This window comes from Amblyomma americanum, chromosome 8 (assembly GCF_052857255.1).
Source record: "Amblyomma americanum isolate KBUSLIRL-KWMA chromosome 8, ASM5285725v1, whole genome shotgun sequence".
NCBI lineage: Eukaryota > Metazoa > Arthropoda > Arachnida > Ixodida > Ixodidae > Amblyomma > Amblyomma americanum.
The window spans coordinates 160,477,412-160,765,769 of NC_135504.1; the positions used below are offsets into that span (position 1 = coordinate 160,477,412).

The 288,358-nt window shown below is 47.9% G+C and overlaps 1 protein-coding gene and 3 pseudogenes across 1 annotated transcript; 2 read left to right on the forward strand and 2 right to left on the reverse strand.

The window, feature by feature from the left end:
* Positions 1-1,410: 1,410 nt before the first annotated feature.
* Positions 1,411-135,367, forward strand: LOC144102132 (crustacean hyperglycemic hormone-like). Its single transcript, XM_077635432.1, has 3 exons — positions 1,411-1,508; positions 117,575-117,810; positions 135,178-135,367. Exons 2-3 carry the CDS (start codon positions 117,575-117,577, stop codon positions 135,281-135,283), a joined length of 342 nt encoding a protein of 113 aa, XP_077491558.1. The 5' UTR covers positions 1,411-1,508; the 3' UTR covers positions 135,284-135,367.
* LOC144101600 (uncharacterized) lies at positions 61,985-63,025 on the forward strand (annotated as a pseudogene).
* On the reverse strand, positions 64,087-68,874 carry LOC144101601 (uncharacterized; annotated as a pseudogene).
* On the reverse strand, positions 70,441-71,717 carry LOC144101603 (uncharacterized; annotated as a pseudogene).
* Positions 135,368-288,358: the final 152,991 nt, after the last annotated feature.

A 288,358-nucleotide genomic window follows, 5' to 3' on the forward strand; every position in this document is an offset into this window, starting at 1 on the left:
TGTCATTCAGAGGAGATTTATGGCATGAACATTTGAACTGTTTGTTTGCTAACGCTCAAAGCCGCCGGTACACGGATTTGACGTTCGCCTGTGAAGCAAAATGCGGCCAGAATTATCTCGCGTAATCAAAGCGACGCGGAACAGCTTAAACTTTGTTCCGTAGCGTTTCTGAAGCTTTGCTGCCTTATCTCGATTGTTCCTTGCCGGCTATAAATTTAGTGCGGCCGAGGGCAGCAGGCATTCTGTTCGACCGACTGCGCTTATTACTACGCAGCCGCCGAGCCATTCAGTTCTTTGTGGGTGCGTGTGACCACAAAAAAGTGTTCCTTTTGCAGGCATTTTCGCTCTCTTCCTGATTTCCGGACAGCCGTCACAATTACGTCACATTTTTTTTTTTTGCTTCAGCACTCGCAGTCAGTAAGGTGATGTCATTGTCAAGCTTGAGGTAGTGATTCAGTGTGGTAGTTCAACAGAAAGTGTGATAGTAATTCAGGTTGTTGCTCCGGATGGAGCCGTACAAGCCCAACTCAGGCTTTGAAGTGTTCGCTTCGTGTGATATATTCCTGAATTGAGTACGGTATTATTATTATTATTATTATTATTATTATTATTATTATTATTATTATTATTATTATTATTCCCGAAGGGGGGGGGGGTGAGCCCTCTTGCAATCCCTCCATTCACACAGAGAAGTTGTCTCAAGTTAACGTAAGAAGTTGAACGTAAGAAGTTGTTTTTGTAATGCTGTTCTTTTTATTCAGATTTTTGAAATTGCCAAAGGCTAAACACTTTGATTGTAACTTATTATCAATTTGTTCACGCTGTATTGATAATATATTGTATGTGCAACTGAATGCGCATCTGAATGGTTGTGGACCTTAATTTTTTCTATAATTGTAGTGGAAGAGGTGTTTACTTTTCCTCAATATTTGCTTTCCGTGAAGGATATGTGCTGATGGTCTGCTCTTGACCAGCAAACGGGAGAGACAGTAAGGCTACTTAAAAGCAGGCTTACTTCAATACCCTCATGTACGATGTGTACGATATATGAAAACCAACTGAGCTTCTAATTCAAAATAATTATAGCTCGGTGGTAAGAAGTCTGTGTCGGGCATTAAGAAATAAGCCACGAAAAGCAAGAAGAAACAGCTATCTATTGTATATTCTGAGGAAACGGGTCTTAAATATGCCACAGACTGCACACGAATTATAAGGCAGTCACGAGTTAGAAGAAAGGGGTCAGTTGTTTAAATGGAAAGATGGGAAAGTGGTAACAAAAAGAAAATAAACAAGAAGATTCATTGCACTATATCTCAAGCGAGTCTGAAACGAAAGTGATGCAAAAAATCTGCCAGAAGAAATGAAATACGAAGCAACGACAATAAACAGAAAGAGTTTACGTGTAATAAGGGCGCAAGCATCCAGACGTGGGGAAGACGCGAGTTTCTGCTGATGTGGCACAGACCTGTCACCACCATCTCTGCATAGGACCTCGTCGCCAGGAAAAGGTAACCTGTCCATTGTCAGCGACGCGGCGCCGCGCGTCCAGGCCTCGTGAGAGAAATAGACGTGCACAGAAGGAGGCAAGGAAGTTCCTGGCGCACAATCGGCATGGTTGAAGGGGGCACAGATTTTGTCTCTTTTTGCTCCCTGCTACCCAGAAGATATGAAATGGTGCTACCATGAACTTTTGCAGGACTTTCTCTGGACTATTCAGTTACGTCGCGCATATTTACATTGTTTTTCCTCACGGCAAAAAATGTTATTTTTGAGTTGTTTTTTCTCTGCAGTCTCTATGATAGGTGAGCAAGCGGGTGGGCTGCTAGTGAGGACATAAGGGGCCAGCTTTCTTGGCGAGTTCAGCAAAGCCCGAAAAGAAATAATTTCGTGAAACCGGAAAGGGACAACCTTTGTCCATGTCCTCTCCGCATGCGTGGACGCACACGATACGCCGCGGGACATGTTATGCCGCGTCGCGCCCTTTGTCCCCAATCGGCGCCGCCGGTCCTCAATGGTGAACTTGTGTCTCTTGCCATGTTTCTTTCAAGGCTTAAACATGGATATGGGTTAGCTCGCACGCCAGTTCTCACGCTGCTTGCTGAACTTCAAATTGACTACTCGTTGGAAGGAGACGGAGTGTGGAGCCTGGGCGGGCCAGTCTGCAAGCTTGACGGTGCCAGTTGCACCGTCACGCTTGCAGACTGGCTCGCGCAGGCGCCGCAGCCACAATCGACATATCGGCCTGCAGGAGCAATGGGGTCGTCGCGTCTTGCCAGCAGAAAGCATTGAAGGCTCGGGGGCTGTGGCCTTCCAGAACTCAGTTGGAATTTCGGTAGATAATGTTTTAAGATTACTAGAATACTACTTGCAGGTAACTTTTATCTCTCATGACAACCGGTTTTTTCTGCAGCGTAAAGGAATCTGTATAGGCTCGTGTGTAGCTCCGATTTTATGTGACATGTTTTTATCTTCAATTGACCGCCTTCTTGCACAGACTTTTCAAGGGGGGCCAGTTTTTAAAGTTTTTAGATATGTTGATGACTTTTTAATTATTTTAAGACCAGGGAACTCTACATCCCTTGACCATATTGTTTCATTGGTTTTAAATACTTTTAATCGACTTGGGAAAGGTTTAGTTTTTACCCATGAACTACCTGAAAGTCAGGCGTTGCGTTTTTTAGACCTCAAGCTTTTGTTCTGCCGAGACCATATTTGCTGGATGTACTCCCCCCGAGCCAACAAAGAGCTCCTCAGCTACGACTCGGCTCATTCCAAGGTGGTTAAACGAGGTATTGCGTCGCTTTGCCTGGAGTCTGAGCTTCAAAAATCTTGCCCTCATAAAATTCAACAGAGTGTCAATGATCAGGTTGAGCGACTTCTATCTGCAGGCTTCCCTGGCCCGGTCATTTCAGCTGCTGCTGAAACCCTCCTGCAGAAGCACAAAGGCGCCCAAAAAAGGTCTGAGCCCCCTTCTTCGACGCCGGTGGTGGTCCCTTACGTACACCAACTCACGCACAACCTAAAAAAAGTGGCGGGCAGGCACCGTGCGCCTTTGGTGTTCTCAGCACCCAATAAGCTATCTAAGCTATGCCCCCGCATCATGGGTTGTGCCGGCAGGGGCTGCAACAAAAAACATGGGATCGCCTACACCAAATGTGCAATAGGAGTGGTGTACTGCATTCCCCTCTCATGTGGGGCTTCATACGTTGGCCAAACTGGCCGCTGTATTAATGACCGGCTACGGGAGCATGCCAAAAACATAGAAAACAAAGACACTAGTGCTAATATCGTGCGTCACATTGCTTCGTGCACGTGTAGGGCAAGGTTGGAGAAAACCACGGTTCTAGGCAAGAGCGGCAATGATAAGGCTTGGCTCGTTCTAGAGGCTTATTATATCCGAAAGCTGTCCGATCGTTGTGTCAGTTACACGTCTGTACACGTTTATTCATCGGAATGTGCCCTTTTATATTCTTTTTTTGATTAACTTGTGCGCATGTCTGATGTGCGGTTTGTGTGATTGTGCGGTTTGTGTGCCTTTTCCACGCGCATGCTCGACAATTCTGTTCCTATATAACTCCTGTACCTCAGCATGAATAAACAGTTGGTAGTAGCGCTCGTGAACCTGTTTTTGTGTTTCCTTACACTGTCCGTCGTCCGGTTTTTTTGCGCTTCCAAGTTTACAACATGCATCACCAACTAGCCCGGCAGCTTGCTCTCCTGCCAGCAGCTGATTTCGTTCACTCAAGCCAGGATAGAGAGCAGCTCAATCGTGGCGCGCGAATGCACTAGTCACGTGATTTTTTCGTATTTCGCCGGCTTTCTTTGGAGCTCAGAAAAGAGATACAGGTCAGGCTTTCTTTATCGAAAATAAATGAAATGGGGATTACTGAAGGTGTTTTCCAAAATTTCTATTCACATTTGCTGTTAAAGTGAATAATCACGCATTTAAAAGTTATCCTAATTGCTAATTAATTAATTGCAAAATGAAAAATTGCCTATGATGCGCATGCCGGTTGGTAGCTGTATGTAAGAGTTTTCCCTGACCTAACTCAAATATCTTATTTTTGAACCCTTGGCTAAAGTTAGCCTGGACACCCTCTATAAGAGAGGCATGTTAACATATGGTTCAATAAAACTTGTTGCTGGGCGAGTTGGTGGCACGTACTTGAAAAAAGATGTAGCGCAAAAGAGACGAGCATGGGAGGGAGACACGACAAGTACGAACGCTTCGTCCTTTTCGTGTTTCCCTCCCGTGCTCGTCTTTTTGGCGCTACATCTTTTTTCAAGTAGGTTAACATATTTAACATTTCTTGAACATGGAGAAAAAAGGGAAAGAGCAAATACAACACAGACAAGCGAAAAAATTACAGCAAGATGCAGAAATTGATCGAAGTAAACTAACAGCAATGAACAATCAATGAGAAAATGTACAAAAAGAAAAAGTCGCTGTGGTTTAGCTCTGGATAAACATGGAGTGGCGAGAAAGCTACATATGGCCGAGTGCAACTCATTTAGTCGAATTGCAAAGTCAGTCTTTCGCCGCTCCATTTTGCTGGGCGTACATTCTTCATTTCCGTCTCTAGACATGGATTCGCTCTCTGCCCCTCTCCACTCCCCTCCACTTGACACGCGCATGCGCACAGCTGTTGCAGCTTGGTTCCGCCGGCGAGTATAGAGGTTATGTTCGCACTCACGCACGCAGACAATGGTGGCTTAGGGGGGGGGGGAGGGTGATAGCAAAGCGCTATAACTGGCTCATTGAGAGGCACCTCAACGGCACTGTGCAGGGGGAGGGGTGTGTATAGGGATAGTAGAGGGGAGGCGGGTCAAGGAGGAGAGGAAGGTAAGGTAAAGGGGAGGGCACTGAACTCAGTTCACTTCCAGGTGGATTCACTGGAGGGGGTATAGTTTAGCGCGAAGGTTCGCCTTCTAGGCGAAGATCAGCACTGCACGCAGGGCGCGACACACAGATAATGTCGGGCCGGATGGGAAGAGAAAGTGTTCCAAAGTTTCGGAGGCGAGCCCCAGTTTTTGGTAGGAAGACTTTAGGGTGGAACGGGCACAGGTGAGTCCCGCACACTCACAGAAGAGATGGGATAGGGTTTCACAGACACCACACATAGTGCATTTGTCACTGGTGAAGCCACGGAGACGATGGAGGCGTTCGGCTGTCCATACACATCCTATACGGAGATGAAGGAGGAGGATATATTCCGCGCGTTCAAATTCTCGTTCGGGAATGCGACGGGGGGAGCATCGGTAGCCACCTTGGCGTCGGGACGATGAAGGGCCACATGTTTTTTAATGATGAGTCTAGCACACTCATATGGCCTGACTGCACTTGTTAGAGGAACTGTTGGGTCATGGGCCTGCTTGGCTAGTTGATCGGCAGTTTCATTTGCCGATATGCCTAAGTGGGCAGGAATCCACACGAGTGTTATGTCGCAGCCGCGTTCGGAGAGAGCAGCCAGCTTGTGGTCCAGGAGGCGGAGAGTGTATCCGCCCTCGTCGGCGTGTTTTATTGCGAGGAGCGCTGATTTGGAGTCGCTTAAAATGGCGGCCCTTCTGATGTCTGGCAGCTCCGAAAGGAGGTCTGCGGCCAAGTGAATGGCGGCTAGCTCTGCTATTGTGGACGATTCCGGGGTGGGGAGTCTGCACTGCTTGTGGTGCGACAGGGCAGGGAAATGCAGGCGGCAGCAGCGGATCGACCATTGTCCATAACCGAGCCATCCGTATATACGAGGAGGCAGCCCTCTAGGTCCTCGTCGATCTTTTCAGCGACGAGTTGCTGAAGTCCACCGTGAGGCATCTGGCGTTTGCATGTAAGGCCTGATAGGGTGGTGCAGACTCGTGGGGGCCTGCGGCATTGTGGTGCTTGAGGGTGAGGACCGAGTGGCGGGGAGCACCAAAGATTTCTTTGAAGAGGTTGACGTTGCGGCCGAACCAGGTCTCGGGTCTGTCTTGGAGGTAAGTGAGGAGTTCTTTGCACTCGGGAGCACTGTGTATGCGTAATGCATGCCGTAGGGCTGTCTGTTGCGCACGGAGAGACGAAGGCGAAGTGTTTGTCTTTGCGTAGGTGGGCCCTATTTGCGAGCTACGTGGGAGGTCATAGACGCTTCGGACAAAGGTGCGGTGGTCTATGTCCAGCCTTCGCCATTTTCCTCTCGAGAGTCTGACAATGGGCAGGGCGTATAGGACCTTAGCCCACGCAAGTGCCTCGTAGATGCGGGAGCATAGTGTTGGGGAGCAGCCTGCGCCTTTAGCCAGGAGGGGTCGACAGATGTTAGAGATGCGTGTCATCTCTTTCCGTTGCTTGAGTATGGCTGTGCTCCAGCTGAGTCTGGCGTCGATGTGGAGCCCCAGATACTTCACAGATGTGCTCCAGGGAAGAAGGGTGTCACCGATGCGGAGCTGGGGGCTGCGGCAGCGGGCAGTGCTCGGGCGCTTGTGCACAAGGAGTGCTTCTGACTTGGCAGGTGATAGCTCCAGGCCAATGCCTCTGAGGTGTTCAGTCACTGCATCTAGGGCTTATTGGAGGGCTCTGCGGGCGCTAGCTGCTCTTGCAATGGGTGCGGTCACAAAGATGGCAATGCCATCGGCGTACACTGCGACACGAACACTGTGGTGCACAGGTTTGGGGAGGCAGGATGGGAGTCGTGCCAGGGTCAAGTTAAAGAGGAAGGGACTTAGCAAACTCCCCTGGGGGACACCACACAACACATCACGAGGAGCACTTAGTACACCGCGCACTTTAACACGGAAGGAGCGGCCGCTGAGAAAGCCCCTGAGGTAGCGCAGCATGTTCTCACACACCCCGAGGGCACAAAGGGCATCTATGACGGCAGAATGTTGGACGAGGTCGAAGGCGCTCCTTATGTCGAGCAGAACCAGATACCCCACATGACCGCTGGCAAGTCCGCTCTCGAACGTGACGACGGCATCGGCAATGCAGTCTGCTGTGGCGCGGTGTCGTCGAAAACCGCTCTGTTGCGGCGCTAGGGTTTGAGTGGAGTCGGCCAGCCAGTGTAGTCGACGAAGGACCATGGCCTCCATAGTCGTACCAGCCGCGGAGGTTAGTGAAATTAGCCTGTAGGAGCACAAGTTGTTAGCTCGCTTGCCGCATTTGAAAACAGGGACTACTATGGTGCAGATCCACTCCTGCTGGAAATTTCTGCTGTGCCAGACATTGTTAAACGCGTCCAGTAATAGGCTACGCTGATGGTGGTCGAGGTTACGCAGCATTTGCTAAGTTATGCCGTCAGCGCCAGGTGCGCTGCGGCGTTTAGAACGGTCAAAGACAGTCGTCTGGGGGGTAGGGATGGTGTGGCGTGGGGGAGAGGCCAGGGTAGTTGCGAGTCCGTTTGCCGAGGAGGCAAATTCGTCTGCTAGGAGGTTGGCCAGAGATAATGTTGTTATGCCGCGTGTGACGGCAATGACCATGACCTGACAATAAATTATATTAGTGTGGAGCATTGCATCGACGATGCGCCAGACGCGTGGTTGGCGTCGCGAGTCGTTAAGGGAGGCGCAGAGGTTAGCCCAACTCTGGCGGCGGCGACATTGGGCGTGTCTCCTGCAGCGGGCAACTAGTCTGTTATAGATTGTCCACAGTTCGGGCCTGTTTGCGGGGATAGCTCGGCGTTGAGCGACACGGCGTGCAGCACGTAAGTTCAGTAGTTTTATGTCTGGCACAGGCGTGCCCGCAGGGATACTGCACGTAACGGTTGCCTCGCGCGCGCTCATTGCCACATGGGAGAAGAAGTCACCATCATGAGGTTCGGCACTGCTAAGTTTGCGGAAGTGGTCCCACTTCACCACACTGTAGGTGCGTTTCGGGGCAGGGTTTGACCTGGTAGGGATGACCTCGATGGGGTAGTGGTCTGAGCCGAGGGTACCGGCGCTCGCACCCACGTGTAGAGGCCGGCGCATCGCTCAGAAGCAAGTAATAAATCGATAGCAGTGGCAGCCGTTGGTCGCACATAGGTTGCTTGGCCAGTGTTTAAGACTAGGAGGTTAGCACTTATGATAGCATTGAGAACTTTGTTCCCATCGGCATTGTTCCAGCGGCAACCCCACACAGTGTGGTGTGTGTTGAAATCACCACATATTAGGCATTCGCGGCCGAGACGGTGCGCTAGGTGCGCTATAAAGTTAGCATCATAGGTGTGGTGCGGGCGCACGTAAGCGCTGGCAACAACTGTATCGGTATTTCCGATGCGAACCCTAACCGTGGCACACTCCACCGTGCTGTTGCAAGTCAGAGACAGGGAGAACAGCATGACAAAGGCTGCGCCGGACATACACTACAGTTCAGTGCGATCCGGGAGGGTGGCTAACATCGGCACAGGGGGAAGCACAGCACACAGTGGAACCACACACGCTGGGGAATGACGTATTAGCTAGCATGAAATTTCTGTTTATCACGGTAATGCGTTCTGTTGTGCATATGACTGTGTTTTCGGGCAGAGAATTCCACAAGACTTTTGTGTGGGAGAATGATGAGCTATTCACTGCTAGGGTGCGGGTAGGAATGCGTGTTGAAGACTGGCTGTGATTTAAACGGGACGATATTCTTAGAGGTGTTGTAAGAAGTTCGTGTCTCGACCATGGGTGATAAGACGCATGAAGGCACGGATGAGATATAAGATGGCGTGATGCCAGAAATGGGTGGGGGTGGTGAAAGCATTTATTAAACAATGAGATAGGGTGAAGCCCGTGGGACCCACTAAACTAGATGTTGTCCTTAGTCAGGGACGTCATTGGTCGAATCCGCCGCTCGAGCAACGCCAGCACTGAGGAGATTGGGCAGATCCCAAGGTCTCAGCCTACCAGCAGAACCCCAATCTATCCTCTATTTCCCACGCCCTCCGAGAGGACCGGGAGGCGCCCTGTTCTACAGGTCCGGATACAAGCGATGGAAGTTCGAAGTATTTTTTTAACGAGGTGGCGCTGAATTGTTTTGAATAGGTAAACGTGATAAATCGTGGAGCGCGGTTTTCAACGGCTTGAACGTCCGGCAAACTGCACTGTGATGCTTGATGAATCATGGAGCGTTATTTTGCGTTTGCTTGCTGGAGACGTGGAGACTAACCCGGGGCCTCCCCCTACTTAACCTCTACCCGATGACATTAAAAACCTGTTACAAGACATGAAGGGACCTCTGCAGACTTCTATGGAAAATATTTCCGCATCACAAAATCAACTCAGTAACACAATGAATCAAAGGTTCACTGCACTTAATTTGATTTAATTTAATTTGATTTATGGGTGTTTAACGTCCCAAGGCGACTCAGGCTATTGGGACGCCGTAGTGAAGGGCTCCGGAAATTTCGACCACCCGGGGTTCTTTAACGTGCACTGACATCGCACAGTACACGGGCCTCTAGAATTTCGCCTCCATCGAAATTCAACCTTCGCGGCCGGGATCGAACCCGCGTCTTTCGGGCCAGCAGCCGAGCGCCATAACCACTCAGCCAACGCGGCGGTTCACTGCACTTAATTATACCCTCAAGGTTGTAGCTCAGCACACCGAAGAATTATATCTTCTGTCTCTGCACAAGAAAAGAAATTTTGAGGACAGAAGCCGACGCCGTAACCTAATAATTTTCGGACATCTTGAGGAAGACGATGAAAATCCTACCACCTTGAAGGAAAACATACTTGATCGAATCATTAGCCGTAAGCTGGTTGTAACAGTTACGAGCGCCGGAAGGGTGCACAGACTGGGTAAAAAGAAATGTGATAAGCTCAGACCAGTGACACTAAACTTCTATGACTACAACGAAAAGATGCGTGTACTGGCAACACTGTTCCAAGGTGAAGGAATAGAAAATTTTAATTTACTATGATATTTTTGCAAGGCCACATTAGATAAGCGCGCCAATGTTTGGAAGTACGGTAAGGAGTTCAAATACATGGCCAGCAATATATCTCTTGATTACGATAGCTTCGTGTAGATAATGATGTCTACTTTTGGGATGAAGTCAACTCGAAAGTAGTGAAATTGCACCAACCTAATACTGCTAAAGGAATCATATGATTCAAATCCAAATTGCTACGATTTTCTTTATTAAATGAAAAAAGTCTTGCTAACAAGCATGTTAGCTTCAAGATTTTATGTTCCTTCACGTTCCATATAGTGGCAGTTAATGAAACATGGATGTCATCCCAAATCAATCACTATTAAATTGTGCTCCCTTCCGATAAGATAGTGAGGCGAGACAGCGATGGGCGAGGAGGTGGAGTCTCAGTGATAGTAAAAAAAGATCTTGAATATGACTTAGTCGATCATATTACCGACCACGAAAGCATTTGGTGCAAAATCAGTTATCGCGACTTTTCCACTCTACTCGGCATCGTTATAGATCCCCCCGAAGTCCGGTATCCTTCATCACAAAACTTACTCATCATCATGACTGCTTAATAAGACCTAATCGAAAATTCGTGCTAGCCGGTGATTTAAATTTGCCTGGTATAAACTGGAGTTTCGAAGTCTCAAAATAGCAGAAATGCATGATGCCGAGAGTGCACGTCTGCTCCTTGATCCAGTTTTTTCTCATGACCTAACACAGCTGGTTACTACTCCCACACGTTTGACAGAAACAACTGCAACGTTCCTTGATCTCATATTTCTTAAAAAAAAATGTCTGAAGATTGTAATGTGTCTATAAATGAAGGCATCCCGAATATAAGTCAGTTCATATAAATTTAAACGCACACGGGAGCCAAGTACCTCCTTCTCAGAAAACATTTCGTGATATTTCGGCTGGAGATGACGAATCGGTTATTGATACCTTGCCCTTTAATTCCCCAGTTCGAACACCGAGGAGACGTCTCGCTCGTTTCGAACAGGTTCACGACTATGGTCATGAGATGCATGAAGAGACTTATTCCTGTCCGGCGTAAGAAAACGATTCATCACAACCTTTGGATCAACCATGGTATCATCCACCTAAAGCGGCGCTTAGCACAAAAGCGGAAAGCAAAATGTTGTGATGCTGACCCGCGTGCTCTCTCTCTCTCTCTCTCTCTCTCTCTATATATATATATATATATATATATATATATATATATATACACCCAGTAAACATAAATACCCACGAGAGCAGCAGATTGGACAGCCGTCGCCGTAGCTCAGTTGGTAAGAGCACCGGACGCGATATTCGGAGGTCGTGGGTTCGGATCCCACCGGCGGCATGGTTGTTTTTCTGCTGCTTTATTAGTAATTTTCTTTAAGCAATTTATTAATCTAAGAATTATTATCCTACTGATAAGCATAACACATTAAAATTAAAAAAAAAATTAACGTTCCCCTATGCACCTTGGTATCGGTGACTGTTGGCTCCCTTCATAAATTTGTCAAACGGGCCCCTCATTTCCTTTGACTTGTCTGCTATATATATATATATATATATACTCCGAACAACAATACATGGTGTCCGCGGAGAGAGGCTAATGAGACTAAGATGTCTCCTGACGAGGCCTACCACCCGCATTACACGTCGGTGCAGATGGTACGCAGTAACATATCAGTGAGAACAGTGGTACATCAAACACAGCGAGAGAGGTATTCAACATAAGCAATTACACAAGCACTGGTCAGGCATAAAATAATACTGAAGAAGTCATCAACACTGAGCGATAGTAAGTGGTGTAGATAAGAAAAACACATTCGCACAGAACAGTAGGAATAACAATGAAATGCAGCAGGTATGCATAACAAAATTTCACACGGGCGTGGGTGTTCAAAAGATGGCTCATTTTCTTCTTGAATTGGTGAATCGTGACACTCTCCTGGGCACGAGCAATCAATGTTGGATATGTGTTGCATAAAACTGTTATTTGGCGGTTTGTAGTCTGGGTGCCGTAACTAGTGTGAGACCTAGAACCAATCAAAGAAGTTGTGCGCAAGTGATTTGTGATTTCTGTATTCAGATAAGAACGAGAGAAAGATTCAAAGTCATGCTTTATTTTTTAGTAGATTAGGAGTGCTAAGTAGTGTTTGTAGCATAGAAAAAACAGTAACACCTTACAAAAGGTAAACGCGCCATTAGTACTAACAGGATATCTACCCAAAATGCGCAAGGCTCTTTTTTGTAGAGAGAACAACCCATTCGTGCCAGTTTTATTACATGTTCCCCGCACTAAGAGACAAAATGAGAATGAATAAGAGAAAAATATAACTTTTTTTTTGCACGGAATGGAAGAAGATAAATGAATTCGTTTACTTAACCCAATTGATCTTGATATTCGTGTCCGCAGACTGGTGACGTGATCGGTCCAGCCAAAGTCACTGCGGATACGAACTCCTAGAAACTTATGAGAATTCACCTGCTCAATTTCTGTGTTATTTAAATAAAGTCGGATATTATGACCAAGCGCCTTACTTTAGTGCGCAAACCACATATTTAGTTTTTTTTTGTGCTTAGTTCAAGCTTATTGGCATCAAGCCATGTCCGCAGCTCATTAAGCCAGGTATTGGATTGATATTCAAGCAAGCTAAGGTCGGACCGGAAAAGAAGGCATTGGTGTCATCAGCGTAAATTACCATATTTGAAGTTCAGTGTATATTTAAAATATCATTAATATATAAACTGAAAAGTAGAGGGCCGAGCATAGAGCCTTGTGGTACACCGAATTTTATTATACCTGTGTTGAATTTTAGCTCCTGTAGCCATGTAGACTGCCTCCGTACTGTAAGATAGCTTTCCAATAGGTTGTGTGCAATAGCGCGAATTCCATATTTTCTAGTTTTAGTTATGAGATATCGTGTTTAATTGAATCAAAAGCTTTGCGAAAGTCTAGAAATATTGCGATGGTGGAAAGCTTTTGTTCGAAGTTAGAAAGAAAGCGATCTTTTATGTTCAGTAGAGCAGTCTACGTGTATTTACCAGCCTGGAATCCATAATGCTCTTTGCATATTATGTTTTTTTTATGTAGGAAGTTTTGTAATCTTTTATATACCACACGTTGTGTGATTTTAGAAAACAGTGGCAATATCGAGATAGGGCGTAGTTGTTCATATCATTTTTATCACCTCCCTGGGAGATTACAGTAACTCGAGCTGAATTCATCTTATCAGGGAAGATACAAGTCAGGAGCATTCAGTTGCACATATGCGTTAAAGGTGGACCAATGCTTCTGATAGCTGCTTTTACTGGTACCGTACTTATATTGTCATCTCCTGGTGAACATTTGTTTTTAAGGAAATTAACGATAGCTACGACTTCTTCAAACGCGGGGGTCAGAAATAGAGACTCGTTCACAGCAACTAGTTTCCATTTAAAGCTCTATAGGTGACAAATTATACTTATTTTTAGCACAACCACGACAGGGACACAGAGAACAGAGACAAGGTGATGGGCGACGCGCGCCTACTGTGATGTGACAAGCGCCTGCATTAGGAAAATGTTCATTAAATGTATTAACAAGTGTTACACCAGAGCAGGAAGTTCGATCAATCAGTATATCGGAAGGCAGACGAGGTTTCCCACTGGATATCATGCCATTTACAGCGTTCCAAACTTGTTTGGGTTTGCCCCATATTGAAGCAAGTTTTTTTTCATAATAGGCAGTTTTGGCCTAATTTAGACCGAGATTTAATTTGTTTCTGAATTTCTTAAATTCTTCGATATCTGTTGGGTCTCTTTTTTCTAAGAAATGAGCATATAACGAGATTTTATATCGAATGCCTTTGAGAAGAACCGGCGCAATCCATTCTTTCTTAGCTTTTTTGTGCTTATGGACGGCAACCGTCGGAAATTCAATGCTGTAATTGTGTTGTACCTTTTCTAAAATATATCGTACGCTACGGACGGATCATTTTCCAGATGTACTTCTACCCAACAAGTTTCAGCCACAAGTGAGCAAAAATAGGCAACTCTATCATCGTTCACTGTTCGTCGCTTGTACGCAAGTTTAGCAGAGTGTTGCCTATTTGAAAATAGGCCAAGAAATGGCATACGATCGCTTATGGCTGATGAAAAGATACCTGTGGTAACTGGATGCGGGGAAAAATTTTTAAAACGGTGATCAATGAGTGTTTGTGTTTACTGACTTATTCTGGTAGGCAGGTTGATAACCTTTTGGCAACCATGTAAGAAAATGAATTCAAGTAGTTCAGTCTGCATCTGGTTTTTCGCAAGTAAATCAACGTTCATATCCCCAAATATAATGACACGCCACCTGTTTTGATTGGCTAAATTACAAATACAAATATCGTTATTTAAACATCAGGGATGTTAGGGGGCACCCAAAAAGCTCATGACTGGCTTGACAGAGGCGCGCAGCCCCGTGCATAAAAACCGGCAGCAACATAACACGGAAAGAACAATACAAAGAAAAGACTACAGTACATAGGTAAACATCATATTCAATAAAAAAAAATTAGTGAACATCCTCATGCAATAATAAATAAGTGAAGTCGGTAGAATTAACACGAAATGTTCAAAAACACTGAAGAATGCAAAACGAAGAATAACAATAAGAAGAGAAAAAGGAAGAAGGGGGGAGCAAACTTGCAGTAAGAAAAAAAAACGTACCATTGGGTCCTCAGGGCTCATTGCGCCGATTAAGAAGAGTTGTAATGATATGTCGGAGCATTTGACGACCGTAATTAGTACGAAAGGATGGCACATACCAGACGTCGTTGTTACGTGTTGGGTAATAAATAGCTTTGGCCGTAAGTTAGCTGCGCCATCAATGAATGTGTCATGATTGTTCCGTCTTCTTTCATATCGTTTACTTAGCAATAAATTATATAGATCATCATTTGGAGTTGCTTCTAATGATGGGAAAAGAGGTTGGGTGTGAGCAGTAAACGGGGCATTTGCAATGATACCAATGGCATTTTCTGTATTTTCTGTAACATATGTATTTGAGCATGTTGTTGTACCCCACACCAGATGATAGTAAGAAAGTTTAGAGAGAAATAGTGCATTATAAACTAAAATTGTGACACTCAGAGGTAGTAAAGAGGGGACACTGTATAACATGCCTGTGCATTTTGCAAGTTTTTAAACCAGATTGTCGATGCGTATGTCCCATGAAAGATTGCACTGCAGTGTCACACCTAAGACACTTTTTTGACGCCGCTGTTTCAATGCTTTGAGAACCTAGCGTTAGGGTAGGTGAATGTTCTAGTGGCTTGTTCTTAGGTGTAAAAACTACAGCTTTAGTTTTGGTACTGTTAATTTTCAATGAACATTCAGCACTCCATTCGGCCAATTTGCGCAGAGTTTCATTAGGTTTTAATGTCAAGTCACTAAGTGTTTTTAGCCCTAAAAATGCGCTGACGTCATCTGCATACATTATACATTTAGCGCTGTTGTGAATGGGCACAATGTTGTTAATATATATGTTAAACAGCGTAGGTCTAAGAATACTGCCTTGCGGCACGCCAGAATGAATGGATCTGAAGTGCGATGAAGAACTGCAAATTACATCCAGTTGCTGGCGGTGCTCTAAATATGTTAATAAAAGAATAAGGAATGTGCCGCGAAATCTATTGTGCTCAAGTTTAAGGAATAATATTTCGTGATTTATAGAGTCGAATGCTTTGGAAAAATTCACGAAAACCCCGAGACTTAGTTCATTTCCTTCAAATGACTAATGCAATTTCCTTCATGGTTAACAACGCTATTTCTGTTGATTTTTCTGCGGCACGCCCAAACTGAAAGCTAATATAACTTGACGTTTTTTAATGAAGCTTCTAATGCGCACTTATAAAAACTTGTCAAAACATTTCGAAAAAACTGGCAAGATCGATATAGGTAGGAGTAGGAGAAATTTATTTCGTCTCCTGTTGGCAATCTGTAGCTTTTTAGGGAATGTTCCTGAGGAAAATGCCAAATTTATTATGTATTCTAATAACGATGCAAGTATATGGGATGTGTACTTCGATGGCAATATTTGTAGGTCGTCAATATGCTTTAATTTTACTATTTTTCAGGCACTGTAGGACCTACAGAACTTCGTTAGTTGTAACAGGGGTTAAAAACGCGGTTTCGCTAACCTTATGACTCATGCTGCTGGGGTATTAGTTGGGTTGCGTGCCGTCTGCAATGGACACGAAGAAATTATTGAAAGCATATGCTAGTTGAGAACCGGACAATTTAGTGCCATGTGTGACTGTTTCATCTACTATAATCTTCTCTTTTAAGTTCAGCAAATTATTGAGTCTCCCCAAACAACATCAGAGAGGTTTCTTACTTCGCCGTTAAATTGGTTACTCATATAATTTCTTTTGGCTTGCCGATTGACAGTGTTAGCTTTATTTCTCGCAGCCTTAAACTTCTTCAGATAGTCAATATCTTTTCTTTTTAGAAAGCGCTTAAAAAGTATGTTTTTAATTCGTATCGCCTTTGGGCGTTCCTTAGTTATCCAGGGCTTACGCGCCTTCAAAGCTCGCACTCTTGTTTTGTATTGAAAAGGCTCACAATACAGCTGCTTGTAGGTGGAAACAAAAATACCATAAGCTTCAGCAACATTGGTTTCCTCTTAGACGCTGCTCCAGTTTACTTGCGATAGTTTATCATAACACGTTTTTAAAGTAGTCTGGTTTATGTCTTGAATACGCATAGCAAACTTTTTTGCAGGTTTGTTAGGAGAGACTGTGAGATTTGTAATTAAATAAATTGGCAGGTGATCACTAAGATCAGCTGCAGTGCACCAGATATTGACAATTCATCACGTGCATTAGTAATAAAGGTGTCTAGTAACGTTGATATTTCGGGCGTAATGCGTGTTGGTTGATTTATGATATTGAAAAATTCGTTGGTCTCTAGTGTATAGTGTAGAACTCTTGTTGAAGTGTTGACTTTTTAATCAAGTTTATGTTCAAGTCCCCACCTATTATGAGTGTGTGTTTATGATCATTTACCCAGCTGAAGTACTCGCGTATAAAAAGGGTAAATTTGTTACTTCTTCCTCTGGGTGGTCGGTATATGACAGTAAAAAGCAAAGAATTAGATTTTAGGGTAAGCACCTCGTTTTCATCGATTACAACACAGAAATTGACAAGTAATTCGCATTTTAAGAACGTTTTCGACAGCACCCGATCTCCTCCCCCCTCTCTTGGAGCTCCGATAAAGAAAAAATGTGGAATGTTCAGGTAGATTAAGAACAGCAGAGTGGCTTTCGTACCATGTCTCAGACATCATGACGTCAAACATAAAGCTAAAGCTGGAAAGAAAGGCACATATATCGTTACGTGGCGGCCAGCCGAAGAAAGAGACACGATGATCGATGGCAATGAGATGATTTAATGGCTGCTGGCCTAGCACGAGCGCTCCTGCCCGCGCCACTGCACAGTTAGTCGTCTTCTTCGCCACACTACCCTGGGCCACCGAGCGATCGTCCTGATCGGTGACAAAGATGCGCGAAGCGGGTACGTGCTTAAGAGGATGGTTGGACAAGAACGAGAAAGGGGTGAGGTGCTGGCCGCCACGATGAATCAGATGGTTGAATGATTCCTGGTCTCGAAGCTTCCGGGCCGCAGGTCGCCAAGAGCTTACGGTCGAGGCCCCAGGGCGCGCCGAATGGCCTGGGCAGGGGAACTGTGTCGTCAAATGTAAGAGGCGTCTCGGGTCGGTGGGGTCGATAGGTCAGGTCTTCACGTCGGGTTCAGTTCGTCGTGTTGAGTGGTCTGGGTGGGGGACGGGGCGGGGGAGAATGATGGCGAGGTCTGTTGGGGTCTGAAAGGCTGGGGCACGGCCGAGCGACGCACGCCAAGAACTCATGGCTGACGCAGGACGCCGAAGCTCCCAGGACGAGGATGTCGGTGGTAGCCCGCACTTCCACCAAATGTTACGTGGCGGCCAGCCGAAGAAAGAGGCACGATAAAGATAATCGATGGCAATACGATGATTTAATGGCTGTTGGCCTAGCGCGAGCACTCCTCTCCGCGCCACTGCACAGTTCGTCGTCAGCTCTTCGTCACAATGTCATCGCTTTTGTTTCGTGCTGATCGATCATTCAGATGCAGAAATGAAATGTTACTGCTTTTGTTCTGATAACGGGTGCTCAGCTCGTAAGGTGTCAAGAAATCATAACTTGAAGCGTTCACTGATGCCATGATTGCAGAGATTCGGTATGTTGCAATCTGTTGTGTAATCGTCGCGGCTAGAGCGATAGCGGCGGCGCGACGATCGCGAGAGCTGGCTATAAGATAAGCCGCGCTGTTCGGCCACCGGGGCGATTCCACGACAAGCTGTGATGGAATAAACCACGTTCGGTTTTCCGCCCACCTGGCCTTCGGTTGCTGTCCCCGACAAACACGACATTTGGCGACGAGGATGGGATCCTGACCAGTTATACAGCAAGCCGACGTGGCAACGGATGGTTCGGCAGCGGCGGGAGCAGTGACGCAACTCGTGGGTCGACTGGGACACATCGAGCCCTTCGACGAGTCTACGAGCGACTGGCCGTCGTACGAGGAACGCTTAACGTCGTTTCTTCTGGTCAACCGTATCCCCGAGGACGACAAGGTATACGCTTTTTTGAGTCTCGTAGGCTCAAAGAGGTACAGTCTCCTCAAGTCATTGACAGCGCCAGAGTTGCCGTCAGCTAAAAGTTTCGACGTGCTAAAGAAACTTCTAGGCGACCACTTGTCACCGAAGCCGTCGGTAATTAGTGAACGCGCGAAATTTCACAGGAGAGCGCAACTCGAGAGTGAATCGATTTCGGAATATGTTGCACAGTTGTGGAAATTGGCACAGACATGTGAATTTGAATCTGCACTCGATCAGTCGCTGCGAGACCGTTTTGTTTTCGGTTTGCGCAGAGAAGATACACAGCGAGTATTATTCACGGAGGATAACAAGCTAACTTTTCAAAAAGCCGTGGAATGAGCGCTAGCCATGGAAGCAGGGAAAAAGAGCGTAGCAGAAGCGCACGCCTTTGATACGGGCGTTCCTGACGTTCACAAGGTCAGAGCCGTTGGGGAAAGCGATATGACGCAGCGAAATTTCTATCGCTGCGGGTCGACGAAGCATGCAAGCCGACTGTGTCCGCACATAGCAGCCACCTGTTTCAAATGTGATAAGAAAGGACACATTCAAAGGGTGTGCCAAGCTAACAAGCAGCAAAAGACGAAGGGTGCGCGGCGAAACTCGATGGAGATATTGGTTCCCGTTCAAGCTTCTGTGAGCATGAAGGAAATTATTTCGCCTGGTCTAGCTCCGATAAAAATTTCTGTGCACCTGGAAGGGCGGCCCTTGATCATGGAGCTCGATACAGGGGCTACTGTGTCCGTCATGTCTTTATATCAGTTTCGGCAGATGTTTCCCTCAATCAAGGTCATGCCAACGACGCTGAAGCTGCGGACGTTCCAGGGAGCCATAGTCCAGCCTGTTGGAGTCGCTCACGTGGCCGTGCAGTACGGAGAGCAGAGAGCCCAGCTGCCTCTCTACATCACGAAATAAAAGGGACTTCCGCTGCTAGGTCGACAATGGTTGCAAGCCATCCGACTCAATTGGAGCAGTATCTTCAAGCTCAACGCTATTTCCAGGTCAGATGGTTCTGCTTGTTCGAGTCAAACTGCCAGACTACGCGCACTTCTAGACAGATACCAGAGTTTGTTTCATGACGAACTGGGAAAAATTTCAGAAGAAAGAGCAGAGTTGTCGCTAAAAGATGGTAGCGTGCCGAAGTTTCTGAAGGCAAGAAGTGTGCCCTTTGCATTACAACCTGCGGTCGAGGCGAAGCTTAATAAGCTGGAAGGCATGGGAGTCATTTCACAAGTTGCGACGAGCAGCTATGCCACACCGGTTGTACCAGTAGTAAAGAAGCACGGTGGCATAAGACTATGCGGTGATTACAAGACCACCCTAAATCCTTGTCTTGAAACTGACCGGTACCCACTGCCGAGAGTCGATGAGTTGTTTGTGGCGCTCTTAGGGGGCCAAGAATTTTCTAAGATTGATCTCAACAGAGCCGATCATCAGGTGGTGGGGTCGGAGTCGTCAAGAGAGTACTTGACACTCAATACCCATAAAGGACTTTTTTCGGTAAACAGACTACCGTTCGGGGTTTCATCGGCACCATCCATTTTCCAAAGAATTATGGACACAATGTTGAAAGACCTGAAAGGCGTCAGCTGCTATTTGGACGACGTTCTCATCACTGGAAGGACGGCAGACGAGCATTTTGCAAATCTGGAAGCTGTCCTAAAGCGGTTGACGGAGCGCGGGGTTCGAGTAAAGAAAGAAAAGTGTTCGTTCTTTCAAAAAGAACTGCGCTATCTTGGTCATGTTATCAGCGCAGCAGGTGTCAGCACAACGCCAGAGAAGATAGAAGCCTTGACGAAAGCTCCCGCGTCCACAAGCAAGCAGCAGCTGCAGTCGTTTCTGGGCGTCGTAAATTACTACGGGAAGTTTGTTCCACGATTGTCTACTCTGGCCAGTCCTCTTTACAAACTGCTGCGTCGCGATCCATGGCGCTGGGATGCATAGTGCCAAGTGGCGTTCGAGGAAGTCAAAAATGCGTTGGCGTCATCCGCGATACTGGCGCATTACGACCCCGATAAGCTTTTGCAAGTGGCTTGTGACGCTTCCCAGTACGGCGTGGGTGCAGTACTTTCTCATGTTGCGGACGATGGAAGCCCTCGCCCGGTCGCTTAAGCGTCGCGCACATTAAATGACGCTGAGAAAAAATACAGACAGCTAGAAAAGGAAGCACTTGCCATCAATTTTGCTGTCAAAAAGTTTCATTTCTACATCTATGGAAGATGTTTCACATTGATCACGGTTCACAAGCCGTTACAAACCATCCTGGGGCAGAAGACAGGCATTCCACCGATCGCGGCAGCACGCTTGCAGCGATGGGCCGTCACACTGTCTGCTTACAACTACTCGCTCGTGTACAAGAAGTCCAGTGACAACGCAGAGGCAGATTTTTTTTCAAGGTTCCCTCTCCAGGGCCAGCAAGACGGCACGTCCGAAGGCGAGGAATCATTTTATGCATTGCGCCTGGAGTCGATGCCCCTATCCGCCAAAAAGATTGCGCGTGCCGCATCACGTGATCCCATGCTTAGTAAGGTGCTCCAGTTTACTAGCACAGGTTGGCCATCGTACCTACGAGATGCAACTCTAAAGCAATTTTTCGACAGACGTTTGCAGATCAGCGTGTGTCAAGGGCGCCTCATGTATGGCATGAGGGTTGTTATCCCGTCTACTTTTCGAGAGTCTGTTCTCGACGAACTGCACCAATTTCATCCTGGAATCGTGCGGAGCAAGGAATTGGCTCGCAGCTACGTCTGGTGGCCGTCAATTGATGCAGATTTGGAGACAAGAGTACGAAGTTGTCAAGCGTGCCAGCAACAACGTAAGGATCCATGTAAGGCACCTCTGCATACTTGGGCATGGCCGACCGCACCATGGAGGCGAATTCACCTGGACTTCGCGGGGCCTTTTCGAGGAACCACATTTCTAGTGGTAGTAGATGCCCACTCGAAGTGGCCAGAGGTGTTCCTCATGCGCAGCACAACGTCTGAACGTGCTGTTGCTTGCTTGCGTGAACTTTTCTGCAGATTAGGATTGCCAGAGACGGTAGTGTCCGACAATGGGCCACAACTGGTGTCCGAAGAGTTCAAGGCATTCATGCGGGACATCGGGGCCAGACAGGTCGTGACAGCCCCTTATCATCCAAACACAAATGGTTTGGCAGAACGTTTTGTGCACACATTGAAGTCGGCTCTGCGCGAATCACCTCCAGGTGAATCTGTCGAAGTGACACTTCATTATTTTTGTTGGCTTACCGAAATACGCCTCATCCTACGACAGGAGAGGCACCAGCTAACCTCTAGATGGGTAGAAGATTGCGTACTAAGCTGGATGCAATCAAGCCGACGGTGGAAGGGAAGGTGATGCGCAGTCAGTTCACCCAAATGCAACAAAGGAAAAGCCACAGAGACTGTTTTTGCATTAATGACAGTGTTTTAATTCGAAATTACAGAGGCTCGCCGAAGTGGGTTCGTGGAACTGTCCTCAAGAAAACTGGACCAGTCTCCTACAAAGTCCTGGTGAGCACGCCTCGAGGCAAGTTCTTCTGGCGTCGGCACTTCGACCAACTGCTGGGTAACACAAGCCCTAAGATGACACTAGGGTCATCCGACGTAGACAACGTGGAGGGGTTCCTGCTTTTCCCTCCAAACCAAACAGGTGACCAGCCAGCATCAGAAGAGCCGGTGCCCTTGCAGCCTCTCGAGGTCCCTCCGGCGCCCGCTCCTACATCCGAGACGTCTGCTCTTGGAAGGCGCTACCCGTCAAGAAATCGCCGTCCACCCGAGCGATACGAAGCTGGTTTTTAACTATTGTATAAGGATACAATTGCACCCTCTAAATAAAAGGGGATGAGTGTTGTGTAATCGTCGCGGCTAGAGCGATAGCGGCGGCGCGACGATCGCGAGAGCTGGCTATAAGATAAGCCGCGCTGTTCGGCCACCGGGGGGATTCCACTACAAGCTGTGATGGAATAAACCACGTTCGGTTTCCCGCCCACCTGGCCTTCGGTTGCTGTCCCCGACAAACACGACACAATCTATTAACGATAGCCGTATGAAGAAGCCAAAAGAATTAAAAAAAAAAAACGAAGCTTTGAAAAATGCAGTTGTAAATTGCAAGGGGCAAACTTATAGCATGGCACAAATACTATTATTTTGACCACGTCTGTGCACAAGTTGTACACTTTACAGGGCACAGCACAAAAGTCAGTAAGTTTTAAATCTACATCGAGAAAATAGGCACTACAGGCTCTCTTAGTACAGCGATCACACAGGTATTTACAAACCTCATTAATGGTTAGTCTACCATCGCTAGCAGAAACAAGGATTAAGGTGACGAAGCAGTAAACAGCTGTTTTAAATATGAAAGTCTCAAAATCTTTATTCCAAAAAACACAAGGCGTCCGTGTGCTGTGCGTTGTCAGTGCACGTTAAAGATCCCCAGGCGGTCGAAATTATTCCGGAGCCCTCCACTACGGCACCTCTTTCTTCATTTCTTCTTTCACTCCCTTCTTTATCCCTTCCCTTACGGCGCGGTTCGTGTCCAACGATATTTGAGACAGATACTGCGCCATTTCCTTTCCCCAAAACCAACTAATATTATTATTATGAGAAGTCATGGCGATGATGATTATTGATTTTTATGGCGCAAGGGCAGCTGAGGCCAAAGAGCGCAATGGCACAAGGTAGTTTCAATGCACTAGGTTGGGTCAAAGAACTATTTCCCAAGCATTTCACCGTAAGAAGCCGAGAACCCGGGAGGGGAAAATTTGTACCCATTGTGTCCCCGGTGGGTACCCAGCGGCACTGGGGATCGAACCCCACACCTCCCGCATGCGAGGCGGATGCTCAACCACTTGCCCACCGCTGCGGTCAAGAGAAGTATTCACATGTTTCCAGTTATTGCACTTGTCAAGGAACTATCAGTTAACTATCACAAAAATCAAGGAATGCATCAAGATTACCATGAGGGGGGCGGTATACTAAGGGTAGAGCAATGTCACGATGCAGTAAGCTAGCAACTTCAAAGTTTCCATTCACAACATATGAGTCTGTAAGAACGTCATAGGGCAAACGTTCGTATACATATACAGATATATCACCTCCGCGCTTATCTTGTCGGAACATAGAAATGTGATTGTAGCAAGGAATCTGCATAACTTCCGCATCAGAGCTATACCAAGTATCTGTGAAACTTATGACATCAAAACCACGCTTTAGTTCCTCTCATTCAGTTTCAATTTCTTCGGCCTTATTTTTGAAACTGAGTAGGATCGCACAAACTGCTGTAAAAATAACAATACAATAAAAAGGAAGCTGCTAACAAAGGCTCACAATTGTAGTCTGATTAAGAATGAAGATAATTTTCTTCTGAGTAAAGATATCTAATGGTGTGCTGGTGGGAATACAATGATCGAGGGTGATCCGTTCTCTTATTGTAAGTGGAAAAAAGGAGCATTTCAGGCAGTAAGTACGAAATATGTGCTGTTTTAGTGTTTCTGAATATTGTCACGTAGTGGTGACGGCAGTCGAAGCAGCGATGAAGACGGACGAAAGGGTCTTCTAAAAGAACTGTTTATTGGGCTGACTTGCACCCAAAGTGGACTGAATCACTCGGCGGCGGCGAAGCGACAAGCGTGCTCGGCGGTCGTCGAACAGAATGCCCGCCGCTGTCGGCCGTGCTCAATTTAAAGCTGATAGCGAACATTCGAGATAAAGGGCGCAAAGTTACTAGAACATTCCGGAACAACGTAGAATCAGCTTTGCCTGGCTGCGATCAATCGAGATAAATCTAGTCGCGTCTTGCGTCGCAAACAAAGCGATAAGGTGGTGTCGCGGCAGATTTGAAAAACGAACAAACACTGCAAATATTGGCGGCAATATCTGGGAGGTGTTGGTCTTGTCTCTGGGGCCATCAGGCACCTAGTTATATCAAGGTTAAGTTGATTGCGGACTAGCTGGTAAAGTAGTTTTAGCAGTGCAAGTATAGCTCTATTTTCCAGAGTGAGAATGTCCGCTTCCTTGACTAGTACCGTTGGTGAGTCAGTAGGCCTGTATTTGTTAAACATGAATCTTACTGTTTTTCTTTGGATAGCTTCCAATTTTCCTATGAGTTGTTGAGTATGCGGAAACCATGCAACATTCGCATATTGAAGTACCGATCGTACGAAAGCGTTGTATGCAATCAGTGTTGTTGTAGTGGGAGCTTGTTGAAGATGTCTTTTGAGGAGCAGGAGCTTTGGCGGCGGTTGGTTTGACACAGGTGACATGTGAATCCCATCTGAGATCATGAGATATTATTACACCGAGGTATTTATACCTGTTAACTCGTGTGAGAGGAGCGTTGGTAACAACGTAAGAGTAAGACGACTGATGTTTTTTTTTCTGGTTATTGTGAGAAGAGCGGACTTATTAATGTTAGGGCCATCTGCTAGTCTTTACACCTCCAAGATGCGGCTTCTGCAGCGAGGTTTAGGGCTATGTGGTCATCTGATGTATTAATTTCGCGGTGAATTATACAATGATCTGCAAAGAGTTTAATATTAACACTGGCACAGGACGGCTGATTGTCGATTCAATTCAATTCAATTCTACTTATTTCCCAGAAAATTCTGGCTGGCTGCCTGAACTAAAAGCTGTAGGAATACAGCTTGAAGAGGCCCAGGCAGCCGTTACAAGGAACAGGGACAGACTCAGTTCAAAATCGTTACATGTAGAGAAAAAAAGGAGCAGATACAGTTGAAAACCTCTACATACACAAAATGAAAAAGCGAACACATAGTTAGGTTACAGTTTTCACAAAAACAGGACAGTCAAAAAGCACAAAATCATCATTAATGAAAATACAGAAGCGAAAAAACAAATTTGCAAAAACATACAAGGGAACAGCTGTACTTGGGCGCGAAGAAGTCAGGAATTATTTCTGAAGAAATAATTTACTCAATGCTTTCTTAGTAGGGTTATATCTTTCTATCTAAAGATCAAGAATCAAACTGGAGATAAAACGCAGCCCTGAGGTACTCCTCATATTACACGTTGTAATAAGGAAGGCTGATGGTTAATCACAGCATATTGGGAGCGACCAGATAAGTAGTCCTTAGTTGAGTTAACAGTGGGGCTGTTGCCAAGTGTGCATACTAATTTCTAAACAAGCTTCGTGTGTGAGACGCTGTCCAATGATTTCGAGAAATCGAAAATAAATCATATCTGCATGTTCTTGATTGTCACTGCTCAAAGACAGATCATGTATTTGTACCCGGAGCGGAGTAACTGTTGTTAGACCACTTCTAAAACCATGCTGGAATGGAGCTAAGATGCGCTCCTGTCCAAGAAATGGGGTTATATGCTTGGTAATGATGTGTTCAACAAGCTCACACGAATGATGAATTTTTACGGCGCAAGGGCATCTGTGGCCAAAGAGCGCCATGACAAAAGGTTGTTTTGTTCTACTCAAGGCGGGGTCAAGGACCCATTTCCCAAGCATTTCACCCTAAAGGAGCCGAGCACCAGGGAGGGGAAGCTTGTACCAATTGTATCACCATTGGGTACCCGGCGGCACTGGGGATCGAGCCCCGCACCACCCGCATGCGAGGTGGATGCTCAAACGACTAGGCTACCATTGCGGTAAGAAGTTTACATATTGTATAGGTTAACGATATGGGTCTGAAGTTAGATGGTTCGTTCTTGTTTCCAGATTTCTGAACAGGGATAACTTTGGCGATTATCCATTCTTTCGGTAAAGTGCACGTCGATAATGACTTGATGCAACCTTTGTCCGTAATGTTCCGAGACTGAGCCTACTAAAAAAAAGGCCTTGCACATTGAAATAATTTGTGCACCACCGTTCGAAATAGTCTTCCTTGCAGCCTATACACAGCTTCCAACGCTTCTTGAGGTCTTGGAAACGGTTGGAAAACGTTTCTTTTGGCCGGGTTGTCAGCTTCTTTGTCGTGGCGTTTTTAATGGCCTCCACGCTTCTCATCCAGCGAACCTTTAAGCCCCTCTTCGCACGAGGAAACGGGAAAAAATCGCATAGGGAGAGGTCATGCGAGTATGGCGGATGGGGAAGTATAGTAGTGCTGCGCTTGGCGAGAAATTTTGTCACGCTGATAGCAGTGTGCGGCCTTGCGTTATCGTGGAGAAGGCGCCGTTGTACAGACGCCCATTAAGTCAGGGCGACGGCGTCGCAGTGCATCACGCATATAAAATTACTGATTCACCGTCTGCCCTTGTGGAACGAACTCGTCGTGTATGACACCTCTGGCATCGAAAAAAACTATCAGCATCGTCTTTGTTTTGGTCTTCTGTCACCGCACCTTTCTCGACGCCAGAGAGCATGCAGACCGCCATTGGGCAGTCTACCTCTTTAAGGATCGTATTGGAAACATCATGTTGTTTCGTCTTCTGCAATGATGCTGTCGACGAATGCAGAACCCTTCTCTGCCTTGGAGAACAAATCAGCGCTCACTGATGCCTGCGTGTCGTTCTGGATCTGTGTGAGGGAGCGCGGCATAAGTCTGGCATTCAGCTTTCGTTTCCTCTAGTTCTTACAAAAATTTGGTCGCATGTTCCCTTAATAATGTCGAGAGCATCGATAGCATGTGGACTGTAATGCTGCAGTCTTGCTGTACGACTTCTCTGATCGTAGCCACGTTGTTTTCATTCTGTGAGGTTGGAAGGTACCTCTGCCTTGTGTCGTCTTCCAGCGACGTTCTCCCCGAAACGAACCTCTTGTGCCACACGAAAACTCGCGCCACGTGATAATGTCTCGTCAGATAGGACAAGTTGTCGGGCTAGTTGGTGCTGGTTCATGCTTGTTGACAGCGCTTAAAAAACAGGGGCAGAAGACTGACGTTGATGTCAGTCTTCTGTGACCTGTGACGTAGTCTTCCATGTTTTCTATTTACAGTCCATGTTTTTTAAGCGCTGTCAACCAGAATGTCTCGTTGCCGTATGCGTCACGAAGGAGTTCATACGTCTGTGTGGCTGTCTTGCAAGCTTCACAAAGAATTTTATGCTTACACGCTGTTCGAGGTCGACGTCCATCTCTCCGCATTCACTCACAGCAGAATGCGCGAACAACTAGTCACAACTTACGGATGGATGAATGGATGGATACGGCTGAACCCTTTAACTCGGGCGGTGGCTCAAGCCACTTAGCCATGACATGAAATTTTACTCTTCTTATGATTTTAGCCACCAATCAGATAACCTTCGCTTGGTTATTTCTACCCGCTTAAAATCTACTTTCCCTTCACTGTCCTTAAACACCAATGCCTTGGATAAATCAACCCCGCTGCTTTCCACTGTGGGGTGAAGCCCTTTACACAAAAGTATCAAGTGTTCAGCCGTTTCCTCCTCCTCCCCTCACGCAACGCACAACGTGTCTATCTCGTGGTACCTGACTCTATATGTCTTAGTACGCAAAATTCCCGTTCTGGCCTCAAACAACAAAGAGCTTCTCCTACAATTATTATAGATATTTTCTTTGGCAATTTCCTGCTTAAAAATCCTGTATGTTCCTAGTGCTGATTTCGTCAGCATCCCTTTTTTCCACAGCGCTCTCTCTGTTTCCTTAACCTTTTGCTTAACCGATAATTGCTGATTTGACCCCTACTGCTGTCCAGATATTTGCTTCTCAATTTTCTAGTTCGCTTTCTCCATTTCGTATCAACATTGCTTATATATAGGTATCTGAAAAATTTGCTAGCCCACTGCTTTTCCCCCATTTTCCTCAATCGCTCCTCAAATGCTATCTTATAGCTAGCTTCTCTGCTCTCGAACGACGCCCATCCCATATCACCCTGCACCCCCTGATTTGGTGTATTGCCATGTGTCCCAAAGCTAGCCTCCCTACGTCACGTTGTTTGATTTCGAACCTTGCTTGAACATCTGGTCTCATGCACAGGACCGCATTACCGAAAGTCAGGCTAAGAACCATCACCCCTTTCCAGATCCCTCTTACCACTTCATACCTATTGTAATTCCACAGTGCCCTATTTTTCATGACAGCTGCATTCCTACTAGCTTTATTCCTTACATATTTTTCATGATCTGTCAGATACTCAGCACCGTTATTTATCCACACCCCAAGATACTTGTACTCATCCACTACTTCTAGCATGAACTCCTGTATTCTATGCTCGCTGACCTCATCTTTAAATATCATGACTGCAGATTTTTCTACATGTAGTGCCATATATTGGCTGCCACAGAAATTAACAAAAATAAATCAGATTAGCCCGAAAAGATGGCGCTACACATACGCACCAACATTTCGTTTGGGGAATCAATTCTAGGGAAAAAAATTAACCAGTCTCGAAACTTTACGGAAAAAGGTTGTAAATAGTAAGTATTAGTACTTAGCGATCCATTCGGCGTATCGTTTGAGGAACATGTTAGGTATGTTGTCAGGACCAGGTGCTTTTTTGTGTATAGGTTATGTAAAAGATTTAACAAACCTTTTCGCTTATATTTATCGGTGTCAAAGGTGTTTTCTATACAGGACTTGTAGGGGGATACCACCATCATCAACAATAAAGACAGATTTGAAGTAATTATTCATAGTATTAGCGTAATTTATATCTTGTTCTTGGGAATTAGTGTTCTTACATTCTTTATTAGGATTTAGGAAGTTGTAAATTTTAGGGGGAGCTTTTAAGAAAATTGGGCAATCGTGATATAATTGGTTTTTGCTGTCTTAATCTTTGCTTTCAATCATCAATGGCCATGGCAAGGCGACTACAGTTTTCTGGTTTGCTTTTTGTTTTCAACGATTTCCTCAGCCGTTTTACTTTGCGTTTGGCGTGAATCACATCACGTGTTATCCAAAGGTTATGTTTCCTAGTTCTTTTTGTTTTAGTTGGTACGGAGTTGTGGATGCAGAAGGATACGGTGTCTTTGAACATGAACCAAAAAGATTCAATATGTGCGGACGGCTTATTAGACATTTCTTCAAATGCCGGGAATTTATCAGTGAGGTGATGGATTATGTCAGAATTTTTAGCCTTATTGTAGTGGCGATATGTAATTTTTGATCTTGGGGAAGCATCTTTGATACATATAGGAATTTTACGTAAATCTGCCTTGTTGTCTGATATGCCATCAATGATTTCGAGCTCTGCTGAGTCAACTGAAAAGTGGCAACTCAAAAATATTAGTTGAAGTATATTGGACGTTGTTCTCTGTGCACGTGTAGGTTCGCTAACTACTTGATAAAGATTGAACATCTAAACATCTAAACCGAATAGAGAGTTAGGGGAACGAAGCGGCATGGTTTTCCATTCTATATGTGGAAGGTAAAAGTCTTCTAGTAAGATAAGTCTAGAACCTAGCGTGTGACACTGCATATAGTTGTACAATGAGGTCATTGCGAATGGTCGGATGAAGGGCACCGATAAACACACACCACTGTGATAAAGTGTCAACCAAGCTTCATCTTGCAAAAAATTGCCTCGGCATCCTATACTTCCGGCAGAATAGAGAATAGAATATGTATTTTTTATTAGAATAGATACTTCACCGTAATGTGCTGGCCTGTCCTTGCGAATGATTACGTAATTCGGAGGTCTAACCTCGGTGTCCAGGATATCAGCCGTTAACCAAGGTCTTGTTATCGCCACAAAGCCTGGCTAGATACCAAGAAGTAACGATTCGAGTGAAGCTGATTTGTTCAAGATGCTGAGGGCATTAACGTTTGTAAAACTTATTTTCGATGATGTTGTGGCTGTCGTGGGTATGATGCCGGTACATCTACTGAGTTTTATAGCATGTTTTTTTGACTGTCAGTAGTGTCAGTTTCATGTTCCGTGCGTACTGGACAATCTTTCGTGTTATCCCGGTGGAATGATTGCCCATTTAGGCGTAGTTTGTCATATATTAATGACACCTTGTCTCCCTCTTCCTCATTCTCTTTTGCCCAGTTCCACAGCTTTTTTCTTACTTCGCTCACACGTACCGAGAAGTCTTCGCCTATCGAGCAATTGGAACCCTTCAACTTGGGAGAGTTTCTTAACACCTTTTCTTTGCCTCGGTAATCCAGTAGTTTAAATATTATTGGTTTGGTTTTATCGTTCACTGGCTGACCTAACCTGCGTTATTTCAATGGCAACTGGATCAATTTTAAGAATGTTCTTCACAATTTTGTTATTCATTAGCTCATCGAGAGTATCAGTATCATCATTTCTTTTGTTGACAGCGCTTAAAAAACACGAACATAAGACATAAAAGACGACGTTAGAGGCGCTGAACTTCAACTTTATTCAAGAACATCGAAACACTGCATATATACCAAAAAGCAAAAGCGTCGACAAGCGGCGAAAAGTTTATGCACTCGTGGCAGCAGAAATTATATGACAAGGAGTGGTAAGATGACAAAGGCTTAGAACCAAAGAATTGAACAGGGCAGGATAAAACCAGAACAAGATGAGACAAGAATATCTTTTACCAAGTCATTTAAAAAAGAAAAACCTCCGACACGGGAAATAGTGGTGCGATTTGACTTAAGGAATTTGCAAGAAGGGGTCCGATAACATTGAACCAAAACATACCCACCAACAAAGAACAAGCGTGGTGAAAAATGAGAATGGCGTAGTGGCAAGAAAAAAAAACATTAAATGAAAACACAATAGTGATCGGGTACCCACACGAAAATTTAACAAACCGATAAAGCCAACAATTAACGCAGCTGAACACAGAAGATGAAGTGCGCTAGATAACTAAAAGGATAAAAAAACGGGGATGAGCAAGAAAGGTGAAGCCAACAAAAATACGGCTAAAGGTATAAGATGAGATGCAGTAAAACCGAGAGAGAAAGATAAAATATCAAAAAATGAATTTCATAAAAAAGTAAGTCTAAAAGCAAGAAAAAGATAGTAATAAAATTAATAAAAGGAAGATTGACGAAAAAAGCACAGAATGTAACTCCTTTATAAAACCAAGATTAAGTCAAACAGACCGAGAAAGAAAGGCTGGCATTTTTTCCGACAGTGAGACCAAGGGTGCAGTTACACATTAACCCCCTGCCTCAAAATCTCGGTGGCGCCTGTGATGTCGTCTTCTGTTTTATGTCCGTGTTTTTTAAGCGCTGTCAACAAAAGAATGGATCACCACCAAATAGCCAGACCACTTTTCCAATTCAGGTATCATCTTGTGGGTTTTCTTGGACTCCGTACACTATCAAGCTCGATCGTCTACAACGATTTTCCAGGTCCTCCAGTCTTCAGTCAAGGAACGTGACTATCTTCTGCAGGTTAGTAACCTCATTCATGCAGTCTGATAATTTACTGTCCAGAGCAGCTATTCGTCCCGACTTCGCTTCAATGAAAGCTAAGCGTCCGTCCTTAATTTCACTTATATCTCCAGAAATCTGTTGCAGTTGGCGAGCGAGTTGGTCATAATCGGGCCCGGGGTTCTTCTCAACTTCACCGGACAGGAGCAACACTTTCATAGCAAGACAGGCTAAATTATAAGCGCCTGCTTATGACTTAAAGCAGGCCAGGGCACGGCAGCACAACCTAATATGGGTCGTCCGAACGAAAGCATTTTTCGTAACGTTTTCTCATCTCCATGAAAATGACGAGCGGGTTATCGGTCCGCATACTGGTCGTGCCGCGGCACCCATTGACCTATGGGGGTCCGGGCCCGGATTTATACTCGGAAGTCTGCAGCCTGTCCGCCAGGGTAGATCAGTAAGCTGTGCTGATGCTGAGTGTCGCCGAGACGGGGCGGCCTTGCCGGCTGTCCCAGCTACATCCGGGACCGGTGGAGTAATCCACACGTGTGAGCTGTGATTATACATAAGCTGTGTCGTCCAAGCTTCTGTAGGGTAGAGTGGCGGCACATGCCCAGTTGGTGTCATCAGCAGGATGGCAAGAAACAGCATGAAAAAGACCACCCGTTACCGGTCCGCATACTGGTCGTGCCGCCGCACCCACTGACCCATGGGGTCCGGGCCCGGATTTATAATCGGAAGAATGCAGCCTGTCCGCCAGGGTAGAGGAGTAAGCTGTGCTGATGCTGAGTGTCGCCGAGTCGGGGCGGCCTTGCCGGCTGCCCGAGCTATATCCGGAACCGGTGGCGTAATCCGCATGTGTGAGCTGTGATTGTAGATCAGCTGTGTCATTCAATCTTCTGTAGGGTAGAGTGGCCGCACATGCCCCGTTGGTGTCATCAGCAGGATGGCAAGAAGCAGCATGACAAAGACGATCGGTTATCGGTCCGCATACTGGTCGTGCCGCCGCACCCATTGACCCATGGGATCCGGGCCCGGATTTATAATCGGAAGAATGCAGCCTGTCCGCCAGGGTAGAGCAGTAAGCTGTGCTTATGCTGAGTGTCGCCGAGTCGGGGCGGCCTTGCCGGCTGTCGGAGCTATATCCGGAACCGGTGGCGTAATCCGCATGTGTGAGCTGTGATTGTAGATCAGCTGTGTCATTCAATCTTCTGTAGGGTAGAGTGGCCGCACATGCCCCGTTGGTGTCATCAGCAGGATGGCAAGAAGCAGCATGACAAAGACGATCGGTTATCGGTCCGCATACTGGTCGTGCCGCCGCACCCATTGACCCATGGGGTCCGGGCCCGGATTTATAATGGGAAGAATGCAGCCTGTCCGCCAGGGTAGAGCAGTAAGCTGTGCTGATGCTGAGTGTCGCCGAGTCGGGGCGGCCTTGCCGGCTGTCGGAGCTATATCCGGAACCGGTGGCGTAATCCGCATGTGTGAGCTGTGATTGTAGATCAGCTGTGTCATTCAATCTTCTGTAGGGTAGAGTGGCCGCACATGCCCCGTTGGTGTCATCAGCAGGATGGCAAGAAGCAGCATGACAAAGACGATCGGTTATCGGTCCGCATACTGGTCGTGCCGCCGCACCCATTGACCCATGGGGTCCGGGCCCGGATTTATAATCGGAAGAATGCAGCCTGTCCGCCAGGGTAGAGCAGTAAGCTGTGCTGATGCTGAGTGTCGCCGAGTCGGGGCGGCCTTGCCGGCTGTCGGAGCTATATCCGGAACCGGTGGCGTAATCCGCATGTGTGAGCTGTGATTGTAGATCAGCTGTGTCATTCAATCTTCTGTAGGGTAGAGTGGCCGCACATGCCCCGTTGGTGTCATCAGCAGGATGGCAAGAAGCAGCATGACAAAGACGATCGGTTATCGGTCCGCATACTGGTCGTGCCGCCGCACCCATTGACCCATGGGGTCCGGGCCCGGATTTATAATCGGAAGAATGCAGCCTGTCCGCCAGGGTAGAGCAGTAAGCTGTGCTGATGCTGAGTGTCGCCGAGTCGAGGCGGCCTTGCCGGCTGTCCGAGCTATATCCGGAACCGGTGGCGTAATCCGCATGTGTGAGCTGTGATTGTAGATCAGCTGTGTCATCCAATCTTCTGTAGGGTAGAGTGGCCGCACATGCCCCGTTGGTGTCATCAGCAGGATGGCAAGAAGCAGCATGAGAAAGACGACCGGTTATCGGTCCGCATACTGGTCGTGCCGCCGCACCCATGGACCCATGGGGTCCGGGCCCGGATTTATAATCGGAAGAATGCAGCCTGTCCGCCAGGGTAGAGCAGTAAGCTGTGCTGATGCTGAGTGTCGCCGAGTCGGGGCGGCCTTGCCGGCTGTCCGAGCTATATCCGGAACCGGTGGCGTAATCCGCATGTGTGAGCTGTGATTGTAGATCAGCTGTGTCATTCAATCTTCTATAGGGTAGAGTGGCCGCACATGCCCCGTTGGTGTCATCAGCAGGATGGCAAGAAGCAGCATGACAAAGACGATCGGTTATCGGTCCGCATACTGGTCGTGCCGCCGCACCCATTGACCCATGGGGTCCGGGCCCGGATTTATAATCGGAAGAATGCAGCCTGTCCGCCAGGGTAGAGCAGTAAGCTGTGCTGATGCTGAGTGTCGCCGAGTCGAGGCGGCCTTGCCGGCTGTCCGAGCTATATCCGGAACCGGTGGCGTAATCCGCATGTGTGAGCTGTGATTGTAGATCAGCTGTGTCATCCAATCTTCTGTAGGGTAGAGTGGCCGCACATGCCCCGTTGGTGTCATCAGCAGGATGGCAAGAAGCAGCATGAGAAAGACGACCGGTTATCGGTCCGCATACTGGTCGTGCCGCCGCACCCATGGACCCATGGGGTCCGGGCCCGGATTTATAATCGGAAGAATGCAGCCTGTCCGCCCGGGTAGAGCAGTAAGCTGTGCTGATGCTGAGTGTCGCCGAGACGGGGCGGCCTTGCCGGCTGTCCGAGCTATATCCAGAACCGGTGGCATAATCCGCATGTGTGAGCTGTGATTGTACATCAGCTGTGTCATCCAATCTTCTGTAGGGTAGAGTGGCCGCACATGCCCCGTTGGTGTCATCAGCAGGATGGCAAGAAGCAGCATGACAAAGACGACTGGTTATCGGTCCGCATACTGGTCGTGCCGCCGCACCCAATGACCCATGGGGGTCCGGGCCCGGATTTATAATCGGAAGTCTGCAGCCTGTCCGCGAGGGTAGAGCAGTAAGCTGTGCTGATGCTGAGTGTCGCCGAGTCGGGGCGGCCTTGCCGGCTGTCGGAGCTATATCCGGAACCGGTGGCGTAATCCGCACGTGTGAGCTGTGATTGTAGATCAGCTGTGTCATTCAATCTTCTGTAGGGTAGAGTGGCCGCACATGCCCCGTTGGTGTCATCAGCAGGATGGCAAGAAGCAGCATGACAAAGACGATCGGTTATCGGTCCGCATACTGGTCGTGCCGCCGCAGCCATTGGCCCGTGGGGCTCCGGGACCGGATTTATAATCGGAAGTCTGCAGCATGTCCGCCAGGGTAGAGCAGTAAGCTGTGCTGATGCTGAGTGTCGCCGAGATGGGGTGGGCTTGCCGGCTGTCCCAGCTATATCCGGAACCGGTGCCGTAATCCGCACGTGTGGGGTGTGATTGTAGATCAGCTTTGTCGTCCAAGCTTCTGTAGGCTAGAGTGGCCGCACATGCCCCGTAGATGTCATCAACATAATGGTAATAAGCTGCATAAAAAAGAGGTCTAGTTATCGGTCCGCATAGTGGTCGTGCCGCCGCGCCCATTTCCATTGCTAATGAATTAAATATTACGTTTCAAATAGCACCCACTCAGATTTCTACCTCGGCATATCGCCCCAGTGGTAATGCATTTCCTCCCTGTCCTAACATGCCGAATTAAGTTTTAAGGCCTGAGCGCATAAATGCACTTTTACTGATTTATTCTTCATTTATTTTTTCCCTTAAAGGCCCGAAGGCATTACATAAGGGGGGAGCAAAATCAAGGTAAAAAAAAGAAAGAATAAATTAACAAAAGAGAACAATAACAATACAAGAAAAAAGAGTATGCAGGAGTTAAATTCATTCAGTCTTTATTTTTCTCTTGGACAGAGAAGGAGACAGTACTAAAAGCTCGTAAGCTTGAGCCCGTCCTCTTTATCAACTTGGCAGTAAAGTACACAGGCAGAGATTTTCAGTTTTCCAAATAAACACTGAAACAAAATAAGAAAACACTTTGTAAAAAAGCAGCGCTATGCATTGCAGCACAAACATAGGTATTAGAAAAACAAATAACTGGTCATGGGGAAACGAAAAAATAATAACAGGTATAGATTTAAACTGAGTGCAATATTAAGTAATCTTGCTAAGAAAAAATCGCTTAATAACATCACTTGAATGCTGAAAGGGGTCAAACAATTCTTTGTTTAATTTATTTAATAATACTGGAACAGTATAAGAAAGAGACTGCTTGGTATAATATGCCCTAGGCGCCGCCACTAACCAAATGTCTTTATGTCTAGTCTGCAGGATATGCGTGTTTTTCTCAAGTTTTGCCAGATAACTAATATAATGTTCATCACTTTGTGAAGAGCGTTTATATATCATTAAAAGTCTATAATTGTTTAAACTATAGATTGGCAGGATTTCATATTTTAAAAACAAGTCATGTGTGGGGGAACAATAAGGAACATCAGCAATGTATCTTACAGCTCTTTTTTCAAGAAGGTGAAGCTTGGATTAATTTGTGACACCCGTAGTGCCCCAAACGGTACAACAGTATTGTAAAAGAGAAAGAACTAATGAGTTGTATAGCAATAGCCTAACTTTGACAGGAAGAGTACCGCGTAGCCGCAACATGACACCGACAGCGTAAGACACTTTTGATCTGATATAGTCAACATGATCATTCCAAGTCAAATGCTTTGAGAATATAACGCCAAGTATTTTAACGGAATCCACAATTTCAACAATATCAGAGCTTAAGAACACATTCAACGGCCTAGAAATTATCTTTCCTTTTGGAAAGTACAATAATATTTTTGTCTTTTTAGAATTATTGTTCAAACAATTTGATTTTGGCCATGTATTTAATGCACTAAGTGTTTTGGTTGCTTTCTCTTCAATGTCACTTTCTGATCTCCCGGTTATGAACACCAAAGTGTCATCAGTGTAGGATACAATCTTTCCATCAGTTACACATTGCACAATAACATTTATATAGATTAAAAATAAGAGCGGTCCCAGTATAGTTCCTTGGGGGACTCCTGCATAAATATTTTGTATTGAGGACAACGAAGTTTTAAAGTCAACATATTGTGTTCTGGTCGACAAATACGATTTCATAAGATAGTGAGCTTTTCCTCGGACACCATAGCTTGCCAGTTTATATAGTAAAATTCTGTGGTTTATCAAGTCAAAAGCCTTAGTAAAATCTACATGTATGCCTGCACATTTTTCTTTATTTTGAAACATATCTGTAATGATTTCTTTTTGAGTCAGTAATGCTGTTTCAGTGGATCGATTCTTTCGAAACACGTGCTGAAAGTCAAGGAGCAGGTTATGTTTTTCAAAGAAAGATAGTACCTAGCCATGCATTAATTTTTCTATACCCTTCGAGAACACTGACAGTATAGAAATTGGACGATAGTTACGAATCAAATTCTTGTCGCCGCTTTTAAAAACCGGTATCACTCGAGCCATTTGCAATGCCTTTGGAAATACAGCGGTGGATAATATGAGATTGTAAATGTGAGTAACAGCGGGGCATATAAGGTGAAGAACATGTTTAAAGGGCGCTATTTGGAGACCAGTTGCATCTAATGACTTGCTATATTTTAATATTATGCACGAGAAAACTTTTCTGTAGTTCGTGGACGCAACAAAAAGGGATGATGGACAGCTGCTTCTCTTCATGAATTCAATTTAATTTCGGCTGCACTCTATCTGACTCTGATATGCTTGTAAGATAAAGAAACTGTTGAAAGCATCAGCTAAACAGGTCCCATATGTTCGTTTACCTTCATGCTGAAAGTTTTCGGAAGTATCACGGGTATTTTGTTGCAATAAGCAATTCAGTTTTCGCCAGATTACATCCGATCGCTGTTCTTCAGGGCTCCAAAATACATTTGTGAAATAGGCGTCTCGAGCCATTCTTAGTTCTGATGTGAGATTATTTCTGTAATTTTTGAATTGCCGAAGCAACTCTTCATCTTTTGATTGTACAAACTGTGCGTACAATCGGTTCTTATGCTTGATAATTTGGAGCAAGTCGGATGTTATCCAGGGTTTCCGTGCTTTTGATGACGTGGCTGTCTTTCTTAGTGGAAAATGTGCATCATATATAGCCGTGAATGTAGTGATGAAGTTAAGGTAAGCGGTATCACTACTATCTTCCTCAGAAACATGGTTCCAGGTCTGTTGGCTAATCGCAGCAAGAAAGGATTCAAGATTTTTTTTCGTTATATATTGTGTATAAATTATTTGCCTTTTGTAATTAATATGTACAGCTTTATCAGCAATCATGACTATTCAAAGATGATCACTAATGTCGGTATATACTACGTCTGCAGTTACTAAATTACTGTCAACATTTGTAAGCAAGAGTTTGACGAAACGTCGGCTGGTCAGGTAGAGGCATAATAAAAACATAGGGTCACTGACCAAGTCAAAATTTTTTAAAGAAACGTATTGACGTTTCGGAAGCCCTACGGCTTCCTTGTTCACAATGGGTGAAACCAGGCAAAAGCATGCGTTTATATCTTATTCAAAAATGCGTCGTAATGATCTTGCGTAGTCAGCAGGCAGATTTCCTTGCGTCCGATTTAGTGTACCGGGAGTGGTTTGTATCATGAAGGACTCTCGATACAGGCGTCTAGAAGTGATTCGTTCTCTGGCAAGCACACGTGCCCCGTCCCAATTGATGACATGTCCAGTCTCTTGCACGTGTTCGGCCAGAGCGTTAGCAGCACTGCGTCCTTTCGCCACGTCATTTTTGTGCTGCTGGATCCGTCTGCACCAGTTTCCGGATTCCCCGATATAATTCCGGTCGCAATCTTCACACGGAATCTTGTACACGACCCCAGGATATCTGTCAGGGGGAAGCGGGTCTTTCACATTGACGAGCTCGTTTCTAAGCTTGCTTGTTGGAACGTGGGCAACTTGCACGCCGTACTTTCGGAATACCCGACCAAGTGCTTCACTGATATGTGGCATGTAGGGGATGGATGCGCGTTTTGGCTTAGAAGCATTGGCGACGTCAGAAGGTGGCGGTCGCTCCAGTAGTTTCTTTTTTGTGTTTGCCACAAAACTTCTTGGATAGCCTTCTTGATGATACAAACCACTCCCGGTACACTAAATCGGACGCAAGGAAATCTGCCTGCTGACTACGCAAGATCATTACGACGCATTTTTGAATAAGATATTGACACCGCCAATTCATCGTCGTCGTTCTACTAGAACCACGAGAGCGCGGAATGCGCGCGCGAGCTGGCCTTAAAAAAAGAAGCCGAAGCGTCTGGCTGCGAATACTCCGCTTTTGGGACTGCTACTGACGTCCGCTGCAGTCACCTACTCCAACCGAGCTGTACCACCCGTGACATCTGATGGAGGGCGCTGGGTAACGCATTCCATGCCTCGGACTCCCCCAGCAAGCAGGGATTCAAGTGCTCGAGGGTCATCTGCCATCGAGGTGACGCCTGTACACCACGGCAGCCGCCGGCTCCAAGGCCTTCAACCCGAGTTTGGGCTTCTAGAGTCTCGCTCAACCCAAGCGGTTCGTTCAGCGCCATCGTCGACGACCGTCCAGCCCGAAATAGGCATGCAGACGACGATTAGTTCACCTTCTGTTGTGCTGCAGCAGCCTCGGGAGCCACCGATCTTCCAAGGTTCTCCAGGCGAAGACCCGGAAGACTGGCTGGAGAAATTTGAACGCGTGGCCCGGTACAACAGATGGGCGGAAGACTCCAAGCTTCAACACGTGTTCTTTTCGCTGGAGGGCGCAGCTCGTACGTGGTTCGAGAACCGGGAGTCGTCCATAACGACGTGGAACGTATTTAAAGACCAGTTCCTGAAGGATTTCACCACGGTGATTCGAAGAGAACGGGCCGATCTGCTCCTTCAGTCCCGAACCCAGCTACCAAATGAAAACATACTGGTATACTTCGAAGAGATGGCAAAGTTATTTCGTCGAGCTGACCCGGACATGACAGAGCAGAAGAAACTCCGGTACCTTATGCGAGGTGTCAAGGAGCAAATCTTTGCCGGACTGGTTCGCAATGCACCGAGCACGGTCGCAGAGTTTCTGTCGGAGGCAACCACCATGGAAAAGACACTCGATATGCGGTTGCGGCAATACGAGCGTCAACCTTTGGCCATGACTGCGGCAACCACGGACATCAGTAACACCCACATGCTTCGCGAAACCGTACGAGCTATCGTTCGCGAGGAGCTCCAGAAGCTGGTCCCGGCTACGCCGCCTGCGCCAACGGTTACTGCTCTATCCGAGGTTATTCGGGAAGAGGTGCAACAGGCGCTTACAACACCAGCTCCCTTTCAGCCGTCCACAGCCCCACCACAAATGACATACGCCGCTGTTGCTCGTCGCGCACAACCGCCGCCGACTCGTCTTCAGGAAACCCCGGCCTCTTTTCGGCCGCCACCACCTGCTTGTCCTGCTCCATCGTATCCCCGTAAAAGTGACATCTGGCGCACTCCCAACTACCGCCCTCTCTGCTATCACTGCGGTGAGCCGGGCCACCTGTACCGCAACTGCAGGTATCGTCAGATGGGCCTGCCGGGGTTCCCTGCAGATGCACCACGTCCGCAGCCTGGGCAGCGACCCAGAGAAATCAACGATTATCTGGCCGAATCTGCCGGTGGGACCCGCAGGTCGCCATCCCCACGTCGTCGGTCTTACGGTGACTTTCCTCGGGGAAGGTCGCCAAGCCCCCGCCAGGAAAACTAAAAGCAGCAACCTTTGAGGGGGAGGTTGCTCACCGACGAAATGTAACAGACCCTCCTACGCCGCAACTAGGTGGCCACCCGATGCCACGACCGAATGCCGTCCAACACCGTGAAACGCCGACTCAACGGGAATGCCACCTGACGTATCGAAATGAACCCGCGCCGCACCGCAGCCGTGACCGAACACCGCGCCGTACCGCTCACACGCCGTCCACGACAGCAAACCTGAGCATTTCCCTCGACGGAACAGACGTCACTGCACTCGTCGACACAGGGGCGGATTACTCTATCCTCAGTGGAAATTTCGCCGCCACTTTGAAAAAGGTCACCACTCCGTGGATGGGCCCACAGATTCGTACAGCCGGGGGTCACTTAGTTACACCGACCGGGACTTGCACATCAAGAGTAGCAGTTCAAGGCGCAACCTACCCGGCAACGTTCGTTATACTCGAACATTGTTCACGTGACGTCATTCTCGGGATGGATTTCTTGACCGAGAATGGAGCGGTCATCGACCTCCAGTCAAAGGCCGTGTGTTTCTCCACAGAGAACGCAATACACAGAGATCCAGACCATCCGACCGCACTTTGCATCCTGGATGACCACGTCACCATCCCACCTCGTTCGAGTATTATGGTTTCTGTCGGCGCCAAGACTGTGCGGAATTTCGAAGGCGTCGCGGAAGGCAACCAGATCTTGCTTTTTGCCAGGAGCCTTGCTGTCGCCAGAGGAGTCGTTAATCTCGTCGACGGAGAAACAGAAGTGCTGATAACCAATTTCGGTGGTGCACACCAACATCTGAACGTGGGAACCGTTGTGGCTCACGTTGATGCCATCGCCCATGTCAGCAGCACACCCAGTATTTCCACAATGTCGTTGTCGCAAGAGCAGAGCCCAGTCACTGGTTTCACGTTCGACGTCAATCCAGCACTCTTCCCGACGCAGCAACAACAAGTTAAAGATCTTCTTCTGCGCTACGGTCTATCCTCTCCCCCGGATCGACGACACTCTGGATCGCCTTTGTAGCGCTAAATACTTTTCTTCGATGGACTTCAAGTCAGGTTACTGGCAAATTGAGGTCGATGAGCGGGACCGTGAAAAAACAGCTTTTATTACTCCAGATGGCCTGTATGAATTTACGGCCATGCCCTTTGGACTGTGCTCTGCACCGGCAACTTTCCAACGCCTCATGGATACCGTCCTTGCCGACTTAAAATGGCAGACGTGTCTCGTCTATCCTGACGATGTTGTCGTCTTCGCCCCGACTTTCCAGGAGCATCTTCACCGCCTCGAATTGGTCCTACAAGCAATAAGGTCTTCTGGACTCACGCTCAAAAATGAGAAATGCCACTTTGCGTATACAGAGCTGAAGTTCTTAGGGCACGTTGTGAATCAAGCCGGTGTTCAGCCTGATCCTGAAAAAACAACAGCTATTGCACATTTTCCGCCGCCGCAAGACTTGAAAGCTGTCCGCCGTTTTCTTGGATTGTGCGCGTATTACCGTCGCTTCGTGAAAGATTTTGCTCGCATTGCCGAGCCGCTGATGCGCCTAACAAGGTCGGACACACCTTTCACATGGGAAGCAGCGCAAGAAAATGCATTCCGCAGCCTTCAAAGTTTCCTGCAGGCGCCTCCCGTTCTGGCTCACTTCGACGTAAACGCCGACACGGAGCTCCATACTGATGCCAGCAACATCGGCTTAGGTGCTGTCCTGGTCCAGATCCAAGCAGGTCAAGAACGGGTCATCGCTTACGCAAGTCGATGTTTGTCACCAGCCGAATCAAACTATTCCGCTACCGAGAAAGAATGCCTTGCCATTGTATGGGCCACTTCGAAATTCCGACCGTACCTTTACGGCAAAAATTTTAAGGTGGTGACCGATCATCATGCCTTATGCTGGCTCGCAAGCCTTAAAGACCCGTCCGCTCGCCTCGTCCGATGGAGTCTGCGGCTCCAGGAATACGACATGACTGTCGTGTACAAATCCGGGCGCAAGCACTCTGACGCCGATTGTCTGTCCCGCGCCCCAGTAGATCCTTCTACCGACGCCTGTAATGATGACGACATCTTACTGACTGCTCTCAGCGCCTCCTGCCTCGCTGACCAACAATGCGCCGACCTCGAGCTTCGAGACGTAATGGAATTTCTCAACGGCAGCAACACGACCGCCCCACGCGCTTTCAGGCGCGTGTTGCCATCTTTATGCATCCGCAATGGTCTTCTGGTCAAGAAAAATTTCGCTCCAAACAATACGCAATACCTAATCGTCGTACCGCCTAGCCTGCGCAATGAAATCCTCCAAGCCTCCCATGACGAACCCACTTCTGGACATTTGGGCATAGCCCGTACGCTAGCCCGAATCCAAGAGAATTACTACTGGCCTCGTCTCCGTGCTGATGTCACTCACTACGTCAGAACGTGCCGAGCCTGTCAGCGTCGCAAGGTACCGTCAACCAAACAAGCTGGGTTCTTGATGCCCATTAGACCACCCACAAGGCCCTTCCAACGAATAGGAATGGACATGCTGGGTCCGTTCCCACGTTCGAACTCTGGCAACAAATGGATAATTGTCGCGACGGACTACCTTACCCGCTATGCAGAAACGTCAGCTCTACCCAGCGGCACCGCTTTAGAAGTCGCTAAGTTCTTCGTGCATCAGATCGTACTCCGCCATGTGGCACCTGAAGTGCTGATCACTGACAGAGGCCCTGCGTTCATGGCTGAGCTGCTGCAGGAGATCTTGGTTTACAGTCATACCGACCACCGCCGAAGAACGTCGTACCACCCTCAAACGAACGGGTTGACTGAAAGACTGAACCGAACCCTTTCTGACATGATTTCCATGTACGTCGATATTGAACACAAAACGTGGGACGAAGTGCTTCCTTATGTCACCTTCGCCTACAATACGGCCATGCAAGAAACAACGCAGATGTCTCCATTCCAACTCGTCTACGGCCGTGCAGTGACGACGATGCTCGACGCAATGTTACCACATCTGGACGACTCTAGCCTTCACACTGACACCTACACGTTCCTGGAACGCGCCGAAGCTGCTCGCCAACTGGCCAAAGTTCGAATTCAGGACCAACAACTTCGAGATGCAGATCGCTACAATCGGCGCCGTCACGACGTCCATTATGCGCCTGGCGACCGTGTGTGGTTGTGGTTCCCCATTCGGCGACGAGGACTGAGCGAAAAACTCCTCCATCGCTACTTCGGACCATACCGCGTGGTCAGGTCATTGGGCGACCTCAACTACGAGGTCATTCCCGATGGATTTCAGAAGTCCCGACGGTCCCCGTGCCCTGAAGTGGTTCACGTGGTCCGCCTGAAGCCTTATCACGATCGGTAGCCTCGCCCACTAACCCCGTTCAGTCCTTCCGACCTCTCCACTCACTCCCAGCATCGGGACGATGCTTCTTTTTGCCGGGGAGTAATGACACCGCCAATTCATCGTCGTCGTTCTACTAGAACCACGAGAGCGCGGAATGCGCGCGCGAGCTGGCCTTAAAAAAAGAAGCCGAAGTGTCTGGCTGCGAATGCTCCGCTTTTGGGACTGCTACTGACGTCCGCTGCAGTCACCTACTCCAACCGAGCTGTACCACCCGTGACAATATAAACGCATGCTTTTGCCTGGTTTCACCCATTGTGAACAAGGAAGCCGTAGGGCTTCCGAAACGTCAATACGTTTCTTTAAAAATTTTGACTTGGTCAGTGACCCTATGTTTTTATTAAACATTTGTAATGAATACATCTAATAAAGATTCACTTTATAAAACCACTCGCGTCTGCTTTGTTATTACGCTATTAAAACCATTAGCAGCAATTAAATACTGGAGTTCTTTTTGGGATTGACTCAATGAAAGCGTATTTATGTTAATATCGCCACCTAGAACCATATCTATAGACTGATCAGTTGCCTAGCTACAAATCGTTTCAAGGAAATCAAAGAAGTAATTAATGGCACCAGATGGTGGCCTGTAAGTAACACAGAAAAGTTTGTTACAACTTCGTAGAGTGAGCACTTCGTAATCAGCAGTTGTCGTCGTGTATTCTACGACTATTTCGCACGATAATGTTTCTCTAAGCAGAAGCGCGACGCCGCCTCCCCTTTTATCTTCGCGGTTTTGATAGAAGCACTGAGAGCCAGGACGGTGAAAAACGATGCTAGTGTGTACCAGGTTTCAGTTAACATAATCGCTGTTAGTGACACTCCGAAAGTATCGAGTAGAACAGCTAATTCATCTTTGTTTGTTAAGTATCTGACGTTTAAATGAAAAGCTGACAAAACAGATTTTTTTGGTTTCACTATATGCTTAATTTCGTGTGGCTGATAACTTATGTAGAGAAACAAATTTTAGATGTCTGCAGGTATAACTACACAATTTGACGCAAATCATCAAACTTGGTGATCTCCATGACTGCTGAGGTATCCGTTTTGAGCACAAATATTTTACCATTACGAGTCCATGCATATTTCCATTTCCACTCCTTTTTCTTTGCATTTGCCGCACCGAACAGTTTTTTCATGGAAGGGCTCAAGTGCTCATTAATGAAGATGGGGGTTTTGGGTTCAAGTTCAATGTCCTCTGACGTTATCCTCAGCTTTCGAGCTTTCTCAAGAAAGCAGTCACGAACTGATCTGCGAACAAACTGCACCACTATATTTGGCGCTTCTGTATAACTCGTAGTTCGAACGCGGTGACAGACCTCGATGTCTCCACTTTCAAGGGGCATCTTAATAGCCTTCGCTATCTTTTTTGTGATATCCATGACATTCTAGTCTTGCGTCTTAGGAACACCTTTCACTTCAACGTTGTCACACCACATGTGCTGTTCATTTTGTAGAAGTTTCACTTCATGCTCTTGAACTTGAGCATGCAAAGCATGTCGTTCCTTTTCTAGTTTTACTACAGATGTTCTTAGCTCTCCATTTTCCAATTCAACGCGGTTCACGGACATTTTCATTTCTTCATAACTCTTGTTTATGAAGCCTAGGCTGTTCTTTATCTCGCAGATGTCCTTTCTTAAGTCCCTTCCGAGACTTTCCCGTAGTTCGCGGAACTCTTGTTTAAGTTCTCGTTTCAGTTCCTCAAAAAGTTTAACAAGTTCCTTTGACATTGCCACAGGGTAAACGGGAAAATAACCTTGCAGCTCGGTTGACGCAATGGCAACAACAGTACACAAGAGCAAGTACAAGCGATAGTTGGCATGCAACAGCAGCAGTAGCAGTCACGGCAAACGAAAAAAAAAAGATCTTGTCACGCGTATACAATGCAAAGTAAAATTCACGTGTTTGAAACACGGGAAAAAATATATATGAAACACTTAATTAATACAAGAGAAAAATATAGTGAAAAAGGCATCACACAGGAAAAAGTAAAAATAAGTAAAAATAATCAGCTGTTCAAAGCGCCGGATTGAATATGGCAGGAACCTTTTGCCCTCATGAAAAATGGTCGTTTAGTTTTTCCCGGAATGATTTGCGGTTAGTGCATGATGCGACGGTATTTGGCAAGCCATTCCATAGTGCTATCGCGTCCGGAAAAAAATGATGATTTTAGAGCTAAGGTGCGACAGTTGATGCGTGCGATGCTATGGTCATGGCTTAGGCGGCTAGACGTCCTGTGCGGGGGTTGCAGCTTTTCGTGTCTCGTGCGTGGGTGATAGTACAAATGATGAAGAAGACAGAGGCGAGATATAATGCGGCTTGACTCGAGTGAAGGGATGGCCAGGGAATCTTTCAGCGCAGTGATACTTGTTTTCCTTGAATAGCAAGATGATAAAAAACTGACGGCGCGATACTGTATGGCTTCAAGGTCAGCGGCGAGGTACGCTTGTGATGGGTGCCAAATGGATGAGGCATATTCTAGTTTTGGGGGAATGAATGTTATATATGCTTGTTTTTTTATGTCGGGGGATGCGGCATTCAAGTTACGGCGCAGGTATGCGAGTGTGCGAGAGGCTGCAGCGCAGATTTTTTGAACGTGAGTTAGCCATGATAGCGATGGCGTTAGATGGAGGCCAAGATATCTGTAGGATAATGCGGGATCAATGAAAAATGAGCCAATACTGTATTGATGCGCATTCACGGTGCGTTTTCTGGTGAACGACATGGATTTGCATTTGTTAATGTTTAAGGAGAGGAGGAATTTATCGCACCAAGAGGAGAGTGTGTCAAGATCGGACTAAAGCAAAGATGAATCGTCGGTTGCCCTAATCACTCCGGATATGACGCAATCATCGACAAAAAGCCGTAATTCCGATTTTATATTTCAAGGGAGGTCATTAACGTAAATTAGGAATAGTAGTGGTGACAGGCCGGCGCCCTGAGGGACTCCCGATGTTACATTGGAAAGAGGAAGAAAATTTTCGATCCAACGGATTAGGCTGACGGGTATTCCTAGTGATGAAAGTTCTTGAAATAAATTATTGTGCGGGACCCAATCAAATGCTTTGGAGTAATCGAGGAATATAGCATCTATTTGGAGGTTGGCATCTATGGATTCGAGCAAATCGTGCATGAACTCGGCACGCTGGGTTTCACATGAAAGGTGTTTCCTAAAACCTTGCTCGTGCGAATAAAAAGGTCGTTAGATTCAAGATGTGTTATTAGGTTTGTGGATATAATGTGCTCGAGTAATTTTGATGGGACGCTGTTTAGAGAAATAGGACGGTAGTTGGAGGCTAATTTGCGGTCACCGGATTTAAAGACTGGGATGATTTGGGCAATTTTCCAATCATCCGGAACTTCCTCGGATTGTAAAGACTGAGTAAAGATTAATTGTAGTATCTCAGCCGAAGTCGTTTATGTGTTTTTTAGTAGTTTACTATTGATATGATCACAGCCTGCTGACGAAGACAGTTTTAGAGAAGCAATAAGGTTGCTGATACCGTTGGCATCAACCTGGATCATAGGCATCACCACTGATGAGGATTCTGGTGAAGTTATGGCGGTAGAGTGGCTTCCAGGAGAAAACACCGAGACGAAATAGTTGTTCAAAACGCTGGCACACTTATCTGGTTCGACTGGTTCTCCATCAGTTCCTACAAGCGTTGTTTGGTTCGGGCGAGACCTAGGGGATAGAATGCGCCAACATAAAAACAAAATATAAAACAAAAAATGTCAAATGGCGCCGATGCCATTCCTAATGCTTTTCTCCTTCAGTACACTCACAGTATTTTCTGCTACCTTTACGTGATTTTTAATGCCTCATTTGATCAAAGTTGCCTGCCTAGTGATTGGTTAGTTGTAAGAATAGCGCCAATCTTTTAAGTTCGGTGAAGTGTTAATTGCTGGGCACTACCGGCCTATTTCACTTATATGTACGTGTTGCAAGTTGCTTGAGCACATCATATCTCATCATATATCCAACTATCTTGAATCGGTCAACTTTCTTCCCGAATTTCAGCATGGGTTCCGTACAAACGTGTCCCCGACAACACAGCTATTATTCGTAATACATGACTTTTCTCTGGTCATTGATAATCGCGAACAAGCAGATGGAATTTTTCTTGATTTGTCTAAGGCATTTGACTCTGTGCCGCATAGCTTGCTTATTGAGAGGATAAAAGAAATCGGGATGCCGCACAATCTTATCAGTTGGTTGCAAGCGTACCCACAGAATTGGAGACAATTTGTTTAATGTGGTGGAATGAGGTCTGAGTGTCTGCCTGTTCTTTTTTTTTATTATTCCTCAAACGTCCACAAGCACATTACATGAGGGGTGGCTGACAAATTTGCGGTTATTTTGGACATAGATGATCTTCGACGGCGGATTTGAAATGAACTGGATTGATGACGGTCGCCACTTCGGATGGAAGGCCATTCCAGTCTTTGGCTGTTCTAAGGAAGAAAGCCTGCTGATATGTTACAGTGGGAGATCGCTCGGGGTCGACGGCGTTAGGGTGGAAGTTGCGGGATATCCGATGAGTGCGTGTGATACGCGGGGCATCGTGGTTAAAAGTGTGATAAAATCTATGATACAAGGAAAGACGGGTGGTTTTGAGACGGCAGGCTAGCTGGGGAAGAGTGAGCTGGGATTTTAGTGTAGAAACGCTAGTTTCGCAAGAGCAGTCGGAGTAAATGAACCTAACATCATGGTTCTGGGCAGATTCTAGCATAGTGACAAGGTTAACATAGAAAGGATCATACGCTGCACATGCAAACTCATGTATTGGAGGTATAAAAGGTAAGTAAGGAAGAAGTTTTATGGAACGGGGAGCTAATGATAGGTTACGCCGTAAGTACCCGAGAAGTTGATTTGATGAATTAGTAACATGATGAATGTGATGGGACTAGATTGAATCTTTACTTAAGTGGATGCTAAGCTACTTGTACGAGTCAACTGATATGATAGGAACAGTGCTAATTTTGTAAGTATTATCCTGCTGGCTGCTCCGGCGATGGAAAGAAAGAGGGGACGTTTTAGTACTTTTTAGTGACATGAGCCAAGTGCAGCAATCTTCGATACGAACAAGATATTCTTGAAGGATGGTGATGTCAGTCTGAATATTAATTGGGCGGTAAATAACACAATCATCAGCCTATAGTCGAACATTAGACCTGATTTTAGAGAGTAAATAAGTTATGTAGATAAGAAATAGAAGTCCTAAAACGGTATCCTGGGTAGCACCAGACAAGAAAGGAGAGAGGGATGACGAGCGTGAATTGCGTGGACGAATTGATAGCGGTCAGTTAGGAAAGCTCGAATCCAATCCACAACCGAGGAATGCAGATTTAGGTGTGAAAGTTTGTTTTAGGCGCCTATGGGGAACTTTCTTAAATGCTTTTTAAAAGGAATATGGAATCTGTCCGAATGTTATGATCGAGGCATGCATGTAATCACGAAGAAAGAGAACAAGTGAGTTTCACAGGAGCGACATTTACAGAATCCGTGTTGGTTAGGGTGAAAGAAGTTATTCGATGATAAGAACTGGGCAGTATGCGAATATATTATGTGCTCCTAGATTTTACAACAAGCACTGATTAATGAAATTGGCCTATAGTTAAGTAATGGTGATTGGTACTTTTCTTGACGACTGGAATTAGCTTCCCGAACCGCCAGTCACGTGGTAATGAGCACGAAGAAAGCGACTTCTGAAATGTTAAAGATAAATGATAATACAAATGTCTTTGGTGTTTTCGAGAACTTTAGCATTTATGCCGTCAAGACCTGCGGATGAAGAATTCTTTATTGCGTCTATGATTTTAGCAATGCCGCAGGGTTCGAAGATAATGGATCCCATAGGAGGATGGAGAAAGTACGGGGCTTCAGGGAAGTTATCAAGAGGTTCCTGCGTGAATACGGAGCAAAATGGGTCGTTTAGAATATTTGGAACATCTGATTCGGAATGGAAACTCCAGAATTATGTCAGTGAAATTACGTTAGAAATAGAGGGGCTTATTGTTTTCCAGAATCGCTTTGTACTATCCTGCAGCATGTTAGGCAAGGTGGTAGAGAAGAAGATATTCTTAGTTCGGCCTACCTCGCAGTCATAGTTAGTAGCGGAAGTGTGATATTTATTCCAGGCCTGAGCCGTGCTTATAGCTTTAGCTGCACGAAATAATCGCCCCTTTTTGTTGCTATGATTTTGCGTGTTTGTTATACCATGGGGAACTAGGGCGTTCTGTTATGGTGATAGTCGCAATATATATGCTGATTAGGCGTTGCATTTCGGACTTGAAAAGGAACCAGTTAGCTTCGAGAGAGCCGAGCGAAAAACCATGTGTAAACTTGACAAGAAAAGCAGCGATGTCGTGGTTGAAACCTATATAATCAACTTTGTCATAAAGAGTATGCGTTTTCTTTATCATTTTGCTGCTTTATAAGTGGCAAGAAAATGTAGCATCAATGGCCAAGTGATCACTAAGACCGTCTAGATAATTGATGGGTAAGAAGCTATCAGGTTGCGACGTCAGCCCAAGGTCCAGAATATTAGCAGAATGGTCAGTCACTCGAGTGGGACGGTCCACTAACTGATCCAGCCCGAAAGTAAGACAGGCGTACACAAACTCGCTGGCAGGGTTAGATTTTGAAAGTGTGGAAGCAAGATCAGACCATATGATAGATATGAAATAACTTCACCAGCGAAAGCACAAGACACAAAGAGAAGACCACAGGACCTCCTTGCGTCTCGTACTTTCGCCTGTGAAGTTATGTCTGAAATACACCAACTAGTCCACATGGTTACCTTGACAGATGGGAAGTTGATGTCGCCAAACAGTAAAATTGGACTGTTGAATTAGAGGGTTGTGTCTCTACTCAATGCGTCGTGAAACTAAAACTTAAATGAAGAATCATAGCTACGGGGATGATAACATGCCAAATATCACAGCAGAGCCATATAATTTCTAACGGGCTTGCAATGTCCACACGAGAGCAACGCAATAAGCGATTAGTAGCAATAACAACTCCTCCACCCCTCCCGTCAGTAGCGTCCGTTCGAAATATATCAAAATTAGGAAGAGAGGGCAATATCTTCGTGTCATTAATTGCAAAGATAAGCCAAGTATCGGCTAATAAAACTACATTATTGGAGCGTGATTCAACCAGGTCACATGATGAGTCGCGTTTTGAGATTACACTACGGATGTTTGTGAACGGGAAAGATAACTGGAAGCGATGAGAATGCTTTACTGTGCGATTGTGTCGATGTAATTGCTACGGCGTGGCCTCAATAAAGTTGTTAGTGCAGGGTCGAATACATATGACGTATTTCCGGATATCGGCCTGTCATATTGCATTTTAAAGGTGACCTTATTACGTTTACCATATTCATAGAGGCGTTTACGTGCAAGACGAGTGTTGGGGAACAATCTTCGGAGACGCTGTAGCCAGTGTCTAAATTTGCTGCTTTATCATAGCATATGCTGTCTGTCCCTAAAATAAGCCAATTTAACTATATTAGGTCTCTTGTTTTCTTTAGAATAAGCGCCAGGAGGATGCCACGAGGTTCGATAGATACATCTAGGTGCTGGCTGCTCGATGATTATTTTTTGGTATCCTGCCATGATTAATTATTCTAATCTTCCACACCATAAGTCCCTAGACTATTTCTTCGTGCTCGTTGTCCAGCGTCGTTCAGGCGAGCAGTTAACGTTGCAGTCTCAGCCTTGGATTAGGCTGTAGTCGATTTGAAATTTTCTACTTCGGATTATATTGAACAGAAGGAAGCGCAATCTGTTTGGATCTTAAACAGGTGGTTGTTAACTTCATTGATTGCGTTTTTATGGTCGGCCAGAGATGATTTCATAGATTTTAACTCTTCTAGGGCAGTTAACTACCCGGACAGGAAGGCTTGGGTAGCTTTGAGCAGATCTGTCTGTAGATAGCTCAATAGGTCCAGGATTGGACTCGATATCACCGGCCGCCAGGAGCAAGTCAAATATGACACGAGAACATTCATAGACAGTATCGCATGCGCAGTGTGGGTCTGACAGCACAAATAAAAAGCGGTTACTAGTGCGCTTCGCAAATATGGAATGACAATTGCTCACCTGCACAAACAAGATGGGAAAGGCTCGCAGATGAGAGTGGCCCATCGTTTCTGTGCCGCCAAGCCCACTTAAGGGTACATTGCAAGGGGAGGGGGTGCTTTATATAGGTGTGCGGAAAGGGTAATAGCTTGATCCCGAGGCAGGTTCCACGTGGGTGTAGCCGGGGCGGTTCGTCCAGGGCAAACGGGTGCTCTTGCGCACAAAGTGATGCGCAGTCAGCAAATGCGTTGGTTTTGTGGCGGCTGAACAGCTGCACAAACAAGACAGGAAAGACTCGCGGGTGAGTGTGGCCCATCGTTCCCGTGCCGCAGGGATCAGTGTAACGCAGGGATGAGTGCTGTGATTGCTTTTTTTTCCTCATTTATATTAATGATATTGTTCAAAATGTTGATGAAGGTACCACTGTGAAATTGTGTGCTGATGGCTGTATCATTTATTCCGTTATCAAGAATTCTTCCTGTCAGCAACTACTGAACGCCAATTTATGTAAACTCGTGGACTGGCGCGAAGAGGCGATGAAAATCAATTTTTCTAAAACCGCGTCACTCACCATGACACCTGAGAAACATCTCTCACAATATATTAAAAAATTAGAGATTAATGCATAAATGCAGTCACATTCATTAAATACCTAGGCCTGACAATTACTAAAAATCTTAAAACTGGATACGCGCCTTAACGACATATGTTCGAAATCAGTCAGGAAGTTATGCTACCTGGGCAAGAAATTAAAGAGTCCCCGTCCAGAATAAAACTTGTAGCATGTATGATTCGACCAGTCCTAGAGTACGTCTCTGTTGCGGGCAAACCGTACCTTGTAAAAAACATCGAGCAGGTGGAGCGCATCCAACGGCATACAGCCAGATTCATCTCATCCCATTACCGGAATCATTCATCCGTTACTGATATGCTGAAGCAACATAACTTGGATCCGCTTCATTTGCCCAGACAGATTGCCAGGTTAAAATTTAAAATTTTTTGCACTTTATATATAAAAAGAAAGCAGTATTGCCACGTGAATTGTATTTACTTCTGCAACACGAAGATCATCACCCGCCGCGGTGGCTCAGTGGTTATGGCGCTTGGCTGCTTACCCGAAAAATGCGGACTCGATCGCGGCCGCGGCGGTCGAGTTTCGATGGCGGCGAAATGCTAGAGGCCCGTGTACTGTGCGATGTCAATGCGCGTTAAGGAACCCTACGTGGCCGAAATTTTCGGAGCCCTTCACTGCGGCATTCCTCATAGCCTGAGTTGCTTCAGGACGTTAAACCCATCTAAACCAAACCAAAAACAATCGAGGCTGAACCGCACAAAACTGATCAGGTCGCACAATGCAAGGACTAAGCAGTTCCAAAATTTCTTTTTCCATGCACAATCGAACAATGGAATCGTATGCCTGATTAGGTTGTTGAATGAGGTAAGATTAATACCGTTGAGCATTTATTTGCAAACTAACAGTTGTACCAATCTCCTTCTTGAGCAGCGGTGTAGTCTGCAGTATTAGGAAATAAGGTTGGTTTGGTTTATAGGGGTTTAACGTCCCAAAACGACTCAGGCTATGAGAGACGCCGTAGTGAAGGGCTCCGGAATTTTCGACCACCTGGGGTTCTTTAACGTGCACTGACATCGCACAGCACACGGGCCTCTAGAATTTCGCCCCCATCGAAACTCGACCACCGCGGCCGGGATCGAACCCGCGTCTTTCGGGCCAGCAGCCGAGCGCCATAACCACTCAGAATATATATATATATATATATATATATATATATATATATATATATATATATATATATATATATATATATATATATATATATATATATATATATATATATATATATATATATATATATATATATATATATATATATTGTGAGGTGTGGTTTATTCCGAAAAGCCTCTTAACGGGAGCTGGCCATGCGGCTCGCGCGTACGCTCGTCGTCTTCTTTACAATGGAGCCAGGAGCATGCACCAGGCGATGACCATGCGGCTTGCGCATATGCTCGTCGTCTTCTTTACAATGGCCCCCGAACAGAAGAGGAGCCATCCTGGCGACTTAAGGGGCGGACAAGACAGCGGGGTCTTGAGGCGCTGGATATGGACAGTCTCACGGCCGCGGCGTCTGAGATCGGGTGACAGTGTGAGGGGCTCAACAATATAGTTGACTGCAGATATTTGCTCCAAGATGCGATATGGCTGTTGATATTTAGCGAACAGTTTCGGGGAGAGGCCCGCAGTACTCGGAGGTATCCGCAGCCAGACAAAGAGCCGGGCGAGAAATGCTGGGGACGTTGGTCTTCATCGAGGCGCGTTTTTTAAAGGGACTGGGTAGCTGTCGTGAGCGGCCGGGCGATCTGGCGGCAGTCTTCGGCGTGCCTGGCGGCTTCGGAAACGGTGGTGCACTCAGATGCGTCAGGGCGGTAGAGAAGAGTATCAGTGAGAACGGAGGGATGGCGGCCATAAAGGAGGAAGAAAGGAGAAAATACTGTAGTAGACTGCGTAGCAGTATTGTACGCGAACGTAATATAAGGAAGAATAAGGTTCCAGGTCGTGTGGTTCGAACCGACGTACATAGCCAGCATGTCTCCCAGAGTAAGGTTAAGACGTTCAATGAGGCCGTTGGTCTGAGGGTGGTAAGCGGTGGAAGTCTGATGGATGACGTTGCACTCACGGAGCAGAGCTTTGATGAATTCAGATAGGAAGACACGGCCTCTGTCGCTGAGGAGTTCTCGACGGGCACGGTGTCGAAGGATGAGCCTACGCAGAAGAAAGGATGCCACGTCCTGTGCCGTGACAGCAGAGAGCGCGGCGGTTTCAGCATACCGCGTAAGGCGATCGACGGCTCATACGGGAGTGGCCCATGTAAATCAATGCCAACGCGGTCGAAAGGACGAGGCGGACAAGATAGTGGCTGCAACTCGCCAGAAGTACGAGTAGTGGGTGTCTTGCGGCGTTGGCAGTCGAGGCACGCGCGCACGTATTTCAAAACGAAATTGTACATGCCACGCCAGTAGTAGCGGAGGCGGAGGCGCGTGTAAGTCTTGAAAAGGCCTGCGTCACCGTATTGTAAATCAGTGTGAAAACATGAGCAGATATAGGACCGTAGGTGGCGAGGAATGACGAGGAGCCATTTTCGTCCATCAGAATAATAATTACGGCGATAAAGCAGGTTATCTCGGATCTCAAAATGGGAAGCTTGACGGCGCAGCGCGCGGGATGGTGTAACCGCCAATGGGTCGGAGAGAAAGTCGAGAAGATCATGAATCCATGGATCTTTGCGCTGTTCAGAAGGCATGCCAGTGACGGTGGGAGACGGCGTAGGGGCCCCGATTTCGCAGAGGCTGGCAAAATGAGCGGGAAGCGGGGAGCGAGACAAGGCGTCGGCGTCCTGATGTTTGCGGCCCGACCTGTAGACGACTCGGATGTTATATTCTTGAAGACGCAGCGCCCATCGCGCCAGGCGGCCGGAAGGATCTTTCAGAGAGGAAAGCCAACAAAGGGCGTGATGATCCGTAACGACGTCGAAAGGACGGCCGTGCACGGAAGGGCGAAACTTGCCTAAGGCCCACACAATGGCGAGACACTCTTTTTCAGTCACAGAGTAGCGAGTCTCAGCCTTGGTAAGTGTGCGGCTGGCATAGGCAACGACATATTCGTCGAATCCATATTTGCGCTGGGCGAGCACTGCACCGAGACCAATACCACTGGCATCAGTGTGAACTTCAGTCGGGGCCGCCGGGTCGAAATAGCGCAAGATGGGTGGTGCCGCAAGGAGACGACGCAACGTGCTTAGGCGTCGTCGCAGGCGGGTTACAAAGCTGAAAAATTGACATTGGCGCCGAGCAGTTGAGTCAAAGGGGCAGCAATTGAGGCAAAGCAGCGAATGAAACGCCTAAAATAAGAGCAGAGCCCTAGGAAGCTGCGAAGTTCCTTAATGGTGGAATGTTTGGGGAATTCAGTCACGGAACGAAGTTTCGCGGTGTCAGGGCGTACACCGTCTTTCGTGAATTAGAGAAAACCTAGCGCCAAAACCATACAAACCACAAAGACGAACGACGACGAGACACAAGCGCTATTGACACAAGACAATAGCACTTGTGTCTCGACTTTGTGGTTTGCATGGTTTTGGCGATAGGCTTTCTCTAATTCAAGTATTCATCAACTAGCCCAAAAAGACGTGTTAATATCGTCTTTCGGTACAACGTGACCTAAAGTTGTCAGCTAACGGGCTGCAAAGGTGAATTTTTTAAAGTTAAGCTGCAGGCCTGCTTTTGTGAGGCATGTCAAGACGTCCTTCAGGCGAGATAGATGCGTTTGAAAGTCGGGTGAAGAGATAACGATATTGTCCAGGTAGCACAGGCACGTCTTCCGCTTGAGGCCACGCAATACGGTATCCATCATTCGCTAGAAAGTAGCAGGAGCGTTACACAGGTCGAAAGGCATGGCGGTAAACTCGTAGAGGCCATCAGGGGTCACAAACGCGCCTTTGGCATGATCTGCAGCTGTTATTAGGACCTGCCAATAACCAGAACGCAAATCAATAGAAGAAAAGAGCTCCGCGCCTTGTAGACAGTCCAGAGCGTCATCAATACAGGGCACAGGGTAGACATCTTTGCGTGTGATCTTATTAATGCGGCGGTAATCGACGCAAAATTGAACGGACCCATCCTTCTTGACGAGGACAAACGGGGAGGCCCAGGGGCTGGTGGAAGACTGAATAACGCCGCTCTGAAACATGGTGCCTACCTGTTCCTCAATAACTCGTCGTTCAGTGGCGGAAACAGGATATGGGCGCTGTCGCAGAGGGGCATGGGCGCCGGTGTCATTGCGATGCTCGACAGTCGACGTGCTCCCCAAAACGCGTTGGTGGCAATCGAAGGAGGAGCGAAACTCCTCAAGAAGAGCAAGAAGCTGGGTTCGCTGAGTTGAAGGTAGAGTGGCGTCAATAGAGCGAAGGAATACTGCTTCAAAAAACTTTTTAATCTTTTTAACTTTTGGCCCCTGTTAAACTTGAGAAATGTTGAACGCCCTCTTTACATGTTTTAACCGCACACAGCAATTTTTATTGTTTTTAATGTTTTTTATTCTTTCACTATCGTTTCCACGAGTTTTCAACTTTTATAAACCCATTTTTTTCGCCATACTTTCGCATCCTGTTTAATCCTTCATCTATTTTTTCTTAGTTCGCGTGACGGCGCTCTACACTGTGCAGTTTTTTTATCGGTTTTAGTCTGTTATATCGCCTTTTCTCTTCCGTCCTTCTCAGCCTCAGATGTCTAAATTCATTATTTGACGTGACTATTCACTGTTTGCATGTGACCGCGCATACCTGATTGTACCCCCTTGCTGCCACTTTATATATGTTCGTGCTCCGAAATAAAGATTCAGTTGATAGTCAGCGCCCGTCCCTGTGCTTCCATGTTTGACTTCTGTCCTGTTCTTAGAGCTGTTCCTACACCATGCAATACCAACTAGCCCGTCAACTCGCTCTCCGAAAGAATAGGTCGGTCAACAACGGGGCGGGCGCAGGACTAGGTGAGCTGAGGGCGTCCATGGCGACCGGCGGTGATTCTGCGGCAGCGTCGGGGTGGTCGAAAACAGAATCAAAGAGGTGTACGATTCCGACACCTTCTGCACGACGCAAAGTGAAGGGGATTGAAAACGGGTTGAAGACCCACAGTGCGGTAAGGCCTTCGAAGAAAGTGAGCAGGGCATAAGGCAGTGGCAGGCAATGGTGACGCAGAAAAATAGAAGACGGCGTGAAGAGGACACTGGCATCGCGAACACAAGCTCAGGAGAGAGGCACAATCACGGAACAGCACGCAGGAATATCGGTATTGTCGGCGACAAAAGCTTTGGCAGAAACAGGGGACCACAAATTTCAGTCTCTGGCAAAGGATTCGGCAACGTGGAGAGCGCAACTTGAACCGGAGCACAGTCGATGACAGCGTCGTGAAGCGATAGGAAGTCCCAGCCCAAGATGATCAAATGCGAACGTGACGGCAGAACGATGAACTGAATCAAATATAAAATGTCTTCTATGACTACTCGAGCAGTACACGCTGCTAATGGCCTGATGAGGTGCGCACTTCGTAACAACAGGCCAGAAAGGGGCGCCCTCACTTTCCTCAAAGATAGGCAAAAGCGCTGCATCCATGACAGAAACCGCAGCACCAGTGTCGACAAGCGCCAGCACTAACACGCGCTCTACAAAAACTTTAAATAAATGAGCTGCAGACTAACGAGGCCTATCAAATTTCGACGACTGCGCAGTTCTCGCCTCAGGAACTGCGGCACCTAGTTTCCGTCTTGAGTGGTCGAGGGACGCCATCGCATCGGAGAGATGGAGCGCCAACGTGAAGAAGGCGAACGGCGTTCAGAGAAGGAGGTGCACTCAGGAGACAGAGAACGGCTCAGGGGCGGCTGAGCAGGAGGTGAGTACTGACGCTGGGACCGGTAACCGGAAAATCCAGGAGGTGTTCGTGAGACGTTCATGCGTCGACGGCAAAGCCGCGCCACATGACCTGGCAAGCCGCAGAAGTAGCAGATCTGGCGGTTGTCAGGCGTGCGCCAGGAGTTTCCCAGTTGAGCAGGCGGTCCATTATTATCAGGCATGCCCCAGGAGGTTCGCAGATGAGCAGGCGGCGGAATAAAAGCAGCGGGCTCTCGAGCGGGACCAGGAGGCGGAGCATAGGTAGGTGGACGAGGTCGCGCAACAACGTCCGCATATGTCAGCGGGGCCGCGGGAGGTATGGGCTGAGGGGCTTGCGGGAGAGCCTCAGCGACCTGTTCTTGAATGATGCGCCGCATATTCGGAGTTATGTGTGGTGGTGGCGTGAAATAAGAGAGAGCTGGCGAGCAACTTCTTCACAGACGAAGCTCTTGATGTGCGGCAGGAGCGATGACTGGTCTCTTGCATCGTTCAGGCCAGCAAGCGAGTCGACGTTCGTGGTGTGTTCGCATGTCAGAGCCCTCTGCTTGCGTAGTTCATCGAAACTCTCACTTAGTGTGACGACTTCCGCGACGCTGCGCAGGTCTTGCGCCAACAGCATCTGAAAGGCGTCGTCATCAATGCCTTTGAGAATATGCCTGATCTTGTTGGCTGCGGATATCTGAGCGTTCGGCCTCTTGCACAGATCGACGATAACCTCGATGTGACTCGTGAAGTTTTCGCCAACCTGCTGCGACCGCGCACGCAAGCGCTGTTCGGCACGGAGTTTTCTGACTGCCGGGCGGCCGAATACCTCTGAGAAGTTGCTTTTAAAACAGACCATGATGTAATGTCCGCCTCGTGGTTCTGATACCACAGATTCGCCACGCCCGTGATATAGAAAATCACATTGTTCATTTTGGTTTCCGCGTCCCACTTGTTGAATGCGTTCACCCGCTCATACGATGGGAGCCAATCCTCAACATCATGGTCGTCCGTGCCACTGAGGATAGCGGGGTCTCGCTGGCGGAGAGAACCAGCACAGACGACGGTGGCCGGGCTCACTTGTACGGCTTGGTGGTTAGGCATCGCTGTAGGGGGTAGCGTTCGGCTGCAGAGTTCCAGGGCGAGAGGATATTACCCGGCACCTACACCAAATGTAAGGTGGGGTTTATTCCGAGAAGCTTCTTAAAGGGAGCAGAGCGAACCGCAGTCGGAGGTCACCACGTCCAGCCAGGCACGTGCACTAGGCGATGGCCATGCGGCTCGCGCGTACGCTCGTAGTCTTCCTTACAATATATATATATATATATATATATATATATATATATATATATATATATATATATATATATATATATATATATATATATAGTCACCGAAAAATGGGCAAAGCACTCAAACCAGGTTTAATTAGGCGTGCTGGGAGTGCAAGACAGCAGGGAGCTCGAGCGAAGAAAAAGACACCTCTAGCCCCTCGAGTGCGCAAGGCATGGCAAGTCCCATCTAAAGCAGATCGGCCGCTGTAATGGCGCCACTGGATTGCTTGGTACTGTGGCATTACTCCCCCTCTCTGAAGGGCGACGACTCGGTGCCGCAACAATGAGGAGGAAGGCAAGGGACGGCGAATGTTCCGGCGACTGGTGTAGACACGCCTGAAGAGCTAGCGGCCGTGGTAAGGCTTCATCCGTGCGACATGGATGACTTCGGGGGTCGGCCGTCTAGAGGAGCGAACTGTTCCCTGGGGCAGAACTTCATAGTTCACCTCACTGACTTGGCGGAGTACCTCGTAGGGGCCAAAATATCGGCGCAGAAGCTTTTCGGAGCGCCCACGCATGCGGATTGGGCTCCAAACCCAGGCTTGTTCTCCGGGCTGGTAACTAACAGCTCGGTGGCGGAGGTTATAGCGGCGAGCGGCGTGGGCTTGCTGGTGTCGGATGCGCTGTCGGGCCAGTTGGCGGGCGGCCTCGGCGTGCGAACGAATTGGGTAGCACCCAATTTGGGTAGCACCCACCTTAGCTAGCTAGAGCTAGCTAAGGTGCGAGTAAAGCCAAAAGGGAAAAGACGCAAACCCAAGAGTTGTTGGGATGAGGAGGTCAAGAGGGCGATAGGAAAACGTCAGGAAGCGTCCAGGGAACATAGGTATTCCAAGAAGAGGCGGGAACCAGACGTTGATGTAGACAGAAAATGGGATACCTTCGTAAACTGCAGAAGGGAAGCATCCTATTTGATTAATGAGAAAATTAGAAGGGACCCCAATGCATGTCAAAAGTAAATAAAAAGGATAGGAAAGCAGCTCTAATATTCTGGAAACATCTTAATGCAATGAGTAATACGACTAGGCTAGTGCAAAAGTTTATTGTTACAGATCAGGTTATTCGACTAGAAGGGGATGAAGCGATACAACACATAGAAACAAGGATGACAGAAAAATTTGAAGAAATGTTGCACATAATTTATCGAAGGAGGTTAGACGGGTTACTGCAATTGCTTCACTTCAGCAGAGAGAGTGGGGAACGGCAGAGACGGTTCCTAGCGGCATGTCAACAGGACCAGATGGTATTCCGATATTGTTAATAAAGAAGCTAGGACGAAAATGCAAGCAAACATTAATTCAGGCGGTGAATAAAATGATAGTGGATGGCAAAGTCCCCGATGAATGGGGTTAAGTAAAATGAACATGATATATAAGGGAAAAGGGGACAAAGCTGACGTAACTACCGTCCCATAACAGTGACAGCTGTGGTTTACAGGGTGGTGATGCAGATTATAAAGGACAGACTGCAGGCTTGGGTGGAGAACGAGGGGGTTCTAGGAGAGCTACAAAATGGGTTCCGGATACAAAGGAGGTTGGAGGACAATCTGTTTTCATTGACGAAGTGTATAGAGATTGCTGAAAAGAAACACAGGCCCCTATGGCTAGCATTTCTGGACATTAGGGGAGACTACGACAACGTTATTCAAGCGTATTTGTGGGACATACTGGACCCATTGGATATGGAAGATGGAATAATTAATCCTTTTAAAGATATATAAAGGGAACAGAGTGCTTATAAAGAGGAAAAAATTGTATCAGGGCCTATAGAGATGAAGCGGGGGCTTAGGCAAGGATGTCCTGTGTCTCCTTTGTTGTTCATGTTGTACCTGCAAGGGTTGGAGACTAATCTAGAGAGGAGCGGACTAGGCTTCAACCTTTCTTTTTCAAGCAATGAGAGGGGAGTAAACAGTCATTACCGGGACTAATATACGCTGATGATATAGTGCTACTGGCTGATAACAAGGAAGATTTACAAAAGTTGATAGACATATGTGGTATAGAGAGAGATAGATTAGTTTTCAAGTTTAGTAAGGAAAAATCTGCAGTCATGATATTTAATGATGAGGTCGGCGATCATAGAATACAGGAGTTCACGCTAGAAGTAGTGGATGAGTAAAAGTATCTTGGGGTGTGGATAAATAACGGTGCTGAGTATCTGACAGAGCATGGAAAATATGTTATGAATAGCGCTAGTGGGAATGCAGCTCTCATGAAAAATAGGGCCCTATGGAATTACAATAGGTATGAGGCGGTAAGCGGAATTTGGAAAGGGGTGATTATTCCTAGCCTGACTTTCGGTAATGCGGTCCTGTGCATGAGACGAGATGTTCAAGCAAGGTTAGAAATTAAACAACGTGTCGTAGGGAGGCTAGCTTTGGGAGCTCATTGCAATACACCAAATCAGGGGGTACAGGGAGATATGGGATGGGCGTCGTTCGAGAGGAGAGAAGCTGGCAGTAAGATAGCATTTGAGGAGCGATTGAGGAAAATTGGGGAAAAGCAGTGGGCTAGCAAATTTTTCAGATACCTGTATATAAGGAATGTTGACACGAAGTGGAGACAGTGAACTAGAAAATTGACAAGCAAATATCTCGACAGCAGTACAGGGACCAAGCAGCAATTATCGGTTAAGAAAAAGGTTAAAGGAACAGAGAGAGCTCTGTGGAAATCAGGGATGCTGACGAAATCGGCACTGGGAACATACAGTATCTTTAAGCAGGAAATTGCTAAGGAAAATATGCATGATAATTGTATGGGAAGCTATTTGTTGTTTGAGGTCAGGACGGGAGTTTTGCAGACTAAGACATATAGAGTCAGGTACCACGAGATAGGCACGTTGTGCGTTGCGTGTGGAGAGGAGGAGGAAACGGCTGAACACGTGATTCTTTTCTCTAAAGGGATTCAATCTACAGTGGAAAGCAGCGGAGCTGATTTATCCAAGGCACTGGGGTTTAAGGACAGTGAAGGTAAAGTATATTTTAAGCCGGTAGAAGTAACCAAGTGAAGGTTATCTGATAGGTGGCTAAAATCAAGACAAGGGTAAAATTTCATAAGTCATCGCTGGGTGGCGTGATCCACCGCCAAATTTAAAGGGTTCAGCCTTATCCATGCATCCAACCATCCGCTAGGTGGAAAAGTAATGATACTTTCCGATCCTCTCAGGGTTTTCTTCACTGGCCCCGCTGGATGCGGAAAGACTTCCGTTTTACTCAAGGCGAATAAAGCAAACGCTCGTTACTTCGTCTTCCGACGGTGGCTTCCTTTTTTTTTCCAGGTGGGCCTTTTTAGTACTAAATTTTTTACAGTATATTCCTGTGGCCGCTGGTATAAACTCTTATGTTTCACTGAGCGTGGATTTCTGCAGGTATCGCGCTTGCATCGGGTCATTTTCTTCCTGTTGCGTACAAGTGTATGAAAGAGTAGCGTTGTATACCAGGCGTGGGAGTAGTGGTGAATTCTGTCCAAGACCAGAGGTGGGCATTTGGATTGTAAAACATTTATTGCGTCGAGAGCAGGTTGCAGGAGACACATAATAGATGGCCACTAGCCGATGGCTGGCGGCGGCCTTTGTCCCGCTCGATTGTCCGTACTTGAATCTTAGGGTTCGAGCAGACTAGCATGGCCTCCCACCGCTCTGGAGAAGGAAGCTGTATCAACTCCGCAGGGGCGGCTCATTTGCGAAGCTCCAGAGAATGTGGTCGTATGTCGCCCTTTCATTACGTTTATGCCAGTTTGGGTCGTACTGGCAAGGGTACATCAGGGCAAGCACTGCCGGAGTCAGAAGGGAGCGTGTTTGCAGTCTGTGCCAGGTAACTTCCTGCTCTTTTTTTAGCGATTTGTTGGAAAAGGGATATGCGCACCTATTCACCTGTAACAGCAAGGACGACGAAACAGCATGATGGCCGGAACAAGAAGAACGATTGCTTTATTCAAACATTTGATTATATAGGCGCGGGACCATGCGCTGAGAGTATCTGTGCATTTAGGGTGCGCAGTTATGCTACAGTTGCGTTTTTGGTACATCCCTTTACGGTAACAAGTAAATTATTATAATTTTACACCTCCCTAAAACTTGTTGAAAGTGAATCGCACCACACGTCAGGATTATAAAGACACTTGATTAAAACGTTCATCATACTGAAGACGTTGCGGTGGCTTCACGGTTCGGGTCGACCTTCTCAAAGCTGGCGGTGGTATAACCGTGGTCGCAAGGTCGCCCGTTGTGGATGGTTGACGCGTGACTGTTTGCGAGGTTGGAGCTGTCGCTGTTGAATGGTAGCCAACGTCGTTGACCGCAGGGGTGGTATTGATGTAGTCATCGCTTGCCTCTATACGAGCCGCTCACCGGTTTGCAGCAGGTGACGACGGTTGCGCCTGAGGAGCTTCTGGTCCTCCGTTTTTACCAGGTACGATCTTAGGTAGGGCATACCGATCACTTGGGCTTTCCGGGATCGTGCAGTATCTCTGAGCCTCACGATGGTACCCTTTTGGAGGGTAGGCAAAGGCCTTCCAGCTTGTTTTTGGCTGTGCTTATTGACGTCGGTCGCAGTCACAGCACTGAAGTGTGGGAAGTTGGCGCGAAGGCGCCTTCCTTGCAGGAGTTCACCAGGGGGTCGCCTGTCCTTCAGCGCGGTAGTGCAGTAAGCCAGCAGGTCCAGCCAGAAATCATCCCCCTTGTCTGCAGTTTTCTTCAAGATGCACTTCACAATCTGCACACCATTTTCCGCAAGCCCGTTAGACTGCGGATAACGAGGGCTGGATGTAATGTGTGAGAAGTCAAATTTCCTTGAAAATACAGCAAATTCATAGCTAGAAAATTGCGGGCCATTATCAGTAAATACTTCAACTTGCACGCCAAACCTTGCAAAGAGAGCACTGAGGGCAGCAGTGGTTGATCGCGCCGATGTGTCTGGCAATTTTGAACTTCTGGAAAGTTTGATAAGGCATCAAAAACATCTATGTACGAGTCTCTCGCAAACGAAAAAATGTCAGCCCCAACTCTATATATACCATGCACATCCTGGCACGGATCGCATTTGAAGCGGTTCCTTCTGCTGTTTGTAAGCGTACTAGCGGCATGTAGGGCACATTTGCACCATAAAAAGTGATCGTAGCGTTGAGCCCTGCCCAAAATACGAGACGTCTGGCTCTTTCCTTGCATTTTTTTCATGCCGAGATGACCTGCATGAATTTGTTGCAGCACGTTTTGACGCAGGCTTTTCCGAATAACCACTTTAGATACCTTTAAAAGTATTCCGTTGACAACTGAGGGTGCTTGCTCAAAAGGCTTGAGGTCACCTTGTACCGATAGCCCCAACGACAAACTAGTGATTACATACTGCAGGTAGCAGTCACGAGCAGTTGCCGCCTGCAGTTATTCCCGCGTTTCTGCCGTGATTTTGCTTCCTAGTAGCTGGACTGCGTGAACTTCGACGTCGTCCGTGGCACCAGCCTTGTCTTGGTTGTCAGCAGTCGACCGGGACAGCAAGCACAAGGTGCTTCCCAGGAATATACTCCAAGGCAAAATCATACTTGAGCAATCTCAAAAAGAATCATTGAAGACGAGGTGGTATGTCACCGACTTCCTTTTGAGCAATTGCTAAAAGTGGCTTGTGGTGCGTTTCGATCGTCACTTTCCGCCAATAGACGAATTGGTGAAATTTTTCGCATCCGAAGCCAATTGCTATGGCCTCTTTTTCTACCTCAGTGTAACGATTTTCTGCTTCAGTAAGGACTCGGGATGCGTATGCTACGGGCCGCCACTCGTTGTGGCACTGCAAAAGAGCGGCGCCGACGCCGTTCTGCGATCGATACGTCGGAAGATAACTTTGTTTCCCTTCGCTGGTCGAAAATCGCTAACACGGGCGCGGTGATCAAAATTTGCGTGACGCTTTTCCACTCTTTGGCGTGGCTTTCCGTCCACTCAAACTTCGGGCCAGATTTGATAAGTTCTTAATAGCACCGTTCTTTCAGATAGCTGCGGCACGAACTTGCCGAAGTAGTTCAACACTCCACGCATACGGTGTACAGGTGGTGGTGGTAGTGGTTTTATTAAAATGATAGTAAAAAGGAAGGAAAAAAATTTTGCTAGCCCCGGCATCTGCCATCGATACTGAAGCACCTGAGCTGGGGCAGCGGAAATAAAGGATAGCAGGCAGAATGGAGAAATGAAATGAAAGAGGTGAGGAGACAGGAAGAGAGGATAGGGGGAGAGTAATATGTACAAACTATTTACACAATAAGAAATGTGTCCAGGTTGTGCGCGTGATTAGTTCATTTTAGAGGAATTAAATCACGCACGCGCACAGCACTGTGTTGGCTACATGTGGAGTGGTGCGTCCAGTTATTAATCGTTCAAGGTTACATGGGGATCTCTAAAGTGCACTGACACCGCACAGCACACGGGCGCGTCAGCGTTTAGCCTCCATCGAACGCAGCCGCCCCGGTCGGGTTCGAACCCGGGAACTCCGGATCAGTGGCCGAGCGCCCAAACCACATAGCTACCGCGGCGGGTAAGGTTAGGACGCTCGGCCACTGATCCGGAGCACCCGGGCACGAACCCGACCGCGGAGGCTGCGTTTTTCTGGAGGCAAAACGCCAAGGCGCCCGCGCGCTGTGCGATGTCAGTGCACGTCAAGGACCCCCAGATGGCCGAAATTATTCCGGAGCCCTCCACTACGGCACTTCTTCCTTTCTTCCTCCACTCCCTCCTCTATCCCCTCCCTTATGGCGCGGTTCAGGTGTCCGCCGATATGTCACACATACTGCGCCATTTCCTTTCCCTAAAAACCAATTATTATTATTACCACAACACGGCGGCGAACCTTACTAGTTTCGGACACGCGAGAGTCCAGGGGCCGTATTACGCAACTGTCACAAATGATGTCAAAAGTGATTGACAATGACGTCAAAATGACGAAACGAAGATACGTCACCGCTTGACGCAACGAGGAATCAGCCAATTACAGCAGTGCGGCGCCTCGAGAATATTTATTTGTGCGGCGAGGCGCCGTCTGCTAAATTTTTGTAAAAAGACTTAAATACGCAGCGATCGAAATAACTAATAGTTTATTCTGTCAAAACATTCCGCTTAAAGTTTGAAAAAGGTAAGCAAAACAAAAAGCGTTTGATATTGTGCTATTAAATTTGCTGGTGGGTAACTTTTGCTGCCACAGGGAAGCGCTGGCAGCGGTAAAACGTCAAACCGCTTTGCACGAAAGCAGCCGATTCCACGCCGTTTTAGTTTTTTTTTTTACGCGGCGCCAGAAATGAAGCTACTGCGCGGCTGACTTAAGTGCGTAGAAAAATGTGAACGAATGCAGTCAAGACTACGTGCCTGCTGAGCGAACTTGCAAGGAGCGCACGGAACGAAATTGACGAAGACAACTTGTTGAAGTCTGTGTTGTTCGGCTCTTTCGATCGATGACAAAAATGCCAAAAGGTGAGGTGTTGCAGTATGTGACGAGTGGTTGTTTATTTCTTTCCCCTTGGGAAATTGCTGGGAAAAATAAGGTGCTTTGCCAGCATAAGCGTGTCTTACCGTGTGTAACAGAGGTGACGAGGGAACCCACCCCTTCTGCGCACTAACTTTACAAATTGCCTCCAACGTCCGCTGTACGCATTTGCTCACTGTCGGTTGTGCGATGCAAACGTACGCCTCATTACCAACGGCAGCTTGAAAGCCGCCGGTAGCAAATAACCGCAGTGCACACAGAACCCGCCGCCGCACCAACAGCGCGCTCGCAAGCAAACCTCCCAGTTCGAAGTCGCCAGCCACTCCACAGTCTGCTTTTCCAGTCGAAAAAGGCGTCGAGACAGCTTGTGCGGCAAGTCAAACATAGTCAAACATGTCTTCGTGCGCTCTCCTTCGCCGTTGCTAGCGCCGGCGCAGCCGCCTCGGTACACCGCCGCAATTTTCTGTAATAATAATAATTGTTTTTTTTTTTGGGGGGGGGGGGGGGGGGGATGGCGCAGTATCTGTCTCATACATCGTTGGACACCTGAACCGCGCCGTTAGGGAATTTTCTGTCAAAAATGCAAATGTCAAATTGACCGCCTCGAGGCTGTCACAAAAAAAAAACTGTCAATTAGCGCCTGCATAATTAGGTGTGCAACGTCACCACTTCTGCCACATCCGTGATGTAATCTGCAGCCACCGATGGCGCAAAAAAGCAAAATGGCCGCCGGCCACGACCGACCAATAGGAGCGAGGCTAATTGACAGCTTTTTGACAATTTTTTGACAACTTTGCTAATTAACAGTTGCTTAATACGGCCCTGCGTGTTTCGTCGCTACATGCTTCACACTGCTCCGCGTGATGTAAACGCGAGAATGCTTGTAACATCACGTGATCACAATCGCATGTAACTCGATTAGCCACATTAGCCATCACGTTTCAGCACACGCGTACACTCTGCCTCATTATATGGCCCCACGTGCACCGCTTGGCTTCCACAAACGAAAAAGCTCACTTTTTTCAACAACACTTCTGCTGGGCTATAGTTGGTGCATGCTAATACTACAGTGAACTAGAATACTAAGGATGATCGATGTGCGCAAAATATTAGAATAACCCCGTGTGTACGTGGTTTGTCTAGTCTTTTGCGCACGTGGATCATCTTTAGTACTCACTTTTTTCCAACGGTCCTTGCCCTTGGGCGTGCTGAATGCCTCTACGTTGAGGCGTTCGACAAGCCGCTGCCAATGGCGCTCGCGCTCCGTGGCCGACGACGGGAAGCGTGCATTCACCATGCACGGGTGGCGCTCAATGTAGTCCAGCAGCAGTTCGAACTGGCGCGCCGTAGTGCGGCATGCGCGAGGTTTTACTGCGTGGCGCTTGCTGCTGCCTACGGCGGCTGCCCCGCTGGCTCCGCCGCTCCGGGATGGAGCCATCACGCGCGACGCACTTCGTAGAACCACACACGATGCGACATCGACCGTCGTCGGAGTCTCACCACGAATATCTCGTGCCGAATGAATCAGCGTGGTACCGCAGCTACGACGAGCGACGAATCGCGCGTGCAAAAAATGGCGACGCAGCCGACGACGACGGGAGATTGACAAGCGCTCTCTTCTCGGTTTCACTCGCACGCAAAGGGTTCACCCTTCGAGTCCACTCGACAACAGCTCGACAAACACACGATAGGCAAGGAGGCGCCGCCTCTGTCGGCAAAGGCGCCAGCGATCCAGCTGAACTGCGCAGACTATCAGTGAAAGCCGGAGAGGGCGAGCGGGGCACCTTCCCCCTCCGGGCGCTTGGCTCCGCCCTTTGTTCGCTAGCCAGCGTAGAAATGGGGCGGACGGCGCGCGCGCGCGCTTCTCAACGCAGCTTTGATTTTCGATAAGCTCTGCTGTTACTGCAGCCTTTCCTCCCCTTGGCTTGCCTTTCCCCACAGCCACCGGAGGCCCAGCGAACGCCCCACGACGAAGAACGGAGCTGTGCCGATCACGGCGCGACGGAGATGCACGAAGAGGGGGAAAATGCGTTGGAATGCGCAGCGCTGCACGATGTGACCTTTCTGCGCTGTGCGCATTGATTGGCTCGAAAACACTACAGTCCCCACTGTCCAGTAAAACAGAATTTTCGCCAAGTACCAAGCGCGTCCGATGATAACAGCTGTACAGGTGCCCACAAAAGTTTTCGGAGCACGAAAATTGCAACAAAGCCTAATTACTGCGAAGCGTAAGCATGCAGGTATGAATAGAAGGGTGTGTTTCGTAGTTAGTAGCGCGACCTGCACAATATGCCCCTCAGTGCCTGGCTGCACTTCTAGCCAGCAAGCAAATTGATGATTTTCGTGATTTCGGCGTTCCGAAAACTTTTGTGAGCACCTGTACATGGGCCTTGCATGTGGCACCTGCATTTGAACCAAAATTTTAACGAGCCCTGGGTTTGGCGATATGCCTTTCTCGCCTATGATATCACCCAGAAAGCGTAGCTCTCTTACGCCGAACTTGGTCTTCTGAGGATTAAACGTTAACGTAGCTGTTTCAGCAGCTTTCAGCACAGCTACCAGGCGCTTATCGTGCTCTTCCTTCGTTGAGCCCCAGACCAGGATATCGTCCACATAAATAAGCACGCCTGGTAGACCATCAAATATCTGACAAACCTCCTGCTGAAATACCTCAGGTGCGGACGAGATACCAAAGGGTAGCCTTAAGAAGAGGTATCTGCCGAAAGGTGACGCGAACGCACAGATCTCGGACGTTTTCTCGTCCAGGGGCACCTGATGTAATCCGGCGTTTGCATCCAGGCAGCTAAAATAGGTAGCTCCTGAGTTGGGCTTCCAAGTCATCGTGCCTTGGTAAGGGGAAGTGTTGCCTCTTGATGCACGTGTTTACTCTTCTGGGGTTCATGCAAACCCTTAGAGCACCATCTTTTTTCTTTCTCTGACGACTCCCGCACGTGTCATCCGCTGGAGTTCTTTCTCCAGAGGTTCCTACAGTGCTAGTGGAACCCTACGGGCCGGCTTGACGACTGGAACCGAGGCGTGGTTCCAGGACCGTGCTGTACGGAATCTTCAAGCAGCTCAACCCTTGGAAGACGTGCCGAAAATCATTCAACAGTTCATACTCCGGGAAGGCATTAACAGTGTCCACCGAGCATTGAACTAACCCGAGCGCCTCACTGGCATCGAGTCCTAGGATGGCTTGACGCCCACTCTTTACGACGAAAAATTAGATGGTAATCTCGGAGGCTCCAACGGACACTTTCTGTGACGTTGTTCCGTAGCTTGGAATTACACCCCCGTTGTATGCTCGCAGCACTAAGCAGGTACGTTGCAATGATTCTTTGGTTTCAAGCTTACGGTATATTGAAAACGGTAGCAAGTTTGCCTGCGAACCTGTGTACACCTTGAACGTAACTTCACGGCCACTTACACGTGTTTTAACCGTCCAGTCCTTCCTGTGACCATTTTGGGAGGTTATTTCAAGAATTTCAAAGTCATTCTCGTCGACTTTACCGACTTCACTGACGGCGGTCGACTTCCGGCAACAACTTGCGAAGTGGTTGAACTTGCGGCAAAAAAGACATATCTTAACGAACGCTGGACACTGTTTAGGCCTATATTTACGGTTGCATTTCCTGCAGCAGTACTCTTTATTATCGCGACAGAGCTTTTTACCGGGTTGCTGCTGTTTTTTCGTTGACACTGTGTGACTTGAAACACTGTCAGAGCAGTCTTCCGACTTATTCCAAACTTGGCTCCTTAGTGCCGCCGATTCTGCAGCCGTCCACAATTCTTCAGCTTTTAGTAGCGTTAGGTCTTTCTCGGCGAGAATTCTTTCACGAAGCTTTGAGTTATTTGTGCCAAACACAATGCAGTCTCTAATCAGTGAATCGTGCTGATCCCCAAAATTGCACTGTGTTGCCTGTCTCTTTAAGTAGCGCACAAATTTCTCAAAAGGTTCCTTCTCCATCTGAGTCCTTGTACAAATACATATCTTTCATGAATTTCGTTGCTAAACTCGGAGAAATAAGCGTCGAACTTCTGCACTACAGTTTCGTAGATTTCCTTGCTTTCACCGGGGCTGTACTGGAAATTGTTGAAGATGTCGAGCGCTTCGTCTCCTCCAAAGCTCAGCAAGAGTGTAGCTTTTGAAGCATCACTTTTCGGGGCCTTCTCTACTACGGTTGCTTGCATATACAGCTCGAACCTTCGCTTGAAGCGCTGCCAATTTTCCGATAGGTTGCCCGGCAGACGCAAAGGCTCCGGCACCTTCAGTAGGTCCATTCCGCGCCGTGACTGCTGGGCTTCGGTCTGTGGCGGCTACCAATGACACCATGTAACTATCAAGGACGACGCAACAGCATGATGGCCGGAACAAGAAGAACGATTGCTTTATTCAAGCATTTGATTACATAGGCGGGGGACCGTGCGCCGAGAGTGTCTGCGCATTTAGGGTGCGCAGTCATGCTACAGTTGCCTTATCGTATACACCACCTAAAGGGATGGCTGATGTCATCAAATCAGATCAACCCGCCCCTCGTGAAACCCGTCCCTTGCTCACTCCGCGGTCGACGAAACCATGGGCTTGAGCGTTAGCCGCCTCGTTCCCTGGATTAGACGAGTGGGCCAGCACCCAGATCAATCCAACTTCTCTAATCGGAAGAGGGTGTTTAGAAGGATGCGGAGTGAGCTAGGTGTAATACGGCCCCTCGCGAAGTAGCGAATGGCTGTTTCGGAGTCGCTGAATATAATATTGCCGCGAATCTTTGCAGTGTTTGTTCATTCTTCAAATCTGCCGCTAAGCCGCTTGATCGCTTTGTTTGCGATGCAAGACGCGACAAGATTTATCTCGATTCATCGAAACCAGACAGAGCTGATTCTACGTTGTTCCTGAATGTTCTAGTAACATTGCAAGCTTTATCTGGAAAGTTCGCTATCAGCTTTAAATTGAGAACGGCCGACAGCTGCGGGTATTCTGTTCGACGACCGCCGAGCACGTTTGTTGCTACGCCGCCGCCGAGTGATTCAGTCCATTGTGGGTGCAAGTCAGCCCCAAATAAAGTTTTCTTAGACGTTATCTTCGCTGCCGTTCTGCTCCTCGGATTGCAGTCAGCACTTCGTGACATCTGGTGGAGGTGCTTTGTAGCCTTCCATGTTACGGACGCCCCCTTGAAGTCGTGGTATCAGCCCCCTGCGCTTAGCACCGTAGGACGAGCCAGCAGCTCAGCGAGCCAGCCGACGTCTCCAGGGAGAGGAGCCTGAGTTTGGGACCCTGTCGGACCGTACCAGACAGCGATAGGACGTCGCTACATGCACCGCAACCTCGCCGAGAATGTCGACACCGATCATACAACAGCAGCCGCGGGTGCCGCCAACTTTCAATGGATCCTTAGGCGAAAACCCCGAGTAATGGCTGGACCAATTTGAGCTCGTGGCATCATTAAACAAGTGGGATGATGCGGCAAAACTCGGACACGTATTTTTCTTACTGGAAGGCTCCACACGCACGTAGTACAAAAACCACGAGTCGTCCCTAACGACATGGGAGCTATTCAAGAGAGACATATTGAAGGTATTCACCAGTGTCGTGACGAAAGAAAGAGCCGAACGGCTCCTCGAGTCCAAGACCCAACTCCCGAATGAGGCCGTCCGTGGTTACGTCGAAGAGGTGAAGCGCCTATTTCGCCGCGCCGACCCCGAGATGACCGCGGGAAAGAAAGTTCAGTTTTTAATGCGCGGCGTAAAAGAACAATTCTTTGGCATCTTCATCCGCCAGCCGCCAAAAACAGTCGACGAATTAATGCAAGAAGCCTGCACGATCGAGAAGACCCTCGACGTCTGGGCGCGGCGGTACAACCGCCCTTCCTCTGTCCGTGCAATGGGTCCGGACACGTCGACCACCACCAGCGACAACTTGCGGGAAGTGATCCGTGAAATCGCCCGCTAGGAGCTATGCAGATTACTGCCATCCTACCCACAGCCGCAAGGAGCCACTCTCATGGACGTGGTACTGGAAGAAGCGCAACAGGCACTTGGCACGCCGAGAACGATAAGCCATCCGGGACCAAGTCGAAAAAATGCTTCGCGACGACGTCATCCAGCCTTCAAACAGCCCATGGGCGGCACCGGTTGTTCTAGTGAGAAAGACGGCGCATTTCGATTCTGCGTTGATTACCGCCTCTTGAAAAACATAAGAAAGGAGGACGTCTACCCCCTCCCACGCATCCATGACACACTAAACCGGCACTGCAACGCCAGATATTTCTCATCGATGGACCTCAAGAGCGGCTACTGGCCAATTGAGGTCGACGAAAGAGGTCGCGAGAAGACACCATTATCACTCCGGATGGGCTCTTCGAGTTCAAGGTGATGCCATTTAGTCTGTGTTCCGCACCAGCAGCGTTTCAGCGAGTAATGGACACAGTGCTGGAAGGTGTGAATTGGAAAATTTGTCTGGAATGTTTAGATGACGACGTTGTCTTCGCCTCGAACTTTGAAGAGCACCTCAAAAGACTTCGAACAGTACTAGACGCCATCAGGTCGTCTGGCCTAACCTTGAAAGCAGAGAAGTGCCACTTTGCCTGCGAAGAGCTGCTGTTTCTAGGCCACATCGTTAGCAAGGACGGAGTACGCCCGGAACCGCAGAAAACAGCTGCATCGAGCAGTTTCCACCGCCGGCCGATAAAAAAGCAGTGCGCAGATTCCTCGGACTGTGCGCATATTACCTATGATTTGTGAAGAAACTTTTCGCGCATCGCCGAGCCCCTGACTGAGCTGACGAAGGCAAACGTTCCATTTAAATGGGAAGCGCCGCAAGCAGAAGCCTTCAAAGAACTTCAGCATCGTTTACCGTCCCCACCGATCCTCGTTAATTTTGATGAAAACGCCGATACTGAAGTTCATACTGACGAAAGCTGCCTGGGCCTAGGCGCCGTCCTCGTTCAAAAAAGCGACGGGCTGGAGACAGTCATGGCATACGCTAGCCGTTTCCTTTCCAAGGCCGAGGCTAACCATTCGACAATTGAGAAGGAGTGCCTTGCCATCATCTGGACTACGTCGAAATTCCGCCCCTACCTGTACGAACGACCTTGCAAGGTGGTCAGGGATCACCACGTGCTGTGCTGGCTTGCCAATTTGAAGGACTCCTCTGGCCGCCTCGCTCGAAGGAGTCTGCCTCTCCAGGGGTTGGACTCACCGTCGTTTACAAGTCCGGACGCAAGCACTCTGACGCCGATTGCCTCTCACGAGCCCCTTTACATACAGCGCCACCGGATGACGATCAGGACGCCTTCCTGGGACCCATCAGCCTCAGCTCTTTTGCTCAGCAGACACCCTCGGACCCCGACCTAAAAAATGGCATGGCTTAGCTCGGCTATGCCAGGAAATATGTAGCGAAAGCAAGTGTGAAACTCCCCGGTTGGGCTTGTTCACATATTCCACAACGTATCAAGCACAAGCATAAACTTCCGGTATGACCTGTAGGTGCATGTTTGATTTCAGCACCGAGGCTATCTAAGGATTGAAGGGGTCGCCTCACTCTTGCGCCTATTCTCTAGGCTAACGGCACCTTGTTTTTCGGTTTCTTGAGCCCGCCGCTGAAGTCTTTTGGTCTCATTCCATCGTTCAACACGGGCTGTCTTCAGTGACACAGGATTCAGGTCTCTCCTGCGTCTGCTGTCGCTTTTACTAGCGGTCGAGGCACCGGACGTTAAACGCGCCTGTCTCGCGGCGGCATATTCACGGCGGCGTTTATCCAGTCATTCGGCGCACTGTTCGTCTGTTTTCTGGGCCATTCGTTTCCTCTTCATCTCGTTCCGCTGTCGATTCCAGGCCGCCCCCAGCTTATCAGAATTGTCGCCTTCCATACTCTCGCCTCAACTGTGGTTGCGGCGCACGCCAGCTCTCCATTTCAATCCTGCGACATCTTATCACGCATGCGACGCAGCTGTCGAAGCGAGCGGAGGCGAGCATAACGACGAGAAACGCGGTGTCACGTCCTACCACACGGCGGCGTCGGCGGCGAGCGGCGCGGTGCGACGTCATGCCAGAAGGCGCGGCGAGAGCGCGCTATCTTTTTTGTCGGGACCCAGAGCTCTGAGGGAACCAGTGTAGAGAAGGAAGAACCACGATCAAAGGGACATCCAAGAACTTCATGCGCATTACCGATGTCCGGCAGTTCGGCAGGGGTGGTATTTTGTGCAGGTAATCGGATAAAGACTGTATTGAAGACATGCTAAAGTGTACGACCTTCGCCAACCACCCGGTGAGCGCATTCATTCCGCCTCATCTGGCATGTTCCAAGGGCTTGGTCCGAGGGTTCGACTATCGATTGAGCCCTGTGGAAACGCTTGAGAGCCTCTCGCCTGCGCGCGTGATAGCTGTCCATAGATGCAGCAGGATGGTTGACGGAGTAAAAATTCCTACGGAGTCCGTCATTGCCACGTTTGCAGGAATATTTTGCCCGTCAGAGATTAAGGTTTTTCGAGTAGATGCCTTTAACTCTCGACCCCTTCAGTGTCAAAACTGCTGGCGATTTGGCCAAAGCGGCAAAGCCTGTAAATTGGCCTTACGCTGCTGTGCCTATGGGGAACGTCACTGCAGACAGAAATGTCCTGAACAGCAAGAGAAATGTTGTTTGTGTAGTGGTGCTCACCCTGCGGATTCGCCTGACTGTCCTGCACGATCACAAGAAGTTGAGGTGCTTGAGCTTATAGACAAGCGCAGATGCACGAGGAGAGAGGCTTTTGCCGCAGGTTACTCTAGTGTGGCCGCCAAATGCCCACCCATAATGGATTCTATTTGGTCCCAGGCAATTTCAGCGGCAGTTGAGAAGGCTGTGGCAAATGCAATGGATCGCATTTGGAAACCGTATCCACGTGCATTACGCAGGTCATAACTGCTCAGATGACCAATCTTCTGCAGGTGTCCACCGCTCCGCTCTTGCCTTCTTTGGCTTCGGAAGCTACTCCTCCTTCTGTAGTAATCTATTCCGCTCCACAGGGCCAAGAACAATGTCAGCAACAAAAGACCTCTCAGGCCTCTTCTTCGAACAGTGTTATTGACGCATCCTCTATGGACTGTATGGATATGGAGCCTGATCTCCGCGCCCAGAAACGAAGTGGGTCTCCTCTGAATATTGCAGGTCCATCTTGCCCCCAGTCAAAGTCAAAGAAAAGTAACGCAAGTCAAAATGCTAAGACCAGCGTTCTAGAAAAGGCAGTCGCGGCTGCGGCACTCCCGCCAAGATAGGGTTCCTAAGTGTACTCCAGTGGAATTGTCGATCTATATTCTCAGCTTCAACAGATTTAAATTGCCTATGCAATCAGCTTCTACCAGATTTAGTTGCTTTACAGGAAACATGGCTAACTACAAATTTCAATTATCATCTCAAGGATTACCGTCCGTTCCGGCTTGACCGGTCATCAAGAGGGGAGGGATGTTCGTGCTCATCTCTACAATGTTTTGCCACAGGGCATGCATTTCTTTCCAATATGTCAACAATGAATGCGAAATCCTTGCGGTTGACCTAAGTGTCCCAGGTCAGCAGCCCTTTACGGGAGCTAATGCATATTTCCCGTCTGGTGTGCGTGACACTCGGCCCCTTGACTCACTCATGTCTAGTAGCCGATATCAGGTTCTATTACTTGGAGACTTCAATTCGCACCATGTGACGTGGGGGTTTAAAACAGACAGCTTTAATTTTAAACTTTTTGATTGGGCTTCTGACAACAACTTTATCTGCAACAATTCCGGATTACCTACGTTTGTTCGGAGTCAATGCCGCTCTGCCTTGGATTTAACTTTTTCCTCCCCAGGAGTCTTTTTTATGTCTTGGGCGCCTGTTGACTGTGCAACAAACAGTGATCATCTACCGATTAGTTTCAAGTTTGCGTGTAAATTAACTCTTCTTGGGCGACATCAGCGCGTGTTGATAAATTGCAGTTGCTTTAAAGACACGCTAAAATCAGCCCTCCAAATCACATCAGACTCTTGCGCTCAGACACGTGCCGAAAGCAAGGCTGCACATCTGTGTTCAGCCTTGTCATTGTTATCAATGTCATGGTTAGGTGGCTTCAGCCACCACGCGATTTAAAGGGTTCGGCCGTATCCATCCATCCATACATCCACAGTAACGTTCCGCGGCGAGGCTCGCGTTGTGACGTCACGTGCCTCGATGGAATACCGCCACGGCGAAATCGCGAGTTTGCGGCCAATAAAGCTTTCGCTTTAAAACGCCTCATCGAGCACCTGGAAGGCAAGGTTTCTTCAACCCCCCGCCTCATTCAACCGAGGACTGTCTTCCTTCTGTGTACAGAATGACGTCCTTGTGAAGAACTTCGCAGCGAACAAAACAGCCTACCTCCTTGTTTTACCAGCTTGTCTCCGCGAAGAAGTTCTATACGCTTCACACGACGAGCCGGCAGCTGGACATCTCGGGTCAACTCGCACCCTCCGCCGCATTCAAGACAAGTATTACTGGCCCCGACTGTATGCTGATGTCGCACAATATGTGAAAACCTGCCGAGATTATAAGCGACGAAAGACCCCTCCCACACGACGAGCAAGATTTTTGAACCCCATTTAACCTCCCTCAAGGCGCTTTCAGCTGATCGGCATGGCCTTGCTTGTCCCTTTTCCAAAGTCAACGTGTGGAAATAAGTGGATCTTCATAGCGACCCGCTACGCCGAGGCGAAACCACTACCGAACGGAACAGCAACAGAAGTCGCCAAATTATTCGTGGAGTGCATTTTTCTGCGACATGGCGCTCCTGATGTGCTCATCATGGACAAAGGAACTGCATTCACGGTGGAACTTACGCAAGGCATCCTGCGTTACAGCCAAACCATCCACCAGAGGACAACTGCATACCATCCGCAGACCAAGTGACTGACCGAACGCCTGAAAATTACCATCATCGCCGATATGCTCGCAACGTATGTCGATGACGAACACAAAACCTGGGATGTCATCCTGCCTTACGTCGTCTTCGCCTACAACACCGCAGTGCAGGAGACCACCCAGATGACGCCTTTTAGGCTCGTCCATGACAAGGAGGCCACGACCACGCTAGACGCCATGCTGCCCAACGTTACAGAAGAAGAGAACGTCGACGTCACCGCCTACCTTCAACGCGCAGAAGAAGCTCGAAGGCTTGCCCGATAACGGATCAAAGATCAGCAGCGGAACGACGCCAGACGCTACAACCTACGAAGGCGCAACGCGGAATACAAGTCAGGAGATCACGTCTTGGTATGAACCCCCATTCGCCGCCGTGGATTCAGTGAAAAGCTTTTGCGCCGCTATTTCGGCCCGTACAAGGTTCTTCGTCGGCTAGGTGAACTGGATTATGAAGTCATCCCTAACGCAATGACTGCATCCCAGAGACGCCGCGTAAGACCAGAAGTTTTCCATGTCGTCCGTCTCAAGCCCTATTATGCGCGCTAAAGGACGCTGCATTTCCACACTCTATTTTCACAAGATCCGTTTTATTTGTTGCCAGACACATTATTTCTTTTAATGCATCTGGTCGATGTTTCTTTGCGAGGGGAGTAATGCCACGAATCTTTGTAGTGTTTGTCTTTTCTCCAAATCTGCCGCCTCGCCGCTTTATCGTTTTTTTTTGCGACGCAAGACTAGACTTGATTTACCTCGATTGATCGCAGCCAGGCAAAGCTGAATATACGTTAATCCAGAATGTTCTTGTTACTTTTGCACACTTTATCTGGAATGTTCGCTTTCAGGTTTAAATTGAGGACGGCCGACAGCGGCGGGAATTCTGTTCGAGGACCGCCCAGCGCGTTTGTTGCTACGCCACCGCCGAGTGATTCAGTCCATTGTGGGTGGAAGTCAGCCCCAAATAAAGTTTTGTTTAGACGCCATCTTCGCTGTCGTTCTGCTCCTCGGATTGCAGTGACCACTTCGTGACAATACCAGCACGCGTGTTTGCTATAGCTAAGGCTATTGCCGCTTCCTCCGCCGTCTCTGAGGAGGTGGTTTCTATCGACGCTGCCGCCAACGGGGTGCCGTTCCCGTTCACCGCGACAAGTGCACTTTTCTTTGGGTTTGTCGGTATTCCTCTGTGTCCACGTACGCCACATTGTCGTTTCGGCCGTACATGGTGTGAGGGCTCGAGCCCTCGCTGTGCGTCGGCCTTCGGGTGCGTCGGACACCATAGCCATGGCCTAGTTCATTGGGCGCCCGTCGGTGGTTGGTTGGTGGTTGGGCGCCGGGAGGTGGTTGGTTCGAAACCCACCGCCGTACACCCACCGGTAAAAATAGGTACAAGCGGCCCCCGGCCTGGCGCTCGGCATCCTTTAGGGGTGTTCGCTTGGGAGAAGCTCCGTAAACCCCGCTGCCCCCTCGCAGGCCGACTGCTCGCCCAGCTGCGAATGGTGGTACCCCATCGGCCAACGTGGTTAGAAGGTATCATTCTTCCCCTATCCTATCCTATTCTTCCCCTATCCCTATCCTATCCATTCTTCCTTATCCTTCCCCTAACCATTATCCGACGCCGCCGCATAGCGTTGGCGTCGGATAGGAGTTTAATCAAAAGAGCTTTCCTGATGTGCGTGGGTAACTGCGATTTGCTCGTACCTCTCTGGGAGCTGTTCGCACATCTTTAGTCTGTATAGGATGGTTCTTCCCGTGCTCGTACGAGTGAGTCGTCCGAGCTGAGAAACGAGGTGCGCCTCGCACAACTCCGAGAGTTTGTTGTGAATCCCATGGTCAGCAACCTTACCGTGGACGCACTGTGCGGGAGCCCAGAGGCCGCCTTGTAGGCCTGCCGGGTTGTAGCTTCGACCTTGTTGCTTCCCACGAGCTGCGGTTGCATGTAGGAAGGGAGTAGCCGACCCTGCACAGCACGAAAGCCGCACAAATCGACACAGATGTTTCTCTTTCATGCCTCGTCTTTTGCTGGAGATCTGTGTGATTAGCCGCACAGTCTGATTGTCCGTGGCTCTCAGTCTGTTGATGATTTCAGTGTTTTTGCAATTGTTCCATATGTACACGCCCAATATGCGTATGGTTTAGAAGGGTCAGCGCGGTCAGGTTTGCGTTTCTACCGCGTGACTTGGCCCTAAGAACCAGCAGTTCTGATTTCGAGTGCGAACATTCAAGGCCCGTTCCCGACGCGTAAGTTTCAGTTATGTTAACCGCTTGCTGCAGGGTATCCTCTATTTGGCCGTCATTCCCAGTGGTTTACCACAGAGTGATGTTGTGCGCGTATAAGGTGTGCTGCAGCCCCTGCAAGTCGGCGAGTTTGGGGGTAGTGTAATGAGTGCAAGGTTAAAGAGGAAAGGCGAGAGCACCGAGCCTTATAGCGTGCCCCAGCTACCCAGAGGCATGGCTCCCGTGCGGTCCGCTCGGATAGGAATGATCGGACGTAATTAAATGTCCGTTCTCCCGGGTCTATTTAAGAGAGGTTCGTGAGAATGGCCTCATGCGAGACGTTGTCGAATGCCTTGTTCAGGTTTAGCCCGAGCACTGCCTTTGTCACGGTCCCGCATGGAAGGTCCAGCATGTCTTTTGTAAGCTGGAGCATCACGTCCTGCATGGACAAGATAGCCCCATAGCCAATCATTGTGGGAGGAAGTAGGTCGCGGTCTTCCGCGTAATTTTGCAGTTGGTTGAGGATGACATGCTCCATGAGTTTTCCAATGCAAGACGTGAGTGAGATGGTCCGCAGATTCTCGATCAAGAGTTTTCCGATTTGGGGATGAAGGTCGCCTACGCATGCCTCCATTCCTGTGGGATCTCGCCTTCCATCCAGTAGGTGTTCATTAGGTCTGTCAGAGCCGCGACAGACTTGTGGTCTAGGTTTCCGAGTGTCTTGTTCGACACTCTATCCTGTCCCGCCCCGGAGGTGGTACCGAGCTGACCTAGAACAAACCAGACCTCGGCATCTACTATGTCTACGTCCAGGGTCTCATTGGGGAGGCCCTCGTATGCGGTTAGGGGGTCTGTATGCGACATGTTCAAGTAGCGTTTTTGCAGTTCGACGAAAAGCTCGGCGTCTATACCCTGACACTGGTGAATTAGTCTCGTGAGTTGGCCGCGTTGTGTGGACTTTGTGTGTGTTGGATCGAGCCGGTGGCGGAGCAAGGGGCACATCTTTTTGCATCCCATTTTCCCATTCATATTACCACAAAGGTGGCCCCATTGTTTTTCTTGCAGTTCTAGTGTGTATGTTTCGATTTGGCGCTCGAGTTGCGCCATACGCTTGGGTGAGTTTCTGTTGTGTCTCCGTTTCTTCCCGCGATTTAGCAGGCTGGCGTGCGCTTCCCACTTGTGGAGGAGTTTAGAGTCTGTCGTTTGATGCAGCTCCTCAGTAGGCGTCTCGACCGTGGTGGTCCTGACGTCGTCTTTGAGTGCAGCGATCCACTCCGTTAGGTTGCTGATCTGACAGGGGGCAGTCTGCTGTCGTAATCGTATAAACCTATCCCAGTCGGTTATGTCCCCGCAGGGGGGCGTCTGCAGCTTGCAGGCGTTGGTGAGTGGCGACACCACGGGTTCCCGAGCATCCGCAGGGACATCCCCGAAAGGGGATGATGGTGAACAGTTCATCACCACGGACCCGAGCACCCGCGCCTAGCCGTGCGTGGCATCGCCGTGTCCGCGGAAAAGGGGATCCTGGTGGTTGAGCCGATGCCGAGGGTTCGAACCTTTAAGGCCCCTCGGCGGAGGCAACACACCACTTTGGCCCCAGCTTCCTGTATACGGCACCTCCGGCCTGACCCGCCCGCGGAAAATTGGCAGTCGCCTTTTCCTATCGTCCCTTCCATCTTTCACTTTCATATCTCTTTCTCTCATCTCTCCTATATCCTGCTCACTTCTTGATCTTTCCTTTTTTCCTGGCTGCGAGGATTAATCTTGTGTGACCAGCTACCCTGAGTTGCGTCATATTTGGTTATAGTTGAGGTGTACAGCTGGCGTGGGCAGGACTTGCTTTAAAGTTTCTCTCCCGTCCTCTTGTTGGACTCCGTCGTTGTGGGCGGCTGGCACCATGGCCGAATAACTACATTTTTTTATGGCTCCCCCTCTTTCAAAACCAGACCGCTCTTTTAAAAGAGGGCGGACCGAAGCAGCAGACTTTTTGGCAAAAAGAAACCGGTGTTCACTAAGCTCCATGTAATCAACAGTCAAAGGGTTGAAAAACAAGCAAGAATATTTTCCCCATTCCTTGTGTCTAAATGTTTAACCGATACCTTGGGCCTTGGCTACAAGGTCTCAAAAATAGCCAGTGGCGACCTTCTCCTTGAACAGCACCAGTGCATCAAGTGCTCGAAACTCTCAAACATTGCTTCTATAGGGGACATCCCGGTCTCCATTACAGCTCATCGATCGCCTAACACTGTCCGTGGAGTCATCTCTGAAAATGTCTTCATACACCTAACTGAGATAGAAATGCTGGAAGGCTTGTCCGACCAAAATGTCACAAATGTATACAGAATCAAAATCCGGAAAGGCAACAAAGAAAGATAAAACACTTGGTTCTAACATTCAACTCAATTACAGTACCTGAAACCATATACGTAGGGTACCCAAAAGTAAATGTCAGGCACTATATTCCGAACCCACGAAGATGCTTCAATTGTGAAAGGTTTGGCCACGGCTCACAGAGCTGCCGCGGCCGCAAAACTAGCGCAAAATGTGCTTCGAAGGATCACGTTTCTGAGGAACTTGACGCAGCCCTACGCTGTGCAAACTGTGAAGGAGACCATGCTGCATACTTCAAGGCGTGTCCGTCCTCGAAGAAGGAAAAGGAAATAATCACCATGAAAACCAAAGAAAACATTTAATTTAAAGAAGCGAGAAGGCGATTTGCCCTCACCAACTAATTCTCCTTCACAGCGAAGTCCAGCTTCGCTGATGTGGTGCGCAGGGGCGTAGCACCACACAGCACTCTGGCACCTGCCGAGGCGGCTTCTACCGAGCCGAGGGCAGGGCCCTCCATGCCCCTGGCGGGGACAGCGAAGGCTGCTCTGTCACCCCGAAAGGAGGGAGCGCCGGTCCATGGGTCGGCATCCCGCACGACTTCCCCCCGTCGGGGGAGGTCTGAAACGCAAACACCCGCGGCGACGCCGCGTTCCTCCAGCACCTCTCCTGAGGTGATGGACACAACTCATCTCTCGGCCCGCTGCAGCGGCGGCAACGTTCTCTTGAGCGCAAAAAAATGGCCAGGCTTAGCTTGGTTAAGCCAAGAATGCGTTGCATATTGCGCGGCCGTTTAGCGAGTTGTTCTTCCCGTTCTTCTTCTGTCTCCGTGGCTCGCTGAAGCTTTCGCTTTGCGCTCTGTCGAACTGCTTTACCCGTGGGCGGCATCTGGCTGTAATACCCCTGTCACACGGGACTTCTCGGCCTTTGCCGTAAAGTTGTCTTATTGCACTAAAGGAGGAAAACCGAAAAGGAGCAGCGACGCTGCTACACGGCAAATCCAAAGGAACTAGAACGCGGCCTCCGTGAATGCCAAAAGTCACCGCTGTGTGTGAAGCGGCGCTAGTAACATTATGAAATTAAAGCAGACGGTAGCACTTCAGCTAAGAGTGCATTCGTTTATGTTGGAAAAAGTAGCTATCACGATAATAAACGAGCGTTCTGACGGTGTGAAACGGATATTTTGAAACAAAGTTTCTTTTTTTTTTCATCGTTCTCGGTCCGACCACGGTAGGCGCACTTTTCCGTTCGGCTCCTCGTTGTGTTCGAGAAGCGTGCTTTGTTGCTTGTGTCTTTGTGCACACAAGCAAACTCAAAACACGCACTCAACAAAGAGCAAACGAAGAAAAAACAGGAAAGCGAGATGCGCAAACACGTGTGTGTCGATGCGGCTGCTGAAAAGCGTTCAAGTCCTTTCTTAGCAGTGTGGATGTCTTTAGTCATAGCCTCCTCTACGGTTAAGTGCACTGTAACGCAAAATTAACCATATAATAAGATAAATTAGATCTTTTTTACGGTTTCAAAACTAAAAATTGCGTCAATTTTTTATTCTTTGAGCTCGCTAGCTGGCGCTGCCGTCTGGGTTGCTCCTTTAAGCAACTTTAAGGCCGCTGACGGCCACCTTTATTGCTACGGAACTTTATCGCAAAGATCTCGACGCTTGGCCGTGTAGATGCGCGTCACGCTCCTTTGGGGCAAAGGACCTTAATTTCTAAGGCCTTACAAGTGCCCGATGACAGGGGTATAAGACTGTCCCGGCGAAAAAGCTCAGCTCTTTTCTACATATGCCGTGACGTCAATCATAGCGCAGCGCCCCTAGCGCGAGAACGGGAGTCAGGTGGTGGCTGCGGCCGCGAGCGACCGCGCCAGTTGGGGCCCAGCTTTTCCTCCGTGACGTCACGCGTCGGCGCAGCGCCCCTAGCGGGAGGAGCGGGAGTCAGGTGGTGGCTGCGGCCGCGCGCGACCGCGCGAGTTGGGGCCCAGCTTTTCCTCCGTGACGTCACGCGCCGGCGCAGTGTCCCTAGCGGGAGGAGCGGGAGTCAGGTGGTGGCTGCGGCCGCGCGCGACCGCGCGAGTTGGGGCCCAGCTTTTCCTCCGGCTGTCGTGACGTCACGTCACGTGGTTGCGCTAAAGGTGAATGGTGGCTGCCCGGCAGCGCCAAAGGGCTGAACTGAGTGATTGCAATATGCAACGCATAAAAAGGGGTAAAGTCCCTATAACAGGTCCAAAAGACCGACAAACCTAGCTTCTAAAACTTATCCTTAACTACTCTACAATCATGGCTTTTCTAGTTCACTGGCACTGTCGTGGACATTTGAACAACTACGCTGACGTAACAGATATTTTAAATTCATTCTCCCCGGTAGCACTGTGTCTTTAGGAGACTAACCCAGGGCCACAGAAAAAAAAACATTCTTAAAAAGTATCAAGTCTTTCGATGTGACCGAGAGACCTCAAACAGGCTCTCTGGAGGCGCTGCTATAGTTGTCCAGGGTGGTGTTGCTACTCGAAAAATTGACATAAAAACCTCATATGAGGCAGTTGCTATCACTGTCCTCGATTTTAGGACAATTACAATATGTTCCTATACATTGAACCTCACCTAACCGTCACATTTCAAGATTTAGAAAGTCTTGTAATACAACTTCCGTAACCATAACTTTTTGTTGGGGATTTTAATGCTGACTCCACTTATTGGGGAAGCGAACAAACGGATGTCAGAGGCCGGATTTTAGAAGATTTTATCCTCTGCAACAATGTCTGCCTCCTGAACACAGGAAAACAGACTTACTTTTCTTGAAGCAGTGGGAAAATGAGCTGCCTAGATTTATCTTTTTGTTCACCTAGTGTTTTTACCGAATTTAAATGGGATGTTCTTGACAACCTGTATGGGAGCGATCAACTTCCTGTCATAATAAGCCTGTCATCCTCACCAACAGTCATCCCGACAAAACGACGCCGTTTTAAGTTACATTTAGCTAACTGGGAATTGTTTAGAGAACAGGCCAGTTTAGAGATTATTGCTTTAGAAAATCTCGGCATAGACGAAATAAATGACGCATTCGCATCACGCATCCTTACTGCTGCACACTTATCAATCCGAAAATCATCAGCAGTTATCCGTCAGAGCCACAAAGTGTGGTACACACGAAAAAACAAGGAAGCAAAAAAACGGCAAAATAAAGCGTGGGGAGTCTTTCGCAGATACCCAAGACACGAGAACCTTATTCATTTCACAAAGGCAGAGCACAAGCACGGCATATTCGGCGCAATGCCGAAAAAACATCCTGGAGAGCTCAAGTGTCTTCTATAAATAGTTCGGCCCCATCGAAGAAAATGTGGGAGCAAGTTCGAAAATTAAATGGTAGCTACTCACCCTTCACAGTTCCTTTTTTGACAACACCCGGTACACAAATAAATATAGGAGAACAGGCAGACATAGTGGGGGAGCACTTTGTTGCAGTTTCGAGTTCATCACACTATAGCCAGTCATTTTTTTGAAATATAAAAGCACGGCCGAAAAACACAGGCTCCCAACTAGTGGAGGGGTAAATGAAAATACAATTGTCTAATTACCCTCCAAGAAATAAATAAGGTACTGTATGCCGGCAAAAAAAAACTGCTCCAGGACACAACCAGATACACTACGAAATGCTTTCCCATCTTTCCCAGCCTGCCATAGAGGCACTCTTGAATTTTTTAAACAAAATATTCACAGCAGGAAAATATCTAAGGAGTGGAAGAAAGCCGTCATAGTGCCACTCCTGAAACCTGGGAAACCACTAACTTCCCCAAGTAGCTATAGGCCGATAGCCCTCACAAGCTGTCTCGCAAAATCTTTTGAAAGTGTTCTTATTGTAAGATTAACATTTGTCCTTGAATCCCGCGAACTTATTGATGTTTATCAATGCGGTCATAAAAAGGGATGCTCAACGACAGACCATTTAGTTCGGCTCGAAAACACAATAAGAGAATCTTTTATACACAAACAGCATTTTCTTGCCGTTTTCTTTCATATGCAGAAGGCGTATGATACAACCTGGAGGTTTGGTATCCTCCGCGACCTAGCGGACCTAGGTATCCGCGGCAGGATATTGAAATGCCTAAATGACTTTCTTTCCGATCGCTCATTTCAATTACGCCTGGGATCAACCCTTTGCAGGAACTTCGGTCAAGAGAACGGGGTTCCTCAGGGGTGTATTTTAGGCACAACACTGTTTATTGTAGAGATGACTTCCATAAGGAAAATAATCCCAAAGTCCATGATGTACTCATTCTATGACGACGACCTTCAAATAGCTTGTACATCATCCAATATAGTAACATGCGAGAGACTAACACAGTTAACAATAAACAAACTAGAGACATACAAACTAGAGACATAAGCAGACAGAAATGGATTCCAGTTCTCCACACAGAAAACAGTGGGCGTGCTGTTTTCGCTAAAACGAGGTCTACAATCCAACCCCAGCTTACATGTAAACAAAATCGAACTGCCTGTAAAAAATGAAACAAAATTTCTGGGCATTATTTTTGACAAAAAGCTGACATTCCAACCACATATTAATGCTCTAAAAAAGAATGCCCCCCAGCTCTTGCACATATTTAAAGTACTTTCCCGGAAACACTGGGGTTCTGATAGGACGTGCCTTTTACAAATTTATCGGTCTGTTGTTCATTCTACCTTAGATTACGGATGTATTGTTTATTTGTCAGCAAGGCGATCGTATCTTTAACGACTGGGTCCAGTGCATAATTTAGGTTTGCGTCTTTCCACTGGTGCATATAGGTCGTCGCCCACAGACAGTCTGTAGAAACTAACGAAGCATCACTTACAGACACAAGAACGATGCTAACGTGTTCATACATCCTAAAAATTCGTTCACTGTCTAAACATATCTGTCACCAAATAGCAAAAAAGTGCCGAACTAGAACACTAACAACAAACCACAGACTTCCAGGACACTGCTCTTGCGTTTTTAAGAGATGTGCCAAAACCTCGGCCTACTGGACACATTACCTGACGTTGTTCGAATACGCGATCCGCTGCCTCCATGGTATCGTTTTACTACAATTTTCGATTTTACTCTTACGCAGTTCTGTAAAAACAAACCCCACAGAAACATATTCTGCAAGAATTTCTTGCACTCGAGGAAAAATACAGTACCTTCAGAGCTTTTTACACAGATGGCTCAAAAACAGATGCTTACGTTGGAAGTTCAGTGGTACAAGGAAATTGCAATCAGATATTAAGGCTTCCACAGTGCGCATCAATCTTCACTGCCGAATGTTATGCCCTCTATGTAGCCATTAAACAAATAGTTAAGAAGAACCTCAAAAACACTGTTATTTACGCCGACTCGCTAAGTTTACTTACATCTTTCTACTCTAGAAATGCAGTCACTCCTGCACTTGGTGATATCATTCACAACATAGTAATAGCCACAGCTAAAGGACAAAACCTAAAACTCTGTTGAGTACCAAGCCATACCGGAATTAAAGGCAACGAGAGTGCAGACTTATCCGCTGCACAAGCGCGTGACAAGCAAATAAAGAAAGAAAATATTGCGTTAAAAGATTGCATTAACTTAATACATCGTAACATACGGCAGAAATGGCAGTCCGCATGGACCAACGAAGTAAAAAACAATCTACACAATGTCAAACCAGTTATAAGTGAATGGAAGTCCTGCACCCACCAGGAACGTTTTAAGGAAGTGATTATCTGCCGTCTTCGTATAGGACACACGCATCTCTCACACAAGATTTACCACTGACAAAACAAGAGCAACCTGTATGCGAAGATTGCGGAGACGAAGTTACGATTAACCACATTTTATTTTCTTGCGTGAAACTAGAAAAACTAAGGAAAAATTACTTCATTAAATTCTTTACCAAATGCATTCCTTTCCATCCTGCACTGCCTTTATGAGATGATGCAATTATTGATATATCATGTGTTTTTAGCTTTCTTAAAGAAACCGGACTTCTCAAGAGGCTCTAAATTTTTTTTATTGACTGGCCTGTGTATTTTAGTACACCTCAACCACTTTTTCATTCCGGAAAAAAGGGCTGAGGTTGCTTTTGTTTTGATTAGTTGGGGGACTCCAGTCCTTGCCCAACCAATGACGGCTGATAAGGTTACCCTACCTCCTTTGTAACTTTAATGTCAGCCATTTATAAATCTTGTTTTTGTTCTCAATACTAGGTAGCAGAAAATACCTTTTCAAGCTTTCTTCACCGCCATAATTTTTTATCTTTAAAAATCTGCAGAAAAAAATTCCTTATACCTTGAGCTTGGCGCATGATAGCCTTAGATGCTTATGCGCGAATAAACCCAACACAACACAACAACAGTCGGTAATGCGAGTCCGCACTGGGTGCAGTTTGTGCAATTTCGTGCCAAATGTCGTGGCTAGTATGTACTGCTCGCTTCCCAGCGTGTGTTTCGTGATGCACCAGCGGGCATCGCGAATGTTTTTAGTGAGTGTGAGATCCGGTGAAGTATCTATGCTAACGCTATTTCCGACCCTCGAGTTTTCTTGGGAATTGTTAGGAATTGTGAGGTCCAGGTTGTGGATTCTTTGCCACGGCTTGGTGCCCTTGGGGTTGTTTTTGGGATAACCCCAAGCTGAATATTGGGCGTTAAATCGCCTACCACCAGGAGCTATGCCCTGGTGGCCAAGTGCGTGGTTTTAAGCTGTAAGTCGGGAATTCCTGACCCTCTGTTTTTCGGGTATTGCGTGGGGTAGATTTTACTTAAGGCATTTAGATTGGGGAAAGTCCCCGTTTGCAGCAGCCTCCAGCCTACCGCATCTTGTTGGTGTAGGCTGTTATGGGGTGGCGGATATTTGAGTCGCGTTCCCCTGTGATAGTTTAGAATGTCTGAGTAGCTCAGGGGTACCGGGTCTGCTGCTGGGTTGTTGAGGTATGTTTGATTGGAGGCTCGGTTTGTGTGCTCTCGAGCAATCCTACAGCAGCAAATGTCCGTGGTGTGGAGAAAAACCCACGTTAGTGCACATAACGTGGGTGTGTCAGAAAAAACAAGAATCTAGCTGCAGTAAACAAAAACCCGAGTGCGGAACAGTGGGAGGGGATGCTCTCCAGCGAGGACCCGGCCGTCCAGCGCGGATTGATGCGGAGAGCCTACCTGGCGGCATACCTCAGTGGAGCCCTGGACCAGGGGCTCCACCTCTATTAAGACGGACTGCCATAACTCATCGGAAGATGAAGAAGACAGCCCGCGACCGCTAATAACACATTTTAATATCAAATATAAATAAAGTTTTTTCTCCTCCTCCTCCTCTGTCTTTCGGGTAACTGAATTAGTTCAGAATAAAGATATTTGCGCCTCCCGTTTTCCCCGGCACAATTTATAGTAACGTGCATTGTTATTTAGAACTGTCTATAATGTGTTGTATTGCCGTAATGTTGAGCTGCACAAAAGTAGCGGCGAACGGGATCGTCGCCGTCCTCACTGCGTTCGAGGGGGGAATGAATGCTTCATAGCCTGGTAATTTCGCCGGGCCGCTAGCTTCTTGTAGGGCTATCACGTCCGGTTGCCTACCTAGGTTTTGGATGTGAAACTGCAGGTTTCCTCGTTGGTTACTGAACCCCCTGCAGTTCCATCGCCATGCCTCCATTTGTAGCGAGGGGCCGTGGTGGGATATGGGAGGGGTGATTGCGGGCAAGGTCGTGACTGGCGGCATTACGTTACGGCTTGCCTGCAAGGTCGCGAGGCGCTCCACCATTTGATTGAAAAATATAGCGATGTTTGTACCCAGCTGGGTTACTTCCCTCGTAAGATTGTTAGCTTTTTCCTCGAGACCGCTAAATTTGTTCTCGAGGGCGTTCATTCGGCTCTTATCTTGTATGTAGGCCTAGGTTTGATTGTCGGTTGCGGGTTGTACTTTCGGGACGCTTCCGCAGCGCGTTTCAATCCGGAGCCCTCGTCGGAAGGAGCCGGCCTTTTGAGGTTAATGCAGCTATCCGCCTCCATCGCATAACTAGTGGAGGGTATAGTCCTAAGCGCGGAAGAAGGGGACGTGCGAGATGCGTGGGGCATGGCTGTTGCGGGTGGCTGTAGCGATTTAAACAGCCTTTTCATTTCGGCCATCTCTCTCTGCATTTGCGCAATGGTTTCGTCTCTGGACTGTATTTTAGCTAGGAGCTCCTTCTCGCGAGCCGTATAGTTTTGGGAGGCCGTATCCGGTCAACACATATGCTTCTTTGAAAATCCTTCACTCCTGCTCCTGCTCGCACTCCTCCATTACTTCCCTGCCTCGAATTGGCCACCTGGCCACCCAGGCTCGACGACAGCGATGGGAAGGTAGTGGATCTGTCGCGGGAATTGCTGCCCCGACGGTGGCTCGACGATCGGTTGCCGGCCTTGTCTCTGGAACGCGACTTGTGACCGGACGGCTGGTCGCTTTCTTCATTTTGCTTCTTTTGTTGCCGGTTGTGTCTGGGGTGGCGGTCTACGAAGCGATGCTTGCAGTTCCTGGTGCCGGTGTTGTGGGCGCCCTTGCACACAATGCACTTTGGCGTGCACGTGTGCCCTTCCCCCTCGGCTAGGGGCGAATGTTATTCGCCGCGAAGACGTTCGATCTACTGTCGCCTCAGCTCTGTTTCTTTACCTAATTTTGCTAATTTCCCTAGTTTCATTTGAATATTCGAGGATGGCAGCATCTTCAAGGCGGTACTGTCCCTATGGGGAGAGTACGGCTGCTCCGGCGCCGGCGAGCCTAAAGGGACCACGCCATTCAAAGGAGGCTGGCTCGGAAGAGGCGGCCATGGCTTCCCAGGCTGTGGAGCGACCAGAACATGGAGACGATCACGCGTCCAGCGAGACCTTATCGCTTAGTGACGATGAGTCAACGATCGTGAACGGAGACGAGTCAGTGGCCGATATGGCTGACGTGGACAACGAAGGCTTCAAGTTGGTGAGTCATCGCAAGCAACGAACGGTCGGGATCCCGGTAGTGGTTGAGCCCACAGAGAAAGGGGTTGATTTAAGAGAGAAGAATCCCATCTTACTTTTCGCGGCCATTCAATCACTGCTGGTCAGCTCCGATTCGTAGTCGGTTCACCATGCACGGGGCTTTTCAGCTGGATGTCTCGACGGAAGAACAGGTTCCTGCAGAGCTCTCAGATCTTTGGTATCAAAGTTAACGTGCGGTTTCCCCATTCCTACATGAAGAACACCTGTGTTATTAAGGGTGTACCAAAGTGGTATTCAGAACGCAACATACTTGATTATCTGACACCATAACGTGTTCTGCACGTGAAACGACTTGTGCGTCGTGTGGAGTCTCCAGGAAAAGATTGCGCTGCAAAACCTACCTACTCTATCGTGTTGACATTCGCTACCAACTCAGAGCGCCCCAAAAAATTGATCTCGGATTCACAAAACACGCAGTTGCAGATTTCACTGAAGCTCCTCCACGGTGTTTTAGATACCAACGGTTTGGGAACGTAGCCAGAGTTTGCACAAAGGATCGACGCTGTAAGCGGTGCGGAGGCGACCACGACTTTAAAACCTGCAAGGCCGATTTTCCTTCCGCCAATTGTGGTGGTGATCATCCAGCGAGTTTCGGAGGCTGCCCCTTCCGTGTGAGCGCTCTGCAGCGTCGAATATCCTTTATTGCTGGTCCTTTATATAGACACACAGTGGGCTTGAACAAAAAACAATTACATTCCTGTTTTGTGCAGTTGTGATCCATTAATTTTTGTTTGTTGTTTCCGCGTATGTGCTTTTCAGTTGTTTTATTTTGGTTTCAGTTCATTACTGGTGTACAATTCATCTCTTATGTTTCTATTCTTTACGCTGCTGCCTTGTAATGGTCTCTTGGGCCTCGTCAAGCTTTTGTGTAGCTTTTAGCCCAAGAGACCATCCAGTTGTCTTCTGAAAATAAAGATGTACTAAAGATGTACTAAAGAAAGATGTACTAAAGAAAAGAAAACCCAACCGACTGAGACGCCTTTCCCAGGTTTAGACGACTTTCCAGTGTTGGAATCTGATGTTGTGTTACCCAACAATGTCCCTAAGGGACATGAGTCCAGCAAGACGCCAAGGTCCAGTGCGCGCGAGTCGGTTGTTCGACTTCCAGCAAAAAGTGTCCATGTTCCTGAGCGACCGGATCACAGCCGGACTCGACTGCAAGGGGGACCCTCATATGCACGAGTGACAAAAAAACCAGCTACTGCGGCCAAGAGTGTGTCCCCGTCGGCATCTTTTGTCGATGTTGTAAGTGAGTGCGCTGCGCAAAATAAGGAGCTCAAAAATGAAGGTATGTCTGACCTTCTTCATGTTTTGTTTGGGGCCCTGCGTTCACATGTTCCAGCGATGGCGCCTGATAACCTGAAGAACTTCCTACAGCTGGTGCTTTCTTTTGAATCCCTAATTACCACCTTCGCAGCCAACTTCCTCGCGATCTAATATGGATGGGGTTAAGCCTCGTGGACGTCATATGCGCCGAAAAGTGCCGTGTATATTGCAGTGGAACTGCGCTGGGGCTTTAAGTCGGTTAGCTGAACTAAAACTATTCTTGAGAGAAACTTGTGTTCCAGTATTGGGCCTGTCAGAAGCTGGCCTGCCAAGCGGGAGATGTTTGACTGTATATGTCGCCCATAAAAACTGCAGCATAAAGTCATTTCCCGCAGGAAGTGCCGCGCTTTACATAAGAAGAGAAATTCAACATGTTTCTCTAACCGTTGCCGATCTTTGTACGGATGACATTGAGAATTGGCTGTGAGAATACAGCTCGGCTCTCGAACCCTTTCTATTGCACCCTGGTACGTACGTGTCCCTGCGGAAGAAGGTGGCAGTGGATTTGTTTCTACAGCAGCTCTGCGACAGCTGCCCAGCTCCTAGAATCATCTGCGGTGATTTCAATGCCTATCATACCGTATGGGGTGACAGGAACACGGATTCCCGTGGACGCAAACTCGTAGACGTTATTGACAGTTTGGACCTGTGTGTTGCCAATGATGGAAGCCCCACTTTATTCCGGCCTCCAGCCTCAGCGACAGCTATAGACCTAACACTGCATTCACCTGACATCCGCGTAAGGTGGTCAACAGCGCTGACCACATGGGAAGTGATCACTATCCGATTTTTGTGTTTGATGCCGACTTTCGTATGCATGGTCCTAATATTAGCAGTGTGGTTAACTGGGACAAGTACAGAGAGCACCTAGAACGTGTTTCTGGTGATGTTGTTGACAAAATGATTTCTAGTAAGCTTGCAGCCACTATGGCGGTCAAGGTACCTGATCATTTTCCGGCACCGGATTTTAAACTCAGGAACCTTTGCGCAGCCAAAAGAAGGGCGGAGCGCCAACTTGTACGGAAGAAGGACGACAGGCAACTGAAGACGACCTTCAATAGGCTGAATTCTGCTATTAGACGGCACACGAACAAGCTGTACAGGTCGCAATGGGCCTCATTCTGCGCTAGTTTGAATGTGTTCTCAACGATGACGAGAATATGGCGAGTTATTGGCAGCCTTGGTGGAGAATCTCACCCTTCGAAGCCTTTTGAAGCTCTTGCATTACGCAAGGAAAAACCTATTGCGTGCTTGGCAGAGGAATTTGCAGTCGCACTCGTACGTGCTAATTCTAGAATACATATATATACACCACCTGCTTCCTTCAGGTTTATCATGGACGTCCCGTTCACGCTTCGTGAGCTTCAGACTGCGCTCAGTGGCCTGCGGTGCCGGTGTGCACCAGGTCCCGGCGGCATCACCAGTCAAATGCTGAATAATCTGCCCTTGCAACTCAGGAAGGAGCTCCTCAACTTCATCAATCGAGTTTGGGAGACTGGCGATGTTCCTCCGTCATGGAAGGTGGCACATGTAGTCCAGTACTGAAGCCTGGCAAAGACATGACAGACCTTGCCTCGTATCGTCCTGTGTCATTGACCTCCTGTGTAGCTAAGCTGATGGAGAAGCTGGTAAATGAACGCTTATCGTGGTGGCTTGAGGACAGCAACGCACTGCCAACATGTATGACAGAATTCCGCAGAGGTCTTAGTGCCCAAGATAGCGTCTTAGACTTGGTGAGTCACATTGAAGACCAGAGAGTTTTCGGCCTTTCCACCTTAGCCATTTTTCTGGACGTTGCGAAAGCTTACGACAAAGTGCTTCAGAGCTCAATTCTAAACAGTTTGCAAGGCATGGGCATACAGGGCCATATGTTAAGACTCATTTACAATTTTATAATTGATCGCGCGGTTCGTGTACGCTTAGGGAGTACGTTAAGCACCGAAAGGGTTCTATCACGAGGTGTGCCTCAAGGAAGTGTTCTTCCCCCGCGCTCTTTGACGTCGGTATGGCTGGCCTTCCCGATTCGCTGAAAAAAAGTTGCAGGCAAGTGCGTATGTGAATATATCTGACGACATCTGTATTTGGATTACTGGCTACCAACACAAGCAATTAGCCCCGATAGCTCGACAGGCTCTACTTTCGGTACGAGCTTACCTTCAAAGTGTGGGATTGTCTCTTTCAGTGGAAAAATCCGGCTTTGTTCCGTTTCCAGATGTAGGAAGACGTCAAGCGCGGTTGAAGATAGACCTCGGTCACTCTTCCATCCGTCAACTCAACCACACGCGATTCCTGGGCGTCATTATTGAGTCCCGTCTACAGTGGCGAAAAGCTCTAGATGCGATTGTTTCATCTATATCTTCGCGTCTCAATGTGATTCGTAGAATTGCACGTGAGCAATGGGAAAACCATCCTTCTTCAATGGTCAAACTTCATGAATCGCTGGCGGTCAGTCGCATAATGTATCAATTACCTTTAATTTCCTCCTCGGCATCACTCTTTGAAAGTCTCGAAGTTGCTCAGAAAGGGCCTAAGAAGAGTCATTGGAGTTCCTCAGGCGGCTGCGAAGAAAGTAGTGCTTCATGAGTCTCTATCGAAACGTCTTAGCCTTATCGCTTCTCACAGACTACTAATGCATCTTGGCCGCCTAAGAGAGACAGTAGCTGGGCGATCTCTTCTCCAGCGACTGTGCAAGAGATATGGGTCGAAGGCTTACTTGGCACTCAATACTCTTAGTTCTTTAGGCATTAATGTCCGAAGGCAAAGGAAACGGTTGAAACTCCCATGGTCTTTTCCGACCCTCGACTGTAAGGTCACAATTCCCCATGTGAGCGCAAAGCGCAGCTCTCCTTTGGCAGCAACGCGTTCGCTTGTACTTGAACACTTGGAAACAGAGTATGCCCGCCATCTTCAAAATTTCACGGATGGTTCTGTGGACAAGGTAAAACAAGCTAGCGCAGCGGCTTTTTACATTCCTTCTTTGGACTGTAAGTGGTACGTACGCTTTACTGCTGTCCTATCCTCCACAACGGCTGAAAGTGTTGCTATTTAGGCGGCTTTACGGAAGTTAGGGTGTTGTCCGCTCAACCTGTTGTCATCCTGATTCAAAATCTTCCCTTCAGAGGTTAGAGCGCGGATTATCTTCTGACGCCTTGTCTATAAGCTCTCTGCTCTTGGTGCAGAATCTGCACAGGAGAGGCTTTACTCTATATTTCCAATGGGTGCCCTCTCACATAGGAGTCACAGGTAATGAGGTGGCAGACAATCTCGCCCATAAAGCGCTCCCAAGAATTCCTTCAAGAAAAGTATCTCAAGATGGATAAAGTCCCTACAGGAAAACGATGCTCGATCATTTCAGTACGTTGTGGACGGCGCCCCACAAGCCATGTGTGACTAAGGGACTGAGAAAATCTCAGGCGACTCTACTACATCGAATTCGCATGGCCTCTGCTCGCACTCCTGCCTGGATGCATAAGATGGGCATAGCATCGTCTTCGCTCTGTTCTTTATGTGGTGTGTGCGGGGATATCGAACATTATATTATGTACTGCCCAGAGTACAACGCGGAAAGATATGTAATGTTCGCTTCCTTCAAGAAGACAGGAACCCGTTACAGTACAGTTCAGGACATTGTCTACCCGAGTGGAAACCAGACATGCAGGAGGGAGGCTGCAGGGCTTCTTTTAACATTTCCGCAGGACACGGATCTTGTTTCTAAATGGTGACAGCAGCAACGGACTATGGCCTACTGTGATTGAATGTGTGCGTAGATGGTGTCTTCCGGAGTGGACTACATTATACTGTGAGTGAATGTATGTATAGATTGTGGCACTACAATGACCTATGTTCTACTGTGACTGAATATGTGCGTAGATGGCTACTTCTGGAGTGGACTGTGATGTGGACTGTGTGGATTGATTGTGTGCATAGATGGTGACTGCGGGAGAGAATGCGTGATATTATTAGAGTCTGTGCGCATAGCGGGGTAGATGCAACAGGCTTTAGGACATTGTTAATATAGAAGGGACGCTACGGTAGAGCAGTTGCCGGAAGATAAAGCAAGGCTGACCCCACCTGTAGCATTTAACACCTAAACTCAGCTCAACTCTGTTCTTCGCCGCATCTGTGGAACAGTTGGGTCCTGGTTTTGTAGCAGACGTCCGCCCGATGGCCGACTCTTCTTCAGTTGAAACAGGTTTCGACCTGCACCCTGTACGGGTGCACACGGAAAGGACTCTCCCAATATTAGATGGTGTCTGGAGCTTTCGTGCCGGCGGAAGTCACCAGGATGGACATTGATTGTCCGAGGCGGCGAGTATCCACCACTGGAATCCCGTGGTTGCGCTGCAGAAATCCCTGTCTGACCTCATCAGCTGTCCCGCCATTTTATGCATTATAAATGACGTCTCTCGTAGAGTCATCCGACGCTGACACGTACGATGTCACTTCATACGTTTTGTCGCCCATCTTGAGCAGTCTCAGGTTGCTGTACACCGAAGCCCTTGGCTTATTCGGTGAGCTATTGGTATATGTGTTGTTAACTGTGTTAACACGGAGACTATCTTAATTCACCACCTCTTCAAGCGGTAGGTCGAACGCTACACAGGTAGCTCTGAGAATGTTGCGTGGCGCGACGGTGCGCAAGTCCATGCCTCGCGGCCTGACGACGATTTTATAGTCGTTCGCTTGTAGACGTCGGAGTGGTGCCTGCCAACGTCGGGCAGGTGGGTTTTTCCGAAGAGTGAATTTGGACTTGCCTTCGTTGCTAGGAATGCCGGTAGTGGTGCTGTGCTCCTTCCCCGGCGTCGTCGGCTCGATTGCAGCGGCAATGAAAGCAAAGTCCAGTTGCTCCAGCTCTACAAATCGCAAAAACTGCTCTCAAACGCAAACCTCGATTCCTACCTTGAGAGCAGAGGTAGGAAAATGCGCTCATTCGTACTTTCCCTCCCTCAACCCCACTTTTCAATCCATGGCCCTCCCTCACCCCCACCTAACTTCAAAAAATCTGTTGGCTCGCCCTCCTTCGCTCTCAAATCGACGGCCCTCTCTCACTTTCAATAAAAGTCGTTTTAAAAGTAGTTATTTTTTGTAGTCGTCAACTTAATGGTGCACAAACGAGCCCTCAGGAGGACCTACCCCCCTCCACACAAAAAGCTTAGTAGAGAGCAGTCGGTTACCTGGAGACAACTGCAGAGTAATACATACCCCCATCTCAGTTTACTAAGCAAAATCTATCCTTCAACATATTGTCACAGGCCAGACGGAGAACAGTCGTAGACGTAGAGGGGGACCGCAGAACGGCCGAGGTTTTTTCAATCGCCCAGAACCGAGCCAGCTCGAGCGCGCCTCACGCGAACGCGACCACTTCGTCCTCGTCACGGCTTAGCGCGCAGGTAGCTCGAGCCAGGTTCGTGGCATTAGTCCCCCGAAAAAGAAGAGCATCGTCCCGATGCGAGGGTATGTACAAAGCAGAAAACGAACAGGAAAAGCAGGAAGACAATGTTTAAAAAAGAAACGAACAAAAAGAAACAAATTAAAACGCAGAACCCGAACACAGTTTAAAGTGGAGCGTCATCGCTCTCACGCGAGAAGTATGGCTTAAGTCGCATTACATGCACAATGTCAGTCCGTGGTTGCCGACGACCGGTAGCCACAGTTCCACGTGTAACAACCTCATAATCCACGTTTCCAACACGACGGAGCACCTCATAAGGTCCGAAATATTGGTGCAGCAGTTTTTCGGACAATCCCTTTTGGCGGACAGGGGTCCACACCCACACACGGTCACCGATGTTGTAGGTAACCTCCCTGTGGCGCCGGTTCTAACGTCTGGAGTCCGTGTCTTGTTGAGCTGTGATGTGCAAACGAGCAAGCTGGCGAGCTTGCTCGGCTTGTTCGACAAAGGAGCCCGCATCTGGTGTCAAGTCATCATCCCCGCACGGGAGCATGGCGTCCAGCATCATCCGCACTTCTCTGCCGTAGACTAGACGGAATGGTGTAAAGCGGGTTGTTTCTTGAGTCGCAGTGTTGTACGCGAATGTGATGTAGGGGAGTATTTGGTCCCAGGTTCTGTGCTCCACATCCACGTACATGGAAATCATGTCGGCCAGTGTTTTATTCAGGCGTTCTGTGAGCCCATTTGTTTGGGGATGGTATGCTGTCGTTGTTCGATGGCTGGTGTGACTCAGCTCAAAGATGTCGTGGACAAGCTGAGCTGTAAATGCCTTCCCTCGGTCTGTGATGACGACGGACGGAGCGCCGTGTCGAAGCACTATTGCACGCATAAAGAAGTGCGCAACTTCGAACGCTGTGCCTTGAGGGAGAGCCTGCGTTTCGGCGTAACGCGTCAGGTAATCGGTTGCAACAGCTATCCATCTGTTTCCTCCCGACGACAAGGGAAATGGTCCGAGGAGGTCCATGCCGACTTGTTCAAAGGGTATGTTAGGAGGCATGATAGGTTGCAACATGCCAGGCGGTTTCAGAGGCGGCGTCTTCCTACGCTGGCACTCACGGCAGGTCCGAATATATCGCTTCACACATGAGGCAAGGTTGGGCCAATAGTAGTTCTGCCGCACTCTGGCAAGTGTGCGCGTGAATCCAAGGTGCCCAGAGGTCGGCTCGTCGTGGCAGGTGAAGAGGATCTCGTGGCGGAGGGCGGCTGGTATAACCAGAAGGTAACTCTTACCACTGGAGGCGGAGTTTTTCTTATACAACACTCCGCCTCGAAGACATAGGGATGGCAGCCTACGAGCCAGGTGGGAGGGTATCGAGGGATGGTGACCTTCTAGATGCTCCATGAGCAGCTTCAACTCGTCGTCCGCACGTTGTTGTGCGATGATGTCGGACGACGTGACTGCACCAAGGAATGCTTCGTCTTCTGTGTTACCTTCGTAAGGTTGCACGGGTGAACGCGACAAGCTGTCAGCGTCAGTGTGCTTGCGACCAGACTTGTAGATGATCGTGAAGTCAAATTCCTGTAAGCGTAATGCCCAACGTGCTAGGCGGCCACATGGGTCCTTGAAGTCTGTCAACCAGCACAATGAGTGGTGGTCAGTAATAACCTTGAACTGCCTGCCATACAGATAGGGGCGGAACTTTGTGATGGCCCATACTACGGCCAAACATTCCTTCTCAGTTGTAGAGTAGTTACACTCTGCACGGGAAAGTGCACGGCTAGCATAAGCGATTACTTTTTCGACACCGTTCGGACGCTGGACGAGAACCGCTCCAAGACCGACGTTGCTGGCGTCCGTGTGAATTTCAGTGGCGGCATCATCGTCAAAATGGGCTAGTACTGGTGGTGATTGTAGCCGACGTCGTAGATCGTCAAAAGCAGTTTGCTGCTCGGCACCCCACAAAAATCGCTCCTCATCTCGTGTCAAGCGCGTCAGAGGACTGGCCAGCTTAGCAAAGTTTTTTATGAAACGTCGGTAGTACGAACAATGGCTAGAAATCGTCGGACGGCTTTTTTATCAGTGGGAACCGGGAAGTCCGCGACGGCAGAAATTTTGTCAGGGTCTGGCCGGATGCCCTCGGAGCTGACGACATGCCCGAGAAACTTCAATTCAGTAAATCCAAAATGGCATTTTTGCGGCTTTAGAGCAAGATGAGCTGATCGGACGGCTTCTAACACCACTCTGAGCCGCTGCAAATGTTCCGAAAACGTTGTTGAAAAAATGATTACATCATCCAGGTATACTAGACATGTTTGCCATTTAAGGCCGGTGAGCACGGTATCCATCATTCGCTGGAACGTTGCTGGAGCACAGCAGAGTCCGAAGGGGAGCACACGAAATTCATAGAGGCCGTCCGGGGTGACAAAGGCGGTTTTCTCCCGGTCCCTCTCATCAACTTCTATTTGCCAATATCCGCTGCGCAGATCTACCGAAGAAAAGTATTTTGCTTGGCGTAGTCTGTCGAGGGAATCATCTATACGAGGTAGCGGATAGACATCTTTTTTTGTTACGCTGTTAAGTTTTCTGTAATCCACACAGAAGCGCAGCGTGCCATCCTTCTTTTTTACGAGAACGACAGGAGACAACCAGGGACTATTCGATGGCTGGATTATGCCGTCATTGAGCATCTCCTTCACTTGCGTTTGGATGGCCTCCCGCTCTCGGGGAGATACGCGATGAGGATGTTGATGTATTGGGCGCGCGCCATCGTGCGTGACTATCCGGTGCTTAGTGATGGGCGTCTGACGTAGCTAAGACGACGAGGTAAAGCAGTCCTTAAACTGCAGCAACAATTCTTGCAATTGCGGCCTTTCTGCGGGCGGGAGGCCCTCGTTTATGTGAACGGCGCGTACTGCCTCTTCGTCAACTTCACCAGGCGTGTCTTCTAGGCATGCGAAACACTCAGCCACCTCTTGGACGGGGTCGACGTGGGCGATGGCTGTGCCACCAAATAAATGGCGGTGTTCATTACTGAAATTGGTCACGAGGACTTCAGTGCGACCGTCAGATAGAAAGGCGAGCCCTTTTGCTACGCAAACACCCATGGTGAGCAAAAGAGAGACATTTGGCTCAACAACACGTTGTCCGCAATGTGGCGCGTCGCAAGTGACCCTAGCCAGAATACTCGCCCGTGGAGGCACCGTTACGGCATCGTCGGATATACGCAGTGGGGCTCTGCAATTCTCGGGGGCGGTTTTGGTGGCAGCGAGTTCAGTTGAAAATGTAACCAATCGATTTCGAAGGTCTATAGTCGCACCATTTTCTCGAATAAAGTCGAGACCGAGAATGACGTCTCGTGAGCATTCAGGCAAAATGAGGAACGTTGCCACGAACGTGCATCCGCGCACCGTAATTCTTGCCGTACACATTCCGAGCGGCGTAACCACGTGGCCACCAGCCGTACGTATCTGTGACCCTGCCCACGGCATCATAACTTTCTTCAGCACCTTAGCCATCCTACCGCTCATTATCGAGTAGTCCGCACCCGTATCCACTAGTGCGCTAACCTCCTTAGAGTCAATCAGCACGGGTATGTCAAGGGAGACCTTGGTCTTACTAGACCCAGTCGTCGGCGCCGTCTTCGTCGTCGTCGTCGTCGTCATCATTATCGCGGTCGCCGATTCGGGAAGGGTCAGTCGGCGCGTCGGTGGAAGCTTTTCGGCAATACGGCGTTCGGCGGCCTCGCCTCCAAAGGTCGCCTGTTCTAGTTTTCCCGGTGCGGGCTCGAGGACCCACGCTGTGCACCAGGTCCATAACCGGACTGATGAGGCGACGGATGGCGAGGTGAGGGCGATTGGGACGTTCGGCGCGGAGGAGGTGGTGAACCACTCCGGCGGGTGACGTATTCGTCAAACTCCTGAGGCTGTTCGGCATGCCGCGGACGGGGACTACCTGCAGACAAGCCTCGCAATCCCAGAGGCCGATATGGACACCGCTGGAAGATGTGACCGGCCTCGCCACAATGGTAACACAGGGGACGTCGGTCTGGCGCACGCCAAATATCGGTCTTCCTCGGCGCCTGTCCTCGAGCTTGCCAGTAGGGAACCGGCTGCTCGGCGTGTACTGCGACTACCGAAGGGGCATACGGTGGCGCGCAGGGAACCGGCGCAGGACGGCGCAGCACGTCCGCATACGTCGCTGGCGGCCAAGCAGCTGGCTGTGGTGGCGGGTCTACTGGAGCGACGGGCGATCTGAGCGCCTGCTGAACTTCCTCCCGAATGGCGCTAGTCAGAGAGTCCACAGGAAAAATCCCCTGAAGTTTCTGCAGCTCCTCACGGACCACAGAATGCACAATGTCCCGAAGGGAGCTTGTATTGGCCCGCGAAGCAGCATCCAGGGGGTGTAGAGCCGAGATAGGGTTTAGCTGCCGGTCGTAGAAATTGTACCGTTGCTGGAGCGCCCTCACCATGAGCACAGCCTCGGATAGGAACTCGGCGACTGTTCTGGGCGGGCTTCGCACAAGACCGCAGAACAATTGCTCTTTCACGCCTCTCATCAGGTGTCTGAGCTTTTTCTCTTCCGTCATGGTCGGGTCCGCTCGGTTGCAGAGGCGCGTCACTTTCTCCACGTACATCGCTACGTTCTCGTTTGGTAGCTGAATGCGAGCGGTCAATTCATGCTCGGCCTGTTCACGGCGATCGCTGCTGGTGTAAGTCTCCAACAGCTGGCGACGAAAGTCCTGCCACGTCGTTAGACTCGTCTCGCGGTTTTCGTACCAGATCCGAGCGGCGTCTTCTAAGCTGAAGTAAACGTTCCGGATCTTAGCACTGTCGTCCCAGCCGTTGAAACGCGCAACGCGCTCGAACTGATCAAGCCAGTCTTGGGCGTCCTCCGAGTATCCGCCGTGAAAGGGCTTCGGGATCCGGGGATTTTGCAGGCTCACAAAAGAAGCAGGTATGAACGGGGCGCTGTCTGACCTTGCTGCCGTGGTCGTAGCCATGGGTGCGCTCTCTTGAGGCTGGAGTCCGAATTCTGGAGACAAGCCGCGGAGCCTGCGGCTGACACGATGGACGGGGGTTCGCACAAGAGGCACCGGGCTTGTGCTTCGGCTCTCCGAGGAAGGATGGAGCATCAGCCGAGAATACCCAAGCGACCTCCACCAGATGTCACAGGCCAGACGGAGAACAGTCGTAGACGTAGAGGGGGACCGCAGAACGGCCGAGGTTTTTTATTATTATTATTTATTATTATTATTATTATTATTATTATTATTATTATTATTATTATTATTATTAGGTTTTTTTAATCGCCCAGAACAGAGCCAGCTCGAGCGCGCCTCACGCGAACGCGACCACTTCGTCCTCGTCACGGCTTAGCGCGCAGGTAGCTCGAGCCAGGTCCGTGGCAATATGACAGCAGAAGTCCGCACTTCGGGGAACATTCAACTCTTGATCACGTTAGAATGGGCCTGTCAGAAAACGCAGGCAGCGCCAATAGACAACACACCAACAGCGGAGCAGTGGCACGCGGCGCTGTCCTGTTTGAAGCCTGAAGAACAGCTCAATGTGATCGACAGGGCTTGCAAGACTGCAAAAGCCACTGGGGTCCTTGACTGAGAGACCTACCTACTGCGCGAGAATCCTCCTTAACAATAAAGTTTTTCATTCATTCATTCATTCATTCATTCATTCATTCATTCATTCATTCATTCATTCATTCATTCATTCATTCACTCATTCGCGATATTACTGAGTAATAAACATATGGCAAGCCCTCAAGACGAGAGGCTAGATGCTTATATTGTTGTGTATGTGTGTGTGTTTTTAGCTAATACATGAAACAAAACCAACACAGTTACGAGTTGAGGTCCAAATATCGCTGCATGCGTATACATGTGCCCTGCACTTATAACCTTTTATTGTTATCTATGAATGTTTACTGCTTCAAAGAAGCAGGCTGACGACCACGCGGTAGGTGACTATGGGATAGGCTCTAGAAATAGCAGGGGAGAGTTATTAGTCGAATTCGCGGATAGAAATAATTTACGGATCATGAATACCTTCTTCCGCAAACGAGAAAACAGGAAGTGGACCTGGAAGAGCCCCAATGGTGAGATTAAAAATGAAATCGACTTCATACTATGCGCTAAACCTGGCATCATTAAGGATGTGGCCGTCCTCGGAAGGGTGCGTTGCAGCGACCATAGAATGGTAAGGTCTAGAATTAGCTTAGACTTGAAGAGGGAACGGAAGAAGCTAGCGAAGAAGAAGACCATTAACGAGTTAGCCGTAAGAGGGAAAGCACAGGAGTTTAGGATAGCGCTGCAAAACAGATACTCGGCTTTAACTGAGGAAGATGATCTTGATGTTCATTCAATGCACGATAACCTGACATCAATAATTACGGAGTGCGCAGTAGAAGTAGGCGGTAGGACAGTTCGAAAAGATACCGGGAAGCTATCTCAGGTGACGAAAGATCTGATTAAGAAGCGCCAAAACATGAAGGCATCTAACACTACCGATAGAATAGAACTAACGGAGCTATCAAAGTTAATAAAGCGCAAGGTAGCCGTCATAAGGAAGTTTAATATGGAGAGAATCGAGCATGCTATAAAGAACGGAGGTAGCCTAAAAACAGTGAAGAGGAAACTAGGCATAGGTAAAAACCAGATGTATGCATTAAGAGACAAGCAGGGCAATGTCATTAGCAATATGGATAAGATAGTTAACGTAGCCGAAGAGTTCTACACAGACCTGTACAGTAGCCAATGTAATCAGAGCACTAATGAGAAAGACAGCAGTGCACAGCAATGCGTCATCCCGCCAGTAACGAAAGATGAAGTAAAGAAAGCCTTAGAAGCAATGAAAAGAGGAAAAGCAGCTGGGGAGGATCAGGTAACAGCAGATCTGTTGAAGGATGGAGGGGACATCGTGCTAGAGAAACTAGCCACCCTGTATACGCAATGCCTTATGACCTCGACTGTACCAGAAGCTTGGAAGAATGCAAACATTATCTTAATTCATAAGAAGGGAGACGCCAAGGACTTGAAAAATTACAGGCCGATCAGCTTACTATCCGTTGCCTACAAAGTATTTACTAAGGTAATCGCTAATAGAGTCAGGGCAACGTTAGACTTTAATCAACCAAATGATCAGACAGGCTTTCGTAAAGGATATTCTACAATAGATCATATTCACACTATCAATCAGGTGATAGAGAAATGCGCAGAATATAACCAACCTCTATATATAGCTTTCATTGATTACGAGAAAGCATTCGACTCAGTGGAAACCTCAGCAGTCATACAGGCATTGCGTAATCAGGGGGTAGAAGAACCTTATGTCAAAATACTGGAAGATATATATAGCAACTGCACAGCTACTATAGTCCTCCATAAAGTCAGCAATAAAATTCCAATAAGGAAGGGCGTCAGGCAAGGAGACACTATCTCGCCAATGCAGTTCACCGCATGTTTGCAGGAGGTATTTCGAGGCCTGAATTGGGAAGAGTTGGGAATAAGAATAAATGGAGAATACCTAAATAATCTGAGATTTGCTGATGACATTGCCTTGCTGAGTCACTCAGGAGGTGAACTGCAAATCATGATCAACGAGTTAGACAGGCAGAGCAGATCGATGGGTCTAAAAATTAACATGCAGAAAACCAAGGTAATGTTCAACAGCCTAGCAAGGAAACAACAGTTCACAATTGTCAGCGAGAGCCTAGAAATGGTGCCGGAATACGTCTACATAGGGCAGGTAGTGACAGCTGATCCGGATCATGAGAGGGAGATAACTAGAAGGATAAGAATGGGGTGGAGCGCATATGGCAAATTCTCGCAGATCATGAGTGGCAGTTTACCAATTTCCCTCAAGAGGAAAGTGTACAACAGCATAATCTTACCGGTACTCACCTACGGGGCAGAAACGTGGAGGCTAACGAAAAGAGTTCAGCTTAAGTTAAGGACAACGCAGCGAGCCATGGAAAGAAAAATGATAGGTGTAACGTTAAGAGATCGGAAGCGGGCAGAGTGGGTGAGAGAACAAACACGGGTTAATGACATCCTAGTCGAAATCAAGAGAAAGAAATGGGCTTGGGCAGGGCATGTAATGCGAAGGCAAGATAACCGCTGGTCTTTAAGGGTAACGGAGTGGGTTCCAAGAGAAAGTAAGCGTAGCAGGGGGCGGCAGAAGGTTAGATGGGCGGATGAGATTAAGAAGTTTGCAGGCAAAGGGTGGATGCAGCTGGCAAAGGATAGGGTTAATTGGAGAGACATGGGAGAGGCCTTTGCCCTGCAGTGGGTGTAGTAGGGCTGATGATGATGATGATGATGATGATGAATGTTTACGGCACCATCACCGGCCGGGCCAGTGCTATGGACCTTAGGAACAAATAGTTTAGTTCTCTGGGGTCGTGTGGGGATCCCGGAGCAGGCCCCGAATTCCTTCGTGATAATAGTTTTCTCTCTCTCTGCGCCATTTTCTTTCCTCAGAAAGCAATTATCAACCGTCAGCGTTCAGTGTGATGTTATAGGCGCGTGTGTGTCAATGTAATGCAATAGCATTTTTTTTTCCTTCTTAACGAACAAAGGGAGTCCAGAGTTCGTTGTAGGGAAGTTTCTTCCTTCCTAAAAAGTTTATTTGACCGTAACATAGCAAGGCGTCCCGTGTACAGAATGGGAGGCTATGAGCCATGGCATGAACAGGGTTGAACATATCCCTGGATAAGAAAACACATGACAAGTCGATATGAACCACGATTGACAGACAAGACATGAAAGGGAGAAACATCTATAATGAGACCAATTTAAACACTGCTACTCCTACTGCTGTTGCTGATAATAAGAAAGAAAAGGAAAGTGCACGGGCCTGCCTACTGGCTCAAGCCGAGCCATGCTCCAGGAGATGTCACGCTCCATTGGAGCCGCACTCCAGTAGAGTTATAAAGCTTTGCTTTAAAAATCTGCTGGGTACCAAGTCATGTCGGCTTAAAAGGAAACGAAAGAGCAGATCTTGGCCCTGCTGAACCTTGTGTCAAGGAAATTGAAATTGTTAATATTTCCTATAAAGTTTACATGAATTTAGTACATTGTAAAGCAAGAAAAAGTGGCAGTCTGCTCGGAACAACTAAATAAATAACAAACTGCCCTTAATAAAACCAGTTTTAGGGGAATGGGAGTCATCTGTGTACCAGAAACGTCTCAAGGAAGTCATTATCTGCCGTCTCTGTATAGGCCACACACACATTACAGACAACTTTCTGCTGGCAAAACGAGACAAAGCAGTTAGTATATATACGTGGAGTTTTACGTGCAGTTACTTTTTATTTTCATGCTGGAAACTGGAAAAGCTAAGAAAAAAATTGGTAGGGTTTTAACTTAGTTAAACCGAGCACATTGCTAAAGCAGGTGGTGATTCTTGAACTGAAGGAGGCACTTGAGCTCCGCCTTAAGAGACGTGATGTATTTTGTGCTTTAATGGACCTATATGCAGAATTGCTCAATCACTACTTAACATTCATAAATGGCGGCGAGTCCTCATACAACTACCAGCGCAGTGGGGCAGTAATTAACTGATGCGACACTGCGTTGGCAGTTGGCTGCTCCTATCACAGCCTCCCGTAGGCATTGTGCGACCCGGGTTGTGCAAGGATTCACTGACGCTACCTTCTTGAAAACCTGGCGTAATGAAGTTTTCGCTTCAAAAGGGGTTTTCTCCGCTTTATAACCAATGTATCTCTATTCACTCAGCACTGCTCGTAACTGGTGTTGTAAATGTGAACATGTCTTGTGTTTTTAGATTTTTAACAGAAGCAAGTTTTCTTCAAAAAATGTAAGTCATAACCCAGTGCTTCACCTGATGCACCTCAGCCACTTTCTTATTCCTGAAAAAAAAATAAAGGCTGAGGTTTTTATTTGAGTAGTTGGGAGCCTCCAGATCTTTGCCCCGCCAAGGACGGCTGTAGAGGCTACCCGTCCTCCTTGAAAAACGTTACAATGTTTATAAATCTTCTTTTTCTCTCAATAACAGGTAAAAGGAATAATTATTTAAAAGTATGATGATGTAAGAACACCATCATACCTTTTCACATATTAGTAAAAACCTGCCGAAAGCAATTTTCTTATGCCTTGAGCTTGGTGCATGGTAGCCTTAGCTGCTTAAGCCCATTAAACTCAACACACAACCACAACAACACATCTGTTCCTATAACGACAGGCCAGTTTCGCTGACCTCACTATGATGCAAGATACTCGAACACATAACATGCATTCACATTATGAGTCATCTTAACCAGGACAACTTGCTTCATAACAACCAGCATGGCTTCCGCAAACATTTGCCGCGTCAGACACAGTTATTTCAGTTAATAACAGACCTTCATCAATCATTCGACTGTTCCCTCTAAACTGACTCCACCTTTATTGATTTCTCGAAAGCCTTCAATCGCGTGCCTCATAACCGCCTGATGAAAAAACACGTAACCTGCAGCTGGATCAACATACTAAGCAGTGGATTAAATCATTTCTAATAAACCGCTTTCACTCAGTTAAGTTAGGGAGCCTCTTATCAAAATGTACAGGTGTTGCTTCCGCACTCCGTGATTTGGTGCTGGGTCCACTGATTTTCTTAATATATATTAATGACATAAAGTCGAACATAACTTCAACAATAAGATTATTTGAAATTTTTGCGCAATTTACCGAGTGATATCTAACCCTTGCGACATCGTTGCTCTAGAGACTGACCTTGATGAGCTAATTCAGTAGTGCGGCTGGCGGCAAATGGTAATTAACGCAGATAGAACTAAACATCTTAAGTTTACTACCGTTACTAACACGAGTACTAATGCCTACACAATTGATAACACTGTCATTGAAACTGCTGCGTCGGTAAAATACCTCGATGTAAACTTTAACTGTCATTTATACTGAAGCACTCATATTGAACTGATCACTACCAAAGATTTAAAAAACTGCATCAAGCCAAGCAGGACACAAGACTACTCGGATTCAACATGATAATCAGGCCTGCGATAGAATACGCATCAGTCATTTAGAATCCTCACCGTGCCTACCCTAATAACATGTTGGAATCTATACAAAACAAAGCTGCTCGATTCAACCTTTCTCAATAGTCTCGGCCCCGAAGTGTAACAGCAATGGAAATATCTCTCCATCTCCCGCCACTGGCCATGCGCAGAAAATTCAGCCGTTTATCTTTTTTTCCATGCGCTCTGCTGCAGCAAAACACCATTTGAAATTTGCGTCTTCAAATATTTTCCCAGCACCGAACACATTGGATCGAGTAGATCATATCAAGAAGACTAAACACAGTTTCGCTGAAACAGAACGATGCAAACACTCATATTTGGTCGTGGCTATTGGTGAGTGCAAATCGCTTCCTTCTAGCATTAAGGTTTTTTCTGAAACATCATTTCAAACAGCTCTTTTGCAATAATTACAATCTTCCAACCTTGCGTGATGCATCTTTTTTTCGCTTTGTGTTGACGAATTTGTTTTTCGTTAACAACTTTCGTCGTTTTTTCGTTAACAACTGTTAACAACTTTGCAGTGCGCGCTATCTAAGCGCATATGTACTAGATGGCACATCCAGCACATATTAAGGTTGGTGCAATTCAATTCAGTATGTAAGAACTGAATACGGCAATCTGTAGGTGGTCCCGTGCTCTGAAAAAATGGTTCGCATTCTCTGGCATGACATTTCCTCAGAATGATAAACAAATCATCGACGTATCTGAACACTACCACAAGAAGTTCTCAAATATTTACGTGAATGTGCTTGTCAAGCGCAGAAAACAATACGTCGCATAACACAGGTGCAACCGAACAACCTTGACAAGTGCCTCTTTTATTAATATAGAAATGTCCTGAAAAGATCGTTGTCAACGCGAGGCAGAATTCCAGCACGGAAAGGAGCGAATCACTGCTGGTTCCCGCGCCGTTCTGAAACGCTATTTCTCCGCTTTCAGATATCGTTTCACGGAGCACCCAGAGCAGCTTGCCATGAGGCACTCAGTAATAAAGGTCTGCTATGTAAATTGAAAAACCGTTCACTGCACTGTAAGAACCCTGTTCGAGGTTGTCGACCAATTCTTCGTAACTTCGCATGAGGAACGGACCTTCAGTCTTCAAGGTGTTACGTTACCGTTTAAGGTAGGACCTCACGAGTTTTGCCAGGTGTCGTTCTTGGACACTATGACTCCGAAAGGCCGATCAGGCTTCTGTTTTTGACAGTGAAAAATACTTCTTAGCATCCAATTTTTTGTATTTATTATTGAATTTTTTTCTTTATCTTCAGGGCTTGCAAAAGCATTGCAGAGGGGAGGGGCAGAAATACAAGTGACACTTTGCAATTTCATAAAGCATAGAAAAGAAATAATGAAAATAAAGGCAACACCAACAACAACGAAAAAAACAACAACAAAAACGGCACGTATCCGAAGCACACTGGAAGGCTGCAAATACGCAATGGATTGGCTGAATAGGAGGCAGCATATAAAGTTATATTTTTCACATCAACGTATTAAAAAGATAAGGAAATGTTATACAGAGCGTGATAAACGACTAGTGTGAGTAATGAAAAAAAAGGACTTTAAAATATGTTAGTAAGCGATGCACGAAAGCGGTGGTTGTTGGTGACAGCGACTAGGGCAGCAGGTAGGTGGTTCCAGTCACGGGATTCTTTTGGTAGAAATGAATGTGCATACGTCATGGTGTTTTTGGCGAGGTATGGCGACTTTGTAGCGATGATCGACACGTGCAGATACACGAGCGGCATCTATGATCACGCAAGATCTCAGTTGGTCGTCATGATGGTAAATCTTGTGGAAGAGGCAAATACGAGGAATCTTGCGACAGAAAGCGAGAGGGGGCAAATTTAGACTTTTTTCATGTTAGTGACGCTTGCCGTGCGGTGGTAATTGTCGAGGATGATACGAGCAGAGCGATTTTGTACACTCTCTAATGTTTTATTCAGTGATGCATTGCCAGGGCCCCATATGGATGAAGCTTACTCAAGACTGCGTCGGACATAGGTAGAATATAGGTGTTTTTTCAATGATGATGGAGCTAGTGAAAAGTTACGTTTTACGTTTCTTCAGTTTATGTTTCCCCAAAGTTTCAAGGCCTAGTCATTCCAGTAGATGAATTGCGGAACGGCGACAGAGCAACGAGTCAAACTTGACTATGTTAAAGTTGTTATGAATCGCGGGGAGGGCTTTTTCTTGAAACATGCCTGCTGGTGAGATGGCAACGCCACCTTTTTTATCGCACTGCAGCGCAACCAGAATCTGGTGGTGCAGATAAGTGGTAACTTTTTGAAACGAAGGTTTCGTATTGATCAGGTGTCTTTCATTACTCTTGACGCAGGCTATCCCATCTTCAATTCGGCGCTCTCTGTACTTTTCCTTTGCTCTTGTTAGTGTTTTACGAACAAACGCGATTAATGCTTGCTTTTGCATGGAGGGCAGGTACACATAGTTCGGTTCTTTCTCTAAAATATTACGTATTTCAGAGGAAATGACAGCGTTTCCTTTAATAGTGAGGTCTTCTCCTGTCCTTTTCGACAACATTTCTGTTTGCGGTCGGTCAATATGTGCTCGTTGCCACAAGAATTCAGTCGTCTGCGCTGCTAGCTGCTTAAATTCCGCCAGTTTCCTGGGGGTTCGTCTTGGCCGCTCCAAAACTTGGACTCCAAGCCAATCATGGTATAGCCTAACTTGTCTCCAGTACTCACTTTTCAAAATCTTCCTTCATTTTGGCCGCGTTATTCGTTACAACCTATAATAAACAACCCATAAAAAGAAATGGCGCTTCGGCACTGATTAAGTTTTAGTGGGTGTTGTCTCTCTTTTTCTCATTTGCACCGCTTCACCGAGCTTTTTTTTTATTTTTCACTCGCCGTTCTTGTGATTCTGCTTTTCTTTGCGCATGCTCATCAAGTGATAGTGATGATCGGATCCTGTATATTCCTCGTGGTGGCTTTTTCTAAAATAAATTTCCAAGTCGGTGCCTACACCGTTAACATCTTTGTGGTTGGTGTCTTTTTTTGCGCTATGTTTCCGAAATACAGATACAAATGCAGGGTGATAGAGAAACTGAATACTTAAGAATAAGAAACCAAACCTTGCACGTACATGGGAAATTGAAGTAAGCGTTTAGGCCCTGTGCGTTGTTTCCAGCTCCCTGGATCACCTTGAACACTGGCTGATGGATGGTCGCGTCGCTCGTTCAACTTCTCGCCACATGCGCAGAATTCTGCCGTCCAGGGGACATAAGCGCAGCGCACGTGCCTCGGCGATGCAGCCCACGCCAGCCATTCCGGTTTCGTGTGGTCATGCGGCCGTAGCTCGGCGCGGTAGCATCTTCTGCGGCGAAAAGGTACGCCGGGTGTCCGCGAAAACGATGGAAGCGTTTAGGTTATGTGGATTGTTTCCCGCTGCCTGCATGCCCCTGAACTCAGCCTATCAGGCAAGCCATATAAAAATACACAACACTTCAAGTATTCCTCCGTCAAGATTTTTTGCTGCTTCCTCGATTGCTGTTTTGTGCAGCGCATTGGAGCAGCCGTGGCAGTTTCTACAGAGGAGCGGCAGTCTTTTCTAAGATGGTCATTAATACTCCGGCCAGTTTGGACGATGCACACTTTGCAATGGCTGAGTGGTATCCGGTATACGCCGCCTGTACAAGAAAAGACATAAGTGCTTTGATGCTTCTGCTAGCTCAAAGGAGCTGCTATCACACAGTATTACGCAGCCGTTTCACATAAAACGTCTGCGCAGATTGCATGGATGGTGCAGATGCTACGGACTATTTATCTAAACCTTTTCGCGCATCACCGAGCCCTTAACGTAGCTGACGAAGGCAGGCGCTGTTTTAAACGTGTTACTTTGTAACATGAAGCATGCAAAGAGCTTCAGCGTGGATTGCACTTCCCTGTGGTCCTCGAAATTTAGTTCAAGATGCATAAACCGAAATCCACACTGATGCTAGCAGCATATATATAGGTGCCATACTCGTTCAGAAGGACGGGATAGAAAAAGTTAGCCTCGCAGGGCGAGGCTAACTATTCGACAGCCAAGAGGGAGCGCCTCAAGAAAATCTGGGCCACGTCAAAATTCAGCTCCTACTCGTCCGGTAGGCCTTTTAAAATTGTAAGCGAATACTGCGCCTTCGTGCTGGCTTGCAAACTTGAAAGGTCCCTCGGAGCGCTTCGCTCGCTGTTGCCTGGGTTTTCAGGAGTTCGACATCTTCTTGGTCTACAAGTCTTGAAGCAGCGGCCAGGGAGCTTATCTGCTCACGCCGCCGCTGGTTCGAAGAGCAGTCGCGGCAATAGTTGTCTCGTGTCTGCAAGGCCTGTTACTATGCTACGTACTACCAAGAACACCTTCAAGGCCAAGCTTCACACAAACTCGATGGGCCGGTTAGACCTAAAGCCCCTCAATGAAGTGAAGCGAAAGTAACGAAAAGCTTTGAAATTTCCGGCTTCCCTTCTCCTCCTAGCGCGCTGGCCAGATAATCGAGCCTCCCATTGGCCGAGGCACCGTGGTCACGTGTTAGCGCGTGCTTTGTGGCTCCGCAGCAGACGCCGGTGCCATTGTCGGGGATAGAAATCGCGCTTCGTTTTCTTTTCGTGCGACAGTTTTGGCGGGCAGCGTTTTTCCAGCTTTGACGGTGTACGCGCCGCGGCGACGACGAGCTTCTGTTGTGCTTACTGGTGCAACAACCGAAGAGGCAGTGAGAAAAATTTTTTCGTCATTCCGTTCGAAAAAAGCAAAGCGGCTCGCCGCAAGATTTTGCTTCGTAAGAACAGCCAGGAAAACATTGATAATGTGCTGGATCCGCGTATATCCGATTTCAGTGGCCGTTCTTCAGCTGTCGCGTTTTTTTCGAAGGATTTGGCGTGAAGCGCGAGCGACTGCAGTCGTCATGCCGTTTGGCATGCTTGTATAGATGGATTCGTTCGCTCGCGGGCTACGAAAGCCGTGCTTCTCATTGTCTTAACCCCGCCCGTCACGCCGCTTGTTCTGCTAAGCTCTGCTGGTGCGGCTTTGATATCACGGGCATTAAGTGGCGCATTGGTTTGTTCGTACCAGGACACGTTCGCGGGCTCGACTCGAAAGTTGCGCTTTATGCTGTTTGACCTACACGCTGCTGGCTTTGCAGGCCTAGCTTTCATTCTGCGCGCTTCGCTGGAAGTATTTTATTTTTGTAGCAGTTGGACTCCTTTGCTCACAAACACGATACCAAAGAGGCGGTTTTCGCTGTTTTAGCGACGCTGTTCATGTTGCGCGCATCGCGGGCCGTATTCGTTTTGTTGCAGTTGGACTCCTTCGCTCACGAACTCGGTACTAAAAGGCGGTTCTCGAAATTTGAGTCGCGCAGGTAATGCAGCTCGCTGTGCAGGTCTAGTTTTGACGTTACGCGCATTGTCGACTGTATTTGTTCTCTACATCTGCATGGATCATACTTGAGAATGCGAGCGAGGAGCTCCGTTAAACATAGTTGCATACATTTTTTCTTGTGTTTTCAGTTTTTGCGTTGACTACTTCCTACACAAACAACATTTTACTGCAAATAGGGCTGAGTAAATTCGAGATTTGGTTTTTCACCGCTTGAATTTTCTTCTCACGCTGCTTCGACCGAAAGCGATTAATTAACTGCGGCAGTCTGCGCATGTGGCATGCGACTGCGCGTTATGCACGGAAATTCCACGAGGCAAGACAATGCGCTCTTGTCAGCCATTATTGCATACTGACCCAAAATGACCATCACCTAAACAAACAACATTCTAGTCAGTCATGCAGAGCTGTAGCTGCGCGCGAAGTAGCGGTTAAAAGCGTTTTTTGACTGCTGCTACTCAACCCAAATAATTAAGCCGACACCGAAGTTATTCTGCTCCCAACCGCGTTGCAGTGCGCAACTCGGGCACCCTATTCACCTATTTACAAACAAACAATGAGGAACTAGAGTTAGTCGGATCCTCTTAACGTGAGCCTGCGAGGTGTCCGAAATATACTAACTCCGAAATAACAGCTATGCTTTGCGGCATTTCGAAAGAAATTAAGATGAGTAGGCGCCTACGCACAGGCGACTGCATGAGCAAACGCGCCTTTGAGAGCATATATTATGGCGGCATTACACCGCCATCCTTTCAAATAAAGCCTAGGCCGCAAGTCTAGTCGTATGTCTATCAGTCCACTTCCTCTTGGCGGAGTTAAGTTTTGAATAAGATTGGGCAAAAGACGCTGGTCTAAAAACAACAATCCGAGGAGGTTCACTGCTGTGAACTATGCTCCAGCTGTGACACGCAAGTGGCCGCATTTCAAAGATTTGTATCCCCGCCTCGGGTGTCCCGTCATCAATATCAGAGGCTGTGAGGCGGATATTCACCACCTGTTGTGGGTTTGCCCGGCGCTGACGCCGACGAGAGTTGGGCACCTGGCGGCAGTGGGTCTCTCACCGGACAATCCAGATTCCTATATTGCCTGGACAGACGGTCCATATCATCGTTCACTACTTGATTTCATTAGACCAGCCAACCTCTTTTCATTTATCTAAGCATCATCCTCACCTCTGATTTCATAACATATATGCCCTGAGGCAATAAACATCGCTTCAAAAAAAAATGTTCACTGCTGTGCCGCGAGCTCGCTCGCGCATGCCACTTGAACCGTGTGCACCGCGATCAAAGCGAACAAACCGATCGCAATTTAAAAAAGTTCCGATAAAGCAGTGCAACATGGGTGGTGGCAGTTGCTTGGGTAACTAAAAGTTTTGAATCGCCCTTGCCATGATCTTATGGCGGATGAATCGAAGACAGAAAATGCCACAAACAGTTGATTCGGGCGTGCGATCCAGTGTGCGTGAAAACTCGAGCGTTGGGAAACAACTCTGAGGATGGTCTGCAAGCTCGGCCGCGCGCGCCACCCCCACCGCGTGCACCACGATCAAAGTGATCGCAGTACAAAAAAAAAAGATAAAGCAGCGCCACATTGCTCGGGGCAGTCATTTGAGAGCATAATTTTTTAATCTCTTATGCCATGATCTCATTTCGACCGCAGCCAAGGCAGAAAACGCACGCACTGTCTACTGTGCGCCAAAAGGCTATAGCGTTGAGCGTCTGCTAGCTTCCCCCCTGCTTAGGTGCTGCCACTGTCGGCGCCCGAGAGCTGCCGAGAGAAGGAGCGCCGGCATAGGAGGAGGAGGAGATGTCGTTACTTTCAGTTCATTGAAGGACTTCATACCTGTGCCACACGGGCAAATTTAGCGCAATTACCTGCCTCCCTGCCTCAAGTTTTAATGGCATTCGAGTGGTGCGATAGGCATAAGGTAAATGGCATTAGCCTTACTGCCATTCGCGACCTACTCAGTTTGCCACAACTCACTCGCCCGGGCAATGTGTACTCTCGTTCGCATTCCAAACGCAGAAAATTGCGAAAATTTTTTAGTAACAACTTCCTAACCAGTAGTAAATGGTTAATTCATAACTATTCAGTCAGATGAGGAATCCCCACGGCATTTCTGTTGAGAAGGGCGCCATTTTTACCAGGACTTCTGACAGATACTCTCAGCTTGTGTGCTGACACGGGAGTTAATGGCTACTTTCTCGAATTGTTAAGCAAGAGCAGCCGTATTTTCTGCGGAGTAATTTTTATATTGCATTTTATTAGCATTCCTGAGATACTGTGCTCATTAGCACCGTTTTTATTAGGTGAAATTCTTCACTGCCTTGCAAGCATTATCTTCGTCGTGACTTTCGTATAGTGACATTAAATGTGGACGTGTAGCACCAACTCCGAAAATTATGTCATTGACAAACTCAAGGCCTTAACTATTTACTGCCATTTCTTCTGCGCGTGTGGTACAGGTATCAGTTAAACCTAGTGAAGTAGTTCGTTTGCACTAGAACCCGAGTCCTCTGACACTCACAGTCATCCTCTCTATCTTTCCTCTTCCTTGTTTCAGATGAGTGCCAGATTCTCGGGGGTCCGCACTCGTCGGTTGGCGGCTGCGCTGCTCGTGTGGGGCCTGGTGGCTGTGACGCAGCGTGGCGGTTGCGCAGCGCGCTACCCTCGCCGGCCCACGTTCTCTGAACTTGGCTGCCGTGGCAACTTCGAGCAGTACTATCTCGACCAGCTCGAGCGCGTCTGCTGGGATTGCTACCAGCTCTACAGCGAACGAAGCATGTATAGGAAATGCTGGTGCGAGGCCTTCTCTGCCTTTGTGCGCATGCGCCACGGAATTACTGCCACAAGCCAAGGCGTCAAACTCCGGAGCAATGCCAGTACGCTTGTGCGGGCCATGGTTTGAAACAACTCTCTCAACGGCGCGGCCGTACAACAAAACGCATGGAATTGTGTATGTCTGCCGATAAGCAAATCTCGAATTGCCAGGTTCCGGTTTCCCACAGGACAGGCCACTGCTAAATGATTTGTTGAGTTTCAAATGAGTATAGAGAAGTGCTCTAATGAGGGTATATTGAATCGGAAACAATGTGCTAGTGAATCGAGTTTTCGGAGGTCATAAGCGATGATTCTGACGCTAACCATGGTAGCGCACGGAACGCAATAACCTAAGGATATTGAACCAGTTCTAACAACCAGGCAAAAATACTTGTAGCAGTTCATAACGCAGTTCGTGATAATTTTAACTACTGTATCAGCGGTCGATCACTGTCCATCATCATTCTAAACTGCAGCCCGTAGCATTACGATCTCATTTTTGTGCGCCTTTTATGATGCTAGAACTCAGAAAGGAGAGTTAGCTGATTGCATTCAAACCTTGTTACGACGCCCCCATTTACGGTAAGGATCTACGAAGTCCTTCGCGGCGTTCCTATGTATACCGGGTGTTTTTTTTCCTGTTTACAGATCACTTTTTAAACCTTGCGAGATATAAGTCGGTGCGAACTGTGCACGTGGATTCTGCAGCGAGCCAGACAGTCTGTGCGTGATTGAATCCAGTGATTAAGCAATTAACTAAAATTAACTAATCAACTTTTACTTTTGATTTCAAGGAACAACTTATATTAAGGAATTAAAAGCTCTCAACAGAGAAGCTGCGTCAAGTTTTTAAATTTTCTTTCTTGACAATGTATTTCGAAAAATACAAATTCAAAAATACACATATTTAAAGTTGCGTTAACTACTTTTACAGCATAAAATATACAAACGCCTTCTGTATTCGCTCTATTAGAAATGCGAGCGACGCCATTTTAAAAATGTGCATTGCGGAAAGCCAACTTTAGGAGCTAAAAATGCATATTTTTGAAGTTATGTATTTAAATTGATTATATAATTGAATTGAAGAAAGTTTATTTCCAGACATACGTAAAAAAGACTTCGGGCGAAAAGCTACAAGGGTAGCTTGAGAGATGCTCGTGGCCCGGTAAAGGAAGAGCAGCAGAACATGTGCACGTTCAAGAGAGGGAGATAGGGTTTATTGACGGGAAAGGCCGAGAGGTTGACCTGAAAAATAAATATCTGGCTTGCTACTCTGCACTGGCGAACAGGAAGAGGAGAAAAAAGAGGGTCACGATGGGGGATGATGATGATGATGGGAGAAGGCAGATAAAAAATACATAAAAACAAAGAAACAACTGCACTTTCTAACATCACAAACGCGAGGCAAGGTCCGTGTCGCTTAAAAAGCGTGAGAGTGCTCGCGTTGCCTGTACGGTTTTCAAACAATCTGGTCAAGCGCCTAGGATTAAATCCTCCGAGAGGGGCCTTGTGTCCATAGACTTCAAAGCAGATGCGAGCACGAGTCTTTCGCGTGCATATGCTGGACACACCACTAAAACATGTTCTATAGTCTCTTGCACGCCACACGTGGTGCAGTCCGGGAAGTCCGCTTGTCCTATTAAGCGTGAGTATTTGCGCGTGAAGGCGACGTTTAAACGTATCTATGGATTATGCATGCAATGGGGCGTAGTATTGCGCGACACACTCGAGAGAAACACACATATAGAGAATGAAGCTATGTAATATGGAAAACAGCAAAAACAGGAGGAATACTTGCCCTCATGAAACAAACCAACTACAATGAATACAGTAAATACCGTTGGCAACGTGGCTGAATCTAAAAAATAGTGGGTACTCATGACAAAGCTTACCTATGCAAAGAACAGAAAGATTGTGCGGCAATGATGAAATATATCTTAAAGACATTAATGTGGGCGGTAAGTTATGTAATCGGAAGTTATGAAGAGGTGAATGAAGATATGTAATATAGAAAAGAGCCAAAACAGGAGAAATACTTGCACTCATGAAACAAACAAACTGCAATGAAGACAGTAAATAACGTTGCCAACGTGGCTGAATCTAAAAAAATAGTGGGTACTCATGACATAACTTACCTAGGCAAAGAACAGAAAGAGTGTGCGGCATTGATGAAATATATCTTTAAGTCATTAATGGGGGCGGTAAAATATGCAAGACTAAGTTATGAAGTTTGGAATGAAGTTATGTGATATCAAAAAGAGCAAAAACAGGAGAAATACTTGCACTCATGAAACAAACAAACTAAAAGGAAGACAGTAAATAATGTTGGCAACGTGGCTGAATCTAAAAAATTAGGTGGTACTCATGACAATGCTTACCTAGGCAAAGAACAGAAAGTGTGTGAAGTTATGAAGTTGTGAATGATGTTATGTAATATGGAAAACAGTAAAAACAGGAGAAATACTTGCACCCATGGAACAAACAAACTAGCATGAAGACAGTAAATAACGTTGGTAACGTGGCTGAATCTAAAAAAATAGTAGGTACTCATGACAAAGCTTACCTAGGGAAAGAACAGAAAGTGTGCGCGGTATTGATGAAATATATCTTATAGTCGTTAATAGGGGCGGTAAGGATGTTTGGGTTGTTTATGCTGGGATGATTTAGTGTGTACGATAAAACTACACGAAGGCTCTGGTTTCCGTGTTTGCTTCTGTTTGTTTGCTTCTGCTATGAAATCGCTTCTCAAATGGCTTAAGTCGAGCAAGATTCTTGAGGAAGTCGGATGAGCATTGTGGTGAGAACCTAAGGGCCGTTGTACGATCGTTTCGGAGCGCCTTTCGCCTCGTCCGCTTCGCGAGCGGGCCTGGCGGATCCGCCTCGTTCGGCGAACGGATGGAAAGTTGGTCAACTTTAACTTTCTGGCGGACGAGCGCATCCGGCCGGGGACCGGATTGCAGCTATTGGCTGCTTTTCCCGTGACGTCTCGAGCCCCTCCGCCCTCCGCCTCGGTTCTGCCCTGCCGGGGCAAGATGGCCATCCGTCGACTGAACTGGGGAGCGCGGCCTGGGCAGTGGCAGCGATGCCGCGAAGCGTGTTATATTGGCCACATCTTGATATTACCAGTGTTCAGAGCGACTGCAAACTTCGCCGCGTTCAGCAGTAATCATCTACGCTGACGGAGTTGACAGAGCGCCTCTTCGAACCGATGCGAGACATGTGCAGTGGCGGTGTCACGAAGTGTTTATATGGAGCTGTTTGTGGTTGTTGCACGCGTTTGTAATTCCTGCGAGTATCATCACGGACAGCGGCGAGTAACAGCTGCTCACGGTCAATTTCTTGTGCGTGCATGAGCTGCATAGCACAGTGACAAGTGTCCGCGTAGTGAACGCGATTGCCATCGGAGCGAGTGCTTTTACGTCAAGGCAGGGAAATGTGTACCTGCGAAAGCTCACGACGGACGCCGTGCTTTCCGAATGCTGAAATGATCGTGGCGTTGCGCAGCTAGTCGCATTCGTTGGGATGGTTTCGGTGATCGCTACCACACGACGTTATTTCTGCTACGTATCCATTACCATTTTGATCGCGATTCGTGCGGGCACTGTGATCGAGTACTGCCGTATGTGCGATGTGGCACGATCTTGGCTGCACGGCCGTCGGACTGTTTTCTGCGGCTACAAAAGCAACGCGGCCATCCTTTTGCGTCTTGGTGCTCCATTCAATACATTTTGTGATTATGGGTGCTCGGGTTATGAGTGGCCGGCCGACTGTGTAACTTTTGTGAAACATGTGTGTGCAGTGCAGATGTATTTTCGAGGGCGTCATTTCTTTTTATTTCCTGCCCGCTGTGCAGACATTTGTCTGCAATAAATATTTGCGCGATGCATGGGTGACTGAACACTTCTTCTAGCCACTTCAATTTAGGCTGTGACAACATGGTATTACGCGATTACAAACAAGAATCATCGCCGCATTTAAATCACGGCTAGTTCACAGTGTAGAATCTCTGATATGTGTTAACTCATGAGACTACTTTTCAATGTGCATCCACTCTGTTGCGCAAAAAAATAATAGACAGTTTAAGCTGTGCGAACGCAAGTGCTTGCGTACGCAAAGAGCTACGGCGCTGCGTGCGTTACGCTGTCCGCTCCGAAGTATAGTTTTAGCTGACCGTGCCGTAGCGTCCCTCAGGCGCACGTGGCGCCATCTAGTGACAAGAAGTCAAACCACATCAACCCTCGGTTGAAGAAAATTTCATCCGTGATTACTGATAACTACTGTGAGTGCATTGGGAGCCTTTTTTGTTCCAAGAAGAAAAACTATGCAAACCGAAGAAAATGCAAGATCTGGCTAAAAGTTAGAAAACTGCTTCGCCAGGTGTCGTTGCTACGAGGAAAACACACTGAATATAGTTAGGCCTAGGAGCTTGAAGATCGCCAAATTATCTGAAAAACAGGGGCTAGTTATCGCTTATACCGCTACGTGTGGGCAAGATTAGGCGAAATAAAAGCGAACCGCTACCATTTTAGCGAGCTATTGCGTCGGAGAATCCAGCGGCGACATGTATTTATTCCGAAGCGGGCGAGCAGGGCGCCGCCATCTTGTCAAAGTTAGCGTACGCAAGCCACGCAAGCGCCGCAACGCAAACTCTGCTGGCTAGCGTACGCAAGACGCAAGGCTTGCGCTTGCGTTCTGGGCATGCGCACTACCGTCCCCGCAAACTCCTCGCGTACGCTAACTCTTTGCGTACGCACAGCTAAAACTGTCTAATAACTGTGGCAACAGCTTATGGGGTAAAAACTGTCCACAGAACAAGTTGGGCATAACTAGTCTTGATGAATATATATATATATATATATATATATATATTAGGAAAATCTTTCCCATGGCTTTTTTTCTCTTTTTGCTTTGTCAAATTCTTGGCAAGGTGAAGTTGAAGTGGAATCTTGGTTTCCACTGCAATCAGAAAAATTCGGTGATCTTGAAGCGCCTCATGAACCGTGACAATGTTTGTTGTTGATTTTGCTCACGGTCCATTCGATCAGAAGATCAGCAGTATGAAAGTGGATGTGTGCACAATGCTATTGTTCCAGAGCAGCTCGTGAACTCTGCTTTGCTGGTGTTAAGTAGTTATTCAGCAGCACTCGCTGGGACAGCCACACCAGTTTGTTTAACAACACAATTTCGAAGCCTTGAGAAGGAGATGTCCGAATGCACATGCACCCTGCTACCTTCATTTGTCTGTGACTGCTTGCTACGGACATGATTACTTGTCTGCTGAGTGACGGCGATGACGAGCACAATCAGCTGTGTATCGACAGTGTAGAACGCTTCCCAGATTTCCTTAATCCTTACATTTTACACTAACAAAAATTTATTTGCTGACATATAGACGCATATTTGCACCTTCCCCAGTGATCGGCTAGGTTTCCTGGCCCACTTATCCTTTTACATTTGTGTGGTCACGACAGTACCATTCCTGCCCAGATTCAAAGCTACAATAACAAGGCTTGTTTCAGTTCTTTGAAATGTGCTAAGCATTGTTGCATGATGGTTGGTTCTGCAATACCGACGTTGCCCTGTTTCTGAGAGTCCTGTAGTATCAATGGAACCATTGACCTGCCAAGGCAAAGACCACATGTAATTTGAACCCGTTCCTTTACTTGAATGAAATGGCTGTTGCTTGCATTAGCAGATTCCCCGCTTTGCACCGGCGCCTAGTTTTGTTCTTGCCCGCTGAGCATGCCTGAATCAGGAGTGTTGCATTTTTCTTTTCTTCTGCGGTGTACTCAGTATAAAAGGTGCTAACCTAGCATTGCGGGCTGCGGGGAGGCATATGTGAGGTTATAATATAAGCAAGCGATTCTGTTTTAATTTTAAGCAGGTTATTTAATTTTGTGCAATGAGCAATCCAAGCCAGGATGTGAGTCGCCGAGCCCTGACAGTGATTTTTACATTAGAAAGAGAAGCTCTTTGGCAACCAGAAAGTGTATAAGGGCCCATTCACACTTGAGAGTCGCAGAGGTCGCGCGACCGTTTTGGTCGAAATGCGACAGTCGCAAACGGTCGCGTTGGTCAAAAAGCGACAGTCGCGGGCCGGTCGCTCGCTGCTCGATTTTGCAGCCTCGCGACTGCGAGTCGCAAACCGCTGAACCAATCAGCGAGCGATCCGACCTTTCGGCAACGACGCCGCTCGCGGGTGCGCCGAGCTGCCGTATTCGTCACTAAGCCTAGCCGGTTTCACATCGATGCCGCAGCAGAGGGCGTTTCGGAACTGACCAGCGCTGTAACCAAGATGCTACTTTCGCTACGGATTTATTGTGAACCCCGTCTCATGATAATATAAAAATATGCTCGATTTCCGCGACGCCTTCAGGAGCGGAGAAACAGACGCCAGGCGATCGAGCCGCTTTGGGCAACAGCAGCAAAGCGGTTATGAGAAGAAATTTGCTTGTATCCAGCAGCTCGGTATTGGCCAACGACCTTCAAAACTGATTCATTTTTGAATTTCGACTTCCCAGAGCATGGTATGAACGCGAACAAACAACATACTAGCGCATTTTTCTGATGCTAGCGGCCGGCATTCAGGCTGGCTGGCAGGCCGCTTGTACGGCCGCGGTGCACATTGCCGCTATATCCTCCTCTCCGCTCAGGTCGTCGCAGCCAATTGCTAATATCGAGTGACCAGAGCACTTTCGAGTGCCAAGCGCGAGCGCAGGAGACGCGGCCAAAGCAGACGAAACTCTCGAAAGCGCGCGAACGGCGTCATTCCCAAGAGTTCTCTTTTCAAACGAGAAGGCGACCCGCAGGTCGCCTTTCCAAGTGTGAACATCGGTGTTGTCGAACTTCGGTGTAGTCGCAGGCGACTGCTGGTCGCGCGACCTCTGCGACTCTCAAGTGTGAATGAGCCCTAAGCTGGTTAGAAATCAGTGTGCCTGGCAGTCTACGGGTTAGCATAACAGTCTGTGCAGACAGTGGGGCAAGCATTATGATGGCAATTCCAGTGTGCAAGAAAGGTATATGATTCAGGCAGCGTTCGATTTATCTGCTCAAATCTAAAGTTTTAAGTCTTTCCCCTCTGCACATTAATGGGACAAGAACACAAGCGACAATGGGCCGTACGCATTTTCACTCTGTCCACTATGATCAGCAAGTTTCTATGTTAGCAAAGCTTAAGTAAAATGAAAAAAGTTTTTTTCCCAGAAAAACTGCTAATAGTTTGAGTCCATATTAACGAGGACTGCACTAATGAGGAATGGCTGTATATGTGAAAGTATGGTTAATTTTTTTAATTCTGATGATGACACAAGCAATTAATCTGTGTTATTTTGAATACGAGACTAAAGAAGTACATTTATCTTGCAAATTATGAAGATGATTAGAAGGATGTGTTGTATGGCACAGTAGTTTGTTGGTTGAAGAATAGCGATTGGCTTTACCTGACACCACTTAAAACTGCAGAATGAGCCCTGTAGAGCTGGTAAAGGTATGTTAGTAACAAAGTCGACGGAAAACAGCACCACTGCACATAGTAACAATTCTTGCTCTGTTGTCTTCGTCCCTTAGCGCAGTTTCAACATGCAAACTTACCGCCGGCTCACCCGACAGTAAACTCGTACCAAGTTTTGTGAAATTTGTAGCAAACATCAACAGGACAGGAAGCACGGTGTACGCATATCTAGTGCATAATGTGCAGATAGCTTCCTGCCTCATCATAGTTCGGCCCCTCTATGTTTCTTACCCATCATTTCCCAGCACCTATGGCCTTTTTATGCCATTGGCATGTGCTGCAAATCACCAAACACATTTTGTACTCTTGCCCTGCTAGATTGTTTTGGCCCAATAAGTTGTTTCATCCAAATTGGCAAGCTTTTAGAAAACATTCCTGCAATAGCCAACTTGCTCTTGTTCTTCACGACATGCACCTTGACTGCAATATCCCCCTCGATGCTTTTCTTCTTGGCTTTCAAAAAGCATGTGATTCGCTTATTTATGTATGGCATTTTCGTCGTGCTTTAACTTGTATCCAATCGCTCTAAACTGGATCCAAGGCAGCCGTCGGCAGATTTTCCTTGCCAATTCTTAAGCATCCTGCCCTTTCCTGCCGTCTTGGATGTCCCCCAAGGCATTGCCCTTGAGCCTCAGCTTCTTACTACCTACATTATGGCTTTCCTTTCAGTGTTTTGTTACATGCCTTCATTGATGGCTATATTAAGGGGTCTGCCATCTTGCAATCAATACCCATGTTTTAGTTCTCCAAAACAACATTCTGCATGCTCTAGAATGGTCTGTTTGCTAATGTTACTAAGAATGCACTCATAATTTTTTTTATTGTAAGCAAAACTACATTTTGCCTACTTATAAGGCCTTACCGAGAAAGGTATATTCACTGGATACTGGTTGAAACACTCAGCTATTCACATGGCTCGCATGGTCTTACCTCATAATGCTTGTACGCCCTCCCACAGCCTGGGATATTTACACCATAACATGTACTTAGCATTGCCGTCTTCCAAGTTACTTGCGTTCAGATCCTCTGTGTAGCATCACCTTGGGCGTTCTAATGGTGCATGGCACAAACCGAACTTAACTAAAATCCTAGAATGAGTTCAGACCTGAGCCCTTGTTTTATTTTCTCAGACTATTGTTGAAGCTCCAGTTTCACAGCACCAAAGGTGAATCTTCAAATTTCTTCATGCCGTGCAGAAACTGCAGGGTTTTTTTTCACTCTTTACTGTCACATAACCAACTAATCTGTTCTGACTCATGTTTCCTTCTGCACTAGCCGCACTAGTACTGTTGTGCCTAGTTAGCTCATGCCACTGCATTTCAATATTGATTTTTGTTTTTGCCACTAAAGGCTGGAATGGCCTTCCACCTTACAGGGCTTACTAACCTCTTGTCCCTTGAGCTAGTCACTGCAGAAATGCACGCAATAAATGATGATGCTCGTCCACTAATGAAAGTAATTCCCTCAAGGCAGAGAATATTTGTAATAAGGGAGTAAATACTCATTAATGCCCACCCAAGTGCAGCCCTAAGGCTACAAAGAAGAGCTACAAAGCTTTCCTTTGTAGGCCTATGGCTGTGCTTGGATGCTAATGGTTGATTACTTCTACACAAAGCTGACCACTCAAATATTGTCATTTAGTACTGTTTAGGTATAATAAATGTCAAAATAAATTGTTCTAATGAAGTGCTTAGTCGCTTGCTCAGCTCGGCAAGCCAGTGGAATGTTCTCTTACGCGTAAGAACTTTCCTCACAATCTATTTCAAGTAATATTGGGGAACATTTACACAATAGTTTTGTCGGACGGCATACAGTTGCATTTACGCTAACTTTCACACTGTGCACAAGCTAGGGCTAGCCAACAACCTGTGCACTCAAAAGCTAAGCATGCATTATTGTGCCTATCTGTGTCAGATTTTTTTTGGTTTCTCTCTCTTATCGTCTCTTCAGCTAAGCAACACACCGCCTTCATAACATGGCTCAGTGAGAATGCTACGAATGCATGTTTATGCATGTGACTTTTATATATTCAGTATAGTGTTAACAGGGCTGTTGATTCATCTTGAACACAAAAGCTGACAACTTCAATTTGCAGCAAAGAGACACCAGTAAAGACAAAAGTCATCACTGCTTTTCTGGTTTTTTTTTTCGGCTTTCTTTGGCCTAACTTCAAATTGGTCTTTTCCAAGTTTCTAATGCCTATCCATGCCTCAATTAATTGAAAACCAGACTGACAGGGAAATAGGTATATTTTGCTGAAAATGTTGATAGTCGGCAACTAATAGCACACTCTAAAATTCAACACATGTTGAGTGGTATAAACATGAGTTAACAGTAAGCGATGGTCACCTTTGCTAGCTGGATTGTGAACTGGTCACTTTTACATTCAATCAGTCTACATTTTACTAATGAGTGAAAATAACTCTTAAACATTGCTTTAAAGTTGTATCAGAGAACGTACACTTATATGCCTGTCACATACTTAAATGGCTCAATTTCTATTTCATTTTATTGTGCAACATCATAGACCTCATACTGGAAATCCAAGTTTACAAATTCTGCTTGAGTTGTTGGTGTTTACTCGAGATAAGCAGATTATAGGGTCATTGTATCCTGTTTCCCTGACTGTACAAAGTATTCTTTCCCAGCCTAAGCCAGGAGCCATTGCAGTGTAAACCCTCCAAATTGGTTCTTGTATTTCCTCTACCTGTAATCCACTTTACTGGCTCCCACATCTCATTATGTTTATAGTAATAGAAAGACATGTGTAGACTTTTATGCAATACAAAGGCACCCACATTGCTTTCCACTCAGAGCGACATTTGAGAATGCTTTGGAGTTGCACAGAGTATATACCAGCTAATTTTGTACATGGCAACAATGACATGTTCTTCAGCAGAACTTCCCATACTTGTTTTCAGGGCTGTAGTCTGACTTGTGCAACGGTGATGGACTGATGGCGCGCAGTCTCTGTGGAGAACAAAGCACCTTGCACTACAGCCAAGTGATGCATGTCTAAGCCCCTTTGCAGCTACACAGTGCTATTTCTATTTTGGCTTTAATAATGGACTGAAAAACAACAAAATAAGTCACTATTGTTACATTGTCAGTGTTCTGTAAAATGTAGAACTGCTTTAATTAGAACTGATTTTACCTAGCTATTCCAAACAACTTGGAGAGTCATAATTTCTCATGTTCATTTGCATTTTGCATTTGACAGCAGTGTGCTAAAATGTGAATTTTTAATGCATACACAATTCAGGCACACACACACACACACAACTTATATATTGAATAGATAAGCATGTCTTTTGCATTAGCAGTCAGCTGGCTGTAGGTAGTTGGGGGGGGGGGGGGGCGGGGGTTGTTTACATATTAAAATGACAACTATGCAAAAGACAGGCCAACAGTCGCCCGATTCGGTCTGCCAAAACCATGTCATCGTGATGTCTGGCTCTATGTCACACTGCGCCGATGAAAACAGTCGGTCGACTGTCGACGTCGGCACCACGTCTCCCACAAGACGGCAGTTGGCCGATGGTTCGCCAACTCCCATGTCACACTAGCGAGACAACGTGCGAGACCTCCCGCCAACTTCGCCCTTTCTCGTTCTCACTCTCCTTTTGTCATTTCCTGCTATGCGAAATTCATGGGCTGGGACGCTTTACTTTTAACTCTTTTAAATAAATCCCACCTTAGTAAAACAAACTCTTAACACTCGTGATTATGAACCTAGATTGAGTGCAGCCTAGTACTGAGCAGCACTTATTGCTGGGTCAGAAAGGCATGGCTCGAAAAATAAATCCAGTCGCTCGCGGGTAAACAAGACGGGGGAGATTATTTAAAACTAAAATAATAAAAAGAAGAAAAAAATACCCGATCACGCGGATTCGAATTAGGAACCTCTGAAATGCGAAACTATTGCTATACCCACAATACAATGGAGAACAGAGCATTTCGTTGTATTCAGAGGTGCTGATAAGAAGCACTCAGCAGTGTGACACTCGCGACTGAAGTAAAAAGCAGGCGACCCATGTGCGAAAACTCGGCCGGCGCGCTGCACCGGTCGCTGCTTGCGAATTGGAGCCCCACTGCAAGCAGGGACACACAGAGCAGCAAGCATCGCTGCGCCGCTCGACTCAAGCACTCGAGCTCAAAACGTGCGCTTTGCCACTTGCAGCGGTCTGATTACTGCTTGGCTTGGTGTTGAAGTTCGCACCATAAAAGACAAAATAGCCATATTATCAGAAAGACCGCCTGCTATACACGAGTAGCGACAAAGCATGCTTGCGCTAGTAGCGGTATTTCGGCAACGGCACCGCCTGCGGTCGCGCCAGGCGACGAACTGCGCTGCTGCCTGGCGCAGCACGCGCCGCTTCGCGAGTAGCCTGCGCTGTAATATCTCTTAATATCCCTTTGCTGTTAACAGTATAATCTCACCATAAACTAAAATTATGGTCAATTTCCACGACACATTCGGCTGCGGACCCAGCGGACCGCTGCGGGCGACAGGCGAGCTGGACCGAAACGACGGGCCAGCGGCAGCTTGCGAGGCGATTCTGGCGAGAAATTTTGCTCGTATGAGTTGTTGCTTTTGCCAGCAACTCGGTGTTGATCAACGATCCTCAGGAATGATACATTTGGCACATTTCTCTGTCTCAGCGTTTACTGCTTACGTCAAAAACAATCTTAAGCTGATTTTTATTACGGCGGCGGACGGGATCCAGGCTGGCCTGCCGGCGAGCAGGCTCGGTTTACTTGCTAACATTCACAGCGCAAGACGAACATGGACACGAGGGGAGACACCACAAAGCGCCGACTTCAACAAAAGTTTATTGCTGTGCGAGCGACTATATATGGTGTACAGCGGACATGCGCAGCAACGAAAAGGTACAATCATTCATGAGCATCTGGTAGCGGCGCCACATCGCAAGCGAACACATCATTTTCTGCACACGACAAAAAAGGAAACAACAAAAAGCTAAAAAACCTAAAAAGCAGTACGCGCACAAGAACGTCGAAGCCATAATACTCATTCCGAAATTCGCAAGATATGACGCTCCTTATCACTTAACAGCAATGATGGAGTGCTGACACAGTGATCCCTTTTTTTTGCAATCTCTGCAGCCTCAGCAATCTCCCTGGCTGTTTTGCTTATGTACTTGTGAAGGATGGTGGTTCCTCCCAAAGAAGGACCACGTTCCTTGCACTGTTGGCAATCACGGCAGTGTATGCCGAGATGACGAGATGCCCCGATGAAGCTGTTGTTATGTTCCATGAGCCTCTCGTTGAGGCACCTGCCTGTTTGGCCAATGTAGGCTCGTCCGCAGGGCAATGGAATCGAGTACACCACGTTTCTCGCGCACCGTCACAAATGGCTGCCTGTGCCTAGCAGCGCAGGAGTTGCTGACAGAGACGGCGGAATTCACCTTTTTGCATAGTTTAGAGAGTTTCTCAGGTGCGGAAAAGACCACATGAACTCCTGCTCTTTTTCCTATTTTTTTGAGCTGGTGGGCGATGGTGTGCATGTACGGCAATACCGTCATATTCTTTCTCCAATCTCTGTCAGCTCCGTCCTGGTTACGAACCACTTCCCTGCTCTCTTTGAGCAAGCGCTCTGCAACCGCTAACAAGAGTGTGCTTGGATAGCCAGAGCTGTTCAACCTGGTCACCTGGTTAAGGAACGCAGACTCCAGTCTATGCTCGCACGATTTCTCGAGAGCACTGCAAAAGCATGACTTAACAATCGCACGTTTCACTAGTTTTGAGTGGGCTGAACCAAAAGGAAGAACAGGTTTGTTTCCTCGCGGTTCATAAGCCCAGCACACATGGTTAGCAGAAAAATAAATACCCAAGTCAAGAAATATGATGAATCTGTTCACAGCCAGTTCATGCGTCAAGATTAGTGGTTGAAGGCATTCAGAAAACAAAGACAGAACACTAGACAAGTTTGCCTGATTGGACATATCTTCTGTGCCGGTGAAAACGAGAAAATCATCCACATATCTGAAGATGCCAACAACACTGGACCCTTCACTTCTACGCTTCAATTCTCGGTCCCGCTCCGCTAGAAAAATGGCGCTCAAAACCGGAGCAACGCAGGAGCCAATGCATATTCCGTTTTTTTGAGTGACGATGGTGCCTTCCTAAACTGCGAATGTTGACTTAAGGTAAGTTGAAAGCAATTCCAGGAAATTATCGACAGATAAACCACCACTGTTTTGAAACGGAATCACCCCATGTCTGTCTATGCAGTTCCTTACACTGGTCAGTAGGCTATCCTGCGGGATCGAATAATAAAGGTCTTTAATGTCGACTGAGAAAGCCGACAGGTTCGCCTTGGGCATGTCCTTAAGAAATCGGATCACCTCGTCAGAGTTCTTCACCTTGAAAGGGTCGTCAACGGTAAGAGAATTTAAATTTTGCTGCAGAAACCTTGCAAGCGATTTCTGCCAAGTTCCATTTTCAGAGATAATTACCCGCAGAGGGCAGTCCACTTTATGAGTTTTTGCAGCAAAGAAAAGGTCCAAGCTTACCTTTTCCGCCTTGTCTATGGATTTAACAAGCTTATCCAAATTCATGGAGCTGCATAACCTTTTTGCCGCACTCTTTACACGCTCTAGACGTACGTCATTTCTTGTATCGAACACCGAGTACACAGCTTCCTCTGCTTTCGCTTTATACATGACCTCCGAAAGCACCACAAAGCCCCCTTCCTTGTCGGCGGTAAGGAGTGCTAAGGAATTATCCCGCAAAAAAGAGACAGTTCTCTGGATGGGCAGTCTATGAGGCTGGATTTTACACCGAGATATAACATCTACACCCTCCGAGAGGCATCTCCCATTCTCCGACCCAGAGGCAAGACTTGACACCTGCCTCACCATGGCCAAACGTTCCGCGGTTGTCTTCCTTGGCTCCACAGCGAACTTGGGTCCGCAGCTGAGCACTTGTCGCACATAAGACGGTAGCTTGATATTACCGACGATGTGGACAGTATTCCCGTGAACCGGCACCCTTGGTGGAAGCATCCTGCGAAGCTAAGGAAGCGCTTGTTGCCATAGAAATTCCGTTGTCCTGTCAACTTCGAGGGAGAGTCTCCGCCAACGGAAAGCAGCGCTCGCAGGGCTCACGCCTGAGGCAGACCACAACCGAAGATGGTCTTTGAGGAGACGGGCTTGTCGTTGCCATTCTGAGCGCAAGAGTTTGCACATCCTTGTGCTGTGGTTACTTGGCGGTGCCAAGACGCCGAACTGTGCCACAAGATCGGGAGGGGTTACCCTGTGGCGGATGCAGAAACCGAGTGACCTGGCCTTGCATGAGGCCACCGCTACCAAAGATACAATGCGACATTGGTCGCTGAGAGTGACAGAGCCCTGAGAAAAAATGAACTTGCTTAAAATCAGTTGCTGGGCGAGTTGGTACTTCATGCTAACATTCACAGCGCAAGACGAACACGGACACGAGGGGAGACACCACGTTCGCACCAAAAAAGACAAAACAGCCAGGCTATCAGAAAGGCCGCCTGCTATATTCGAGCAACGACAGCATGCCTGCGCAACAGCCGCGCTTTCGTCAACGACGCCGCCTGCGGGAGCGCCAGTGCGACGAACTGCGCTGCTTCCCGGCTGCCGTGCTCGTCGCTAAGCCTAGCTGGTTTCGCATCGATGCCGCAGCTCAGGGCGCTTTGGAACTAGCCAGCGCCGAAATAAAGATTCTTCTCTAGTCACCCCTTTACTGCCAACCTGTCCCATAATAAAATAAAGTGATCCTAGATTTCCGCGACGCCTTCGGACGCGGATCTAGCAGACGTCAGGCGAGCCGCACGAAGCAGCAGCAGCAGCAGGCGGCTGAAATTTGCTTGTATCGTAGTTATCACTTCAACCAGCACCTTGGCATTGGCCAACGATTCTCAGTAAGGATACTTTTTTGGACATTCATCTATCCTAGAGCTTGTTATGAACTTAAACAAACAGCACTAGAGCGTCGTTGTACTGAAATCCTGAGGGTAGCCTAACTTTCAGAGGGGGCAGCCTTCTGTTATTTTGGCAAATCGTCGACCGTTGTGAAAACATCGCGACGAACGAGAAGGAGTTCGCGATCGCGATATTTTTCGGTCTCTTGGATATAAATAGTCCACATGTCGTTTCCCACACATATCACAGCCGACCACGATTGTACCTTCGACGAAAATCCTGCGGCAAAAAAAAAAAGCGTTGACGGAACGGATGTCTCGAGTACGCCGCAATTAATACGGGCTATTCCTACTGCAAGATATCTGCGTGTTTTGCTACAGGCATGCATGCCTGTACCGCCGCACGCGATTAGACGGCAGGCACTGCCGGGCGCGCCAATCGGAAAGCTGGGACCATCCGCCTCGCTCGCAAGCGCCAAAGTGATCGTACAACACCTTTCCGCCTCACGTCCGCCTGGCGGCCGAAAACTGGCGGACCGCTCGCGAAGCGGACGTGGCGGAAGGCGCTCCGAAACGATCGTACAAGGCAGCGCAACAAGCGATACTCAATCGTGGTATGCACACGGTGAATCCTATATTGGGGAAATAAAGTGCCCGTGTGGGCAGTGTAAGATGCACCAGCGATCAGTCTAATTGCTTTATTTTGGGGACCAGGCATGATACTTACATTTTTTTATGTACCCCAAGCAAGGTGGCATTGCCATCGAGCTACATTGCTGATAAATAAAATTTATAAACTAGACTCAGCTTTTATGTTGACAGCCTTCAAATTCTTTATATTATGTTGGCCCCTAAATGAACAGTGAAAAGTTGATTTGTTAGTTTTAGTTAATGAATCGTTCTCTCACTGATCGCTATCACGTACATAATGACTGCCTTCCTGCACAGACCGCATTGACGTATCTCTTCGCAGGGTTTAAAATAACGATCTGTAAACAGTTAAAAAAAACACCCGGTATACAAACAAGGCGTGTCCTAAGTTATTCACTGGGCAGGCATATTTCTTAAGTTGAGTTCCTACTTACCTTTTGGTGGTATATATAAAATTCTGCTGAGCGCGGTATATGAGGGTGGCTAAAGGTTTACCCAGACGGCGGACCACTCCTCTATTTGCCCGCGTACTCCGCGTCACGTGACGTCTCACTTCTGGTCTGTGATGTCGGTGCCAGGTGCGCGTTCTGGAGTAGGCGAGAAATTTTGTTAGGCGGCAGAGTGAGGATTTCGCCGGCATATTTTTAATTCTGGAGCGTAGCAAAGTGAAAGGCCGCGCGCATGGCTAATTCGCTTGTAGCCATCGAGAAAAGTGGCACACAAGCTCACTATACACGTTTTCAAGCGAGCAGCGTTTAGCCGACTGACCACGCGACTAGCTGCAAGGCGCCACTGAGGGCAGTGGCAGTGTTCTGTAGGCCCCCGCTGAATTAGATGGATAAACGATCCGGAATAAAGGGATTCAGTGCAAGGCTGACAATGTCCAAGGCGCCAGGTGCGCGTCCACAGGTTAATCGCGACTATCTTCTTTAGCAAGACTAAGCCGGTACGGCATTTCACTATCTCCGAAATGTAGGCTCATCCCGCAGTTCATAAATCATTTTTGGGAAAAGATAGGAGTTAGCATGGTACGAGCATATCACAGAACCGCAGGCTCGGGAGCGCACCTCTTCAGGCCCGGTCTGTCATCTGCCTTTTGGCCACTGTGTGAATGTTATCGCGTGCTGGACCATGCACGGTTGGCCCTCGCGTCCGGTCCGGCCGAGTACGTGGTTGGCAACCTGGACAGCCCTGGGACTCCCCTGATGGGGCGTGAGGAAGCCGACTGACGCCCCTAAGCGCGCTGTTTATCTTTCTCCTCCCGCTCGAACAGGCACAACTGCTACAAGAACGAAGACTTCGAAGACTGCGTCGCCCTCCTTAGACTCAGCAGCAAGATGCCCCAGTTTCGAAACATAATAGACTACCTCCACGGATGATCCGCTTCTAAGCAACCGACATACCATCGCTATACGGACGCCTCAGAGCGATACAGGGAAGTGTTTTTTAATGCTGTAAAATAAAAGTCACCACCCCTCCTACCCACGGATTTCTCCGATCTTTGTCTGAAATATGCTTAAGGCTGAAAATAAAACACTTTACAACCGCGAGTGGGTTTCGAAGCCGGGGCGACTAACAGATCAGCCTCGCTGGCCAATGCATTAGATCACTATGCCATCGCCGCTTTTTTGTAGCGATAGCTACATTACGGTAGCATTTCGAGCTTTCAGCGTGGCGGTGCCATGGCGGTGGCTGCGCCACCACTCTGTCACGTGGTGCGGAGCAGCTGCCGGCGGCGCGGCGCCGTGGCTGATCACGCGGTTCGTCACCTGGTTGATCAATTGACCAGCCACGTGGTGCGGAGCAGCTGCTGGCGCGCCGGCGAAACAAAGCTGCCACAGCTTTTACATGCGCCATGTCAAGCGGGACGACGATGAAGTAGGAACGCCAAGAGTTCCTTTTTGTTTACTTCTTCCGGCCGCAGCGGTCGAATTTCGATGGAAGCGAAGTTCTAGAGTCCCGTTTGCTGTGCGATGTCAGTGCACGTAAAAAAGAACCCCAGGTGGTCGAAATTTCTGGAGCCCATCACTACGGTGTCCCTCATAGCCTGAGCCGCTTTGGGACGTTAAACCCCCCTAAACCAATCTTCTTCCTTCCTTACCATTCATTTTATGTTCTATGTACAAACGTTAGCGCAAAATAAGTCACATTCACGAGAAAGGTGGACAAGAGAACGCGCTTCTTCTGTTGCTTATTTTGAGTGTCTTTTTAGCTTCTTATGTGTCTTATTTTGCGCTAACGTTTGTACATAGAACTATGCACAAACTATCCCAGCAACAAGTGTTACTTGAGTACATTTTATTTTCGTCCAGGAAATATTTCCCTGAAAAACTCTCCATGCCCCCCCCCCTCCCCCTCAACTCTTGGCCAATCCCCTTATGTGGGCATGTGCCACAATATGAGAATAACAACAACAACAAAGAAGCGGCGAAATACTGACTTTGGAATTCAACTAAGTAAGTTCCACTCGGCCAGCTGTACCTATCGCGTCACTCCATGTTTAACCAGAGCTAAACCACCGCCAATTTTTACCACAGTTTTTAGTAAACTGATGCAGTGTTCTATAAACATGAGCTATGTGCAAAACCATGTAGGACTTTTTCGAGGTCAGGTGGTCCAATCTGACATCAGCAAAGCAGCGCGAATGGAGGTGCCCGAAGGCGAAATGAAGACGGGACGAAAAACATTCGTCAAACTGGTAATTGACTTTTATTAAACGAAACGTAAAAAAGTATATAGTAAGGCAGTGGCAGATGTAACTAGATTCAGTCAACGTTATATCGGTCAACAAAATTCAGTGCTGAGTTAAGAGCTATTTCCTTTACAATCTTCGTTTCCCTTTCGGGCAACTTCATTCGCGCTGCTTTACTTACGTCAGTATGCATGTGCAAACCTTTAGGGAAGCACTGTTCAACAATCTCGCAGGAGAACAGCAGTTCACAAGCAGTAGCGAGGTACTAGAATTGGTTAGCAAATCCGTTTACTTAGGGCAGGTAGAGACCGCTGATCCGGGTCATGAGACGGAAATGAATAGAAGAATAAGAATGGGGTGGAGTGTCTATGGCAGGTTCTCTCAGATAATGAATTACAATTTATCATTATACCTCAAGAGAAAAGAATGCAACAGCTGTATCTTACAGGTACTCGCCTACGGAGCAGAAACCTGGAGGCTAACGAAAAGGGTACAGCTTAATTTAAGGAAAACAGCTATGTAAAAAAAATGATGGGTATTATGCTAAGAGACCGGGAGAGGGGAGAATTGGTGAGGAACAAACTCGGGTTAACGAAATCCTAGGCGAAGCCAAGAGGAAGAAATAGTCTTGGACAGGGCATGTAATGCGAAGGCAAGATAGCCACTGGCCCTGAAAGGTAACAGAGTGGATTCCAATAGAAGCAAAGCGTAGCAGGGGGCGGCAGAAGGTTAGGTGAGCGGATGAGATTAAGAAGTTTGCAGGCATAGGGTGGGCGCTGCTGGCAACGGACATGGTTAATTGGAGAGATATGGGAGAGGCCTTTACCCTGCGGTGGGAGTAGTCAGGCTACCACTGATATGCTGAGTAAACGAACAGCCAAGTGCACCTCACCAGCTACCAGCTACGAGGCTCACCAGCTACGAGGCAACTCAGACTTGAGCTTTTTCTGTCCATAGATGGCAGTACTTAAGTACAACAAAAATGAGGGAACTTCTATTTCCTCTCCAGGTGTGTAAATTTTACCGTGACACCTCCTTTACTGCGACACGAAAGTATTAGTTCTTCCACGAACAAAACGTCGGGCCGAGAACTTTCTGTGTATATCCTGCGCAAGCTGTGAGAGGGAAGCACAAAAGAATAACCCGTCTCATGGGTTGGCGGTCACAGAATAGACCTTTTTCCAGTAACCCACCACACAGCTGCCACCAGGAAAAGTGCGTTTTGCGGTTTGGGTCCCCCTAAGCTTCCTCGCATATTTTCTGCGAAGATATATTTACAGTGGAAGGGTGGGTTATACAGCCTGTAGTTATAAGCAGTGTTCGTTTGGCCTATCCAGAACACGTAATTGGAGTCATCTTTTGACAGACCTTGGGAACACCTCCCCTTCGACACTTCGGCCGGCTATTCCGTATTCCGCGTATTCCTCCGTCACCACACGCAATACAAGCCTGGTGACCGTGCTCGAGTGTGGACGCCGATTCGGCGGCGTGGCCTCAGTGAAAAGCTTTGCGCGCTTTTTTGACCAGGCCCAAGCAGCACGCCGATAATGGCCCTGAACTGGTCGAATACCGGGGAAATTGTATCCAATAAAGGGCTACAATGGCATCTGACTGGGGTGCTACACGACCCAATGTTTGAGCCAGTGCATCCCGCTGGCTTTCCAATCAGAAGCCAGCAATGGTATACAAAGTTCTCGATTGGCTTGAAAGGCATTCCTTGGCTATTCGATATTAGTCATCCAAGATTCCTCATTGGCGTATTTGTCATAGGCAGCCAGTCCAACCCAGCGGCTATCCAATATTTCCCGCCCAAGCTTATCCGCTGTTTATCACAGGCGTCCAGTGACACTAGCTGGCTACCCACTATTGCCCACCCAAGCTAATGCACTTGTTTTCGCCGAAGGCATCCAGCCACTCACTGGCTACTGAATGTTTTCCACCCGAGTACACCCACTGGTTGTTCACCGCATTGCATCCAGATACACTGACTTGCAGTCCCATTGTTAGTTTCCCGACACTGCTTACCTAGCATTCTGTGCTTCGCATTGTCATATTCTTCTGTGACGAATGTTTCATTTTGGCAACCATCGTCTATGCAGTGAGTTTGTAAATGCCACATTCTATTGTTACATGCACTGATAATGAACAAGCCGGCAATGATGTTTAATGTTTGATCATTTATTAAAAACATAACAAAGAGCCGCAGGTCTAAGAGAGGCAGTGGAGGCTGCGTGGAAGCGATTAATTAGCCCTGTAGGGTCTCATCAGGGCTCGACCGCCTCGTCAAAGACACCGCTGCTCTAGCAGAGCCCGGGTTCGAGGGAGCGATTGCAACGAGGGCAGGCCCAAGTGCAATCCCAGGCAGCTAGCACCTCAGCCATGAGCTTTTTGCGTCCGCCTACCCCAGTGAAGAGCTGCGTACGGCCGCCTGCCGATGTATGCCGGGATAACCTACACAGCTGTCTCCTTCTTTTCGGTGATCGCATCTGCACATACAAGCAGCAAAAGAAAACGTTATTTGGAAAAATGCATTTTGGACAATAGTAGCTAGGATAGCTAGTGCATGCAGTAAGTATTAGAAAAAAAACTATCACCTGTAGCCCCTCTACAGAGCCTTGTCAAAATAAAGGCTTTCTTGCTGAACTTGAGCTGGTCGGCAAGGCCCATAAAAGCCTTCCCTACACTAGTCGAAATTTCTGGCAGCTTGTGGACCCCTAGGTGGAGGAGCTGCCGGCGCTGAAAACAAGAAGCAAATAATTGTGAATGACAATTTGAATCCCAAAAATAGAATAGAACTGCTCGGCTTGTTGGTGATGTACGGTAAGTCTTATACCCCTGTAACGGGCACTCTAAAGGCACTTTGAACTAATGCTCCTTTACGCTCCCAAAGGAGCACTACTTCAAGGGAGTTCGTCCGTGCTACACGGTCGCGGAATAACCTTCGCAAGAACTTTTTAGCGCCCTCATCGGCGAAAAGCGTTATTTAAATTGCAAGCCTCACTGCACATGTAAATACATAAATGTCACATTTTTTTGTAAATTAGTTTTATAACCGTATTATGTTAAAGCAACGCAATTTTAACTGCAATAATGACATGATTTTCCAAGTACAGAGCATAACATCACAGTGCTGGCCACACTGAGCCCAACTCCTTCGTAAATCTGGAACGAGATTATGGCGTGGTGAGACCGCCACAAAACAAATGATCTTATATTTTAAAACACCACTAATCTTATGAAGTGAATTTATAAAACGAAAATTGAACGTTTCTTTTCTCAATTTATTTATGCTGTTAACTCGCTGGGAGAGAGAGTACTCCCTTGAAGCCTCAAAGGACGAACTCGAGCTGTCTTGTTTCGAAGCTCCTTTGAGCTAGGTGTCCTTTGGCGCGTCCGTGTGGCAGCGCGCGTTCGTCATTAGAGTAATGGAGCATTAGTTCAAAGTACCTTTACAGTGTCCTTGTGACAGGGGTATTACAGTACAAAAAGGAAAAGGAACAAGCTTGAAGAAGCAGGGCAATCTTTCTCATTTTTTTTTAAACATTTTTTTTGAAAGCGTGTTTCAATGTGCAGCCGCTTTCTACCACCACCTAAGGGACCAGCGAAGCAGCCGGGCTTTGGAGGCAGAGGGGAAGCGTCAGAAAGGAAGGAAGGGACCAAAAAATACCCCCTTGCCAGATTGTGCAGGTGTCTGCACACTAGACGCGAAAACAAAGGACGTAAGGGAAAACAGAATAGATGCCCCAAAGAAAGGAAGATAAGAGAAAAAATACAAAGGGGGAACAGTAAAAAAAAAGAAAGACGGCAGCGGACTGTAGCCCACGCATTCCATTTCTCAGGGAGGCAGGGACTGGACATACCGGCCGAAGGAATGGTGCCCTCCTCAGTCGCCGGCGGCCGCCGGACGAAAACCGGAAGCTGCGTCGCCGCGAGCACGCTCGAAGGCGCGACGTGAACGTAGCCGCCGTCACTTAAGAGAGGGATTACATCGCTGGTATGATATACTTCGCCATGTATTAACAGAATGAAAGCGAAGTCCTTTCCTTGCTGCTACTGGCTCGCATTTCAGTTAACCTTCAAGAGGGGACCGCGTTGGTTTCTGAATGTTCGGCTGAAAATAAATTATTTGTTGTGTCAATATTTTTCAAACTTTCGTTTCATTTCAAAAGTCTACTTCAACCGTACGACTATTGCACAAAATCTCTGCTTCGAGAGAACTTCGCCGAAGATGTACAGCTCAAAAATTATATGCAACGTCCGCCGGTGCACAATGACCCATCGGTTTGCTGTCATTCAGGATGTGGATAAGAAAAGGAGCAAAAGTGAAGCGGCCCATGACAGCTGTATCCGATTTAAAAAGAAATGCCACACCCGAGGAAGAATTTCTTGAATGATATGTAACGTCCTCATGTGCGCAAAGACCAATCGGTTAACCTGCAATTGAATGAAATCATGAGCAGCCAGCGATAGAATAAAGGCACAAAAAATTCACCTACAGGGGGTGTTTCACCTGACTTTATGCAATTTTTAAAGTAGGCTTTATGAGTTAGAAGAGCGCTTTTTCGGTATAATTTTGACAGTGGTGTAATGCATTAAATCAATGTTAAAAGCAGCTAATTGGTAGGCCGCTTAATTATTATTGATCAGTTAAGTTTTAACTACTACTGTTAAGCTTCGTAATTACTGAGAGGCGTGTAGCCCGCCGTAAGTAGCTTCTATATCAGATATTGAATTTCGAAAACGCGGTTACCCTGGGCGCTCTGGCCCACCAAATGTTTGTCTACATTGCGCCTAATTACGTGCGCTTTCGAGAAGCTCATAGGCAAAGCAACTTCTCCAGCCAAAATAACAAAAAAACAGCCAAAAGTTGTTGGCCGAAGCGCCGAGGGTAAGCACGTTTTGAAACTTTAAAAACTGATTTGAATATTACTGAAGGTGAGTTTACCGCCTCTCAATAATTAAGGAGCCTAGCAGTAATAGGGAAAAAGTTAATTATGCTATATTTGTTAACCAACCAGGCAGTTAGCACATCTTAGCTTTGTTCTGATATGCTACATCACTGAGAGTGCTATGCCATAAAAAGTTTTATTGTGGCTCAAGAAGCCAATTTTAAAAATTGCTGAAAGTGTTACGTGAGCTAACGTATAACGGTGTGTATTGTGCAGATTGCGGGTCTCGAGTTTATGTACGTGCGAAGCAATACCTACAAAAATTAAAATAAAAATACAAAAAACGTACTCACGTATCAACCAGATGTCCCCAAATGGTTGGCGATACCTATTAAAAAAACATCAACTGCAGAACGGAAAAACAGGGTTCGAAGGGCCGTGTGCTCCGGCAGTCAACCGAAGAAGAGGTTGCAGTGGGGCGCGGCAAGCCGTGAGAAACGGGCAGAGGGTTGACAGAACACAGGAGCCTCAAGAAGCTCGCAAGGTCATCAGAAAAGAATTTCGTTCTTTCGGGCGATGGGATAAAGGTGGTGTGCGGCGCGGGCATTAACCTCTCTGTGACGAGGCGCCGCGTTGAGAGGGGGTACGGGGGAGGATTGAAAGGATAGCAATGTGAAGGGCCCCTCGTGTGCCAGGAAGGAGGGGAAAGGGCAAGAGGTAAACACGCGCGTTTCCTCGCGGGGTTGGGGACGTTAGAACTGAAGGAGTTCTTAAGACTGAATTTTTTCTCCATGCTGGTCACGTGTTCCACACCTGCACCCTAAGCATTCAGAGTAGCAACCATGCCAACCTCGACAAAACGCAAGAAATCCCACTCACCCGGCGCAGATCTTCTGATGTCTGCCGCCCAGAGCCCGGATGATGCGTCCGCTCTACCAGCTTCGGTAGCAGCCGAGGTGTAGTCGTCCATTGACAGCTCTTCGCTGCTCCGTGTCGGATGGCCTGTGGTTGTCACTGCGACGCCTAGCCTTGAGATGAAACGTGCCGAATCCTGTCGTGCTGCGCCAGTAGAATTTCAAAAGTCGTCCGTTTCTTCGAGGATGGTTCACAAACCTTTCCTCTAGTGTCGTTCGGCTTGGAAGATGAACAGGAGGCGAGCTTGTAGATGATGACTGCAGAGCATATATTTACAACATACATATACGGAGAGTTAAACTGGAAAATGCAGAACTTAATTTACAAAAGAACAAACTTTGCACTACTTTACTCATCGACCGGGCAGGTTAGAGCCTAAGTAGCATCACATTACATGCTAAGCATGGAGCCCCAGCTCAGACTGGACTGCATCCGTTAACATGCGCTTTTAAGCACTTGATTAACAAAGGACTAAGGGCGGTCATTTTCAAAGGCCCGCCCAAAGCATCAATTCTCCAATCAAAAATAACATGCGAGATGGGGACAACCCCTTGGGTTGGGCTTAGCCTCGAACCCAGAGTCTTGTTAACAACACAAACTAAATAAACAACAAAAACGCCACCACTCTCTCTCAAGTGAGAGTATCCACAGGCTCTCCCTTCGGAGCTAATCCTTGCCCCATGCATGCATACCGCCACCCATCATCGGTCCGCGTCGCCCGTCAGCAACAAAGGAGGGGGCGAAAGGGCCCACGATGCTGCCGGGCTACCGACGGCGGGACACAGCTAATAAGCATGAAGGGGTTCGTCTGTCGCTCCGGGAAACCAGATTAAGGGTCGCCCCTGTCTTCCCACATTCTTGGCGAGTCATTCTGTCCGCAATGCCAGGTGTCCGTCACGGCCATCCTGGGAATGCGCTTTTGTTCACTAGCGCCTGTCTTCCCACATTCTTGGCGAGTCTTGCCTGTCCGCCATGACAGGTGTCCGTCACGGCCCTCCTGGGAATGCGCTTTTGTTCACTAGCGCCTGTGTTCCCACATTCTTGGCGAGTACTGCCCGTTCGCCATGACAGGTGTCCGTCACGGCCCTCCTGGGAATGCGCTTTTGTTCACGAGGCACGGCGGGAAGCTGTGTGTGCCTTCCCGGCGACAGCCCACGTCGTAAGGGGGGGGGGTCCGTGCGTCAAGCGACAATTTTCGTTCCCCGTATGTACTCGGGGGCTCTCGCTTATACTGGGGAGCGGTTTCCGCGTGTGCCGGCGTCCTGCTTTCTGCAAAATGCAGCTGGAAAAGAGGGGCGGCCTTACATATGCTATACTATGTCGGCGCATGTTAAAGAAACCCCAGGCAGTCAAAATTTCGGAACCCTCTACTACGACGCCTCTCATAGCCCGAGTCACTTTAGGACATGAAATCCCATAAATTGAGCCAAACCAATCTGATAGGGGCATTTGCAAGCAGGCGATCTTTGCCTGAATTTGCTGAGAATGGGACCTACAAGCATTTTGATTAGAACAATTCTTCATTATGCCAGGGCGTATGAAGCTTGATAAACTGCATTAAGTGGTGAAAAGGGCACAGCAAACAATAGTGTTAGTTGCAGACAGTTGATTTGTAGTAAGGTATTTTGAAGACAGTGCAAAAAAATACGACCATGGTGCTATCCTTACAATCCAATAATCACAATTACACTGAAAGAATTACTGCAACTGGACACCCCCACCAAATCGTTTTTCAGACAATATCGGAGCTGACAGGTTAACAATGCCTCCTATAATAACCATTATTTGGTCGAGCGCCCCAACAAGATCCCACGCAATAGGCCCCTTAAGCACCTTGAACACCTTCGTGCGCTGGATGGCTCTCTCCACATGCACTCGAGCTCTGGCAATGTGAACTGCTTTAGTCGCATCCTCAGCTGAGAACTGCTCTTCAGAGCGCAGGAATGGTGGCTGTACCACACCAAGGCCTTGTTTTGCACACATGTCGTCAATGCAGAAGCCTTTGTCAACCATTACGTCATCTTCGAAGCTTTTCAGCTTGTCAAACACATTGGACTTTAGCACACAAGCTTTATCCGATGCACGACCTCCAAATCCATTACTAATGAATGTTATAAGGCAGCAGGTGACACCCCAACAAGTGCCTTAGCCGTGTGTGTTCCCTTTTAATAAGAATATGTCAGGATGCGGCAAGACTGACAGTGCGATTTCTCTACCTGCACTTCTGTGCAATCTATTACAACCCGCACCTCCTGAAATTGAGGAAAGCAATGAGGCATATTCAGCATTATTTCATTTTTTGATGGCCATGCATGGAATGGCTGCTTTGAGTATGCCAGCAAGGCTGCGAAGGGTGCCATAGAAATGCCTCTGCACTGTCGTTTTACTTGTACAGAATAGTGTGGCAAGGCAGTTTAGTGACAGGCATGTTTTTAGGCGTACAAGTACAAGAACAACACGCTCATACACAGGAATGTCCGTGGTCATTTCGTCGACCAATGCCACCTCTTCTGAAATAGCTAAAAGCGCTCTTTTTGACTTCACACTAGTGAAGACTCGCTCAGCTACATCTGTTGTCAGTAATTCAATAACCTTCCTCTTTTTTTGCGGAGCAGAAAGTGTATCAACTTGACACCTTTGTCTGTGTAGGTGTGGCTGTGCCCTGCTAGCTGAAGCATGACCTCTGCCACTTCAGCATCCGTCATTGTTGGATTGGGCACAGTCTCGCCATCATGGGGGCAGTATGAAATGCAGCTGCATGCCAATCATCTTCCACCTGCATAGAAAGATGTTTATGGGCAAGACATAAAACGAAAAATATGAAAATTCCTTCTAAATCTGAGCCAGGATTTCAGGCCAGGATGACAAGTATGCTGTGAAACATGCTACTGGTACTGCAATTTGCTGCAGTAGCATCTGGAGAATGAACATTGAAAGTTGCACGGTTAACAAATACAGAAGCCAGACATACCTACATGTCATAATTTCCAGCTCGCCTCGTTATCTACAAATCAAGCTGGGACTGTCCTCTTTCCCCATCTTATGCACAAAGAAATCTTATTAGTGTTTTTCATTACACCCCGAAGAACTATCACTGCGAGGCTCATGCAACAGGCACAACTTGGTACTGGTACAAGTGATTTTCAATTATTCATACTGCTAACTCTCAAAAACTGCCCATCAGTGCTTGCAGGCTCCCTCTGTCTCGTGATGGTTGGGTTAGCATACCTTGACAAAACAAATTTCCACACACTGAAGAAAAAGATGTAGCTACAACATGAGCACTAAAATAAGGACAAAAAGTAGTAACATACCTTTTACATACTTCTCAGTTTTCTATGTTCCATGCAAAGGAGTAATTTTACTGCGATGTTAATATTTAGCTATTAATGCGTCCCTCAGCTCACAACATTTCTGTAGAAATTTATCAGTTGCACATGCGCCACACTGTGGCTCATTAGATGTTAATCTTTTACCCAGGGGTTTTGTATTTCACAGCGGATGTTATCAATATGCCTTAACGAAGGCTTAAGTGATAGTGTCACAGTCTGCACATGTCACCTGAATGACGAGAGATGCAAAGGATGGTGCAGGAAATTGACAGCTGATACAGACTATGTGAGCATTTTCAGAGGGAAAGTAATGCTTCAAACCAGACAAATGTGGTAAGTCAATGCTCACCGCAGACATCCCTGCAGATGTATCTCCATCTGAAGGGGCCAATGCTGGAGAGGACAGGTCCGAGATGCCACTGCGTTCGGGTAGTATCACTGAAAAAAATGAACACGCACATTTCTCTGCCATAACAAAGAAATAAAAGTGCCACTGCATTAAGCTGTGTAATCTGTTGTGTACCTTAGATTTTAGAAAGGTGTATGCGTCAGTTGTTTCTTGTGTATTGTAATTTGTACAGCGTAGACTTATTAAAAAGCAAAGTGCTTGACTGAATGAAATTAGCATCTAATAAATAAATTTGGCATTAATGCAACCATGTCTCAACCAGGTTTGAAAAATAACTTACCGTGGCTATCCCTAGCGGATGCTCGCGCAGCACGGGCTGCTGATGCTTGTGCTCTTCGAAGGTCCTGGTGGTCGTGTGTTCTGTTTGGTAGGCATTGTGAAGGTATAGCAGTTTTCTTGAGCCTCTTGCAAACTGGTGTCCATATGTTTGGATCTGTAGAATAAATTATGAATTACCTCCCAGCTCAATGCAGCTACGCCTTCTATCTCTGACAATGGTTTGAAAGTGCGGCACTGTTAAGACAGAAATGCTATCATTAGTTGCTTCACTCTGTACAAGCTACTAATTTTTGCAAACTGATGCAGCACTTCACTAGGACTGCTGCAGGAATTACTGACAAATGATGCTTACACAGCTGTTTAAGTACAACCATATATTGCTTCCATTGAGGGTACTCCGTGCATGGAACTGCAGCAAAAGACAGTGGTAGACTGCGGCATCGCACACTACGCTGAACTGTATCATAGCTACCCTGAACTACCCTCACAGGCTGTTATTTCACCGTAGTGGGTGACTCAGACAGTGATATTCGCTTTAAGCAGAAAATAACAAGAAACTTGTGCCCACGTCTGATTGTGTATTCCCGCGACGGTACCAATGATCATAAGTGACCTCACATTGTGGATTGTGGGTTTTGAGGTCGCGAAGCGGCTCAGCTCATGCGAGGTTGCCGTAGTGGCGGGCTCTGAATTAATGTAGACTATGCAGGGTTATTTAACGTGAGCTCACATCGCACAAAACATGGGCTTTTTTTGCATTTCGCCCGCGACATTGCGATCACGAGCCGAACGCCAAAGCCACTGAGCCATTGCGGCGGGTACCGTCATACAAATGAGCAGCTGTTAGTGGTCAGAAAAGATCTCACGATTGTGCATTTACACAAATGCACAGCTTGACGCCAACTTCGCAGCTTAGCGACGCATTTCGTTGCAGCTTCCTTCTGCATCCTGAGATCTGCATTTGTCGCCCGCTCATTCCTTGCGCACACACACTGCAGAAATATTTGCGCTAGACAGTCGATTTGTGCTAGCATAATAGTGAAATGAATAGCACATCGCTTACCAATACGGCTCCAAAAGAAGTCGTCCTCCACAAAGTGGGCACTGCACACCTTCATCGGCGGTGTCACACGTTTCCCGATGCGCAGCTTAATCACCCACAGCTTTTTCAGACGGGCGCCAGCGGGAAAAGAATGCAGACTTGATTGTCCGCACACTGCCCGGTTTGTGCACTGCGGCACGCAGCAAATCCTGTTGCTCTTGTACTTCTTTTTTCCATCGCAAACAGCCTTAAGGCGCCGCTGACGCGCAGCTCGAACAAAGTAAAAAACTGCGAAGTCCTAGCTCCCGCACACACGCCTGCGCCTGCTCGCGCCGATCATCTCTGTGGCGTTTCTCTGTCTCACCGGTGCGCGGCGCCACCATCTACGGAACTTGCGAATAGTTGGGTGCTACTATGAGCTGTGTGGCTTAGTCTGCAGCATTTTTACATCCTGAAAAGGTTTTATGTGTTTAGGGTAATTGGCTATTATTTCAGATATTCGCCGAGGAAAAATCGCGTGATAGCAGTAGCTAGCGCCTCAAGACGCACGCTCTCTGACAACAAAATCCGCTCATTTCCAGAGCGCTGTCTTCACCCGACTCGATCGGCTTTGTGCATGCAGCGGCCGCAAAATATGCGCCAGCAATCTGCTAACCCATCCGTTGGGTAGTTCCTTTAGCGGGGTAAAAAAGCGCTGCGTAAATGCCATCTTAATGAAAACATTTCAAGTCTGCTTGAAAATTTACTTCTTTTCCCCGCGCCAGTATCTAACAACTGAGGCTTATCATTCACAGTAACTTTCCAGAACGAACAAACTATGGCTCTATGCCCCACGATACCCAACAGTGCAAAGATGATTTAGCTGAGACACTTTCGTCATATTTGGCCACGGCTTTTAAAATTTCTATACGTAATAAATTTCTGATGGGTGAGGAGTAATGAAATACATATTGTTCATGCACTTTAAGGCGCAGTAAATGTCATGTTGTAATAAGATGGTAAAAAGGCGTCTCGATCATGGACAATGCTAGGTGCACGCGTAGATGGCTTGCGTACTTAAACGGATGAGCTTATATGTAAGCGATCACGGAAGAAGAGGAGGAAAAAATGCGCTAGTGACCGTATCCAATTAAATCATGTCTGTATAACGCATGACGATGTGAAGCAAAATGACTTCAGCACGTACCATAAAGTAGCGTGAAAAGTTCGCATGGAGTAAATAAAAGCTTTCAGCTCAGCTTCGCGTGTGCAAAGTTATCGAATGTTCTGGTGTTAGCTGCAGTTCGAGCAAACAATTTTGCAGGCCTCTTCTATTTTTACAGTTCAAATTTTTTAATGTAGCGATGACGGCCTTGTGATCGCTCAGTGAGTTGTTGAGTGCTTAATATCATGGATCTTATCATACGTTTCAATATTATCGCACACACCGCCTGAAAGTTGAAGAGATATATATATATATATATATATATATATATATATATATATATATATATATATATATATATACAGACAAGGCAAATGAAGTGAGGGGCTCGTTCGACAAACATATTTAGGAAGCCAACAGTCACCGAAATCAAGGTGCATAGGGGAATGTTTCTTTTTTCAATATCTAGTGCCAATCAATTAGTTTTTTTAAAGAAAATATATGTGTATATATTGTGATGACCCCCATAATGCGCAGGTCCACACGGGACGGAGAGGCAAAGAGACACCGTATGGCTCAGTTTAAACAAACAGATATATTCAATAATTATACATGATCAAGATTCAGAGGCTGGGGCGTCCGAGCTTACGTGCCGACGACTTCATGGGGGCGATGCAGTGGCTCCGGAGTTGGGCTCGAGCGGTTGCTGGCAGAAGCTGCACGCCGTCGGGCTTCGGCGCTGAAGGCCCTCTTGGCGAACGATGTCGTCCTGAGCGAGTCCCTTCCGTACTGCTTGTCGATTTTTATATCCTCTTCTCCACACTCCCTAGGTTGAGGACGCCCACGCCGGAGGGGAAGGAGGGGGGGCTTTCACTTGGGCGCACAAACATACCACCGCACTTATGGTCTCGCCCCCCTCACGTGTTGAGTCCGAGGGAAAGAAGGTTGTCTTCGAGGTAGCGCATAGCGTCGGCTGTGGTAAGGCGCGCTCTGGCCCGCTGACAGTTCCCGCGGGTCACCGGCCTCCATTCTCCATCCATCAACTGACACTCGCTCCTCAAGGTAAGGCGCGCTCTGGCCCGCTGACAGTTCCCTTGTCCTGGGATGTGCTCGGGAGGGCCGCCCCTGGAACCGCCACGGCAATTGGGGAGGATAAAGCCCGTTTCCCCGCGGCGGCGGCGGCGGGTCCGGTTGGGTCCGGTTGGGCTTAAACCCCTTCGTTCTGCCGTCACTCTCAAAGAGCATGGCTGGGTAATTGATGATGCCGCTGTCATCTGGGTCTCCGTCTACGCCGCGCCGTCGAACGCGGAACCTCGTAGCACACACAAGGAACGTCACACTCGCTCACCCTCCAGAAGAATGTTCTCCGAACATTTGAGTCCAAGCGGCTCCCCTTGTCTTTCTGAATCGCCTCGCACAGTGCGTCCGACAAAACACTTTTCGCTGCACTCAACACCACTGCACAACACCATATGCCTCCGCTGTCATAACTGGCGTCTCCAGGGGCAGCACTGATCTTTTACAAATAAACATGAAACTCAGCACCCAAGCCTCTCCTTTCTAGTCCAAACTGGACGAAATATATTTACCACAGTTACAAAGGAGCTCCCACTTCTAGCACGATCACGGCACAGACAAAAATATAGATAACGAAAGGAAGTAGGGCAGGTTCTGCATGCGCTCCGCATGCTCTCCTGTGAAGGTGTTACTTAATGACAGAAAGGTTTAACTACCAACTCCGATAACTTAACACATAAGCACATAGCAATGTTATGAGCTGCGGCATTACACAATTCTAACCAGTTCACAACTCCGCTCTGTTTACGCCATTAGTCCGACTTAGCTTTCCGATTTCGGAGCGGATATCGGCCTTCATGAGTCATACTAAGTAAGTCTGTGACCCTTTGTCTGCTTTGGGACTCGCGAGGGCTCGTGGCAGGAGATTCTCCTGGCGTTATCTGCGCTGCAACCTCGCGCGCTTCTTCTTCTAGCAATGCATGAAGAAAATCCGGTGGCATTCCGGCCGTCACCTCTGGCGCCTGCCGAACAAATGCAGGAGAGGGCGTTTCTTGCGAACTATCTGCGCGCACCGCTTCACTTCGGTCCCCATCAAAATCCGCGCTTTCCCTTTCCTCATTTCGTGAATACTGAACCGGTGCCGACTTGAGGCGATTTGCGTGTATCCTTATCAAGCGCCGGTTCACGTCTCGGACTCTGAAGTTTACCGGAGAAAGCTTCTCGACAACCTCGCACGGTCCTCTCCACTTCGTCTGGAACTTACGAGCTAGCCCAATCTGCCTTTGGCAGTTCTCAATGTACACGCTGTCCCCCACATTAAACGGCGGGTCTCTAGCACTGCGATCGTGCACCTCCTTCCTGCGCTTCGCCGCTTTCTTTAAGGCCTCCTTTGCGATGTCCCTCGCCACTTGCAAGCACGATTCTAGCTCAATCTTATAGTCGTCCAGTGAAGCGTATGGGACACGACGGGGGCCCTCTGGCACTTCACTAGGCTGGTCCGGGTCTCGGCCGTAGAGAAGAAAGAATGGCGATTCGCCCGTGCTCTCGTGTGCTGCGGAATTGTAGGCAAACATTGCATACGGGAGCCACAAGTCCCAGTCCCGCTGGTCGCGCGAAACAAAATGCGACAGGAACCCGGCCACGGTTTGGTTCAGTCGCTCCACCGCGCCGTTGCAAGCCGGATGGTACGGTGTTGTTTGCTTCTTAGCGATCTTAAGCAGCTCGCAAACTCTCCTCATTAGCTGCGACACGAAGTTCGTTCCCCGATCTGTCAAGAGTTGCCTCGGGGGTCCATGTCGGAGCACGATCTGTTCGACAAATGCTCTTGCAACCGTGTCTGCCTTCTGATCTGGGAGTGCTACCGCTTCCGCGTATTTTGAAAGGTGATCGAAAAATACTAAAATGTACTTGTTTCCGGAAGTGGTCGTGGGCAATGGGCCCATTATGTCCATACCTGTCCGCTCGAAGGGAGCCGAAACCTCAGAGAACGGCTGAATTGGAGTTGGTCTTCGTCCCTTGGGTGTTTTTCTTTCGAGACAGGAATGACACTTCGCACAGTAGTCTCTAACATCCTGTCGCATGCCACTCGAAAAGTACAAACGCTCCACACGCCTGCGTGTCTTCGCTACGCCAAAATGACCGGCGCATGGCGCATCGTGAAACGCGCGAACAATCCTTTCTGTCCACGACCGAGGTATGACGACTCTCTCCCAAGCGGTTTTCTCTGGTCTCCCTTTCCTGGTTGGCCTCGTGCGCCGACACAGGGTGCCGTCTTTGCCAATGAAATAACCTAGCTATTCGCGGTGAGACGGTGCGCCCTCTAAGCTTTCGATTATTCGCTTCAGGTCAGGATCTTTGCACTGCTCTGTGCGTAATTCGGCGGGGTCGACTACGGGGACAAACTCATCTATAGCTGCCACGGCAGCTGTGCGGCTGAGTGCATCAGCATTCAGATGTGTCTTTCCTGACTTGTGCTCAACTTCAAAGCAGTATTCCTGCAGGTGTAGATTCCACCTAGCGAGTCGCGAGCTAGGGTCCCTGACACTCTTCACCCATTTCAGAGGATGGCAGTCTGTGACTAGCTTGAATTTGCGGCCGTAAAGGTAGCATCTGAAGTGCTTTACTGCCCAGACAACGGCGAGGCACTCCCTTTCCGTAGCTCCGTAGTTTTGCTCTGTGGGGCTCAGCTGTCGGCTAGCAAAAGCAACGGGATGTTCTTTGCCCTCGATAACCTGAGATAGCACGGCACCAACTGCGAACTTTGACGCATCTGTGGCCATAACGAAGGGCAAATTAAAATCCGGGTGGCGCAACAGCGGTGCACTCATTAGCTTCCTTTTCAGGGCCCCAAAAGCATCCTCCGCGTTTTCGTCCCAGCGAAAGGCGACATTTTTGGCTGTTAAGGCGGTAAGCGGCTTAGCGAGCTTAGCGAACTCCTCTATGTGCCTTCGGTACTAACCGATCAGGCCGAGAAACTGCCGGACCTGGCGGACGCTAGTCGGGGATGGAAAATCCGAGACACACCTTAGTTTCTCAGGGTCCGGTCGCACGCCGTCAGCTGAAACAACGTGCGCGAGGTATTTCACCTCGTTTTTGAGGAATTGGCACTTAGAGGGCTTCAGCTTGAGACCCGCTCCTCTTAGTCGCACCAAAACCTGCTCAATATCGCGCAAATGGTTCTCAAAACTGTCACTGTATATGATTATGTCATCCATATACACGAAGCTCAGCCTCCCCAGAAGACCTGCCAGGATAACATCAGCGGTTCTCTGCCAGACAGCAGGGCTGTTGGCCAGACCCATCGGCATTCTTTTTTATTCATAGTGCCCTGAGGGCGTGTTGAATGCCGTTTTCTCGGCATCTGCCGGATCAATTGCTATCTGCCAGAATCCCGCCGCCATGTCCACTACCGTGAAGTACCTGGCAGAGCCCAGCTGAGAAAGCGTCTCCTGTATATTGGGGATGGGGTATGGATCGATGCGAGTTACGGCATTTAGTTTGCGGTAGTCCACTACCAATCGATACGAGCCATCTGGCTTTTCCGCCAATAGTGCTGGTGCTCCCCAGGGTGACTTTGAGTGTTCGACAATGCCGCGATCAATCAGGCCCTGCACCTGCCGCTCCATCTCCTCACGTTGGGAGTAAGGAATCCTGTACGCACGCTGGTAAACGGGCGATGAAGTGCCGGTTTCTATCCTGTGCTTTATAACGCTACAGCAGCCCAAATCCAGGTTGGACGCGGCGAATACCTCCGAGTAATCGTTCAGCAAACCAGCCAGAGCCTCCCTCTCCCTGGATTTTACGTGAGAAAGATCGAACGACACCTTTGGAGCAGCCGAAGGACTAGCATGCTCTACAGTTGCGAGTACCGTATCGGTGGGCTCACGTTTCTCTATCGCAGAGGTGAAGAAAGCCAATGTTTTGTTCTTGGGAAGGCTTAGTGGCTGCTGGCTACAGTTAACCACCCGTAGGGGCACTCTGTGGGCGTCATTAACTGTCACTAGGCACGCGGCTGCCTTCAGGCCATTGCTGAGAGAGTCGACCTGCTCAAGCACTCCCACGGCGCCGCTCTCTACATCTATCTGAAGGCACAAACGCGTACAAAATGTGCTCCGACCAAGGAAGGACGACCGCCTCATCGACCAGCCTGACGGCAACCCGCGAATATACCTTCTCCAATGATCCCACTGTTTGACGGGTGTCAATATCGGTAATGCGCATCTCAGCCCCTCTCCTGTTCAAAAACGGAACTTTTGAGCCGCCCGCATTAACCTCTTCCTCAGAGCATGAGACTACTACCTTCCTTTTTCTCAAAAAATCCTGCCCTAATATACCTGACACTCCGTTTGGCAGAGACACCGTGTCCGGGCATACGTAGCAGGGGTGCTCCAATGCAATTCCGCCGAGAGAGAAGTGTAACCGGTAGAGTCCACTTATGCCAAGAGTATCCCCCGTTATGCCTACAACATTGGTTGCCATACCACCAGACGCTTCCAACACCTCGCGGTCCCCCTTCCTTCGAAGCGTGTTAAAACTGCTCTCCTTAAGCAATGTCACCTTTGACTCCGTATCTATCAACAATTCCATGCAACAACCATTTAACTTGCAACGCACAACAGGGCATGCCTCGTTGGCCACACAAACTACCACCACCTCATCATCCACTGCTCCCTCCCCACGCTCCTCAGGCTGGGGAGGACTATCTAGTTTTTTGTCTCGGTATCTGGAGCCCCGCTGTAGGCTTGCTTAGGGCGTGTCTCGCCTGCTTCTCTTTGTGGCTCCCCACGGCGCACGTTTTGGCAGAACCTGGCGATGTGTCCGCGACCCTGGCAAGCGAAGCATACGATTTCTTCAAAATCTCGCATACCGCGCCTGTAGCTTTGTGGCGGTCTCCGGTTTCCAGCGAATGGGCGCTGTTGAGCGCGCGCTTCAACCTGGCGTTCTACCTGCTGAGATAGCAGCTGTTCTAAGCGATCTAACCGCTCTGTCAAGAGAGCAACCTCAGGGTTGAGCACCGCTCTCTCTATGACGCGTACTCTCGCTGCGGCTGTCGTTAACGCCTCATTTCGTTCCTCATCCAATGCGGCCTCCACGGCTTGGTCGAAATTGCTCGGCTTGCGCGAGAGCACGAACCGGCGCACGGGGTCTTGCAGACCAGCCACGAACAAAGCGGTCATTTCCTCTTTATGTATATCCTCCGCGTATTTCTTCTTTAGCTGGTCTCCTTCCTCCTCCCTGCTTAACGTATCGCGCGCTAAGCGCTGAAGCCGCGACGCAAACGTTTGCACGTCCTCCCCTACCATCTGTCCGGCGTCACGGAACCTCTGTACCCGCACGTGACGTGGTTCAGTGTCGAAATGCTCAAACGCGAGCTTCTTAAATTCCGCAAATGATTTTTTGGATTTTACTTTTTCGTCTCGCCAAGCAAAATCATGAGCAGCTCCTGCCATCTTACACCTCGCCATTCCCAGCATTTGAGCATCGGACCATCCCCCCATTTTCCCAATCTCTTCTAGCATGGAAAAGAAATCGCAGATTGGAACCCCTGTCTTATGTCCCATAAACGTCCGAATGACGCTTCCTAATGCCGGCATGCTTGCTCCGAGCGACGGCGGTGAAGTGGGAGCTCCCTCAGATACAGACATTTTTTTCTTTTTATCAAGCCCTCCAGTGCCTCAAGCCTCTCAAATGGGGGTAAAAGTCCCACAATCAGTCCCGTAATTCCCTTTTGATTACAATTTTGAAGTCATAAATGTCGCAGCATTTAGAGGACATTTGCTTTTGAGACCCAACTTCTGACACCAGTGTGATGACCCCCATAATGCCCAGGTCCACACGGGAGGAAGAGGCAAAGAGACACCGTATGGCTCAGTTTAAACAAACAGATATATTCAATAATTATACATGATTAAGATTCAGAGGCTGGGGCGTCCGAGCTTACGTGCCGACGACTTCATGGGGGCGATGGAGTGGCTCCGGAGTTGGGCTCGAGCGGTTGCTGGCAGAAGCTGCACGCCGTCGGGCTTCGGCGCTGAAGGCCCTCTTGGCGAACGATGTCGTCCTGAGCGAGTCCCTTCCGTACTGCTTGTCGATTTTTATATCCTCTTCTCCACACTCCCTAGGGTGAGGACGCCCACGCCGGAGGGGAAGGAGGGGGGGCTTTCACTTGGGCGCACAAACATACCACCGCACTTATGGTCTCGCCCCCCTCACGTGTTGAGTCCGAGGGAAAGAAGGTTGTCTTCGAGGTAGCGCATAGCGTCGGCTGTGGTAAGGCGCGCTCTGGCCCGCTGACAGTTCCCGCGGGTCACCGGCCTCCATTCTCCATCCATCAACTGACACTCGCTCCTCAAGGTAAGGCGCGCTCTGGCCCGCTGACAGTTCCCTTGTCCTGGGATGCGCTCGGGAGGGCCGCCCCTGGAACCGCCACGGCAATTGGGGAGGATAAAGCCCGTTTCCCCGCGGCGGCGGCGGCGGGTCCGGTTGGGTCCGGTTGGGCTTAAACCCCTTCGTTCTGGTCGTCACTCTCAAAGAGCATGGCTGGGTAATTGATGATGCCGCTGTCATCTGGGTCTCCGTCTACGCCGCGCCGTCGAACGCGGAACCTCGTAGCACACACAAGGAACGTCACAATATTGTAAGGTGGGGTTTATTCTGAGAAGCTTCCTAACGGGAGCAGGGCCAACAGCGCGTCAGCTAGTCCAGCCGAGAGCGTGTGCCAGGCGATGACCATGCAGCTCGTGCATATGCTCGTCGTCTTCTTTACAATGGAGCCAGGAGCATGCACCAGGCGATGACCATGCGGCTTGCGCATATGCTCGTCGTCTTCTTTACAATGGCCCCCGGACAGAAGAGGAGCCATACTGGCGACTTAAGGGGCGGACAAAACAGCGGGGTCGTAGTATCTCTTGACGCGCTAGACATGTACAGTCTCACGGCCGCGGCGTCTGAGATCGGGTGACGGCGTGAGGGGCTCAACAATATAGTTCACTGGAGATGTTTGTTCCAGGACACGATATGGCCATTGATATTTACCCAGCAATTTCCGGGAGAGGCCCGGAGTAGTGGAAGGTATCCATAGCCAGACAAGAGAGCCGGGAGAGAAATGTTGGGGACGTTGATCTTCATCTTGTCGCGTTTTTTGAAGGGACTGGGTAGCTGTCGTGAGCGACCGGGCGATCTGGCGGCAGTCTTCGGCATGCCTCGCGGCTTCGGAGACGGTGGTGCACTCAGATGCGTGAGGGTGGTAGGGGAGAACAGTATCAATGGGAACGGAGGGATGGCGGCCACAAAGAAGGAAGAAAGGAGAAAATCCTGTCGTAGATTGCGTAGCACTATTGTACGCGAACGTAATATACGGGAGAAAAAGGTCCCAGGTCGTGTGGTTCGAACCGACGTACATAGCCAGCATGTCTCCCAGAGTGAGGTTAAAGCGTCCAGTAAGGCCGTTGGTCTGAGGGTGGTAAGCGGTGGAAGTCCGATGGATGACGTTGCACTCACGGAGCAGAGATTTGATGACATCAGATAGGAAGACACGGCCTCTGTCGCTGAGGAGTTCTCAAGGGGCAGCGTGTCGAATGATGAACCGACGCAGAAGAAAGGATGCCACATCCTGTGCCGTGGCAGCAGAGAGCGCGGCGGTTTCAGCATACCGCGTGAGGTGATCGACGGCAACAATGATCCATCGTTTGCCAGAAGCAGTATAGGGTAGGGGCCCATATAAATCAATGCCAACGCGGTCGAAAGGGCGAGGCGGACAAGATAGAGGCTGCAACTCACCAGCACTACGGGTAGTGGGTGTCTTGCGGCGTTGACAGTCGAGGCACGAGCGTACGCATTTAAAAACGAAATTGTACATGCCACGCCAGTAGTAGCGGAGGCGGAGGCGCGTGTAAGTCTTGAAAAGGCCTGCGTCACCGTATTGTAAATCAGTGTGAAAACATGAGCAGATATAGGACCGTAGGTGGCGAGGAATGACGAGGAGCCATTTTCGTCCATCAGAATAATAATTACGGCGATAAAGCAGGTTATCTCGGATCTCAAAATGGGAAGCTTGACGGCGCAGCGCGCTTGATGGATTAACCGCCGATGGGGCGGAGAGAAAGTCCAGAAGAGCACGAATCCATGGATCCTTGCGCTGTTCAGAAGGCATGTCACTGACGGTGGGAGATTGCTCAGGGGTTCAGATTTCGCAGAGGCTGGCAAGTTCAGCGGGGAGCGGGGAGCGAGACAAGGCGTCGGCGTCCTGATGTTTGCGGCCCGACCGGTACACGACTCGGATGTTGTATTCTTGAAGACGCAGCGCCCAGCGCGCCAGGCGGCCGGAAGGATCTTTCAGAGAGGAAAGCCAACAAAGGGCGTGATGATCCGTAACGACGTCTAAAGGACGGCCGTACACGTAAGGGCGAAACTTGCCTAAGGCCCACACAATGGCGAGGCACTCTTTTTCAGTCACAGAGTAATGTGACTCACCCTTTGTAAGTGTGCGGCTGGCATAGGCAACGACATATTCGTCGTATCCATATTTGCGCTGAGCGAGCACTGCACCGAGACCAATACCACTGGCATCCGTGTGAATTTCAGTCGGGGCGGCCGGGTCGAAATGACGCAATATGGGAGGTGCCGTGAGGAGACGACGTAAGGTGTTGTAGGCGTCGTCGCCAAGCCGAAAAATCGACATTGGCGCCGAGGAGCTGAGTCAAAGGGGCAGCAATTGAGGCAAAGCTGCGAATGAAACGCCTAAAATAAGAGCAGAGCCCTAGGAAGCTGCACAGTTCCTTAGTGGTGGCTGGTTTAGGACAGTCAGTCACGGCACGAAGTTTCGCTGGGTCCGGGCGTACACCGTCTTTCGACACAACATGACCTAAAATTGTCAGTTCACGGGCTGCAAAGGTGCATTTTTTTTAAGTTTAGCTGCAGGCCTGCATTTGTGAGGCATGTCAAGACGTCCCGCAGGCGAGATATATGCGTTTGGAAGTTAGGTGAAAAGATAACGATATCGTCCAGGTAGCACAGGCACGTCTTTCACTTGAGGCCACGCAAAACGGTATCCATCATTCGCTCGAAAGTAGCAGGAGCGTTACACAGGCCGAAAGGCATGACGGTAAACTCGCAGAGGCCGTCAGGGGTCAGGAACGCGGTTTTGGCACGATCTGCAGCTGCCATTGGGACCTGCCAATAACCAGAGCGCAAATCAAGGGAAGAAAAGAGCTCCGCGGCCTGTAGAATTTCCAGGGCGTCATCAATACGGGGCAGAGGGTAGACGTCTTTGCGTGTGATCTTATTAATGCGGCGGTAATCGACGCAAAACCGAACGGAGCCATCCTTCTTTTTTTGACGAGGACAACCGGGGAGGCCCAGGGGCTGGTGGAAGGCTGAATAATGCCGCTCTTAAGCATGGTGTCTACCTGTTCTTCAATAACTCTTCGTTCAGCGGCGGAAACACGATATGGGCGCTGTCGCATAGGGGCATGGGCGCCGTGTTAATGTGATGCTCGACAGTCGACGTGCGCCCCAAACCGCTTTGGTGGCAATCGAAGGACGAGCGAAACTCCTCAAGTAGCGCAAGAAGCTGGGTTCGCTGAGTTGGAGGTAGAGTGGCGTCGATAGAGCGAAGGAATAGGTCGGTCAACAATGGGGCATGGCGCAGGACTAGGTGAGCTGAGGGCGTCCATGGCGACCGGCGGTGATTCTGCGGCAGTGTCGGGATGGTTGAAAACAGAATCAAAGAGCTGCACGGTGCCGACGCATTCTCCACGGCGCAAATTGAAGGGGCTTAAAAACGGGTTGAAGACCCACAGTGCGGTGAGTCCGGCGGAGAAAGTAAGCAGGGCATAAGGCAGCGGCAGGCAATGGCGACGCAGAAAAGTAGGAGACGGCGTGAAGAGAACACTGGCATCGCGAACACAAGCTCAGGAGAGAGGCACAATCACGGAACAGCACGCAGGAATATCGGTACTGTCGGCGACAAAAGCTTTAGCAGGAACAGGGGCACCGCAAATTTCAGTCTCTGACACGGGATTCGGCAACGTGGAGAGCGCTACTTGAGCCCGAGCACAGTCGATGACCGCGTCATGAAGCGATAGGAAGTCCCAGGCAAAGATGATTGAATGCGAACATGACGACAGAACGATGAACTCAACCAAATATAGAATGTCTGCTCTGACTACTCGAGCAGTGCACGCTGCTAACGGCTGGATGAGGTGCGCACTTGCAGTCCGTAACGACAGGTCAGAAAGGGGCGTCTTCACTTTCTTCAAAGATCGGCAAAGCGCTGATGCCATGACAGAAACCGCAGCGCCGGTGTCTACAAGCGCCATCACAGATAGTCCCTCTACAAAAACTTCAATTAAATTGGCGGCAGAGAGACGAGGCCTTACAAATTTTAAAGACTGCGCAGTTCTCGCCTCAGGAACTGCGGCACCTAGTTTTCCTTTGAGTGGTCGAAAGACGCCGTCGCATCGGAGAGATGGAGCGTCGACGTGAAGAAGGCGAACGGTGTCCAGAGAAGGCGGTGTGCTCAGGAGACAGAGAACGGCTTAGGGGCGGCTCAGCAAGAGGTGAGTACTGACGCTGGGACCAGTAACCGGAAACTTCAGGATGTGTTCGTGAGATGTTCATGCGTCGACGGCAAAGCCGCGCCACATGACCTGGCAAGCTGCAGAAGTAGCAGATTGGGCGGTTGTCAGGCGTGCGCCAGGAGTTTCCCTGTTGAGCAGGTGGTCGATTATTATCAGGCGTGCTCCAGGAGGTTCGCAGATGAGCAGGCGGCGAAATAAAAGCAGCGGGCTCTCGAAAGGGACCAGGAGGCGGAGCATATGTAGATGGACGAGGTCGCGCAACAACGTCCCCATATGTCAGCGGGGCCGCAAGAGGTGTCGGCTGAGGGGCCTGCGGGAGAGCTTCAGCGACCTGTTCTTGAATGATGTGCCGCAAATTCAGAGTTATGTGTGGTGATGGCTCTTGATGGCGGGAAATAAGCGAGAGCTGGCGAGCAACTTCTTCTCGAATGAAGCTCTTGATGTGCGGTAGGAGCGATGACTGGTCTCTTGCATCATTCATGCCAGCAAGCGAGTCGACGTTCGTGGTGTGTTCGCGTGTCAGAGCCCTCTGCTTGCGTAGTTCGTCGAAGCTCTGACACAGGGTGACGACTTCCGCGACGATGCGCAGGTCTCGCGCCAACAACATCTGAAAGGCGTCGTCATCAATGCCTTTGAGAATATGCCTGATCTTGTGGGCTTCGGGCATCTGAGCGTTCACCCTCTTGCACAGATCGACGACATCCTCGATGCAACTCGTGAATTTCTCGCCAACCTGCTGTGACCGCGCACGCAAGCGCTGTTCGGCACGGAGTTTTCTGACTGCCGAGCGGCCGAATACCTCTGAGAAGTTAGATTTGAAAACAGACCATGATGTAATGTCCGCCTCGTGGTTCCGATACCACAGATTCGCAACGCCCGTAAGATAGAAAATCACATTGTTCAGTTTGGTTTTCGCGTCCCGCTTGTTGTATGCGCTCACCCGCTCATACGATTCGAGCCAATCCTCAACATCATGGTCGTCCGTGCTACTGAAGATAGCGGGGTCTCGCTGGCGGAGAGAACCAGCACAGATGACGGCGGCCGGGCTCACTTGGACGGCTTGGTGGTTAGGCATCGTGGTAGGGGGTAGCGTTCGGTTGCGGAGTTCCAGGGCGAGAGGACGAACCCCGCACCTCCACCAAATGTAAGGTGGGGTTTATTCTGAGAAGCTTCCTAACGGTAGCAGGGCGAACAGCGGGTCAGCTAGTCCAGCCGAGAGCGTGTGCCAGGCGATGACAATGCAGCTCGCGCATATGCTCGTCGTCTTCTTTACAATGGAGCCAGGAGCATGCACCAGGCGATGACCATGCTGCTTGCGCATATGCTCGTCGTCTTCTTTACAATGTATATATATATATATATATATATATATATATATATATATATATATATATATATATATATATATATATATATATATATATATATATATATATATATATATATGTGTGTGTGTGTGTGTGTGTGTGTGTGTGTGTGTGTGTGTGTGTGTGTGTGTGTCACACTGCCTAAGACGAAAGATATCGATCGTGCACTCTGAGCTCAAGCGCATGCTCATAATTCTTCAGCGGGCGAATAATCCCAAACACACTCGAGTCAAAATTCTTGCGAGAAAATTAACTTCGTTCGCTAGAAAAAAAACAGCATAGATTACAGAATACGCTGCACTAACTCGTCGCAAGCACAACGCCGCTTCTGAGGACACAAGATGCTGGCCGCCCAAACCACAGAATTTAAGTGGCAGCGCATTCGAATGAATCTACAAGCGGAAAGTGCTCTTTCTGAACACGAGCGCCAGTGGATCCGTTCTCTGCCTTCCGCCGTACATGCGTCGAGGGCGTCTCCTTGTTGGGTACTCTCTCCTGGGGATCCCCTCACCCACCAGACAATTCGCCACTCCCGCAGGTGCCTACTTCGCACAGGTGAGGCAACGGCCCCGCAACGTCCAGGAAACTCGCGGATCTTGCGCCGAGTTCACTCCGCAACCCATCGGGCCGCGTTTCGGGACAGTGGGGGACCAGTGGTCGCACTGCGTCCTGTAGAGTGATTGGAAAGCGTGCAAGCGTACGCGCGCACACAGCGCTCGTATTGCCTGAGATTGGGGATGGCTCAACCAAACTCAATTAACCCAGCGTACGGCGATCGAGAGAGACTGAATGGAAGATTCTGTCCTGTGGATGGCGGTGCGGCCGCCGCCGACGACATTGACGCAACAGTGAGGGACTCAGGAACAAAGAGCGCACGCTCAAAAAAGTGCCTCAACAAAGGCCCAAGCACATACGCATAACGCGACCTGCTCATACACACCTGTCAAAGCGCTCGGCCGCGCTCGGCGCTGTTTACATTGAGTGCTCGCACGTTCGCATGACGCTCACCTCTATTTCGACAAATTTAAAAGGTGCATTCTCAGATATTATTTTCTCTTTTTTGGGGGGCACTGCGGCCTAAGCAGAATCTGGTTTGCTTGGTTTATGAAGTAGAATATTACAATACTTGGCTCTGGCGACATCACACTTAAAGGCCAAGTAGTGCCATGACCAATGTCGACGAGCCATCGAAATCGCTGGCAGAATATTGACCAAGGAATGCGAGGATGTATGCAATTTCGGCGGCCAATCGCAACACGCAAGACGATGCTGAACAACATATGCCAGGATTTGCATACTTCTTATAAGCGATCGTAACTGGTGGGACAAAATTGACCATCGAATCCCAGGATGTGTGCTTCACTGGCTACTCATCGCAACTGATGGGGCAATATTTGGCAGCTAAGCCCAGTTTGTGCACATTGTTGGGAGGCCACCCCAAATTCCAGGGCAACATTTACCAGATTGTACCAAGATATGTCTGATGCTCACGAGCAATAAAAATTGGCATGACGACATCCACCAAAGAATGCCATGATGTATGCAACTCTGGCTAGCCACCGCAACTGCCGGAACAATATTCGCCATTGAATGCAAGGTTGCAAGCGATGTTGGCAGGCCCTTGATTCTAGCTGGCTATCGTAGATCGTTGTTCGCCAGGCTATGCATAATGTTGGAAAATAAAGATCATAGCCGGGCCATTAATGGACGTGTTTTCGTATCGTATCGCCATTATTGGTCACGCATTGGCAAGAACGGGCCATCATAGGACCACGGATCGCCAACGCGTTCACAATATCTGGCCGATGCCATGTGCTGCCTGGGGGTTTGGCGCATACCGAGGCATATCTAATTGGGAGAACAAAGACATTGGGGATCGCTTGACACATGCGAAACCGGTTCAGAAACAAAAGTGGATGATTTTGCCACCCAGGCCATGAACGTTTGACATCACGTTATTTACACCACGGAGATGTCTATTCTGGAGTAGGGGACTTGGAAATCCGCGAGCTCCTTTCTGCAGACAAGGTGCACCCACGCTTACCCGCGTCCGGTGGACAACATGTGCTCTGATAACGCGAAAATTCTGGCAGAGATATGCCACTCAACCAAAGATTCGTTAAAGAACTGATGTTTCGATGCCGATGCGACACATTCTGGTTTCACTAGCTTGACGCCAGAGGGGAACGTTGGCTTCGACTGATGCTCTTGACGCCGCAGTTGCAGTGCAGCAGAGGCTGAGCAGGAAGAGGAAGGAGACGGTCCTTTTTCCCCTTGGTGTGGGCTGTTTCACTGCCAGAGATAGTTGTCCGCGAGTATAGCGTGAAATCGTAGGTGATTGGAAAGTGTCTCAGTAAAAGGAGGTTAATCACTACGTCATGACAATCAGTCTACACCCATTAGCCTTGTTTACATGAATCCGATAGCGTCGCGTCGATTCCGGACTCGGGTTGAGCATGGTCAATTCATCTCAATGAGTGCGTGTGTACATGAACTCGATTTTAGCGATTCGAGACCGGTTCAACTGTAGCGACACCAAGCGTCGAGCAAGCAGCAGCAGCCTCTAAGATTGAGGCACGCCATGGCTCTATCGGAGGCGCGGCGGTGCACGTGAAAACAAGTTAGCATTTATCCTCCCCCCTCACAATAACCCTAATTTTCGACTCGATCGCTTATTCAAGCACAACGGGTCAAGGTCGCGTTGAGTCACCTACCACTTGCGGCGGAGTTGACTGGACCCGACCCGTCGACTCCCGACTAGGTGCACGGTTACATGAACCCAGTATCCGGTTTTCGGCCCGATAACTCAACAACCGGGCGTGTTGGGTTCATGTAAGCGCCGCTAATGGCTCGAGGACCTCCTATGAGGAATATTTGCACCTGCATTCTTGACTTTCATCGACACCTGTGTTAATGCGCCCCTAGGCTAGGCAAGGAAAAATGCTGTTCTCCCATACTGTCCTGAATAGGGAGTCCCCTATCTGTGTTTCGGCACTAACAATGCCTTATTGTGTAGCTGCCGGGAGGGGAAAGGAGGGGGCGCTTTTGGGTGTGGCCTTGCATCCCACTTCCTTTCCGCACGAAGAGCTCGAGCAAAAAAGAAAAGCAGAAATACTTTCCGAGTACAGCCCAAGCAGTAAAAAAGAAAAGAAAGAGCTCAAGTCCCTCCAAGTTCTGAGTAAAAGTTGCGCGCATGAACACAGACACCCAAAAGATTGGTGGTAGAGTTTAGTATCGACTAAATATTCTGACGCCAGATGGAGCCACGTCGCGCTAGTAAGAATTGACGCCAATTTCAAATCCCCGCAGAAAATACATACACAAATTTCAGAGGGAGACCTCTCTGTTTGAGGGGTATCTTCTTAGTAATTTGGCGGCTTGACTGGAGACCACCCCCTTACTGTCAGGCAAGATGATCTTGGCTTTCGTACTGACGCACGCTAGGGCAATAGCAGCCTCCTCTGCCACTAACGCATTCCTAGTGTTAATTTATGCTACAGTCACTTTCTCCCCATTCCCACCAACGACGGCAATGACGGAGGCGCCATCGGACCGACAGCTGCGTCGCAGAAAGCTATGTTACCCGGCGGGTCCAGGGCAAGATTGTTCATTATTTTTCGGGCTCTATGTCTTCTCCTTTCTTTATCAAGCTCCGGGTGCATGTTCTTAGGTATATTGGCAATTTTGAGATGATTCCGTATGTCTAAGGGAATTAGCTCTGCAGTATACGGTGGTTTCCTCTCGCTCTCCCGTTGGTCATTGAGGATCTGCCTGCCTGCTGTTGAGGAGCTAAGCCTCCAAATTTGCGCTTCCCTTACTGCCCTGGTGATCTCCGCACAGGTATTCTCGACTCCCATACTAAGCAGTTTCTCCGTTGAGGAGTTAGGTGTAATGCCGAGGGCTCTTTTGTATGCGTTTCGTATTAACTTGCCTATTTTCTCCTCTTTCGGACTAAGAATCAGAAATGGAGTCGCGTATGCAATGCTACTCACTATGATTGCTTGTACTAATCTCAAGAGACAGTGCTCTCGCGGACCTTTGTTTCTGAGGGAGATCCGCCTAAAGATACCTATAACTGGGGTGACATAGGTGCTAAGCTTCTGTATAGGGGTTTTGTTACGTCCGTTCGACTCAGTCCGAGAAAGTATCCTGGGACTCTTATAGTGTCAACCCTAGGTACTATCCTACCCCCAGCGACAACCTCTATCATGCCGTATAGGTGAGAGAAGGGAGTCTCTTTCCTCATCTGTTCTTTGGTATTAAGTGAGAAGATCTCAGATTTTTGAGGGAAACAGGAAAGCCCTCTCTCTAGAGCATAGTTTTCAACTACCTCGACCGCTGCCAGCCGCCGGTATGAGATGTCAGCGTTCGTACCCCCTGCTGTCCAAATGGTTATATCATCGGCATAAATTCTGTGCTTTAGCCCCTCAATTTTATTTAACCTGTGGGACAGTCCTCTCATGGCAAAACTGAAGAGCATTAGAGATAGGACTGAACCTTGAGGGGTCCCTGCTCATATACGTATAAAGAAATAACCGAAACACCAATACTCGATAGGAGAACACTGTCACTTCGCAGAATCACTTAATTTGGGAGTGTCAGGATTCTCCTGGGGCTATTTTCACAAAGCATCCCCAGGCCTTGCCACCTGGGAAGAGCTGATCCGGAGCCACGACCCGGATCAACAAAGACCCCTCATCCGTTAGGCGGAGACAGCTAACTACAAGACTCTCCGCGGTCTCCGGTGCTGAGAGCCGGCCGGGAGGCACCCCCTCCTAATTGCTGCGCCCCGACCGTGAGGCCCCATGATGACGGGAATAAAGTTCATTCATTCATTCATTCATTCATTCATTCATTCATTCATTCATTCATTCATTCATTCATTCATTCATTCATTCACAACTTTCGGAGCCTGTAAAACGCAAACACTAAGCTCGATATGGATGACAATTGTTGCTCGACAATCAAGAAAGAAAAAGGGAGGAAATGCTGCGGATGAAATTCTAGTATTTGGCGTAGTTTTTTCACGAGATCACATGAAGGACCGACATATCTTAAAGTGCAATCTTTCTGGATATTTACCTGTGAATTGTAAAAAAATGAAACCTCAAAAATAATATTTGTCCGCAACATTCCCTCCATTCACTTAAGAAGAAAACGCTTCCACAGACCTCATGAAAATCTTGCCCTTTTTAGACATGCTCCAGCTTCTAAAATTTCCCATGTATTTCCTATGGACAATGTCACTGGTGAACCCTCTTAACTCCTACAAACACGGATGATAAGGAACATTAGAAGGCACAATGAGGTTGGGTAAAATGTCAACCTAATTGTCTTGCAAGAATGCACAGAAAACTGGCTGTGTAGTGTCCCTAAATTTATGGAATGTGGAATTATCTGCCGGATACACAGTAGGAATAAACCAAGGCCGCCAGCGCTTACAGGCTGAAAAAGGTTATTACCTCTCATAGATTGAAAAGACAAATCTCACATCAAATTGGCGAAAACACTGTGAAAACACTGGATATCGACTTGCGTAATGAGTGTTTTGGAGTACTGAATAAATTTTGTTGTCTATATAGAGGTTACAGTCGGTCGCGCTGCCAAAGATCGAGAGGCCATGGAGGACAAAAGTATTACCACAGAGCTGAATAGTTGGCACGCGGTATTCGACTAATGCGTGCTGTGCTTAGAGGCATTCAAATGGATACCAAGGTATTTGAGTGGCCTACGTGTCCTTTGCATAGCAGCTTATTCAGGTGTCGATCCACACATATCACACCAGAGACAGAAACTCTTAAAACAGTTGGTCAGAGATCCTGATAACGAACCAATGTCCTCTGTTAAAAAGGTAACCTCATTGGTACTTGACTTATCAGCGCATGAGAACTCGAGGTCATCTGTATAATCTAATACCTTCAGTTCGTGACCCATAATCCCAAAACCAATGACGGCTCTAATGTCAATAATACTTATGGAAAGTCGCTCTAAGTACTGTGCGAACAGGAGTGGGGACAGCGGACAAACTTGTTTCGCAAAGGACTGAATACAGACTGGTTGTGAGAAGCAGCCATGTAAATCAGGGCCGTGGGACGGTTGTTGTAATAAAGGCGAATGCCAGTGGGTAGAATTGAAACGACATGGACGTCATTTACACGGAGAAAAAAGGAAAGGAAATGGAAAACTGAATCGAACGGTTTTCGGAGATCAATTTGCAGCGGTGCTAATTCTTCATGACCATTCGTACAATACTGCAACACAGTACGCACTATACGTTGATTAGGCTTTACTGACTGACCCCTCAAGCCGCGTGTCTGATGAGGTCCAACCATATAAGACACCGCCAGCTGTCGGTGCTTTGTGAGGACTTTTGTGAAATCTAGTAGTCAACATTACAAAGCATGATAGGTGTTTTATTTATTTATTTATTTATTTATTTATTTATTTATTTATTTATTTCCGCAATACTGCAGACCCTTATTTAGGTCCAGGCAGGGAGGGCAGAAAAATACATTCACATAATACAAGAGCAGCTGCATCGTAACAGAGAACAATAAAATTGTCTAATGTAGTACATATATAATTTAAAATAGCTCACAAAATGCATTTTCAAAATCAACAGCCGATATCACTCGTAGACGCAGGGCGTTCCATTCGTCAACCGTTCTCGGAAAAAGAAGAAATTTCAAAAGCGTTAGAATGCGCGAAGTAGGGTGCTAAAGTTTGATTATGATGACGACGAGTTCTACGCGTTTCTGTAAACTGCGCAAAGGGGGCTGGAGAGATGCCTAGTTTTCCATGAATTAGTTGGTGAAGGAAGGATAGGCGGGCTATCTTGCGTCTGACATGGAGAGGTTTAATATCATTTGCTGCCATTAACGAAGTTGTGGAATCAGTTCTATTGTACCCATTAAGTATAAAACTTAGTGCGTTCCGAATGGCACTTTGACTCTGTCATTAGTTTTCGCTATTATCCCACAATCTCTTTTCGTAATTGATTGTGGCACAAGTCCAACTTCAATAAAAGTCTCAAGAAGTTCAAGTCAGAGAGGGGTAAAATAGATTTAAAGGCCTAGCAAAATTCTCCTGAGAGGCCGTCAGGTTCCGGGGTTTTCAAAGCTAGCAATTATTAAGTTCCATTTTCCGCTTCGCACAAAGTTAAAGGACGATTTCTTACCGCGAACATATCCTGAGAAAGCGGAGTAGTCACACACCCAGAGCGCTACATGAGCGCTATCAGCAATGTTTCAAGTTGCAGCAGAAAGAGAGATGTGATTTTCTAACCTGCTGGCTATTTCATTGATATATATGACCAGGGCGACACCACAGTAGAGCTGAGAGCCTCGCTTGGCAGCCACGCGACGATTCTCATCAGGCAAGGGCTGTCTAGTTAGCTCTTCAGAGTGCAGTTCACGACAGCTGCGGTACGGTACACAGGCCGCCCAAGAGCGTTCTGCATCGAACCTTTGAACGCCACTTTTTACAGTTGCAGTTTCTTCTCTGTACGAGCGTTCAGCCTCGCTTTCCAGTTCGTGAAGATTAAAAAGGCTGTAAACCAACCGTTTCTCCTCGCCACGGTTAAGGTAAGACCTCATAGAGCCGATCTCAAAAGCTATGCCACAAACTTCTTGCTTAAACATCTCCCAAAATGCAAAATAATGGGACTCTCATGGTGATGCAAGATTCCGAAGCTGTCCTCACTATAGCCGCTTAAAGTACTCCTCATTTAGCGACGAAGAATTAAGCTTCCACAGTGCCTATACTGCGACAGAAGCTTGAGCCGGGCACGTTGTCAATCCGCACAATGTTCATGGCATGATCAGAGGAAGAAACATGGATGAAATTGATCAAAATGCATTTTTTAAGTAGTTTAGAGAAACGTAAATATGACGCAAGTTGGATTGTGGGGCTCCCTAAAATACATAAATGTTGATGAGAATCCGGAACCACCCTTATAAAAATGGTCTATAGTCTTTTTGTACTGTATTGTTGTCTTTAGACCTTTCCTTGTGCCTATAAATAACCTATGCACTAGACTATCTATGAACTAAAGCCTATAATTTCAATTCGCTTTTCTCTATAGTCAATCAATAGATTTCCGTTGGACCAAAATCTATCATCATCAACAGCTTGACTACACCCTCTGCAGGGCAAAGACCTCTCCCATGTGTCCCCAATTAGCCCTGTCCTTTGCCACCTGCATCCACCCTTTGCCTGCAAAGTTCTTAATCTTGTCCGCCCACCTCACCTTCTGCCGCACCCTGCTGCGCTTACGTTCTCTTGGAATCCACTCCGTTACCCTTAACGACCAACGGTTATCTTGCCTTCGCATTACATGCCCTGCTTAAGCCCATTTCTTCCTCTTGTTTTCGACTAGGATGACAATAAGCCGAGTTTGTTCCCTCACCCACTCTGCCCGCTTCCGGTCTCTTAACGTTACATCTGTCATTTTTCTTTCCACGGTTCGCTGCGCTGCCCATAAGCTGAGCTCTTTTCGTTAGCCTCCACGTTTCTACCCCGTAGGTGAGCACCGGTAAGGTACACCTCTTGTGCTCTTTTCTCTTGAGGGCTAATGGTAAACTGCTATTCATGATCTCAGAGAGCCTGCCATATGCGCTCTACCCCATTCTTTTCCTTCTAGTTATTTCCCTCTCAGGATCCGGATAAGCTGTCACTACCTGCCCTAAGTAAACGTTTTCCTTTACCACTTCCAACCCCTCGCTGCCAGTTGTGAACTGCTGTTCCCTTGCTAGACTGTTGAACATTACTTTGGTTTTCGGCTTGTTAATTGTTTTAGACCCAGCGTTCTACTCTGCCTGTCTAACTCATTGATCATGATTTGCACTTCACCTCCTGAGTGACTTAGCAAGGCAATGTCATCAGTGAATCTCAGATTACAACCTTTGTCCGTGCAGTTTCGAGACTGATTTATTTTATTTTCTGGAATTGATTCCCAAAAAGAAATGTTGATGCGTATTACACGTGTAGCGCCATTTTTTTCGGGCTAGCCTGAGTGATTTATGTTATTTGCTGTTGCAGCCGCTAGATGGCACTAGATGTAGAAGAATACGAGACGAGAATCAAGAGAAGAGTAAAGTTTCATAAGTCATGGCTAGGTGGCTTGAGCCACCGCCCGATTTAAAGGGTTCAGCCGTACCATCCATCCATCCATCCATCCATCCATCCATCCATCCATCCATCCATCCATCCATCCATCCATCCATCCGTCCGTCCGTCCGTCCGTCCGTCCGTCCGTCCATCCATCCATCCATCCATCCATCCATCCATCCATCCATCCATCCATCCATCCATCGATCCATCCATCCATCCATCCATCCATCCATCCATCCATCCATCCATCCATCCATCCATCCGTCCGTCCGTCCGTCCGTCCGTCCGTCCGTCCGTCCGTCCGTCCATCCATCCATCCATCCATCCATCCATCCATCCATCCATCCATCCATCCATCCATCCATCCATCCATACGTAGTCATTGGTCGTCTGCGCATTCTACTCTGAGTATTGTGTAGAGATGGGCGTCCACCTCGAACAGCGTGTAGACATAAATTTATGTGTGAAGCTTGGCAAGACAGCCACACAGACGAATGAGCTCCTTCGTGATGCTTACGGCAACGACACATAATCGCGAGCGTAAGTTTTCCAGTGGCACGAGAGGTTCGTTTCGGGGAGAATGTCGGTTGAAGACGACACAAGGCAGGGGCGCCCTTCAACCTCACGGAATGAAAACAACGTGGCTCGGATCAGGGAAATCGTACAGCAAGGCCACACCATTACAGTCTGCATGTTATCAGATGCTCTCAGAATTAGTAAGACAACATGCAACAAATTTTTCGTGAGACCTTAGGCAAACAAAACCTGAATGTCAGACTTGAGCCGCACTCCCTCACATGGGGCCAGAAGGACACGCGGGCATCAATGAGCGCTCATTTGCTCTCCGAGGCAGAGAAGGATGCTGCATTCGTTGACAGCATCATTGCTGAAAACGAAACACGGTGTTTTCAATACAGTCCTCAAACAAAGGCACAGAATGCGGAATGACGGTCCACAAGATCTCCGGCGTCGAGAAAGGTGCGGCGACAGAAGACCGAAACAAAGACGATACTGATAGTTTTTTTCGATTCCAGCAGTGTCATACACCACGAATTCGTCCCACAAGGGCAGATGGTGAATCAGCAGTTCTATATCCGCGTGCTTCAACACAGGCGTGATGCGCTGCGCCGCCGTCGCCCTCACTTATGGGCATGTAGGCAATGGAGCCTTCTCCACAATAACGCGAGGCCGCACACTGTTCTCAGCGTGACAGAATTTCTCGCCAAGCACAGCCTAACTGTACTTCCCCATCCGCCATCTCTCCTCACCTCTCCCCATGCGATTTGTTCCTTTTTCCTCATGTGAAGAGAGCCCTGAAAGGACGCTGGGTGGGGAACGTGTGGAGGCTATTCAAAACGCCACGACAAAGGAGCTGACAGCCCTGCGAGAAAAAAGTTTTCGAACTGTTTCCAAGACCTCAAGAAACGTTGGAAGCTGTGTATAGACTGCAAGGGCGAGTATTTCGAAGGGCTGCTGCACAAATGATTTCAATGCTTAACAAAAATTTTTCAATGGACTCAGTCTCGGAACTTTACGGGCAAAGGTTGTGCTTAGGTATTCTTCATTTATTCTTATTCCGAACTGTTTCCAATTCAGGCCACGGATTACCTCCTGTAAACAGGCGGAGAATAGCATTGGCGAGATCGTGTCTCCTTGCCTGACGCCCTTCCTTATTAGAATTTTATTTGTGGCTTTAAGGTGGACGATGGTAGCTGTGCAGTTCCTATATATATCTTCCAGTTTTTGTTTCTATAACAAGTTCTATAACAAATCTATAACAAGTTCGATTTCCTTGAGTTGATAATAACGAACCTATAAACAACGTTTCCACTATGCTAGCGCCAATTCACAATACAGTCCAAAGAGCATCATAGCCACGCCTGGAGACCGCTTCTTGCAAAGGTCTTTGTTTCTCTTGAATTTCTTCACACAAAACCTCAAGTGATTACTTTCATATTTTATGCCAAATCTGAGTGGTCACTGCGTGCTTTTATCACTGCGTTCTGAGGAATACTACGTAGCGCATTCAGATGTGTAGATGTGATGTTGAAGTGAAAGAAAAGCTAACTATGCAAAGAATTGTGCAAACACTTTCCTATGTACTTTTGCTTTTGTTATTTATGTTATGCTTTTTCGTTTCATCCGAACTTTTAGGGCGCGTTCACACTTGTCCAGAAATCCAGCGAGCCAAGGGGATTCGCTCACCGGAAAAACCAGGAACTGTTCCCATCTGTTGACTCCCGGGCGGGGCGGAACCGCCGCGCCGCTGCTGTTTCTCGCATTTCGACACACTTCCCAGCCACCACGTCACCGCTCGCGGCATACACAGATATGGTTAGAAAAGAGCATTAATCGACTCTATGTACATTAACCGCATGCACGCTTAAGTATGTGAAACGCAGGCACATTCCCATTTTAGTCCAACGTATGCATACAGACACGCAACGATAAGCCATGCCTAGTGGCGCCATCTGCCTCTCAGGACGGGAACCATTAATGTCAAAATCGATGCTCCTCTTAAGCCTAGAAGCTGCAGAATCGTCACTCTATATAAAAAATAAAGCAAATTCATCACTTCAACGTTTTGCTGTAGGTGAGGTGAGAAGAAGTGAAAGACCGGTGCCCCATTTATGGCTTATGAACGCACTGAGGCAGGCAGCAACAACGATGAATTAAGTCCGAAGCGAGGATTACTACTTCGAAGGGCGCCGCGATGTTTGTTGCCGCGGTCTGACCGATCGGCCTCGCCGAACCGCCTTCAAAAGCTGCCGAATCCGCATCACTCACCGGATTTTTGGGCGTGTAAACAGGCCCTCTTCACATGTTTCGAAAGCTCGGTGCTTTCCACCTGCCACACATGCTGTTTTTGTATCGAGTATTGTATATTTTTTGTTCAGCTTTCTTTTGTAGAACATATATATATATATATATATTTATATATATATATATATATATATATATATATATATATATATATATATATATATATATATATATATATATATATATATATATATATCTTAAGGAAGCCAACAGTCAACGCAACCAAGGTACATAGGGGAATGTTTCTAATCGTTTTCTTTTTAATATTTTTATAATTGGTAGTGGCAATTAATCGGTGTTTTAAAGAAAATTACTTATAAAGCAGCATAAAAAACAACCATGCCGCCGGTGGGATCCGAACCCACGACCTCCGAATATCGCGTCCGGCGCTCTTACCAACTGAGCTACGGCGACGGCTGTCCAATCTGCTGCTCTCGTGGGTATTTATGTCCTGCTTGTAAGTGAACCTTGAGAGTGTTCACCAGCGCCACCCTCGTCCATAGCGGTGGACGTAGCACGTCCTGTAATACCGCGAGTGTGACGTAGAACATCATCTAATGGCGAGGGCGGAAACTGTGCGAGAGCCCTCTTATGCTACCTATGGCATCAAGACTGCCAGAACCGAGACCCTCGTTAAGCTATCTATTGTATGATGGTGGGTTATCTATTGTATGAAGGTGGGTTATCTATTGTATCATGGTACGTACAAATGAAATAAGTTTATTCGTGGAATGCTCACAATATCTTGTAAAGAAGACGCACAATCGTGAAAAAGACGAAGATGAACATGCGCTTGAGCAGCATTCCACTGCTGAGAAAAAGGTTGCTGGAGGAGCCCTTGCAGCATCTTGGCCTTAGTTTGAGCAGCCCGCTCTTACTATCATTTGGCGCCACCACATTTGGGTTCAGCCACAGATCTGTTTGCACCGCTGTTCAAAATTTCCTGATAGAATCTCACCGACTGCCTTGCTAAGTGTTCCAACCTTTTCTTTTCTATCAATTATTACATTTTGACGAAATCATTAATATTTAATCACTCTCTTAATTATTATTCTTAAAATTTTAAAATCAAAACACTCATCCCTTTTCTGTTCATGATGAAAAATTGACCGGTGTTGCACTCCCACGTGCTTTTCCTTTTTGTAAACTGCGTTCAGGTGAATAGCCACCCGATTCTTGGCCGATCCCCCAGTGTGGGTATGTGCCATCTTTTGATAGGCTAACAACAACAACAACACTGCTGATATTTACTGAGATATTTACTGAGCTGAAGAAGAAGATACTATACAGGTTGCCTCTGCGGGCGAACAGCTCCTCGGTCCTTGCTCCGGCGCCTAGTATTGAATTTGACTATTTTTTGGTGCCGGTGAACCCTTGCGCCGTCCTGTTCATCGCTGCCCCGACGGCTCTGCTCTGCTGGGAACGATCGGCTAAGTTTCGGGTGGCTGATTGTTGCATTTTCTCTCTGCGTCTTTGCGCGGTAAGGCAGTAAGCCCGGACTATGTCCACCCAGTCTCCCGGCCAGGGGAGTTCCCTCTGGTCGGCTTCTCTGTCAACTGATCTCCTACCGTTGGAAGCTTTTTTGCGCAGTGGTGTCGGCAGTATCCCTGTCGCGCTGGTGCCTAAGGATGGTGGTGCTATCAGGATGAACAACCCTGGTGCTGTTCGGGCTGCTCTCCAGTCGACGACTTCTCATTATGAGTCAATCTCAGAGGTTCGCCAGTTTGGACGCGGTGGGATTCTCTGCAGATCGCCAGACCTCGCCTGTGTAAGAGATTTACTAAACTCCTCATCCTTTGCCTCCCTTCGGGTAAGTTCTTTCATCCCTTCTCATCTGGCGTGCACGAAAGGTATTGTACGAGGTGTAGACTCTTCCCTGTCTCCGGCAGAGACTCTTGAGCTTCTGTCGGCTGCAGGTGTTGTTGCTGTGCACCGCTGTAGCCGGGATGTAAACAACGTGCGGATGCCCACTGAATCAGTGATTGCTACCTTTGCCGGCACTTCCTGCCCCTCTGAAATCAAGGCATGGCCTCTAATTTTTCGGGTAGACCCATTATCATCTCGTCCTCTGCAGTGTCCTCTGCTCGTCCTCTGCTGGTGTTATGGACATAGCGCTGGCGGTTGCAAATCCAACTTGAGGTGTTGCAACTGTGGGGAGGGTCATGCAACAAGCACCTGCACTGAGAAGAATGAGAAGTGTTGCCTTTGCGGTGGTGCGCACTCTGCAAACTACTCAAATTGTCCCTCTCGAGCTCAGGAAATTCAAATTCTGGAAATAATTGACAGGAAACGCTGTTCGCGCCGTGACGCTATTTCAGAGGTTAAAGAACGTGCACGCGGTTATGCCGGTGTGACCGCTCGGCAAGGTGTCGTGCTAGGCTCAACGCTTTCCCAGGCAATTGCGGCTGCTGTGGAGGCTTCGATGTCTAAAATGGTAGAAAAGATTGTCGCAAGTGTGTCGGAGTGCTTTACAAATGTTCTAGCTGCTCAGATTACACATGCCGTGCAGGCTAGTTTGGCACCTCTTTCGACAACAATTCCCTCTCCTCTTATCCGGTCTCAAATTCCAGTAGCATCACAACCCCAGGAACAAACTTCTGTCACTTCCGCTGTACCTACCTCGGGTACTTCGAGGGATGTTGATATAATGTATGATTCTGAGATGGTGGAGCCTGATGCGCGGCTTCTTAAGCGCAGTGGGTCCCCCATGTCTCATTCGTTGTCTTCTCAGGGCACCCAGCCCAAATCAAAGAAGCAGCAGCTTGGCACTAAACCCAAGGATACCATTTTGGAGCAGGCAGTTGCTGCTGCTAGAATTTCGCAACCATAGCGTCGTTGCGAGTTCTGCAGTGGAACTGTCGCTCTATTCTTTCCGCTTCTACAGATTTACACTGCCTTTCTACTCAGCTTAATCCGGATGTCATAATTCTGCAAGAAACGTGGCTTTCAACAGACAAACATTTCCATATCAAAAATTACCGGTGATTTCGCCTATACCGCCAGTCAAGAGGCGGGGGTTTACTAACTTTAGTATCTTCAAAATTTTGCCACAGGGCTGTGGTATCTTTTCAACAAATGTCTCCTCACTGTGAGATTTTGGCAATAGACTTTGTACTTCCTGGGTGCTCTCCATTTTCAATAGCAAATTGTTATTTCCCCAATGGAGTCCAGGATGTTAGACCTCTGGATTTTTTACTCGTAAACTGTAAAAACCCAGTTCTCGTGGCTGGGGACTTCAATTCTCACCATGTGTCTTGGGGTTTTAGGACTAATTCGTGCGGCAAGCGCCTTTGGGACTGGGTTTCTGATCACAACCTGATGTGCTTAAATTCAGGATCGGCCACTTATCTTCGCTCACACACTCAATCTGTTTTAGATCTCACGTTCATTAGTCCTGGAATTGGCGTAACGAATTGGTCGACAGTTGATAGCGGCACTTCAAGTGATCATATACCTATTCATTTTGATATCATATGTCGTGTTACTCCGGCGTCTTCTCAGTTGCGGTCACATGTAAATAATGACAGATTTCAGACGGCGTTGCGCTCTGCCCTTGCTCCAGTGTCTAACATCGCCGAGGTCCACCAGTCAGCAAGCATATGTCTGGCTATTGAGGAAAGCCGTAAAAAGTCGGAGTTCCTGGTGAGGCCAATAAAAGGGAATTCTTCTAACTGGTGGAATGCGGACTGTACAAGAGATTACAGGCGGAGGAAGGCAGCATGGAAAAAGCTTCTTCATAACCAATGTCCGAATAACTGGAGTAATTATAAATTTATTGCAGCCACCTTTAAACGCACAGTTTCTCGCGCAAAGGAAAATTATGACTCAGATCACTTCGATTATCTTTCAAAGGCGGGCAACCGACGTGCACTATTCGGTTTTCTACGGTCTAGGAAACAGCTCATGTCCTCTCATAATTTTCAGTCATTAGTTATGTCACCTGTAGAAGCTATCCAGGCGGTTGAATTAATAGCCACAGGCCTGCAAAAGCGGTTCTCGTCTTTACTACCGATGCGACCATTGTTGTTTGCACCAGTCGTACCAAATGATAATGCCTCACAAGTAAATCTATCAGAGCTTTCACAAGTTGTCCAGAGATTGCCAGCTGATGCTCCTGGCCCTGATGATGTTACCACAAAGATGCTCAAGATTCTATTTGAAGAGTCTCCCAACTCCTTATTGCACCTAATAAACTACTCTCTCAAACACGCTTGGATACCTTCTGAGTGGAAGCTGTCCAAGGTGATCCCTTTACATAAAAATCAGGGTGGAGGCTATGAATTGGATAATATTAGGCCAATTTCTTTAACATCAAACGTGGTAAAGTTGATAGAAAGGTTGTTACTAATTCGGGTGTCAGCCATTGTGGACCGCAAAAGTATACTCAGCCCGTGCCAACTCGGTTTCCGGCCACGGTGTTCGATATGGAATGTACATGCTGATCTTGAGATCAGAATTCTCCTTGCTCGTCGTCAACGCCTGGTCGCGGCTTTGGTTACGTTAGATGTCGCCAAAGCTTACGACAGTGTAGAACACTCCATCCTGATACATAGGCTACAGTCTCTTCAATTTCCAGATTATATAGTTGCATGGATATCTGCATTTCTTCATAACAGGGAATTCTTTTGCGTCCATAATGGTGTTCATTCAGAGAGGTATAGACAAACGCGAGGTGTACCGCAAGGAGCTGTTCTTTCTCCTGTGCTCTTTAATATTCTGTTAAGCTGAATTCCTCTCCACCGCCATGTACGCACTTACGTCTATGCGGATGACATTGCGTTTTTTGCTGCTGCGCCGGATATACATTCTCTGTATGGTCTGTTGCAGTCATATCTGAATACACTTGAGCACTGGTTGAGCGCATTACACCTGAAGTTAAATGTTGGCAAGTGCGCTACTCTTGTTTTCCCTCTATTCACTCCTGTAGTGGTCTCTCTCACTTGCCAGTTAAAAATAATACCGCAGGTTCAATCCCTAAAATACCTAGGGGTCATTTATGACAACAAACTCACCTGGCGACCTCACATTGACCATGTCGCGGCGAAAGGGGCTCGTGCCGTGGGCATGTTACGGAGATTATGTCATCACCGGTACGGCATGCGCAGAGATGCGCTATTAATGATCTACATAATGTATGTCAAGCCAATTTTAGAATTTGGATCAGTGTTGTTTTCAGGCTCGGCTACATATAAACTTCGCCCTCTCGTCCTTTTAGAGAGGGAAGCACTTCGCATGTGCCTCGGCCTTCCAAAATGTGTGGCTATCAATGTGCTGTACCTTGAAGCCCGCATTCCGTCTCTCTTATCACGACTTCAATTTTTAACTGTGCAAACTTACCTCAGGATCTATGAATCCCATTTCCACCGTTCCCAAAGCATTTTCTGTTCTCAGCCGACCTCCTTTTTTGGTGTCCCCTGGTCTCGTTTCAATTCCCCTCAGGTAGTGTTTGTGCAAAGATTACTTCAGCCTTTAGATGTAAACATTTATGATATCCTTCCTACGCTTCGGAATGGGCCCACTATCCACATTGTTTTCGACGACATATTCCCAGAAAATGCAAAACTTTTGCCACTGAGTATTCTAAATGGCCTTCTAGAAGATCATCTGAGGACCCTACCAACCGATATAGCAATAGCCACTGATGCATCGCAATGCAATGAAAAAGAAGGTGTGGGAATATTTTGCTCCCATTTAGACTGGTCCTTTTCTCTGCGCCTTCCAGATTTCACCCCTATTTTTCAAGCAGAGTTTCTAGCAGTTGTACTTGCTCTACGCAAGCTAGACCCCTCTATTACAGCAGTTGCAGTAATTACTGATTCTTTATCTTTGTGTTCGTCCCTCGCTGCACAGGTTGACGGTCCCATTTTATCAACTTTCTTATCCCTACTTCCTCCGCATTTGAGCCTTGTTCATTTAGTATGGGTTCCCGGCCACAGCAGTGTGACAGTAAATGAGATTGCTGATAATCTCGCAAAGGCTTCTCTCAGCGGCCCCGTGTTGCGAATCATCCCGGCTAGAGCCTACATTACAGCATCTAGATTTCGGCGACGTGCGTTTTTAAGCACGCAAGACACATCACTTTTAACATCGGCGGATTATGAGCACCTTAAATATTATTGGAACAGGAAAATTTGTTGCTCTCGGCAGCTTGAAGTATCACTGACGAGGCTACGCTGCCGCATCCCCCCTCTAAATTTCTATTTACACAGGTCGGGTTTGGCGCTCTCTCCCCTTTGTGCATTTTGCCGTGAGCCAGAATCCATTAAACATTTTTGGCTGTATTGTCGCCGATTCAACTCACTGAGAAAAAGGTTGCTGGAGGAGCCCTTGCAGCATCTTGGCCTTAGTTTGAGCAGCCCGCTCTTGCTATCCTTTGGCGCCACCACATTTGGGTTCAGCCAGAGATCTGTTTGCACCGCTGTTCAAAATTTCCTGATAGAATCTCACCGACTGCCTTGCTAAGTGTTTCAACCTTTTCTTTTCTATCAATTATCACATTTTGACTAAATCATTAATATTTAATCACTCTCTTTATTATTATTCTTAAAATTTTAAAATCAAAACACTCATCCCTTTTCTGTTCATGACGAAAAATTCACCGGTGTTATGCTCCCACGTGCTTTTCCTTTTTGTTAACTGAGTTCAGTTGAATAGCCACCCGATTCTTGGCCGATCCCCCAGTGTGGGTATGTGCCATCTTTTGATAGGCTAATAATAATAATAATAATAATAATAATAATAATAATAATAATTCCTGTCATCGCGTGCTCCTGTGCTCTGCCTGGATGAACTGGTCTGTTTTCCCGGTAGCTTCTGTCGTCTAGGTCTTTAAATAAACCGCAGTCTTACATTTAGTGGGCATGCCGGGTAACAGCCCTCGAACACCACAATCGCAGTCTCCCGTCACCTGCAATGACTGAAGACTTCAACATGAAGTCCTGCAGGTGGGACCGGCTGTTACCTGTGTTGACTCCCTTCGACAACGGGTCCCGGCCATCTTCAGCGGGACCGATGAGCATGATGTGCTAAGATTGGCTCACATCTTACGAACGGTGAGCCTCTACACGAAACAGGCTGATGCGACCATTGTCAATAGACTTTAGTATATCGTTCACCGTGTTACCGTTACCGTGACCGGAGTACCGAAATCCCGCCCACAGGCAATTAGCACGCACTGATTGGTTGCGATGCGGAAGTCGTTCGTGCAGTTGCCAGGTCATCATCATCATCATCAGCCTGACTACACCCACTGCAGGGCAAATTCCTTTCCCCTGCCTCTCCAAATAACCCTGTAGTTTCCCAGCTGCGCCCACCCTGTGTCTGGAAACTTCTGCCGGCAAACAGTGCTCGTGTTGTCCAGTCCTTCTTTGTGCCTGTTTTTTTGCGCTTGTACATGATTTCAATGCACCAACTCGCCCAAAGGCTTGTGTTCTTAATATCATCCGCCCACCTAACCTTCTGCCGCCCCCTGCTACGCTTACTTTCTCTTAGAAAACACTCCGTTACCCTTAAGGACCAACGGTTATCTTGCCTTCGCATTACATGCGCCGCCCAAGCCCATTTCTTCCTCCTGATTTCGACTAGGATGTCATTAACCTGCGTTTGTTCCCTCACCCACTCTGCCAACCTCCGGTCTCTTAACGTTACCACTATCATTTTTCTTTTCATGACTAGCAGCGCTGTCCTTAACTTGAGTTGAACCCTTTTCGTTAGCCTTCACGTTTCTGCCCCGTAGGCGAGCAGCGGCAAGATACAGCTGTCGTACACTTTTCTCTTGAGGGATATTAGTAAACTGCCATTCATGATCTTAGAGACCCTGCCATATGCGCGCCAGCCCATTCTTATCCTTCTAGTTATATCCTCCTCGTGAATCGGATCAGCTTTCACTACCTGCCTTAAATAGACGTATTCCTTCACCACTTCCAGCACTTTGCTGCCAATTGTGAACTGTTGTACGCTTGCTAGACTGTTGAACATTGCTTTGGTTTTCTGCATGCTAATTTTTTAGACCTAGCGTTGTGTTCTGCCTGTCTAACTCATTGATCACGAATTGCAGTTCACTTCCTGAGTGACTCAGCAAGGCAATGTCATCAGCGAATTGTTGATTACTTAGGTATTCTCCATTTACTCTTATTCCTAACAGTTCCCAATTAAGACCTCGAAATACCCCCTGTAAACATTAATACCTCCTGCCGGGTACCTGGCGCCATCTGGCGGGCTTTAGGCGATCTTCGCATGCGCAGTCATGGCCTCCGAGATCACTCTTTAAGGAAAGCTGAAACACTAAAAAAAAAAAGTTTTGGACGCACTTTTGCGGTTTTCTGCTCCCTGAATTCAAATATCACACTAGAAATAAACGTAGAGGATGATAAATACCTTTGTTTTGCAAAAATTACCGCCCACCGCCACAGGCAAATGCGGCGAGCCCCGTCGCCACCTGTGGTTGGTTGAAACATTCGTGACGTCAACTTCGGGTGCTCTCCCTGCTACCGCGGCCTGACTAGGACTGAAGCTCGTTAGGACTACTCGTTAGGACGCAGGTGGCTAGGAATGCGCTCGTGTTTATTGTGAATCTGCACGCAAATATTTATCCTTATGGAAGGCTTTCATTCCACAGTTCAGCTCGGTACTTACCCATACCTTTTTGATCCTGACGCATCCCTAGAAGGGTGTTCTACTACGCCCCCGTCGAGCGACAGTTCGTTGTTGGCTGCCAGCGAAAGCGACGAGGCATTTTCACGCGTGGGAATTGTGAACTGGTAAGTCTCTTGATTATTAATCGGTTCCCGCGCATATAGATGCTGCTTTGTTGATGCGGCGTTACTCCTGACGAGGCGCTACAGCGCAAGTGGCTCCCTGCGGAATTTTATTTCATTTGGTCGCGAGGAGTGCGCAGGTGTAGTGCAGGCATAGAACGCGGTCAGTGTATGAGCGCGCTGGCGCAACACAATATTCCGATTTTAAACGCAGTTTCTCGGCGAATAGATTCAAGGAACAGGCTGTTTACCGCAGAATTGGCGCGTGTGACAGTCGGTTTTGAACTTCCGTTCTTCCAGTAAACGCAAATTATTCAGCATGCGCACGTTCGTTTTTCATATTTTCAGAGTAATGCATAACACCATTTTAGACTTTTTGCCTACAGGCTTGGCACTGAAGCATTACCGGAGCGTGTAAGCTTCTACCTCATGTGTTCCGGCATGCACTGCACAGTAATGACTGAAGAAGTATACTGGTTTTGTTGTCTAGATATCCCTGAAATTGCTCGAAAGCAGAAGCGGGTGCGGTGGATCACAAGGAAAAATTCAAAGCTGTATATCTCAATAAGGCAGTTCTTGATGTTGCACAGGCAGGGCAGGAAACCAGTGCATCATCGAGAAACGACAGGGGCTCTGTGAACAGGCGAGGAGCACATGTGGCAGCTTGGGCAGTTTCGTTGAACTGCATTCTTTATTTTAGGAGGATGAGGTATGCTGCATATGGAGAGTTTGTGTACCTTGTGTGGAAGAGAATGGGCAGGCACAACAGGCGAATCGTGCCGAGCTGCGTGCTCAGTGATGTACGAAAAAAATATCCATCGGTAGAGGGCAGTTATACAGGATTCAAGCATCCTTACACTTGCTGAGGTAAGTACACATTATGAAGCCTATATAGCTATGTGCACAAGTCCTTCCTCTAATGTGCAATTATTTGTACCTCCTTTCAGATTTCGTGCAATTACCAAGCACATTCATGAAATAAACTTTCATTCATGGTTAGCAAGACCCGAGTTTCGTGTAGAGTGCTTAATTAAAAAGCGACCATAAAAACACACAGATGCTTTCAAAAAAATCATTTATTTGCAAAGATTCTACAAGCCAGCATACATCTCGCCAGTAATAACGTGAATCAAGTGGGCTGTAGAAACCATGCTACAGAATGAACAGTATGGGAGTGAGATTACATCATTCTATTTAAAATAGTAATAAATCCAGCTGTTTCATTTTTATATCTGCAAATCCAATTCATGGCACTAAACTGATTTTCAGTGCTTGAATTTCAAATATTCCCATTTTCAGAATTGGTGCGTTATCTCACCAACTCCATCACACTGTGCTCCGTAACAGTGCCCTTGCATTGACAAGAAGCCGTGATACATTGCTTCAAAGGCAAAAAAAAATGTTTAGAGTTCATCGGTATATTCATCTGGTGTTACGAGCTTCAAACTGCGGTTCACAACATACTGGTTTTGTTCGTGGAGACGTACAATAACAGCAAAAACATGCCGTGCACACTGCATTACTCACAATGTCCTATGGAGCTGAACTTAAAATATGAGAGCGGTCTCATTGAAACAAGGACGAATGGAAGCTGTTTTCTGTGAAGTCTTATCTTAGTTTGCAATCTAACAATATCAGTAATGAAACAGCAGAGATAAGCAGGGACAACTCGGGCAACAGATTATAACCATACTTCATCAACCCACTCGGTTTACTGCAGTGCAAAGTCCTCTCTCAATAACCTGTACATAATTAACCTTGTACTAAACCAGCGGTGACCACTGTATACCCCAAAACTTCATAATCTCGCCTGTCGCCTCCTTTTACGTTTACTTTCTCTTGGAATGAATTCACTCGCTTCCCGACCACAAATAGAATCACTATAGGGAACTTCCTTGCAGGTTTCAGTAATAAATTTCAGCCTACAATAAATACTACAGTAGGCTTAATAATAAAAAAATTACACCCATAAAAACTCAGTCCCATGGAAGCATTGCAACAGCAAAATACTCTTGCATGAGGCAGGTAGAAACCAGACCGGCTTCTAGAAGTGTAGCATCACACAATACTTTTGAACAATTCAGGTAATGGCAGCTTGTCAAGTGGAACAAACTTGCTTCAGTTGCAAAAAAATGTACGCATGTCTAAATGTTTACTCCACAATAAATCATGGAGTTATGCGAATTTAAAAAAGCAAACAAGTGGCATGATCAGCAGGTCTTGCACCTATGGAAAAGCCTGAAAAAAAAAACACAGCCAACAGTGAGCAACACAAACTAAAAAGGAAATATCGCAGCAGAGAAAGCTGGAAACCATACTATCAGGGGCATTACTTGGCACGTTTCATATTACTGACTGACCTGGGTGAGGAGTAAGGACGTATGATAAAGGGCGAGACTGGCACTAACACCAGTAACTTTATCTCAATGTGACCCCTATTAATACGCCATGACATTTAATGCATGCCAGGTACATCAACTCAAGAAGGGAGAATTTTTGTTGTAATGCAGTTGATCGCTGGTTGAAACACAAATAATCGCCGTTCAGAAAACTTCAGAAACATCACTGCCCTCCGAGTCTGAACCAAGGAAGGTAAAGCCGCCACTGAAAAGTTCCCATAGTGCAATGGCTAAAACAGTGTTTGTTTAACCTTTTGGCCTCAACTTTCTCAGTGCCCTGCTTCAGATGATGCCTTCACCTTGAAAGGAATCTACTTCACGTTTCATGTTTGTAGATGTCAAACAGGCATTGATGAATGAAGTCAGCTGAGACAAGCACCTTGTAGAGAAATGTAGACCAGCGGTTGATCGCGAGAAAGCTTCAATAACCAATTGGTACTGTAAACACTGTCACTGTATGAACTGCTCGTTAATACCAAAGACTAGAATAAAAAATACGGGTATCTCAATTACTACAAGAGGCAGTGAATTTTGATGCCCTCACATTTCTTGGACCCGGTACATGTACAATGAATTTTTACCTGCCAAACCTGGGCAAGCGCCTAAAAGGCCCCCTTTGTGCAGGGCTCTGCATTTTAAGCATGTGGGTATTTTAAAGTGAACTTTAGGATTCATATATGGGCACTTTGCCTTTTAAACTAAACACCACCACAGTAGCAGAATGCCATAGTCACAACAAGGATGCACAAAGTGTGTGTGCTACACATACTACCTATTGAGAGACTGCAAGAAAGCATATGAAAGTTCTGGCCCTTCCCACTGGTGGAGCTCCCAAGAATTTTTAAGAGTTGAAACTACTTTGATTACTTTTGCCAAAATCGCTGTGATAGACAAGACAGAAAAAATTGGTTGGGAACAAATTATCATGGGAGAATGCAACAAGAACTGCAATTGCACCAGGTCTATATCAGAGTTCAAACACGACAAAAGATTAGTAAGGTAAATACTCAGAATCATCATCAGCCTGACTATGCCCACTGCCGGGCAAAGACCTCTTCCATGTCTCTCCAATTAGCTCTGTCTTTTGCCAGCTATGGCCACTGTATGCCCGCAAACTTCTTAATGTCATCCACCCACCTAAATTTTTGCCGCCCCCTGGTACGCTTGCCTTCTATTTGAATCCAGAATACGCACCTATTTGTTCGTATACACAAGGGACTTGCCAGTCAGGATCTCCGATTGCAGGACACTACCATATCATCGTAAACCACGACGGAAAATCATGAAAAAAATAAAGTACACGGCTGCACAACATGCTTGAGCAATTCACAGAAGTTGAAAACTGCAGCTGTTGTTTTAGCTTTAAAATGGCAAGTGTTTCTTCCCGACAAGTGCAATGGACCCTTGTGGCTAATTACTATGTTTTCATGTCTTTACATGGTGGATGAAATAGCATGCTAGGCTAACAACCAAGACGACTTCTCCTGTATTCATTTGAGTCTCTCTCTCTCCTGTCCTACTCTTCACATGGTGAAAGAAATGTAAGATCATTACTGCAAAGTATTCTGAGAAATGGCAGCGTGCACTTTCAGCATAAAGAATATATGAAGAAGACTTAATGGTACACTGCGGCATGATATATGAGGTAAAGCACCTGAAAGCTGCAAGTGGACTATTTGGGATGGAGCGCGGAAGGCAGTGTATTAATTAGGCCTCCTTCGGTCCTTCAATGTCTACTCATATTGCATAGCACACGAATATTTTTGCATTTTGCCAGCATTAAAATGCAGCCGCTGCGGCGGTGATACAAATAAGTGGGGTGTGCAGAGCAGATATAAATACTAGCAGAAAGCCCCCTGATGCAAGAATACAGCAAAATTAACACCTTCAAACCAAATGAGAATGCCGAGTGGGGCTAGTTCATGGAGGTTTGTACTGGCAAGGTAACAGTGCACAATACGACCGACAGAAAGATAAGTACACAACACAGCGTTGTAGCAACAATCCTAGACACGCATTATATACACATTCCCTGCACCTCGTGCGTTCATCTACAGGCATTCAAGAGAGACTGACCTTGCAGATGCTACCAGTCTGTTTCCTGCCCAATGCATGACAACAAATGCACACATCTCCGACTGCATGAATGTTGCATATATAGAACAGTTGGTAAAGCACTGTGTTATATACTTGTGCTCTTTTATCCTTGTTTGTGCAGTGTTATATCTGCCAGAATAAGCTTCCGACCAGCAAAAGGCAGGTTTTACACGTTTTCAAGTCTGCACATTAAACCTTGACCTGCACAACATCTTCCTTTGCCACGCGAGGATAGCAGCTGCTGAGTTGTGGTGGAATTGGCGAGGACGCCTTCTGCTTCTTTCTTGAATTTTGCTTGCTTGATTCCGACTCAACGCAGTCCATCAGCTTTTGCACATAGCCTGTGAAAGGAAATTAAATAACGGTAACCTGTCTGGAAATGAATTGGTTTCATGAGCTTACCAAATGTGGGCTTTTCCTTCACAGGACAAGCAGTAGGTGCACCGCCTCCTGTTTCCGGGTACTTCACATTACAGCGAGCCACACCGTCTGTTGTGCATGCTTGTCTTCTTTCGCAGTTCTCATTGTAATGAAGTGCCGGAAGTCGGGTCTGAGAAGGCGCACGTCACAAAACCATGCATCAGAAAATAAAAAAAATGCACTTCTCCTGCCACCTGGGTCGACGTAACATGCATGTGCTTGCCGCCAGCCACATTCAGCACACAAATAACTTCAAACTGCATTCAGAACACTGATTACTTTTTTTTAGGGATCTTGTCATGAGTGCGACACCACAAACCTAACACAGGCTGAAATGTCAGGTAAAAGCTAAAAGGGCTTTCGAATGATGCTGCGTTTACTTGCATTGTATCCTTTTACGTCTCGGTCTTTCATGCTGGTAGATCCACCATGACATCATACCGACCTGCCCAAATTTCTATCATTCTGCGTTTACGAGTTCAGAATTGTTGAAAATTTTGGGCTAGCGCAATCTACATCTGCGTCCTGAAACTGATCTGTTTTTACAATCTTACCTAGCACAACGGGCCGCTTCTAGCAGTTTGAAAGCAGCAGCTAAACACCGAAAATCAAGGATGTTGGCAAGTGTACCATTTGTAGTAATAATTCTTCCCGATTTTGGCACAGAAGGAGGAGTGCCCATGGGTGCGTCTCTGGTCGCTGTTGCCAGCACTAGGAAAATCCCAACACTTACACTTTATAGAGTAACCCTACAGTTGTCTTCCATCAGGCTAAGACAATAAGCTGGAGGATTTCCCCTGGCTTTCATCCCGGGATTAGGATACTGGAAGGACTTTGGAGCGAAATGCAATAGCAGGGCACGAAATGCTTCGAACCCGTAGGTTTCAAACTTTGTTGAGAGTTGTGGCATGTCAGCAAAGAGAACCTTAGCTGTTGCAATCTCTTTCATCTTTTTGTATGCCTTGGAGTCTAGAAAAAGTGCGGTATAACCATTTTTTTTGCTTAGAAACAGGAACAGAAGCACACAATGCTATGAACTTTTCATGAGACAGGTTTTGTGGAATATGCTAATGCAATTACAAGCTGCCATGGAAGACACTGGCCAAAGCTACGCAATAGCATGTCAGTATTATACCATTTTAGTGAGAAATAAAATTGCAATGTATATTTAAAAAAAAAACAGCGTCTAGTTTTTCGTACAGACAAAAAGGTTTATTTTGATGAATCCATTTTCTCAAGTTAATGATGCTTGAAGATCACGTGTTTACGTCGGGAATGGAAAACTGCAATTCATAGCTTTACAGCTGATTGTTGTCACTAGTGAATCAAAATTTCGGAAGGAGTTCTGTACAATCCTGCTTGCCTTGCTTCTTGCAATTACATGTGCTTACAATCTACACCATCTTAGTAATATTTCTTCAGTTAAATTGCAATGCCTCAGACTCAAGTTCGACAAGGCACGTCACATAAAAGCATCGTCATCTAGAGTCAAAATGTGTTCCAAAAACAAAGCTGCTCCAATAACAAGCAGAAAAAATACCTGACTGAAGCCACTATCTGGGGTGAGCGTCTCCATGAAGGCACACTGAGAAAAGCTGCTCTTCATGCGTGTGACCATTTCTGATGTGAATAAGCAGTGAATTCCACTTCGGAACGATCAGTTTTTTATGGCCATCGCTTGATGCTGCCGACCAATAAAGATGAAGAGGTTGATGGATTGAATCCATGGCTCCAGTTCCTCCTGGCCAGCCTTTTTTGCAGCTGTCTGCAGTTTTCTGCAAACACCTGAAAGATGATGAGTGGAATGAAACCACGATAAACCGTCTAAAATATCTTGCTGGAATCGGTGCAATGAAGGCTGTTCATGCTACCTTTTGCTACATGCCATACGTCGAACTCATGTTTGATGTCGCTCCTTTCCTTTTTGAAGAAGGATTTTATTTGTGAATGTCCATCCGTCACAATTCCTTGGACTTTGATGCCATGACTTTCAAGATACGTCAAAGCCAGTTCAAGGCCCCTTCGTTCCATTTGGCAACTTCCACTTGTTTCATTGGAATGAAAGATACGATTATGTTGCTGCACTGTTACATGTAAGAAAAGTGTGTTGGGCTTTATGGCACATCACAAAAGGGAAGCATTTTTAAACAATTATAGGTGATGAATATTGCCAAGTCCTGGCCGCAAGTAAAATGACAGCACAAATTTCAGCTTACCTGCACAACATCAAAGTGCAGTATCGTTCTGTTTCGTATCCAGTAGAGTGTATGTGCCGAACTTAGCACTAAACCCCGGCGAGTCTGCACGCCCATCACCAGGAAGTGTCACAGCCTTTTGTTGGGCTTCCGCCAGTAATACGACTTGCTCTTCTTCCCAAACCTAGCAAAAAAATACCCCACATAAACACACTTCATAGATGAATAACTTCAAAATCCTTCTGGAACGCCCACTTACTTTCTTGACTGCTGGTCACATATAGGAACGCTGAATATTAAAAAACGTCCGTTTAGCGACCACTTGAACACCAAATGAAGCCAGCATCCTGAAAGTGGTCGCTGCGTTGTTCCCTAAATAAAGAATGGCTGCAAACAGCTGCAGGTTCAGGACAGGCTGCTGACGAACTAGTTCTTGGTTCGTCCATGAAAAACAGTGACCAGCTCTGCAGTGACTCTGCACTTGCAGCAGAGTCCCCTCAGAATTTATAACTACCTCACAAGGTGCAAGGCAGACATTGCAAGTTATGAAAAGCTGGTGCAGAAGTTGTTCTTTTACAAAAAAAATGCGGCTCTTCAGCTGTTTTTCGGCACATGGCTTCTTATACACACGTTCAGCTTCGAGTCTGCAAAAAAGCGCAATATAAAGTTGAGAGGTGACCGCGAACGTTAATGCAACATGAATGCAAATTTTGACTCTTGACTGGAAGTCAGCTCTTACAGAGGCTGGCACTTTATGCATTTTTACACATCTAAGTTGTTTTACCTCTCGAGAAACAATTTAGCAGGAATTAATGCTGTGAAATCTACGCACTCCGATTCCAGCTCATCCAAATGGCTGTAATCGTCAAAGCTGTACTCATCGAGTATGGGCTCATCAATCCGATCCCTAGTTTCAGCTTCTACATGGGGTGCCACGTTGACCTGTGTTCCCACATTAGCAGTGCAGCTGCCAACCTGGATACCTGAAAAAAAGTGTACAAGACATATAAGTGGAATAGTGTGCATAAACATATTTCGCACTATAACTGTCCGTTTGTAATTGGCACAAAAGTACGTGCTTTGGAGCACACTGCATTTAAATCTTTCGTAGGCATTCTTTCTGAAGAACTGTGGAATGAGTATGCAGCATTCACAACTTACCAACAGAAACACCACGAGATCTTGCCTGGATTTTCTTTGAGTACATATTTTTTTTTTTCAAATCAGTTTGTGATGGCTGTCTGCATGTCTTTAGCAGTAACGGGGATTGTGTGGCTGTTTCAGTAGCCTTGCTGTTTGCAGCTTCTGCAACAACATCTCGGCGTCTGGTGTGTCTAGTTGTAATTCATTTGCTAGAGAAGTGCCTTCACATTTTGCTGGTGGTGCTGAGTTGTCGAAGACGAAAGGCCCAGGGCTAGGTCCAAGGCTGTACTCGTCTACTGCTGCTTCAGCTGGCATTTCAGGACTATCATTTAGCAGCTCGGCCAATGCCTGCAAGGACATGACAGAGAAGTTGATTAATTATAGCACTTTATTAATAGCACAAGAGATAAAACAGGTCTAGAATTCATTCGCTGTCCTTTTATACCACCCCACATAAACCCATCCTAATCCTGCTGTCAAAGCATTTGGCACAGACATAAGTTGTGAATATCAGCGTTTTCTCTCAGAAGATCAAACGCGGCGGTGAGCTGGGCGCAAAGGTACTCATAACAAGAAGGATTTTTTTTAAGGACGAGCTAACCGTGCAGAGTGAAAATGATAAATTAGCTAGACTAGGCCAGCCGTCATTTCACGCAAGCAGCTTTCGTGTTCCAGTTAAGTTTGCGGCTAACAGCACAATTCACTAGAGACTGTGCCCTACATCGCGTATGGGCACAAGTATGGACGAGCCGTGGCGGCCGCCGAAGTTGAAGCCTGTCGAGCCGCGGCAGTATCAGTCAGCGCTACGACAAAAATGTAACGCATCCCCCACCATATTCCGGCCAGTTGAGCAACGTGCCGCGTGCGCGAATAATTTGTGACAGGGCACTACTTGCACACAGTATTTTTTGTTCTGTGTATATATGCGCAGTTATTGCATGCGCGCAGTCATATTTCCGACAGTGCCTATTCCCTCGCGCGCGAGCAGCGCGCATACCTGTTTACTTTTTCGACTCTGTAAATAGCGTGCATAGCTCTCTCATTTCTCGCTATCGCTCCCCTCTGGACTTCTCCCTGTCCTTTGACTTCCGCCCAGAGCCACTTGTGTGCTTACGATATCTCATAGCAACTGCCCAGCGCATAGCGTCGCCACTCGCGCTTGTGGTCTCCGCACAGCGCGCACACCCTTGCACGTTTTCGCATTTCACGACAGGAATGTGGACGCGACACGCGGAACTACTCCTGAAGCAGAAACTCCCCCCCCCCCCCCCCCCCTCACACGTTTACGTGAAATTGTGCACCTACCTCGAGCCTTCTTCTTTCGGCGAAAGCTTGTCGTGGTGGTGGGGACGCTTTGGAGTTGTGCGCGAAGACAGAAGGCACTGCGCCGGGCTTGAGCCGCGCTGACTTCACTGACATGCCCATGTCGCGCATGAGCGATAAACTCTGGAAACAGTCCGTGTCGCGAAAGTGGTCCGAACAGACCATGCTGCTGCTCGACGGATTGAGATTGAGATTCTCTGAATGGGGGAAGGTCGGTGGGGGGGTAGGGGGGGGGGTGAAATTAAAGGGAGTGCGCAGCCCTATAACTGTCTCCTTTAAGAAGGGAACACCGCAACGGGGCTGCGCAAGGGAGAGGGATTAAAGAAATATGTGAGAGGAGGGGGTGATGACAAGGGGGAGGGGGATCAACGGCTTGAAGTCTTCGCTTGACAGCAGCCACCCACGGAGCTGCAAGCTTCTACTCTTTGGGGAACCGATGGAAAACAACGTCATCGCGTCCGCTCGTGTTTGAGCAGCCGTACGCCGAACAGAAGGACGGCATGGTACTCAAAGCATTAGAGAGAAGCTGCTGTGCAGCTTCTGTGCAGTGACAGCTGAAAACCTGCGCAAAAGAGCGCGGGAACGAACACCGGAATGATCACGACGGCAGCAAAACCAGGCAAAACTACTGAGCGGAAGTGAAAAGCGGGCCCCGCATACAGAAGATGACGTATTTCCGCTTCGCTCCCTTATTTTTTCTTTTTTTTTTCTGTGCGCGCTCCTCCCGCTGGTGTCACGCGCAGAGGCGGGGCAACGGCCAATATTTAATCCAGTATTGCGAACCTGCTAGAGCATAAATCGCGGAAAAAAACTTCAGAATTACATATTCTACAGAAGATGATTTCAATGAGCGAGCGTCCTCTGAGTTCGGTAACCGTTTCAGCTTCCCTTTAAGCCCTCGTTTCTCTCCGGCCGTGTCAATCGGCGGGAGAAAGCGTAAGTTGGAAAAGGGGCGAGGCATCGTCTTTCGCCGCACCGCGGCGCTCGCCACCTAGGCATCAAGTATTCCGCCACAGCTTGGCGCAAGCGATAAACACGAGTTTCCACACCTTGCACTCAAATAGCTGTTAAGCTGCCGGCTTCGAAATGCCACGGGCAAGGCGGCAGCTAAGATCTTCGCGATCGTTAACATAATAATATGAGGCCCGTGATCGCACAATTAGGCGGCTATTGTCCGAACCTCAGCCTGCTGTGGAGCTGTCCGCTGCGGTTCCGCGTCTGTTTTTTTTAAGTGTGTATATGCACGCCGTGCATTTTCGGGTTCATTAACTCGCTGAACACATTACTTACAAGTCTGGCGACTTATATAAACATCCGTCGCATTAATAAACTGGCAGTTCGTCAAATTGTTGCGCCACTGGTCACAAGATTATTGCTGACTTGTATGCATGTCACGGTAGCTTTTTTCTCTCGCGCAGTTTTAAAGCAGCCTTGGAAGATTAAAAGCATGCAAGTCCCAATCGTGGCACGTTCAGGCACCTCTGCCGTCATATGAGTATATGCGAGGATTTCAGAAGTGATCCCGCTAGTAAACGAACCAGGGTATATGCTCGAAAGTGAGAAGCAGCTTTTACCTCGTTTGTAAATTAAACGGCCCATCATAACATGAAGGTGCGCAATTTTATCACGCTAGTTGTAACTTATTTCATATTTTCACTTCTTTGTATATGATATAGCCGGGATACAATGCTTTTTTTAAATTTTGTACTGGTATTCTTATACAGGCAGAGGGCCCAACCCAGCAAGCGGGTTCATACGAATTATGCTTACATTGGGCGGTGAATACGTCTGTAATACGCGCCTCCTACACTAGTTAGCAGTTTTCATTACTCTCAATGGTATGAAAATGCGTATGAGAAATTTTTCAACTAAACCACCACTGGTTGCAATGAAACTGATCACTTTCTGAACTAAGTTACCAGGCAAACAACGCGGGCAATTTAAAAAAGACACGTTTCTTTATTTACGGAACTCATGAGGTGGACTTAGAGAAAGAAAAAACTTAACATGACCAAGCACAACCATAAAATACACACAAACATTTCGATATTTATCAAGTTCAATCACTGCATGATGACTACTTGCTTAGTTCTCTGTCCGCAAAGCTAAAACTGGGCCGTCTAAACACGCAACACCTTGTGGTGCCGTGGCTTGCAAAGCAGTTTTTTTCTGGTAAGCTCCTCGATCAGTTACTGTTCTTCCTATGTTGACAAGGTATGACCTAACGAACATTCCTATGATTATCCTCGCCGTGTAAGTGACATGATCCTCCCTCTCTGGACAAGTTAGAAGGGAACACTTCTCCAAGTATGGCAAAGTAAGCTCTGTTAGTGTCTTCAGCGCTATTTGCTTTGCAACATGAGGCAAATCAATGTCAACAGCTTTCTTCAGAATTGTAAGCAAAGCAACAAATTATGGCCTTCGAAAGGCCAGGGCTCCCCTCCTTTGCAGACTAATTAGGACCATAATGTTATACCTGTGCTACACGGGCACGTTCGAATGACATCTGAGTCGAATGGCATTCGACACTTGGAATGGCATTCGGACTCGACGGACTTCCGCTGCGCTACACGACGCTTTCCAAACGCATTTGAAAATTCCTCAGCTCGTTTTCAGTGTACGATGACGACGGCGGCGGTGGTCATACTAGTGCGACAACGACACTGTCACTGTCAAGAGAAGCATATATAATTGTAGTGGGACAAGTTTTTGAGACCAACGACACCGACGAATCCGAACGGCGGACGGTCAGCCTTCATGTCCTCGTCAGGCTGGCCGCTGAAGGAAAACACGCTGATGAGGCGACGGTGTGAATATATTCGCCCTTCTACCTTATCCATAAAGTTAACAAGCGCAATTAACGGGTATATTTCACATGTGCGCATTCGAACACTCACCAGCTATCATCATCATCATCATCATCATCAGCCTTACTACACCCACTACAGGGCAAAGGCCTCTCCCATGTCTCTCCAATTAACCCTATCCTTTGCCAGCTGCATCCACCCTTTGCCTGCAAACTTCTTAATCTCATCCGCCCACCTAACCTTCTGCCGCCCCCTGCTCCGCTTACTTTCTCTTGGAATCCACTCCGTTACCCTTAAGGACCAGCGGTTATCTTGCCTTCGCATTACATGCCCTGCCCAAGCCCATTTCTTTCTCTTGATTTCTACTAGGATGTCATTAACCTGTGTTTGTTCCCTCAACCACTCTGCCCGCTTCCGATCTCTTAACGTTACACCTATCATTTTTCTTTCCATAGCTCGCTGCGTTGTCCTTAACTTAAACTGAACTCTTTTCGTTAGCCTCCACGTTTCTGCCCCGTAGGTGAGTACCGGTAAGATTATGCTGTTGTGCACTTTCCTCTTGAGGGAAATTGGTAAACTGCCACTCATGATCTGCGAGAGTTTGCCATAAGCGCTGCACCCCATTCGTATCCTTCTAGTTATCTCCCTCTCATGATCCGGATCAGCTGTCACTACCTGCCCTAAGTAGACGTATTCCGTCACAATGTCTAGGCTCTCGCTGCCAATTGTGAACTGTTGTTCCCTTGCTAGGCTGTTGAACATTACTTTGGTTTTCTGCATCTTAATTTTTAGATCCATCGATCTGCTCTGCCTATCTAACCCATTGATCATGATTTGCAGTTCACCTCCTGAGTGACTCAGCAAGGCAATGCCATCAGCAAATCGCAGATTATTTAGGTATTCTCCATTTATTCTTATTCCCAACTGTTCCCAATTCAGGCCTCGAAATACCTCCTGTAAACATGCGGTGAACAGCATTGGCGAGATCATGTCTCCTTGCCTGATGCCCTTCCTTATTGGAATTTTATTGCTGACTTTATGGAGGACTATAGTAGCTGTGCAGTTGCTATATATATCTTCCAGTATTTTGACACAAGGCTCTTATACCCCCTGATTACGCAATGTCTGTATGACTGCTGAAGTTTCCACTGAGTCGAATGCTTTCTCGTAATAAATGAAAGCTATTTATAGATGTTGGTTATATTCTGCGCATTTCTCTATCACCTGATTGATAGTGTGAATATGATCTATTGTGGAATATCCTTTACGAAAGCCTGCCTGATCATTTGGTTGATTAGTCTAACGTTGCCATGACTCTATTAGCGATTACCTTAGTAAATACTTTGTAGGCAACGGATAGTAAGCTAATCGGCCTGTAATTTTTCAAGTCCTTGGCGTCTACCTTCTTATGAATTAAGATAATGTTTGCATTCTTCCAAGCTTCTGGTACAGTCGAGGTCATAAGGCATTGCGTATACAGGGTAGCTAGTTTTTCTAGCACGATGTCCCCTCCATCCTTCAACAGATCTGCTGTTACCTGATCCTCCCCAGCTGCTTTTCAACTTTTCATTGCTTCTAAGGCTTTCTTTATTTCATCTTTCGTTGCTGGCGGGATGACGCATTGCGGTGCACTGCTGTCTTTCTCATTATAGCTCTGATTACATTGGCTACTGTACAGGTCTGTGTAGAACTCATCGGCTACGTTACCTATCTTATCCATATTGCTAATGACATTGGCCATCTTGTCTCTTAATGCATACATCTGGTTTTTACCTATGCCTAGTTTCCTCTTCACTGTTTTTAGGCTACCTCCATTCTTTATAGCATGCTCGATTCTCTCCATATTAAACTTCCTTATGTCGGCCATCTTGCGCTTGTTTATTAACTTTGATAGCTCCGTTAGTTCTATTCTATCGGTAGGGTTAGATGCCCTCGTGTTTTGGCGCTTCTTATTCAGATCTTTCGTTACCTGAGATAGCTTCCCGGTGTCCTTTCGAACTGTCCTACCGCCTACTTCTACTGCGCACTCCGTAATTATTGATGTCAGATTATCGTGCATTGAATGAACATCAAGATCATCTTCCTAAGTAAAGCCGAATATCTGTTTTGCAGCGCTATCCTAAACTCCTGTGCTTTCCCTCTTACGGCTAACTCGTTAATGGTCTTCTTCTTCACTAGCTTCTTCCGCTCCCTCTTCAAGTCTAAGCTAATTCTAGACCTTACCATTCTGTGGTCGCTACAACGCACCTTTCCGAGGACGGCCACATCCTGAATGATGCCAGGTTTAGCGCATAGTATAAAGTCGATTTCATTGTTAATCTCACCATTGGGGCTCTTCAAGGTCCACTTCCTGTTTTCTCGTTTGCGGAAGAAGGTATTCATGATCCGTAAATTATTTCTATCCGCGAATTCGACTAATAGCTCTCCCCTGCTATTTCTAGAGCCTATCCCATAGTCACCTACCGCGTGGTCGTCAGCCTGCTTCTTGCCCACCTTCGCATTGAAGTCGCCCATCAGTACAGTGTACTGCGATTTTACTTTATTTATTGCCGATTCTACTTCCTCATAGAAACTTTCAACGGTCTGGTCATCATGGCTGGATGTGGGTGCCTAGGCCTGCACCACTTTCAGCTTGTACCTCCTATTCAGCCTAATTACTATAGCTGCTACCCTCTCGTTAATACTGTAGAACTCCTCTACGTTGCCAGCTATATCCTTATTAATGAGGAATCCCACATCTAGTTCTCGTCTATCCTGTAACCCGCGATAGCACAGTATGTGTCCGTCCTTTAGTACTGTATACGCCTCACCTGTCCTCCTAACTTCGCTAAGCCCTATCGCATCCCATTTAATTCCCGCTAGTTCCTCAAACAGCACTGCTAGGCTAGCCTCACTAGCTAAAGTTCTAGCGTTAAACGTTGCCAGGTTCAGATTCCAATGGCGGCCTGTCCAGAGCCAGAGATTCTTAGCACCTTCCGCTGCGTCACAGGTCTGACCGCCGCCGTGGTCAGTTGCTCTGCAGCCGCTGGGGACTGAGGGCCGAGGGTTAATTGGTTTGATCATATAAGGTTGTGGCCAAGTACTACACCAGGGTGGCCAAATCCTGCTCTGGTGAGAGAGTGCGTTGTTGGTTCTGGTTACCGAGATCAGGCCGCACTCCAGGCCTGGTCATGCAATTCCATCGACACGCGGATTTGTTTTTTAAATTTTAAACCCGGTGGAGAATTGCGCGGCACCAGGATTTGAACCCCGGTCCTCTTGCACGCGAGGCGGATGTTCTACCTCTACGCCATCACTGCGTCTCACCAGCTATAAGCGCTTGCCAAATTAATTTTAATCGATGGCGACTCCCTTCCCTTCCGCGGCGACTAGGCCTAATTAGTCCGCAGGGTTACGTCTGTGAATTCGGCGGTTGTGAAGAGCGAATTCACAAGTTTTAGCGAATGAAAATGATCAACGAGTGTAGTTTTGAAAACAGTGATCTGAAATCAACTATCGCTCACATCGCAGGGCGCGCATACGATGACCGGGAAGCGCCGGTGTTACCCAGGCCGCCGAGCACTACTGTCAGGAGCAGTCGTCGCCGTTGCTATTTTGTGGATAACAAGTTATGCCGTTCCAATCACCGCGAATGGTCACCAATCATACTTCTGAATAAAGCAGTTTAAAATAAACTACTGATCGTGTCGGAGGAAGTCGGGACAATTAGCGACAAGCGCCGGTCGTAGGCGATGTCAGCAGCCCGGCTGTCAAGTGTTTCTCAGGCGAGCGATCGTATCGGCGCTTCCTCCCACAGATTGTCGCCTGCTTTAACAAGCACGGGTGAAACCGGTACACATGAGATGAGCTTATTTAATAGAACTAAAGCACGGAATGCGTTTTATGTCAAGAAAACGAGCGCTAGCTGGTCGTAGGCAGCGATGTAAACAACAGTATGAGTGCAGCCGTCCTCATCCGCGCACTGCTGGAGAAATTTCATACCCATGCGGTAAATGTTCATTGGTGTACTATTACCTTCATGCACTTAAGTAGACAGAACACGAGCTATTTTCTAAGCAAAGAGCAGGAAAAAGTGAGCAGTGGGTATCAAAATGAGCAGCCCCAGAGCCGAAAGCAGACGAGTGGCTGTGGGCGATGCGAAGCGATGGCGGCGGGAACGCCTATAGGCCGGTTCGTGCTGTGTTCGCGTTTCGAAGGCATTCCAAAATCTGGAATGTCTCCGCGGAGCTCCGTCGACTCGAATGGCATCTGAACCGAATGCCGTCGAAAAATTTCGTGCAGCAGCGTAAGTTCGGCGGTCGAGCCGAATGACATTCGGTTGGAAGGCATTCGAAGCGCCCGTGTAGCACTGGTATTAGACAACGACGCTGTGGTCTCATGCCGGGCAGGGCAGGCGCTGCATTTCCTCCGCTCTTCTAAGGCCTTCGCAGCAAATCCAGTGATGTACGCGACACTGGCATTTGTTTTATTTGCTACGGTTTGCCGCACTGGAAAAAAACAGCAGTTGCATACGTTGCATAAGGAGGATTCAACTTTCCCACTATACAATATAGCAGCATGTTGACACCATGCTATTAAATTTGCTTTTATGGGACTGGTGAACGCCAAAAATTATCCTAATTTTGGTATGCCAGAAAAATATCGCAACTTTTGTTGGGCATTCGATGTTTTCTACAGCCAAGGCCAAGACCAAATTGAATTAAGACCTTGCTACTGAGAAGCATGCATGCCTTGACCACTCGCGCGGGCGCTCGTGACGCTGATTGACCGCCGGCACCGTTACGCACGCGAAGACTACCACCGTGTACACGAGAACGGCTTGCCGAGTAACCGTCGAGTAAACGTCATTTTTATCTTACCGGCGTAGCTCATCTTGGGTATCGGAAAAACGAGGTAGACACTTGTGCTTGGTCTGCCTTCAAGCCGAACTTCTCTGAAGTATTTGTCCCCTCTTCTCCCAGATCCGTTCCTGTCCCATGTTTCCGATTCCGAAGTTCTGCGCCAGCGAACACGCGCTCTAATTCCTCCGTGTTCGCACCCTCTCCCCCGTAGTCTTACTCGGCAGGAGGAGGTATCCGTGCGCCGGATTCGGGCAGGGGCGGCTCTGACACCATCTGTCCGTCATCGGTGGCGTGCCAAAGATCTGCCAGTACCTGACAGGTGCCCTCACTGTAGCGCTGCACCGGACATTTGTGATGTGCGGCACTTGTTGTGGACGTGCCCAGCGACGGCTGCTATCAGAAAACGGCTCCTCAGGGAGGTGGGCCTGCGGTGGAACCGCGAAAGTGACTACGTGAAGTCGACAATGGACAACCGTTTCATTAACAACCTCTGCGACTACCTCAGCGCAACGATTCTTCACTCCTTCTTTTAACTTTCAATAACGTGCATTCCTTCCCCCCTTTCCTTTTTCAACTTATGCCTCATGGCACACTTCTCGAATAAAAAAAAAGTATTTGTCGTCCCGCTGTGAGGAAACTCCTCTCTGCGTTAGTGTGTGTCTGCCTCCCTTTCGTCCGTGTTCTTGTTGCGCAGTTCGTCTTTTTTTGCATTCTGAACAAGGCTTGTGCGAAAGGCCGCAGCCAGTCGGCGAATGATTTACAACCTAAATCGAAGATGTCCTCGGGTAACCGAGATATCCGGCATTCTGCAGTGGTAACCGAGGCTCATAATAAACTGGACATCTCCAATCAAAACTTTAATTTTAACCCAATATTTCGAAGCCGACTCGGCTCCTTCATCAGGGGTGACGAGGGCAGTAGCTAGCTTCTTTAAGTATGAAGGGGAGGAGGGGGTCAAAGGAACGAAAGCTGTGATGCGAAAGGCGTGGGGGAGGGGAAGGGGGGTTTAGGCTGTTAGTCACGCTGGCGCACTGCAGGAAGGTGGTGAATGGCGACATTTATCGTTGAAGTCATACTGGGGGAATGTTTCCTTTTGTGCGGTTGATATTGTTCGGGGTGGTTTGGATGTGCCAGGAGACGAGAAAGAGCGTTTTGTGGTAATTTGTTTCGGTTACGAGGATGCTGGTATCTTCGAAGCTGATTCTATGGTCTGAGTCCTCGGAATATTCGGCTACAGGATTGCTCTCTCTTGCGAAGTTGCGGGCTTCATTTTGATGTTGCCGAATTCTTTCTTTGATATTTTTGGTTTCGTCGATGTAGCTTGCGTCGCAGTCGGCGCAAAGAGTTTTGTAAACAATTACTTGGGCTCTTTCTCTCCGCGTCCGGTCTTTATGAACAGGTAGGCAAAGCGCAACAGTTTGTGGGCTTGTGCGCCACTTGGAGACCCCCTTTCTTCAGGAATCGGGCGATGGTTTCGCGGACACCTCCGATATAAGGTACAGTGACGCATTTTGGTGGTGGCGTTGGTCTTCGTGCGTTGATTTCTGGCCGCATGTTGTGGTTTTGACGTCGAATGGTTTTTTGAATAAAGTTTTGTGGCTAGCCGTTCATGAAGTGTTCTTCGAATATCGTGTGTTGCTCTTTTTTTCTGTCAAGTTCTGTGCTTGTTCTGCAGATGAGACTGAGATGTGCAGTTTATTATAAGTCTTCAAACCCAACCAGACAGGCAGATCCGTCAAAATGTCTAGTTTTTTTTAACCGAGTCTCCTGATTTTTGTGTTGTACTTAGCGGTGTTCTTTTGTTTTTGATATAGTGGCGTTGGAGACTCCATGCACCGTGCTCGACACCTTTCGTCCCCAAATGATCTCGGGTGAAATGGGCAGTTTGCTCCATTCGACTAATTTCTTGCCACACAAGGCGAAAACACGTGCTTTTTGAAGCTGTCGCCAATTATGTGGCCGCAGAAGTGTCTCACCCATTCACAATGGTCGGCTTTTTTTTGTACTGTACCCAGGCCATAATAACACAGTGCACTCACGTTGCATGACAAAGAACGTAGTAAAGGCGCTAAGTAAAAGCCTTTCAGCGTGCAGTCTTTTTCATTGAGGGGGCAGGTGAGAACCATGGCCGCTCGATGATGCGGTTTCATCGAGCGGCCGCATTGGTACCAACCGCTGCCTACACAAGCTGGGAGAACAACAGCGGGCTAACGGGGTCGCATTTTTATTCTGGCATTGAGGCTTCAATTTTGGATTTCGACGTGGTCTGTCTGTGTGTCTGAGTTTTACTTGACCTGAAATAAAATAATCAGAAATAATTTACGGCCGTGAGTGAGTCTTTAATAAGGGGCGGCGAGAACACATCAGTTTTGCTGGTTACTGCATTAGACGACTACAACACCGCCACAGCCGCACATTCTGCGTCCTAAAATACCAGCCTATTGCGCTGTGTTTTGGATATCGTCGTCTTCTTCAACTGCATCCAGGCTCAACGGAACCGAACACCGAAACAGCACTGAAAACCGATGTGCTATAGCTCCTAGTTGCACTGGGCGAAACCATGCTAAATCATCCGAAATTTGTTTTTGTGCCACGGTTTACCTGTGTGATGCGCTGCGCTTTTAACAAAGCTGGTGGAATTTCATAGGTTGGTAGAAGGCATTAAAGAATGTAACTGATCTTCTGCACAAGCTCTGATATCATTTTTGGGAGATTTTTGTCCGTGTGTGGAGAGACCCTTTGCCGGGACTGACACATTAGCGGTTGTAAGTATTTTTTCCACAAACTGGAGACAAGAGTGTGTCTCTGACCTTTCCGTGCCGTTTTTGCAAAGGCACCGACTTCGTCGTGCTTCAAACCGTAGGGAGGAGAAACATAGCGCAGAAACAACGCACGATATTCAAATAAATCACCATGAACGGCTCCCCATATATATTTATTGAAAAAATCATTCGACTTCAAAAGCACTACAATATGCGCCAAGAAATCAATGCACAAGGGCCAGCGCCACCCCCAAAATACGTCACTCTACCTTATGTCGGAGGCGTCAGCGAAACCATCGCCCAAATCTTGAAAAAAAATGGTCTCCAGGTTTCGCACATGCCCACAAACACTGTTGTGCTTTGCCTACCTGTTCCCAAAGACCGAACGCCAAGAGAAAAAGCCCAAGGCATTGTCTACAAAATTCCTTGCGCCGAATGGGACACAAGCTACATCGGCGCTACCAAAAATCTTAAAGATATCGGCAACATAGAAACGACGTCAGCCACTTCGCAAGAGAGGGCATTCCTGTCGCCGAACATTCCGCGGACTCAGACCACATAATCAACTTCGAAGAAACCAGTATCCTCGGAACCGAAACAAATTACCAAAAAAGGCTCCTTCTCGATTCCTGGCACATCCAAACCACCCCGAACAACTTTAACCGCACAAAAGGAAACCTGCCCCCAGTATAGGCCCAGGGACTTCTTTCTTCAACTCAACGAAAACAAGTCGCCGTTGACCGCCTCGCCACAGTGCAACAACGTGACTCACAGGCTTAACCCCCTTCCACCCCTCTCCCATGCCTTTCAAATCACAGCTTTCGTTCATTTGACCGCCTCCTCCGCTCCATACTTAATGAAGCTAGCTACTGCCCTCATACCCCTGTCACACGGCATTCCTCGAAGGCCTTTCCATCAAAGTCACCTTTTTTCACCAAATGAACGAAAGGTTAAAGGTGCAGCGACGCACCTACACGATGCAGCCCAAAGGTGAAATAGTCGTTGAGGCTTAGCACCCGCTGCTGGTCTCGAGGCGGCTGAAATGAGTGTTTTAAGATTAAATTGGGATATTCTTTCATTCGTTGAGCTCAGGCAATTTTGTTTTATTCGGATAGCTTCCTTAAAAGTATTGCAAGAGCTACTCTCATCATCAGCAGCATGTATCGTGTGTTGCCTTGGCCACCAGGAGCACTCGGTGTTGCTGCAACACTTTCACTGTCTTGAAATCTGTGCATATAATATAAACACCCGCACCAAAAGCAAAGCCAGACACCCCTTTTGCATTTAAAGAAATATTTTCAAACATTGTTGGCTGTATCTTTTTTTATTGATTTTACTTTTTACGTTGGATGACACTGCGATCGCAGGTTCTCTAAGGCCGCGCCTTTGGGCTCCAAAGGTCTCTGACGAGCGCGTTCGCCTCCAAGGCCTTTAGCGGCAAAGGCGCAACATTTGTGCCATACAGATGCACACATTTGTGCCGTATCGATGACACCTGACGCCTTTGGACATAAGGTTAAGTTCATGGCAGTTTAACGTCCTAAAACGACTCAGACTATGAGGGACGACGTAGTGAAGGGCTCTGGAAATTTCGACCACCTGGGGTTCTTTAAGGTGCACTGACTTCGCACAGTACACGGGCCTCTAGAATTTCGCCTCCATCGAAATTAGACCATTGGATATAAGGACCTGATTTCTAAAGGCCTTTGCGTTGCCCGTGTGACAGAAGTATCAGCCATCCCTGATGAAGTGGGCGAGGCAGCTTTGAAACTTAGCGTTAAAATTAAAGTTTTTGGTTGGAGACACACACTTTATATGAGTCTTCAAACCAAACCAGATAGGCAAATATGTCAAAATGTTCAGTTTTCATTCAACAAGCAACCACGGTCTGCGCTCCACGATTCGAGGAAAAGTAAAAGGAGGAAAAAAAAAGAAAAGGAGGCAAAGGTACAGCAGAAGACCCCTCCTATTTTTTTTCTTCCTCCCCCTTAGCACCCTGCAACTGGCTGTGCGTGCAGCTCTGGAATGAGAATTTTTCCCTACCTACGTACCTGCTCACATCATTGGCCCTTCACTTTACCGCCCCTCACCCTTCTTCATCCGTTTGATGCTGCGAACAGTGGGTCTAGTTCTCGTACCTTTTGCCGGAGGAACATTGCTAAAAATTGTGTCTGAAAGGTAGGGTGAAATTCAAGCAATTTTTGGTTTAGACGATACCAAATTCCTTCTTATTTGTTCCAAAATCCGCGACAACAGCATTGACATATCGCTTGAAGCATGCTGCTCGAGGACGGTGTATGATTCCTTCCCCAGTGCCGCCGTGTACCAACAGCTTTCCAATGGGCGCAAGATTTCTGGAAGCCTGGCGCTTGGTTCCTTCGAGTTAAAGTGCTTGGAAAATGCTCTTTCGCCTAACCTTGTGTTGAAGAAAACACTTCATCCCATTGCGCTTGGTGCGAGGTTACCATTGCACTATTAAAACTCATCATCAGCGAAAGAAAACATTCCTAAGAAATGAATACCCAAGATTCTTCACTCGATGTATCATCCAAAACCGAAAAGGAAGCAACGCAAACAACTCTATATGCTTACGCTCAGGACACGCCAGTGGCAAAAACGCGCATGCAGTTCGCACGCGGAAGGTGTCAGCGAAAGCTTGGCCAGTATTGTCAGAAAGGAAGGAATGCAAACTACACACAAGCCGGCCACCGTTATCGGATGCCTCCTCTGCCCCTTCAAAGAGAGTCATCCTATAGAAATGGCCTAAGGCGTGGTATGGAAAATACCCTGCCTCGAGTGCTTGGTATCGTAGGCTGTGAAAACCAATCAACGCAAATTTAGAAATCGCGGGAGGATGTTGGTCGTTCCCTGGAAATAGCACCCTCTTCTTACACCCGCGGTCGGTGCAACTCCCCCGGAGCCGCACCTCGAAGAAGTAATAGTTTGCCAATAGCTTCATAGACAACAGCGGACGAAAATACAAGCAATCTAAAAATGTCGCGGGCCCAGCGATTGCTATCTAATCTCTCAAGTACCGGAACTGCAACCGGCAGAATTAAAGGCAAAGAGAGAGGTAACCGACAACTACATCGAAGAGCGACAGCAAAAAAATAAAAAGGTGGGTGTAGGCTTGCACCCCATATGCATAAAAAATTAATATGTTCGCGCCACTCGTCCGAGAGTGCCTATAAGTGCTGTTGCACATATTCGCACCACGGTAAATTCACTGCATATTCAGGGCCGCGCGCACGTAGCATCCTATCACTAATTAATTATGCGACCGCCACATTGCAAGAGGGGGCTGGGTGGGCAGCCCAGCCGCACGCTGGAGAAACCCAGTAAGCTTTGAAACCTCGTGGTACAGGACAATACCTTCCGTTCATTTCTCAGCAAATTTAAATCGTAATCAAGAACATTTAATTAATGTTTGAATCTTGTTTGCTGCTCTGGGTAATGGCGTATTTACTTCTATGCCGAACTGATGGCGCAGTCTTTAGAATACTTCCCAGCATGCCATTCTATGTAGTCCTCGTTAGCGGTTCATAGTTTACTACACCATTGATATAATTGCCGAAACTAGCATCAATTACAGCAATGGTAAAGCCCTTATCGACAACGAACAATCGAATCATGGAATGCACTTTACCAACTTAGAAAAAAATTTTTGTGCACTACCACGCTACTATTTGTTACATTGGACAAATCACCTACTGCCATAAAACACAGCATCAGGTTTTCAGCCTGGCACTTACAACATTCGCGTCAAGGCATCCGTGCTGCACTTTTTCCACATCGACAAAACTTTCGAAGAGCTGTCTGCAATTGAGCCTAATAATATTATTGTTCGAAGGTAGTCATTAATACACGATTTTGATATTTTCAATGCACAGTGCAAGACTCATATACAAGTATCGGTGAGTGAGCTCTAAGTTATGTCCGGGAATTTCATTCCCCCGGAGTTTCGGAGTTTCATTGTTTTGCACTGTTTATGCGCACGCAACTCCACTATCACCAATGCCCGTGTGGTCACTGTACACGCTTAATTAAAAGTGTATCTCTCAAGCAAAAGAGTCTCCTTATAGTTTCCTCTATATACCTCATAGAAGGCATGCGCTTTCTGGTAGCATTTTATGTAGCAGCCCATGGTCATAGCCTCACTCTGATGGGGGCACTTTTGATAAAAGTGCGCATTCGTACGGCACGGCTCAACCTCCCAAAGCAAACTACCAAAACAGGGACACTGCAGCAAAGACGTGCGCCTTGCCAAAACATCGAGAGAGGGCGCCACACGCTTCTTTCCGATGCTGAGAATGCATGAGCTATAGAAAAACAGCGCAGGAAATCTTTAGCATCATTAAAATATAACATAGTTTATATTTCTTTAAAGGTAGGACATTACGCTACCTGATGCTCCGAGAGCTTAGCGATATATTGTCAATTAGGGCTGTGGTGAGCGATAAGGTGAAGAAGTGGGGTATTTTTCAGCGCCTTACCTTAGGCTCCATGCTATCGCAAGTTATTGCGGATGGTAAACGCAACATGTAAGCTACATTGATGAAACTCTACTAAAATAAACGCTAAGAAGCATTTAACATCTTGGCGAGAGAGCTATTCTCTAACTTTTATGCGCGACGAGGTATTAATTTTTATTTTTAATCACCTTTGAGTTACGCGCCGCCGCGCCGCCGGCTGTCACGAGATAGCGCGACCGATTTTCCGAGGCGCATGGACCAGAATCCTGGGGATCTCTGCCACGAAAGCACAGGATTTAGCCCCGCTGATCTAGTCTACGGGCGCGGCTTGAGGACCCCGTTGCGCATGCTGAGGGAGTCATGGGAGGGTTACGGAGAGTATTACTGTGTAGTGGAATACATTCTAAAGCTACTGGAAAGACTTGCGAAAACCAGAGACTTAGTGGAAGCAAATGTAAGAGCAGCGCAGTCACTGTCTAAAGTGTACTACGACAAATCTGCACGCAAGCGCCCCTTTAAATCTGGCGGCCAGGTGATGTTGCTGGGTCGATCAAAAAGAAACAAGCTTCAGGAGCAATGGGAAGGGTCAGCTATGGTGGTGTTCAAGCTTTCGGACGCCAACTATGAGGTAAAATTTGAGAACAAACAGATTCGAATAATTCACAGTAATTTGATGAAGCCTTATGTGCAGCGTCAGGCCATGCTTAACATGGCGCTGAACATGCCAGAGGAAGAGATCTCAGACATACCTTATGTCCCACATGAGGACCAGCAAGCATCCAATGAGCTGCTAAATTCAATCGACAGAGAGCCACGTTTGACGGAAGGTCAAGGAGAAGTCATGAAAAACGTCGTCCGCGACTTTGAGGCGGTGTTTTCAAACAAACCAGGAAGAACAACCCTCATCGAACACGACATTCAGCTGTCCAGAGAACAGCCGATCAGCAGCAAACTGTACCATGTCTCTCCAAGACGAAAGGAAATCATTGAGACGGAGATCCGCCGTATGCGCGAACTTGGCGTCATAGTGCCCTGCGAAAGTGACTATACGTCACCAACCATTATTGCAGAGGCTGCAGGCAAGGGTCCGGGACCTTGCGTGGACTACCGGAGACTGAATTCAATCACAGTGGACCAGACCTACCCCATTCCGAACATTGAGGAAGGGTTGAAACAGTCGCTAAATCAGAATATATATCCACACTGGATTTAGTTCGTTGTTACTGGCAGGTGCCACTCACTGAGCGCGCCAGCAGGTACGCAGCGTTCGTGTCCCCCGCGGGCACGTTTCGCCCTGTAATGTTGAGCTTCGGCTTGAAAAATACTCAGTACTGTTTTTCAAAGTTAATAGACCAAGTGCTGCGGGGACTTGCAGAATTCGCTTTCCGCTACCTTGACGACGTGGCCGTTTTCTCACAAAACAGGGAGGAGCACATTGAAAACCTGCGTACTGTGTTGAGCTGACTGCTTGAGGCTGGTTTAACGGTAAGGGAGGGAAAATGTCACTTGGGGTGCGCCGAAGTGAACTACCTTGGGCACGGGTTTGGACGAGGCTAACGCAGACCTGCAAAACTTAGTGTCTGCAGTGGTGGAGTACCGTCGCCCAACCACAACATCGGAACTCAGGGCTTTCCTTGGCCTAGCGGGCTATTATCAAAATTATGTAAAGGACTACTCTGATTTAGCTAGCCCCCTGACCAACGCGCTGAGCAAAAGTGAGCCTACCAATCTTTTTTGGGACCAAAAGAAAGAGAAGGCATTTCAGAGTCTGAAAACGGCCCTAAGCGAGCGCCCTATACTAGTAGCGCCAGATTTCTCGAAACCCTTTATCATTCAATGTGATGCCAGCGACCGCGGGTTAGGCGCTATTCTTTGCCAGGAAAGAGATGGCAGGCCTACACGGCCTGTCCTTTACTATAGCCGCAAGCTCAGGACGCGGGAAGAGGCGTATAGCACGTCTGCAAAAGAATGCGCTAGCCTCGTTTGGGCTATAGACAAACTGGCATGCTAAGTCTCCGAGTCCCGTTTCACAGTAGAAACGGACCATTGCCCTTTGACTTTGCTGCACAATATGTCGCCCAAAAATGGTCGTCTACTGAGGTCGAGCCTGGCACTCCACCACCACAGCTTCGAGGTTCGCTACAAGAAAGGCAAGCTCCACACAAATGCCGACGGGATAAGCCGAGACTTTTTAACTGGTAAAGGCTTTACCAAAAGGGGATGTCACCCAAATTTTTAGTTTTGGAGATTTATTTCATATTCTCTTCCTAATGGAGAGCGTATGTCTCCCACATTCTTGCAGGAATGTTGTTCATAATCAGGTAAAATACCTAGGAGTACGTTTTCCCTCTTCCGGCCAAGGATAAGTAAGAGCGAGTGGTGTAACGTACCTTGACTGAAGTATTGGGGCGGGCAAAATTGAGCGCCACGTAGGCCAAAACCAGTCACCTATTCCCGTACCGCGTGCCCTCTAAGCACCAACCTGATTTCATTTCGCGAATGTTTTTTCCTTCCAAGTGCACCTCGAGCGGGAGCATACGCCTTGGACAGGTGCATGTCTAAACTCCCCGTCGGGAGACACCATGTGTTCATTCAGGCAAAACATTTGATCTCTTCAAGGTTTATTTGAAGTTTTTTTGCTAAGTGCAGTTTTGGGCGTGAGTTTTGGCTTGGGGGGTGAGTGGGTTCTGGGGGCGCTTGCTTTTGTCAGGTGTGGTTTGGCGTCTGTGATCCCTTTTGGCTAGCATTGCAGAGAATTTCCCAAAACGGCCATCTGACGAGGGGAAGCGATGCCGAGCTTCAGTACTGAAGGTCATCCGAAGGCTCCCAGAGAGCGTCTGGTTCCTGGCACGCCCAGTCAGCCAAGCTACGTGCGAGCAGTTCATCTTCCGGGCGCAATATCTGGTGGTGGGGGAGCTGTTGTGCTCGCGGTCCCTTCCGGCTGTTGAGCTCGGCGAATGTGGACAAGGGGGGGATTCCCTGAACACCACCGCGAAGGTGAATGAGCCCTCTGGAAGAAACGTAGCTGCAGGAATGTCGGAAGCAGCGACGACAATGGCGTCCCCAGGTGTTCGAACATGCCATCGGGTCAACGAACGGAGTGTTGCCCTCTTTAGACACGCTGGGGTTGAACAATTGCCCGAGAGCGGCGCCTTCGACAGAGGTTTCTCGTTCCGGTCATCAGTACAAGATCTTTCAACCCCTGCTGAGAGACAGCCCGCATTCCTGTGTCACGCAGGAGCCTTCCTCTTCCACATGGGCGCATTCCGGACACACGTGCGCGCCCACCTGGAGACCGCGTGGACGACAACGTGACCGTGTCCTTTTCCCTTTCCGTCGACCGACCTGCGAGAGAACATCAGGACCACCCTGCCGTGGGTGGTACCATGAGTGCCATCGTTTGATTGGGCATCATTCTTCGAACTGCATTCCCCAGCTAGGGATCAGGGGAACACGAAGAGTATTTAACGAGCTGCTGGTTTGGTACTAGAGGAGAGCCACCCTCTTGAGGGATACCATTTGCTGGGAGAGACTCCCGACCCCTAAGAAGCTCCCTTTACTGAGAGGCACTCTCAGGTGTCCTTACTTGTACGTTTTGTCATGGCCAGGTTTCTGGTTCATGCGCCGCTACTTAACAAAGCCGCCACCACGCGCCGCATGAAGTTGAGCGCCTCCTCTTTCTCTTACATTCTCCCTCCCTGGTTTGGGAGAGAGACGCCCATAAGCTTCGCGCATTGCCCACTTCGTGTGTCGTCCCCTCACACCGGTGAGCTTCCCGAGCGAGGGGGGGGGGGGCGGCTTTGCATTTCTGTTTCTTTTTTTCTTTTATCACCCAGCGTGTTCAAGGGACTGTGCGGCTCTCCTACTCATTTCCTTGGCTGGGTTGTAAGAAAACGAAAACAGTCGGGTCGCGGCTAACGCGGCATACCCGCGCCGTCTTTGCCCGATGTTCAGCGGTCATCTGTCAAAAAATACGTCGGCCCGTCACTGTCTGGAAGACGTTGAAGTAACCAGCGTTAAGTGCCAACACCAAGAGCCCTTCCTGGGCGTACGCGTCCAGCGTCGGCGCTCTTGCTGTTCGTGGGAACGGGCGTCGAAAAGGGACATGCATCTACATGTTCCTATCGCTGGCTCGCTAGCACGGACGATATCTAGCACGGACAGATATCGGCGCCTGCGAGGATCGTGGCGTCTTCTGCAGTGCGCATGCGCAGGCCGGTTTTGGCGTACACCAAGAGCGCCGATGCTGAGCGCGTACGCCAACGAAGGGCGCTTGGAGTTCGCGCTTTAGCTGTGTGGTTTACTAGAATTGATATGAATGAGATTATAGTGAAGGGACAGCAATGGAAATATAAATTTGACATCTTGCATTTATATCTAATGTAACCAATAAATCACCATTTCGATATACTCATGATGTTACCAGTCAATCACAAAATTGGTTGCATAATTGATTTACTAAGGAGGCTGCCATCCTGCTGGGGCTTGAGCGCAATCAAGTGAACACGTTTCACTTTTTGCTCGAGCCTCCTCCGTTGATTTCTTTCTGACGGAAAATAAACTGCATTTGATTTGATTTGATTTGATTCCTCGGACAAAAAATCACACCGAAGGGAGCTGGTAGCAGACCCTAAGAAATCGAGAAACGTGATGAGTAAGAGCTTACGCTCTTAAAACTACTGCAAGTATGCACATCACGCAAGAAATTGTCCGCTTCTCGCCTTTATTTTTTACGGCTACATAAAAGCTGCTGTAGGTGACAAAAACGAGTCTTACTTTATCGTTAATCACTCGTACGCTTTCGCGGCACGACCCCTGCGAACAAGAGAACGAAGCCATGAAAGATGATAATGACGATGATATAGGCAACTCCCACCAACAAGCACTTTATCATGGCGCGGGATGCCACGGCTGTGGCCCAGTGGCATGAAGCGTACGGAAACAAAGAATGCCCGTTTATGGCGTCGTTGGTCACAATCGCTCTCTGCGCTCGTGGTAGCAGTTTCATTTTTTTTAGTACTGTCAAACGAATTTCGGAAGGTTTCGCTTCAGTCTGCTGAATGTGGGAGCTGAATGAATTTCTGCGCTAAAACTGTATTCGGAAGCTCATTACGGTCATTGTTAAATAAATAATAAAATATTGGGACGCTGTAAGAGTGGGACGCTTTTTTTTGACAAAATTTGCTAGGCAGAGAGTGCCGCGATGCGTCGACGCTCAGCTGGAGATACATAAAGCAAGAAATGGCCTGGCTTAGCTTATGGTTAAGCCTAGGATGCGAAGCATACGTCGCTTGGCAAGCCGTACTTCTCGTTCTTCTCCCGTTTCCGTGGCTCTTTGTAACTTGCGCTTTGCGGTCTGGCGAGCCACCCTCTCCCTGGTCGACATCTCGCTGCTCAACTGACTCAACGAGTGCGTCGCCTTTTATACAATTGCGTGACGTCAGTATCTCCTAGCGGTAGGAGCGGGAGTTAGGCCGCCGGCGGAGGCTGCGCGTCCGCAAGCGAGCGCACGAGTTGAGCCCCAGCTTTCACAGCTGTTGTGACGTCATATCGTGCCTACGCTTGTCAAAGCGCGGCAGCCGGGGAGAGGAGCTCCCCAACTGGGAGGCGAGGAGGTCTGACCGGCGCCGGCCCGGCGGGCGCGCACGTCACGTCTGAACATGTTCACGCGTCGCCGCATCGGACGCCTCTTCCCAAGCCGTTCCTTCTTGCCCTCGACTCCGTGGGTATAAAGGGAGCTGCCCCGGACGCCAACGGGGAGACTTCGATTTCTTCCTTCGAGTAACGTGGTCGCCCTGAACGGCTGCTCTTTTGCGATGCCAGAATAAACAAGTTGTTCTGTTGCCAGTCGACTCATCCTTTGCCGGGACCTTCGGATGTTTCCAGCTTTGCCCCAGGCCGCCAGGCCAACGCTACCCTTGGGGCTTGCAACCCTTTTGCAACAACTGGTTGTGACATTCCGTGTGTGCTACGAGGATCCACGTTCGACGGCGCGGCGTAGACGGAGACCCGTGACAGCGGCATCATCAATTACCCAGCCATGCTCTTTGAGTGACGACCAGAAAAACCGGACCCGCCGCCGCCCCGGGGAAACAGGCTTTATCCTCCCCAATTTCCGGTTACATTCCAGGACAAGGGAGCTGTCAGCGGGCCAGAGCGCGCCGTACCACAGCCGACGCTATGCGATACCGCGAAGACGACATTCTTTCCCTCCCCCCCCTTTGTCGTGGGCTATCGCCGGGAAGGCACCCACAGCTTCCCAGAAGGGCCGCGACGGACACCTGTCATGGCGGACAGGCAGTACTCGCCAAGAATGTGGAAAGACAGGCGCTAGTGAATTAGCTCCGAAGAGAGAGCCTGTGTATACTCTCACTTGAGAGAGAGTGGTGGCGTTTTTGTTGTTTATTTAGTTTGTATTGTTAACAGACTCTGGGGTCGAGGCTAAGCCCAGCCCAAGGGGTGGTCCCCATCTCGCATGTTATTTTGGATTGGAGAATTGATGCTTTGGGCGGGCCACTGGAAATGACCGCCCTTAGTCCTTTGTTAATCAAGTGCTTAAAAGCGCATGTAAACGGATGCAGTTCAGTCTGAGCTGGGGCTCCATGCTTAGCATGTAATGTGATGCTACTTAGGCACTAACCTGCCCGATCGATGTAAAGTAGTGCAAAGTTTGTTCTTTTGTAAATTCAGTTCTGCTTTTTCCAGTTTAACTCTCTGTATATGTATGTTGTAAAGTTATGCTCTGCTGTCATCATCTACAAGCTCGCCTCCTGTTCATCTTCCAAGCCGAACGACACTAGAGGAAGGGTTTGTGAACCATCCTCGAAGAAACGGACGACTACTGAAATTCTACTGCATACACGCTCAGGACGACATCGTTCGCCAAGAGGGCCTTCAGCGCCGAAGCCCGACGGCGTGCAGCTTCTGCCAGCAACCGCTCGAGCCCAACTCCGGAGCCACTCCATCGCCTACATGAAGTCGTCGGCACGTAAGCTCGGACGCCCCAGCCTCTGATGTATAACCTTAACCATGTGTAATTATCGAATATACCTGTTTGTTTAAACTGAGCCATACGGTGTCTCTTTGCCTCTCCGTCCCGTGTGGACCTGCGCATTATGGGGGTCATCACACTGGTGTCAGGAGTGGGGTCTCAAAAGCAAATGTCCTCTGAATGCGGTGACATTCATGACTTCAAAATTGTAATCAAAAGGGAATCACGGGACTGATTGTGGGACTTTTACCCCCATTTGAGAGGCTTGAGGCACTGGAGGGCTTGAAAAAAAAAATGACTGTATCTGAGGGAGCTCCCACTCCACAGCCGTCGCTCGGAGCAAGCATGCTGGCATTAGGAAGCGTCATTCCGACGTTTACGGGAGATAAGACAGGGGTTCCAATCTGCGATTTCTTTTCCATGCTAGAAGAGATTGGGAAAATGGGGGGATGGTCCGATGCTCAAATGCTGGGAATGGCGAGGTGTAAGATTGCAGGAGCTGCTCATGATTTTGCCTGGCGAGACGAAAAAGTAAAATCCACAAAATCATTTGCGGAATTTAAGAAGCTCGCGTTTGAGCATTTCGACACTGAACCACGTTACGTGCGGGTACAGAGGTTCCGTGACGCCGGACAGATGGTAGGGGAGGACGTGCGAACATTTGCGTCGCGGCTTCAGCGCCTAGCACGCGATACGTTAAGCAGGGAGGAGGAAGGAGGCCAGCTAAGGATGAAATACGCGGAGGATATACTTAAAGAGGAAATGACCGCTTTATTCGTGGCTGGTCTGCAAGACCCCGTGCGCCGGTTCGTGCTCTCGCGCAAGCCGTGCAATTTCGACCAAAGCCGTGGAGGCCGCATTGGATGAGGAACAAAATGAGGCGTTAACGACAGCCGCAGCGAGAGTACGCGTCATAGAGAGAGCGGTGCTCAACCCTGAGGTTGCTCTCTTGACAGAGCGGTTAGATCGCTTGGAACAGCTGCTAACTCAGCAGGTAGAACGCCAGGTTGAAGCGCGCGCTCAACAGCGCCCATTCGCTGGAAACCGGAGACCGCCACAAAGCTACAGGCGCGGTATGCGAGATTTTGAAGAAATCGTATGCTTCGCTTGCCAGGGTCGCGGACACATCGCCAGGTTCTGCCAAAACGTGCGCCGTGGGGAGCCACAAAGAGAAGCAGGCGAGACACGCCCTAAGCAAGCCGACAGCGGGACTCCAGATACCGAGACAAAAAACTAGTTAGTCCTCCCCAGCCTGAGGAGCGTGGGGAGTGAGCAGTGGATGATGAGGTGGTGGTAGTTTGTGTGGCCGACGAGGCATGCCCTGTTGTGCGTTGCAAGTTAAATGGTTGCTGCATGGAATTGTTGATAGATACGGGGTCAAAGGTGACATTGCTTAAGGAGAGCAGTTTTAACACGCTTCGAAGGAAGGGGGACCGCGAGGTGTTGGAAGCGTCGGGTGGTATGGCAACCAAATTTGTAGGCATAACGGGGGATCCTCTTGGCATAAGTGGACTCTACCGGTTACATTTTTGTCTCGGCGGAATTGCATTGGAGCACCCCTGCTACGTATGCCCGGACACGGTGTCTCTGCCAAACGGAGTGTCAGGTATATTAGGGCAGGATTTTTTGAGAAAAGGGAAGGTAGTAGTCTCATTCTCTGAGGAAGAGGTTAATGCGGGCGGCTCAAAAGTTCCGTTTTTGAACAGGAGAGGGGCTGAGATTCGCATTACCGATATTGACACCCGTCAAACAGTGGGATCATTGGAGAAGGTATATTCGCGGGTTGCCGTCCGGCTGGTCGAGGAGGCGGTCGTCCTTCCTTGGTCGGAGCACATTTTGTACGCGTTTGTGCCTTCAGATGTAGAGAGCGGCGCCGTGGGAGTGCTTGAGCCGGTCGACTCTCTCAGCAATGGCCTGAAGGCAGCCGCGTGCCTCGTGACAGTTAATGACGCCCACAGAGTACCCCTACGGGTGGTTAACTGTAGCCAGCAGCCACTGAGCCTTCCCAAGAACAAAACATTGGCTTTCTTCACCTCTGCGATAGAGCAACGTGAGCCCACCGATACGGTACTCGCAACTGTAGAGCATGCTAGTCCTTCGGCTGCTCCAAAGGTGTCGTTCGATCTTTCTCACGTAAAATCCAGGGAGAGGGAGGCTCTGTCTGGTTTGCTGAACGACTACTCGGAGGTATTCGCCGCGTCCAACCTGGATTTGGGCTGCTGTGGCGTTATAAAGCACAGGATAGAAACCGGCACTTCATCGCCCGTTTACCAGCGTGCGTACAGGATTCCTTACTCCCAACGTGAGGAGATGGAGCGGCAGGTGCAGGACCTGATTGATCGCGGCATTGTCGAACACTCAAAGTCACCCTGGGGAGCACCAGCACTATTGGTGGAAAAGCCAGATGGCTCGTATCGATTGGTAGTGGACTACCGCAAACTAAATGCCGTAACTCGCATCGATCCATACCCCATCCCCAATATACAGGAGACGCTTTCTCAGCTGGGCTCTGCCAGGTACTTCACGGTAGTGGACATGGCGGCGGGATTCTGGCAGATAGCAATGGATCCGGCAGATGCCGAGGAAACGGCATTCAACACGCCCTCAGGGCACTATGAATGGAAAAGAATGCCGATGGGTCTGGCCAACAGCCCTGCTGTCTGGCAGAGAACCGCTGATGTTATCCTGGCAGGTCTTCTGGGGAGGCTGTGCTTCGTGTATATGGATGACATTATCATATACAGTGACAGTTTTGATAACCATTTGCGCGATATTGAGCAGGTTTTGGTGCGACTAAGAGCAGCGGGTCTCAAGTTGAAGCCCTCTAAGTGCCAATTCCTCAAAAACGAGGTGAAATACCTCGGGCACGTTGTTTCAGCTGACGGCGTGCGACCGGACCCTGAGAAACTAAGGTGTGTCTCGGATTTTCCATCCCCGACTAGCGTCCGCCAGGTCCGGCAGTTTCTCGGCCTGATCGGTTACTACCGAAGGCACATAGAGGAGTTCGCCAAGCTCGCTAAGCCGCTCACCGCCTTAACAGCCAAAAATGTCGCCTTTCGCTGGGACGAAAACGCGGAGAATGCTTTTGGGGCCCTGAAAAGGAAGCTAATGAGTGCACCGCTGTTGCGCCACCCGGATTTTAATTTGCCCTTCGTTATGGCCACAGATGCGTCAAAGTTCGCAGTGGGTGCCGTGCTATCTCAGGTTATCGAGGGCAAAGAACATCCCGTTGCTTTTGCTAGCCGACAGCTAAGCCCCGCAGACCAAAAGTACGGAGCTACGGAAAGGGAGTGCCTCGCCGTTGTCTGGGCAGTAAAGCACTTCAGATGCTACCTTTACGGCCGCAAATTCAAGCTAGTCACAGACTGCCATCCTCTGAAATGGGTGATGAGTGTCAGGGACCCTAGCTCGCGACTCGCTAGATGGAATCTACACCTGCAGGAATACTGCTTTGAAGTTGAGCACAAGTCAGGAAAGACGCATCTGAATGCTGATGCACTCAGCCGCACAGCTGCCGTGGCAGCTATAGATGAGTTTGTCCCCGTAGTCGACCCCGCCGAATTACGCACAGAGCAGTGCAAAGATCCGGACCTGAAGCGAATAATCGAAAGCTTAGAGGACGCACCGTCTCACCCCGAACAGCTAGGTTATTTCATTGGCAAAGACGGCACCCTGTGTCGGCGCACGAGGCCAACCAGGAAAGGGAGGCCAGAGAAAACCGCTTGGGAGAGAGTCGTCATACCTCGGTCGTGGACAGAAAGGGTTCTTCGCGCGTTTCACGATGCGCCATGCGCCGGTCATTTTGGCGTAGCGAAGACACGCAGGCGTGTGGAGCGTTTGTACTTTTGGAGTGGCATGCGACAGGATGTTAGAGACTACTGTGCGAAGTGTCATTCCTGTCTCGAAAGAAAAACACCCAAGGGACGAAGACCAGCTCCAATTCAGCCGTTCCCTGAGGTTTCGGCTCCCTTCGAGCGGACAGGTATGGACATAATGGGCCCATTGCCCACGACCACTTCCGGAAACAAGTACATTTTAGTATTTGTCGATCACCTTTCAAAATACGCGGAAGCGGTAGCACTCCCAGATCAGAAGGCAGACACGGTTGCAAGAGCATTTGTCGAACAGATCGTGCTCCGACATGGACCCCCGAGGCAACTCTTGACAGATCGGGGAACGAACTTCGTGTCGCAGCTAATGAGGAGAGTTTGCGAGCTGCTTAAGATCGCTAAGAAGCAGACAACACCGTACCATCCGGCTTGCAACGGCGCGGTGGAGCGACTGAACCAAACCGTGGCCGGGTTCCTGTCGCATTTTGTTTCGCGCGACCAGCGGGACTGGGACTTGTGGCTCCCGTATGCAATGTTTGCCTACAATTCCGCAGCACACGAGAGCACGGGCGAATCGCCATTCTTTCTTCTCTACGGCCGAGACCCGGACCAGCCTAGTGAAGTGCCAGAGGGCCCCCGTCGTGTCCCATACGCTTCACTGGACGACTATAAGGTTGAGCTAGAATCGCGCTTGCAAGTGGCGAGGGACATCGCAAAGGAGTCCTTAAAGAAAGCGGCGAAGCGCAGGAAGGAGGTGCACGATCGCAGTGCTAGAGACGCGCCGTTTAATGTGGGGGACAGCGTGTACATTGAAAACTGCCAAAGGCAGATTGGGCTAGCTCGTAAGTTCCAGACGAAGTGGAGAGGACCGTGCGAGGTTGTCGAGAAGCTTTCTCCGGTAAACTTCAGAGTCCGAGACGTGAACCGGCGCTTGATAAGGATACACGCAAATCGCCTCAAGTCGGCACCGGTTCAGTATTCACGAAATGAGGAAAGGGAAAGCGCGGATTTTGATGGGGACAGAAGTGAAGCGGAGCGCGCAGATAGTTCGCAAGAAACGCCCTCTCCTGCATCTGTTCGGCAGGCGCCAGAGGTGACGGCCAGAATGCCACCGGATTTACTTCATGCATTGCTAGAAGAAGAAGCGCGCGAGGTTGCCGCGCAGATAACGCCAGGAGAGGCTCCTGCCACGAGCCCTCGCGAGTCCCAAAGCAGACAAAGGGGCACAGACTTACTTAGTATGACTCATGAAGGCCGATATCCGCTGCGAAATCGGAAAGCTAAGTCGGACTAATGGCGTAAACAGAGCGGAGTTGTGAACTGGTTAGAATTGTGTAATGCCGCAGCTCATAACATTGCTATGTGCTTATGTGTTAAGTTATCGGAGTTGGTAGTTAAACCTTTCTGTCATTAGGTAACACCTGCACAGGAGAGCATGCGGAGCGCATGCAGAACCTGCCCTACTTCCTTTCGTTATCTATATTTTTGTCTGTGCCGTGATCGTGCTAGAAGTGGGAGCTCCTTTGTAACTGTGGTAAATTTATTTCGTCCAGTTTGGACTAGAAAGGAGAGGCTTGGGTGCTGAGTTTCATGTTTATCTGTAAAAGAAGATCAGTGCTGCCCCTGGAGACGCCAGTATTGACAGCGGAGGCATATGGTGTTGTGCAGTGGTGTTGAGTGCAGCGAAAAGTGTTTTGCCGGACGCACTGTGCGAGGCGATTCAGAAAGACAAGGGGAGCTGCGTGGACTCAAATGTTCGGAGAACATTCTTGTGGAGGGTGAGCGAGTGTGACATTCCGTGTGTGCTACGAGGATCCACGTTCGACGGCGCGGCGTAGACGGAGACCCGTGACAGCGGCATCATCAATTACCCAGCCATGCTCTTTGAGTGACGACCAGAAAAACCGGACCCGCCGCCGCCCCGGGGAAACAGGCTTTATCCTCCCCAATTTCCGGTTACATTCCAGGACAAGGGAGCTGTCAGCGGGCCAGAGCGCGCCGTACCACAGCCGACGCTATGCGATACCGCGAAGACGACATTCTTTCCCTCCCCCCCCTTTGTCGTGGGCTATCGCCGGGAAGGCACCCACAGCTTCCCAGAAGGGCCGCGACGGACACCTGTCATGGCGGACAGGCAGTACTCGCCAAGAATGTGGAAAGACAGGCGCTAGTGAATTAGCTCCGAAGAGAGAGCCTGTGTATACTCTCACTTGAGAGAGAGTGGTGGCGTTTTTGTTGTTTATTTAGTTTGTATTGTTAACAGACTCTGGGGTCGAGGCTAAGCCCAGCCCAAGGGGTGGTCCCCATCTCGCATGTTATTTTGGATTGGAGAATTGATGCTTTGGGCGGGCCACTGGAAATGACCGCCCTTAGTCCTTTGTTAATCAAGTGCTTAAAAGCGCATGTAAACGGATGCAGTTCAGTCTGAGCTGGGGCTCCATGCTTAGCATGTAATGTGATGCTACTTAGGCACTAACCTGCCCGATCGATGAGTAAAGTAGTGCAAAGTTTGTTCTTTTGTAAATTCAGTTCTGCTTTTTCCAGTTTAACTCTCTGTATATGTATGTTGTAAAATTATGATCTGCTGTCATCATCTACAAGCTCGCCTCCTGTTCATCTTCCAAGCCGAACGACACTAGAGGAAGGGTTTGTGAACCATCCTCGAAGAAACGGACGACTACTGAAATTCTACTGCATACACGCTCAGGACGACATCGTTCGCCAAGAGGGCCTTCAGCGCCGAAGCCCGACGGCGTGCAGCTTCTGCCAGCAACCGCTCGAGCCCAACTCCGGAGCCACTCCATCGCCCCCATGAAGTCGTCGGCACGTAAGCTCGGACGCCCCAGCCTCTGATGTATAACCTTAACCATGTGTAATTATTGAATATACCTGTTTGTTTAAACTGAGCCATACGGTGTCTCTTTGCCTCTCCGTCCCGTGTGGACCTGCGCATTATGGGGGTCATCACATGGTTGCCAGCGGTGAGATCCCGACAACGGAGGCCAGCAGCGACGATATGCGGTCAACTGTGTGCTGAGCAGCACAACGACCATCCGGGAGCAGTGCAACGAGCCCTGTGTGATGACTGGTTGCCTGCAGCGGAACGACTGCGCTGAATTCTTGGCTGCGAGGTTTGGTGAGTGCGGGACTTTCTTCTTCTGAGTTTTGTCAGGCTTTTGTTAGTGTCAGAAACAGAGCTGGTAATTGTGGTTGTCGTTGCTGCCGGGTTAGTTTGCGGCAAGACAATAGTAGGCAGTAGAGAAAGCAGCATTCGGAGTAGCCATGGATTTGAAGTCGTTGCGCAAACCGAAATTGCTGGAGCTTGCAAGAGAGTTGGGTCTGGATGTCTCAGACAAACTCAGAAAACCAGAACTGCTAAGGGCTATTCTTGAGTTTGAGGCTGAGGATGACGAGCTGTCGGAATGCCTTGAGACCATTGAGGAGAGGGAGCAAAAAGAGAAAGACGAGCGCGAACGTAAAGAACAAAAAGAAAAAGAGAAAGACGAGCGCGAACGTAAAGAGCAAAAAGAGGAGCGCGAACGTAAAGAGCAAAAAGAGAAAGAAGAGCGCGACCACGCTTTAGAAATGAAGCGTCTCGAGGTAGAGGTGGAACGCGCTCGTAATGGAAGTCAGGCACACGGTGCAGGAGAACGGGTATCGTTCAAAATGACTGACCTGATGCGGCCGTTTAAGCTTGGAGAGGACATTGGTTTGTTCCTGGTTAACTTTGAGCGAACGTGCGAGAAGCAGGGGTTCTCTCGGGAAACGTGGCCACAGCGCTTGCTCACTTTGTTACCCGGCGAGGCGGCCGACGTAGTCGCTCGCTTGAAGAGAGATGAGGCAGAGGATTTCGACCAAGTGAAATCGAGTCTGCTAAAAAAGTACAGGCTGTCAGCGGAGGCGTTCCGTCGGAAGTTTCGGGAAAATGAAAAAGGCAGAAGCGAGTCATATACAGAGTTTGCCTACAGGCTTATGTCAAACATGCAGGAGTGGCTCAAAGAAGAGAAAGCGTTTGGTGACCACGAGAAAATTCTGCAATGTTTCGGGCTGGAACAGTTTTATAGTCGGTTACCTGAGAACGTGCGGTACTGGGTCTTGGATAGGCCAGACGTTAGTACAGTGGCTAAAGCCGCCGAGCTAGCCGAGGAGTTTGTGACGCGTCGGGCTCGCGGAGCTAAGGACGGTCAAAAGGGTGAATTTGGCTCCAAGTCTGAGAGGCCGAAGTTCACACCCATGAGAGCAAGGGGGGACACGCGTAGTGCGGATGCGAGTGAAAGCAGTCCGACCGAACGTAAAGAGACGGCGGCAGCCGAAGCCGAACGCAGAAAGCGGTTCGAGGCGAGGCAAGCGCGCGTGTGTTATACGTGCCAGAAGCCGGGTCACTTTTCGGCGCAGTGTCCAGAAACAAAAAGAAAAGTCGTGTGTTTGTCATTATGTAGCACTGACGAGAACATGAAGCTTCTCGAGCCTTACATGCGAGACTTCCTCGTGAACGGGAAAGAGTGCCGAGTGCTTCGTGATTCCGCAGCTACAATGGATGTAGTTCACCCCTCTTACGTAGAACCCGATATGTTCACGGGCGAGTGCGCATGGATCAAGCAAGCCGCGGAAGCTCATAGCGTGTGTCTGCCCGTAGCAAAAGTGCTTATTGAAGGACCTTTCGGAGCACTTGAGACGTAGGACGTAGTGTCATCTATGCTGCCCCCCCCCCCCCAGTACCCGCACCTATTTTCGAACAGGTCCGATCACCTCCTGCGCGAGAAGAGGCTTTTGTTTGGTGAGGCTAGCGTTCATGCCTTAACCAGATCGAGAGTTCGGGAGCTCGCTGCAAAGGCGGTAGTTGCGGGGCCGACGTTGTCGAACAATGAGAAAGGGTCGGAGGCGCAGCAAGCTGATATTCAGAGCACGTCAGAACTGGATAAAATTGAGCCTGTAGCGTTGAAGCCACCAGGTACTGGAGAGGAAATGCCCGACACGGGAAAGTTAGAAGAGCTTCCGGTCGAGCTTCCGGGACTAGGCTCAGTGACGAACAGGGAAGACACTGATCAGGTCATTAGTACTTAATCATTAAAGCACCGCTGTCGGCTGAGCAGAAAACCGAACTACACCAACTCTTACAAGAGTTTCAAGGTCAGTTCTCTGAGAGGCCTGGTAGGACTTCTGTCCTTACTCATGATATAGAACTTACCTCCCCAGAGCCAGTACGATCCAAGGCGTACCGGGTGTCACCCCGCCAGCGCGATATTATGGAGGCTGAGGTAAAGAAAATGCTACAGCTCGGTGTTATTGAGACGGGTGAGAGTGATTATACCTCCCCTTTGATTTTAGTTGAAGTACCGGGCAAGGAACCTCGTCCTTGCGTCGACTACCGCAGGCTTAATTCCATCACTAAGGATCAAATTTATCCGATCCCTAACATCGAGGAGCGCCTTGAGAAAGTTAGTAGCGCTCAGTTTATTTCCACCCTAGATCTTGTCAGGGGTTATTGGCAGGTTCCACTTACAGAAGAGGCTAGTAGGTATGCGGCGTTCATTTCACCAATGGGAACATTCCGTCCTAAAGTTTTGAGTTTTGGTTTGAAGAACGCGCCATACTGCTTTTCAAGCCTCATGGACAAAATGTTGCGGGGACAGGAAGAATTCGCTTTACCGTATTTAGACGACGTAGCGATATTCTCCGCATCCTCGTCTGAGCATATGGCACACTTGCGGGCAGTGCTAACCCGCCTGCGCGAAGCGGGCTTGACAGTCAAGGCTCCCAAGTGCCAATTAGCACAGGTCGAGGTTGTCTACCTCGGTCACGTGATTGGACAGGGTCGTCGCCGCCCCTCTGAAATAAAGGTGGCTGCTGTGCGAGACTTCCCGCAACCGCGCACGAAGACCGATATTCGGTCGTTCTTAGGTGTCGCCGGCTACTATCAGAGGTACATCCCCAGGTACTCCGATATCGCGGCTCCCCTGACGGATGCTCTAAGAAAAACAGAGCCCCAAACAGTCGTCTGGGGCGAGAGAAAGGAAAGAGCTTTTAGCGCCCTAAAGAGCGCCCTAACAAGCCAGCCTGTGCTACGATCGCCAGACTACACAAAAGGTTCGTTGTTCAGTGCGATGCTAGTGGGCGAGGCATGGGCGTTGTGCTGTGCCAAAGGGACAATGGAGAAGTGGAACACCCCGTCATGTATGCTAGTCGTAAGCTGACCTGTCGTGAGCAGGCGTACAGCGCCACCGAGAAAGAGTGTGCGTGTCTCGTGTGGGCCGTTCAGAAATTGTCATGCTACCTAGCCGGCTCGAGGTTTATCATTGAGACGGATCACTGCCCTCTCCAATGGCTGCAGACCATCTCTCCCAAAAATGGCCGCCTCCTGCGCTGGAGCCTCGCTTTGCAACAATATTCCTTTGAGGTGCGTTACAAAAAGGGGAGTCTCAACGGTAACGCCGATGGCTTAAGTCGAAGCCGCTAACGTAGGAATCCGCCTCAAAGTTGTTTGTTAGTGATGTTTTCTTCCCGAGGCAGGATTATTAACATATTGCTTTTGTTTAGTGTTTCAAAGTGATTATGTGCTTTCTAGTGCAATTTTCCAATTTGTGGACGCGTTCTGAGTGCTGCTTGACTACTGTAAGGAACTAGGCAGTAGTATAAAAGGGGAAAGAGCCTGGCAGAGCTTAGTGAGGGTTGTCTCGTGCTTGCTGACTGAGCGGTTGCGTTTCGGCGTAGTTCTAACGCTTGCTGGGAACGAGCAAAAAAAAATGGCAACTCTCCCGAAGTCACTTTGCAGTGTCCTGTGTGATCCTGAACATGAGAACGAGGCCTTCTCTGTGCGCTGCGCTCAAGCAACGTCGAGGGACGACCGGTTTCGATTACGAGCATCATCGAGCGACATCCCTCTGGACAGCGGATGCAGTCCCCTGACCATCGGGATCTCCTTCTCCCGGCGGGGCGGTCTGTTACGTCTCGCCTACGACGCGCGGTATAGCCGGCGCGGATGCAACGGACGCCGCGGCTTCGTTCAAAGTGGCGGTCATTTTGGGCCCGTTCATCGCTGCCGCAACGCCTCCCGCCAAGCGCGTCCAGGCAGGTTTCAGTGCCACGTGTCGTCGTGCGTGCGTGTGTGTGTGTGTGCATGTTGGTGCCCACGCTTGTCAAAGCGCGGCAGCCGGGGAGAGGAGCTCCCCAACTGGGTGGCGAGGAGGTCTGACCGGCGCCGGCCCGGCGGGCGCGCACGTCACGTCTGAACATGTTCAAGCGTCGCCGCATCGGACGCCTCTTCCCAAGCCGTTCCTTCTTGCCCTCGACTCCGTGGGTATAAAGGGAGCTGCCCCGGACGCCAACGGGGAGACTTCGATTTCTTCCTTCGAGTAACGTGGTCGCCCTGACCGGCTGCTCTTTTGCGATGCCAGAATAAACAAGTTGTTCTGTTGCCAGTCGACTCATCCTTTGCCGGGACCTTCGGATGTTTCCAGCTTTGCCCCAGGCCGCCAGGCCAACGCTACCCTTGGGGCTTGCAACCCATTTGCAACAACAGACACATGACGTGGCCAATCTTTTCCTTTATTTTTTTTAAACGCCGCATTTTCTTGCACAAATCATCACCGAACAAGATAGCATGTCGGCATCCTTGTTCGAAAATTGCTCAGCGCGGTTCTGAGTGCACATGTGCTTTCAGGACCTTCCACCGGTCTAAACAACACGACGTCAAGGGATTGCAACTGAATGTGCAAAAGTGCTTTCCCCACGGAGCCGATTAGGAAACACTCCACCACCTCTGTTCTCCCGTTTAATGGGACCTCGTTAAGCATTGCATCCTTTCTTCTTTTGCTATGCGGAATTCACAGAGCAAGAATTCCAGCAATCTCGAGGGTACATTGTTCAGACGTCACAAACGCTTCCTGCCTCCACGAGAAGTCTGCTCGGGGACGCAGTCAGCGAAGGGGAACAAAGCGAGGGGGTCTCACCTCTCCACCATGATAGCGTGGTTTTATAAGCTGTTAACACTTCTCTCAGTTTAATGCCATGTGCATGTTTGTGTGCCGCAGCCAACGATTCTTATTTTCTAAGAATGGGAAAAAGAATCGAAAATTGTCTCCCTTCTACCGATGCAGACACCCTAGCTGCGCCTTCGACGCTGATTTCCAGGAAGATGTTTAGGATCACCAAATAATTTTCTTTGTGAGTTTGGTACACAAGCCCAGACAACAAACTAACACTTAGGTCCAAGTTTTAAATCTGTGGCTTGAACCCCAACAGAACTCTTCCTGAATTACAACTTGTCCTCGTAGAGTTCTAGAACACATGCTAGATTTTTATCTTCGCGTCCTATAGCTTCGTCACCGTAGAGAGACATGCTTATGTGAACACTATATAGACCACACGCAAGCAGCGCCAACTTTTTTTATTGCAAGGCTGCCGTATAATGCTCAGATTTTTCCATAAAACACTGCTGGAACACAACGAGAAAGAGCATAGATTGCTAAATAATACGCGATAATGAGTAGGTTTGGCTTGAGTGTGTGTTTTTTGATGCTGTTTTATTTTTTCCTTTTCTCCTTTTTTATCATGTAAGAAATGCGCATGCGTTCACCTTCTTAGGGCTACATATATGCAACATCTGGCTTTCAATAAAAATAGTTGGAGTCAGCGCTCGTTCTGTATGGTCTATCTATGCGGTTTGTGTAAAAATTAGCGTTGGTTTTACTTTTGTTACACAATGTTGCACCAACTAGCACAGCAAGAGGTACTGTTAAACGAACTTTCTTCTTCAGTGGGCCCTTTCTTTTGTGTACCACCTGTTAAGCCCGACTCTTTGAAGATCGTGAGCGCCATCGCCTTTTGCATCTGCAGATCAAGATTCATCGTCTTTATTCTCAATAAAGGACTTGTACCAGAGGAAGTGAGTGCCCTTTTTGGAAGTGTTCAACCTTCTTTAGGACACGCAAGGCGAGTTGGCAAATTTTTAAGGGCGGAAATCTGGAGGCAAGTGCGATTGTTGCATGATTAGATAAACTTGGCGTGCTTAAGTGAAGATGTGGAATGGATAGCCATGAAGAAGCTGCAATCCCTAAGAAATGAGCGGCCCAAACTACTAAGGCATTATGGAGCTGCGTACTGAATAAAACCCTACACACCGGTGTAAAGGATTGTAGCGGCGCTGGCATCGCTAGCGCCGCTGATGAAGATGAAGTTGGCGCGACCTGCCTCGCGCAAACCACAAGCTCTCGCTCGTGCAACAGAGAATGCTTTCGGGAAACGGCCTTGCCAGCAGGGTCAACAGTACTCCACCATCTCAGCAGCCGCGGCTACCGGGACGTCAAATAAATGTGGTTAACCCTACCACATCTGGTGACATCGGACGACAGCCCCGACGCACGCAACGCCGCTCCCACCGGCTCTGCGCTCCTGCCCGTCCTGTCCCTCCACTTGGCCTTGCCGCTGCACGCCCCCTGTTCGCAACCGGCTTTCGGCAGCTTTTCATCGCAATGTACGCACCTCCTATCACATCCGGTTAGCTCCTTCAGCCGTATCAGCGGCCCTTCCTTCCTCGGCTGCCCGGCCTACCCACTTTTTATGCCAGGGACCATGTTTTAGTGGATGGCGCTGCTGGACTCGCGCTTTCATGTCAACAACTTGTCCAGCCAGCTGCTGCGCTATCAGCACGCCAGCCGCGAACTCCCACCCGGTCTCCTGGCAGAGCTGCGGTTTCCGCCTCCTGGCCTCGACATTTACGCCGAATTCAAGAAGGGCCTGACGGCGTATTTTGGTTTCGAGCTCCCATCGACTCTCTGCGCTCTTGTTCCGGACTCAGAAACTGCGGCGCCACTCGAACCACCACCCCTGGCCGCATTCCCTACCCGAGCTCTTTCGGCTTTCCCTCTGCCCGCTCCTACGCCGGCGCCCCACCCCCCACCGGTCTCTCCACTATCGTCGCCACCGTATGTGCCCCCACTCACGGTTCGGCAAGTGCCACGCGAGGACGCGCCAGTCTCTTGCCAACCTTCTCAACCAGCTGCCTCAAACTACACCCCGGTCTCTCTCAATTTTGCTTCACCGGCCCCTATGGACGGCCATCCACCTGTGATCTCCCGTTCCACGGCGCCTCCTGCCCAGCCCTGCTTCCCAGCTGTGGCGCCTACCCTTCGGCCATCACCAGCAGCACCCTCTCTCGACCCGGGCACGGACTCTCTTCTAGTCCCACTATCGCCTGCTCCCTCAAGGCCGACCACAGTGAGCACAACTGTCATTTCTGTCGCGAGGCCCGCATGCACGCCACCCCGGGGCCTTGTCGCACCTCACGCACAACCCGCAACGCCTGCCACACATCCCTACACACCTGGCGTTTTCACCAGTGCCTGTACCTCCGCGGCAGACGACATAGCCCTACCGTATTCTTCCCATTCTGGCAACTACGCCCCGGACTTGCTTCTTGTGCTCCCAGCCACCCGTCCCACTGCCACAATGAGCTCGTTTTTGCATAAAGCCGCTCCACTGTCATGTTCCGTCTTTTCACCGTCGCCAGCGTCTGAGGCATCCGCTCATCTTCTACGGCAGGTGTTTACGCGCGCCATCCCTTCGTCTGCACCCTCTGGGCCATCGCAAAGCCTATATCGGCCGTAACTCCCGCCGCGGGTGCATTTTCTGCAATGAAATTTTCCGTCCCGCTTCAACCAAACGCCTAGCTCCCCTCCTTTTCATCGACTTCTCCCGCCTGTTCCTTGCGCCTTCGTCCTCATCCTTTGGCTCCCGTCGCCCTTTGCGTAGCAGTCAGGCTCGACCGCCTTAGTTTGTTTCTCCCACCCGGCGGCCTTCACGAACCTAATCGTGTCATGGACTTGATTCGCCCGTACAAACATGTACAGTACTCACGGATTGAAATAGGACATTCGGAGCGCGTGGCCGTCGCTTCATGGAGCGCCGCCCGTAGATGCTCATGGAACCAAGGTGGTGCATTGTGGTATGGTGCGAGGGGGAGAACATCTACAAAGCAGAATTGTTCCTTCCAGTCGCCAACGAGCCGGCCTGTGGTTTACCACATGCCTGCGTGGCACTGCAAGGCTTGCGCTTCGAATGTCCTATTTCAATCCGTGAGTACTGTACATACCGTTTTTTTCCTTTATCGCGCCTCGCGCTATGGGGAAGGGGGGGAGCATCTGTAACGGCGCTGATGAAGATTAAGTTGGCGCGACCTGCCTCGCGCAAACAAGAAGCTTTCGCTCATGCAACATAGAATGCTTTCGGGAAACGGCCTGGCCAGCAACGTCGACAGGGCTCCACCGTCTCAGCAGCCGCGGCTACCGGGACGTCCAATAAATGTGGTTTACCCTCCACAGGTTCCTAGGAAGGAACAGAACAAGAGTGGACCTCTGGTTCTAGGCGACGTGAATGTGCCAAAAGACATCGCGGACATCCTTGCAAAGGACCAAAATACAGCTTTGAGCCTTCCATACCGGCACACGAGCTGTTGGCTTTTAATCGGCGCGTAGCAAGGAAAGCGGGAAAAGAAAATCAAGAAAGGTGCGTTCTCGACGGCATAGACAGTTTGAAAAGGACAACACTCCAGAAGAAACTCTCTCCGAGAGGGAAAGCCTTGACTGACAAGGTGAACGTATATTGCAAGGATAACAGCCTGTCCCTGGCGCAGTTGGACAAAGAAGGGACCTTTGTTTTCATGCCTTCAGGCCTTTACAACGAGAAAGCTTTGCAAGCAATTTCGAATAACTTTGTGCAAATGAAACCGCCTGCCACCAGGACCAAAGGCAAGGCTGTTGCCCTGTACAAATCCCTGGAGCTGCAGAGCCTGGCAAGAGCTGTTTTGAACTCTTCTGAGAATAACCTGTCAATCTTGTTTTCGGTTAAGACCCATAAACCAGAGGCGCCGTTTAGGGCCATAGTGAGAAAGGTACTTGGCATAGCACATCAGCCGCTTTTTGCTCAAGCGCCTAAAGGATATGCACGTTTCGAACCCTTTTTCCGCGAAAAATTTCTTCGATGTAGCCGGCGTGTTGGAGAGGGAAGAGATTGGTTACGCGTTCTCTATACATGTTGTAAATCTTTTTTACTCTGTGCTCCATAGCGACCTGTCCATTGCGGTTCGACAGTGTATAGAAGCAATCGGCACTATTGTATTTCAAAACAAGGCAGTGGTAAGCGTTGACAGTTTTATGTCTCTTTTAGAGTCTTATATTGAGTGCACCTTCATCCAGTTTGACAACCGGCGGTTCCTACTACGGCAGGGCATTTGCATCGGTTCTTGTGTCGCGCCAGTTTTATGTAACATTTTACACGCATCTATTGACAACATTTTGGCATCACTAACTGTCGATAGAACTGTCTTAAATATTTTTAGATATGTAGACAATTTTTTCGTGATTTTAGAGACATGACACAGGCAGCTATGAGGAGACTTCCATGAAAATTTTAGAAATGTTAGCACAACATAGGAAGGGGCTGTCTTTCACGCTTGAGCTTCGTGAAGAGGACTGCCTCCAGTTTTTGGACCTGAACATTAAGCTGGGGGACGGAAGTGTTTAGAATAGAATAGAATAGAACTTTATTTACATCACTATACATGATGTTTGCTGGCGCTACCTTCGTAGGGCCAAGAAAGATTTTTACCGTTCGATTAGGCTCACACAAAACTATTAAAAGGGCTATTGCAACCCTTTCTATGGAATCAGCACTCCTCAAGTCGTGCCCTCACATGATGCGGGCGAGCTTCCAGGTTGAGGTGAATTGACTTCGTAAAGCAGGGATGCCTAACCACGTCTTGGCCTCCGTGACCGAGGCACTGCTGCAAAAACTTAAGGGTAAGCCAAAGGGGCAACGCCGGAAAGGAGACTTCGGCGAAGCCAAACCAGTGGTGATACCGTACATCCACAAAGTGTCCCATAATTGAAAACGAGTTGGCAACAAGTAATGAGTCCCCATCGTCTTCTACGCCCCCTGAAAATTGGCCAAGATGTGCCCCAAAGTTAGAAGCGGTGCCAAGGCTAAATCTGGGTGTGGAAAGAAGCACTCGAATCCTTACGTAAGGTGTGCCACGGGAGTGGTCTACGACATCCCCTTGCATTTGGCAATGTGTACGTCGGCCAGACTGGACGCTGCGTAAACGAGCGTGCAGGAGAACATAAAAGGTCGTTAGGGAACGCATCAAATTCTTCCGAAAACCTACCTCTCACTGCCGCTCCTGCATTGATAAAAACGAAAAAAACTGTGAACCACGACTTGGCGAGATTAAAATTCTAGCTAGAAGCAAAGATAAATTCGCTCGGGAACTGCCAGAAGCCTTTTTTTATCAGAGAGGTGGCATGGGCGTCAGCACCCCTTCTATCTTTCCTACGAGAAAGTGAGCATAGATTGCTAAAAAATACGCGATAATGAGTAGGTTTGGATTGAGTGTGTGTTTATTGGTGTTGTTTTCCTTTTTTCTTTCTTTTCCCCTTTTTATTCTTTTTTACCATGTAAGAAATGCGCACGCGTTCATCATCTTCGGGCTATATATATGCAACGTGTGGCTTTCAATAAACATAGTTGGAGTCAGCGCCCATCCTGTCTGGTCTTTCTGTGTGGTTTGTGTAAAAATTAGCGCTGGTTATATTTTTGTTACACAATACAGAAACCCGTAATAATATGTCTTCCCTTTTTCCGCCGAACACATTCTGGTTGACAGAGCTCAGACGCAACCGCGCCGTAATGAACTACGCTAATCAGTAGCTAAATTATAGAACTTTAAATTTAATAAAAATTTTGTGTGTAGATAAGGAGTTTGTTTCGATAACATCATACGTGATGACAACTTATCCGTGAACCGATCAACTCGAAATGAAACTAGTTAACTTCGCTTGCAGTAAACCACAGCTGCCTCGTTTTCAGCCTCGTTACAACTAGCTTTTATGAACGAGGAATGCAGCATATATAACTCTTTCGCCTTAAGGAGAAGGAAATTAAGGTACTTTGTTACAAATGCTCAGTTTCAGCTGTCCTTTGGGCTGTCTAAAATTATTCCGTCGGCATGTACAAGTGCAAAAGCACTAACCCGGAAGTCCAGAGCCTAGAAAGACCGTCTCTTGCCGACGTGTGTCCACTCCGTCCCAAGCATAGAAAAAATGGGAAGAAAAGGAAATAAAAAATATCCAAGAATGGGAGTAGAGACCGCGGACACGCGAAAAAAGGCCGCTGCGCCAGACTACTTGGATATTGATCACCGCTTTTTTTTCAACATGGCGCTTACTGCACGAGGTTGTTCATGTATAGAAAGAGGATATATACCTATTATTTACTAAGCACTCAGCTAGTGGCTACACAGCACTAGCTTGATAAAAGGCGACACAACTAAAAGGGCGGCAAAGATAGACACGGCCTCAAGAGCTGAAACCAGTCTGGTATAAAGTCTGTTCTGTCATAAGCGTCCTAAGTTGTAGCCTGTGAGGTTACAACTGAGGGTATCGCCACAGCCGAACACAAGTCCGTGCTTTCGCGATGATGGGGATGTAAGCAATCTCTGCAGATTTTTCTTGTCAGCAGTAGCCTGGATATCGCCAAGCGTTTCGCATTATCGCTTAGCATATAATAGTTTCTAAACGTTTGCTATGTTTTGCTGACTTTTGAAAGAATCTTTAGGTCAATATAACGAAATCGTTTGGCGACTTTCTTCATCTGAGAGTTGACTTAGAGTTCTACTTATTATTTGTATTTTCTTTCCTATATGCTTACTTGCCGTTTTATTTTATTTTCATATTCATGTAATGATCCTGTTATTAACATATATGACACTCTGTTTACCATCCTGATGCTGCTGTCAAGTCATTGTAGGGTGCGTCGACCCCTGTCAAGCCTTCTCTCTGGCTTTTTGTCGACGCACCCAACGTCCTCAAGATGTTGAATAAATTGAATTGAATTGAATCTCCCGTGTATTTGTTAGATGAATTTTTTTTTAGTCCGTCGTTATCTTCAATGCTGAGCCAGCTTTATTTGATCCGTTTTCTCTATCGATCACGACAGCTTCTAGGCCTGAGTTCTACATTCACATTCTCACAGCTAACCAGCTACTAGATTTTACACCTGCCTGAGACAGAAACAGTAATTTAACTTTACGTAAACCAAAGCTTCTACATAGTACTTCGTGATTGCAAGGCATGCACGACCGCTTGGCGATATGGACGACATCGTTAATATGGTGCTCTGTCTCGAAAATCTCACCTACACTTGACGCTGTACAAAATGTGTTCTCTCGGTGGACCTCACCTGTCACGTTATGTGTAAGGTCGCATGCGACGTGCTGCCACACACCTATGTGCCATGCCTGCGCGCAGTCACGCCTGACTGAATTTGTCGACACTCCTTCAGTGCTAGGATGCCTAGAAATAGCTCTAGCTACGCAACAAGTATCTTTTGAAATGAATTTTACCTTTAAATCTGAGGTTTTGGAAACATGCAGTTTCGTCCTGTCAGTGGGTAGATAACAGGCCAGAGAAAGTGAATGTCGGAAGTGATAGATATTGGGGTTGGGTGGTGAGCCAGAAAGAAATAGGGCATAGCAGTTGCACGGTTCGTTTTTTTACGCTTGTCGCAGGCGCGGAGGTACTCTATTATAGATAGGGGTTGTAGGGGAGCGTCGAGGCAATGGCCCTGTCCGCGTTGAAACCGCAAGTTTGTTATCTTTGTTTTCAGAGGCATGTTTTTGCATTTTGCTGTGCTATTCAAGTAGCACCATTTGACGTCGCTCGGCCAGCAAGAAATTATTTGACCCCCTTACAAGGCTTTTTAAAGATTCAGTCCATAATAGTAGCTCAGCATTCCGTGAGCTCTTTGATGTACGCATTGTTTGAACGTGATCATTTAAATTTTAAACTGAACAGAGTAATTTTATTTAACGAGTTGTTTTCATAACATTTCCATAAAAACTAAAGTTTATTGCTGTCATTACTGAAATCACCCCGGAGCCGCCACGGTGGCCGAGTAGTTATGGTGCTCGGCAGCTGACCCGAAAAACGCGGCTTCGATCCCGGCCCCGTTGGTCGCATTTTGATGGAGGCGAAATTCTTGAGGCCCGTGTACTGTGCCATGGCAGTGCACATGTAAGAGTCTCAGATGCTCCAAATTATTCGGAGCTCACCAATACGACGTCGCTCATAGCCTGAGTCGCTTTGGGGCGTTAAACCCCGTAAAACCAAGCGAGTGAATCGCCCCACGACAATAACGAGTGAAATAAAGTTATGGTCTGATACATATTTCCTTTCGTCGTTGTGTTGTTGAAAAATTTTTGCAAGACTGTCGATATTTTGTTCAATGAAGAGGGCTAATTCGGGCTGGTTGGTGAATGCTGATGGAAACGACTGGACAGCGCCAACGGTACAGAAGAGAACACAGACACCAGCGCATATGTATGTGTTCTTTTCTGTCCCGTCTGTTAGCGCATTTCAGCCGTTACCAGCAACATGTATTTTTTGTTTGCCTAATTTCAAAAAGGTTCGAAAATATTCAGTTCGCAAGCAGACATTTGATACTCGCACATCCTAGGGTTCTGGCTCAAAAAGCGCAAATGGCTCTCGCTTTTTTTTGTAAGCCTCCTCTCTTAGTTTGCCCAACAGCCATTTTTCTGTTATCTGTGCTACAGGGGCACGTTCGAACGACATCTGAGTCGAATGGCATTCGAGACTTGGAATGACATTCGGACTCCCCGGACTCCCGCGGTGCTACACGACACTTTCCGAACGCATTTGAAATTTGCTCAGCTCGTTTTCACTGCACAACGACGATGACGATGGCGGTGGTCACTGCGGTCACACTGGTGCGACAACGACACTGTCACGGTCAACAGCAGCATATAATTGTAGTGGGACAAGTTTTCTAGGCCAACGACACCGACGAATCCGATCGGCAGATGGTCAGCCATCATGTCCTCGGCAGGCTGGTGGCTGAGCGAAAACACGCTGATGAGCAGACGGTGTGAATATATTCGCGCTTCTACCTTATCCGTATTGAAAATAAGCGACACGAGCCGGTATATCTTACATGTGCACACTTGAACACTCACCAGCGATAAGCGCTTGCCAAATTAACTGTAATCGACGGCGACTCCCTTCCCTTCCGCGACGACTAGGCCTAGCCATTCCACAAGTTTGAGCGAATGCAAATAATCAACGAGTGTAGTTCTGACAACAGTGATCTGGAATCAACTATTGCTCACATCGCAGGGCGCGCATACGATGAACGGGAAGAGCCGGTGTTACTTAGACCGCCGAGCATTGCTTTACGGTCAGCAGCAGTTGTCGCCGTTGCTATTTTGTTGATAACCAGCTATGCGTTTCAAATAGCACGAATGGTCCCCAATCATACTTCTTGACAAAGTAGGTTTAAATAATGCACTGGTCACGCCGGAAAAAATCGGGACAATTAGCGACAAGCGCTGGTCGTGCGACATGTCAGCAGCCCGGCTGTCATGTGTTTCTCAGGCGAGCGATCGTATCGTCGCTTCCACAGATTGTCGCACTGCGTTCACAAGCATGGGCACAACAGGTGCAAAAGAAAAGAGATTATTTATGAGAACTAAAGCGGAGAATGCGTTTTATGTCATGCAAACGAGCGCTAGCTGTTCGTACGCAGCGATGTAGACAACAGTATGAGTGCAACCAACCGTCCTCGTCGGCGCACTCTTGGGGAAATTTCATGATCATGCGGAAAATGTTCATAGGTGTACTATTATCGGCAAGCACTTAGACAGAAAAGTGGCAATTTGCTAAACAAACAGCAAGAAAAAGCGAGTAGCGGGTATCGAGATGAGCAGCCACAGATCCGAGAGCAGTCGCGCGGCTGTGGGCGGGGCGAAGCGATGACGGCGGCGACGCCTATTGGTCATTTCGGGTTGTGTTCACGTTTCGAAGGCATTCCAAATTCTGGAATGTCTCCGCGCAGCTCCGTCGACTTGAATGTCATCTGAACCGACTGCCGTTGAAAAACTTCGTGTAGAAGTGGAAGTTCGGCAGTCGAGCCGAATGACATTCGATTCGAAGGCATTCGAAACGCCCGTGTAGCAGGGGTATTAAAGCGAATTCAATCCTTGCCTAGCCTCTCAGGCGCCAATACACGCTGTGAAGGCAGGCCAAGACCATGTGGCCTGAGCTGAATAGAACGGCCTCAGAGGCACGTTTGGCAGTCCATGTTCTTGGTGCTGGCTGGCTCCCCCTCTCGAGCCAGTGGAAGAGGAGGAAAAAAACGTTATTGTCGACAACCTGCGGATCTTTAACGTGCACTGACATCGCACAACTAATGGGCGCCTTAGCATTTTCCCTCCATAAAATCGCAGCCGCCGCGGTCGCGTTCGAAGCCGGGAACTCCGGAGCGCTCGACTACTGATCCGGAGTTCCCGTGTTCGAACCCAACCACGGCGGCTGCGTTTTTATGGAGGCAAAACGCTAAGGCGGCCGTGTGCTGTGCGATGTCAGTGCACGTTAAAGATCCCGAGGTGGTCGAAATTATTCTGGAGCCCTCCACTACGGCACCTCTTCATTCCTTTCTTCTTTCACTCCCTGCTTTATGCCTTCCCTTACGGCGCGGTTCAGGTGCCCAAAGATATATGAGACAGATACTGCGCCATTTCCGTTCCCCAAAAACCAATTATTACTCTGGTGCTTCTTTCTGGGAAACGATAGAATTTCGAGCCGTGAAGAAAAGAGGCTGGGCGGCGTTGAAAGGACAACATTAACCGCGAAGAAAAGTTCTGGGAACCTGGAAGAGCTTCAAGCCATGAAGAAATGTCATCGAGAGCGCCGCTGTACTCCTATTGTCGTAAACCAAACCCCGCTTCCAACGCGTGCGCGAGCTCCCGTTAGTTGGCGCCGATGTCTAGCACGGACAGATATCGGCGCTTCGCCTATGTTCGGCGGCGTCTCCTGCAGTGGGCATGCGTAGACCGGTTCTGTCGTATGTTAAAAGCACCGACTTTGGGCGCGTGCACCAAAAAACGGTCCTTGGAGCACACTTGGGGAATATCGAGCGTCCTCTTGAGTTTGCCAACCGAAAACCATCTCTCCTCATGCTAACCCCTTCAGTCAGCACAGAAGGAAGTGAAAACGCGGTTTGCGAACGTGGGTTGCTGGTTGGAAGCAAGTTTCCTGTAAGTCGGCAATTCTGCACGTTGTCCATTCACTTCTGAGAAAATGAATGCTGCACGTCGGGAGTACCCTGTAATAGGTCTGTAAGTTCGGTTGCCTTAGGGTACAGTGACGCGAGGCAGATAAGATCATGTGAACCAGCTGTCTTTGAAAAAGCGTTGTCCGCATTCTCAGTGAACGCGCTCATGTTTCCACGCTGAGAGGTATACGGGCACAGTGGCATCAGGACTAAAAGAATAAAAGAATAGTGGCGCCATGCGTACTCAAAGCAATGTGAAAATATATGACAATAAAGAATAATATATCGGGCATTCTGCAGTGGTAACAGAGTCTCATAATAAACTGGACATCCCCAATTTTAACCCAATGTTTAGAAGCCGACTCGGCTCCTTCATCAGGGGTGACGAGGGCAGTAGCTAGCGTCTTTAAGTATGAAGTGTAGGAGGGGGTCAAAGGAACGAAAGCTGTGATGCGAAAGACGTGGGGGAGGGGGAAGGGGTGTAGGCTGTTAGTCACGCTGGCGCACTGCAGGGAGGTGGTGAATGGCGGCTTTTTTTCGTTGAAGTCCCTGGGCATATACTGGGGGCAGGTCTCCATTTGTTCGGTTGATGTTGTTCGGGGTGGTTTGGATGTGCCAGAAGTCGAGAAAGAGCATCTTGTTGTAATTTGTTTCGGTTACGAGGATGCTGGTTTCGTCGAAGTTGATTCCATGGTCTGAGTCCTCGGAATGTTCGGCTACAGGATTGCTCTCTCTTGCGACGTTGCGGACGTCATTATTATGTTGGCGAATTCTTTCTTTGAGATTTTTGGTTTCACCGATGTAGCTTGCGTCGCAGTCGGCGCAAGGAATTTTGTAGGCAATTACTTGGGCTCTTTCTCTCCGCGGCCGGTCTTTCTTTATGAACAGGTAGGCAAAGCGCAATAGTGTTTGTGGGCTTGTGCGTCACCTGGAGACCCCCTTTCTTCAGGAATCGGGCATTGTTTCGCTGAAACCTCCGACATAAGGTACAGTGACGTATTTTAGTGGTGGCGTTGGTCTTCGTGCGTTGATTTCTTGGCGCATGTTGTCGTGGTTTTGATATCGAATGGTTTTTTGAATAAAGTTTTTGGCTAGCCGTTGATGAAGAGTTCTTCGAATATCGTGCGTTGCTCTTTTTTTCTGTCAAGTTCTGAGCTTGTTCTGCAGATGAGGCTGAGATGTGCAGGTTATTATAAGTCTTCAAACCCAACCAGACAGGCAGATCCGTCAAAATGTCTAGTTTTTTTTTAACCGAGTCTCCTGATTTTCGTGATGTACTTAGCGGTGTTCTTTTGTTTTTGATATAGTGGCGTTGGAGACTCCATGCACCGTGCTCGACACCTTTCATCCCCAAATGATCTCGGGTGAAATGGGCAGTTTGCTCTATTCGACTCATTTCTTCCACACAAGGCGAAAACACCTTCTTTTTGAACCTGTCGCCAATTATGTGGCCGCAGAAGGGTCTCGCCCATTTACAATGGTCGGGTTTATTTTGTACTGTACCTAGGCCATAACAACACAGTGCACTCACGTTGCATGACAAGGAACGTAGTAAAGGCGATAAGTAAAAGCCTTTCAGCGTGCATTCTTTTTCATTGAGGGAGCAGGTGAGAACCATGGCCACTCGATGATGGGGTTTCATCGAGCGGCCGCATTGGTACACACCGCTGCCTCCGCAAGCTGGCAGAACAACAGCGGGCTAACGGGGTCGCATTTTTTATTCTGGCACTGAGGCTTCAATTTTGGATTTCGACGTGGTCTGTCTGTATGTCTGAGATTAACTTGATCTGAAATAAAATAATCGGAAATATTTTACGCCCGCGAGTGAGTCTGGAACACGAGGGTGCGAGAACACATCAGTTTTGCTGGTTACTGCAGTAGACAACTGCAACAACGCCACAGCAGCACATTCTGCGTCCTGAAATACCAGCCTATTGCGCTGTGGTTTGGATATCGTCGTCTTCTTCAACTGCATGCATGCTCAACGGAACCGAACACCGAAACAGCACTGAAAAACGATGTGCTAGCGCTCCTAGTTGCATTGGGCGAAACCACGCTAAATCTTTCGAAATATGTTTTTGTGCCACGGTTTACCTGTGTGATGCGCTGCGCTTTTAACAAAGATTGTGGAATTCCTTAGGTTGTTCGAAGGCATTAAAAAATGTAACTGGCCTTCTGCACAAGCTCTGATGTCACTTTTGGGAGATTATTGTCCATGTGTGGAGAGACCCTTTGCCGGGACTTACACATTAGCGGTTGTAAGTTTTTTTTTTTTTACAACCTGGAGACAAGAGTGCTCCATGACCTTTCCGCTCCGTTTTCGCAAAGGCACCGACTTCGTCGTGCTTCAAACCGTAGGGAGGAGAAACATAGCGCAGAAAGAATGCACGATATCCAAAGAAATCAGCATGAACGGCTAAACAAAAAACTTTATTGAGGAAAACCTTTCGACTTCAAAAACACTACAAAACGCGCCAAGAAATCAACGCACAATGACCAGCGCCACCACCAAAATACGTCACTCTACCTTATGTCGGAGGCGTAAGCGAAACCATCGCCCGAATCTTGAAAAAAGGGGGTCTCCAGGTTTCGCACAAGCCCACAAACACTGTTGTTCCTTGCCTACCTGTTCCCAAAGACCGGCCGCCGAGAAAAAAAGCCCAAGGCATTGTTTACAAAATTCTTTGCGCCGACTGCGACGCAAGCTACTTAGGCGCAACCAAAAATATCAAAGAATGAATTCGGCAACATAGAAACGACTTCCGCAACTCCGCAAGAGAGGGCATTCCTGTAGCCGAACATTCCGCAGACTCAGACCATATAATCAACTTTAAAGAAACCAGCATCTTCGGAACCCAAACAAATTACCAAAAAAGGCTCATTCTCGAATCCTGGCACATCCAAACCACCCCGGACAACATTAACCGCACAAAAAGAAACCTGCCCCCAGTATAGGCCCACGTACATCTTTCTTCAACTCAACGAAAATAAGTCGCCATTGACCGCCTCGCCACAGTGCGAACACGTAACTCACGGCCTTAACCCCCCTTCCACCCCCTCCCCATGCCTTTCACATCACAACTTTCGTTCATTTGACCGCCTCCTCCACTCCATACTTAAAGAAGCTAGCTACTGCCCTCATACCCCTGTCACACGGCATTCCTCGAAGGCCTTTCCAGCAAAGGCACCTTTTTTCACCAAAGGAGCGAGAGGTTAAAGGTGCAGCGACGCACCTACACGATGCAGCCCAAAGGTGAAACAGTCGTTAAGGCTTAGCACCCGCTGCTGGTCTCGGGGCGGCTGAAATGAGTGTTTTAAGATTAAATTGGGATATTCTTTCATTCGTTGAGCTCAGGCAATTTTGTTTTATTCTGATCGCTTCCTTAAAAGTATTGCAAGAGCTACTCACATCATCAGCAGCATGTATTCTGTGTTGCCTTGGCCACCAGGAGCACTCGGTGTTGCTGCAACACTTTCACTGTCTTGAAATCTGTGCATATAATATAAACACCCGCACCAAAAGCAAAGCCAGACACCCCTTTCGCATTTAAAGAAATATTTTCAAACATTGTTGGCTGTATCTTTTCTTTATTGATTTTACTTTTTACGTTGGATGACACTGCGATCGCAGGTTCTCTAAGGCCGCGCCTTTGGGCTCCAAAGGTCTCTGACGAGCGCGTTCGCCTCCAAGGCCTTTAGCGGCAAAGGCGCAACATTTGTGCCATACAGATGCACACATTTGTGCCATATAGATGACACCTGACGCGTTTGGACATAAGGTTAAGTTCATGGCAGTTTAACGTCCTAAAACGACTCAGACTATGAGGGACGACGTAGTGAAGGGCTCTGGAAATTTCGACCACCTGGAGTTCTTTAAGGTGCACTGACATCGCACAGTACAACGGGCCTCTAGAATTTCGCCTCCATCGAAATTCGACCTTTCGATATAAGGACCTGATTCTTAAAGGCCTTTGCGTTGCCCGTGTGACAGAGGTATCAGCCACCCCAGATAAAGAGCCTTGTCAGCTTCGAAAGTTTGCTATAAAATTAAAGTTTTTGGTTGGAGACATACACTTTATATAAGTCTTCAAACCAAACCAAAGAGGCAAATCTGTCAAAATGTTCAGTTTTCATTGAAGAAGCAACCACGGTCTGCGCTCCACGATTGGAGGAAAAGTAAAAGGAGGAAAAAAAAGAAAGACAGGCAAAGGTAAAGCAGAAGACCCCTCCCCACTGTCCTTTTCTTCCTCCCCCTTACCACCCTGCAACCGGCTCTCCGTGCAGCCCTGGAAAAAGAGTTTTCCCCCACCTATGTACCTGCTCACGTCCTTGGCCTTCCACGTTACTGTCCCTCACCCTTCTTCTTCCGTTTGATGCTGCGAACAGTGGGTCTTGTTCTCGTACCTTTTGTGGGGGGAACATTGCCAAAAATTGTGACTCAAAGGTAGGGTGAAATTCAAGCAAGTTTTGGTTTAGACGATTCCAAATGCTTTCCTATTTGTTCCAAAATCCGCGACAACAGCAATGACATATCGCTTTAAGAATGCTGCTCGAGGACGGTGTTTGACAAGTTCCCATGTGCCGCCGTGTACGAACTGCTTTGGTTGTACCTGGCGCTTGATTCCTTTGAGTTAAAGTGCTTAGAAAATGCTCTTTCACCTAACCTTCTGTTGAAGAAAACACTTCATCTCATTGCGCTTGGTGCGAGGTTGCAATTGCACTATTAAAACTCATCATCAGCAAAATAAAATATTTCTAAGAAATGAATACCCAAGATTCCTCACTCAATGTATCATCCAAAACCGAAAAAGAAGGAACGCAGACAACTCTATATGCTTACGCTAAGGACAAGCCAGTGGCAAAAACGCGCATGCAGTTCGCACGCGAAAGGTGTCAGCGAAAGCTTGGCCAGTATTGTCAGAAAGGAAGGAATGCAAACTACACACAAGCCGGCACCGATATCGGAAGCCTCCTCTGCCCCTTCAAAGAGAGTCATCCTATAGAAATGGCCTAAGGCGTGGTATGGAAAATACCCTGCCTCTTGTGCTTGGTATCGTAGGCTGTGAAAACCAATCAACGCAAATTTAGAAGTCGCGGGAGGATGTTAGTCGTTCCCTGGAAATAGCACCCTCTTCTTACACCCGCGGTCGGTGCAACTCCCCCGGAGCCGCACCTCGAAGAAGTAATAGTTTGCCAATCGCTTCATAGACAACAGCGGACGAAAATACAAGAAATCTAAAAATGTCGCGGGCCCAGCGATTGCTATCTAATCTCTCAAGTACCGGAACTGCAACCGGCAGAATTAACGGCAAAGAGAGAGGATACCGAGAACTACATCGGAGAGCGACAGCAAAAAAATAAAAAGGCGGGTGTAGGCTTGCACCCCATATGCATAAAAAATAATATGTTCACGCAACTCGTCCGAGAGTGCCTATAAGGGTTGTTGCACTTATTCGCAACAAGGTAAATTCAGTGCATATTCAGGGCCGCGCGCACGTAGCGTACTGTCACTAATTATTCATGCGACCGCCACATTGCACGAGGGGGCTGGGTGGACAGCCCAGCCGCACGCTGGAGATACCCAGTAAGCTTTGAAACCTGAGTTAAACGACAATAACTTCCGTTCATTTCTCAGCAAATGTAAATTTTAATCAAGAACATTTAATTAAAGTTTAACTCTTGATTGCTGCTCTGGGTAACGGCGTATTTACTTGCATGCCTGAATAGATGGCGCAGTCTTCAAAATTCTTCCCAGCATGCCATTCTATGAAGTCTTCGTTAGCGGTGCATAGTTTACGTACACTATTGATATAATTGCTGAAACTAGCATCGATTACAGCAATGGTAAAGCCCTTATCGACGGCGAACAGTCGAATCATGGATGCACTTTACCAACTTAGAAAAAAATTTTGTGAACTACCACACTACTAATTGTGTAAATTGGACAAACCACCTACTGCCATAAAACGCAGCATCAAGTCAAGTCAAGTCATCTTTATTTCAACATCACAAGGATGCTAGGGGCGCAGCCAAAAAGCCTATTAACGGCTTGACGAGGGGCTGCGCCCCTACAAAAACTTGGTAACTTCGGCGTATGAGTTGACTATGCAATGAAATATAATTTTAACAGAAACAACAGGGCGAAATGGCACTTTCATATAATGTTTAACTAAATACTGTACAACATTCACTTCAAGGCGTCTGTGCTGCACTTTCTCCACATCGACAAAACTTTCGAAGAGCTGTCTGCTATTGAGCCTAATAATATTATTGTTCAAATGTAGTCATTAATACTCGATTTTGATAGTTTCATTGCACAGTGGAAGACCCACATACAAGTATTGGCGAGTGAGCTCTAAGTATTACTGTCCGGGAATTTCATTCCCCCGGAGTTTCGGAGTTTCATTGTTTTGCACTGTTAATGCGCACGCAATTCCACTATCACCATTTCCACTGAACGCGCTTAATTAAAAGTGTACCTGTGAAGCAAAAGAGTCTGCTTATAGTTTCCTCTATATACCTCATAGAAGGCATGCGGTTTCTGGTATCATTTTATGTAGCAGCCCATGGTCATAGACTCACTCTGATGGGGGCGCTTTTGATAAAAGTGCGCATTCGTACGGCACGGCTCAACCTCGCAAAGCAAACTACCAAAACAGGGACACTGCAGCAAAGACGTGCACCTTGCCAAAACATCGAGAGTGGGCGCCACACGCTTCTTGCCGATGCTGAGAATGCATGAGCTATAGAAAAACAGCGCAGGAAATCTTTAGCTTCATTAAAATATAACATACTTTATATTTATTTAAAGGTATGACATTACGCTACCTGATGCTATGAGACCTTGGCGATATATTTTCAATTAGAGCTGTGGTGAGCGATAAGGTGAAGAAGTGGAGTATTTTTCAGGGCCTCACCTTAGGCTCAATGCTATCGCAAGTTATTGCGGATGGTAAACGCAGCATGTAAGCAACATTGATGAAACTCTACTAAAATAAACTTCAAGAAGAGTTTAACATCTTGGCGAGAGAGCTATTTTCTAACTTTTATGCGCGACGAGGTATTAAGCTTTATTTTTCATCGCCATTGAGATACGCGCCGCCGCGCCGCCGGCTGTCACGAGATGGCGCGACCGGGTTTTCGAGGCGCATGGACCTGAATCCTGGGGATGTAAATAGTCTTTGTATGAACTTTTCCAAGTTTTCTTCCTCCGATCGTCCTCGTCTCTTCTCTGGCCCAGTCACGCTACCTGAATCCCAAGAACGCCCGAAAGAAGAACCAGTTAGTTCCCTGTATTAGTGGGAAATGGCGTATCCTGCCCCTGGTCTCGTTTTCCGCGGGCTATGAGATGCCTACTCAAACAGTTAGCCTCCGCCGGTATAGCATGAATAAAAACCCCGCTAGAGGCACCACAGTTGTCATGGTTTGAACACGAAAAAAAGTGTACATGATGGCTGTCATGAGCATCGTTTTCGACTTGCGAGAGCCCGTGAAGGTTAGTTCATGACGCATTCTAAAAATATTCTCGAGTGGAGGAAATCCACTTTATCTTCCCTTAAAGGGGTTCTGAAACACCTTGTGAGGAGAGCATATGACCTGTTTCAATCACTACATTGTCTCCTCGTGAGCAGCTGTGCCAATAATACACTCTACCGGTGGCACAGAGCCCGCAATCAAGCGCAAAAGTTTGCGAGTTCTTTCCGGCAACATTTTCATGCTCGCGCGCTCCTCTATCGCACACTCCTTCGTAATTCTCTTCCGAGACGGCTATTGGTTAGATTTTTCAGGCGCCACGCAGCTACCATGGCCGCGGTCAAACAGCAGTGTCGCTCCGGCAGGTCAGGAAGCTTCGCCCCCCGGGGAATTCCCAAGGTGGGGCCGGCGGAGTAGCGCCGACCTTTGAGCGCGCAAAAAGTGACGAGAGGGAAAGGCGCGAACACGCTGAAATTCAAATTGGGACTAGAGATAAATGAGCTTCAACGAAACGCATTAAAATTCTTAATGAACGACACTAGTGAGGCAGCGTTCTTTAACATCCCAGGAATACCGCAACTTCATGAGAGCTCCTTTCAGAGAACTTATAAGTATCGAACACCGCAAAAAAAGCGCACTGTATTACAATAACCCCCGTATTCACAAAGTGGCCTTACCTTACTTTAACGCGAAGGGCGACTTTCAGAAAAGTTACTGAAAGTGAAAAGTAAGGAAAAGGCCAAGCTGTGTTTCACAAATCCACCTTTCGGCAGCCTTACGGAAAGCGCCCTTACCCACAGAAGTAAGAGGTATGGTAACGCGGCTAAAGAAATATTAATGCTTGTCGCATGAGTGGATGTAATGATAACTTGTTTTGTATACTATAGAAAGCAGTTAAACTTATACTCGACCTGTCATATTCATTCAGTACACGAAATTAACTGCCTGGCTCAAATTTTCACGCATCTTTCCTCTTGGTCTAGCCACAGTGATAGGCAGCCGTCGCTACAAGGCGCTTTGTTAAGTCGACGTCGGTGTTCACTTTCGTGTGCCTCTATCGCGGTGTGTTGTGCTTGTGCGCGTTTGCCGTTTTGCGCTGAACGTCAAGAGCGTATCTTTGTCACGGATCTCCCCGGAGAACACTCGGACTGAAAGAATGGACTAGGCGACGGGTGTACCCACACAGACGCACATTTAATACAGCCTACGTGCACACACACTAGAACACAAAACTAACAAAACTAACACAAAACACAGACTATAAATACACACGACCAGGGCACACTGCTACTAGCGTCCACTACTAGTGTTCTACTAATAGCGGTCTGCGTTTGTGCTCACGGTTGGTTCGGTGTGGCTGCGGCGTTGTATGGATCCCGTAGCCGGCGTCGAGGCGGCGTTCGGCGTGCTTGGGCTGGCGTTGCTTGCGGCGTTTGACGCGCTTGGGCTGGCGTCGCTGGCTGCGTCGTACAAGCTCCATGTCCAAGCGCCCGTGGAGATGATGCCGGTGTTGTTGGCGTTGGGGGCACCACCCGGATGGGTGGCAACAGCGCTGGAGATACCCCTGGCCGTAGAAGGTGGTAGCGTCCTCCGTTGACTCCCCGGAACGGGCTCAGGCACGGCAGGAGGTCCACAATGCGTTGCCGTCGAACGCGAGCTCACCGGAGCAGTAGCCGGCGTCGCTCTCTTCCAACCGATGTGCTCCTGAGCCGCCGGAGCCTCCGCTTCTCTGCTGTTCCCCCTCGGGCCTCGCTTTCACTCGCCCTTTTATAGCCTCGGTGTTAGTCCACGTATGCCTTGTCGTCGTCTTCTCTTCTCCACCAATCATCTCTCTCCACCTCACCGAATGCTTCTTCACCAATCATCTCCCTCCATCACACCGAATGCTTCTTCTTCCTCTTAATTCTTCGGTTAATTCGCGTCGTCTTCTTCATACATTTTTCCTTTAAAATTTAATTTAGGCTCGTTAATATATGTGGCAACCTTTTCTGAGAATTATTGACCAATACGGGGATGCTGGTAGAAGGGACAACTGCGATACAAGGAAATTTCATCCGATATGAATCAATCAATCATTCTTTATTTTTCCCAGAAAGAACTGGAATGGTCTCCTGGGCTAAAAGCTGGGTGAGCAGCTTGACGAGGCCCAGGAGACCGTTACATGGCAGAACAGTGAAGTTGAGAAAAAAAATAATGTGAATATAAAGCAATGTACACCATACGCAACATAATACAGTATTGCGGCAATATAATACAGTATGTAATGCACCATATTCGCCAAAATGAGCTAAAAATAGTTAAAAACAGTACAAGTTGACATAAATAACAGTACGAAATTGTAAACAAAGGAAGCACAGTAGAAAAAACTAAGTATAACATAAAATGTGGTTCACAATGTTATGAAGTACGTGCGCAATTTCTTGGGATTCAGACGAGTTGTGTTTTGGTACATATTAAGCATTGATGGCAGGTTATGTGCTAATGATTGATGTTTATAATAAGTGCGGAAGTGGGGGATTTCCCAGACACCTTTACTTCTTGTATGTATGTCTGTGCTACGTAGTGTTAAAAATGCCAGAGATGAGAGTAAGATCTTGACTTCAGTAGAGGAAAAAAAGAATGTTTGGAGTAATCGATATTTGTATAAGTTATCAACCCTTATGATGTTAAAGGAAACAGACGCATCTTTAGTACTGGCTGTTGGATCGATATTTCCAATGTAGCGGATAACCTTCTTTTGTAACAAATGGAGTTTGTCTAAGTTTGTCTTTGTTGTTGTGGCCCATACCAACGAACAGTAATTTAAATAGGAATTGAATAAAGCATTATAGACTTGAAGTTTAGCTTTTACTGGAAGCAGTCTCCGACAACGCGATATCATGCCTGCAACTGAGGATAGTTTTTTCCTAAGATAGTGAGTGTGTGCATCCCAGCTTAAGTTCTGAGAAAAATGTACACCAAGGATTTTATGAACGTCCACAATTTCGATGTTTTGGCACTGAAAATTAATAGACTGATGTATTTCAACAGGTTTATTTCGGGCACGGAATATCATTGCTTTTGTTTTCATTGTATTTATTTTAATTACGTTGAGCTGAGACCATATGGATAACTTCTGGAGGACTTCATTGCATTTTATTATTAGTCGGTCCACATTGTACTCGGGAATAAGTATGGTAATGTCTTCAGCATATATTATAAATTGAACTGTGGCATCTATGTTTACAAGATCATTTATATAAGTATTGAATAATAACGGTCCTAATATGCTACCTTGTGGAACGCCGTGAGTAATTGGTAGGAGGGAGGACATATAACCGTTTACATATACACTCTGAGTCCTGTGGCTGAGGTAGGACTCCAGCAGGGCCAAACAATTACCGCGAATGCCATATGACTGCAGCTTACTAAGGAGCACTTTATGATGTAAGCAATCAAATGCCTTGCTGAAATCTACAAAAAGGGCAGCAGTTAAATTATTTTCAATATTCCTCAAGATATTTTCTTTAAGTGCTAACAAAGCTGATTCCGTTGATCTGCCTTTCCTAAATCCGTATTGTGCAGCTGTGATAACGTTTTCTTTATCGAAAAATTGTGTTATCCGAGTGAAAATGATTTTTTTCAATTCCCTTGGAGAAGATAGGCAGCACAGATATCGGGCGGTAGTTAGTGGACAAGTTACGTTCGCCACCTTTAAAAATAACAGATACTCTGGCTGTTTTCATTTGCTCAGGAAAGGTTCCAGACCCTAGAATTAAATTAAAGATATGTGCAAGTACAGGACTAATTATCGGTAAAACGTACTTAACCGGTCTTATCTGCAGGTCGTGAATGTCTAATGCTTTACTGTTCCGCAGGCACATAAAAGTACTGTATATCTCAGATTCATCAGTTGGCTGGAGGAATATGGTTTCAGTGACAACACTATGGTGCGAATTTGTGGAGGGGGTGCCATTACATGCGGCAGCAGCGTTTACAAACTGATGATTGAAGTTTTCTACTAGAGCTTTGTCCCGTAATTCATTACCATCTACCATTACAGTATCTGGCATATAATTTTTGCTCTCACGACCGAGGACGTCGTTCATAGCCTTCCAAGCAATGTCTGGGCTCTGCCGGGCAACATGTGCAAACAGATGCTCGTAATATGCACACTTTGCCCGTCTAATGTTCGCTGTTCACTTCGTTTCTTACTTTCTTAAATTCTTTTAAGGTTGTTTCTAAGCGTGTCTTCAAGAAAGAATGATAGAGGCGGTTTTTGTTTGTAATTTTCTTTAAATGGTCACGAGTTACCTATGGTTTCCTGGCTTTTTTTGAAGGTTTGTGCATCTTCAATGGAAAATGCCTAGCGTACACACACACAAAACGTGTAATGAATTTATTATAGGCATCGTTAACATCCATTTTATTGGTCACAGGTGACCAGTCTTGTGAGAGAATGTCCTGCTGAAATGCCTGTAAACCATTCTGGGTGATGTGCTGAGCAATAAAGGACTGTTTTTGTTTGATAGATTTGGGTGAGTGAGTAGAATATGCCATGAAAACTGGACAATGATCACTTATGTCGGACACAATAGTGCCAGAATTGTAAACAGTGGTATCGATATTAGTTACAAGGAGGTCAAGTACTGATGATGTAGTTCTTGTGATACGAGTTGGCGTGATTATTAAATTTTTGAAACCAGATGAAACCAAAATGTCATTAAACTCGAAAACAGAATTGCATTCTTCAAGCATGTTAATATTAAAATCTCCAGCGCAGATCAGGCGAAGGTTATTATCACAAACATAGTCCAAAAAAGATTCATAAAATTCCATAAAGCGTGCAATATTACCACTCGGAGGGCGATATAGCACAGAGATGACATCGCTCCTATTTTTGACGGTCACGATTTCATAGTCATTCGTTACAGTGCTGAAATCCGACACCAGGCAACAATTCTTTTTTTTCTTGACAAGAACTGCCACGCCACCACCTCGTCTTTCTGGACGATTAAGAAAAAAATTACCGTAGCCATATATATTTACCATTTTACAATCAGTTGAATACCATGTCTCAGAAATCAGAAGAATGTCAACTTTGAAGCGAAACTAATCCAAAAGCAGAGCAATATCATCCTCCTTGTTACCAACTGAGCGGGCGTTTATATGAATAACAGATTCGCACAAGGGGAAATCACATTTGACTTCGGTAGGTAAAGCGAGCTCTTGATAATTCATTGTGCAACTTATGTTCTGGCTTTGTGGAGTCATCATTCCTGCCCACTCTCGTTACGAGCCGATGTGTCGCCTATCTGCCTGGAAACAATCTTCTTGACATCACACTCCCTCGCTATCTGAATGATAGGCGTATTATCTGCTTGCTTCGCGAAAATCTTTCCGTTGTTCGTCCAAACTGATTTCCAGCTGTGTTCGTATTTCCTTTTCACGGTCATTCCAAGAAGCTTTTTTAGCGCTGGGCAAAGATGTTCATTTACATAAACTGGGGTTGTATCTTCAAAACCAAGGTCAGTGTTTGTGAACCGTTCCTTCCTAGCCTTTCTCAAAACAGCATCACGCTTCGCTCGTGATCTAAACTGGACGACGATGTTGGTCTTGTTGACGTTTTTCTTTGTCGGGACGCGATGGCAGATTTCAATGTCGCTTTCCTCAATAGGCTCACTTATCAAGCTGCCATTGTGGGACAGTATTTCGGGGAGTGATTCAGTTTCCTTCTTGATTACGCCTTGAATTTCGAGGTTGCTTTTTCTGGAATATTGCTCAGACTGAACAAGCCTGTATTCGAGATCGTCTATTTTGATTTCCAGGGATGAACACTTTGCGTGGAGAGCTTCATTTGCAACTCTTAGCTGCGTATTTTTTGCTGCCTCGCCGTCCAGCTTTTTTTCCAGGTCCTCAATCGTTTGATGTGCGAATTCCAAACTCTGGGTTATATTTCTCTGCTCATTTTTCAGTTCTCGGATTTCACTTCGCAAGTCTCGTTCAAGGGACTCACGAAAAGCTTTGACTTCTTGTTTCAGTTCCTCCTTTAATTTAGCCAATTCAGTTCTCATGTCTTCCTTTAGTTTGCCTATTTCTTTACTCATGACCAAGGTGGCTAGTTTCTTTGCACAAAACCAAAAACACGAAACACAGAAACACGAAAACACGGAAACACGAAATGGAAACAATGCACTGTACACCCGTAACTTGACTCGTAATGAGCGGTTTCTAGATTGGCAGCAGCGACGAAGCGTAGAACAGAAGTAGTCCAGTGGAAGTGTAAAAAAATTTTTTTAACACTAACCTGCAATGAAGCAGAAGACTTAGCGAAGTGCACACACGCTTCACCGCTACTGCCAAGTGAAAGCTGTGGGGATGAACGGGCTCCTTTTGTAGGGTCCAGTCGAAAGACGACTACGCAGGCGTAGACGAAGCAGCAAGTAGCAGGCGTACGTAGCCAGCGATTACGCCTCCTGGTATCTGGAAAGCCGATGATCGCACGGGCGTTGGACCGGATGGCTTTTAAACAACTTTGCAGTATGTGCCCTGCAATCAAGCAGAAGACTTAGCGAAGTGCACACACGCTTCACCGCTACTGCCAAGTGAAGGCTGTGGGGATGAAGGGGCTCCTTTTGTAGGGTCCAGTCGAAAGACGACTACGCAGGCGTAGACGAAGCAGCAAGTAGCAGGCGTACGTAGCCAGCGATTACGCCTCCTGGTATCTGGAAAGCCGATGATCGCACGGGCGTTGGTCAGGATGGCTTTTAAACAACTTTGCAGTATGTGCCCTGCAATGAAGCAGAAGACTTAGCGAAGTGCACACACGCTTCACCGCTACTGCCAAGTCTTTGCTCCTGCTGCCTTGTGCGGCTCGGCCTTAGCTTTCGCAAGATCCACTGCTGAAGGCCTCGCGGAAATCGGGCATAACTTTATTTTATTATGGTACAGGCTCACAGTGAAAGGGGTGACGACAGTAGTATTTTTATTATAGCGCTGACTGTTCCGAAGCGCCCTGAGCTGCGGCATCGATGCGAAACTAGCTAGGCTTAGCGACAAACAGGGCAGTGAGGAAGAAGTGTAGTCCGTTGCCCGGCTCGCCCGCAGGCGGTGTCGCTGCCGGAAGGTGGGCTCTTGGGCAGGCATGCTGTCATTGCTCGAATATTGTAGACAGACTTTCTGATACCATGGCTGTTTCGTTTTTCTGGTGCGAACGTGAAGTAAACCAAGCCAGCTGGCCGGCCGGCCTAGCTGAATCCCGTGCGCCGGCGTCAAAAAATGAGCTGAAGATTGTTTTTGACGTAAATAATAAAACATGGGATAGAAAAATGTGAAAAATATATCATTTTTGTGGAGTACTGCCAATACTGAGTTGCTGGTAAAAGTGACAACTGTGATGCGAGCAAATTTCTTGCGAGAACCACCTCGCAGCTTCTGTTGGCCTGCCGTTGCGGTCCGGCTCGCTTGGCGTCTGCCAGCTCTGGTGCCGAAGGCGTCGTGCAGATAGACCATATTTTTAGTTTATTGCGTGATGTAGCTGTTGACAGCACAGTGATATCAATAGTGCGCCATTATTAAAGCGCAGGCGACTTCTGAAGCGCTGTGCGCTGCTGCATTGATGCGAAAAAGGCTATAGGCCTAGCGGCGACCAGGACAGCCGGGCGCAGTTCGTAGCGCGCCGTTCCCGCGGGTGGTACTGTAGCCGAAAGCCAGCTACTTGCACAGGCATGCCTTGTCGCTGCTCGACGATAGCAGGCAGTCTTACTGGTAACATAGATGTTTTGCCTTTTCCGGTGCGAACTTCAAAGCGTTACACCGGCCGTGGGCGGCGCTTGAGCCGAGCTGCGCATCGATGCTTGCCGATCGGTGTTTCCCTGCTTGCAGTGGGGTGGCAGTTCGCAAGCGGTGACCAGCGCTGCGCACCGACGAATTTTTCGCGCATGTCTCTCCTGCTTTAGTTTTTGCATATGTTCGGTTTAGGGAAACTGGACCAGTGCCGGATTACGGCGGATACAGTCGATACCACCGGTAAGGATAGATCGACAGGGTAGCCGGCGACAACTTGGAAAGTTCCCGCACCGCAAAATCGAATGGTGGTGAACAGTCGCAGCAGCAGCGGCACGGGGCAACCTCGTACGTTAAGCCAGCGGTGCAACGGCAGCACAGGCATGAGTTCCAGCACGGCAGGCTTCGAAAAGCTGTACCTCGCGAGAAGCTCATCGTCGAAAAGCGGTACCTCGCGAAAAGCTCATCGTCGAACAGCTCCATCGTGTACTGGCGATCCCTCAGCACTCGTAGTGCCTGCTTCGCACGATGGGGCACCTGATAGATTTCTTCAATTAACTCCGCGAGCAGGATAATTCGGAAAAGCGGTCGTCGATCGTACTCGGTTGCCATGTTGAATTGACGAAAGGGGCTGCTAAAGGAAGGCTAGGGGCTACCTTTGCAAACGCGCCCTTTCCGAGGCCGAAAGGGCGGCTAAAGGTGCAGTTTAAGGGTATGGTTGGTTTATGAAACCTGGAAAGGAGCCGGTAAGGACCTCGAAAGGGAAGGTAAAGGTCGGTTCTTGAATACGGGGGTAAGTGTGATGCGAGGAGTTGGTTCATGATCATGCCATAATGAGATAATTGGCTTCGTGCATGTTGTCACATATACTGAGGAGCCTAAATTAAATTTTAAAGGAAAGAGGTCTCAAGAAGACGTCGATTAACCGAAGAATAAAGAAGAGGAAGAAGCCTTAGGTGAGGTAGAGAGAGATGATTGGTGTAGAAGAGAAGAAGACGACGACAAGGCTTACGTGGACTAACACCGAGGCTATAAAAGGGCGTGTGAGAGCGAGGCACGGGGGGGAACAGCAGAGAAGCGGAGGCTCCGGCGGGTCAGGCGCACTTTGGCTGGAAGAGAGCGACGCCAGCGACTGCTCCGGTCAGCTCGCGTTATACGGCATCGCATCGTGGACATCCTGCCGTGCCTGAGCGCGTTCCGGGGAGTCAACGGAGGACGCTACCACCTGCTACGGCCAGGGGTGTCTCCAGCGCTGTTGCCACCCGTCCCGGTGGTGTCCCGAACGCCAACAACACCGGAATCACCTCCACGGGAGCTTGGACGGGGAGCTTATACGACACAGCCAGCGACGCCGCAAGCAACGCAAGCCCAAGCACGCCGAACGCAGCCTCGACGCCGGCTACGGGATCCATACAACGCCTCAGCCGCACCGAATCAACCGTGAGCACGAACGCCGACCGCTAATAGTAGAACGCTGGTAGTAGACGCTGGTAGCAGTGTGCCCGGTGTCGTGTGTATTTATAGCCTTTGTATTGTGTGTTAGTTTTGTTAGTTTTGTGTTCTAGTGTGTATGTCACGTAGGGTGTATTAAATGTGCGTTTGTGTGGGTACACCCATCGCCTAGTCCATACTTTCGGTCCGAGTGTTCTCCGGGGAGGTCCGTGACAAATATAAGTGGATAAGATAAGGTCGATGGCTGGCATCTTGCCCCAAGGTACGGGACCAACTCTTCCCTTCGGAACTGTGCGCTGGCACACGTCACATGAGCGAACAAAGCGCTTAACGTCACTGTGAACACCCGGTGAAAAGAACTCCTCGGTGTTCCTAGACACCGTTTTTTGAACCCCCTGGTGTCCGGCCATAATCGCGTCATGTCCTAAGCGCATCGGTCTCTCGCATATCTCTCGGTAACACCAGTTGTTGGACCCGCCTTCCTGAACTAAATATGCATTCGCTGTGCAGAAGACCATTTACCAATTGATATTCGAAGGACGTGTGACTCTTCTTTTTTTTCACTTTTTCCCCGACTGTTTCGAAGCAGCCTTTCAATAATAATAATAATAATAATAATAATAATAATAATAATAATAATAATAATAATAATAATAATAATAATAATAATAATAATAATAATAATAATAATAATCATAATCATAATAATAATAATAATAATAATAATAATAATAATAATAATAATAATAATAATAATAATAATAATAATAATAATAATAATAATAATAATAATAATAATAATAATAATACCAATAATAATAATAATAGTAATAATAATAATTGGTTTTGGGGGTAAGGAAATGGCGCAGTATCTGTCTCATATATCGTTGGACACCTGAACCGCGCCGTGAGGGAAGGGATAAGGGAGGGAGTGAAAGAGGAAATGAAAGCCTTTCAAGCTCAGGTCTTCTTTTTGCCCGATTGTCCGGACCCCGTGTAGTACCTGTTACGGGTCCAATTGGACTTATTTTTGAAATCTGGCGGAGAGTTTCAAGGATGCTTCGCTCCCGCCACCGCTTTGCCCGGTATTGCACTGCCTCCGGGATCGGCCTTGTCTTTAGCGCGTCTTTACTATCCTGTCTTTGTAGCGATTGTGGCTCGGCTTGAGCCAGTGGGCAGGGCTGTGCACTTTCCTTTTCTTTCTCCCTGACAACAACTTCTCTCTCTCTCTCTTTTTGCCTAATTGCAATTTCGCCCTGTGTTACGCTCAGGCACATCGTAACAGGAGTGGAGAGCGGACGCTGCGTTGCTCGGGCTGTCGCTTGAGATCTTGTCTCCACTGCCGACGAGAAACTGACTGCACCCGTCTGAGCTGTCGCAGGCCTTTCCTCCTTTGGATGTCCTTCAACGTGGAGCATCCTCCACTCGGGATCGGGGTCTTCGACACTTCTTGCACCATAATGTTTCCCAAGATGAGAACGTAGATGGGTTGGTGTACGCATGTTGCCACTACCTGCCCCATATAATACGGCGTGGACACTAGAATTCTTGCTTCATGAAAGTATCTTACTGTGCTATCTACAAGAGTGACGGCCGACGCTTCCCCTGTAAGACCGTCGTCTTTCACCAGGCTTCTCCTAACCAAAACTGTGTTGGCTCCACTGTCTGTAAGCACCAATATAGGACGGTCTCCTATTTGCCCAACCACCACTGGCATTGCTGCTTTCGACTTGGGTGTCCACTCACTGCCTCATTTTCCAGCGGCGTTTGCTTTCCTTTCAGCTGCGGAACTTCGAGTGGCGTGATAAGTTCTACCCTAGATTCGACAACGCATGCAGCTCGGTCCTGAGTTCTGTATCGGCACTGATCCAGAGTATGACCCCTCCTCTTACAACCTTGACACACAACCTGTGTTTTCTGGGCAGCGCAACTAGTCCGACAGTCAGCTGCGCGGTGCCCACCTTTCCGCAGAGAAAACACCTTACTGGCGCCTCAGATGCACCGCCATATGATCTTGGTTTTGCCGCATCTATCTCTATGCACTTCTGGGTTTCCTCCTTTGCCTTACTCAAATTTCTTAACCCTTGAGCCTCGAGGAATTGGTCTGCAGTGTCGGCGAACTCTTCCAGCGAACACAGCTTTCTTTCTTTCAGGAATAGCGCCAGCTGTGAGCAGCAACACGCTAAAAATTGCTCGGTGACCAGCTTGTCACGCACACCTTCAAAACTCTTTTCTGTGTTAGGCATATCAAGCCATCTATCAAAATAGTTGGATAGCCTGCAGAAAAACTGCTTAGCGGTTTCCGAATCCTCAGGTTTCGCGGTGCGAAATCTCTCACGAAAACCTTCTACCGTAAGCCTGAATCTTTGGAGGAGTGCCTTTTTGACTTTCTCGTAGTCCATGGAATCAGCAGCAGCCATCCTTCCAAACACATTCTGCGCTTCTCCGACTAAACAAATGCTCAGTGCCGTGGCTCATTCACTGCGCTCCCAGCCTTGCCCCAAAGCTATCTGCTCGAACCGTTGCAGATATGCGTCCAGATCATCTCTTTTGTCATCGAAAGGAGCCATCAGCTTTCATGGGCAAACTCTGGCCGGTCTAGGAGATTCTGTACCTGCCAAGGAACGCTCCTGTGATCTCCTCATATCCTCCCGCGACATGCGCCTGTTTCCACAAAATAAACTCCTTCTCCCGTTCTATCCTCCTTTTCTCCTGTCCTTCTGCCTCCCAAGCTATCTTCACGCTCTTCAGCCTCGCGAGCGCTTCTCTCTGCCTCGCGAGCTCTTTTCTCTTCTCGCTTTGCGGCCTCGCGAGCTCTTTTCGCCTCGCGCTCTTCTCCTTCACGAGCTATTTTCTCTTCTCGGTCTTCTGCCTCGCGCGCGTCTGCGCATGCTTGCGCCCTTTCCTCTCTGCCTCATAGCCTCCTCCTCAAAGAGATGCATCGCCTCTTCTTTGCTGCACCCTAGCTTGAGCGCCAGTTTAACGTTCTTGCCAAATCCATCCTTTCTGCCTTCGAGAGATCGGAAAGATCCGAGACAAAGCAAAAAGAAAAAAGGAAATGAATCCTGGTACCTGCTCGCCACTTATCTTTTTCACGGATCTCCCCGGAGAACACTCGGACCGAAAGAATGGACTAGGCCACGGGAGTACCCACACAAACGCACATTTAATGCACCCTACGTGACATACACACTAGAACACAAAACTAACAAAATTAACACACAGCACAAAGGCTATAAACACACACGACACGGGCATACTGCTACCAGCGTCTACAGCTAGCGTTCTACTATTAGCGGCCGGCGTTCGTGCTCACGGTTGGTTCGGTGCGGCTGCGGCGTTGTATGGATCCCGTAGCCGGCGTCGAGACTGCGTCGTATAAGCTCCCGGTCCAAGCGCCCGTGGAGGTGATGCCGTTGTTGGCGTTGGGGACACCATCCGCATGGGTGGCAGCAGCGCTGGAGACACCCCTGGCCGTAGCAGATGGTAGCGTCCACCGTTGACTCCCCGGAACGGGCTCAGGCATGGCAGGAAGTCCCCGATGCGATGCCGTAGAACGCGAGCTCACCGGAGCAGTAGCCGGCGTCGCTCTATTCCAGCCAAAGTGTCCTGACCCTACGGAGCCTCCGCTTCTCTGCTGTTCCTCCCCGTGCCTCGCTCTCAAACGGCCTTTTATAGCCTCGGTGTTAGTCCACGTAAGCCTTGTCACCGTCTTCTTCTCTTCTCCACCAACATCTCTCTCCACCTCACCGAATGCTTCTTCCTCTTCTTTATTCTTCGGTTAATCGACGTCGTCTTCTTCAGACCTCTTTCCTTTAAAATTTAATTTAGGCTCCTTAATATATGTGACCCATGTACTCACGTGAAACGCATTAAAGTGACCCGGCTGCGTAGGCTTTGCATGTGTTATTGTATGTGGTCATATCCCCTCTACAATAATGCCTCAAGGGAGCTGTGGGTGCTGCCAATAAATAAAAAAAATAAAAAATCTCGGAAAGCATTTGCAGCTTCTGAAAACACAAGTTTCATCGCGAGATCCAAAGACAGATTACAGAGTGAAAATATTACATCAAGGAGAGGGGGCCTATCTGCGTAAGCCGTCTGTGTCACTGTCAGAAGAAGATATTAGTTTTATTAGCGGATCAATGTCAGCGTTGTAATCCTTGCTTGAGTCGTTTTGGCAAGGATGTCTTTTGTTAAGTCCCTGTTTTTATCTTTTTTTCTTGTATCTTCTTGCTTGTATTTTGGGCTGGTGTGGTTATAAAGTGCATTTTTCGAACAATAAACTCAGGTGAAAATTGGCGCCAGTCCGGTCCTGTCTGTGTTTGTCTGCATTTTTTTCCCGCCATTAAGCTTTTGCACAAGTTCTATCATTCTACAACCATCTAACCCAAAGGAAAATCTTCCTGGATCAAATTGTCCGCTCGGAAAGCGGCAGATGCCTAGTGTACTCGGTAATGGAGAAAATTCTTTATTGAAACTCATAAGGAGCTTGTAGCCGCGGTTGGAGTTTTCAGTCGGAAAGCAACCGGCGTAAGCTGTTGTCCGGGCTCTTTAGACGAGCTCTTTTTTACTTGTTTCGTCCGAGCTGGTCACAGCTGCCTCTCGCTCCTCCTGCGCTGTCTGGTTACTAATACTGATAGTCTGATTTCATTGTCAGGCCCTATATCATGTGGTATTCGCGTGAAAACTAAATTTCAATGGGTGCTCCGAAGTCTGGCAACATCGCCTGAGTGGAGGTCCAAGCATAGCTAGACTTTTATAATTATGGACGTTCCTTGCTTGTGCCAAAATTCGCGCTGTTTTGTGGGGGCTAATCACGTCTTTGACTCTCAGCACTTACTTTTTATGTCCTCTAAGTGCACCAGAGACGATGAGACAGAATTTGTAGCGCCGACGTGACTGTAGATCCTCGAAAATTCAGGCTAACGGAATAACGTCTTTGCGCAACCTTCTGTGGGGGATGCGAAGTGTTCCTGTATCGCCGATATCTGTGACAAACGCGAACATGTTGGTACTGTAATTATACATCACTGCAAGTAAGGAACATCGCTACTTTTCTGTTATTTAGCGAGAAAACAGCGCCGCGCTCACCGTAGGTGACACCGGTAGTCGCATTTTAAAAGTGCCGCGTATGTTGCGACTAACTTCTTGGTAGCAATCAGCAATGAACACATCGAGTCGACGGCATGTTGTGTTATCAGTTTAGAATATGCAGCTATCTGTGGCCAGAAGGGGCAACACAATAAGTCGGGATGTCAGTGTGCAACGTGATCTAACAAAGATAATTATGTTGTCGAAGAGGTTCGATCTTGCGCATGGATAGAGCGTTCAAAGTACAATTTCCCCAAAGTAGTATGACAAAAATTCTGCTTCATCGATAGTGTCGGTTGCCCCTCTCGGTGTCGCTAGTTTGCTTGTGCAGCGCCTCCTCTATTTTTACAATGCCTGCGGTGTACGGACGATCCTACCGTCCAACACCCTCTCTTATCCTCCTCTCCTGCTCTCCCCCGTCGGCTAGCCTTCGCGCCGGCTCTACGCCTGTGAGGGAGAGTGCCATCTGAGTATCGCCTGACGACAGAAAGCTGACGAAGACAATTTTTTAAACGTTCTTTCTTTCTTCGTGAGGCGGCGCTCTGCATCTTTCATAGTAATCAGGCTGCCTGCCAGGTATTGAAGCGTCAAAGAGCGCGCCGTTCGTGGCGCTGCTCACCGTGGAGCCGGTGCAGGCACCGGTCTTAAAAGGAGCCACAGAGAGTGCGGTGCAGCGGAGTTGGCATTGTAATAAAGGCTTTGGCGACTTGTTCGAATCATGTTTGTCTTTTACCTATAACGCTGAAACATTCCGGGAGATTTACTGAAATTGCTTGGCAGAAATAAGATATCAGAGGATAAAGGAGGTCAGTAATACGTTTTATTCTACTAATTTGCGATTCAATCATGTTGAGTAAGGAAAATGTTAGAATGAAATAAAGAAGGAATAATATATCTTCCCGAGAAGGCGTTTTTCGAAACTGCCAAGTTGCAGTAGCGTTCAAGACGTAGCTATACTTTTCGCAGGCTAAGCTGTCATCCTCACGACAACTAGAGAAAGATTTTTCTCTGTGCGTGGCAGACTGCAGCTACGATTGTTTTAAGGACCGAAAAGAACTCCAGCCGCAAACGTACGGCGCAGCTGCTGATGCCGAAGCATTTCGGACGTCCTGTCTGGTCTTGACTTCAACAAGGCGCTAATAAAATGATGCAAAACTAAAAAAAGCGCTTGAAGGAAAGGAGGCAGATAAAATTGAAATCAAATCCGCTTCATCAAGTCTTCAGGCGCAGTCACCGTAAACGCCGAACCACAAGGCAGCGTTTCTTCGGCGCTGCATCAGCGTTTATTCTACCGTCGTTGTCGCTTCAGACCGCAGGATATGGCGATCAAACACACGAGAGCGTACGAACTGGTTGTCCAGATGGGCTTTAGGTGTGTTTTGTTTCGTTCACTGTTTTCCCGCTCGCGCACGAGATGCTTTGTCCTCCTGGAGCGTACAAATGTGGTTGCGCTACAACGCATATTTCTTATGTCTGTAAATAAGTGCCAATACAAGCAAATACACAAATTCTAGAAATGTAAATGGGTATAAACACGGAGTTGTAATGTATATAGCAGCAGCCGAATGCAAAGCTTTGTGTATGCTATTGCTGTAGAGAGTTGTAATTTTATGTAAATAAATGCACGTGAACTTCCCCTTTATTTCTTCAAACGAGCTTAAAGCTTTCCACACTTCGCACAAAACTGAAAACAGCAGCCGTGCTTGCCATAATTAACTGGTGCCATTTTAGTGCTGCTGGGTGGACGCCTTGTCAGCATCGCGGACCACACCATTTATCCGTGCAAAACAATTTTCATTAATCATGGTGACACAAACCGAAGAAACGTAACAACTTAAAACGCTCTATTCGTCTGGCGTGGTACAGCACCCTGAAGTGATAGGCGGAGCGAATGTCTGAGCCGACCTCTGCAAACGGCGAGCAAAGCTGCTGCTCCAACCGATTGTCGTTGCAAAAAGCGCTGCGCCGCGGATGAATCGAGATCTACGCAAGAAGGGGTACGAAGCAGGACTCTGACCGACTGGTGGTGTAGGTCTGTAGCATAGGAGTAGGAGATAACGCCAGCCCCGCGCGACCGTTGGCAAGCATGACTCAAGCAGTCCAACGGTAGCGCCGCTACGCGGCAACTAATTGAAGTGAGGCGTACCGACGGCTCCCATCTTGAAGCGGGCGATGCGGCTGGCACTGTAAAATTAGAGGAGGCGCTGGCTTGTGCTAACGCTTAAGTCGAAATGGCAACCCTTTACAGAATGTTTAAAAAGCGGAAGTGGTGGAGGTCAAACAGTCTAGATAGACCTGCCAAGTTCAGCCCGCACAGGTCCCTTGCCGGCAACATTAGGGCAAACTTGAAAACGAGTTGGGCTCAGTACAGGAAATCTAGCGGCAAGCCCAACGTGGGCAGCCCACCTATCACCCCAATTGGTCCAAAATGGGCTCTAAAATGGATAAACTAGTTTTCTTCCCCAAAAATCCCAAATGGCACATTAATGGGCTGTGATTGGGCTGATTTGATGCAGAACTGGGCTATACACAGAAACAGGACGGGCAGCCCTAATTTGGACAGCTTGTCTTGGGCCCAGCTTGGACCTTTGTGGGCATCATGTGGGCAGACAATTTGGGCTGGCCCAGGAAAAGCCAATTAGGGCCCCATATTGTTAATTCTGGGGTAATGTGAGCCCATGCTGCTATGTTCAGCCCGCATATGTCGCTTGCCAGCAACAATTCAAACTTGAAAACGAGTTGGGCTCAGTGCAGGAAAACTAGGTGGAAGCCCAACTTGGGCAGCTCGCCTATCATCCCATAGCGCTGGTCTACACAAAGTTAGAACACGCATATACCTACCAAACCGCCATGTATATGTATTACATGGACACATGCACCGGCTTGCCCCTCCAGAACCCATGTGCGACCCGCTAGGGTATTAAGTGGTCATCCAAGTTGGGCCTGCCCGCGTTCTTTCTGCAGGCAGCCAAGCTACTTCACCGAGACCCTATGTGGGTATTAGAGGGCTCCAGCCCAGCTTGTATAGCCCGTGCAGAGCCCATGTGGCATCCGCCTGGGTATTACATGGGCCGCCCAAGTTGGGCTTGCCTGCGATCTTTTAGCATGCTAGATTGCCTGAAACTCCAAATTTGTAGCAAGCCCCTCGCTCAAACACCGACGTGTAAAATTTGTTAACGGTGCACTGCTTTGTATGGGGCCACGAATTCATTTTTCATGCTATTTGCAGAATCCCGGCAGTTTGCAGGATCATTCACTAACTCTGCAAAGATGTTAGATAACGGTCATATCTTCGTCAACAGTTGACACGGTAAGCCATTAAGTCAATGCACAGAGTAATAATTCAGAAATCTGTAGCATGATGTCAATTCAGCTGTGATTTTTTGGTCTTTTGTAGTTGTCAACAAGAGTGTATTCCACTACTCAGAATTTTAATGAGCAATGAGATCTGACAAAATCTGTGAGTTAAAGATGCCGCAATGATAGCCCATCAACTGAACAAAAACAGCAGATGAACAGAAATGGATAGGATGCCACTTGGGATGGCGCAGATGATTACTGTAACATTCACTACAGCATGAGGTGTAATCTAAAAGAGTGCGGTGAGGGGCCAGTTGGTACGACATTATGAAAACAATGAATAACTGCGCAAAATGGACGGGACAAGAGAGAACAATCACACGAGACAAGCGCAGACTAACAACTGGTTTATAGCACCTACGCCTCCTTCCTTCGACAACAAAGCGCATGCGCACCAGCCGCAAAGACAAAAGCCATAATCATTACGTAAAACCAAGAAACTCCAACTCCTTGCACTACAGGTGTATGGAAGCCTCGCTAACACATTTGTCAGGCCCTAGTCACGTTCTTTTTTGTGCGATTCTTCTCGCTTGTCCCGTCCTTTGTCCGCAGTTATTCATTGTTTCCTTAATTGCATGAGGTGCTTTGAAACACTGCACGTCAGATGCTAATAAGCTTAATTAGATTTTTACAAAAGAAATAATATATGGATACTAGGCATGGCAAAAGTGCAGAATGAACAGCTCAGTTTGCAGCACTCAATTGCATGACAATTAATATTCTTCGTGGCTAGCTCACACCTTATATTCAGAATGTACTCCGTGGCGTTTACGTTATAGAAATCCAAAATGTGAATGATATTATGTGTTAAAATTTATCCAAGAGAACCACTGTGACCGGTGTGCTGGAAGGTCCGGCCCTATAGTTTAAAGCGGCGGAGACTGTAGAGTCCCCTACAAATTAGACGAGTGCGATGCGGACGAAAAAAACAAGCTAAGAACCAGGTGTGAAGCTGCTCTTATTTTCCTTAGTGCGTTTCTTCGCGCAGCCGGAGTCAGCGCGTGTTGCAAGCCGAGACGGCGCAACACTTATGGCAATTTAGTGCCGCTACACTGTCATGGATCGCAAGACAGCTAGCCATGTTTCTCGAGAGCTGCTGGCGCCAAACTCTACATTATGCCTAAGTATTTCCTTTCCTCGCCTGGGTGTTTCAGTGAGTTTATAGATTTGCAATGTGCAGTCTACTTAAAACCATCAATAATATTAGAATAAGGCTGGCAATGGCATATCATGGTAATGCCATTGTGAAGCAATGGCATAGATGTGAACAAAAAATAAAGGAAAAGTTATAAAGACAGCAGCGAAACAATGAGCTGTTTCTACTGTATGCAAAATGAATATTATAACCAGTTGTGGCTTGTTAATATCTACACTAGGTTCCTCAGTAAAACTGTTCATAAAGCAAGTTGTCTGCAATAAATAATTGTGAGGAAAAAACAATATGCTCACAAAAAATGTTCAGGTCGCTTCTGTGTAGAGTAGTTTGCAGTGAAGTTGTTATTTGTTAAAATTTTGGAAGGCCCAACTGCGCCATCCAGACGTGCATTTTATTTATCATAATTTGATGCTCTCTGAAGTCCTGAGCGGGTTATAAGATGCATAATGGCGTCTCATGAAGTAACATATGTATTTTCAAGTAGAAATGCTAATGTGCTGAAAGCTAGCTGGTACTACATATTTGTACTCAGTCGACCAAAACGTGCTGAAGGTGGCTTTCGATATGGCAAATTCTGCACAGAAAGTTTCCTTCACAGTAATTCATACAATGTAACAAATGGTAAGACGCATCGACGGAGCACTGTCGCATTGGAAAGCACAAGAGATAAAATGAAGGCATCATCGTCGCATTTATACATACTTTCATTAAAATTTTAATGGACAGGAAAGGAAATATATGAATGGGGAAAATGAGATTTTGTCTTGATCATTGCCTATAGTGACATGGCAAGAAAAAGTTAAAACCAAAGGGATCTGTGAATTTCCACTTTGCCATGGTCTACACTGCAAATTTTTATATTAACGTGAAAAAATATATTAAAATGTTTAGTCCCCCCAAAATTTGTCTATAATTCGCTAAATTTGCTGTGCAGTGCACCAAACCAGATCACATATTAAAAATTAATTCAAGGGTGCATTTGCGATGAACATGTGCTCGTCAGTTTTCAAATCATTGATTATAGTCATCTCTTTCATGAGTAAATACTTCCCGGAAAGAAAAGATGGATCGAAAGAAGGTAGAAAGAGCGCAGGCTAGTTCATATGTGCAGTTGTCTTGCCAAACTGCTATCCTCAGCGCTTAATTTTGCCCGTGTATGTCATGTAGTAGAAAAGCTTATGATCGTGAGATGGAGTCCAGATATGGTAGCAGCATTTTTATAGACGCAAAATCCAATCGCAATCATTTGCCTTGCACTTTTCGTGCACATTATAGGGCTCCAGCTGGTCTTATCTGGAACCCTTTACTACAATATCCTTCATAGACTAAGCATCATTTTTGGACTAGCAAAGCTGCCCACATTACATATATCTGAATTGCATAAATATCATTCTACAATGAAAGATTACCACTTCAGGTGGGGACGAACAAAAGCAGAGAGGAGGTGCAATAAAAAGATAACTGAATTTATTACCTTGATTAAAGATCCTCAAGTAGAGTTCAATAGAACATGTGTACACTGCACTGGAATTAACAGAAAAACAGGAAAAATACAAAAGATTTTGCTTTCTAAACACAAAAGGCAGACTGCCACTTACATATCCCCTCTGCTTTCGTGACAAAGCAATATATCGCTTGATAAACAATTTTCATCTTCCGTATAATGTGGAAGGTTTTACAGATTTCCCATTGTAACTAGGCGCCTCCCCTACCAAGCAGATGTGTAGCACCGTTGGTCGGCTCAAACTTATAATGCCGGCAGTTTTTTGCCACAAATCCACACGTTGTTAATGATTCAATGCCTGTGCTGTGCTCTCGGAGTACATGTTTTAAGCTCTGTCCTGAATACGCGTTTTTCAAGCGTTAGGTATGTTCTTCAGTTCTTGGTGTTGGCACTTTTGACTTGAGTGCCAGCCAGGTGCTTCGTCAATCATCATAATATCTCCGGTCCAAAAAGCATTTGGTGTTTATTCACTGCAGGCCGCGCATTATTTTTGTAGAAGAAACAAAAAACTTCACGAGTGGCCACCAGTTCAACGTTTCTGAATGGGTGGTGCTTGGGAGTGGCGGTGGCAGTGGCGCAAAATTTTCGACTGTGTTGCCAAGCGAAGAGATTTCCGTGGGACAAAATCTGGACGCTCTTTGGAAGGCAGGGTGCGTGAATACACCCTCTTGGGTGGCTGTGTGCGGGTTGATACTCTCGGCATGGGCGGCTGTTCCACATGATGTCATGATGCAGTTGTTTGCAAAGTGTGGAATTTCACTCAATGACGAATGTGTTGTGGGCCGCAGCAGTGATGACAACAGCACCACCAGTGAGGACGACACGAGTGCGGAGCTTCTGGATAATAAATTTTCATTGTGAAACATGTCCCTTTTTTGTTTCGGACGTTATATTTAGCGGCGGAGAGGTCGACTTACATTCAAGTTGCCTTACAACAGTAAACACGGTACGTGACGAAAGATGCAGTGATGATTTGGACATGGTGCACAGGCAATGAACAAAGAACCCGCACTGAGCACAAAAGCAGCGAGCACTGAGATCAGGAATATGGTCCCCTGAAACACTTCTGTCACTTCGATGTCACTGATTATCCGCAGCATGGCCCTCTGGGCACAAAACATAGTCGCAGTGTAGTCAGATTGGGGCTCATCAGGGCACAGCGATTGGTAAGGTCAGAAGCACAAGAGGTGCACAATATCAGGTTGAGGTGGGTCGAAGGTAGTCTCCAAGATGGCCGGGGTGATCTCCTAGGTGACGGCAATGACCTAGCACCGCACAGAGAGCCTGATGCAGCGAGATGGTGACCAAAGCAGGACAAGGATGCTAGGGGTGAAAGAAACCATGTGGTGAAGGCGGTTGTAATAGTCCTGCTGTGATTTCTGTGAGGCGAGTAGTCGGGAGCATGCTACATGGTGGGCTTGGTCGGAACAGGCAATAACGTCGTGGGCATATTCAGAAAGTAGAGCAGTAAAGGTAGGAAGCAGTTCCCACAGGCAACGGGGGCTCTTAGCCGTATAAAAGATAGACTAGGGAGCAACCACAGTGCAATGAACGGAAGAGTTCTTTGCAAACGTAACGTACGGGAAAGGAATATGCCGGTCACAAAGATCCAGTTAAATGTATATTGCGAGCATAACGATAATAGTGCTGCTAAGGCTCTAGGTGGGGCTATTTTTTCCTATCATGTGTTCAAAGGCGGCAGGGGCATTGGATGAGCCGAAAGGTATACCCTTAAATTCCTACAGTCCAGCAGGCACAACAAATGCCGTCTTCTCACGGTCTTGTTCATCCATGGCAATTTGCTTACAGCCAGAGCACAGGCCAGTGGAGGAGAATAATTTGGCACCTTAGATACAATCAAGGGTGTCATTGATTCGTTACAATGGCTAGACATCTTTTTTTGGTTAATCTTATTCAGGTGTCGGTAATCCAAGCAGAACTGCCAAGAGCCATATTTTTTAGAGGATGATTGGTTAGTCCCAAGGGCTGCGGGAAGGCTCGATAATGTTCTTGGCAAGCATGTTATAGATGATGACTGGCACGTATGAGCAGAGCGAGTCATCAACATCCGTGTCATCAATTCCAAACATGTCGGGGTATCAGGGTGACACCATGACTACGAAAGGAGCGCTAGCTATCCTATGTGACTCTGTGCCGGTCGGACTACTTCAAGCTTCATGGCGCAATCGTACACCCGGCTCCTCCACCAACAATTTTATTTGGCAAATGACACAGTGACGACCGTGACAGTGTGCACAGGCAAATAACACAGAGCCTGCAATAAGCACAAAAGCACCGAGTACCAAAAGTTGGAACGCGCTCCACCAAAACACTTCATTTACGTAGCACATAAAGTGAAAGAGGGGAAATCATGCAGCCTAACTAGTACTAGATAAGAAGGCACTATAACAGTAAAGTAGTAACACAAGGGGCACTGGCAACCCAGACAAGTGGTATTGAACACCGATTTTGTGCAAACTGATGCTGTCAAATAATAGCAGAAGCAAGACATATTAGGGCTGTGCTAACGGAAGCTTTGGAGATAGAGATAACCCTATGAGAAGAGGGCTTTTATTTATGGCCCGAGAAACCTGCATAGATTGTCCCAGCTACACCAACAATGCATCGGCTGTGCTGCAATGCGAGCGAAGCAACGTGTCATGCTCATCGGCCTGCAACCGCGGTTAACACTAAGCAGACAGCCCACATTACACAGCGTGTCGCCTCTCAGTTTGCTATGCAGCTGACCCATGATTCACAAGGGGAAGTTTTGGGCCACTTGGTCAGACATGATGCAGACTAAAAAGAAACCGCAACTTGAGACAGGAAGCAAGACAGAAAAGTGGTCTTACATCCTGTCTGAAGTTGTGGTTTTTTCCTCAACAACCCATCAGTGTGTTCACCTCAACCAAACCTATTTAGGCCAGACCGAGATAGCATATCTGTGAACACTAACCAAAAGATGTCCTCAGTTCAGTAGACATTAGAAAGACATGAAGCACGTGTCTGTAACCGAAACAGCATAGGCAACATATGTATTCCGCCATTATCACTACAACTCATGAAGAAAATACACAAAAGCAACTATTGTGTTTGAACAGAACAATAAATGCTATTTTTACTGCCTGCAACCCCCAACGCTCAGTTAAGCAAAACATTCAGGTAATACAGCTATGATATAACAACGCTCAAAATACACAGCTAATACCTATGATACACTAAGCCAAGATACACTTCTGCTAATTATAATAATGGAGCGGAAAACAACACTGAGAACACACTTCTACTATGATAAACTTCTGCTGGCAATGAAGATGGAACACGATGCTCAAGATAAACTGTAATATAGTATTAGCTATTAATTATAATGAAGGAGAGAAAACAAAATAAACCCAGTCTTCCACACAACTTTCACACATTTCAAGCAGAATGAGCACACAGGCCACATCCTTATCTCATGTGAAGCATTCTCTGTGCGGAAAATCTTGAGCTGTTCTGATGGAAGCGGAGCATAGCAGAAATTCCTTGCATGAAGAAACTCATGGCCAAGAAGAAACTTCGGAGAAACCTCTCTCACACTGGCAATGCTGCCATTGCTTAGTAAGCAACACGAGCCCTTCTCTACACCTCCTTTCAATGATGATACATCTGTCGGGCGCACAGACGGTGGGAGTTCTCTCGGTGAATAAGCCAACTAGGACAATCTGCGGCTCACCTGTCCAAGTGGCTTTCTGCTGGTGCACAAAAACCGTTTAACTCACCCCAAACAGTTCTCAAACTGGAAGGCACTAACATTGCCCAGCGGACCATAAATTAAGGCGTCATCCGCAATGTAACACAGCATAGTGTACATTGTAGATCAGAAACTCGGGTCCATAAAGAACCCCACACTGCTGTGAAAAATACTTCAGATCTGAGGCAAACTTGTTCATCTCTGTCGCAAGAACATCACTGAGCAGAATGCACATCGTCACATGAAGGCACAGGAAGTGTTTGTATTGGTTGTCGTGCAGCAAACCGCGTAGCACCACAGGGCCAGTGTAGAGAAGGAAGGACGTAAACTCCATTGCCTTCCGTCGGTACAATTCATCAAGGCCTCTGGGCTGCTAAGCAAATCCTGACGGCACACATGTTTGCTGCAGTCTTGGCACTCATAATGCTCTGCTGCTGTGCGCCGAGACGATGCGGCATTGGTCCAATGTCCACGTCTGCAGCAACTTACGGACCACTCCCGAGCACACCGTGTGCATGTAATCTACCGGAAAGTGTTTCACTACGTCCACATGCAACTCTAAAAGTGGACTTGCACCGTGGTGGTGGCCAGCGTCGGCCATTTTGTCGAAAGAATCATCTCTGCGATTCGATTCCTGAAAGCAGCACTCATGGGGAATGTTTTCCTGTGCTCAATTCTTTGTCCTTTCTGTGTGCAGCGGTCACAACCGTAATAACCAGTACCAGTTGGTAAATTTGACATACGAACAGGCTGGCGCATCACAGATTACTGCAGCAAGTGAAACACTGGGATATACACCTTTGATGATGACACCAAAAGCTTCCACACTTTTCATTTCTTATAGAGATGGTCGCAAAAACTATTTAATATTTGTCGGCTTCTTTTTTGCCACAATAGATAGAGACAACAAATGGTCGGCTGTCAACTGCATTCGCCATAGAACACAGCAAAACCCGGAAGCCCAGCGAAGAGCTCTTGAATACCGGTAAATCGTCGATGTTCACATGGAGGTCAACGTTAGTACCTGCAACATCGCGAAGACCGTCCTTCACTCTTTCAACCATCTGACTTCGTAGGCCAAAATGCCCGTAGTCGTTAAGAGCATCAGCTTTTCGCTCAGTCGTCAGTAACGTGCGAGTGTCACGAGGTAGCGGATGGACAAGGCGCCGCAAAAGCAGACAGAGGTCATTGACTGCCGGATGGGTGAGTGAATGCTTCTGAGCTATGTCCGCTAGCTCTCGTGCAGCATCTGTCGTTGAGGGGCTTGCTTCTGTGCCTTATTGCGCGGTAGACGGATCCTCCTCGGACGAACACAAATATTTTGCACTTTCATCAGAATCGGCTGGCAAGTGAAAGCATTCAGAAACGCCTATTCGTCCTGCGGATGCTTCAGAGCATTCTTCGGGCCTTCTGCGTGTGTCCGCATTGTCGGCATCGATTTCACTGTCTTCGAGTGCCGTCGTGGAAGGCCCAAGGTTACCCTCGGCGGGGGAGGAAATGTCGCGGCAAAAATTCGCTGACCTCCCGGTTGAGCTGCCGGTATTTCTGCCACTTACTGGCCATTCCAAATTAGAATGAGTGCGGTCGAGAAGACTCAACCGGAGTGCGCAACGAGCTGGAGCTCTTCGAAGGTAGGTGAGGCGATCGGCTCTTCTGCGCAGCCGGCTCAGCGGTCATCGGCTTGCGCGAAAAAAGAAAAATGGTAGAAGCGGAAGTGGCGGAAGTACGTGCGGTTGGACTGAGGTACCTGGGAAGCGAAGTCAAAGCGGAAGAGTGGTCACTTTCATTAAGTTAATGGAGCTTCTACTGCTAAATTATTTTCGTCCACCATGACTGTAACTGATTTACTAGAGGAGCAAGCTGGCAAATATCCACAGTGCCGGGATCCAGACGAAACTTGCATTGTTTATGCTCCCAATTAATGAGCAAAATTCAGATCACGCTCAATAAGTAAATCGCAAATTGTAGGCTACTTAAAGTTCTTCAATGCTACATGGGCTTAAAGCCCCTCCATGACGTTTTCTGGCGACCAGGAACTGACCGACGATTACAGTACTCGGCAATGCTAAGTTTGAGTGCAGCTCTTTAGGTATTGAAGTTTTGTGTTTGAAGGAGGTTTTCTATGACTGATTGGATCAAAAACGATGTCAACGCGCGAAAAGGCTTATTAAGCATAAAAAAGTCAACGAACATAATAAAAATAAAATAAAAATAAAATAAGGAACGGGAAAAGTAATAAAAATAAATAAAAATAAAACCAACGAAACTTGTAGTAATAAAGAAAGCCTTTAATAGCTCATCGTTGTCCGTCCGTCCCTCCGTCCACGAATTCTGTCACACTATGACGTTATCAATAGCATAATTGCTATAATGCATATACTCTTTGCAATGACTAAGTAATGGGCGGTTAGTAATTAGTCATCAATTAAAGATCAGCCATTACTTCCTAATAGGTATTAATTAGTAACTGATTAAAAATAAAAGTTAAAAATAGACATACATACAGAACTTGACGAAAAATCAAAAATCAAAAAAGAAAAGTTATAAGAAATAAAAATAAAAAGAACAAACGAAAAATGTAAACAGAAACGATCATTAACGTCCCCCTTAGTGTTCCTGAATTTGCAGCCGTGCTGCCCAATAAGCACTCATTAATTAGTGATTAGTCATTATTAGCCAAAGTGGGTTCAGAATGGCTTTCGCCTCGCGCACTTAAGCTCGCCCTGAATTTTCATAGAGGAGCCGCAAAGAAGAGAAAGAGGATCGACATGCAGGAGCGAAGCGAGACGACGAAGTCGAGGTGATCAAAGAGGGAGCGTTCTGGGGTACGGCTGCATGTGCCCTTTGATGCGTCACAATATATCCGTGTTGCTCCTGCCAACCTGGAAAACTTGAATTGCAGTGGCCCATCTCCGAAATGAGGTCGGAAGGTTCTTAAATGTGGATGGATAGTCGGTATTTGGACGCTGGAAACCGTCTACTCTCGCTTTTCTACACAGCGCTCGGTGATTACTGAACGTCTTCTCAAAATTAATGTGTACAGACAATTACCATTCACACGAAAATATTTTTTGCATTCCCACCTCGACTGTTACGATATTTTTTGAACTCAAAACAACAAGAAGACGAGAGTTTAAACACAGGAATGTGTTTCGTGCTTCTCTGTGTTTCTCCCACGTTACGGCAGTTTTGTGTACAATATTCGTTCATCCCACTAATGCACGCACTGAACCTCGACTGTCATATGTTGTTGAACATTTATAGCACAAGTGTGGTTGGCTTTATTTAACTAATTCACTAACTGCCTTTGATTCTTCTTTGTTAAGTTTCCGAACACTGAGTGCACTGTGTGGTCACTTTTGAGCAACTTGCAATATGTGCAACATGGCCTAAGGCGCGAACTCATAGGGGCATGGCGTCGCCTTTTTATGCATATATGCAGCCGACCACCGTAGGTTGCGCTCCGCTGCACGGCCGCGAAGCTATACCAAGAAATCACGATTTGAAACTCAGTACTTATTGTTTGATTGGAACTAAGGTGCCTTCAGAGCTCACAGATATATGAACAAAAATATACCCAGGAAGATATGACTGAACATACATCCTATTGAGACGCTTTGGCATGTCGATGCCAGACAGAGCAGTATCACTATACGGTCTGGTGTTCTTGCACCGCCGGTCTGGGTCTACTTGCACCGCCGCGGTGGCTGACGCTGGGCTACTGACCAGAGTACCCAGGTTCCAGCCCGACCGCGGCGGTTGTGTTTCGATGAAGGCGAAACACAAAACGGTATCTGTGCATGTACGTCCGCAGGTGGTCGAAATTATGACAGAGCCCTCCACTACGGCGCCTCTTTCACTCCCACCTTCCTCTCTTCCATTACATCGCGGTTCAAGTGTCCTCGTAGAATTGAGACAGATACTGCGCTTTCCTTTCCTGAAAAAGCAATTTTCGTATCACTGGTGTACTTCTCGTTCTTTCCCTGACCATGTTAGTACAATATAGGCAGTAGCTCGTGTGTTTAAAGGAATATATAGAGAGCTTTTTTTAAAGGCAAGATAAAAAAAATCGCACAGAGAGAGGCACACAGGACGACCCAGCGTCGTTCTGTGTGTCTGTCTGCGTCCTTCTGCTGGGTATATTTGTTAGAAATATGTAAAAATGATAGGTGTAACGTTATGAGACCGGAAGCGGCAGAGTTGGTGAGGGAACAAACGCAGGTGAATGATATCAGCTAGTCGAAATCGAGAAATGGTCTTGGGCAGGGCATCTAATGCGCAGGCAAGATAACCGCTGGTCTTTAAGGGTGACGGAATGGATTCCAAGATAAAGTAAGCGTAAAAGGGGCGGCAGAAGGTTAGGAGGGCGGATGAGGTTAAGAAATTTACAGGAATAGGGTGGGCGCAGCCGACAAAGGACAAGGTTAATTGGAGAGGCACGGGAGAGGCCTTTGCAGTGGGTGTAGTCAGGCTGATAATGATAACAGATAGATAACTTTTATTTCAGTGTTTTATTCATTGGAATGATGCGTAAAGAAAATTACTATACACTGATCACCATTTGGCATCCGCCATTCATATCTTTCGGTTTCAACAACAGAGTGGCGAAAAAAATGTGTACGTCGTCCAAGTTCAGTAGTGGTGATGCTAGGAATGAAAAGACTGCGGTGTAAGTACGCCTTCGTCGTTGTGATTTACTACATCGCTAAAATGTCTTGCGCATCACTAACAAGAAGAAAATATGCAGCCAAAATTTGGTGTCTGCACTCAATGCCGCAGCCAGCCACATTATTTCCTTCTATTTGGTGTTGCTTTGATAAACTACTAGTAGAAGGTGAAGAAATCTTAGACGCCAGCAAATAACTAGAATCATAAGGATTTCATGAGAATGGTCAACCAGATTTAGAAAGAAAGCATTAAAAATGATTTCAGAGAATGGTCATTGTACAGTGTAGTCATGGTGGCGCCAGCGACTGCTCTCTTTAAAAAGAGTAAACATATGATCTATTCACATATACAAGGTTGGAAGACCGAAGCGCCAATGTCATTCCGTGGCAGAATATAATCCGAATAATGACGGGGATAAATACCTAGCCGAGAAATTTGTACAGAAAATTTTGCGTCTCATTATGCCGATAAATTAAAATACTGGTGGAAAACTGTAGATGCTCAAGGAATTGTGCTGACAACCGTTTGGTCTTCAGTGGCCAGCGGTAAGGAAACAAACCGGAACTTCCGACCCGGACTACTAAGCGCAGTGACACGTAAAAACACGGCTCGTATTTGAAATTTCTTCCCCGTGTGCTTGCCGTGCCAGTGTTCGAGCTTGTATAGGTGCGTGCAGTGCGTGCAGTCCAGCGTGAAGCACCAGCTTTGTCAGCTTCATCATCCGTTTTGTGGAAGACTGCTTTCCAAGATAGGTAAGTAAATTTTTTTCAGCACTAGCGTTGGTTTTCAGTAGTCACTTTGGATGCTACACGTGGAAATGGGACCACACGCAATTAAATAAATAAATAAATAAATACTTTATTCACTCCAAAGAAACAATACAAGACGCGGACGCGCCAAAGCCTCAATTGGGCTTGTAGGGCGCCGTCCGGCAGCAGCAACAACCTCTGTTACCAAATCAATTCTTTGTTTTGTGTACATTAAAACATATGCACTAGAGCTGTTCAAGCTCGGCAATAGCATCTCGTAACTGTCTGCGAGTGTTCAAGTTGAAAACATTATCAGGCATCTCATTGAATATACATGGGATATAATATGACCTCATAGACATACCAAAATGAGTTCGCACTGCAGGGACAATATATCGAGAAACTTTTCTTAATGGGATTGGTTTAACGTTGTGGAACCGAAAGTCAGAGTTCCAGAAATATCTGAGTACAGTGATTTGTTTGAACACAATGTCAAACGAAGGCAGACCTGAAGAAAAGAATACACTTTGCTGTTTATGGGGTATTGAATAGATGACACTCTTAGCCATATTCTTGAGAATACGGTTTATCCTATTTTTGCATGTTGCAGAACAGTTGAAGAAACAGCACATGCCATATCTCAGCAGAGAATACCCCAAAGACTGTGCAATTAAACGTCTTATGGCAAATGGCAGGTAGGCCCTTAGAGCATAGAGCAAGCATGCGACGCCTCTAAGCTTCTTACTGAGGTGTGCCATGTGCGTGTTCCAGGATAAATCACTGTCAAAGTAAATGCCAAGGTATTTCACGGACGGAACACATGTAATGGGGTAGCAAGAACATGCAGTGCAACTGGAGCTGTGCAAAAAAACCGCAGCGTTTTTCGGGACTGGCTTGTGTGCATTTCTAAAACACACTAGATGAGTTTTTTGGGGGTTTATATCAATCAGGTTACATAGAAACCAATCATATAGATTAGTAGCGTCCTGTTGAAGTTGACGGAGTGCGCAAGAAAAATCTGTATTAGATGAGATGAGGAGGGTGTCATCTGCATATTGGTAAATCTGTGATGAAGTTATAATGCTGGGGAGGTCATTAACATAGAGATTAAATAAGAGAGGTGATAAGATGGATCCCTGGGGAACCCCACTATATAAGTCTATAATTCTGCTTTGCACAGGTCCAAGTTCCACCATTTGAGATCGCTGAGACACATAATTTCTTAGTAACATTTGAAAAGGACCACGAAAACCATAGCAAAACAACTTTTCACAGAGAATATCATGATGAACAGTATTAAATGCCTTCCTGACATACAAAGGCTACAATGGAGCTGCACCACTGCGCTCGAGTGCCTGGCTCACGTGGTTAAACTATAAGCTTGTGTGCAATTTGTAGTTATACATAAAATCTCTCTTGCACTTCTCGGGTGCATTATGACTAGCGTGTGTGCATGCTGACAATCCTAACATGTGAAAACCGCCTTGCTGTCAACCGCGGGCTCTGACAACGCGGTATATTTCCACCGTAGTGCCGCGTTTTGCTTTGAAGCGGTTGGCCGTTTTCTACATTTGTCGACTGCAACGATAACTGACATATGAGCAGTTGGAAGACTTTGGAACGGCATTCACGACGTTGGTCCTGGATCGCTGTGAGGTCCACGTAAAATGTTAAGCGGCTACTTAGGCGTGTTACATGGTTTGCTAGTAATGCAAGGAATGTTTGCATGTTGGCAGTATGGCTTCCGCGTTTGTTTTTTTCTGAGAGACTCGCCGCGGTGGCTCAGTGGTTATGGCGCTCGGCTGCTGACCCGAAAGACGTGGGTTCGATCCCGGCCGTGGCGGCTGAATTTCGATGGAGGCGAATTTCTAGAGACCCGTGTACTGTGCGATGTCAGTGCACGTTAAAGAACACCACGTGGTCGAAATTTCCGCGGCCCTTCACTACGGCGTTTCTCATAGCCTGAGTCGCTTTGGGACATTAAGCCCCATAACCCGCATTTTTAAGCCTAGTGGTCATGCTGGACCATATTATTCCTGTCGGGAACGTTAAATGTTTTAACGAGTGTGAATACGCCTGACGCGTGAAAAGTTTCGCGAGTGTCGACAAGAGCAGTGTGGAACGAGTCAAGCATAAGCTTGCTCTACATATTTTTGGCTTTACCTTGCATAATTGCGTGTCAGAAAAAAGAAGAGGCCAAAGCCGCAGTACCTTTTCTGCGTGGTAGCGTTCACGAAAGAAATGGATTCAGTCGGTGCAGTGCCGACTAACTGGCTGACGAAGTCAAGACAAAGGTGCTTGTGGCCACCTCAAGGCACTACAGTCTGCCATTGAGCAGATGGCGAGGAAGAGGGTAGAGTCTGGCAGCGATGCCCTTGTAGGGTGTTGGGATATGCAGGTAAGAAAAGAGATGTGCTTTCGAGAAACTCAGAACATTCTTATTCAGTTTTTTCTTCCCTAGTCACAGCGTTGAAGAAAAAAGTTATGTACTTCAATAATTTTGTCTTCGACTGGTCGCTCCCGCGATCCGGTTCGGATCTGGCAGCGTGGGAGCCAGTCTCGCTCTGAGCGCATAGCGAGACTAGTCAAGCCGAATGGTCCGCGAGTTTTTAGAGCGGAAGCGCAGGAGGGAGAAGAGGGACGCAACTTCCGGAGCCACTACGCGGCCCCGCTGATGATGTCAACAGTAGCCGCAGGTAAGGTCCTTTGATTACTTTAGCCGCACGTGGCCGCACACAGTTTGCATCGCGGTCGCCGTTTACCATGTATCGATCGCTACTCCAGCTTTCCGTCCCACGGGACGCTCATTTTTCGAACCTCGCCTTGAGGATAGCACTGCCGTCCTCGTCTGAACTGCTGCTAGAATCGCTGTTATCATGCGAAAGCTACACAGACCGCGTTCCTAGCGTAGTTATTCGGCGTCTCTTGGACATTTTGCCTCACACAGCGCGGCACCCGCAAAACACAACACAGCAAGGACGCTACTACTGCGTAAAAAGCCTACACTTGCTTCTGCTTACGCGCAGGGGAAGCCGAAGCCTCGCACTGCTTTTGCAAAATGGCGGAAGTGGCTCTGTCGCTTGGACTCATCTCCGAGCCGCTCCGACTTTTTTCTCGGAGCGCGTCAGAGCGCTCAGAGCTGGAGGCGAGCGCTCAGAAATAACCAGCCGAATGTAGTCAGAGCGGCCAGTTTCGACCAGCCGAATGTGCGGTCGCCTCTCAGAGCACTCTATAGCGATCTAAAGCGACCATTCGAAGACACCATAAGAGTTGGAGACATCGCAGAGCAGTAGTTGCCTGCTTGAAGTGTAAACACTGGCAAACACATGTACATCATGATTACATGGGGGTAACCAGGAGTGTTTCTGTATTTATCCCATTGCAACAAACCGTGAACGGCAAGCTCTACAACAGGTAGCCAGGCGTTTGTCGTGAAAGTGGAACAGGACGCATAGCATACACTAGAAGCTTGCATACTCAACCCCAATAGCTTCATTCCGGGTAGCAGGTAAATATTCTCAAATCAGAGATATAACTGCCGCAATGAAAGAAGCGGTTAGAAGGGCAATTAGGGTAAAATCAAGCAGATGTGCGGGAATTAAATACCGAGGGCATATCTAAGAAGTGGTGCCGCCACTCGCGCTACCAAAGCGTATCAACTTCACTTCTTTGCTACAACTCATACTGGATTAGTGATGCTAATGTGTCCGCTTCGCATAGTCAAAATTGCTAGGAAAATATTGTGGCATCGATTCTTTGGGAAAACACAGATAGGATCGAGTCAGTCGCGCTGTGTCCTGAAGAAAAAAAAAATGTACAGGGTTACTGGGTACATCCGGCATGCCTTTAGCCGTAGCCTTCAGATCGCTGAGACGCGTCTTAAATATGAATGTGCTGGATCTGTACGATGTAGTTTTAGCCACAGCCAAAAATAAGATCTGAAAAATCAAGATGCCTAGGTCTTACATTTCAAGTAAGCAATATTATTGCGTTTGAGCCTTGGAAATTCAACCCATTTAATATTGTTAAGCCGGAACATGAATTGCTTACTTTTTCGTGATGAACTTGTGGCTCTTTGTTCATGACAATAAAAAACGTGCCACAAAAATTGGGTTAGATGAAGTTTATTCCACATCGTGATGTCTTGTACGTGACAAAAAATATGCCACAAAAATTGGACTAGATTAAGTTCATATCCACATCACGATGTCTTGGATATGTAATTGGAAAGCAAGACCGAAGTGAATTTCAGATGCAGTTCAAAAATGGCACTGTAACCCCTGAGACCATAATAATGTAAGTTAGCTGGTTATTAATTCATTTGTAGGGGTTCTTCAACTTTCATCAAAAGAGAGAGTAGTCGAGGTACCAAAGCAGTCCATGTTCATTTGCACTATTCCCTCTGCATGTACCCATTGCAGATCGCCTGTTACTAAACATTTTGCCTAGGTTAGGATCCAGGAAACCACCTTTTTATTCATTATAAACTGCAGGCTAGCTGCTCAGAAGGATCACCCACAGTACCATATACCCAACTGTTATTTCTTTCGTCCCTTTTGATTGAAATGTTAATAATGCAACAAGTCACCTACTGCGAAGACATTCTTAATGGAGTTGTAGTCACGGAGAATACTTTACAGAGAGAGAGAGAGAGTCTGCAGTTTTCAAAAATTTTTGTTTCTTGCCTGAGTCTTGAGCTGAAATTACTGACAAATTCCGGTTTATGCATTTCATGAGTTTCCGCGAGGCAAACTTTGTTGGAAACCAGCAGTGTTGGTAGTAGGCTGAGTGTGCCAGAAGTGTTACTTAAGTACACGCCTTGATGCTTTTCATGCCTCATTTTGCTGCCTTGTATCTCCTACAGTCTAGTCTCTCATGCGAACGCCTGCGAAAAAATGGCACTCGCTGAACAGATTCATACTTGGAGTCTGCAGACTCTAGTGGCGAGGATTGTGTTTCGTCAAGAATGGGTAAGTCTTTTTTCCTTCCTAAGTTTTGTGCATTTATCCAAATTTGCTTGAGTGTAGACTGTAGGCGCTATAACGGGGGCTTAGGTTAACACTCAGACGGCGGCGAAACCACGGCGGCGACAGTCTCTCGTCTGTTCAGGTCGGCATGCGCTCACTCTGAGCGATGGCAGTGCGGCTAGGATGACGCCCTTCTTCACAATGGCCCCAGAGAGAAAAGGAGCCATCCTGGCGCGACCCATGGTGCCGACAACACAACCGGGCCATAGTATGGCTTGAGTCGTTGGACATGCACAGCCTCGCGATCACGTCGGCGGAGATCGGCAGACGGTGTGAGGGGCTCACTAAGGTAGTTCACGGAGGATGTGCGCTATAGGACGTTGTAGGGGCCATGGTATTTCGAAAGAGGTTTTTTTGAGAGGCCGGGAGCAGTGGAAGGGATCCACAGCTAGACGAGTGAACAGGGTGGGAAATCCGGATCAAGCTGACCGTCGTCATGGTGGTGTTTTTGGCACCCCGCACCTCCACCAAATGTAACGGGGGCTTAGGTTAACGCTCAGGTGGTGGCGAAACCGCGGCGGCGACCGAGTCTCTCGTCTGTTCAGGTGAGCAGGCGCTCGCTCTGAGCGATGGCAGTGCGGCTAGGATGATGCCCTTCTTCTTCTTCATAGCGCATATATATAATGCAGTGTAGTTGTATACAACCCAAGAAAAAAGCAGCCGATGCAGATGCCCTTTAAAGAAGGCCCTTCAGCCGTTGGTGTCTTGTGACTTTCGTGATGTCGCGGCTAGTCCGAGTAAGCCATGGCGAACCCCATTTCAGTGGAGAATACCTGAGGAATCTATGATTTTCTAATGTAACGTTAATGTTCAACAGCCTCCGAAGGGAACAGCAGTTTACGATATGTAGCGAGATACTGCAAGTGGTAAGGGAATACGTCTACTTAGGGCAGGTAGTGTCCGCAGATCCAGATCATGAAATGGAAATGACTACTGATCAGATTGGGAAGGAGTGCATTTGGCACATACTTTAAGATCATGAATGGCAAGTTATCAGTATAACTTAAGAGGAAAGCACATGACAGCTCTATATTGTCGGTACTCGCGTATGGGGCATAAAGTGGTGGGCAACAAAAAGGGTTCAGCTTAAATTGCGATCAACGCCGAAAGCTATGGAATGGAAAATGATAGGTGTAACGTTAAGAAACATCAAACGTGCAGAGCGGCTTAGCGAACAAACGTACGTTTCTGATAATATAGTTTCACTAGAGAAGAACTGGGCAGGGCATGTGAAGGCAAGGGTAACGGTCTGTATTCCAAGGGAAGGGAAATGTAGGAGGGGGCTGCAGAAAGACAGGTGGCAGGATGAGGTTAGGAATTTTGCGGTGATTATGTGGATGCAACTTACACAAGGCTGGGTTAATTGGACGGATACGGGAAAAGACTTCGTTGCTGAAGTTGGTGTAGTCAGGTTGATGATGGTGAACCCTCTTTCATCTGCCATACCCTGTGGTGTCAATCTAGCAGGTCTAAGGGGATTACTATCTACGACATAATGAGAATGCGCTAACACTACTAGCTGCAGGGAAGTCTTTTGAGGGGCAAAAGTCGCGTTGTTGCTTGAGTTGTATCCAACTATAGTATCATATTTTGTTTCCTCTGTACAACCTCTGAGTCTGTATGTTACTGTTTTAATGCAGTGGCATCACAATAGAGGGGTGAGGGGCGCATGGCTCAAGGAGATACTGCTGCACCACATGAGTGGGGTGGCAGTGACAGTGGTGGTGACACTGCACTTGTCGAATGGTCTTATGATCTCTGTATGATCTCATTGTTTCAAGTCCGAAACTCTCATTCTTCTGTTTCATTTGGTACGGAGACACCACAGAGCAGCAGGTAATGGCGTTGAAGTGACCAAACCCATACATAAATCATGCGGATTTTGTTTCACACACATCCTTTTCACTACACCTGCAAATGTTCTTGAGGATAATTCCTGTCTCTGGCATGAGGAGATGGGGCAGTGGGTTCTAATTGGAAACTTGAAAACTATTCGAATTCTACTATGGTTACATGTCTAGGTTCTCAGGCCTTGCAGTATTATCTGTTAGCGAACAGACAAAAAGTACCTTTGTTTAAAGGACTATAGACACTTTGCTGCTTGTTGCTTGTTTTATTGTTTTTAATGATGCGCAATACCCTACTATACACAGATCACCATATGGTATTTGCCTACTGCTGCTGTATAACTTGTAATCGAATTTCAGCTCACCTGTTTCGGTTTTGGTTTCAACAGCCGAGCGATGGTTTTTACGTCTAAGGCATGTGACAGATGAAAAACTGCAATATTTTCACGAAGTAGTGACTGCAATCCGGGGAGCAGAATGACAGCGAAAATGGCCTCTAAGCAAAGTTTTTTATTTGGGCTGACTTGCGCCCACAATGGACTGAATCACTCGGCGGCGGCGTAGCAACATGCGTGCTCGGTGGTCGTCGAACAGAATGCCCGCCGCTCTCGACCGTGCTCAGTTTAAAGCTGATAGAGGACTTTCGAGATGAAGCGTGCAAAGTAACTAGAACATTCCGGAACAACGTAGAATCTGCTCTGCCTGGATGCGATCAATCGAGATAAATCTTGTCGCGTCTTGCATCGCAAACAAAGCGATAAAGCGGCGGGCCGGCAGCTTTGAAGAATGAAGAAACAAACACTGCAAAGATTTGCCGAAATATAATCGCTGCTTCGCCGTTTTGATTCACTAAGACGCTAAAGCCAGCCTACCTTAGAAACAAGAATCGCAAGGAGTGAAGAAGCAGCAATTATATCGCAGTATTTTATCCGTCACATGACCTAGACTTGACTTTGACATCATAGCCTTAGCTGAACTGTTCACATCGAAACCTAAACAGGCGAGAAATAAATTAGGTTATAAACTATTAAGCGGTCATAGGCAAATTTGACATGAGGATTCGTGTATAGTAAAAGCTTGTGCATCATTAAAAACACTGAAACGTGCAACCACAATTTGGTGTCTACAGTCCTTTAAGAAACAATCATCAGCTTGAAAGCCATGGCAGAAGAAAAAATGCCCTTTTTTTTCTTACTCCATTCACAATCTGCGTTAGTGGAGACATTCACTGAGCGCATCCACGCGGTTATTTCCTGACCAGGCTAATACGAAGGGTGCTCAGTTTGTTGTCTGCCAAAATATATAAAAAGTAATTAGGTGAAAATTAGACTTTCTACTTATCAGTCAAACCTTCTTGGCATTAGCACGCTAACTTCAAGTCACCTCTTATGGTTTTCCTAGCAACAGAAAGAGATGTGTTGCTGCTGCAGGAGGAAACCTGTTACTGCTTCCTTGACTGCATTATCATCAAGCAATTGTAGCCTGTGCAGAGGTTTCTTCATGTTACGGAAGAAAAAGTAACCACCGGGACACAGGCCTGCACAGCAGGTTCAGTGGTTGATCTTCATAGTCATATTCCCAGATAGTGCAATTTGAAAGACTTGTGAGTTAGGGCATTGTTGTGAAAGAGCAGCAAATTTTCTTACAACTTCCCACAATTTCGCTTTGACTGCCCACACAGTGCCTATGTTTATTTATGAAGCATAGGTGTAACCTGTGATTTCCTTGTGTGGCGTAAACTTTAGTAAAAATAGACACCTCCTATTTTCTGGATTGCTGTTTGCATAGTATTTCCGGCTGATAATGCCTCATGAAATTTCTTGGAGTTGATGATCATTTTTCCATAGCCTGCACTCCTGTTTGGACTATGAATCTTGGTGTTTGACTCATTTTCCATCTCGCATAACAATTCAAGATTGGACGCCTCCTGGACTTTTTTTTGTAAGGGCGGCTCAACCGACAACTTTACTTGGTTGTAGGAAGGTGCATTATGAACGTTCAGCAGTGTTCCTTTCATAGATTTCATTTTTATTCTTTTCTTTGAAAATAATTTTCTTGCAAAAAGGGCTTTCCTTTCCTCCTAGCCCATATTTCACTGCACTTGCTGTCCCGTCACTTCCAATATTTTAATTAGACTCTGCCGCTAATCTGTTCATTTTTATACTTGTCACAATCTGCACAAAAAAACTGAACTCTAATGCTGACAGAATGTACTTCAGTACCTTTTGTACATGTAACAAGCGACATTCTGAAAGTGTTTGTTTTAATAATTAAATATTTGCACCGTGTAATTCTTTGTGTGATTTAGCTTCTTTCCGCTAGCTGTGTAAATTGCCTGGATTAATTGATTATGTCAAGGCGTTTATTTGAAGCACAGGTCGGTTGATCTTGGTTGACCGGCGACACGACGGGCACACTCACAGGCGTCGTTCGAAAAACCCAGCTGCACTTCGTCTGCTTCTTCGTTGTCCCGCTTGAACTCGTCCGCTTCTTCGCTGCGCTGCGCCTGTCGGTCCCATTACAAATACTCTCCCTCCGAAAAAGGAGCCATCCTGGCGACTTACGGAGAGGAGAGGATGGGAGGGTCATAGTAAGGCTTGAGGCGCTCAACGTGCACAGTTTCGCGCCCCCGGCGACGGTGGTCCGAAGAGGGAACGAGCGGCTCAACGATATAAGTCACCGGAGAAGTTTGGTGTACAACCCGGTAAGGTCCGTGAAAGCGAGACAGTAGTTTCGTGGCGAGGCCGGGAGTGGAGGAAGGCACCCAGAGCCAAACGAGGGCGCCAGATGGGTATGACGCTGGAGGGTCCGGGGAATCCCGACGGTGCTTCTGATCCCATTGTTGCTGTGTGGTGAAAGAGCGGGCAAGTTGCCGGCATTCTTCGGCATACAGGTGAGCTTCGGAGAGTAAGGTGGTCTCGGAAGGGTCAGGGTGATAAGGAAGGATGGTGTCCATGGTGGATGTAGGCTCCCGGCCATATAAGAGGAAGAAAGGAGAAAACCCCGTTGTTGTCTGAGTAGCTGTGTTATACGCGTACGTGACGAACGGGAGCACTTGATCCCAGTTGGAGTGGGCGGTGTCAACGTATGTACGTACATGGCGAGCATGTCACTCAGAGTGCGGTTGAACCGCTCAGTCATGCCGTTGGTCTGGGGGTGATAGGCGCTGGTGTAGCGATGAACGACTTGGCATTGCTTGAGCAGGGCCTCGACGGCGTCCGAGAGAAAAACACGGCCGCGGTCACTTAGAAGTTCTTTCGGGGCGCCGTGACGAAGAACAAGACTGCGTAGAATGAAGTGAGCGACATCGTTTGCGGTAGCAGATTTGAGAGCCGACGTTTCGACGTAACGGGTGAGATGGTCAACGGCAACGATGATCCACCGATTATTAGCCGAAGTAGTTGGAAGCGGGCCATAAAGATCAATGCCGACGCGGTCAAAGGGACGGCCAGGGCAAGGTAACGGCTGCAAAGGAGCGGCGGCGGGGTGGGGAGGTTTCTTGCGACGTTGGCAGGCGGTGCATGACCGAATGTATTGACGTATGTAGCGGTACATACCTCGCCAGTAGAATCGCTGACGAAAGCGAGCATATGTTTTCAGTACACCGGCGTGAAAAGAGGCACAGATTGTAGCACGGAGGTGTCGAGGGATGACCAACAGCCACTTCCGGCCGTCGGGGAGGTAATTACGGCGGTATAAAGGGGCGCTCACATTAGCGGGAAAACGCGCAACGCCGGGCGTTTCCCGCGTGCCGCTTCCCGCCCAAGCCGGTTTTTCTCCCGCGGACAGCCTGCTCTCCCGTCCCGCGGAGCGATGGGTTCAGGGGCGCTCACATTAGCGGGAAAACGCGCAACGCCGGGCGTTTCCCGCGTGCCGCTTCCCGCCCAAGCCGGTTTTTCTCCCGCGGACAGCCTGCTCTCCCGTCCCGCGGAGCGATGGGTTCGGTACCTATTTTTCCCGTGCCGGTGATTAAGGACAGCATATGGGCGCCGACCGTGAACCGTGACGTCGGTCCCAGCTCAGTGACCCCTTCGGCGGCGGCGGAGGCTGCGCGCGTCCGGCCGGCCGGCCCCGGCCGGCCGGGGCACTCGGCGGCTGCTTTGCCAGGGCGACGGGAGGGGAGCTAGCAGGGTGCGCTTTCCAGTCTTCTCTAGTGTCACGTGACTATCCCCTTCTCTTTCTGCTCGTTCGGGTCCTCCCTCAGCGCATCCTCTCTCCACATTCCAAGACAACCGCAGCGAGCAAACGCGCGTAGTGTGAGCGTCATTCCGAGGAGCTGCGAGGCAGCGTCGACGTTGACGCTATACCGGCGCGGGAAGCTTCCCGCTAGTGTGAGCGCGCCTTTCGGTACCTATTTTTCCCGTGCCGGTGACAGAACAGCCAATGGGCGCCGACCGTGAACCGTGACGTCGGTCCCAGTTCAGTGACCCCGTCGGCGGAGGCGGAGGCTGCGCGCGTCCGGCCGGCCGGCCCCGGCCGGCCGGGGCACTCGGCGGCTGCTTTGCCAGGGCGACGGGAGGGGAGCTAGCAGGGTGCGCTTTCCAGTCTTCTCTAGTGTCACGTGACTATCCCCTTCTCTTTCTGCTCGTTCGGGTCCTCCCTCAGCGCCTCCTCTCTCCACATTCCAAGACAACCGCAGCGAGAAAACGCGCGTAGTGTGAGCGTCATTCCGAGGAGCTGCGAGGCAGCGTCGACGTTGACGCTGTGCCGGCGCGGGAAGCTTCCCGCTAGTGTGAGCGCGCCTTAAGAGGCCATCACGAACGGCGAAGTGGTGGGCTTGGCGGCGAAGGGTCCGGGTCGAATGATGCGGCGAGGGAGTGTTCAGGAAGTTTAGCAGCGAGGTGATCCAAGGATCCTTCAGTTGTTCGGAGAGCAAAGCAGGGATGTTGAACGAAGAGAATTCGTAGGCACAGACGAGGGCAGAGGTTGACTCGCATGGGAGTGGTGAACGAGAAAGGGCGTCGGCGTCCGAGTGCTTGCGGCCGGAGCGATAAATGACGTGTATATCAAACTCCTGGAGACGTAAAGCCCAGCGGGCGAGTCGGCCAGAAGGATCTTTGAGGGAGGATAGCCAGCATAGGGCGTGGTGGTCTGTGACGACATAGAAGGGCCGGCCGTAAATGTAAGGGCGGAACTTGCCAATTGCCCAAATGATGGCGAGACATTCTTTTTCTGTGACAGAATAGTTTGATTCCGCCTTGGTGAGGGCGCGGCTGGCGTAAGCGACGACGTATTCCGGATACCCAGGCTTTCGCTGGGCAAGAACTGCGCCCAAGCCCACACCGCTCGCGTCAGTGTGAACTTCTGTCGGACAGGCGGGATCAAAATGGCGAAGGATGGGGGGAGAGACCAGCAGGCGGCGTAAAGTGCTGAACGCGGTATCGCAGGCGGGGGACCAAGACGAAAGGTTCGGGCTGCCGGCAAGAAGCTGCGTTAAAGGGGCGATGATACTGGCGAAATTTCGGATGAAGCGGCGAAAATATGAGCATAAGCCTATAAAACTGCGAAGTTCTTTTAAGGTGGTTGGTTTGGGGAAGTCAGCGACGGCGCGAAGTTTGGCTGGGTCAGGTAGAACGCTGTCTTTGGAGATGACATGGCCTAATATTGTGAGCTGCGTTGCACCGAAGTAACATTTTTTCAAGTTTAGTTGGAGGCCGGCGTCAGTAAGGCTAGTGAGTACGCGCTGAAGGCAGTGCAGATGGGAAGGAAAATCTTTGGAAAAAACGACAATGTCATCTAGGTAACACAGACAAGTTTCCCATTTGAGGCCACTGAGAATAGTGTCCATCATCCTTTCGAATGTGGCTGGAGCATTGCAGAGGCCGAATGGTATCACATTGAACTCATACAAGCCGTCTGGGGTGACGAAAGCGGTTTTCGGCCTGTCGTTCGCTGCCATCGGGACCTGCCAGTAGCCGGAGCGTAAGTCGAGGGATGAAAAATACTCCGCTCCCTGCAAGCAATCCAGTGCGTCGTCGATTCGGGGTAGAGGATAAACATCCTTACGTGTGATCTTGTTGAGACGGCGGTAGTCCACACAGAACCTGATGGAGCCATCTTTTTTCGTCACCAAGACAACAGGAGAGGCCCAAGGGCTGTGAGAAGGCTGTATTATGCCGCGCCGAAGCATGTCGTCAACATTGTCACGGATGACGCGGCGCTCGCTCGGCGAGACTCGGTACGGTCGCTGACGCAAGGGAGCGTGGGTACCAGTGTCAATTGTGTGAGAGACGGCCAATGCGCGCCCCAAGGAGGGCTGGGAAAGGTCGAGAGAGTTGTGGAAGCGGCAGAGAAGTTCCAAGATTTGGTCACGGTAAGCGGACGGAAGGTCGGGAGCGATGTTACGACGAAAGACGTCGATGGAAATCGGATCGGGCGCTGTCGCACAACAGGCTAAGGCAGTAACTGGGGAGCAGGCACGGGTATCGGAGAACTCGGAAGCAAGAGCAGGGTCCAGTTCTTCAATAGAGCCGAGGCATTCGCCGCGAAAAACAAACGACGGGCAAGAAAATGGGTTGGTGACATAGATGGCGCAGTGGCCATCGGAAATCGAGACAACGGCGAATGGAATGAGGAGGCGCTGATGGCGAGTGGCTGCTGCGGTAGGTGTGAAAAGAACAGGGCCGCTGAGGAAAGAGTCGGGGCGGAGCGGAACGAGGGCTGAAGAGGAGGGAGGTATGTCGGTGTCGGCAGCTACAAGAAGCTTAGCGGAGCGCACAGGTAGGTCACGCAACGAAACATCACACAGGGGAGAAAGCTCAAGTTCCGCACGGGCACAATCAATCACTGCACGGTGGGTCGAGAGGAAATCGCAGCCGAGGATGACATCGTGAGAGCAGGCGGTCAGCACAACAAACTCGATGGTATAGGCGACGTCGTTTATAGAAACGCGGACCGTGCAGGCTGCGATGGGGTGGATGCGCTGAGAGGTGGCCGTACGTAGTGAAAAGTCAGACAGCGGCGTTGTCACCTTACGAAGTTTGCGGCGAAGAGCATCACTAATTACTGACACTGCAGCACCCGTGTCGACGAGCGCGAGAACGGGGACGCCTTCAACAGACACCTCAATCACGTTAGCAGGAGAACACGGAGGACTTAAAAAGTTGGCAAAACACGCAGTTCTTGCCTCCTGAACTGCGGCAGTCAGTTTTCCTCTGGGAGAGGGTCCGGGCGGCGGAGCATCGGAGAAATGGAACGTCGACGAGGGGAAGGCGAGCGGCGAGTAGAGTACTGGGAGCGATGTGTAGAGGAGGCAGAAGAGACATTAGGCAAGGGCGGCCCGGAATCGTAGCGCAAATTGCGCATGAAATCGCCAGAACGAGGAGATCGCTGACGGCAAAAGCGTGCGACATGGCCCGGAAGACCGCAGGAATAGCATATCGGTCGATTGTCCTCGGTACACCAGGGGTTCGTAGGGTTTCGGCGGGGTCGACGAACCGGGGCCTGCGGCGGGGGTATAGACGGCGGTGGAGCATAAAAGGCCGGGCTGCTAGGGTAGGCGGCAGAGGTGGGCGAGCGCCGTGTACCGGTGACTGCTTCAGCATAGGTGAGCGGCGCTGCCACAGGAGGCGGTGGGGGACTGGATGGCAGAACTGCAGCGACCTGCTCCTGAATAACACGACGGATAGTGGGAGTGAGAGATGGCGCAGGTCGTGCGGAGGGCAGACGGGGTCGGGAATGTGATGCAGCAGAGAAAGCTGGCGAGCGATCTCTTCGCGGATGAAGTCTTTAACCTGCTTCATGAACAGGGACTGCTCAGCAGATGAGCCACCAAGGGCCAAGCCAGCAAGACCCCCCGCAGGCGCGCCGGACTGCCGCGTAGATGCGCGTTGCTTGCGGAGTTCGTCGAAGCTTTGGCACAGCTGGATGACG

What these genes read in the sequence shown, in the direction of transcription:
- LOC144102132 (XM_077635432.1), top strand. Translation starts at nt 117,575, where the DNA reads ATGAGTGCCAGATTCTCGGGGGTCCGCACTCGTCGGTTGGCGGCTGCG. An exon ending in AGCATGTATAGGAAATGCTG is followed by an intron (nt 117,811 to 135,177) that starts GTGCGAGGCCTT and finishes CCGCTCGAACAG; the next exon opens with GCACAACTGCTACAAGAACG.